This window comes from Ranitomeya imitator, chromosome 3 (assembly GCF_032444005.1).
Source record: "Ranitomeya imitator isolate aRanImi1 chromosome 3, aRanImi1.pri, whole genome shotgun sequence".
Classification (NCBI taxonomy): Eukaryota; Metazoa; Chordata; class Amphibia; order Anura; family Dendrobatidae; genus Ranitomeya; species Ranitomeya imitator.
The window spans coordinates 85640037-85921578 of NC_091284.1; the positions used below are offsets into that span (position 1 = coordinate 85640037).

At 44.3% G+C, this 281542-nt stretch overlaps 2 protein-coding genes across 4 annotated transcripts; both read right to left on the reverse strand.

Annotated features, from left to right (window-relative positions):
- Positions 1-12143: 12143 nt before the first annotated feature.
- VEGFD (vascular endothelial growth factor D) lies at positions 12144-122080 on the reverse strand. Its single transcript, XM_069761048.1, has 7 exons — positions 121616-122080; positions 82077-82278; positions 53887-54077; positions 31416-31561; positions 23310-23413; positions 18777-18951; positions 12144-14326 (listed from the first exon to the last, which is right to left on the reverse strand). Exons 1-7 carry the CDS (start codon positions 121691-121693, stop codon positions 14206-14208), a joined length of 1017 nt encoding a protein of 338 aa, XP_069617149.1. The 5' UTR covers positions 121694-122080; the 3' UTR covers positions 12144-14205.
- Positions 122081-122273: 193 nt separating this feature from the next.
- PIR (pirin) lies at positions 122274-200849 on the reverse strand. Of its 3 annotated transcripts, none has more exons than XM_069761049.1 (10): positions 200782-200849; positions 197285-197432; positions 193788-193880; positions 183052-183135; positions 174055-174261; positions 163270-163354; positions 140774-140818; positions 138251-138333; positions 136479-136545; positions 122274-125282 (listed from the first exon to the last, which is right to left on the reverse strand). In XM_069761049.1, exons 2-10 carry the CDS (start codon positions 197396-197398, stop codon positions 125167-125169), a joined length of 894 nt encoding a protein of 297 aa, XP_069617150.1. In that variant the 5' UTR covers positions 197399-197432; positions 200782-200849; the 3' UTR covers positions 122274-125166. The 3 variants fall into 3 exon arrangements, with proteins under 3 accessions (XP_069617150.1, XP_069617153.1, XP_069617151.1); XM_069761052.1 differs by lacking the exon at positions 200782-200849 and adding an exon at positions 200449-200594; XM_069761050.1 differs by lacking the exon at positions 200782-200849 and adding an exon at positions 200147-200506.
- Between the last annotated feature and the right edge of the window lie 80693 nt (positions 200850-281542).

Sequence of the window (281542 nt, forward strand, 5' to 3'; positions counted from 1 at the left end):
ATAGAAAAGGAAGGCAGCAGCCATCTACATTGCAAGTGAAGAAGTGGCTTTTCTTCAGCCCCACATCTGGTGGTGACGTTCCACCTCACACTGAGCCTTTCTCAAGCAGCCGGGTAAATGTAGGGACAATTACAGAATTATCAATTTACAACAATCTTTATAGAAAGTGCCGTTACATAATGTCATCCATAATGCACTATACATAACAACCATCTATCACTTGTACATAAGGTTACATGTGCAGTGCTCTCCGGGATCTGTGCAGATAATATACACTGGATTACCTCACCGGGTGTTCATTGCCATAGCCCACCTTGAGATCTCTAGAGCAGTGATGCTTTGGGCCTGTTACTGGGCAACACGGACTTTTCACCTACCTTCAAAGGTTTTCTATGGGGTTCAGATCTGGAGACTGGCTAGGCCACTCCAGGACCTTCATATGCTTCTTACGACGCCACTCCTTCATTGCCCTGGCGGTGTGTTTGGGATCATTATAATGCTGAAAGACCCATCCACGTTTCATCTTCAATTGAGGTTTGCACTCAAATCTCACGATACATGGCCCCTTTCATTCTTTCATGTACATGGATCAGTCATCCTGGTCCCTTTGCAGAGAAACAGCCCCAAAGCGTGATGTTGCCACCTCCATGCTTCACAGTGGGTATGGTGTTCTTTGTATGCAACTCAGCATTCTGTCTCCTCCAAACAGGACAAGTTTTATTTCTACCAAATAGTTATACTTTGGTTTCATCAGACTATATGACATTCTCCCAATAATCCAAATGTTCTCTAGCAAACTTCAGCCTGGCCTGGACATGTATTGGCTAGGGGCGAGAGGGGAGCACCAAATCACCCTGCATCATCTGATTTACTGCCTAAACATACTTGTGATCTCCAGCTTTGAGGTAATAATATTTGGGATTTGCGCTTCATAAGGGGATGGTTTATGGTGTATGCTCTGCAAGGGCACTATTGGATAGTTAATTTCCACCTCGTATTCTTGGCATATTTGGTAATGTCTTAGTATATAATAGCACAAGCTCATCCCATTAAGCATTATGCTTTTTTTTGCTGTGATTTCAGGCATATATTCATGCAATGTGATTTCGGGTGTCATTCTGGTCTCCCTTGGGTATTTCTTGTATTTTATGTATCATGCCTTTTATGTTTTAATCTTTGCCAATAAAATAAGACATTTTTCGGTATCCTTTGGTTCTCTTCTTTGGGCTCGGTGATTAATTCGGACTGAGGTTCCCATCTGTTGTCTATGTATTGGCTTAAGCAGGGTGACACGTCTGACACTGCAGGATCTGAGTCCCTGGCGGCGCAGTGTGTTACTGCTGGTAGCCTTTTTTATGGTGGCCCCAGCTCTATGCAGGTAATCACTAGGTCCCCCCGTGTGGTTCTGGGATTTTTGTTCACTGATCTTTTGATCATTTTGACCCCATGGGGTGAGATCTTACATGGAGCCCCAGATCGAGGGAGATTATCAGTGGTCTTGTATGTCTTCCATTTTCTTATTATTGCTCCCACAGTTGATTTCATCACACCAAGCTGGTTGGCTATTGCAGATTCAGTCTTCCCAGCCTGGTGCAGGGCTACAATTTTGTTTCTGGTGTCCTTTGACAGCTCTTTGGTCTTCACTATAGTGGAGTTTGGAGTGTGACTGTTTGAGGGTGTGCACAGGTGTCTTTTATACTGATAACAAGTTCAAACAGGTTCGATTACTGCAGGTAATGAGTGGAGGACAGAGGAGCCTCTTAAAGAAGAAGTTACAGATCTGTGAGAGACAGAAATCTTGCATGTTATTAGGTGACCAAATACTTATTTTCCACCACAATTTGCAAAATAACTCTTGCCAAATCAGACAAGGTGATTTTCTGGATTTGTTTTTTCATTTAGACTTTCATAGTTGTGGTCTACCTATGATGTCAATTACAGGCCTCTCTCATCTTATTAAGTGGGAGAACTTGCACAATTGGTCACTGACTAAATACTTTTTTCCCCACTGTATGTGTGGAAGATATTATCAAGTGAATATTGTATGTGTGAATATTTGTGGCTGATGTGAATATGCAAATAAACGTGAGTTTGTATACCTGGTTAAGGTATAGTAAAAGGGCCGAACACACATCCTGCAATGATGCTGGTTGCTGTCAAGTGTCCACATTTATTTATTTTACTCACTTATATAGAGCTATTAATTCCACAGGACTTTACAGACAAAATTAATTTTGGGGGGCGACAGAGTCCCTTTAAAAATGAGAAGGAAATTCCAGCATAAAGTATTGTTCTCATAGTCAAATAATAAAGATTTACCGTATTTTCCGGCGTATAAGACGATTTTTTAACCGCTGAAAATCATCTCAAAAGTCAGGGGTCGTCTCATACGTCGGGTACGGCGTGTGCAGGGAGCGATCCTGTATGGTTCCCAGGATCTGGAGGAGAGGATAGATACTCTCCTTCAGGCCCTGGGATCCATATTCATGTAAAAAAAAGAATAAAAATAAAAAATATGGGATATACTTACGCTCCGACGGCCCGCGGCTCTCAGCGGTGCAAGCGGCGGCCTCCACTCCCAAGGATGCATTGAGCGAAGGACCTTCATAGTCCGGTCACGTTTCTTTTTACATGAATATGGATCCCAGGGCCTGAAGGGGAGTTCTCCTCTCCTCCAGACCCTGGGAACCATCCGCACCGCACACGCCGTATAAGATGACTGGGCGTATAAGACTACCCCCGTCTTATACGGCGGGTATATCCCAAACTCCATATTTTATATGGAAAAGTTGGTGGTTGTCTTATATGCCCAGTTGTCTTATACACCAGAAAATACGGTAATTTGATTTATATACAGCCAATAAACGTTAATAAATAATGTTACCGGAAAACCAGCAGTCCACTAGATGGCAGCAAAGTGCTATCACAATTGCAGAACTGCACTCCGTCCCGCAGAGCGCAGGGGAACATAGAAATCCCCAATTAGGCCACTGTGCAGATGTGACCCTCCGACCTCCTGTATAAACTGTAGTGGGCACAATATGCTTGATTCTCTACGTACAGACAATGGCAGCAGCTTATCATTCTTTTATCAAATCAATTTATAAATATTATATAGAACGCATACTTCTATCGTAAAAAATTGGAGTAGTAGGTAGAATAGGAGAATAATAAAGTGGTATTTTAACCCCTTTACCCCCGAGGGTGGTTTGCCATTACTGACCGGCCAATTTTTACAATTCTGACCACTGTCCCTTTATGAGGTTATAACTCTGGAACGCTTCAACGGATCCTGCTGATTCTGACATTGTTTTCTCGTGACATATTGTACTATATGTTACTGGTAAAATTTATTTGATATTACCTGCGTTTATTTGTGAAAAAATTGGAAATTTGGCAAAAATTTTGAAAATTTCGCAATTTTCCAACTTTGAATTTTCATGCCCTTAAATCACAGAGATATGTCACACAAAATACTTAATAAGTAACATTTCCCACATGTCTACTTTACATCAACACAATTTTGGAACCAAAATTTCTTTTGCTAGGGAGTTATAAGGGTTCAAAGTTGACCAGCAATTTCTCATTTTTACAACACCATTTTTTTTTATGGACCATATCACATTTGAAGTCACTTTGAGGGGTCTACCGTATATACTCGGGTATAAGCCGAGATTTTCAGCCCAAATTTTTGGGCTGAAAGTGCCCCTCTCGGCTTATACTCGAGTCACGGTCGGTGGTGGGGTCGGCGGGTGAGGGGGAGAGAGGGCTGAGGCATACTTACCTGCTTCCGGCGCTCCTGGCGCTGTCCCTGCAGTCCCATGGTCTTCGGTTGCTGCAGCTCTTCCCCTGTTCAGCGGTCACGTGGGACCGTTCATTAAAGTTATGAATATGGACTCCACTCCCACAGGGGTGGAGCCGCATATTCATTTCTCTAATGAGCGATGCCAGTGACCGCTGACAGAGGAAGAGGTTGCGGCACCCGAAAACCAGCTGTCCGGGGGAAGCAGCCAGGGACGCCGGGAGCAGGTAAGTACCTCATAGTTACCTGTCCACGTTCCACCCGCCGGGCGCCGCTCTGTCTTCGCATCCTCTTGCAGTGACTGTTCAGGTCAGAGGGTGCGATGACGCATATAGTGTGCGCGCTGCCCTCTGCCTGATCAGTCAGTGCGGAGAGACGCCGAGACGGGACGCTGAGGAGCTGCAAGCAAGAAAGGTGAGTATGGCTTTTTTTTTTTTTATTGCAGCAGCAGCAGCATTATATATGGCACAGTTTTATATGGAGCATCTATGGGGCAATAATCAACGGTGCAAAGCATTATATATGGCACAGCGTTATATGGAGCGTCTATGGGGCAATAATCAACGGTGCAGAGTATTCTATATGGCAGAGCACTATATGGCACAGCTTTCTATGGCACATCTATGGGGCTATAATGAACGGTGCAGAGCACTATATGGCACATCTATGGGGCTATAATGAACAGTGCAGAGCATATATTGCACAGCTTTATATGGAGCGTCTATGGGGCAATAATCAACGGTGCAGAGCACTATATGGCACAGCTTTCTATGGCACATCTATGGGGCCATACTGAATGGTGCAGAGCATTCTATATGGCAAAGTTTTATATGGCACATCTATAGGGCCATAATGAACGGTGGAGAGCATTATATGTGGCAAAGTTTTATATGGCACATCTATAGGGCCATAATGAACGGTATAGAACATTATATGTGCCACAGCATTATACGGAGCATCTATGGGGCCATAATGAACGGTGCAGAGCATTATATGTGGCACAGCTTTATATGGAGCATCTTATGGGGCAATAATGAACGGAATGGAGCATCTATTTTTATTTTTGAAATTCACCGGTAGCTGCTGCATTTCCCACCCTAGGCTTATACTCGAGTCAATAAGTTTTCCCAGTTTTTTGTGGCAAAATTAGGGGGGTCGGCTTATGCTCGGGTCGGCTTATACTCGGGTCGGCTTATACTCGAGTATATACGGTATATGATAGATAATAACCAAGTGTGACACAATTCTAAAAACTACACCCCTCAAGGTGCTCAAAACCACATTCAAGAAGTTTATTAACCCTTCAGGTGCTTCACAGGAATTTTTGGAATGTTTCAAAATAAAAAATGGGAAAATATTTAGAATTGAGAGTCCTCAGTGTATTTTTCTATCTACTGGCTAACACGGTACCAAGATATATTTCTTTCCTGTAAAAAAAAAATGAACATTTCATTTTATTCACAAAAAAATTAATTCCAAAAACATTGAAGCCCTCCATAGGTGACACCATTGTGGAACGTAGACCCCCTAAGGAACTTATCTAGATGTGTGGTGAGCACTTTGAACCCCAAAGTGCTTCACAGAAGTTTATAATGTAGACCCGTAAAAATAACAAAATACATTTTTTTCGCAAAAATGATCTTTTCGCCCCCAATTTTTTATTTCCCAAAGGGTAACAGAAGAAATAGGACACCAATAGTTGTTGTGCAGTTTGTCCTGAGTACGCTGATACCCATATGTGGGGGGGAACCACTGTTTGTGCGCATGGCCGAGCTTGGAAGTGAAGGAGCGCCGTTTGACTTTTCAATGCAAAATTGGCTGGAATTGAGATCGGACACCATGTCGTGTTTGGAGAGCCTCTGAGGTTTCTAAACAGTGGAAACCCCCCACAAGTGACACCATTTTGGAAAGTAGACCCCTAAGGAACTTATCTAGATGTGTGGTGAGCACTTTGACCCCCAAGTGCTTCACAGAAGTTTATAATGTAGAGCCGTAAAGATAAAAAATCATATTTTTTTCACAAAAATGATCTTTTCTCCCCCGATTTTTTACTTTCCCAAGGGTAACAGGAGAAATTGGACCCCAAAAGTTGTTGTGCAATTTGTCCTGATTTGGGCGCATGGCAGAGCTCGGAAGGGAAGGAGCGCCGTTTGGAATGCAGACTTAGATGGATTGGTCTACGGGCGTCACGTTGCGTTTGCAGAGCCCCTGATTTACCTAAACAATAGAAACCCCCCACAAGTGACCTCATATTGAAAACTAGACCCCCCAAGGAACTTATCTAGATGTGTTGTGAGAACTTTGAACCCCAAAGTGTTTTACTAAAGTTTACAACGCAGAGCCATGAAAATAAAAAAATATTATTTTTTTTACAAAAATGATTTTTTAGCCCACAAATTATTATTTCACTTAAGGGTAACAGGAGAAATTGGATGCAAAAGTTGTTTTCCAATTTGTCCTGAGTACGCTGATACCCCATATGTTGGGGTAAACCCCTGTTTGGGTGAACGGCAGAGCTCGGAAGGGAAGGAGCAGCGTTTTACTTTTTCAACGCCGAATTGGCTGGAATTGAAATTGAACACCATGTCACTTTTGGAGAGCCCCTGATGTGCCTAAACAGTGGAAACCCCCCAATTCTAACTCCAACCCTAACCCCAACACACCCCTAAACCTAATCCCAACCCTAACCATAACCACACCCCTAACCCTAATCCCAACCCTAACTATAGCCTTAACCACAAAAACACCCCTAACCATAATCCCAACCCTAACCCTAACCCCAGCCGTAAATGTAATCCAACTCCAGCCCCAACCCTAACTTTAGCCCCAACCCTAGCCCTAATGGGAAAGTGGAACGAAATACATTTTTTTATTTTATTATTTTTCCCTAAGGGGATGATAAAAGGGGTTTGATTTACTATTTATAGCGGATTTTTATGATTGGCAGCCGTCACACACTGAAAGACACTTTTTCTTGCAAAAAAATAGTTTTTGCATCACCACATTTTGAGAGCTATAATTTTCCATATTTTGGCCCACAGAGTTATGTGAGGTCTTGTTTTTTGCGGGACGAGTTGACGTTTTTATTGGTACCATTTTCGGGCACGTGACATTTTTTGATCGTTTTTTATTACGATTTTATGGAGGCAGAATGAACAAAAACCAGCTATTCATGAATTTCTTTTGGGGGAAGCGTTTACACCATTCCACATGTGGTAAAATTTATAAAGCAGTTTTATTCTTCGGGTCAGTACGATTACAGCGATATCTCATGTATATAATTTTTTTATGTTTTGGCGATTTTATACAATGAAAACTATTTTATATAAAAAATAATTGTTTTTGCATCGCTTTGTTCTGAGAGCTATAACTTTTTAATTTTTTTGCTGATGATGCTGTATGGTGGCTTGTTTTTTGCGAGACTATGACGTTTTCAACGGCACCATGTTAATTTATATCTGTCTTTTTGATCGCATGTTATTCCACTTTTTGTTCGGCGGTATGATGATAAAGCGTTGTTTTTTGCTTCATCCAGCAAAGCGTGGCCACTGGCCTGAGCACTATGGTCCTCGGGAATATGACTTTATGGTCCGCAGGTCAGAGGTTCCTCACCCCTATTTTAAAGGGCGGTGTCACATAACTTAAGTTAGCAAGCATTACCAAAAGATCCATTTGCAGACAGGTGTTTCAGAGTTTCTAACTTCATCAGTGAAAAGCAGGAGAACTGGTTATTTAGTTTACCAGGGGAGCATTGCATGGCCTATAAGTCTCCCTACACCAACTTGGCACTCTCCACAAGAGAAAACTTTATCCTTATTTCTGAGTGTGCATGGATTTTTTCTATGGTCTCTGGTTTCTTCCCACAGTCTTAACATGCTGATGGTTTAAATTGGCTACATATGAAATTTGTATTTAATATGGATGGGACAAATAATCATATTAGGCCACATTCACACGTTCAGTATTGGGTCAGTATTTTACATCAGTATTTGTAATCCAAAACCAGGAGTGGGTGATAAATACAGAAGTGGTGCATATGTTTCTATTGCACTTTTCCTCTGATTGTTCCACTCCTGGTTTTGGCTACAAATAATGATGTTAAATACTGACCAAATACTGAACCTGAATACTAGCCCGCTGTTACTCTCTGCACCTGTTCTCTTGTCACATCACAATCGGGGCCTTCCCCAACGACATCTACCTGTCACTGATCAGCAGAGCAGGGGACTTTTATCCCCATTACAAAATGAACCTGCTGGTCGGATGTGCGAATGCTTCTCCAATCATCTCTATGGGACCGCCAGAAAAGACGAGCACAGCACTCGGCAGTCCCGTAGGAAGTAAATGGAGCAGCGGTGAAGCATGCGCACTGCCGCTCCATTCTAACGATGACTTGCCGATCAGTGCGGATCCCTTCATAGGCCGCACCTATGAAGAAGTTATCGCCTATCTTGTGGATAGTATCCATTGATTGGCACTCCATCTGTTTTAAGATATTGTGGAAGACCGGCTCACTTAGCTTCTCCCCGGGGTAGACACAGGAACACGTTTGGTTAACCCTGCTGTTCTGTTCGGTCTGGGGAGACCTATTTTGAACTTTGGTATTTTTTGGGGTGTTCAAGATGCGGTTCTGAAACTTGTGGTTGATTGACTTAAATGAGGATGGGTCGGTCGGCCACGGGTTTCAGAGCCGCATCTTGAATATTTTAAAGAATATTGAAGTTCAAAGTCGGTCATTTTTGACCAACAGAACAGCAGGGTTAAAAGACTTTGGGTGGTTTATTGCTTCACAAACCAATATGCCCAAAATAGTAACAGAGAACAGCCTTCCTGGCTCAAATGAAAACAAAAAGTCCATATAAAGTCCTTCCCAGTATGGCTTCCGCCTTCTGGGACAAACATACCGTAGCTCTCGCTGGAGCTTCAGTCTGGAGGCTTCTTCCCTCCGAATAACACAGGCTGGACATTTACCATCCCAGCCACACCCTAAAGGTGGAGATATGGTGAGTAAGCATCCAGCCCATCTCTTACCTACTCACCTACAAACCCGCCCAGAACATGGCTGATTAACTCCTTCAGCACCTAGCATGCTGAAGAGAAACTTACGGGTTTCTAGATCACGGAAGAAAGCAATCTTCGTGACACATATCTCCCCTCATATACCGTGCCAGTGACCCTGTCACAATATATAAAAACGATATAAAAATTAGGCCTACATATCAAGAAAAAACAGGACAAAGTTACATTTTCAATATCCAAATGAAAACCTTTTTATGGCTCTTAAAATCACATACGAAAACAACCCTAAAAAATATGCGATGGCTAAATGGCCTGATCTCGAACTGTTTACATATTCTACCCACCATTACTATTGTCTTAATGGCCAGAACGAGGGTATAACACTGCCTCTTCACGTTCTTACGCGCCTGCCTCCGACTGACAGCATTTGTGATAAACCATATGTAGGACTATTACATGATGGTGTACTGAATGTATCAGGAGAACTCTTCCATACTGGTTTAACTGGAATGAGCAGGTCTGTATTGGATACCATGTGGGTCATGTATGTCTGCTGGCAAAGAAAAGACATTTATCCTTGCTGGTAATTTGTTATGTCATGCGATAATGATAGTAGTGCGAGTCTACATTCTCTAACTCCCTGTACAATCATTCATCCTGTGGACATTGCGCCTGCTAAGACATAGTCTGAATACATTACATTGTTTCTATTCCATGATAATGACATAATCAATGAGATCTCCAGATGTACAATTACTGCCCCAGAGATTTATGTCAGATGTTGGCCAGAAGTCTAATAATCATTCTAATATTGTATCACTGCCATATGTGTAATGGACATTTAAGTACATAATGAGTTGGTAACAGATAACTTGCAGATTGGTGGGGGTTGGACTGCTGGCATGCCACCACCGCTCTTCGTTCTCTATAGGTGAGTGACGTCCCCTACAGAATAATTGGAGTGGGGTCACACACGTGCCACATGCTTTGGGGCATTTCAGCTTCCAGCATCAGTTGGGTTCCGAGAAGTTAAACTTCCCCTAATCCGCAAGTTATCACCTTGGATGGGTGATAGAGTTGGGATTGAGTAACCTCTTACGCTGCATTTCCACGATGAGCTTTTGGTGAGGTCTCGATGTTGCAGATTTTCTGCATTCATTAAGTATAATAGGATAATTGCATTTTTTTTTAATTCTGGAACATCAAACACTCATCAAACACTCATCATGATGGATATGGTCCACGACATTGCTGGAGGCTTGTTTCAGCCAGCGCTATGTAGATGATGATGTTTCTTCTGCAGCATGCTCTGTGTGATGCAGAAATACTACAGATTTGTTATTTTGCCGTGCAAAGAGTGAAATCTGCAGCTTTTTTCTGCAATGTGTGTGAACTCAGTCGAACGATTTTTGTGAAGCTAATAAGCGATACAAAACCATTAATAGAAAGGATGAAATATGTATTTCAAGAATGCAGTTTATTACATTCACGAGTGTGGATAAATGTGTTTAATTTGTGTGATATTGCAGCAGCTTTACATACAGAGAGTGTGATCATTTCAGCACATTTAGGTCGCACAAGTGATGTTGGAGTCAGAAGGTTTAAACACTTTAAAGCATTCCAGATTAGATAAAGTAAAGCTTTACAATACAAAAAATGAAAGAACAATCCCATTCATTACCAAGTTCTAGTGAGTTGATAAACTGCAATGGTTTTTCTAGGAATACGTCTTTATAGTCTGTCAGATTCTACAATGATGCAGAGCTCTGTAGTTTCCACGTACCCCCTGAGAAGGGTCTTCTACCTTCAGATAGCAATGCTATTTTGCTCCTTGAATCTGCACATATACAGCTTTTCTTTTTAAAAAGAGAATGGGTAAAGAAGAACGACGATCAACATTTTTGTCCTTTTAATATATTGCAGTCATCAAATTATATGGCACTGTGCACTTACAATTGCTCATTTTGCCTTTCTACCCAGTTAATTGTTTACTGTTAGGTCTAAAACATCACGTCATTAAAAACTGACTAGCTGAATCCTTGTAAGATCTATGAAGAAAGAGGAGGTCAATTTTTCCTGTATGAGTCATGAGTTACTGCAAAAGTCCCTGGCGGGGAGAGAAGCAGAGCAGCTGGGTCAGTAGCTGAAGTGGGGGATGATAAATGACTTCTTGTTCCTACATAAAAAAGAGAAGAAGTATTGGGTAGAAAGGCAAAATGAGCAATTGTAAGTACACAGTGCTATATATGATGACTGCAATATATTAAGAAGATAAAAACATTGATGGGATGGAGGAAGGCTTCTTTAATGAAGAATACCTATTTCCATTTGCTCTGTAAGAAGTTTACACTACTCCTTTGGGCAGGAATGTACACAGAAATTGTATGTCGGGTGGCTGCTCAGTTTTTTATTTCATAATTCAAGTCATTTTGCTCCATTTTTAAGCGTTCTGGGAGGTTTGATGTTACATTATAATATTTTAGGAGCTGAAGTACCATATTATGATGGATAGATCCGAATCACGTTTTTCAATACTAAGCCACAGAGTTGCATGATAAAATTCTGACTGCTTGTAACCGCCCCAGGAGGCACTCACTTCAGAATTGGTACCACAAGTGTTAAAGGGGTTGTCCACTACTAAGACAACCACTTCTTAAAGGGAATCAGTCACCATTTTTTGGGGCTACCAAGTAAAAATATTCAGTTTAGTGTCACCTATGCATTACACAAGTACTTTTGATACCCCTTAACTCCCCACGTATGATCCATAAATACCCTTTTTATTCCTCCCGCGCTGTATGTTAATATGGTCGGTCCGGTCCGATGGGCGTGGCTTATTTTCCGTCTCCCCCTCCCTCCTTGGCTTGATGTACATATTCCTTTCTGTGAATATCACAGATCGCATAGAGTTTCCGCCTCTTGGGCGTGCGCAGTATGCTTTGCCCAACTGTGGGCAGAGCATAAAATCATTATTACGCATGCACCGGCATACGCCATGGCTTTCTATGGCCTGGAAATATACAAGTATACTTCCAGGCCATAGAATACAATCGCGTATGCCGGCGCATTCGCAATACTGTTGGGCAAAGCATACTGCGCACGCCCAAGAGGCCATTTGAATGCGCATGCGCGAAATCTCTACGCGATCGGCGAAATTAACCAAAAGGAATGCGTAGAGCAAGTGAGGAGGGGGGGAGAGATGGAAAATAAGCCACGCCCATCAGACCGGACCGACTATATTAACATACAGTGCGGGAGGAATAAAAAAGGTATTTATGGATCATATGTGGGGAGTCAAGGGGTATCAAAAGTACTTGTGTAATGCATAGGTGACACTAAATTGAAAGATATTTTTACTTGGTAGCCCAAAAAAGTGGTGACAGATTCCCTTAAAACTAATTGCTCGGCCCCAATAAAATAATAAAAGCTATATCACCTCACCACGGTGTCAGCACTGGCTCTCCCCGGGGCTGTGATGCGGTGTGTGACTCGTGACGCCGGCACTCAATCAGATCTGGCCTCATTGTCTTCACCTTCGGACAAACTGAACATGAAGAGGAAGCTGGGGATCAGCTGCAGCCTGGATTTCCTCTTCATGTTCAGTCTGCCCGAGGCCGGACACAGTGGCGCCAGCGCATCACGTGTCATTTCACCGTATGATAGCCCTGGAACCGCGAGTGCCGACACGGCTGTAATGGAGTCGGCACAGGAGGTGAGTATAGGTTTTATTATTTTATGGAGGCATAACATTTATTTTAAGAAGGGATTGTCCTAGTGGTGTATAACTCCTTTAACAAGCATATATGAATGTTGACCAACCGCACAGCACTTTTTATTTAAAAAAAGAGCGCACCGCCTCAGATTGGTGATCTTTTTATTAATATCATGTATTAACAAAAGTGTTCAGAAGGTTCCCTAATGTTCCCCAAAAGGGCCCGACTTTCTGGGAAAAATTTGGGCATGAATGTCTCAGTTGTGGAATGCTGGCAAGTAGAGCAGGATCCCATGGCTCGCAATGGCCGCTTTCGAACTGAAAGAGCGAGATCCTGCTCTGTGCAGATAAGCTTTGTACGCTACTGCGCTGTTACCAAACACTAACCGCTGTAATTATGTTGCCGTTTGATAACAGCTTTGTAAAGTATGCGGCGGCGCTCATCTAGCACAAAGACCGAGATCATAAATTCTCTTTAAAGGAAACCTATCATGTTCCCAAATGCTATTAACCTGCAGACATAGGGTTAATTCGCAATGCTGCCCAGCTACTTTACTAAAATGCGGCTACAAGGAGAAATTGTACTTTATTCCTCCCAAGAGCCACTGGCTTTCAGTCATAGAAACATACCCGGAGTGGCTACAGTCATGTCTCACATTGTTAGCGGCGACTGTAAGCCCCAACCCTGCACTTTGATTGCTGGCTCTGCTTAGATGCACACAGCGCGAGCTGTCAGTCAGTGCCGGGGTGTGCTTACAGCCAGCACTCACAATACTGCAAGAGATGAGTGTAGCTGCTCCGGCACGCTTTTATGACTGAAATCCAGCTGCTACCAGTAGGAAGAAAGTTAATTTTCTACTGGCAATCGCATTTTAGTAAAATGGCCGGACAGCATTGTAACACTATTAACCTGCAAATTAACAGCATTTCATAACATGACAGGTTCCCTTTAAGCGCAATGCTCTGTTAAAAATGTATGCCCGAGCTTCCCTCTTGGCAGCTTCAGACCATTGCTATGACTGTGTGACAACTATGATTCTCATTTTAAAAACTTTTAGTATGTTATAACTTTGATTATTTCCTATGTCCTGTACATACCATTCATTCCATATGAATATGTGATCTGAAAAAAAATATATAACTCTGCAAAGGGATTTTTGAAGATACAGTTTTCTGTTTTAGGTAATTTGAGGATCCTGACTGTCATTTTAGGTTCAGACCAGTGGTGGCTTCCATTGTTCTTATCCACGTAAACGTGGGTTAAGATTCCCAAGCTGACATCTCCGGTCCAAAAAGTTTGTGAGAATGAATAACCCAATTGTGGTTGATTCTGCTTTCATGCCAAAAATTGTAGAGATCAACACCGATGTCACAGGACCAATGGCCAGTTAGTCCCTCATGGGTCATGTATTGTGGAGAAAGATATGAAGTTCGGTCCAGATGAGGTGATTGCACTGACCAGCTTCAGGTGCCTTCAAAGACCCGTCTGTTCATGGTTGGGTTGATTCTGTAGATCCATCACAATAGAAATACAGTGAGAAATGTTTATACCTCTAGTATTTCTTTTCAGACATCATTGTCCACTTTATTACCAATATGTTAGATAAATGAGTTGTGCTTCTCTGGTACAGTTCCAAATTGTCTTGTGAAGTCCACGAATTTTGAAGACTTCTCATGGACTTTCCCTGCTATGGTATGGGAAGTGTCCTCTTCTGAGACAGGGGAACTGTTTTGCGCACACTCTTCTACCACCTGGGCACACTTTGGTTTGGAATGGACAATCATCTTTACAGCTGTAACAAAAAGTAAGCATATCAAAATATTAATGATTTACCAGAAACCATACCACGTACAAACTCATTTTTATATATTAAACTTCTGAAACAACCTGGAGATTATGATCACAGTATGTCCCCATCTGATTTCTGTGAGGTGCAGTGTTGCTATGAAGATCCTGTAGACTATGTTCCTGCTTAGCTGCTCATATATAGTAATGGACACCTCCTTTAAAAGAGTAGACCAAGACTGTTATTCTGATGACCCATCCTTACAATAAGTCATGAATATCAGACAGGTGGTGGTCCAACGCTAGCTATTTGCATCTCTTGCTGCGGCTGTATGTACATAGTGTACGTAGCAAGAAAACCACCACTCTAGACACTCTGTAGTGGCTGTTCTTGGGTACTGCAGCTCAAATCACATTCACTTCAATAGGAGCTGAGCTGCAGTATCTGAGAATGGCCATTACAAAATGTACGGAGCTGTGTTGTCCTGGCTTTCCACTGTTTTCATATCAGGCCACAGAGAGCTTATGACCGCTAAGTGGTGGACTTCCAATGATCTCAAACCGATGCTCTATCTCACAGTTAGGCAATCGATATACAAATCTTGGGCATAATCTTTTAAGCTTCCACTGTCTAAAATGAGAGAAACATTGTTCTAAATTATTTTAAAAGTTGGAGAAAAGTGGTCAAATTAGAGAATACACCATACTATATATTTGGTATATAACGCTTTGATATGCCACTCAGTGGCTGCATACATTTATGCCAATAATTTGGACAAAAACAAGGATGCATTTCATATCTTGTGTTAGGCTTCATTCACACTTCCATTGGCAGTCTCCCGTCCTAATGCGTCGGGAAGACGTGCCGACGGATGTCGATAAAATAGTGATACAACGGAGGGAACGCATCCAGTGTAAAGACGGATGCGTCGGCTGAGCTTTTCCGGTGTTGATATGGGACTTGGTATTCCGGGGACTAGAGAGAGAGAGAGTTTTTTTTCCCCCCTGCCTTGAAAATCCTTCCGGGCATGCTCAGAAGGAAAAAAACGTGATACGTCGCTGGATTCTTGTGTGTGACAGTCAGTGACGGATCCTCTGTCCATAGGCTTCCATTTTAGCCGACGACGGACAGCGCAGGACCCGTCGCTGACCGGTTTTCCGACGTGCAGAAAAAAATGTTCCTATAAACGTTTTCTCTCCACGACGGACCGCTATTTTCCGACGGATCCAGTGCACGACGGATGAAACGGATGGCCATCCGTCACAATCCGTCGCTAATACAAGTCTATGGGAAAATGCAGGATCCTGCAAACTTTTTTGCAGGATCCTGCATTTTCAAAAATCAATGGATTTTGACGTGAGACAAAAGACGGAAGTGTGAAAGAGGCTTAAGTCACACTTCTTTCCTTTGACACTGGCACTATTTCCAGAAGAATGCAGCTCTGTTTTTCTAAAGCCATAAAACCTCTATAAAGAGCGTCAGAAATAGAAGTTGTTTAGCCGGTATTCTAATTTTAGTAAGTGATGATGTAAGGGGTATACAGGGACTAGTTGTGCCCACTCTCCCTCGCCCGTGTTTTTACGTCCTTGACAAGCTGGTATATTTAATATGTTATGCTGTGAGCTGTATAATGCTGTACCAATGCGAAGATCTATATGAATACTGCCTCAGTTACGTACGGGAGGCCCCTGAGGGAAGGAGACTGGGTCAATTTCTTTAAGGAGGATGGCTCTTGGGGGTACTTCGCCATGGCCGTTAGTTTGCACCAGGAAGATGATCTGGAACTCTATGCGGGCCCGGAACAGGCACAGTCGGCCCCCTGTTCTCTGGTCACTGCACGGCCATGTTCTGCCCCTGCCCTGTCATTGCAGTACATGAAATTTGAGGCTGCAGTCATCATCAGCTAGAACACGGCATGGAGCCTGATGTGGGATAAAGCGGCACGGGATGCTTGTCACTGAAGTCATGTCTGAACTTTAAAGGAAAATAGTGCTCATTGCACAGTATGAAAATGGGACTGTTCTGCGTCCCTGTGGGAAAAGGAGCCCTAGAGCACTAGAGTTGGGTGCAGTGTGGCCGATATGGGCCATGGTTAAAAATTGAATGTTAATTTTCCCCTCTCCCAGCTCTTTTGCGCACATTGCGCTTCCCCTGCTGGATTGCAGGACCTTAACCCTGCGGGGTTACGGGCCCTTGGACTGCAAACAGACTGTATGTGGCTACTAAAAGGACTGTGTTTTAGTGTATTCAACTTGAACCTTATTTTTAGGAACTAGCAGCGCATATGTGTTTAATGGGCTGTATTCCATGCAAAGGAGGGAGGGTAAAGACCCCCAAGGACTGAGGACCTGATGGGAAGGTCCGGATTATTTAATATGGACTGTGTTAATGTGCTTGGGTTCCTGAAAATAAAAGGGACAGGAGCCATATGGACTTGTGGTGCCAGCTGAGGGACTGTCACTAAGCACCTGTTTAGAGCTGCCATGGGAAAATGGACTTTATTGTGGAGCTAAAAGACTTTCTCCGGCAACAAATAGTTTTTATATGACAAGTAAGTGGACGTTTTAACAGACTCTTTTCACCTTGTTTCATTGTTTACCTCCCTGCGCGGAGTATTTTACTGTAAAAATTAAAGATTTATTCTGCCAGCCATATATGGTCGGGGATGACCATACTTAAAGGAGGGGGGAGTGTAAGTGGTATACAAGGACTAGTTGTGCCCACTCTCCCTCGCCAGGGTTTTTACGTCCCTGACAAGCTGGTATATTTAATATGTTATGCTGTGAACTGTATAATGCTGCTCTATTGTATATGACCGTTAAATGTTATTGTGTAGGGAAAGTGTAGTGTTCAGATTATCCCACTAGAGGGGGGCACAATAGTATAAGATAGCAATAGGATAGGAACTAGTTAATTATGAGGGGCCAACTGTGTAAAGTATAGAGAGCTTCCTGCATTTAGTCAATAGGGCCTCAGAGCCCGTAAAGGGCAGTTGAGCCACGCAACGTTGTTTTAAGAAAAGGAGCCCAGCTCGTCCAGGGCCCAGGAGTAACGATTGCCAGTGAAGAAAAGGAATGCAGGGCAGCTTCGTCATAATGGCAGACAGCTATATAGGAAGACACCTGCGTGTCTGGGACGAAACGGACTGGGAACTTCTAAAGACGATCAGACCTGTCAGACAGAATGCTGCAGTACCATGGACAACGGTACGATCCTGCAATCTTCCTAAAGAAGTGAGGGACAGCACAGGGAAAGAAAATGTCATGTCTTATGAAGTATCTGGTGCTGTACCTAAATGTGAACTGGACGAGCTGACAAAGGAACTGAGTAAAATTGTTTGTTTTAAGTTGGAACCTGACTCTGCCTCAAGAGGGAGACTCCCAGAGAACCAGAAATTATCTGGATGGACAGGAAAGCGGACAGAATGGTACGCTACTGCTACCGCTGGGACATTGTGTGCATGTGACGGAGGGCCAGGGTGCGCTGAAGCAGCCACCATTGAAAACCACGACTACAGCCCTCGCTCCCGTTACAATGGCATATCATGAAGATGTTCCTTTATTTAATTATCACTGAGGTCTATCCTATGGACTCCCTACTACTGATGAGCTAGCATGCTTGCCACTGCTCGGTACTCGAGTCGAGCTCGTACCCAGCACTCGAGCATTTTAGTGCTCGATCATCACTACCGATAATGCGATGTGGTTGCCGATCACAATAATGCCAGTAGACAACATTTCTACGGCTTACTGTGTAAGGCAGGCAATCCCTGCATGTTTATTGGCTGCCTAACACCTGCTAAACATGCAAGGCGGGAACTTAGCGTAGCGCTTGAGCTCCCGTGATACTCAATGGAGTAACGAGTATCCTGATGCTTGATGGAGTATCGTGCACACTCGCTCATCACCTACCAATCTTTAGGGTATGTGCACATGGAGGTTTTTTTTTGAGAAGATCAAAAATTACAAGTTTTGTAGTAGAAACTGCTCCAAGAAACATTCCTTCTTTAGGAAGTTGTTGAGGAGTTTTGAAGCCTTTCCTTGGTCAGTGCATAGTTTGGAGCATTTTCCATCAGGGCAATTCAAACAAGTGAAATGCAAGTGAATATTTAAGCCACACACACACCTTAGATATCTGTCAGACAAACAATGGTTCTGCCCAACAGCTATCTCGCCTGACTCTTCCATACACAGGAACGCTTTTTTTGCTGAGCTCTCCTGTGTTCTCTATGAAAGAGCCGAACATCTCCAGAGGCGGTTTATCTCGCCAAGAACAAAAGGACTGTCAGCTCAAACTCTGAAATACTGGATCCTTAACTCCCACGACAATCATCTGTACGGATCCCCGCACACATTAGACTGACATTGGTGGGTTTGACCAACGTTAGTCTAATGTGTATTGAAGGCTATCAATCCTTATCATCAGTAGTGTAATACTCATCATTGGTGGTCCTCACCTGCAGGTTTCTGGGTGATATATTTTCTTCTTTTCACAGCAGCTATCCAGACTTTCACTGCATTCATTACAGGTACAATTCTCGCTGTTGAGTACAAGGCTCCCGGGACATTTCAGCTTGCACACACATTCACAACTGTCTTCAAACTCCATGTGTGCGCCACATAAAGCCAACTCTAAGCCAAAAGCAATGCATAATGTATTAATATCTATATGCATTCGATAAAGGTATATATTTATCTCATTACAGACAGACAGATTCACCCTGCTCAGGCGGCTAATACACAATTTTTATTTTTGTATTAATAGTTATTGATTATATATTCAATTATTTTTAATACAAAATTAAATATACCAATTTAATAGTTTTTTGATTTGTTAATTTTTATTTTAGCCACTGGGGTCTGCCATTTGCATTTGGGGTGTGTGTAAGTGTATTAGCACAACACTTACACGCTGTCCGACCGCATCTCTTTTATTGAGGCTGCTCCTCCTGACTCTAGCTGTGAACTGGGTATGCCCCCTGACTAGGCTGTCCAGGTCACAGCTGTGGAAGGTGATCGGTGCTATCTTTGTGTAGCCCACAGTATATGCTGCAGTCTGCACTTTCCCTCTGTCATCACCCACAATGCTCTGTCCATGTGACGACAGGAGCTGGTGTGGAGAGGAGATGCTGGGTAATGGAGGTCCGCGGTGAGGTGACTATTGGCGGCCTGAGAGGAGCGGTGATTGCAACCTATCATCAGTATTGCAGTACAGGCTGTGATCACCGCTCACCGCCAACCTGTTCAGAGCACAGCAGGGAAATCATCACTCTGCTATGCTCTGAACAAACTGACACAGAAGTGGATGCTGCGTTGCAGGGGAGAGCAGGGAAGGTGAGTAGAAGTGTTTATTTTTTTCTCTATGCATTGAATATATGGGGGCGATATACTAGGATGGGGACATAAACCAAGATGGGGGAATATGTAACAGGATGGTGAACATATACCAGGATGGGGTAGATATACCATGATGGGGATCATGATGGAGGAACCTATAACAGAATGGAAGACATATACTAGGATGGGGCACTATATGGGGCCATTATACTGTGGGGCACATTACAGTATTCGGTCCCCTGGAACCTTTCAACCTTTTCCCACATATCATGCTTCAAACATAAAGATACCAAATGTAAATCAACAACAAGTGGAACACAATTGTGAAGTTGAACGTAATTTATTGTTTACCGTATTTTAAATTTTTGTGGAAATTCAAAAACTGAAAAGTGGGGCGTGCAATATTATTCGGCCCCTTTACTTTCAGTGCAGCAAACTCACTCCAGAAGTTCATTGTGGATCTCTGAATGATCCAATGTTGTCCTAAATGCCTAATGATGATAAATATAATCCACCGGTGTGTAATCAAGTCTCTGTATAAATGCACCTGCTCTGTGATAGTCTCAGGGTTCTGTTTGAAGCACAGAGAGCATCATGAAGACCAAGGAACACAACAGGCAGGTCCGTGATACTGTTGTGGAGATGTTTAAAGCCGGATTTGAATACAAAATGATTTCCAAAACTCTAAACATCCCAAGGAGCACTGTGCAAGCGATCATATTGAAATGGAAGGAGTATCATACCACTGCAAATCTACCAAGACCTGGCCGTCCCTCTAAACTGTCACCTCAAACAAGGAGAAGACTGATCAGAGATGCAGCCAAGAGGCCCATGATCACTCTGGATGAATTGCAGAGATCTACAGCTGAGGTGGGACAGTCTGTCCATAGGACAACAATCAGTCGTACACTGCACAAATCTGGCCTTTATGGAAGAGTGGCAAGAAGAAGGCCATTTCTCAAAGATACCCATAAAAAGTGTCATTTAAAGTTTGCAACAAGCCACCTGGGAGACACACCAAACATGTGGAAGAAGGTCTCTGGTCAGATGAAACCAAAATTGAATTTTTTGGAAAAAAAGGCAACACAGTTCATCACCCTGAACACACCATCCCCACTGTCAAACATGGTGGTGGCAGCATCATGGTTTGGGCCTGCTTTTCTTCAGCAGGGACAGGGAAGATGGTTAAAATTGATGGGAAAATGGATGGAGCCAAATACAGGACCATTCTTGAAGAAAACCTGTTGGAGTCTGCAAAAGACCTGAGACTGGGACGGAGATTTGTCTTCCAACAAGACAATGATCCCAAACATAAAGCAAAATCTGCAATGGAATGGTTCATAAATAAACGTATCCAGGTGTTAGAATGGCCAAGTCAGAGTCCAGACCTCAATCCAATCGAGAATCTGTGGAAAGAGCTGAAAACTGCTGTTCACAAACGATCTCCAGCAAACCTCACTGAGCTCGAGCTGTTTGCCAAGGAAGACTGGGCAAGAATTTCAGTCTCTCGATGTTCAAAACTGATAGAGACATACCCCAAGCAACTTGCAGCTGTAATCGCAGCAAAAGGTGGCGCAACAAAGTATTAAGTTAAAGGGGCCGAATAATATTGCACGCCCCACTTTTCAGTTTTTGAATTTCCACAACAATTTTAAATAACCAATAAATTTCGTTCAACTCCACAATTGTGTTCGACTTGTTGTTGATTCTTCACCAAAAATTTACATTTGGTATCTCTATGTTTGAAGCATGATTTGTGGGAAAAGGTTGAAAAGCTCCAGGGGGCCGAATACTTTCGCAAGGCACTGAATATTGTGGGGCACTATATGAGGCCATTATGCTGTGGGGCACATTATATTGTGGGGCACTACATGGGGCCATTATACTGTGGGGCAGTATATGAGGTCATTATACCATGGGGCACTATATACTATATGGGGCCATTATACTGTGGGGCACTGTGTGAGGCCATTATACTCTTGGACATTATATGGGGCCATTATACTTTTGGGCATTATATGGGGCCATTATACTTTGGAGCATTATGTGGGGCCATAATAATTTAGGGTATTATATGGGACCATTATACTGTAGGACACTATATGGGGCACTGATTATATATCTCAATCACATACCGTATTTGTATCTATCTATCTATCTATCTGTATCTATTTATCTTGAAATTGCATATATATATATATACATATATACTGTGTATATATGTATATATATATATATATATATATATATGAATATTTCCTTTGAAAACTATGCTTAAAAAGTAATTCTCTATGTAAAAGCTCATGTTAAAATCGCATTGCAATCAGACTGCTTTCAAATGTAAATTGGATGTCATTCGGATGCTAGGTGATAAAAATCGCATTGCACTCACATGTAAATCGCATGACACTTGCATGACACTCGTCCAACTTTTCTGGATGATATTGGATATTTTGTTTGTTTACGGTGATGGGTATGAACCATAAAAAGCAGATCCATAGTGGTCAAGCATGCGCACTGCCGCTCCACTCTAATGGGATTAAAAATTCCCCATTCTACCAATCGATATGGATCCCAGCAGTCGGACCCCAATCAATCAATACATTTTCACCTATTCTGTTGATAGGTGAGAACTTGTTTTCACCGGAAAAAAACGTTTAAGGGCATATATTTATCTGATATCTTTTGGACATGTGCTTACCCTACTAGTTTTTTCAAGCAACGGTTGCTTCAGGTAATGCTAGCGTATGTTTCCTGATGCATTTTTTTCAGCATCTTTTCGGTTGTTGTTTTTTTTTTTGCAACATCTTTGCCGTTGTTTGTTTAAAATTATATTGTATATCTTTTACTTTCCGTATACTGCATAAATTAGTGAGCGGCTTCCAAGCAGAAGCTGCCTGAAGGACGGCTTCTGTTTGGAACACCTTTTCACTTTGTATCTTTGGAAACCTGAAGCCGTTGAAAGAAGCTCCAAAGACTCAGCACATGAACAGCTAGTCGTTTTTTCATTGCAGTGGATATGTTCATTCTTTTTAGTGTTCATTTAGCTTTTTTTCAGGCCGGTTACGGAAGGTACCCGCCTGAACAAGACGTCGTATGCTCATACCCTAAGTGCTCATGTAGACTTCCGATCATATCTGATCTCGGACCGCAATGCCAGTTTCCCCAGCAGAACATGACTGCTTGGTATATTTATATGAAGCTCTCAACACTCGGGTCCAAAGAGCTGCGGCTAGTCCGTGTGCTTTGCATGGGCATCTGCATGAGCCCTTACTTTGCACCACAAGGGGCGAAATCTGCTGGATAAATACACAGCATAAACTGATTGTAGATGTCGAATCCGCAGCGCAACTCAAATTTCACAGCGTGTGGATGATATTGTAACATTTTATCCACAATGCTGGTACTGTGACATGGTGGAAATTTTCTGTTGGAACAATCTGCATGGAAATCTGCGGCATATCTGACCCTTGTCCTTATCACAAGTGGCCAGTGGTGGACACTTCTTTAGATCTTTCAAAGAAATAGAAATTAGTGTAACATCTGGAAGTTATTCTTTATAGGTTAGCAATGTATTATCAAAATGACAATGGACAACCAGACAGAAAAGAAGAAACATACATGTGTATGGTATCAGCTGGTGAGAACAGTACCTTCCCTTCTTCTGATAAGTGGGGTATCCTTTTCAAGCACACACTCACACTTGGTACTGTTCCACTGGAAACCAGAAGGACAATATCTATTTTCTTGAAAACAACTAGAAAATAAATCAAGTAAAAGGTAAATACAATATATCAAATATTCACTTATTGATAATCAAATAATCAATCATGCTGCTGGTACTCCGTGGCCACATAACCAAGTAGGAAAAAACTCACAAATACAAAATCTGCAATAGGACCCGCTATGATTATAGGCATTTATAGTTAACAGTTTGTATGAATGGTTTTGTTGTATGCCGCAGGGGAACCATTGGATCTGCCCAGACAGCACCTATTGCATTCAATGCGGTCACAGTATAGGAATAATGCACACAGTCACAGCAAGTATTAGAACAATGTGTAGATCAACGTTATAAGACAGGGAAATAAAAAAGGGTGATATCAAAGCTGAAGGCTAAACGTCGCAGAACATCAACTTCATACAAGAGTAATATAGTATTAACAGAGTAATGATGCAGCGATGCTATGGTACGCAGATTACAAACGGAGAATCCTGATACAAAAGTAATGCACATAGTGATGCCACAGTACAGTAATAATAAATACAGTCATGTCACAACGCAGTATTAAAAAGCAAGGTGAGAAAAATGTATGACGAATCCATCGATGTAGCTGTGACCGTCCGATAATGTTTGCCAAAGTCAACAAGTAATCCTCTATCCATGGGACAGGAATAATTTACTGATTGTCGGACGTTCCACGGGGCTATGCTAAACCCTGTGTATGGAGTGGAGATCAAACATGCACCACTATACTCCATTCAAATCAAGTAAAAGTGGAACGTTGGACATGGAAATTTCCGTCAGTCTGATTGACTTCCACTGATTTCAGACAAAGCTTCATTCTCGGAATGACAAGGGGCAAAACCCCAGTGATCAATAAGTTGTTTCCTTTGATCGCCTTTAGCCTCTTATAATACTGATCAGGGATAACTTACTATCCTGGGAAAAAAAACCAATTCATTTGTATGGGGGCGTACCTGGGATGTCGAATTGCAATGCCAATATAGTGTTGTTCAACCAAAAGGTAAAATGCTATCACAGGTGTCTGGCAACATCTTACTCCTTTATCCCAATTAAAAATAATTGGATGCTTTGTATGTCTGTGTATTGTGACTGTATTTTAGGCTTGAGAAAGGCCATTTGGCTGAAACGTTGCTTTATTTTTGTCTCCTCGCTGCTGTGGTGTTTTAAATATTTTAGTATAAAGATTAGATTTTTATAAGGATCTCTATGATGCCTCGGATATCCTTGGATTTGCTGCTGTTTTGGAGCTGGTGGGAGGCCCTGCCGAGTAACACATACTCATTAATGGTGCATGGGCATTCCATACTGGACTGGGTATCTTGCAAATATCCTCTTTAGAGAGGATGAGGACTGAAACTCTAGTGCCAAATCAGATCTCCTGCGTTGCACTAATGATGGGCAAATGCACTGAAACAAGTGTCTGTAAAAGGATTATTTGGCTTGGCTTCTTATACTAAGTCATAAGGCAATTAGGATATTGACCCTTTAATGAACAGTTAAAGGGTCAATATTGACTTTTACGATCGCTGTATCCAATAGGTGGCACTAGAGTTGCTGTCCTTTTCCTCTCTGAAGAGGCTATTTTCATATATATTCCCAAAGGAGCACTGCATGGCATATAAGTCTCCTTACACCAACTTGGGGCTCTCCACAAGTAGAAACTTTACCCCTTAGACTCATAATATCTTGTAAAGGCATCTAAACAGATCCTACAATGTATAAACGATCAAATAGTGGGAATCTATATTTCATTACTTAAAGTGCTTGTCCACTTTCAGAAAAATGTTCCCAAAACTCTAAAAAATAACTAAAATAACAAACTGAGCAGGTATTGATTCACCATGGGTCCAGTGCCAGCTCCCCACCACTAATCCAGTCTCGGTGTTTTGGCTGTAGTGGTAATGTCATGTCAACAGTGCATGTCACCAATCCAGTCAGTCACTGAGCTCAGCGGATCATGGCATTAAACTCGGCACAGCTGCGGAGCTCGGTGATTGGATACAGAGATGATGATGCATAAATTGTTGTATGTCCCCCACTCAGTATGGGGAGGCAGGCCAAAGTAACATGAGTACTTTGGAATCTTGAAGGAATTTTACTCAGGATGACCATTAACCAGAATCTTTCACAGTCATGTGAGGTAACAGCTTCCAGGGAGAGGCTAATTATAAGTTTTAAATCAAGCTTCTGTCTTTCCCTTCTCTTTATACAATGCTTCCGGCAAACAGATATGAAAGTCACTTCACAGACAACTTGTCTTCACACACAGTGTCTTTACACAGAGTAACACCATACCTTCTTCATACATTGAGGTGGAGGGGGATGAGTCTGGTGTCGGCTCTCTCACTCTCTTATCTTGAAGCAACAAAGATTGCTCCTGGCTGTCCTGAGAGCCTTTATGCTTCCAGCAGTCACTCCTCTGAAAGACCTGGTCTTGGCAGCTTATCTCAGTTCAGTCTTACAGGACACATTCCCTGACACAGCTTTCTCCTAGAGATCCAGGACACAAGAACAACTTTTCTAGAAGTGGATGATTCTGAATCATCAGTGCAACTTCTACTTGTCACACGATGTTGATGTGACATCACTACTGCAGCCAAAACATGAAGACTGGACCATTGATGGAGAGCTGGCACTGGATCCATGGTGAGTCAGTAGCTGCTCTTCTTGCTATTTAGGTATTTTACAGAGTTTGGGGCGCATTTTCCTGAAAGTGGACAACCCCTGTAACCTTTTTATGGCATATCTAACATTTAGAAAGTTTCAGTGATTAAAATAATATTATGGACTACATTTTTCATCAGTGGCTTCCAGCCAGTCCACGGTCAGACATGAGCTATGTCTTACAGAGCACTTTGTCAAACAAAAAACCTCATATGAGTGCATTTTTGTGCACAATTTTATGATCCACTCTTTATTGTCAGCATACCTCCTGCATCAAATTAATTGACCTCAGAGACAAACCTCATATTATTTAGGCCCAGACTTGTGTAATTTTACATTGCAGGAGATCAGAGTCAAACCGAAGAGGTTAATAAGAAGCAGACGGCGCTGAAGGATTGGTGTTTATCATTCCTTTGTCCTCACTCCTGGCGTGTGCAGAAAACATGCTCTACCATGGCTCCACATATTGGTCTGCCCGGGACAAAATGAGAACAACGTGGAGACACACCTGACAGGGCCATAACCTCGTGCTTTCAGATATAACTATTTAAACTATTCTTCATATTGAATCAATTTATATTTACCTCATAAAACCCTTCACTGGTAAAAAAAAACATCTGAAGTCCCCCCCGTGGTGATTCATGGTACAAACACATGTGTGTAGGAATGCAGACAATAATGTCCCTGCTTTTTTTGTAAGGAATTTTTGCTTATTGTGTAAGAAGTTTCATTAGACACGCATTGCTCTGTTACATTTTGCAGACATCTCCTGGATTTCAGCGCACGCTTTGGCACCGAGCAAAAGAATGTTTGAAATTTGGTAATAAAAGTTTTGTATAATCAAATATTTTGCAAAAGCGTAATTTTTCCACATAGTTGCTTCTTGCTTTTGGTTATTTCTAGTCTTTTATAGTGAATGTTTTATTGTCTTTTCATGCAACTTTATATTCTTTTTTTTACATCAATATTTGGTCCAAGCCTTGTAATCCTAAAGGGCACTTTTACTTAAGACCAACGTACACTAATCATAAATTCTAAAATGTCGTCATGAGCCAAATTTATCCCATTAATAATCAAGCCTCAAGGGGCTTTAAAGGAGTTTTCAACTTTCAAACAAGTGGTCCCCAAATGATTTCAGACACCCTGTCATGTTCCATGACTTGGGAGTCATAGAGTATTGTATTGTTCATGTTGTGTTGCTATGCAATAAGGTTTGCATTTTAGTTTGTCCTCCTTCTCTTCTTGTCTGCTTTGATGTCAGCAACACCCCCTTCTTTTTTTCCTCATTCTGTTTCAGCCATCTTAGGAACATGTCTAGCAGCTCTGGTTCCGAAGAGTCTTCTTTACCTACTGCAGCTGTTGCAGTTACTACTACTGCAAGTGAGCATAACTACAAGAATTCAGCTTGAAAATAAACATTCTGAAGGGATCTTCATAGTTACCTCTGCAGTTGAGTCAAGCTATCTGATTAAATCTCTTAAGGTACCTTCACACATAACGATATCGTTAACGATATCGTTGCTTTTTGTGACGTAGCAACGATATCGTTAAGGAAATCCTTATGTGTGACAGCGACCAACGATCAGGCCCCTGCTGGGAGATCGTTGGTCGCTGAGGAAAGTCCAGAACTTTATTTCTTCGCTGGATCTCCCGCTGACATCGCTGGATCGGCGTGTGTGACACCAATCCAGCGATGTCTTCACTGGTAACCAGGGTAAACATCGGGTTACTAAGCGCAGGGCCGCGCTTAGTAACCCGATGTTTACCCTGGTTACCAGGGTAAAAGTAAAAAAAAACAAACACTACATACTTACCTTCAGCTGTCTGTCCCCGGCGCTCTGCTTCTCTGCACTCCTCCTGCATCCTGTGTCAGCGCCGGCCAGCCGGAAAGCACAACAGTGACGTCATCGCTCTGCTTTCCGGCTGACTGGCGCTGACAGTGCAGAGGAAAGCAGAGCGCCGGAGGACAGACAGCTGAAGGTAAGTATGTAGTGTTTGTTTTTTTAACGTTTACGCTGGTAACCATGGTAAACATCGGGTTACTAAGCGCAGCCCTGCGCTTAGTAACCCGATGTTTACCCTGGTTACCGGGGACTTCGGGATCGTTGATCGCTGGAGAGCTGTCTGTGTGACAGCTCTCCAGCGACCAAACAGCGACGCTGCAGCGATCGGCATCGTTGTCGGTATCGCTGCAGCGTCGCTGAGTGTGAAGGTACCTTTAGTGTGAATAATGGTACATAGAAACAACCTACAAGTGGCCTCTCAAGAGTGACCTACACTCACAACCTAGCTATGGAGTCAAAATACATCCAAAAAGCAAAACAAATAGTCCAGTGCCAGCTCTCTGCTACATTAGTCTCTGTGTATTGGCTGTAGCGGTAATGTCACGACTACAGCAGACATTACCACTGCAGGTCGGAGGTCAGCGGCCCTGCTAATGTAGACGGTGTGATGACACAGCATTTAATTTTCCTGATGTCTATTTTCAATAAGCCACTAGGCATAGACTTATCTTTATGATGACTTTTGAATTTATGTCTTTGCTCTTTGGTTAGTCAAGAAACACAGATTATTGTTCGTATGAGTATTTAACACTGACTTTTGAGTTGACTGTTGTAACTTATTGTCTGCTATCTTTGCAAGGCAGGGGCGCAGGGTCATTGAACAATGGATGTTTGCTAAATATGTTGATTGACCATTTTGTGGGTCCTATGGCATGTTGACATGCAAAAAAAGAGAAGGATGAACTATGCAGATTGTTTAAATACTCAAACAATGTGAGTTAATCTTATCACACCTTCCCCTTGACCTCTGGATGATGGATTGAAGGACAACAGTTGTGAACTATATAAGGGGTATATGCCTCTGTAACAACAGAATCAGAGACTCTTTACAAAACCACTGCAAGGAACATTCTAAAGGACAACAGCCAGGACATCATGGCTCCATAACGAGTGACACAGATTTGACATTCTGCAGGATGCCAGCTTAGGGAACCATGGCCCCGACTGAAAGAATATAGATCTGCTCCATTGACCATAACTCAACCCATAAATGTGTTTGGGGAAGTGAAGATTTGGACCCACTGGTCACCTGAGCCTCTTGGATACGTTTGGGGAAGCCAGGATTGGGACCCACTGGTTATCTGGCTCCATGGAGACATTTGGAGAAGCAAGGTTGTGACCCTCTGGTCACCTGGTCATGTATCTAAGTGGGCTGTTGGCTTACTAAGCTTGTCGTTACCTCCTCTCTGTCCTTCCAAAGATGGGGTAGTCAGCCCTGGAAGCTCCGAAGTCGCAGCTGCTCTAATCCCGGCGAGTCAGCGGAAGGGTGAAACTGTGTAATTTGTACCCTCTTGGGTATTTTGCTGGGACTGTTCTATAGGTTATTGCCTGTTTTGTAGTTCAATAAAGTATTGGCAAGCTGTATTGCCTTCACCCTGTGTTGTCTGAGTAGTATTATGCCTACGGTAAAAGGAGAACGGACATTCAGTGGGATGAGCCCTGGTCCATGTGGTCTCAAGCCAGCAGACTAGAGCACCCGCTGACCCCCGTGTCTCCTCAGACTGCACCATGTCGTGCTAAGCTCAGTGATTGGCTGCTGTAGTTATAACGTTACCACAAGAGCCAATATAGACAGATCGGAGCAGTGGTGGAAAGCCAGCTCTAGACCCAAGGAGTACTCTCTGTTTTGTTGTTTTACATGTCTCCAATCTTTTGGGGCTCAAGTTTTTGAAAGGAGCCACGCAAGAGAAGGAAGGACATGCCAGAAATCCCCACCCTTCTGCGGACCTCCTTCGCGTGTGACTGCATTTGCCATACTCTGAGAGTCACGAGAGGCTCTATGAGCAGCTCCATGTCTTGCTTTCCCTGCTTCCTCTTTGGAGGAGACTCCACTGTAACAAATGTGACCACTGCCACCTCTACAACTGGTCAGCACCCTGGTTCTATGGAGATATTGTCTGGTTCATGAGGGAACACCAACTTGAGGGACTTAAGCCTGATTTGTGGAAGCCAACGACTATTCACAAAATCATCAGAGCCAAAGATGAAGAAGAGAACATTCCAGGTCTCTATTCCAACACATTGAAAACGCCTGGAATCTGTGTAAGATCCGATACTGCCCAAGATGCCTCTTCATGGAGGAAACATCTGGGCATGTATTTTGGGATTGCTGTTTTGCTGTTGGATGTCCTGGAGGACGACCTGAGGAACTCTGTCCCCAAAGCGAGCCTATTGTACCATTCAATACTTTACGGACTCTTCCCTGGAGTTCATACCATAGGAACCATCCAGAATGCTTGACACCTTATGAACTAAGGAAGCTATTTGGGTCAATAGGAACAAACACATATTGAGGAGGGAGAACAAGTCCATCTGGGACTGCTGCAGGCTGATCCACAGCCTGTTCAGAGACTATTCCATCTGGAATGACCACAGTGAAGAAGAAGTACTAATTCCCTTTTCCTCCCGTTCTCCCTTCCATGTGTGTTGTCTTTCAATAAATCTTTGGGCCTGTGATTTCCCACTCCTCCTTAAACCCTCTTTCCCATTACCCTTCCCCTATCACGGTTCATCGTACTTTATTGTATTTCCTATTTTTCTTTTCAGCTTGCATGTTTGTGTAGTTTAGAAGTTTGATGTATAGTTTAGTGCGTCGTTCTCTTATGCTATGTCATAATGATGTAGAATGATGTGTGTACTTTACTGTGGCACAGTAATAATAATTGTAATCATAATTTTATTTCTTTAGCACCAACTTATTCCGCAGCACTTTAGAGTTAAGTGGGGATATGTATAGACAATAAAAATAGTACAAAATAACACATTTCAACAGTTACCCTGCTCGCAAGCTTACAATCTATAAGGAAACTGTTTGCTACCCTTTTGGCGAATGCCGGTAAATAACAATTTTATTCAATAAAAAAAAATTGGATCATTAAATGAGCAATTATCAATTTGTATAGAGTTGATGGATGCTTTATCATGGGGTAAAATCTTACCATGTAAATGAGCCCTAATTAGACCCTTGTCTATGTATTTTATGTGGTAATCAAATACAACATAGGAATGTATCCGCACTAAACGCAAAGACAATCCTGTATACTCCATTTTTAAATGAATAAAAACGTCCTCTTCTATAAGAAGAATGTTAGTGAAGTGGAAAATATAATGGCATGGTTTTATCAGCTCTTAAAATAAATGTTCCGTACAAAGCGTAACGAGTGCCAGACACTGAGTCAGTTGCCCATTAAAATTGATTTGATAAAGTATTTCCTGAGTGTTGTACACACTATTATTACTAGTCAGATGCAGGCAAATAACTGAAGAAATCTCGTAATAATTACCCATATTCTGGATAGCGCACTGATCTGCGAATGATGGTAGATGTATAACGAGAGCCTGTGGAGGAACATTTGCAGCTTGTGTGATTGGCAATCTTGATAGTTACAGGTTCTGGCGCTTGAGTCAAAGGCAAGGAAATTTGAAAAACCTAATGAAAAAAAAATAAGAGTCATCAGGGTGCAGTATGAGAAGAAACATATTACTGTCTTTATTCAAGTACAAAACGTGCATTTTATATCTTCAGGAGCACAAGCTCCTCTTGATCTCAATTTCCCGCTTGCTAAGGGGGCGGTGTGCTCCTGATGATTGACAGTTTGGACCATAGCATAGTAGTGCTGCTGACCAGAACTGTGCGCTTTCCCATGCTCTAAGGAGAGAAAGCTTCACCAGTGCAGCATCAAATCGTGCCATCTTCATTTGCCACCCCTATAAAAAAAGTTTGTAACCCCAGCACTACTTGTCCATTAGATTGCAAAGGATAAGGTAAGAGACTGCAGAGGTTGACAGTAACCTAGACAGCAAGCAGCAAACAGTAGAATTATAAATCCCTCTGTTCTTCAGTTGCAAAGTTTTCACAAGCACTTTAAAATTTTACCTATTTAAGAATATGAGAATATTCCTTTAAAAATGTGGTCAGCTCCCTTGACATAACTTGATGGAAACCCAATGGGTTCCAATATAGTCAATGAGGTCCATCGACACCATTAGTCTCCATCATGCTTCCTGTAGGCATTCTGTTTTTTTTGTTCCTATGAAAGAACATATTAACAAAATTGATACAAGAGATACTTTATCTCTTTAATAATTTTTCCCCATTGTGTGTAGATTTTTGGTAGAAACTGTGATGTTGAAGTTTATTGGATATGAAGCATAAGTGAATGCAAGGCATCCATCTAGGCGCATACACGAGCATCTGATCAGAGTGCTCCACAATAGAGTTTTTTCTGTGGACCAAACATTTTATCCTGAGAAACCTCTAATAGCGGGAGAGAAAATCCACCGAGACATAGCTATGCCATTATAGTGGTAAACCATGTAGTAATGTGTTTTTTTCTGATTTATTTAGGAATGCATTTAACTGTATATTATTAGCTGGGGGACCATCTTTTGGGATCAGGATAATTAAAACATATTTTGACTGTTATTTTTTGTTTATTTGTTTATTAATTATTATGACTATTGATCTAGATAGGTCCAATTAAGGGTCTAATAGGGTGAACCTCTGGTGACCATTGCCATATGTTTTATAGGATACCAACCTCCGCTGCCAAGTCCCAGCAGAAACAGGGCAAAATAAAGTTATTTAGTTTCCTGGTGATCTATACTATTCCATTGTTACCCATATGTCAATAATTCTCAACCGTGGATTGGTCAATGACTTAGACTTGAAGGCCTGGATGTTACTAGAGATGATGCTATAAGTTTAGACCAATCCACATTACCATTTTTTCTATATGGCTTACTCAATCTATTTAGACCATTGAGTTGGGCTCACTAATTAGGCTTTATTGTAACTTTTTAAACTGATCATTTTTTTTTGTGAGAACCCCCAACTTTCACTATATCATATTTTGAACACTTCTTTTTGGATAAAGATAAGTCAAGATATATCTGAAATAATGGGGTTTTTCATTTGTAGGAACACTTATAAATGACCAAGTTGTCCTATTTCCCGTATATGTAGTGTCAGAACAGAACTAACCCTCCATGTCTGATAAGTCTGCTGAAAGAAAGACTGAATTTCTAAGACTGAAATATATTTGGTCAATATTTGCTGTATATTTATGTCAGATATCACAGGAAATGTATGAAGAGTGCAGGGAGTGTTTGCAGCAGGCTCAGGAGCTGAACCTGCTCCATATGCATTGGATGTCAGCTTCATATTACAGCTGTCACTGTGTTACGATGGTCCGGTTTGAAGATAACTCTTACCCAGGTTGTTTAATCCTGTTGATGTTGAGGTTAATATAGAATATAATATAGGCCTTGGCATCTAAACAGTAAGATGTAGGTAGAGGGCTGAATTTGTCATCTCATTGCCTATCTTGGCATTATCTTATCCAAATAGTGAACACCATAAAAAATGCGAGAAACACAGCTTAATTGACAGAAAATTTATAAAAAATATGCCTCTAAATATATGGCAGCAGAAACAAAGATTATATAGGTTTTTTATTGCAAAGTAAAAGCAAATGTTGTAAAAACTAAACCAAAAGAAAAAGCAGTCCCTTAAATGGGGCATTTGTGCTGCAATACAAGAAGCCTTCATATGTTGACAGAAAAGTAAAAAAAAAATGGAATACATATGTACAGTACAGACCAAAAGTTTGGACACACCTTTTTATTTAACATTAGGACTACTGCTATAGACATTTTGACTACTTGCACTTCAGTAGTTCTAGTCAGGGTCACGAGTCCAGTAGTCCTAATGTTAAAGCTTTTTCTGTAGTTTCAGGACTATGAAAATTGTACATAGTTAAGTAAATAAGGCAGCACACTGCAGCGCTGAAACATGCAAACTTGAAACACGAAATTTGAACTGCATTACTGCACTAGAAATATGAAAAATGAGAGCGTTTAGCGCATAAAAATGGCCAATTTTATGTGTACCTGGTAGCCCCTTTACGGCATCTCTCTTATACCAGGTCCTACACTTGCCTTACCTCGCTGAGAATAAACGTCTCCATCTGAATGGGTACATGTGAAACCTCTTCCTAGACTAAAATTCGCTCTCTCTGTGGAGGGGTATTGGACCTGCTGTAATTAAAACACCTGTGGCTAGGAGGCGGAGTGCACGATGGCCAATTTTTATGCGCTAAATGCTCTCATTTTTCATATTTCTAGTGCAGTAATGCAGTTCAAATTTCGTGTTTCAAGTTTGCATGTTTTAGCGCTGCAGTGTGCTGCCTTATTTACTTAACTATATACGAGTTGGCGACTCTAGGTTCAGCACCTGTTCACACTTAGTCTATGTTTGGATGTGCCGGTCAGGTTTTTGATATGAAAATTGTACACTCACACTGAAGGCATCAAAACTGTGAATTAACACATGTGGAATTATATACTTATTAAAAAAGTGTGAAACAACTGAAAATATGTCTTATATTCTAGGTTCTTCAACGTAGCCACGTTTTGCTTTGGTGGTCATCTGGGGTAGCACCCCATCACTCTCCTTCTTGGTCAAATAGCCCTTACACAGCCTGGAGGTGTGCTTGGGGTCATTGTTCTGTTGAAAAATAAATGATGGTCCAACTGTTAGGGCTGGCGGAACGCACCGAGTTAATTTGAGAGATGTTATTTGGTGCGTTTGCAGCCCGGGGTGTTGTGAATTCTGTTGTCAAGCTCCCTCCTGTGGTCATGAATGGTACTTCGGCTGGTTCTGTCCATGGGCTTCCTCTGTTGGTTGTGAGTGGGGCTGCGGCTTCTGAGTTTCCTTCCACAGGTGACGAGGTTAATTCGTTAGCTGGCTGCTCTATTTAACTCCTCTTAGATCATTGCTCCATGCCACCTGTCAATGTTCCAATATTGGTCTAGTTCACTCCTGGATCGTTCTTGTGACCTGTCTTCCCAGCAGAAGCTAAGTTCCTGCTTGTTTTTCTTTTGTTTGCTATTTTTCTGTCCAGCTTGCTATTTTGATTTTTGTCTTGCTTGCTGGAAGCTCTGGGACGCAGAGGGAGCGCCTCCGCACCGTGAGTCGGTGCGGAGGGTCTTTTGCGCCCTCTGCATGGTCTTTTTGTAGTTTTTTGTGCTGACCGCAAAGTTACCTTTCCTATCCTCAGTCTGTTCAGTAAGTCGGGCCTCACTTTGCTAAATCTATTTCATCTCTGTGTTTGTATTTTCATCTTTACTCCCAGTCATTATATGTGGGCTGCCTTTTCCTTTGGGGAATTTCTCTGAGGCAAGGTAGGCTTTATTTTTCTATCTTCAGGGCTAGCTAGTTCCTTAGGCTGTGTCGAGTTGCATAGGGAGAGTTAGGAGCAATCCACGGCTATTTCTAGTGTGTGTGATAGGATTAGGGATTGCGGTCAGCAGAGTTCCCACGTCTCAGAGCTCGTCCTATATTATTTGTAACTATCAGGTCATTCCGTGTGCTCTTAACCACCAGGTCCATTATTGTCCTAACCACCAGGTCATAACAGTACAGGTGGCCCAAAGTATTAATGCATCTCAATAGAGGGATAAGAGAAGTTCTGAGACCATTTTTTTTTCTTTGCAGTGTGTTTTGTCTCTCTTTTCCCCTTTACCTCTGGGTGGTTCAGGATACAGGTGTAGATATGGACATTCAAGGTCTGTCCTCTTGTATGAATAATCTCACTGCAAAGGTACAAAACATTCAAGATTTTGTGGTTCAGAATCCGATGTTAGAGCCTAGGATTCCAATTCCTGATTTGTTTTTTGGGGATAGATCTAAGTTTCTGAATTTCAAAAATAATTGTAAATTGTTTCTTGCTTTGAAACCTCGCTCCTCAGGTGACCCTGTTCAACAAGTGAAAATCATTATTTCTTTGTTACGTGGCGACCCTCAAGACTGGGCATTTTCCCTTGCACCAGGAGATCCGGCATTGCGTGATGTTGATGCGTTTTTTTCTGGCGCTCGGATTGCTTTATGATGAACCAAATTCAGTGGATCAGGCAGAGAAAATCTTGCTGGCTCTGTGTCAGGGTCAGGATGAGGTAGAGATATATTGTCAGAAGTTTAGGAAGTGGTCTGTACTCACTCAGTGGAATGAATTTGCCCTGGCAGCAATTTTCAGAAAGGGTCTCTCTGAAGCCCTTAAGGATGTCATGGTGGGATTTCCCATGCCTGCTGGTCTGAATGAGTCTATGTCTTTGGCCATTCAGATCGATCGACGCTTGCGTGAGCGTAAAGCTGTGCACCATTTGGCGGTATTATCTGAGCATAGACCTGAGCCTATGCAATGTGATAGGACTTTGACCAGAGCTGAACGGCAAGAACACAGACGTTGGAATGGGCTGTGTTTTTACTGTGGTGATTCCACTCATGCTATCTCCGATTGTCCTAAGCGCACTAAGCGTTTCGCTAGGTCTGCCACCATTTGTACGGTACAGTCGAAATTTCTTTTGTCCGTTACTCTGATTTGCTCTTTGTCATCCTATTCTGTTATGGCATTTGTGGATTCAGGCGCTGCCCTGAATTTGATGGACTTGGAGTTTGCTAGGCGCTGTGGTTTTTTCTTGGAGCCCTTGCAGTGTCCTATTCCATTGAGAGGAATTGATGCTACGCCTTTGGCCAAGAATAAGCCTCAGTACTGGACCCAATTGACCATGTGCATGGCTCCTGCACATCAGGAGGATATTCGCTTTTTGGTGTTGCATAATCTGCATGATGTGGTCGTTTTGGGGTTGCCATGGCTACAGGTCCATAATCCAGTATTGGATTGGAAATCAATGTCTGTGTCCAGCTGGGGTTGTCAGGGGGTACATGGTGATGTTCCATTTTTGTCTATTTCGTCATCCACCCCTTCTGAAGTCCCGGAGTTTTTGTCGGATTACCGGGATGTATTTGATGAGCCCAAATCCAGTGCCATACCTCCTCATAGGGATTGCGATTGTGCTATCAATTTGATTCCTGGTAGTAAGTTTCCTAAGGGCCGACTGTTCAATTTATCTGTGCCAGAGCACGCCGCTATGCGGAGTTATGTAAAGGAATCCTTGGAGAAGGGTCATATTCGCTCGTCGTCGTCACCATTGGGAGCAGGGTTCTTTTTTGTGGCCAAGAAGGATGGTTCTTTGAGACCTTGTATTGATTACCGCCTTCTTAATAAGATCACAGTCAAATTTCAGTATCCTTTGCCGCTGCTGTCTGATTTATTTGCTCGGATTAAGGGGGCTTGTTGGTTCACCAAGATAGATCTTCGTGGTGCGTATAATCTTGTGCGTATTAAACAGGGCGATGAATGGAAAACAGCATTTAATACGCCCGAGGGCCATTTTGAGTACCTGGTTATGCCATTCGGGCTTTCCAATGCTCCATCAGTATTTCAGTCCTTTATGCATGACATCTTCCGAGAGTACCTGGATAAATTCCTGATTGTATATTTGGATGATATTTTGGTCTTTTCGGATGATTGGAAGTCTCATGTGAAGCAGGTCAGAATGGTGTTCCAGGTCCTTCGTGCGAATTCTTTGTTTGTGAAGGGGTCAAAGTGTCTCTTTGGAGTTCAGAAGGTTTCATTTTTGGGTTTAATTTTTTCCCCTTCTACTATCGAGATGGACCTTGTTAAAGTCCAGGCCATTTATGATTGGACTCAGCCGACATCTGTGATGAGTCTGCAAAAGTTCCTGTGCATTGCTAATTTTTATCGTCGCTTCATCAACAGGAAAAAAAAGGCATTTAAACTGGGTGACAAAGAGGAAATTAAAGGAGGCCCAGGAAGCCTTCAGAATTAAACTTGAAAAGAAACTGTCCCACAATAATACCAGAGAGGTTTGGGCAGGAATGAAATTACTGACTGGGCTTAAGCTGAGGCCTGAAAATGATCCAGGAACAATGGACAAGGCTAATGAGATGAATGAGTATTTCAATAGATTTAGCAGTACATGTGTAATGCCAACTGATAGTGGATGGGAACTGGGTGCAATTTCTGCAACATCGATATTGAAGGATGAGCAGACCTATTTTAGAGTATCCGAAAATGATGTGAGGAGGCAGTTTAAGTCACTTAACATTGGTAAAGCTGCAGGACCTGATGGACTCAGCTCACGTGTCCTTAAAGTTTGTGCAGACCAGCTGTGTACTGTCTTTACACGCCTATTTAATGGAAGTCTACAAACACAGAGGGTACCAGTGTTATGGAAAACTTCCTGTCTGGTGCCAGTACCCAAGACTTCTTCTCCTGGAACCCTAAATGACTATCGTCCTGTAGCCTTAACATCTCACGCTATGAAGGCCTTGGAAAGATTAGTGCTTGCTCACTTAAGACCGAGGGTCAATGCTTTTATCGATCCCCTTCAGTTTGCTTACCGACATAGATTGGGGGTGGATGATGCTATCCTTTCTCTGTTACATAGGGTACATTCATTTCTGGAGACTGACGGAACCACGGTGCGAGCGATGTTCTTCGATTTCTCGAGTGCATTTAACTCCCTGCAGCCACTTTTACTACACAAAAAGATGACTGATATGAAGGTGGAGGAGGGGATGAGAAATTGGATAACTGACTACCTATCAGATCGGCCACAGTTTGTACAGATGGGAGCAGTTGTGTCAAGCAGATTACTGAGCAGTGTAGGTGCCCCCCAGGGAACGGTGCTTGCGCCCTTTCTATTCACACTGTATACTTCAGACTTTCAGTATAAATCTGAACTTTGCCACCTTCAAAAATTTTCGTATGACTCCGTGGTTGTGGGATGCATTAGGGGAGATCAGGGGGATGAGGAATATAGAAGGGTGGTGTCGAATTTCGTGGATTGGTGCAATCGTAACTATCTACAACTAAATGTTAAGAAAACTAAGGAGTTGGTGGCCAACTATAGCAGGATAAAGATGGAATGCTTACCGATCACTATTGCTGGTCAGGAGGTAGAGCAGGTGGAGAGTTACAAATATTTGGGGGTCCATTTGGATAGCAAACTGGACTGGAGATGCCACTCAGAGTTTGTCTACAAGAAGGGGATGAGCAGATTGTATTTCCTAAGGAAACTGAGGTCTTTTAATGTGTGTAGCAAAATGTTAGAAATGTTCTACCAATCTGTGGTGGCAAGTGCCATCTTTTTTGCAATCACGTGCTGGGGTAGTAGTGTGCGGGCCTCTGATGCTAATAAGCTGAATAAGATTATTAAGAAGGCAAGTTCTGCTGTGGGCTGCAATCTGGACTCTTTTGGGGAGGTAGTGGAGAAAAGAACTCTGAAAAAGTGTATGGCAATTATGAACAATAATGCACATCCACTATATGAGCTATTCATGAGACAGAAGAGCACCTTCAGCAACCGGCTTATACTTCTGAGGTGTAAGAAGGAAAAATATAGGAAATCGTTTGTGCCAACTGCCATGGGAATGTACAACAATAACATTAGGGTTAAACCACCAAGGTGAATGTCTACTTATTTCTCTACATTTCAGTTCACTTGTTGTGTATGTCCTATTCTAATGTATAATGTTCTTCTGTCAACAAACTGTCATGTCAACTATGTAATTCCTTTATGATTTTTATGATTTAAGTTGTGCTGTTGTGATACCATAATTTCCCACGGGATCAATAAAGTGTATCGTATCGTATCGTATCAGTAATTTTTCTAGTGTTGCTAAACCGTTGACTGATTTGACCAAGAAGAGTGCTGATGTGGTCAATTGGTCTTCTGCGGCTGTGGAAGCTTTTCAGGAGTTGAAGCGTCGTTTTTCTTCTGCCCCTGTGTTGTGCCAGCTAGATGTTTCGCTCCCGTTTCAGGTCGAGGTTGATGCTTCTGAGATTGGAGCAGGGGCTGTTTTGTCGCAAAGAAGTTCTGATGGCTCGGTGATGAAACCATGTGCCTTCTTTTCTAGAAAGTTTTCGCCTGCTGAGCGCAATTATGATGTTGGCAATCGAGAGTTGTTGGCCATGAAGTGGGCATTCGAGGAGTGGCGTCATTGGCTTGAAGGAGCCAAGCATCGCATGGTGGTCTTGACGGATCACAAGAATTTGACTTATCTTGAGTCTGCCAAACGATTGAATCCTAGACAGGCTCGTTGGTCGCTATTTTTCTCTCGCTTTGATTTTGTGGTTTCGGGCTCTAAGAATGTGAAGGCTGATGCCCTGTCAAGGAGTTTTGTGCCCGACTCTCCGGGTGTTCCTGAGCCGGCGGGTATTCTCAAAGAGGGGGTAATTTTGTCTGCCATCTCCCCTGATTTGCGGCGGGTGCTGCAAAAATTTCAGGCTGATAGACCTGACCGTTGCCCAGCGGAGAAACTGTTTGTCCCTGATAAATGGACTAGTAGAGTTATCTCTGAGGTTCATTGTTCGGTGTTGGCTGGTCATCCTGGAATCTTTGGTACCAGAGATTTGGTGGCTAGATCCTTTTGGTGGTCGTCTTTGTCGCGGGATGTGCGTTCTTTTGTGCAGTCCTGTGGGACTTGTGCTCGGGCTAAGCCCTGCTGTTGTCGTGCCAGTGGGTTGCTTTTGCCCTTGCCGGTCCCGAAGAGGCCCTGGACGCATATCTCTATGGATTTTATTTCGGATCTCCCTGTCTCTCAAAAGATGTCGGTCATTTGGGTGGTTTGTGATCGCTTCTCTAAGATGGTCCATTTGGTACCCTTGTCTAAATTGCCTTCCTCCTCTGATTTGGTGCCATTGTTTTTCCAGCATGTGGTTCGTTTACATGGCATTCCGAAGAACATCATTTCGGACAGAGGTTCCCAGTTTGTTTCGAGGTTTTGGCGAGCCTTTTGTGCTAGGATGGGCATTGATTTGTCTTTTTCCTCGGCTTTCCATCCTCAGACAAATGGCCAAACCAAACGATCTAATCTGACTTTGGAAACATATCTGAGATGCTTTGTTTCTGCTGATCCGGATGATTGGGTGTCCTTTTTGCCTTTGGCTGAGTTCGCCCTTAATGATCGGGCCAGCTCGGATACTTTGGTTTCGCCGTTTTTCTGTAATTCTGGTTTCCATCCTCGTTTCTCTTCAGGGCAGGTTGAGTCTTCGGACTGTCCTGGTGTAGATACTGTGGTGGATAGGTTGCAGCAGATTTGGACTCATGTGGTGGACAATTTAACATTGTCCCAGGAGAAGGCTCAACGTTTCGCTAACCGCCGGCGCTGTGTGGGTCCCCGACTTTGTGTTGGGGATTTGGTTTGGTTGTCGTCTCGTTATGTTCCTATGAAGGTTTCCTCTCCTAAGTTTAAGCCTCGTTTCATTGGTCCATATAAGATTTCTGAGGTTCTCAATCCTGTGTCGTTTCGTTTGACCCTTCCAGCTTCTTTTGCCATCCATAATGTATTCCATAGGTCGTTGTTGCGGAGATACGTGGCGCCTGTGGTTCCATCCGTTGATCCTCCTGCCCCGGTGTTGGTTGAGGGGGAGTTGGAGTATGTGGTGGAGAAGATTTTGGATTCTCGTATTTCGAGACGGAAACTCCAGTACCTGGTCAAGTGGAAGGGTTATGGTCAGGAAGATAATTCCTGGGTCCTTGCCTCCGATGTTCATGCTGCCGATCTGGTTCGTGCCTTTCATTTGGCTCGTCCTAGTCGACCTGGGGGCTCTGGTGAGGGTTCGGTGACCCCTCCTCAAGGGGGGGTACTGTTGTGAATTCTGTTGTCAAGCTCCCTCCTGTGGTCATGAATGGTACTTCGGCTGGTTCTGTCCATGGGCTTCCTCTGTTGGTTGTGAGTGGGGCTGCGGCTTCTGAGTTTCCTTCCACAGGTGACGAGGTTAATTCGTTAGCTGGCTGCTCTATTTAACTCCTTTTAGATCATTGCTCCATGCCACCTGTCAATGTTCCAGTATTGGTCTAGTTCACTCCTGGATCGTTCTTGTGACCTGTCTTCCCAGCAGAAGCTAAGTTCCTGCTTGTTTTTCTTTTGTTTGCTATTTTTCTGTCCAGCTTGCTATTTTGATTTTTGTCTTGCTTGCTGGAAGCTCTGGGACGCAGAGGGAGCGCCTCCGCACCGTGAGTCGGTGCGGAGGGTCTTTTGCGCCCTCTGCATGGTCTTTTTGTAGTTTTTTGTGCTGACCGCAAAGTTACCTTTCCTATCCTCAGTCTGTTCAGTAAGTCGGGCCTCACTTTGCTAAATCTATTTCATCTCTGTGTTTGTATTTTCATCTTTACTCACAGTCATTATATGTGGGGGGCTGCCTTTTCCTTTGGGGAATTTCTCTGAGGCAAGGTAGGCTTTATTTTTCTATCTTCAGGGCTAGCTAGTTCCTTAGGCTGTGCCGAGTTGCATAGGGAGCGTTAGGAGCAATCCACGGCTATTTCTAGTGTGTGTGATAGGATTAGGGATTGCGGTCAGCAGAGTTCCCACGTCTCAGAGCTCGTCCTATATTATTTGTAACTATCAGGTCATTCCGTGTGCTCTTAACCACCAGGTCCATTATTGTCCTAACCACCAGGTCATAACACCGGGGTCCACCGTGCAGGAGAGGACCTGCTGCTGGCAAATGGCGGACCTATATGGCGGTAGAAACGCACTCTGTTACTTCGCAGAGACGCTGTGCCAGATCTCACTCTGACCCTCGGTGGCTTTTAAGCCCGCGCCAGAGGACGCCCCGAGTCAGCAGCTGAGACCTTGGCAACTAAGAAATGCGGAACCCTGTTGACTTCACAGGAGTATGCAGCAACTGCTGAGCTGAAGGCAGTGTGTGGCAAAACAAACATACAATCTCCTCACCGGAGGTGCCGGCATTCTAGGGGCTTATTTCAGCCGAGTCCCTGAACACACATAAATATGACCACACTGGCGCATGCACATAACTCATTCAATACTAGCGCATGGCCGTGCGGTCATGAGAGCCTTAAATAGCTGCAGCAAGTACAGGACCTTCCAAGAAGGACCAATGAGAGGCTGCTACAGAGCCTGAGCACCTACAGGACCTTCCTAGAAGGACCAATGGATTTAGCTGCAGTATCTGAACATGTGACCCTCGATCTCCACTGAGAGATCTTACTCTGGGCATGCTCAGAACGAGAAAAGCAGGACTCAGTCCTAGAAGCGTCTGCTCGCCGTTGCCCAACACTGACTTCAATGGCAGAAGCAGGAAAAACAGCAGTAACCCTTTGTACAGAGTCAGACTGAGCGAGACGATGGGACTGACGTCTCTGCTGAGCAGGCTCCACTGTGACAGGAGAAGAATGGGAGACCGCAGCGGAGATGGCCCGAGATTTCCCCTGTGCAGAGGCGGGAACTCGACCCCTAACACCAACTAAACGCAAACCGGATGGAATAACATGCCGCTGCAATATGCTGTGGTAGCCATGCTGGTTCAGTATGCCTTCAATTTTGAATAAATCCCCAACAGTGTCACCAGCAAAGCACCCCCACACCATCACACCTCCTCCTCCATGCTTCACAGTGGGAACCAGGCACGTAGAGTCCATCCGTTCACCTTTTCTGCGTTGCACAAAGACACAGTGGTTGGAACCAGAGATCTCAAATTTGGACTCATCAGACCAAAGCACAGATTTCCACTGGTCTAATATCCATTCCTTGTGTTCTTTAGCCCAAACAAATCTCTTCTGCTTGTTGCCTGTGATTTCCTAGCAGCTATTTTACCATGAAGGCCAGCTGCACAAAGTCTCCTCTTAACAGTTGTTGTAGATGTGGCACCCCTAGGGGTATTTGCCACAAAAATAGTTACTGACACTAAACACAAATATTAAGATAGCAAAACTGCACTACCACCTCCGGCCAGAAGGGGGAGCTCCAGAGACTCCCCTTAATCCATTCTGGTCTGAGAGAAGAAATGGCAGTTGGGCTAAGGAGCTGAAAGTGAGAGGTCATACAGCTGAATTTCTAACAGCCCTATGACGGTTTCCAGGCCCAAATCACCGGCCTGAGGAGAAGAGGGACAGAGAAAAGGGACATTGTGAGAACCGGGTAGCATTAATCACTACCCAGAACAGGCGCAAAGACGGATACCGGATCCGTGGCTGTATTCATTATATATAATACAGCAACCGGAAAAACGTGAGGTGATATCAGCTTCACTAGGGCCGGACGCAGCAACAGACACAGAGTTCAGCGGTACTCCCGGAGGGGGTAAGCCGATAAAAGGACTCGGGTTGCCCGTCGAACCAGGACCCGGAGGTGACAGATTGGGCCGGCAGCCAGTTCACATACAGCAGCGGGGCCACACAGAAATTGCGCACAATAAGAGGCGAAGACCCCGGCAGGGTCAAAGTAACTCAGAGTTCCCATACAGACTCCGGTGACAGGACTGGTTGTAAATCCTTTTATGTTAAAGTAAACTGGTTAAACGTTTCAGTGCCTCAGTCTTTCATTTGGACAATAGCCATCTATCCAGGATCGGGATCGTCACCGCTGGGAGAACCTGCTGCTGATCAAGTAAGTGCCTGTCCCCTCACGATACCCCTTACACTGTGCATTGCCTGAGGCCACAGCACCGGGTCAAGCCACCTGTGACATCCCCCTCAAGAGACAGACCCCATTGGTCCGGTGCTGGGTATCCCGGTCTCTTGGGCGTCACAATTGGCGTCACGAACAGGATCTGGCCAGCCCGTATACCGGGTATTGTGTGCCGTGATTGGAGCCCAAAACTGTGAAAACTTGGACGAAAAATCTTGAAAATTGACTTTATTAAAGAAAAATCCATTCCCCATTGAAAACTATTGAAAGTGACTTTTCCCCATTGGTTATAATGGAGTAAAGATGGCCGCCATCCCCTGAGGTAATCACCTCATAACCGTTAGGCACAAGACTGTTAATTGAGCTACGCCATCACCTGAGCCCCAGTCTAACTGAAAAACTTCAGAATCCACCATTACAGAGCGCGCGGCCGGCAGGAGCAGCAGGGGGCGTGTCATTGTGGGCGGCACCAAGCTGAGCGCTCTGACATCAGAGCAAGGGGAAAATCGATCCTGCTGCACAGCGGAACGAATCTACACTATCCCGACGGAAGCGGAGGACCGGAAGGGTCCGGATTAACTAAGGGGGCACAGTATGTCGCAGCACGGAGACGCCGCAGCATCCGGCGACGCTAATGCAGCTGAAAGACAGAGTGTCGATAGAGCGTCTGGTAGCGCAGCGGTGCAAGGAGTGGCGCCCATCATGCCGGTGCTGATGCCATATACCCCAGGTGGCCCGTGGCTTCCAATGTATGAAGGTGAGCCTAATACCCTTGACGATTTCAGAGAAAAGATGCTGGCCCATTTTAACATGTTCCCCGTGGGTGAAGTTCAGCGTGTTAGTCTCCTGATGATGCAGTTAAGTGGCCATGCTAAGCGAGAAGTCACAGCATGGGCAGCTGATCTAAAAGGCACTGTTGAACGCATATTTGCTGGATTAAAAGCTACATTTGAAACCACTGCCAGCAGCAAAGCTAAAGTACGATTCTTTAATTGCAAACAAAAAGTTAATGAGGGCGTGAGAGACTTTGCCTTAAACCTGCAGGAAGCCCTTAAATCACTTACACTGGCTGAACCCATTTTTAACACCGGAGCGGATAAACTGCTAAGAGATCAATTTATGGAGGGACTCTACACCCCTTCTCACCGGGGGCATGTGAGCATGCTTGTTTTTAAGAACCCTGAATTGACATTTGCCCAATTAAAGGAGAGCGTTATACGTCTCCAGCTGGCAGAGGCACCTCGGAATCAGGAGCCTGCACAACTCATGGCAGAGGCTCCTCAACAACATGGAGTACCAGGGACATCAGCTATGTCCGGGGCCATTGCTAAGCCCCTGGGGCCCAGTACTAATGAGGCTTTTCAACAAAAGCTTGACTCTTTAACTGATGTTGTTGCTTCAATGGCTAAAACCATGCAGGAGATGAGAGGACCCAAGATGGAGTTGTCAAACCGTAGAGAAGGTGTTCCATGGATGAGACCCCGGAGATACCCGACATGGAGAGGACGACCCCGCGACCGCTACCAACCGGATGGAAAGCCCATTTGCCGCCGTTGCCAGCAGCCAGGCCACTTTGCACGAGATTGTGATTTAAACGGGAATCCCCTGGGAATGCGGGCCGCTTCGCAGGAATGAACTTTCAAGGCCCAACACCCTGGCACGACAGGTACATCGGAGGACGACCCATTATCCCTATCGTGCTGGACGGAATGCCCCTCAACGCTTTGCTGGACACAGGTTCCCAGATTTCATCTATACCGTATATCCTTTATAAGAGGTACTGGGCTGATGCAGATATTGATAAAGGGCCCTCTGATGTTGAACTAGATATATGGGCCAGTAATGGTAAGTTGGTACCGAAACTAGGATTCAGGGAGATGACCATAAAGATTGGTAAAGTAGAATTGAAGAAACAGGGTATAATTGTTGTTGATGTTGACCGGCGGAACTGTGAACCAACTGTATTGATAGGAATGAATGTGTTAGAGAACTGCTTTTCCGAAGTCATTTCTGTCTTACAGCAAATTGCTGAAACTGCCCAATCCTGCCAGCAGAGAGTTCTCCGGAGGGAAATAAAAGTATTGATGTTAAGGCAACAGGTAGAAGTTGCAGGTGGAGAAATCGGCAGTGTGAGGGTAAGTGATCCAACGTCTATTGTAATCCCACCAAAAACAGAAATGCTGGTATGGTGTAGAGCAGCCATTGGTACTAAGGGACGAGATTATCAAGCCTTAATAGAACCAGTGTACACCGACAGCAGGTCCACTATACTCACAGCACGAGGGATAGTCGAGGTACATCGGGGACGAGTGCCGGTACGACTTTTGAACTGTGGAGAGGAAGAGGTCACTTTGCCAAGGTATGCTACAATGGCAAAGCTATATACTGTTGACAACAATGCCATCACAACCATTGAGCCCTTAGAACCAACCTGTCAGGTGGAAGGCAATGGCTCAGATGGAGAAATGGAGGATTGGTGCCAACAGCTACACGTGGGCATAAATTCAACACCTACACATCAAAAACAAGGGGTGTATAGGCTAGTGACGGAATATGAACAAGTCTTCAGTAAACACCCATTGGACTTCGGACGGATAGAAGGGGTAGAACACACAATCCCCACAGGTGACCATCCCCCAATAAAAGAAAGATATAGACCCATACCGCCCGCTCACTATCAATGTGCAAAAGATATGCTGAGGGAAATGAAACAGGCCGGGGTAATAAGAGACAGCTGTAGCCCCTGGGCGGCCCCTCTAGTGATTGTCAAAAAAAAAGATGGAACTATGAGAATGTGCGTAGACTACCGGCAGATTAATAACATCACCCATAAAGACGCCTACCCCTTGCCTAGGATAGAAGAGTCCTTGACTGCTTTGAAATCTGCTAATTATTTTTCCACCTTAGACTTAACAAGCGGGTATTGGCAAGTCCCTGTGGCTGAGAGAGATAAGGAAAAGACGGCATTCACCACACCAATGGGTCTAAGTGAATTTAATCGCATGCCGTTCGGACTCTGCAATGCATCCGGTACCTTCCAGCGGCTGATGGAATGCTGCCTCGGACACAAGAACTTCGAGACCGTCCTCCTGTACCTAGATGATGTGATCGTCTACTCAAAGACTTACGAACAACACTTAAAAGACTTGGCAGAAGTGTTCGAAGCCTTATCCAGGTATGGCATGAAAATCAAGCCATCCAAATGTCACCTTCTCAAGCCAAAGGTACAGTACCTGGGACACATCGTGAGTTCGGAGGGAGTAGCACCGGATCCCGAGAAAATAACCGCCATAAGGGATTGGCCGAGACCTACCAGCGCAAAAGAAGTGAGGCAATTCCTGGGATTGGTGGGTTACTATCGCAGATTTATAAAAGGATTTACCAAGTTGGCAGCACCCTTGCAAGACGCCTTGGTAGGGCAGACGAAGAAACCTTCAAACCGAAACCCTCCTTTCCAGTGGAACAACGAAAGGGAAGACTCCTTTGAACAACTAAAGAAGGCACTAACCGGAGAAGAGGTTCTGGCATACCCAGATTACCATCAACCTTTCATCCTCTACACCGATGCCAGTAATGTGGGACTAGGAGCGGTGCTGTCACAAAAGCAAGAAGGTCGGGAGAAAGTCATCGCCTTTGCAAGTAGAAAGCTCCGGCCTACTGAAAGAAATCCAGAAAATTATAGCTCCTTCAAATTGGAACTACTGGCAGTAGTTTGGGCTGTGACGGAACGTTTCAAACACTATCTGGCCGCTGCAGAATTTATTGTCTATACTGACAACAATCCGTTGACCCACCTGGACACAGCCAAATTAGGTGCATTAGAACAGCGATGGATAGCCCGGTTATCTAATTACAACTTCAAGATCAAGTATCGAGCAGGTCGCAAGAATGGAAATGCCGATGCCCTATCCCGGATGCCACACTTGAGAGATGTAGAAGAAGAAACGGGGGAGCTTGAAGAAATTGAACTACCAGCCTTCCATCATCCCAAGGCAAAACATCATCAGTCAAGTACCTATCAGAAACAACAAGAGGTGAATTTTAATCCGTTAGCACACCATAGATGGGCTGACACCCAAGACAGCAATCCGGCTGTGAAGTTGGTGAAGGAACTGTTAACTGAGCAAAGTGCATATCCCGATGAGAATGCCCCAGAAGAGACGCATCAACTCTGGAAAGAGAGAGGCAAAATGTTCCTGTATCAAGGGAAGCTCTGTAGAAGGTACACCAATCCGAAAACACATGAATTGGTTTGGCAGATTATCGTGCCTAAACAAGATGTCAAGATGGTCCTCGAAGCTTACCATAATGGTGCTGGTCACTTTGGTTGGAAAAAGTTAGAAGTACTTCTAAGAGAAAGATTTTATTGGGTCGGGATGAGAAAATCAATCGAACAGTGGTGCAGAAATTGTGGCCCGTGCAACCTCAGAAGAAACGATCAAAAGAACCAAAGAGCACCACTGCAGCCCATAATCACCAAACAACCACTTGAACTTGTAGCCATAGACCACGTGAAGTTAATACCAAGCCGGTCCGGCTATGTCTATGCCTTGACCATCGTGGACCATTATTCACGCTTCTTGGTAGTAGTACCCGTAAAAGATCTGACAGCAAAAACAGCAGCCAAAGCGTTCCAAACGTACTTTTGTAGACCCCATGGATATCCGGAACAGGTTCTCACCGACCAAGGTACAGCCTTTGAATCAGAAATCTTCAGAGAATTCTGTAATATGTATGGTTGCAAAAAGATCCGGACGACGGCCTATCATCCACAAACAAACGGCTTATGCGAGAAGATGAACCATATTATAATAGACCTACTAAAGACTTTACCTGAGACAGAAAGGAATCAATGGCCAGAGAAATTGCCTGACTTGGTAGATCTATATAATCATGTCCCGGTAAGCTCCACCAACTGCACCCCAGCTTACCTTATGCGTGCAAGACCCGGCCAATTACCAATCGATCTAGAAATGGGAATTCTGAAACCAGACGCAGAAGTTCAAGACTCCAATTGGGATATCATACGGCAAAAGCAGTATTGCCAAGTGCAAGAGAGTGTGGAAAGAAGCCTTCAGCAAACTAGAGAAAGACAAGAGCGAACTTTCAACCAGAATGCTCTAGCGACCCCATTAAGACCGGGTGACCAAGTGCTCAAGAGAAATCGTCGAACCAATAAACTAGACAATCAGTGGGAAGCCGTACCCTACACAGTTTTACCAACAAGAATGGATAATCCTAAAATGTGTCTCATTAGCAAAAACGGGGGCTTATCATCTGTACTAGTGTCAAGAGACAATCTTAAATTATGTCCGGAAGCATTGAAAGAGACAGAAGTTGTCCAGCCAGAACCAGAAGTTATTCAACCCATGCAGGTCCAACCAGTAAAGGAAAAAGAAGAGGAAATGTATCACACCTGTATAGGAGACTTTCCCAAAACCCTACTAACATACCATGGTGCAGTAGTGGTTCCCATGGTGGCCTTTTACCCAACACCGAACCCAATACCAGAAGTCCCAAGACAGGAAGAGGCTGACCCCGTACTACAGGAGATTCCAGGCCAGGAAGAACAGATTCCTGATCAGAGTGATCCCATTCACGGTGGACTTGCCAACTCCATAGTCGTGGAATTATCTTCAGCAGAGCGGGCAGATACTACATCCGCAGTAGACAGTAGTACACCACATGAAGAGATACCGCTATTACGTAGATCACAGCGTAGTACCCAGGGCCAATTACCGGCCAGGTATGCAGATTACCAACTATAAAGCTCATAATGTGAATTGTATATATGTTATGCCATATATAGTTAAACAGAAAATGTAGTATAGTCATTGTTATCAGTCTGCAACGTTTAAGCCCAGTACCTACAGAGACTTGTCTGTATGAACTTCTTGCATATTCTTGAACTTGTTATCAACCCGGAGGCACTAAATCAAAGCTCCGGAAAGACTGCTTTTTGAACTTTGCTTTTTGCTCTTTTTGAACTTTCTTTAGACTTTCTATTGAGTACCTTCAAGGGTAGAACTGTATTAATGGACGCTATTTGAAGTGACTTTTTACAGAACTCTATTTTTGTTTCCTTGAGTGGTTTTTGTAACTTTTCATTTTTAAGACTCTGTACATATTAATTGTTATTTCAAAATGTTATCGTCCCACAGTCCCGGAGTACTGTTCTTAACTAAGGGGGAATGTGGCACCCCTAGGGGTATTTGCCACAAAAATAGTTACTGACACTAAACACAAATATTAAGATAGCAAAACTGCACTACCACCTCCGGCCAGAAGGGGGAGCTCCAAAGACTCCCCTTAATCCATTCTGGTCTGAGAGAAGAAATGGCAGTTGGGCTAAGGAGCTGATAGTGAGAGGTCATACAGCTGAATTTCTAACAGCCCTATGACGGTTTCCAGGCCCAAATCACCGGCCTGAGGAGAAGAGGGACAGAGAAAAGGGACATTGTGAGAACCGGGTAGCATTAATCACTACCCAGAACAGGCGCAAAGACGGATACCGGATCCGTGGCTGTATTCATTATATATAATACAGCAACCGGAAAAACGTGAGGTGATATCAGCTTCACTAGGGCCGGACGCAGCAACAGACACAGAGTTCAGCGGTACTCCCGGAGGGGGTAAGCCGATAAAAGGACTCGGGTTGCCCGTCGAACCAGGACCCGGAGGTGACAGATTGGGCCGGCAGCCAGTTCACATACAGCAGCAGGGCCACACAGAAATTGCGCACAATAAGAGGCGAAGACCCCGGCAGGGTCAAAGTAACTCAGAGTTCCCATACAGACTCCGGTGACAGGACTGGTTGTAAATCCTTTTATGTTAAAGTAAACTGGTTAAACGTTTCAGTGCCTCAGTCTTTCATTTGGACAATAGCCATCTATCCAGGATCGGGATCGTCACCGCTGGGAGAACCTGCTGCTGATCAAGTAAGTGCCTGTCCCCTCACGATACCCCTTACACTGTGCATTGCCTGAGGCCACAGCACCGGGTCAAGCCACCTGTGACATCCCCCTCAAGAGACAGACCCCATTGGTCCAGTGCTGGGTATCCCGGTCTCTTGGGCGTCACAATGAGATGTGTCTGCTGCTAGAACTCTGTGTGGCATTGACCTGGTCTCTAATCTGAGCTGCTGTTAACCTGCGATTTCTGAGGCTGGTGACTCGGCTAAACTTATCCTCAGAAGCAGAGGTGACTCTTTGTTTTCCTTTCCTGGGGCGGTCCTCATGTGAGCCAGTTTCTTTGTAGCGCTTGATGGTTTTTGCAACTGCACTTGGGGTCACTTTCAAAGTTTTCCCAATTTTTCGGACTGACTGACCTTCATTTCTTAAAGTAATGATAGCCACTCGTTTTTCTTTACTTAGCTGCTTTTTTCTTGCCATAATACAAATTCTTACAGTCTATTCAGTAGAACTATCAGCTGTGTATGCACCAGACTTCTGCTCAACACAACTGATGGTCCCAACCCCATTTATAAGGCAAGAAATCCCACTTATTAAACCTGACAGGGCACACGTGTAAAGTGAAAACCATTTCCGGTGACTACCTCTTGAAGCTCATCAAGAGAATGCCAAGAGTGCGCAAAGCAGTCATCAAAGCAAAAGGTGGCTACTTTGAAGAACCTAGAATATAAGACATATTTTCGTTTGTTTCACAGTTTTTTGTTAAGTATATAATTCCACATATGTTAATTAATAGTTTTGACGCCTTGAATGTACAATTTTCATAGTCATGAAAATACAGAAAAATCTTTATTATATTTACATGTACTGTATATATACAGTATGAGCTCCCCCTTAGCCTCTCTAAATACAGCATGAGACCCTATATACAGTATGAGCCCTTAAGAGCCCCCCTTGACCCCTTATATACAGTATGAATCCCTGACATACCCTACATAGAGTATGAGCCCCCACATAGCCCCATATATACAGTATGAGCCCTCATATAGCACTCTATATACAGTATGAGCCCCCACAATGCCCCCTATATACAGTATGAGCCCTCACAAAGCCTCTTTTATACAGAATTAACCCTCATGTAGCCCCCAATATACAGGCACACATCCCATACACATAGAAAAAAATACCTACCTCACTTCCATTCTCCTGGCGCTCTGCTCCGGTCTCCGGCACACTGATTCTCTGCACAGCGGATGTGATGAAGTTCCTTCATCACGTCTGCTGTCTCAATCGCAAATGCGGATTGGTGGGAAAAGAATACAGCGGCTCCACCCTCCATCAGTGTATTCACCGCTATCTGCAGATGCAGATATCGGTGATATCTAGACATGGGTGGTGGATAAGGTGTACACTGTGGGACACAGTTTTCTGTTTCTTAGGCTGTCTCGGTCCGTGGGCCAGACTGGAACAGAGGGCCGAATGTGGCCCGCAAGCCACACTTTGTCCAGGCCTGCTCTATATCACATGCAGCAAAACTGTAACCCATTTTTATGCTACTTTGGTTTGAATTAAGGGGTCTTTTCAGACGAGCTATCGGTCCGTGTGCTGCCTGAGTGTGCCCCAGACTGCACTTGGAGACCCATAATATCCAATGTGCCAGTGCACATGGGCAATTGTTTATACGCATTGATAGTCTGCGTGAAAAAAATAGCAGCATGCACTACCTTGGTCTGTTGTTGAGCAGAATAATGCCTGCAATGTAAGGACAGCTGCCTGTGGCTTCAGATAAGGTCCTCACAGTTCTTCTCTCTGTCCCCCATATAGGATAGGACAATACCTGTATGACAGGTAACTCGAGCCTTTTTACAGGGACTCTATCACACCCGGGCTCTATGTGTTACTGTGTCTTAGGTGTGTGTGGCAGACAGGTAACTTGCAGGTCAGCTGTCCTGCCGGTCTCTGATGTAAGTCTTAGAGTCCCTCACAACCTCAGTGGTCCTGCTACCGGTTATCTGCACCTCAGAAGGAGGCAGCTTGTTCTTAGCTGGTCTCCCCTGATGTTACTCTCCTGTGCTTCGCTCTCCTGCACGCTCACTGAACAATGTTCGGCTTTCTGTATCTCTCTTTCCAGGAGCTGTAGTACTTCAGACTACATGTCCCCTTCAGACCTTCTGACACTCCAAGTCAGTCTGCTCTCTTCTGTTTCTCTGACAATCTGACCTCTCTTTCCCTCCAAACCACAATATATATATATATATATATATAGGGGAGTCACCTAGGAATAGGATCAAAATCTCCCCCTTGTGGCCTGGAGTGTCAACATGTTGTGTGTATTGTGGTGACCTGATAAAAGATATCCTTCATCGCTTCCAAACGTAACATCACTCTCCCCGTGAGGAAAGCAATGCTACTGTAACGACCAGGACCCTGGGGCGCCACATGTACAATAATGGCACGTAAAAATTCAGGAGCAAGTTGCATTTTTTTTTTATCGGTCGATGGCATGCATGCTGGCAGCAGGATTAAGAAAAAAATACTTACTGATTTCAAGACATAGGAAGTGCTGGTATTCAAGCAGGTGACACCCTCTTCGTTACAGCAACCCCCACATCTGTACACCGAGACACAGGGTGGTTTGAAGAATGTGCTGGTGGCGGTGCCAAGGTCCTTTCCAACATCGACACAGGTTTCTCTGGGTGTGCACTGTGTCCTCTGCCACTCCTCATCAATGACTGCAAACAGAAAAACAACCTCAGAAACGAGAAGGTAAATGGTGGCAAAGCTTATGTCCAGGGGCAATTATACCAATGGGGCCCAAGAGGTAAAGGGGATATCTTCTACCTCCAACACAAGTACATTATAATAAGCTATTGTACTGCAAAAGACCAATATTTTGGTCGTACACATGCTTCTTCTTTTTGTGTCTGCCCTGGCATATGTTGATCCACAGCAAGATGTTTTCTAGGATTTGCAAGACTTGATCAAAATGTCATACAGTGTTTGGCAACAAGAATGTTGCACCCAGTCAACATTAAAGGGAATATATAATCAGGTAATAAGATATCATTTGAATTGGGGTTTTATTATTTTTGGAGTTGTCCAATTTTCTTAAAAAATGTAGGCAAGGTTGCTTTTTAAAAATAACAAAATAATTAATACTTACAAAAGTCCTTTAGCTTCAATGCCGCCTATCCCTCCTTTCAGACAATCTTTGTTGATAGGACAGAGGCCGTAATGTCCTGTGTATAGCATGTGAGCTTTGTAGCCAATAACTGGACTCATCAGTCATGCCAAGGTAAACAGCAAAGCCTAGCTTAGCTGCAGCGGTCAAATGGTCGCAGCATAAGTCATTCGTTTTTGCTATTCAAATTTTTTTTCTTAAAGTTTTACTTATTAACAGATGATAATCAAAATAGACACTGTATCACTGGGGAGGGGATAAGATAGACTCTTTGTTAAGTCTATGAGCCTGTTCTCTGGCATTTTTCGATATTAATTCTGTATGTCACAAAGCTATACCTTCTATCAGTCATTTTAGTACGATTTTAGGAAAACCTGCTGAGAGCATTCGGGAATCCTTCCAAGAACCATAAACTGTATGTGAAAACTATACCAGTATGTGTTCCATAACAGAGCTACAAGCTCCAGTGTTGGACATGTTTTGGTTAGATTAAGCTAGGACTGAAGCCAATACTCCTCACCTCAGGCTCCAGAGACTACATTGGCCTAGGACTTCATGGACCACTCATTTGACCAGAATCAAATCAAAACTACCGGAGAATGCCACCCTCAACCAATGTGGACCTCATCCCAAAACTGAGAGGGTAGTGTGCACAAACATTCAGCCTGGAACTGGCCTCTTTACCTGTCATCTGAGCAACATGGCTCCTCTTGGCTTCTAAGTGTATGTTTTGACTTACCAGGCTTAAATGACTGATCAAAACTCAGATTCATGCAGCCATTATTTGGACTGCATTAATCAGCTGTCAGGTTCTCTTTAATATAGCCTTCACCGCCTTGCCAAACTCCCATGCTTTTGGTGGAATAGGGACTTTTCATTCCTATTCCCAGTCCTACCAAGGAAAGACCCCACCTGGAAGTGGCTCTAAATGCAGAGGCACTGCTCAGTTTTGGGAGTTTACTCAACCCTAAATGTGTACGTGAAAAATCAAGACAGTCTTAGCAAATTTGAGATTGTTGGTAACTATGCCATCCAGCCTCTAATTCAGTGTTTCCCAACTCCGGTCCTCAAGAGCCACCAACAGGTCATGTTTTCAGGATTTCCTTAGTATTGCACAGGTGATAATTGCATCACCTGGACAGGCAAGCATTCAATCACCTGTGCAATACTAAAGAAATCCTGAAAACATGACCTGTTGGTGGTTCTTGAGTATCGGAGTTGGGGAACACTGCTCTAATTAAATACTTAGGTCAATGGTCCATCCTTTCTCCTGGTAAGTACATTTATAGAAGTAGGAAAAGCTGAACATGCGGTTCTGTAATCCTGGAGGCACATTTTAAGCACATTATTATCATAAGTGTATTCCACTTCCATCAGTCTCTGATACACTACAAGAGTGATAAGTAAATTAATACACGTATTGGCTTTTTTTGGTTCATTAACCTTAAATTAGAAACACTAGGGAAATTCAGATTTACAGGACGTTTTGGAAAATCAGTTGTACAGTAACTAAATTTAGGCCAAACATGATGTAAGACCTGGCAGATTTAGATACACTTATCCGTTCATTTGGAGTCACTACACAGAAATATAAGATCATGTTTTATGACCATATTTTCTCAATAAATATTTATTGAGATACTTATATGTAATAATTCAGAAAAGGAATCCAAAACATGGGACTAAAGCATTAATGTATATTTTTTGAAAATTTTCCATGTAATTTACTATAAAAAGTACATAAAGCAACATATGGGCAGAGTGCTGCTGAGTAATATTCTGTAAGGAATGCATTAATTTTATAGCATTCTGCCTATTCATCTGCATTCATTCATTTTGTTATTGGCATTGTATCATAATAATGTAGCAGAGGATGATCTGATGGGGTCCACAGTTATCGTTTGGGGTTTTTGCAAATAGTATTGAACCCATTAACCCCTTTACCCACAAGGGTGGCTTGCACGTTAATGACCGGGCCAATTTTTACAATTCTGACCACTGTCCCTTTATGAGGTTATAACTCTGGAACGCTTTAACGGATCCTGATGATTCTGACATTGTTTTCTCATGACATATTTTACTTCATGATAGTGGTAAAATTTCTTGTATATTACCTGCGTTTACTTGTGAAAAAAAAAACGAAATTTGGCGAAAATTTTGAATATTTCGCAATTTTCCAACTTTGAATTTTTATGCCCTTAAATCACAGAGATATGTCACACAAAATACTTAATAAGTAACATTTCCCACATGTTTACTTTACATCAGCACAATTTTGGAACCAAATTTTTTTGTTTTGTTAGGGAGTGATAAGGGCTAAAAGTTGAGCAGCAATTTCTAATTTTTACACCTTTTTTTCAGGGACCACATCACATTTGAAGTCACTTTGAGGGGTCTATATGATAGAAAATACCCAACTGTGACACCATTCTAAAAACTGCACATACCAAGATACTCAAAACCACATTCAAGAAGTTTATTAACCCTTCAGGTGTTTCATAGGAATTTTTGGAATGTTTAAAAAAAATGAACATTTCACTTTTTTTCACAAAAAATTTACTTCAGCTCCAATTTGTTTTATTTTACCAAGGGTAACAGGAGAAATTGGACCCGAAAAATTGTTGTCCAATTTGTCCTAAGTATGCTGATACCCTGTATGTGGGGGTAAACCACTGTTTGGGCGTATGGCAGAGCTCGGAAGGGAAGGAGCGCCATTTGACTTTTCAATGTAAAATTGACTGGAATGGAGATGGGACGCCATGTCGCGTTTGGAGAGCCCCCGATGTGTCTAAATATTGAAACCCCCCACAAGTGGCACCATTTTGGAAAGTAGACCCCCTAAGGAACTTATCTAGATGGGTGGTGAGCACTTTGACCCACCAAGTGCTTCACAGAAGTTTATAATGTAGAGCCGTAAAAATAAAAAAATATATTTTTTCACAAAAATGATCTTTTTGCCCCCATTTTTTTATTTTCCCAAGGGTAACAGAAGAAACTGGACCCCAAAAGTTGTTGTGCAATTTATCCTGAGTACGCTGATACCTCATATGTGGGGGTAAACCACTGTTTGGGCGCATGGCAGAGCTCGGAAGGGAAGGAGCGCCATTTGACTTTTCAATGCAAAATTGACTGGAATTGAGATGGGACGCCATGTCGCGTTTGGAGAGCCCCTGATGTGCCTAAACATTGATACCCCCACAAGTGACACCATTTTGGAAAGAAGACCCCATAAGTAACTTATCTAGATGTGTTGTGAAAACTTTAAACCTCCAAGTGTTTCACTATAGTTCATAACGCGGAACCGTGAAAATAAAAATTCTTTATTTTCCACAAAAATTATTTTTTAGCCCCCAGTTTTGTATTTTCTCAAGGTTAACAGGAGAAATTGGACCCCAAAAGTTGTTGTCCAATTTGTTCTGAGTATGCTGATACCCCATATGTGGGGGGGAACCACTGTTTGGATGCATGGCAGAGCTCAGAATGAAAGGCGCGCCGTTTGGAATGCAGACTTAGATGGATTGGTCTGCAGGCGTCACGTTGCATTTGCAGAGCCCCTGATGTTTCTAAACAGTAGTAAAAAACCCCCACAGGTGCCCCCATATTGGATACTAGACCCCCCAAGGAACTTATCTAGATGTGTTGTGAGAACTTTGCACCCCCAAGTAACATAGTAACATAGTAACATAGTAAGGCCGAAAAAAGATATTTGTCCATCCAGTTCAGCCTATATTCCATCATAATAAATCCCCAGATCTACGTCCTTCTACAGAACCTAATAATTGTATGATACAATATTGTTCTGCTCCAGGAAGACATCCAGGCCTCTCTTGAACCCCTCGACTGAGTTCGCCATCACCACCTCACCAGTGTTTCACTACAGTTTATAATGCAGAGCCATGAAAATAAACATTCTTTTTTTTCCACAAAAATTATTTTTTAGCCCCCAGTTTCGTATTTTTCCAAGGGTAACAGGAGAAATTGGACCCCAAAAGTTATTGTCCAATTTGTCCTGAGTACGCTAATACCCCATATGTGGGGGGAACCCCTATTTGGGCGCACGGGAAAGCTCGGAAGGGAAGGAGCACTGTTTTACTTTTTCAACGCAGAATTGGCTGGAATTGAGATTGAACATCATGTCACGTTTGGAGAGCCCCTGATGTGCCTAAACAGTGGAAACCCCCCTAACTGAAACCTTAACCCAAACACACCCCTAACCCTAATTCCAACCATAACCCTAACCACACCCCTAACCCTAATCCCAACCCTAATCCCAACCATAAATGTAATCCAAACCCTAACTTTAGCCCCAACCCTAACCCTAACTTTAGCCTCAACCCTAACCCTAACTGGAAAATGGAAATAAATACATTTTTAAAATTTTATTATTTTTCCATAACTAATGGGGTGATGAAGGGGGGTTTGATTTACTTTTATAGCAGTTTTTTTGGCGGATTTTTATGATTGGCAGCTGTCACACACTAAAAGACGCTTTTTATTGCAAAAAAATAGTTTTTGCGTCTCCACATTTTGAGAGCTATAATTTTTCCATATTTTAGTTCACTGAGTCATGTGAGGTCTTGTTTTTTGCGGGACGAGTTGACGTTTTTATTGGTACCATTTTGGGGCATATGACATTTTTTAATCGCTATTTATTCCGATTTTTGTGAGGTAGAATTAACAAAAACCAGCTATTCATGAATTTCTTTTGGGGGGCGCTTATACCGTTCCACGCGTGGAAAAATTGATAAAGCAGTTTTATTTTTCGGGTCAGTACGATAACAGCGATACCTCATTTATATCATTTTTTTATGTTTTGGCGCTTTTATATGATAAAAACTATTTTATATATAAAATAATTATTTTTGCATCGCTTTAATCTGAGGACTATAACTTTTTTATTTTTGTGCTGATGATGCTGTATGGCGGCTCGTTTTTTGTGGGACAAGATGACGTTTTCAGTGGTACCATGTTTATTTATATCTGTCTTTTTGATCGCGTGTTATTCCACTTTTCGTTTGGCGGTGTCATAATAAAGCGTCGTTTTTTGCCTCATTTTTTTACGGTGATCACTGAAGGGTTTAACTAGGGGGACAGTTTTAGAGGTCGGGTTGTTACGGATGCGACGATACTAAATATGTGTACTTTTATTGTTTTTTTAATTTAGATAAAGAAATGTATTTATTGGAACAATATATTTTTTTTCTTAATTCAGGAATTTTTTAATTTTTTTTTACACGTGTAAATATTTGTTTTTTTACTTTTTTACTTTGTCACGGGGGGGACATGACTATATAGGGTCAGATCGCTGATCTGACACTGCTGTGCACTGTGTTAGATCAGCGATCTGACAGGCACAGCAGGGAGGAGGAGGAGCCGGCACAGCAGGAACAGCAGGAGGAGGTAACAGACCCTCGGAGCAACGTGATCACATCGCGTTGCTCCGAGGGTCTCGGAATCACGCAGGGAGCCCCCTCCCTGCGCGATGCTTCCTTATGCCGCTGGAACACTGCGATCATGTTTGATCGCAGTGTTCCGGGGGTTAATGTGCCAGGAGTGGTCCGTGACCACCCGGCCCCAATCGGCCGCGTTCCCCCCATGAACGCGGCTGATCGATGATGATGTACTATGCCGTCATTGAACATACGGGCCCATACCACCTCAACCAGATATTAGGTCCGATGGCAGAAAAGGGTTAAGGATCAGGTTGTGTTTTGCTTTCCATTTGAGGGCTTGGTTTTATTTTAGGGACGTGTTACAGTGTTGAATGACATCATTCATTTTACCATATAATGTACTGAAACATTGGAAAAAATTTCAAAGCGATGAAATGGTGGAAAATATACAGTTCCACTATTGTTTTGGGGTTTTTGTTTTTATGGTGCTTATTGTGCTGTAAAAATTACCTGGCGATTTTGGTTTTCCAGGTCAGTACAATTACGGCGACACCAAACTTATAAGACTTGTTATAATCTTTTAGTGGTTAAAACAAATTCAGAACTTAATATAAAAAAAAAAAATTGGTTTATTGCCGTAACTTTTTCTAATTTTACATGGATGGAGCTGCGTGAGAACTTGTATTTTTTGTGCACTGAGCTGAAGGGTTAAATGATAATATTTTGGTGCACATATACTGTTTTGATAACTTTTTATTGTATTTTTACAGGGAAAGTGCAGCAACAGAAAAAATACAATTCTGGTGTTTCAATTTTTCGGTTCTTTAGGCGTTCACTGTATTGGATAAAAATATGTATCTTTTTAGTTTTGGCAATCACACACACAGTGATACCAAGGATTGAAAGAAGCATATTGTAAAATTAGCAGGATTGCAGTGAACTATAGGCCATATTCAGACATTATTTGTGAGGCAAAACAAGGAGAGGAACAATCAGAGGAAAAGTATAATAGAAACATATGCACCACTTCTGTATATATCACCGACTCCTGGTTTGGGCTTATAAACGTTACGTGTGAACGTGGCCTAATATCAATGAACTCCTACAAAGCCTGGTAACATAAGAATAATACAATGGCAGGCACAAGCACCATCAGTAGGCCCACAGCTACCATGGCAACCTACAGACATGCTGCAATTGCATCCATCAGGTAGGGTGTTGTGAATTCTGTTGTCGGGCTCCCTCCTGTGGTCATGAATGGTACTTCGGCTGGTTCTGTCCATGGACTTCCTCTGGTGGGTGTTTCTGAGTTTCACAGGTGACGAGGTTAATTCGTTAGCTGCTGCTCTATTTAACTCCACTTAGATCTTTGCTCCATGCCACCTGTCAATGTTCCAGTATTGGTCTAGTTCACTCCTGGATCGTTCTTGTGACCTGTCTTCCCATCAGAAGCTAAGTTCCAGGTAGTATTTCTTTGGATTGCTATTTTTCTGTCCAGCTTGCTATTTAATTTTTTGTCTTGCTTGCTGGAAGCTCTGGGACGCAGAGGGAGCACCTCCGCACCGTGAGTTGGTGCGGAGGGTCTTTTTGCGCCCTCTGCGTGGTCTTTTTGTAGGTTTTTGTGCTGACCGCAAAGTAACCTTTCCTATCTTCGGTCTGTTCAGTAAGTCGGGCCTCACTTTGCTAAATCTATTTCATCTCTGTGTTTGTATTTTCATCTTACTCACAGTCATTATATGTGGGGGCTGCCTTTTCCTTTGGGGAATTTCTCTGAGGCAAGGTAGGCTTTATTTTTCTATCTTCAGGGATAGCTAGTTTCTTAGGCTGTGCGGAGTTGCATAGGGAGCGTTAGGCGCAATCCACGGCTATTTCTAGTGTGTTTGATAGGTTTGGGGATTGCGGTCAGCAGAGTTCCCACGTCCCAGAGCTCGTCCTTATTATCAGTAACTATCAGGTCATTCCGTGTGCTCTTAACCACCAGGTCCATTATTGTCCTGACCACCAGGTCATAACAGTAGGGGTCCGATTGCTTCTGTAGTCCAACCATTTTGGAGGCCATTTAAATGCTGGTGTCATGCTTCACCGCAGCATTTAAGAAGTTAAATTAGTGCGATCAGAGCTATCTAACTACAATCACATCAGTTATTCTCTGGTACCAGCTATGTAATATAGTAGGCCCTCGTGCTATACGGAGTGGGTTAAACTCCTGAGCCCTCTAAATATTTGTGATAGCGCCCGGCAGCCATACATACTGCAAGTTAAACACAGAGACAGATAGCTGATAACTTGCTGATTAGTGGGGGTCCTACTGCTGAGTTTCGCACCGATCGGCAGAACATGGAATTAGTATCCCCGACATAGAACGTTTATTCTGGACATGGAATGGAGACCCCAAATGACGCTGCATTCATTCTCAATGGGGCTGAAGGAAAAAGCCAAGTGCTCGGTAACCTCATAAGGAATGCTTTGAGCAGCGCCCGAGCATGTGCACTGTCATGCTATTCTAGCATGGAAAGAAGTTCCACCTTCTGTTGATCAGTGCAGGTGACAGCAGTCAGACCAACACCAATTAATAAGTTAATACCTGTCCCACGAATAAGTAATAATAAACTCTTCAAAGTTGCTGGTCTTGCCCCAATGCAAAATCCGTAGAAGGGCCCTCACCTAACAAGTGTCATTCATAAAACTGCAGTCATTTGTTGGCTCCCCTAGACACCAGGCTTAAATGAGACTGTTACCTCTGCACTCCATATAGTTACTCCTCTGCAAAATCAACCGTGTACAAACATGGTGCTGGATTCTTAATTTATTTTGAACGGTGGAAATGGGTCTAATATCTACATACACCTTGTCGCTGACAGTCTTATCTTTTCACACAGTCCATGTCAAGTCATAGCCAATCTTTCCTTCACCAACTGCCCTAGCCCTAAAGGTAGATCGCCCAACCAAGGCAATATGGCTAGTTGGCCTCACCCCTGGTGCCCTCCATCCTGGGCACATGCTCCTACACACCTTCATACTGAATCACATCTGGGCATTTACACGGAAATAGGGATGTAGATTTAGAAACATGTTTGTGCCTTTTTCTTTAATGTAAAACATTAGGGTTTGGACCAAACTTTGTATTTCAGAAGTTCATGTGCTAATTCTTTATAATCTGCAACTATATTTGAAAAAGTTGGCTCAAATTGTGCACAGGGTATGACTCATTTACTGGACCTGATTTTGTTTTTTTGCCTTCAATACATTCATCATCGGGACATGGTTGAGATGGAGTATTTAGCAATCTGAATATGGAGAGGCGATCTGTTTCAACAAGCTGAGGGGCTCCCTTCATCATGCCAACTGTATGCAATGCAAGCTAATTACTAGAGTCAACAGATCAATACGTCAGTCAGTGGTCTAAGAAAAGCTACTCCACTGCTGCCATGCTGTATGTAGGTACCAGTCAGGTCATACCTTGGGGATTATGTAATTGTGCTTTTCATTTTTTTCTAATGGATGTGCCATTTCTGCGGCAGCAGATGGCTGGTGTTATTAGTCTCAGCTAAGAGGGGGCCAATATCCATTGCCCCTTCCCGGCCTATTAATATTAGTCCACAGCTGTCTGCTTAGTTTTTGCTGGTTATTAAAGACAGGGTGGGTATCCCACATCTTTTTTGGGGGGTCCCCCCTTTTTAATAACCAGTAAAGGCTAAGCAGACAGCTGTGAGCCAAGGCATCAGGAAGATGGCCTCTGGGAAAGCAATGCACTCTGCTCTGCCTCACTGCCGACACCAGGCCCTCAGCATCGCAGCGCTGGGGCACCCATTTCTCTCACCAACTTTCCCCATTTCTGCCGCTGCTGGTTTTCTGAGGAAGGGACCATGCCTCCACAACCGCTGTCCTCCAGGTAAGATACCTTAAATTCGGTCTATAAGATGGACCCCTATCTTATAAAAAACTTTTTTTCCTATTTTCCTCCCCAAAATTTGGGTTTCGTTTTATCGTCCGGTGCGTCTTATAGTCCTAAAAATATGGTAAGTAAAAAAAGTAACAAAAACATTGCAAAACCTATGTACCCCCATACCATAAAATAAAGAAAAAACAATATAAGTGCAATAAATATGGATATTTATGTAACAACAAAAATAAACTAATAAAATGCACATATTTGGTATTTCTGCGTCGGCAATGACCCAATTTAAGAACTGGCACACTAGTTAACCCCTTCAGTGAACACCGTAAACAAAGTAAATGAAAAATGATGCAAAAAAAGTGCTTTTTCTTCATAGTTAGCCTCCACATGTTTCACATTACTATAGCAAGGAGAGTCCACTTAATGTATGGGGTGTGTGTCTCCAGAAGCACAAGCTGGGCGCAGTATACAGGCTCTACAATGTATGTGCACTACAACATACTGGGCACTATAATATACAGGCTCTACAATGTACGTGCACTACAACATACTGGGCACTATAATATACAGGCACTACAATGTACTGGGCACTACAATGTACGGACACTACAAGAGCAGATTTGTATTTTCACTCTGCAACATCCATTACTCCTTCTCTCCTGATTGTCGATGTATAGCCAAACAGTACTCTACAGCCACAAATGGGGTATTGCCACATTCACGAGAAATTGTGTTATGCAGTCATTTTTACCAATTTCCCCTATTGTAAATGTACAATCTGGGGCTAATATAACATTTTAGTGGCAAAGTGTGATTATTTTTTTCCTTGGCCAATGGTATAAATTTTGTGAAACACATATGTTTCAGTATGCTCACTGCACCACTAAATGATTGAAAATTTAAAACATTGGGCTAAAACAACATTTTAATGAAAAAATAATACATTTTCATTTTCACAGCCCAATTTTATACAATTCTATTAAATGCTTGTGGGTTTAAAGTTCTCACTATGCCCATAGTGGAATTCTTTGAGAGGTGTAGTTTCCGAAACTTAGAGGGGGGGGTGTTCTGTTTTTTTGGCAGGTCAGGGGCTCTGCCAATGTGACATGCTGTCCACAATCTATTCTAGCCAAAATTGTGTTCCGAAAGTCAAATGGTGCTCCTTCCTTTCTAACCACATGTGGGGTATCCCTGTATTCAAGAGAAATAGCACAACATATTATGTAGTCCATTTTCTCATGTCATCATTGCAAAAATTTAAGATTTGGGCCTTCACCAACATTGAAAAAAAATACAGTAATATTTCATTTTCACGGCCCAATATCATGAAATTTTGTGAAGCAACAATTTGGTCAAGATGCTCATCACACCTTTAGATAAATTAACTGAGGGCTATAGTTTCCAAAATAGGGGTGGTTTGGGAGGTTTCTGTTGTTTTGAAACATCAGCAGCTCTCAAAATGCGACATGGCGTCCACAATTTATTCCAGACAATTTTGCACTTCAAAAACCAAATACCGTTCCTTCACTGCCGAGCACTGCCGTGTGCCCAACAGAAGATATTCTGACTACACATGGGGTAAACCTGTACTCAGAAGAATTTGCATAACCAATTATATTGTACTTTTTCATGGCTTATGAATATAACATTCTGAGAAGCACCTGGAGGTTCAAGGTGCTCACCACACATCTAGATAAATTCATTGATGGGTGTAGTTTCCAAAATGGAGTCACTTTTGGAGTGTTTAGACACATCAGGATTCTGCAAATGCAACATGGCGTCTGCAATCTATTCCAGCCATTTTGCACTCTAAAAGTCAAATGGTACTCCTTTTCATCTCCGCCCTGTCGAGTAGTTTTCCACGATATATGAGGCACAACATACTGTATAGTCCATTTACCCTGTTACCCTTTGTGTTAAACATTAAAGTTATAATTTTTTCCCGTCACATTCCTTGAAATCCTGTGATGCACTTAAAGCGTTAATAGTCGTCTTGAATATAGTTTTGAGCCCTTTAAGGGGTGCAGTTTTTAAAAAGACGTCACTTTTGGGTATTTTCTGTCCCTCTCAAAGTCACTTCAAATGTGATTTAGTCCCTAAAAAATTGGTTTTGTAAATTTTGCTGGAAAAATGAAAAAACGACGATAAACTTTTAACCCTTTTAACGTAAAAAAAAGATGTTTCAAAATTATGCTGATATAAAGTAGACATATGAGAAATTGTATTTATTATCTATTTTGTGTGGTATAAGTATCTGATTTAGGCTATGGTCGCACTATCAGTATTTGGTCAGTACCGTATTTCACATCAGTATTTGGCTATGTGCACACGTTCAGGATCTTTTGCATTTTTTTCGCGTTTTTTCAGCTGTTTTCTGTGGATAAAATGCTAAAAAAAAAGCTTACATAAGCATCCCATCATTTTTAAGCACATGATGTGTTTTTTTTACGCTAAAAAAACGCATCGCGGTAAAAAACGCAGCATGTTCATTAATTTTGCGTATTTTTCACGTTTTTGCCACTATATTATTGCATTGGGGAAGCTCCGGAAAAAAACGCGAAAAAAACGTGAACGGATTTCTTGCAGAAAAAGTCCGGTTTTGTTCAGGAAAATTCTGCAGAGATTCCTGAACGTGTGCACATAGCCTTTGTAAGCCAAAACCAGGAGTGGGTGATAAATGCAGAAGTGGTGCATATGTTTCTGTTATACTTTTCCTCCCATTGTTCCACTCATGGTTTTAGCTTACAAATACTGAAGTGATATACTGACCAAATGCTATAAATAATAATAATAATATACTATAAAAAAAATATCAAAATTAGAAAATTGCTAAATTTTCACATTTTTGTAAAATTTTCGATATTTTCATATCATATCATATCAACCAAAATGTACCAATAACATGAAGTCTCAGGCCGGCGTCACACTTAGCATAGGGAAATACGGTCCGTTTTTTACAGGCGTAATATGCAGAAAAGTTCCTGAACAGTGATCCATACTCAAAGCGAGGATGCAATTTTTTTTCTCTAAAAATTATCCCTGTGTCATCCGTATGGCATCCGTACAGCGAGATTTTCTCGCCGGCTTGCAAAATGGACATAGAATGGATCCATGGGCTCAAATATTCATGAAAACATATATACAGTCTATATATCAGTGAGACACACACACACACACATATATATTTATATTTCATACAGCGCCAGATAGCTTAAAAGCCGGTAATTCAATTACCGGCTTTTGCTATCTCCTTATCAAACCCGACAGGATATGAGACATGGTTTACATACAGTAAACCATTTCATATCCCTTATTTTTTTTTACATATTTCTCACTACTAATGTTAGTAGTGTCTGTGTGCAAAATTTGGTGGCTCTAGGTGTTAAAATAAAGGGTTAAATCACGGAAAAAACTGGCGTGGGCTCCCGCACAATTTTCTGCGCCAGAGTGGGAAAGCCAGTGACTGAGGGCAGATATTAATAGCCTAGAGAGGGACCATGGTTATTGACCCCCCCAGCTAAAAACATCTGTCCCCAGCCACCCCTATTCTGGCACTGGTGGGATATGGGGTAGTAAAGGGTTAATGTCACCTTGCTAATGTAAGGTGACATTAAGCTTGGTAATAATGGAGAGATGTCAATAAGACACCTATCTATTATTAATCCAATAGTAGTAAAGGGTTAATAATACACACACACATTAAGAATTAAAGGGAACCTGTCACCTGAATTTGGTGCAATTGCCTTGCGCAGGCGTGTACTACGGAGGACGCAGCATGAACTTCAACCCAATATTGCGGCCAGCATACAGCCAGCGGGTAAGGAAAGGGTGAATCAAACACCCGAAAACCCCGCCCATATGACCACAAACCTGTCCCGCCAAATTCAGGTGACAGGTTCCCTTTAAGTATTTTAATGAAATAAATATACATGATGTTTTAAAATCTTTATTGTATGCTTACTCCACCTGCAGACCCTCGTTTTGTTAAAAAAAACAAACACAAAAAACAATATCCCATACCTTTCCGGTGATCAGTCATGTCCCACGCTGTAAATCCATCTGAAGGGACTAAATAAATTTACAACCAGGAGCATGCTAATGCAGCTGTTGCTCCTGGTTGTAAAAACTGGTGAATGAATGGAATGCAGGGGAATGTAGCTTCATTGATTTGCGGTACTGCACCCCCTGCTGGCATAAACTCATATGAACTCTAGCCTGGGAATTTTTCTGAATATTTTCTCATATTTTTCGGAAGAGCTGACTGGTTATTTTTAAAGGCATACCTCCCAACTTTTGAAGAGCAAAAATAGGGACAAATCATGTGGTGTGCGTAGAGCGCTGCAGCAAATTTTGGTCACACCCCAATCCACGCCCATTTACCATTTTTGCTCCCCTGGCAGGAGGAGATGTCAGAGACGCAATGGCAGTGAGGGACATTCAGCAGATGCCTGAGGCTGCAGGGCATAGACCCAAATCTGGGACTGTCTGCTGCATTGCAACCACCAAAACTGCACTATACTGTGTGTGGGGGCTGCACTATACCGTGTATGTGGGGGGCTGAATTGTACTGTGTGTGGGGGCTGCACTGTGTGTGGGGTACACGCTATACTGTGTGTGTGGGGGACTGCACTATACTGTGTGGGGGGGCTACATTTTACTGTGTGGGGGGGCTGCACTATACTGTGTGTGCTTGTGGTGGGGCTGCATTATACTCTGAGGAGCTGCTTTATACTCTGGGGGGCTGCATTATACTGTGTGTGTGTGTGAGGGCTGCATTATACTGTGTGGGGGGCTGCACTATACTATGAGGGGGCTGCATTATACTGTGTGGGGGGGCTGCATTATAATCTGAGGGCGCTGCAGTATACTCTGAGGGGGGCTGCAATATACTCTATGAGGGGGCTGCAGTATACACTATGAGGGGGCTGCAATATACTCTGAGGGGGCTGCATTATACTTTATGAAGGACCATGAGGAGTGCATTTTACTATGTGTACTACATGGGACCTGCATTATACTGTATCTCGGACTATCTGTACCAATGAGGCTATGTGCCCACGTTGCAGAATGTATGCAGAATTTTCCTCATCAAAACCAGACTCCCTTGCCAGGAAATCCGCTTGCGTTTTTCTAGCTTTTTTCTCCTTTTTTTTGGCGGTTTTATTTCGTATTTGTTGTGTTTTTTCCACCGTTTACATGCAGTTTTTCATGCGTCCAAATGCAAAATCGTTGATTTACCGCAAAATTAATGAACATGCTGCGTTTTTTTCCGCAATGCTTTTTCGCTGCGGAAAAAAATGCAGCATGGGCACAACATTGCGAAATGCCTAAAAATAATGGGATGCTCTATGTAAGCGTTTTTTAAGCATTTCTGCAGCGGAAAAATGCATAAAAAACGCTAAAAAAAGCACAGCGTGGGCACATAGCCTCATTCTCCTCAGCCAGAGTAAGGGTAGGTGCACACGGTCAGTAAACGATGCGGGGTTGGACGTTGTGTACTTGTGCAGCAGACAGATGTCACAGCTTAGTGGTTTGGATTTTAAGAAATCCCATACCCACTATGCATGCAAAGACGCCCGCAGCTCACCCGCGGAGATGGACATGTGGCGCGTCTTTCCAGACCTCAGCATGTCAATTTTTCTTTATTTGACTCCGCAAGATAAATTTCACCCGTGGAATGTATTCACCGTCGTTCAATAGCCGGCAGTGGACATGTGCTGCGTCTAAAGAGCTGCCAATTACTGAACCTGTGCACCTACCCTAAAGAGGCCGGGAAACAAGCATCGAATGACTTCAATATTGTCGATCACGCTTGTTTAGTAGCCTGAACTTAGCGGTTGTAAATGCAGCAAAAATGTTTCTGTGTAATGGTGCGATATGTCAGCATTTGGGGTCCCAATTTAAACTTTTGCCCAGGACCCCACTTTGTCTGAAACCGGCCCTGTATGGAGGCTTTCACTTGGGAGCAAAAAATGTTAAGTATGTCCCAAAGTGCACTGTGAGAGATCATAAGCTACAAGGCAACGTGACCGTAAAAGACCTGATCGTTACCAATGCGCTAAAAACAGACAACGACTGCTCCGCGACAAGGAAACATTTAGAAGGACTGCTCTGTTTTTCACTGGTTTTATTCTTCAAACATGGAAGTCGTTCCAGCTAAAGAGGCCATTTAAAGTTAAAGCAAATAAAACAGATGCAAAATAAATGACTGGAAAATTTGAAAGAGCCAACATCAACAAAAAAAATGAAGGAGAAGCGTAATGAGCCTCCCCGCTGATAGAGGCTACAGTTTTATGGCGTGTGGTATGATAAGCTTCACTGGAGCCAGGCTCTGATCATTCTTCTAGCTTCAGGATCATCGTTCCATGCCATTACATTACATATTACACAGGTCACCATCTCATGTCAACGTCTCATTAATCTCTATATTAATACTGATTGATGAAATATTGAGGCAAGTGCAGTTTTCACTCTCACGATGACAATTCTATTTTTCGTCTACTATTATACAGACATAGCTCGACTGAAATTGTGAATTAAGGGGATATTCCCATGCTAAGAAGTTATGGATTATTGCTAAAATGTGACATCACATAATTATCAAATTGGGTCCCACCTATGGTCAGAAATCCCTTTAAGAGTGGATGGCTCACAGTAATCCACTGTATAGTGAACCATAGCACAACAGTTGTTCCTTTGCAGAACAAAGTCTAGAAGGAAGCACAGCACTTAAAGGGGTTGTCCGGCCTTAAGGTACAAGTCTTCAGTCACTCTATGGGACTGCAGAATTGTGAATCCTCGCATCGTGCACACTTCACGCTGTGAGAATTCTCCGGTGCCGGAAGTGATGGGTGCGTAATAGCAAACATGTAATTTTCATACATGCGGTCACAAACCGACTAGACGTGAACGGCCTTGCTCAATGCAACTATATTGAGGGAGCCTGGACATGTCTAGTGTGAATGACAGGAAATATGCAAATCACAAAATTCCCAAAACATGACCGCCAACTTCCGGCACCGATACCGGAGAACCCTCACAGCATGCAATGTGCGTGATGTGAGGATTCACAAGTCTGCAGTCACACAGAGTGACTGCAGACTTATAGCCTAAGGCCTGACAACCATTAGTGTTGTGGTTGCAGCATTATGAATGTTACTGGATCTCAACTATTAAAATTTTTTAGGATATTCAATTGTTATCTCATTATTTCCGATAAAAGAAAATCCCCTTAAAATTTGTTGGATTATTTGCTTACACTTTCTGGTACTTGTAATAATGACAATATTATAATATTGTAATTTCCCCTTAAAAATGTAGTCTAGTTCTTCTGATTCGCTTTGTCACTTACCCCATGTGCAGGGCATCACAGTAGCTTAGGTATCCATGGTTACAACCACTAACAGCTAACTAGCTGTCACTATATGAGTAGTTGCACCCATGGATAAGTAAGCTACTGCAATGTCCTGCACATGGAGTAAGCGATATAGCTAATCAAAAGAACTAGACTAGATTTCTAATATTGTTATTATTACACCTACTCCATATTGGGATAGGATCTTGGAGATGGGAATACCCCTTTAATGCTAAAGTTGTCTGGTGAGTAAAAGTGGGTAAAAAGGTGGAGTAGATAAAAATTAAATAGGAATTCTTACCTCCCTGTTATTCCATTCATCCTGTTCTAACACAACCCAGTCCCTTGCCTGTCTCTACATAATGCTGCAGTCAATGATCAGTGTAATGGGGACTTGCTGGAGCTAGTGATTGGCTGCAGCTTTCACAGGTCACAATTCAGGATATCATCACAGCAGCAGGGAGTATGGCAGCATCGGAACAGGAGCGACAGGGAGATCAGTGAGGTACTTCTTTTATTTGCTTACACTCATCTGATCCTTTTGTAAAACAAAAAAAATACAACTCCTTTAACTTATTGCGCCACTGTAGAAGATCAACATTTATTGTGGAAAAAAAACGATAAAACAAAGGTCAGACAGAGAAGATGACACCAGCACCAGCCCGGACAAATCAAATGCCGGGCAGGCACCATTGACCTGAGCGCTGCATCGGAGTCCAGCAAATCAATCCATTCATCTCCAATATATAATTGTAAATGTAACCTATATATAATGCTAGAACCATCTATACTGTATCATTAGATTAAAATATAAATGGAATATAATTTGTATTATATGCTGCACTATATAAATATATATGAAATGCAACATACTGTATAATACAAAGTATTTATTTTAGGTAATGGCCTTCAGGTTGATCTTCAGCCATGGAGACTGGATGAATGAATGATCTTGTGCAATCATAGATAGGTTCCCCAGGGTCTTCTCCGTTGTCATCTTGATAGCATCAAACCTTTGTGTTGTTGGTCTTCCTCTTCATCTTGTTCCTTCTATTCCAACGATGATGTCCTTCAGTGATTGTTCTCTTCATATGATGTGTCTAAAGTAGGGAATTCGTAGCTTGGCGATCCTTTCTTAGGCCGGTTTCACACGTCAGTGTCTCCGGTACGTGAGGTGACAGTTTCCTCACGTACCAGAGACACTGACTCACGTAGACACATTGAAAGCAATGTGTCACTGCACATGTCAGCGTGTTTTCACGGACCGTGTGTCTTTGTGCAAAACACGGAGACATGTCAGTGTTCGTGGGAGCGCACGGATTACACGGACCCATTAAAGTCAATGGGTCCGTGTAAAACACGTACCGCACACAGACGCTTTCTGTGTGCAGTCCGTGTGCAGTGAGGAGACAGCGCTACTGTAAGCGCTGACCCCCCACGTGGTGCTGAAGCGGCCATTCATATCTTCTCTCCAGCAGCGTTAGTTGGAAAGAAGATATGAAAAATCCTTTTTTTTTTTGTCCTCGTGTTTAACCCCTTCATGACCCAGCCTATTTTGACCTTAAAGACCTTGCCGTTTTTTGCAATTCTGACCAGTGTCCCTTTATGAGGTAATAACTCAGGAACGCTTCAATGGATCCTAGCGGTTCTGAGATTGTTTTTTCGTGACATATTGGGCTTCATGTTAGTGGTAAATTTAGGTCAATAAATTCTGTGTTTATTTGTGATAAAAACGGAAATTTGGCGAAAATTTTGAAAATTTCGCAATTTTCACATTTTGAATTTTTATTCTGTTAAACCAGAGAGGTATGTGACACAAAATAGTTAATAAATAACATTTCCCACATGTTTACTTTACATCAGCACAATTTTGGAAACAAAATTTTTTTTTGCTAGGAAGTTATAAGGGTTAAAATTTGACCAGCGATTTCTCATTTTTACAACGAAATTTACAAAACCATTTTTTTTAGGGACCACCTCACATTTGAAGTCAGTTTGAGAGGTCTATATGGCTGAAAATACCCAAAAGTGACACCATTCTAAAAAATGCACCCCTCAAGGTGCTCAAAACCACATTCAAGAAGTTTATTAACCCTTCAGGTGCTTCACAGCAGCAGAAGCAACATGGAAGGAAAAAATGAACATTTAACTTTTTAGTCACAAAAATGATTTTTCAGCAACAATTTTTGTATTTTCCCAATGGTAAAAGGAGAAACTGAACCACGAAAGTTGTTGTCCAATTTGTCCTGAGTACGCTGATACCTCATATGTGGGGGTAAACCACTGTTTGGGCACACGGCAGGGCTTGGAAGGGAAGGAGCGCCATTTGACTTTTTGAATGAAAAATTGGCTGCACTCTTTAGCGGACACCATGTCAAGTTTGGAGAGCCCCCGTGTGCCTAAAAATTGGAGCTCCCCCACAAGTGACCCCATTTTGGAAACTAGACGCCCCAAGGAACTTATCTAGATGCATAGTGAGCGCTTTAAACCCCCAGCTGCTTCACAAATTGATCCGTAAAAATGAAAAAGTACTATTTTTTCACAAAAAAAATTCTTTTAGCCTCAATTTTTTCATTTTCACATGGACAACAGGATAAAATGGATCCTAAAATTTGTTTGGCAATTTCTCCTGAGCACACCGATACCTCACATGTGGGGGTAAACCACTGTTTGGGCACATGGTAAGGCTCGGAAGGGAAGGAGCGCCATTTGACTTTTTGAATGAAAAATTATCTCCATCGTTAGCGGACACCATGTCGCGTTTGGAGAGACCCTGTGTGCTTAAACATTGGAGCTCCCCCACAAGTGACCCCATTTTGGAAACTGGACCCCCCAAGGAACTTATCTAGATGCCTAGTGCGCACTTTAAACCCTCAGGTGCTTCACAAATTGTTCCGTAAAAATGAAAAAGTGCTTTTTTTTTCACAAAAAATTTCTTTTCGCCTCAATTTTTTCATTTTCACATGGGCAATAGGATAAAATGGATCCTAAAATTTGTTGAGCAATTTCTCCCGAGTACGCCGATACCTCATATGTGGGGGTAAACCACTGTTTGGGCACACGGCAGGGCTCGGAAGGGAAGGCGCGCCTTTTGACTTTTTGAATGGAGAATTAGCTCCATTTGTTAGCGGACACCATGTCGCATTTGGAGAGCCCCTGTGTGCCTATGCAATGGAGCTCCCCCACAAGTGACCCCATTTTGGAAACTAGACCCCCCAAGGAACTTATCTAGATGCATACTGAGCACTTTAAACCCCAAAGTGCTTCACAGAAGTTTATAATGCAGGGCCATGAAAATAAAAAATAATTTTTCTTTTCTCAAAAATGATTTTTTAGCCTGGAATTTCCTATTTTGCCAATGGTAATAGGAGAAATTGGACCACAAATGTTGTTGTCCAGTTTGTCCTGAGTATGCTGACACCCCATATGTGGGGGTAAACCACTGTTTGGGCGCACGGTAGGGCTCAGAAGGGAAGGCACGCCATTTGGCTTTTTAAATGGAAAATTAGCTCCAATCATTAGCGGACACCATGTCGCGTTTGGAGAGCCCCTGTGTGCCTAAACATTAGAGATCCCCCACAAATGACCCCATTTTGGAAACTAGACCCCCAAAGGAACTAATCTAGATGTGTGGTGAGCACTTTTAACCCTCAAGTGCTTCACAGAAGTTTATAACGCAGAGTCATGAAAAAAAAAAAAAATCTTTTCTCAAAAATGATTTTTTAGCCCGCAATTTTTTATTTTCCCAAGGGTAACAGGAGAAATTTGACCCCAAAAGTTGTTGTCCAGTTTCTCCTGAGTACGCTGATACCCAATATGTGGGGGTAAACCACTGTTTAGGCACATGTTGGGGCTCGGAAGTGAAGAAGTGACGTTATGAAATGCAGACTTTGATGGAATGCTCTTCGGGCGTCACGTTGCGTTTGCAGAGCCCCTGATGTTGCTAAACAGTAGAAACCCCCCACAAGTGACCCCATTTTGGAAACTAGACCCCGAAAGGAACTTATCTAGATATGTGGTGAGCACTTTCAACCCCCAAGTGCTTTACAGAAGTTTATAATGCAGAGCCGTGAAAATAATAAATACGTTTTCTTTCCTCAAAAATAATTTTTTAGCCCAGAATTTTTTATTTTCCTAAGGGTTACAGGAGAAATTGGACCCCAAAAGTTGTTGTCCAGTTTCTCCTGAGTAAGCTGATACCCCATGTGTGAGGGTAAACCACTGTTTGGGCACACGTCGGGGCTCAGAAGGGAAGTAGTGACTTTTGAAATGCAGACTTTGATGGAATGGTCTGCGGGCGTCACGTTGCGTTTGCAGAGCCCCTGGTGTGCCTAAACAGTAGAAACCCCACACAAGTGACCCCATTTTGGAAACTAGACCCCCCAAGGAACTTATCTAGATATGTGGTGAGCACTTTGAACCCCCAAGTGCTTCACAGACGTTTACAACGCAGAGCCGTGAAAATAAAAAATCATTTTTCTTTCCTCAAAAATGATGTTTTAGCAAGCAATTTTTTATTTTCTCAAGGGTAACAGTAGAAATTGGACCCCAGTAATTGTTGCGCAGTTTGTCCTGAGTATGCTGGTACCCCATATGTGGGGGTGAACCACTGTTTGGGCACACGTCGGGGCTCGGAAGTGAGGGAGCACCATTTGACTTTTTGAATACAAGATTGGCTGGAATCAATGGTGGCGCCATGTTGCGTTTGGAGACCCCTGATGTGCCTAAACAGTGGAAACCCCTCAATTCTAACTCCAACACACCCCTAACCCTTATCCCAACTGTAGCCATAAACCTAATCACAACCCTAACCCCAACACACCCGTAACCCCAACTCACCCCTAACCCTAACCACAACCCTAATTCCAACCCAACCCTAGCCCTAAGGCTATGTGCCCCCGTTGTGGATTCGTGTGAGATATTTCCGCACCATTTTTGAAAAATCCGCGGGTAAAAGGCACTGCGTTTTACCTGCGGATTTACCGCGGATTTCCAGTGTTTTTTGTCCGGATTTCACCTGCGGATTCCTATTGAGGAACAGGTGTAAAACGCTGCGGAATCCGCACAAAGAATTGACATGCTGCGGGAAATACAACGCAGCGTTTCCGCGCGGTATTTTCCGCAACATGGGCACAGCGGATTTGGTTTTCCATATGTTTACATGGTACTGTAAACCTGATGGAACACTGCTGCGAATCCGCAGTGGCGAATCCGCAGCGGCCAATCCGCAGCCAAATCCGCACCGTGTGCACATAGCCTAATTCTAAAGGTATGTGCACACGCTGCGGAAAACGCTGCGGATCCGCAGCATTTTCCCATGAGTTTACAGTTCAATGCAAACCTACGGGAAACAAAAATCGCTGTGCCCATGCTGCGGAAAAACTGCACGGAAACGCAGCGGTTTACATTCCGCAGCATGTCGCTTCTTTCTGCGGATTCCGCAGCGGTTTTACAACTGCTCAAATAGAAAATCGCAGTTGTAAAACCGCATTGAAATGCGCAGAAAAAACATGGTAAATCCGCCATAAATCCGCAGCGGTTTAGCACTGCGGATTTATCAAATCCGCAGCGGAAAAATCCGCAGAGGACCAGAATACGTGTGCACATACCGAAACCCTAACCCTACCCCTAACCCTACCCCTACCCCTAACCCTAACCCTACCCCTAACCCTACCCCTAACCCTAACCCTACCCCTAACCCTAACCCTACCCCTAACCCTACCCCTAACCCTACCCCTAACCCTAACCCTAGTTCTTACCCCAACCTTAGTGGGAAAAAAAAAAAAAAATTTATTGTCCCTACCTATGGGGGTGACAAAGGGGGGGGTGTCATTTACTTTTTTTTTTATTTTGATCACTGAGATAGATTATATCTCAGTGATCAAAATTCACTCTGGAACGAATCTGCCGGCCGGCAGATTCGGCGGGCGCACTGCACATGCGCCCGCCATTTTGGAAGATGACGGCGCCCAGGCAGAAGACGGACGGGACCCCGGCTGGATCGGTAAGTATGATGGGGTGGGGGGGGACCACGGGGGGGGCGTCGGAGCACGGGGGGGGTGGATCGGAACACGGGGGGGGGGTGGATTGGAGCACGGACTGGGGGAACGCTGTGCGGGCAGGCGGATCGGAGCACGGGGGGGGATCGCTGTGTGGGGGGGGTGATCGCTGTGCGGGGGGGGGTGATCGGAGTGCGGGGGGGTTTGATTAGAGCACGGGGGGTGTGATTGGAGCACGGGGGGAGCGGGCAGGAGGACGGGGGAGCGGAGCACAGGACCGAGGAGAGCGGACCACAGATCGGGGGGCTGGGGGGGCGATCGGAGGAGTGGGGTGGGTGCACATTAGTGTGTCCAGCCATGGCCGATGATATTGCAGCATCGGCCATGGCTGGATTGTAATATTTCACCATTTTTTTAGGTGAAATATTACAAATCGCTCTGATTGGCAGTTTCACTTTCAACAGCCAATCAGAGCGATCGTAGCCACGAGGGGGTGAAGCCACCCCCCCTGGGCTAAACTACCACTCCCCCTGTCCCTGCAGATCGGGTGAAATGGGAGTTAACCCTTTCACCCGATCTGCAGGGACGCGATCATTCCATGACGCATATGCTGCGTCATGGGTCGGAATGGCACCGACTTTCATGACGCAGCGTATGCGTCAAAGGTCGGGAAGGGGTTAAAATAAAGATCCCTGTTGCCACCCCCCTCCCACCACCTGTGCGCCCCCCGCTGTTACTAAAATACTCACCCAGCTCCCTCGCAGCGTCCTGTCCTCGCCGCACCTTCTCCTGTATGAGCTGTCACGTCGGGCCGCCGATTACAGTCATGAATATGCGGCTCCACCTCCCATAGGGGTGGAGCCGCATATTCATTACTGTAATAAGCGGCTCCACCCCTATAAGAAGGTTCAGCACCAGATGCAGAGGACAGCGCTTATCTCTAGCGCTGTCTCCTGCACGCTCCGTGTGGTACCCAGTCGTCACACAGGCGGCACACGTGTGCCACACTGATGTACCACGGGAGCACACGGTCACGGATAATTCCGGTACCGATTTTTCCAGTACCGGAATTATCTGGACGTGTGAGACTGGCCTTAGAGTGACATGTCTGGCTTGATTTGTTCGAAAATTGATTTGTTTGTTCTTCTTGCCACCCATGTTATTGATAACATCCTTCTCCAGATCCATATTTTGAAGGCGTTGATTCTTCTTCTGTCTTGTTTCTTTGTCGTCCAGGTTTTGCCTTCGTATGTAACCACAGAAAAGATCAAACTATGTACAAGCTGTGTCTTCATGAAATGTTCTTCGATTTGAAGACCTTATTTAGTCTAAATGGACAACTTGTCTTGGACATTTTTGACAACTTGGACATTCTTGTCCAGAATACAAAGTATAATTAATTTATAGATTAATGAGTTGTTACTTTTGTTTTAGATAATTAATGGTTCAGCTCTCAGCATCTTATACTAAAACATCCACTGAACATCTGCAAGGTCAGAAACTGATAAAGCCTTCAGCCAGTACATCTCAGACACCACAGGAGACATAAACAGCGGTGAAGTCCACAAAACATCGGGTGTTATATGACAAAGCGGCCCGTTGTAGAATAGAATGTCAGCTTCTACCTGTAGTAATTCTTTGCAACATGTACTTTTACTAATTAAGGTTAACATATTTACTATTTATGAATTTGGAACTAATTAAATGTGGCAGTAAAATACTTTGTAATGCAGAATCTGGGGGGAATTTATCGAGACTACTTCACTTTCTTGAACCCTAGGGAGTACTTAGGTGTGCCTAATATATTAAGAATTATAATTAGAAATTTAATGAAAAGATTTGCAGGACATTGGTCAAAAGTTTAAAAAACAAATCCACAACATAGAGCACAATCTTTTGAGATAAAGGTAAATTTATGAATAGGTAAATGTGAAGTCTTCAGACGATCTACAAGGAGATGATACTCCTAATTCTGCTTGTTTATGTTTAATAGCTAACCTCTGTCCACTCTAGTCCTTCATGCTTAGGCCAGTTCACATTGTGATTCTTGGACCAGTCATGTCCGCAAATTGTGAACTTGGCTGGGTCTGTGCACAACCTCTTGCATGTTTTTGCATCGTATAAAACTGCAGAACATCTTTGCATTAAAACAAGCCTTAAAAAAGTTTAACCACATGGGCAAGACTAATTCCTACTGCAACTTCTTGTACATGAACAGTTCCCAGACCGAAGCAAGGGTTGCGTTAATATAGCCTTAAAGTGGTGGTCCGGCACCGAAAATGTATTTTCTAATTATCTATCCTTACACCAGAACCACTTTTGTAATATGCTTCATTATACAATACCTTACACTTTTCTTTTTCTAGCTAATTCCTACATGTGTTTTTATTTTTACTGTATTACCGGTGATGTTTTGTTTGAGAGGAGTCTCAAATGTCACCTCACAGGAGGCCAGAGCTGCACAGACTCCCCACGGCGTCCACTTGCCCCTCCTGGAAAAGGACATCACGTCACTAGTTTCTTGCATCACCACCCCCCCGGAAGAAGTCCTGGATCCTGGGTGATGGATGCTGTGGGAGATGTGAGTGCAGCGCCGGCCACCTGCTTCAATCTCTGTTCCCTGACTGCATCTATTTTCACAAAAGCTACAGCAATGGAGATAGATGCCTTGAGTGACACCAGTGCTGACGCCTGATGACGATTCACTTGAGGGCTCTGCTAGAATCTGTGGGGCGACACTGGTGTCACTCACTGCTTCTATCTCTGCCCCCTGACGATGTCTTTTCTCACAGAAGCTAAGAAGATAGAAGCAGAGTACTGGTGGTGCACTTACATCGCCCACAGCATCCAACACCAGGGATCCAGGACATCTTCAGAGGGGGCAGCAATGCAAGAAACTAGTGAGTAACTGCAGCCCTGCCCCCTATAATGTGCTGTTCCAGGAGGGGCAATGGAGGCTGCTGGGAGTGAGTGAAGCTCCAGCCACCTATGACTCCACTCAATCGAAACGTTACAAGAACTACAGTAAAAATAACACATGTATGGATTAGATAGATAGGGAGAAGTGTTGGGTATTGTGTAATAAAGCAAATTACAGTAGTAGTTGAACCTTCAAAAAGAGCCTGAAGACCCACCTCTTCCGACAAGCCTATAACCTGCAGTAATCACCGATTGACCAAACCGCTGCATGACCAGCTCTACCCTCGCCTACTGTATTCTCACCCATCCCTTGTAGATTGTGAGCCCTCGCGGGCAGGGTCCTCTCTCCTCCTGTACCAGTTATGACTTGTATTGTTTAAGATTATTGTACTTGCTTTTATTATGTATACCCCTCCTCACATGTAAAGCGCCATGGAATAAATGGCGCTATAACAATAAATAATAATAATAATAATAGTTAGGGTGTAAAGATAGATAGTTAAAAAATGCATGTTAGGTTCCGGATAACCTCTTTAAATTGCCTAACACAATCAGGTAATTGGTATGAAGCACTAAAATATTCCACATTAGCATAACATTGACTTTAGTAGCTCATGCAGAATAGAAAACTTCTATTTATAACAGATCACTTCCTTAAAATCTGCGGTTAGAATCGTTCCCATGGCCGGACATGTCAAACACATTGCGGTTCTCAAGTCCTTGACAGACAATTAGTGGTTCTCAAAGACATGGTCGGAATGGTGGGATGAGTGCACATGTTAGAAGATGCCATTTTTATGTGTCAGCCATCACTGAACACCACTTATCAGTCTACACACGTTTCAGGTCAGATCATTAACATTTCCTTTTCATGTAACTTTTTACCAAATATAATGTAGACTAAATAATCTGCACGAAAGGAAGTGACCTCAGATGCCTCCATACATTCCCAGCACACATTCTATGGGTATTATGTCAGACATGAAGCATTGGTCTATACAATTACACATTGTCTACATGCTGTGGCCCAGATCCATCATTTGCATTTTTTTTAAGTTACTTTTCTTTTCTGTCTTTGTGGTATTTGTTGCTATTTTGTACTCCAAGGGTCTTCAGAATGGCGTACAGAACAGGAATACATTTGGGTCAAATTTTGCAACTTTTTGAAAAGTCTTGATTGATGAATCAACCAAAACATCTAGAAACCCTCAATTCTGCCCACAATGGTGAACATAAGAAGAACCAGGTGAAAGCAGATAAAACAGACATTTAAAAAGGTGCAAATTAAAAGAAGAATTAATGAAAATCAGGCAAAACCTACAAAAACTAGACAGAAAACAGGCACAACTCGAGTTGATTTAAGATGCCTAAACCACTTACAACGTGATCAGAGCCGGGCTGCACGATTGCACCCAGGTCTATTTTTCTCTGAAATGCTCCTGTTTTTCAGTAAAATATGGCTAGAAGTGCTATCTTCCTGGAGAAGAAAAAAAACATGTCCTCCTCCAAGATGGCGCCGCCCTCACCTGCGCAGTAGCCGCTCTCGGCTATCTCAAAGGGCTGGCACCTGCCAGCAGAAGGGTTTTTTCTTTTTTTCTACAGAAAACTAGGGGGCCGGTCAGTGAGGGATCAGTGATCTGTAAATACCTAAACAGACCACAACCGGCCGCCCCGGAGCACGAGCATATCATTAACTCAAAACTGAAAATGAAGATTAAACAACAAGCACAAGATGGATTTCATCACCCAATGTATCATTTTAATCAGTATAATGGTGCCGACCTGACAGTGTCTGTATGTTACTGCGTACAATCCTGCTGACGGGTTCCCTTTAAGAAAGAGAAGCAACCTTTTATTACCTCCAGATTGAATAGCCTGCTCTATTCTAACAGTCTTGGAAGTCTCAGGACCCAGACCCCCACCAATCTAAAGGCAATTTAATGGGCTAGAAAATGTTCAGTATTGGACGATACGCCGTATGATTTACCTTTCAGTATTTCAATATCATAGAATGCGGCAGCAAATCTGGTTGAGCGGTGGGGCCCAGACCTGGTGTCAGAGCTGATGTAAGACTTGAGCTTTGACCGACATCTCCATAACTTCAGCTCTCTGGGATGGGTGATACGTAGAAGCTCTTCAAGGTTTGCAGCAGATCTGATCCTTTGTTCTAACTCACTCTGCGTCACTCCCTATAAAGGAAAAACAGTAGCAGCGGTGAATTATATGTTCTGAAAGTAGTAGCGGTCCATACATATTATTCAGTAAGGTCTAATGCTGGCATTTATTTATTTATTTTACTCACTTATATAGCGCCATTAATTCCACAGCAATTCACACAATCTAGATTCCCTATCAGGATGTCTTTGGAGTGTGGGAGGAAACCCACGCAAACACACACGGGGAGAACATACAAACTCCTTGCAGATGTTGTCCTTGGTGGGATTTGGACCAGGACCCCATTGCTGCAATGCTGCGGTGCTAACCACTGAGCCACCATGCTGCCCTACTGTCACAGTGAGTAACAACATTCCTATAACACAGAAATGTAAGTTACATGTTATTTAACAGCAAATTCTTTCCATATACCCTTTTTTTAAGCAGATTTCCAGGAACACATTCCAAAATAAACAGGGCATCTGGTCCACTTTAAAATTCTATGTTGTCTGATGCTCTCCTAGTAATAATGTGCGGCATACTGATATACAGTCTTACACAATAGTCTTCTAGAAATAGTCTCCAAGAGAAGGCAAGACAGTCGGCACATGTATATAATATGCTACACAGCCATTGTATTGTCTACCCGTGAAAAGAGGGAAAATCAACATGTATTAAAGGGGTTGTGTGACAAAGACTAAAAAATTTGAGCATATGGAGATTACAGCCATTGTTATCTGCGTCATTACAACATGGATAATTAAAGGAGAGGACAGAGAAGTCATACAATATACTCTAGAAAAGGGGTGCACAACCTGCGGCCTGGGGGTCACATTTAGCCCGCAATGCCATTCCAAGTGGCCCTCAACCATATGGATAGAAAAATGCTTGTCTCACAGGTTAACTCTATGTGAGTAGGCACACTCAGAGGATAGTGACACAGCTGCTGAAGAGCAGGGACTGGCAAGTAATAATGGAGCCCTGTGTAACCAGCTCTGGAGGCCTCATACTTCAGGAGAATGGGGTCTCTTTACCCATTTGGCACTCCAGAAAGTAGTATGTGAAGTAGTATGTGAATTAGACAGGTGGTCGTAGCTGTGCTCGCTCCACTGTAGTTTATGGAAAACCTGAATCATTCGGCAGTAAGCAAGAAACCCATGATCTATTGTAGGGAGCCATGTGCATCTATGACCTCTTCCTCTCTAGGGTCTATTCACGCAGTTTTTACAAGGATTTAGAAGCGGATTTTACTGCAAATCCACACAAACAAAAGATTCAAATACTCATTGACTAAGCTTCCTATTAGTTTTACAGTGAAATGTTAAAAATAATACTAAAAACACAGAACTGTATGCACTAAAGGTGCCAGTACTACTTTAGGCACTGTAAGTTAGGAGATGTACCGTAATACATTGCGTGTGCGTACACTGAGGATTCATAAATCTGCAATGTAATTTGTACATTGCAGCCATCTACTGGTCCAAATATGTGTATGAAAGTTAGGTGATTAATCTCCTCACAACAAACTGCCAACAAAATGGCTGGGAGCATCCTCCCAGCTCAGTGCACATGCAGCGCCCCAGGGGCCTGGTCGTTGCAGTAATATCATTCTCCTCTAGGGGGGAGTGATGTTACGTTTGGAGGCAATAAAGGAGATCTCTTTACCAGGTACCACAAACATACAACACATTTCATACTCCAGTCCACCAGGGGGAGCTATGCTCCTATTTAGTAGGGCACTGTTCACACTTAGGTAAAACTGGTGGCCTGGATAGGAAGTTAGGCAGTTGCTAGCGGAGCTGTGCTCAGGTAGTTGGTCCCTGACAGGGGTGGGATCCTGTCAGAGGCCCAGACAGAAGGTCACGGAGCTGCGCCTGCCCCACGTGCGGCAGTTCCTAAGAAATGACACGAACAGAGAACTGTATTGTAGAGAGGGTGAAGAAGTCATAGCAAAAGGAGTGGAAACCAGAAGGAGTTCTGCCCTGTACAGGCTGCCTCCTTCTTAGGCGCAGGATCCCGGTAGCTGGAACACTGAGGGACAACAGTCCTTTATGCCTTGCTCCAGAGACCGGCAGGACAGCTAATTGCAAGATACTGATCCGTCCTATACCCAGGAGGCAAGGTGGCACCCACGAGAGGCCGGGGCATGATAGAGTCCCTGTAAAAAGCCTCACACCACCGGTCATACGGGTTTGTCTTATCCATCTGGGGGACAGAGAGAGATAACATCGATAACATCTACAACATCTGTGAGGACCTTATGAGAGGCTTAGCAATAAGGTACTACCGCACCAAGGCGCTAGAGGAAGGCTACTGATTTCCACCTGGATAAGGGGACTCTGGATTTGCCTCCAAACCGGCCGGACTCTGCCTGTCCTGTGATCTGGTGCTCTGGACTGTGGATGCTCAAGCATTCAGTAAAAGGTAAAGAGACTGCAACCTTGTGTCCTCGTTCTTCACTGCGCCTCACACCATCCACCATCTTATACACTGGGAAGCCCTGGGGACATACTTCACCTGTGGGAAGGTATACCATCTAGCTGTCATAACATCACCCCAGCGAACCCCTAAGCAGCATCGGACACCCTGACCGAATACTACAGATGGCGTCACGAACATTTCCCCTTTAAAGACCTTTCCCCTCCCTTTTACACGGGCCTCCCGAGGGCCATGGACCAGGTCAGCCACTGTGACATCCCCCTTGAGAACCAAAGGACCCGGTACCGAATACCCCCTAGCCCTTGGGGGCGCTCCACACACGTCCTCTGAGCTTGTACAAACCAGTCCAGTCCTGTCTACTCAAGGCAGAGGAAGGAAACTCCAGTGCTCCCTGAATCCATGCCAGTTCACACTGAGGAGACATAATTCTCCACAGAGTCGTCTCCTCAAAGGAGTGAAGCCTCATACAGTCAGGAGAGATAAGGCTGGACACTGGTTTTTCCTATGTGCTTACACCCGGAAACCTTTTCACATGTCTGCCATGCCACAAACCTTGTGTAACCTAGCCCCATAATAAGGAACGGTAAGGCCAAAACCAGGAGTACTGCTATACCACTATTGTGCCGCCACAGGGAGCCAACCCATGAAGGTTCTTCCATTAGTGTAACATTACCTTGACTGTGCATAATATTTCTCCCAATGACAAGTGAAAAGAATGGTGCTCTGGCCACCCTGAGGGGCCATAAACTTGCTTGTTTCATAAGGAGAAGACACCTTCTTTCATATGCACAATATGCAGTGTAACTTCTTCTGTGAATTACCGCCACTTTGCCTTTAAGATTATTTCCTTCAGTAAAGTGTTACGTTTACGAGTTCACCCGTGTGTCTGGCTGCTGGAAATTGCATGACCATCATGGGCGCTCCAACATTGGCCCCCAGACACCACCTCGGCAGGAGTGCCCCCACGGGGTCCTACACCCTCTCTGTAAGTGCCACCTCCTGCTATTGATAATTGTGGACAGGGGGAAGTCTTTAGGGGTCCAGCGACCCACTTCAGCTACTGTAACATTAAAATTCGCTGCCAGTGTATCTACAGATCCCTGTTGCCCCTCAGGAACAGCTGGTTCATCCCCTTGGCTCACTGCATGACATAATGCTGTTAGATGGATATTTAAATTGGTCTGTGGGCATTATCCCCTGGTTCTGGTTTTTGGTTACCATTCTCAATTTCTGACTACTTGAAGTTTAAATGTGTGATCTCACATTATTGAGATAAAGGGCTCAATGTAGTAATACAAAATTATACAGAAGTATCACTGCAAAACCAACCTAAGAACATAACGTGTCACTAATGGCCACAATTGTCTGGAAATTTGAATATTTAAAATGGAAAATACCAACCCAAAGTCTAGACAAGTTCAGCTGGGAGGGATGTGAATCACAAGCTACACTGCAAGCCCTTAATTCCAAGTGAAATACCATCTCATGGATTGACTTTTCTGCTAGAAGCTCTGAAAGGAATTAGCATATGTTTACCCCATATTTTAATAGCCGGGCACGCAGAGATGGATTGAAATGTATTAAAGGGGTGGTCCGAAATGCAAGCTAATTTTCATTCTAAATCCCTATCTATTTAATGCAATCTAAACTATTTTCTAAATATACTTTAATTAAAAATTCCCCATCCGTCCCTCACTACAATATCTAACTACGATTCTTTTTTTTATCATACTTAATTTTTGATGACGCTTCAGTTGAGAATCCCCAGTGCATGCTGGGATACTCAAAGGAACTGTCATCAGGGAACAAAGGCTGCAGTCACTGCCATAGCCTCTGCCCCCTCCCTGAACGAAGCATCATCAGTGACAGTCCGTTCAGGGGCTGGGTTCATCCCTTCTCTGTCATTGTGGGATGTGCACAAAGACAGTGCACTCTCTTTCCAGATCAGATAAGAAGTAACGAGTTGGCAAAAGAGTGAACTGTGAGTGGGTAAGATGAATACCTGGCGTGCAGAAGCCAACACTGCTGGTCTCTGCTTGCCAGGTATTCTTACAAGGCGCACTGACAGTGCCCTCTTTTTATTGGCTCGTTACTACTCATCTGAGCCGGTGAGAGAACACACTGCCATTGTGCACATCGCTGCTCCTGAAACAAAGTTCACTAATGACACTTCATTTGAGTATCCCAGCATGCACTGGGAATCTGGGATCCTCAAACAAAGAGTCATCAAAAAGGAAGTAGAAAAAAAAAGAATAGCAGTTAGATAGTGTAGTTAAGGAAGGATAGGGAATTTTTAATTAAAGCATATTACAAAAAAAGTTTTGATTATAGCATTAAATAGACACACCGAAAATTAATTTGAATTTTGGACCACCCCTTTAACACTATTTGAAAGCAATGTGGTCCAGATCACAAATATGATTGTATGCACAAGGACCTAAGCAACTGACCCTTTACATTGTGTTTTCACGGATGACAAAGAAGAGGAGGAAGCTAATGTGAAATGATACAATGGAAATAAGTGGTAGTCTGTATAAAGAATGTAAATTTGAGCAAACATTTAGACGTTCTTCATTTCCAGATGTTACACAAGCAGAGCTGCAATGGAAGCCACATGCCTAACCACACTATATGGATTAATCTCCATAGCATAGATATTATTCAAGATTAAATCAAGTATTACTATGATAAATGTTATCAAACTCTCTGGCAGGGACACAAAGTTCCCATTCTATCTTCTATACAAGCTGCATAAGAGGGGAGAAGAAATAAAGCAAAAATGTGTGCAGCTCTAAGGGGTGAACTTTCATACTGATCAGCTCCAGAAGTCCCGCCACTACTGTAGATTATTAACATGAGCTACCGGTCTTTCTCCAACCAAAAATAGTCACTACAGGATCTCTATAGAATATAGTCTGGTCAGATAGGACAAAATATGAACTCTTTGGATGTCATAATATAGACCATGTTTGGAGGCCAAAAGGCACTGCACATCGCCCAAAACCACCATATCAACAGGGACGTTTGGAGGTGGGAACATCATGGTGTGGGAATGTTTTTCAGCATATGGCACTGGCAAACTTGATGTAGTCGAAGGAAGGATGAATGGATAAATGTACCGAGACATTCTTGATAAAAATCTGCTGCCATCTTCCAGGATGATGAAGTTGAAACGAGGGTGGACATTTCAGCAAAACAATGATCACAAACACACAACCATGTATTCTCTGAGCAGATAATAAAGGTTTTTGGATATTTTACAATTATGTGGTTGTGCATACCCCTATTAGTCTAGTTTTTTCTTCTTGTTAGTTAAACACACAACCAAGGAAACTCTCAATTAGTGTCAGAGAAAGAAAAAGCAGCTAGAATGGCCGAGCCAATCACCGGACCTGAATCCAATAGAAAATTTATGGAAGGAACTAAAGCTCAGAGTTCATTGAAACTTCAGCATTTGAATATTGTTTGTGTGGAAGATTGGGCCAAAACCACACCTGAGCAATGCAAGCGACTAGTTTCTCCATACATGAAGCATCTTGATGCGGTCATCACCAACACATGAAGTATGAACTAATACATTTCAGTAAGTGTGTTCAATGCTTGTTCCCTGTGTCATTTCTCAATTATTACACATAACTTTATTTAGGGACATCTATAGCTTGATTTTTCCCTGTGCGGATTGGATAGGTTGTTACCGACATCTGGTGAGAATTTCATGTCACTAGTACCTTTAGAAATATAGTTACTTAGGAAATGGGTGACATGTCCAATACGTATTTCACTTCATGTATATACAAAGACTGATTTGTACCAAAGGTTAAAGAGGTTTTCCACTGCTTTAAATTATTTTTAAAGGGGTTTTTTTTAATTGAGCTACATTTCTGCAATCTCACTATGAGATTGCAGATTGGTGAATCCTAACTGTGCACTAAATTGCCAGATCCAGCAGGTCATCCGGTGCCGACTAGAGTCTCATTTGCTTCAGTCAATGTTCAATTCCAAGAAGTGGATAAGAATCCAATCGGCATATGACCAACAGAATGTAGATGGTATACTGGCTGCCACGTGTCCACCTGCTTTATCTGGAAATTGAGGGGAATCCTGACAGTGTGCATAATTTAAACTGTCAGGATTCGCAGATCTGCACTCACAATGTGACAGCAGCAATTTAACTCAAGCCTGGAAAATCCCTTTAATGGGTCCATTGTGGAGTTGACGCTGGTTCTCTGCTCTCGCTCTTGTGTCCTTCGTCGGGCTTAGGGTACAAACATCAGAATGGGGGTGGGGGGCTCACATAGAGTCGCAGTCAATGACCCTAATCTACTGCAGTTTTCAAATTTTGTACAAATGTGAAGGGTGTAGCCAACTACGGATGTTGATGCTCAAGACTGAGAGGGAGACATCTTAACAAGCAATTAGCAACTAGTCTGGGAGGTAAGTATGGGATTATTTCTTATTAACTCATGCTTTACCTAATGAGAATACATTTTTATAGAAGGAAAAACTCTTAAAAACTTCAATAATAATGTGAAAGTCGGAAGAATAGTTTTCCCCACTGATTAAAATTCTTCAGACAGTTAAATAGGTTGGACACTAAATGGGCAAATTATGTATTTTGGAGACATTTGGAGTGTTATTTTTTTTTGCTTTTCATCTTATTTAACAAGGTTTTTTTTTCAATTAGTTTCACATCATGTCAATTTGTAAAGTATTGGGAGTGACTGTTTTTGCTTGATTTATTATTTGTGACATCCTTGAACATGGGATTGCATTTATCAAGACTTTTCGGACTGTTTTTTTTTCAGTGTTCAAGATGTAAATAGTATTCGGTACTTAAAATTATCTTTTTTCCAAACAAGTTTTATTTACAGTAGCACTAAATACGAGCTCAGATAAATGCATATTATCTTTTTACAATTAGATTTTCTCCATATTATAAATATTTTTAATGTATAAATGGATTAGAGGAAATAGGTCATCAGAAAGTGACCGTTTCTATTCTAATTTTATGTGGAAAAAAATTGAATTTATTAAATGTTTTTGATAATATTTTTTCAATTTTCCACATCATAATCTATATTAATTAGTGATGAGCGAATATACTCGTTACTTGAGATTTCCCGAGCACGCTCAGGGGTCCTCCGAGTATTTTTTAGTGCTCGGAGATTTAGTTTTTATTGCCGCAGCTGAATGATTTACATCTGTTAGCCAGCATAAGTACATGTGGGGGTTGCCTGGTTGCTAGGGAATCCCCACATGTAATCAAGCTGGCTAGTAGCTGTAAATCATTCAGCTGAGGCGATGAAAACTAAATCTCCGAGCACTAAAAAATACTCGGTGGACACCCGAGCGTGCTCGGGAAATCTCGAGTAACGAGTATATTTGCTCATCACTAATATTAATAAATCAGAAACCTTGCCATTTTTAAGCTTAATATCCAACTCATACTTCCTGTTCTCTACAGATGACTTGTCAGCAGTCTGATTGTCATCAGAGACAGGATTACAATGTAAGGTAACATTTATAAACAGGAGATGACACAGCATTCAACATTCATAATAGATGACGTCACAGCTCACCTCCACCCCTTCACTTCACAATGATAGTTGTCAACATTAGAGCAGACACAAACCCGTTGTCATCTGAACAAGGCCTTAAAATGAGAATCCCTTTTCTCTGAAATTGACATATTTTTCACAACGTTTATTAATATTTGTTTGAGCTGGTTTCCTTTTCCTCATTTCAAGTTCCACATTCCACATAAAGCAGAAGTTTAAGGAAAGGCGTTGTTCACTCCTCTGGGTAGTTCAAAAACTTTTTTTTCTGGCAAATTGTGCCATCAGAAATTTTTGAAATAACTGCCCAATGTTTTGTGTTTCATCTCCACTTTCAGCAGGATCTCCCAAATTCCCAAATTGACATCCGAATGTCTTCAGAAAAATGGTGCCGATGGTGGCGCATGCGCAGATTCCGACCTTGGCTCAATGACGAGTCAAAATCTCAATCTGCGCATGCGCTGCCATATTGATGAAAACCACCTGGAGGTGAATGTGCGCAAGCGCCACCAGCAGCAAAAACATGAACTTTACAAAGGAGGCTCGTACAAAGAAAGAGGAGCCACGGCAGAGGCGAAAACCCTACCCACAGTCTGATGTACAAAGAGGATATTGCACCAAAACATTTAACTTGAATTAAACAAGAACCAGGATGAGGATTTCTACCCTACATGTATCTACAGTTGTGGCCAAAAGTATTGACACCCCTGCAATTCTGTCAGATAATACTCAGTTTCTTCCTGAAAATGATTGCAATCACAAATTATTTGGTATTATCTTCATTTAATTTGTCTTAAATGAAAAAACACAAAAGAGAATGAAGCAAAAAGCAAAACATTGATCATTTCACACAAAACTCAAAAAATGGGCCAGACAAAAGTATTGACACTCTCAGCCTAATAGGTGGTTGCACAACTTTAGCCAAAATAACTGCGACCAACCTCTTCCGGTAACCATCAATGAGTTTCTTACAATGCTCTGCTGGAATTTTAGACCATTCTTCTTTGGCAAACTGCTCCAGGTCCCTGATATTTGAAGGGTGCCTTCTCCAAACTGCCATTTTTAGATCTCTCCACAGGTGTTCTATGCGATTCAGGTCTGGACTCATTGCTGGCCACCTTAGAAGTCTCTAGTGCTTTTTTGTTAGGAAGTTATAAGGGTTGAAAGTTGACCAGCGATTTCTCATTTTTCCAACAAAATTTACAAAACCATTTTTTTAGGAACCATCTCACATTTGAAGTGAGTTTGGGGCGCCAATATAACAGAAAAAAACAAAAGTGAAACATTCTAAAAACTGCACCCCTCAAGGTGCGCAAAACCACATTCAAGAAGTTTATTAACCCCTTTCTGACATCGGACGTACTATCCCGTCCATGTGGGGTGGGCCCCTATGACCATGGACGGGATAGTACGTCCAGCGTGATCGGCGGCGCTCACGAGGGGAGCGCGGCCGATCGCGGCCGGGTGTCAGCTGCCTATCACAGCTGACATCCGGCACTATGTGCCAGGAGCGGTCACGGACCGCCCCCGGCACATTAACCCCCGGCACACCGCGATCAAAGATGATCGCGATGTGCCGGCGGTACAGGGAAGCTTCCCGCAGGGAGGGGGCTCCCTGTGGGCTTCCCTGAGCCCCCCGCAGCAACGCGATGTGATCGCGTTGCTGCGAGGGTCTCACCTCCCTCCCTGCTCCCTCCAGCCCCGGATCCAAGATGGCCACGGATCCGGGTCCTGCAGGGAGGGAGGTGGCTTCACAGAGCCTGCTCAGAGCAGGCACTCTGAAGGCTGCAGCTCTGCATGTCAGATCAGTGATCTGACAGAGTGCTGTGCAAACTGTCAGATCACTGATCCGTGATGTCCCCCCCTGGGACAAAGTAAAAAAGTAAAAAAAAAAAATTTCAAATGTGTAAAAAAAAATAAAAACAAATATTCCAAAATAATGAAAAAAAAATAAAAATATTATTCCCATAAATACATTTCTTTATCTAAATAAAAAAAACAAAACAATAAAAGTACACATATTTAGTATCGCCGCGTCCGTAACGACCCGACCTATAAAACTGGCCCACTAGTGAACCCCTTCAGTAAACACCGTAGGAAAAAAAAAAAAAAAAACGAGGCAAAAAACAACGCTTTATTATCATACCGCCGAACAAAAAGTGGAATAACACGCGATCAAAAAGACAGATATAAATAACCATGGTACCGCTGAAAACGTCATCTTGTCCCGCAAAAAACGAGCCACAATACAGCATCATCAGCAAAAAAATAAAAAAGTTATAGTCCTGAGAATAAAGGGATGCCAAAATAATTATTTTTTCTATAAAATAGTTTTTATCGTATAAATGCGCCAAAACATAAAAAAATGATATAAATGAGGTGTCGCTGTAATCGTACTGACCCGAAGAATAAAACTGCTTTATCAATTTTACCAAACGCGGAACGGTATAAACGCCTCCCCCAAAAGAAATTCATGAATAGCTGGTTTTTGGTCATTCTGCCTCACAAAAATCAGAATAAAAAGCGATCAAAAAATGTCACGTTCCCGAAAATGATACCAATAAAAACGTCAACTCGTCCCGCAAAAAACAAGACCTCACATGACTCTGTGGACCAAAATATAGAAAAATTATAGCTCTCAAAATGTGTTAATGCAAAAAATATTTTTTGCAATAAAAAGCGTCTTTCAGTGTGTGACGGCTGCCAATCATAAAAATCCGCTAAAAAACCCACTATAAAAGTAAATCAAACCCCCCTTCATCACCCCCTTAGTTAGGGAAAAATTAAAAAAATGTATTTATTTCCATTTTCCCATTAGGGCTAGGGTTAGAGTTAGGGCTAGGGCTAGGGTTAGGGCTAGGGCTAGGGTTAGGGTTAGGGCTAGGGTTAGGGCTAGGGTTAGGGCTAGGGTTAGGGCTAGGGTTAGGGTTAGGGCTACAGTTTGGGTTGGGGCTAAAGTTACAGTTAGGGTTTAGATTACATTTCCGGTTAGGAATAGGGTTGGGATTAGGGTTAGGGGTGTGTCAGGGTTAGAGGTGTGGTTAGGGTTACTGTTGGGATTAGGGTTAGGGATGTGTTTGGATTAGGGTTTCAGTTATAATTGTGGGGTTTCCACTGTTTAGGCACATCAGGGGCTCTCCAAACGCGACATGGCGTCCAATCTCAATTCCAGCCAATTCTGCGTTGAAAAAGTAAAACAGTGCTTCTTCCCTTCCGAGCTCTCCCGTGTGCCCAAACAGGGGTTTACCCCAACATATGGGGTATCAGCGTACTCAGGACAAATAGGACAACAACTGTTGGGGTCCAATTTCTCCTGTTACCCTTGGGAAAATACAAAACTCGGGGCTAAAACATATTTTTTGTGGGAAAAAAAAAGATTTTTTATTTTCACGGCTCTGCGTTATAAACTGTAGTGAAACACTTGGGGGTTCAAAGTTCTCACAACACATCTAGATTAGTTCCCTGGGGGGTCTAGTTTCCAATATGGGGTCACTTGTGGGGGGTTTCTACTGTTTAGGTACATTAGGGGTTCTGCAAACGCAATGTGACGTCTGCAGACCATTCCATCTAAGTCTGCATTCCAAATGGCGCTCCTTCCCTTCCGAGCTCTGCCATGCGCTCAAACGGTGGTTTCCCCCAACATACGGGGTATCAGCGTACTCAGGACAAATTGGACAACAACTTTTGGGGTCGAATTTCTCCTCTTACCCTCGGGAAAATACAAAACTGGGGGCTAAAAAATAATTTTGGGGGGGAAGATTTTTTTTTTTAATTTTCACGGCTCTGCGTTACAAACTGTAGTGAAACACTTGGGGGTTCAAAGCTATCACAACACATCTAGATGAGTTCCTTAGGGGGTCTAGTTTCCAAAATGGTGTCACTTGTGGGAGGTTTCTACTGTTTAGGTACATTAGGGGCTCTGCAAATGCAATGTGACACCTGCAGACCATTCCATCTAAGTCCTCATTCCAAATGGAGCTCCTTCCTTTCCGAGCCCTGCCATGCGCCCAAACAGTGGTTCCCCCCCACATATGGGGTATCAGCGCACTCAGGACAAATTGGACAACAAATTGTGGGGTCGAATTTCTCCTGTTACCCTCGGGAAAATACAAAACTAGGGGCTAAAAAATAATTTTTGTGGGAAAAAATTTTTGTTTTATTTTTACGGCTCTCCATTATAAACTTCTGTGAAGCCCTTGGTGGGTCAAAGCGCTCAGCACACATCTAGATAAGTTCCTAAGGGGGTCTACTTTCCAAAATGGTGTCACTTGTGGGGGGTTTCAATGTTTAGGCACATCAGTGGCTCTTCAAACGCAACATGACGTCCCATCTCAATTCCTGTCAATTTTGCATTGAAAAGTCAAACGGCGCTCCTTCCCTTCCGAGCTCTCCCATCCGCCCAAATAGTGGTTTACCCCCACATATGGGCTATCAGCGTACTCAGGACAAATTGTACAACAACTTTTGGGGTCCAATTCTCTTACCCTTGGGAAAATAAAAAATTGGGGGCGAAAAGATAATTTTTGTGAAAAAATATGATTTTTTATTTTTACGGTTCTACATTATAAACTTCTGTGAAGCACTTGGTGGGTCAAAGTGCTCACCACACCTCTAGATAAGTTCCTTAGGGGGTCTACTTTCCAAAATGGTGTCACTTGTGGGGGGTTTCAATGTTTAGCCACATCAGGGGCTCTCCAAACGAAACATGGCGTCCCATCTCAATTCCAGTCAATTTTGCATTGAAAAGTCAAATGGCACTCCTTCTCTTCCGAGCTCTGCCATGCGCCCAAACAGTGGTTTACCCCCACATGTGGGGTATTGGCATACTCAGGACAAAATGTACAACAATGTTTGGGGTCCATTTTCTCCTGTTACCCTTGGTAAAATAAAACAAATTGGAGCTGAATTAAATTTTTTGTGAAAAAAAGTTAAATGTTCATTTTTATTTAAACATTCAAAAAATTCCTGTGAAGCACCAGAAGGGTTAATAAACTTCTTGAATATGGTTTTGAGCACCTTGAGGGGTGTAGTTTTTAGAATGGTGTCACACTTGGGTATTTTCTATCATATAGACCCCTCAAAATGACTTCAAATGAGATGTGGTCCCTAAAATAAAATGGTGTTGTAGAAATGAGAAATTGCTGGTCAAATTTTAACCCTTATAACTCCCTAACAAAAAAAAATTTTGGTTCCAAAATTGTGCTGATGTAAAGTAGACATGTGGGAAATGTTACTTATTAAGTATTTTGTGTGACATATCTCTGTGATTTAATTGCATAAAAATTCAAAGTTGGAAAATTGCAAAATTTTTATAATTTTCACCAAATTTCCGTTTTTTTCACAAATAAACGCAGGTACTATCAAAGAATTTTTACCATTGTCATGAAGTACAATATGTCATGAGAAAACAATGTCAGAATCACCAGGATCCATTGAAGCGTTCCAGAGTTATAACCTCATAAAGGGACAGTGGTCAGAATTGTAAAAATTGGCCCGGTCATTAACGTGCAAACCACCCTTGGGGGTAAAGGGGTTAACCCTTCAGGTGCTTCACGAGGTTAGGGCTGGGATTAGGGTTAGGGGTGTGTTGGGTTAGGGTTGGAGTTAGAATTGGGAGGTTTCCACTTTTTTGGCACACCAGGGGCTCTGCAAACGCAACATGACGTCCGATCTCAATCCATACAATTCTGCATTGAAAAAGCAAAACGGTGCTCCTTCCCTTCTGAGCTCTGCCGTGCACCCAATCAGTGGTTTATCCCCACATATGGGGTATCAGCGTACTCAGGACAAATTGGATAACAATTTTTGGGGTCCAATTTCTCCTGTTACCCTTGGGAAAATACAAAACTGAGGGCTAAAAAAAAATCATTTTTGTGGAAAGAAAAGATTTTTTATTTTCATGGCTCTGCGTTATAAACTTTAGGGAAACACTGGGAGGTTCAAAGTTCTCACAACACATCTAGATAAGTTCCTTGGGGGGTCTAGTTTCCAATATGGGGTCACTTGTGGGGGGGTTTCTACTGTTTAGGTACATCAGGGGCTCTGCAAACGCAACGTGACGCCCGCAGACCAGTCCATCAAAGTCTGCACTCCAAAACACCACTTCTTCCCTTCCAAGCTCTGTCATACCCCCAAACAATAGTATTCTCCCACATATGGGGTATCAGCATACTCAGGACAAATTGCACAACAACCTTTGGGGTCCAATTTCTCCAGATACCCTTGGGAAAATGCAAAATTGGGGGATAAAAGATCATTTTTGTGGGAAAAAAATGAATTTTTAATTTTCACGGCTCTACATTAAAAACTTCTGTGAAGCACTTGGGGGTTCAAAGTGCTCACCACACATCTAGATAAGTTCCTTAAGGGGTCTACTTTCCAAAATGGGGTCACTTTTGGGTTATGGTTGGGATTAGGGTTAGGGGTGTGTTTGGGTTAGTGTTTCAGTTAGAATTGGGGGGATTCCACTGTTTAGGCACATCAGGGGCTCTCCAATCGAGACATGGCATACTATCTCAATTCCAGCCAATTTTACATTGAAAATTCAAATGGCGCGCCTTCCCTTCTGAGCTCTGCCATGAGCCAAAACAGTTGTTTACCTCCACATATGGGGTATCAGCGTACTCAGGACAAATTGCAGATCAACTATTGGGGTCCAATTTCTCCTGTTACCCTTGGGAAAATAAAACAAATCGGATCTGAAGTAAATTTTTTGTGAAAAAAAGTTAAATGTTCATTTTTTTTGAACATTCCAAAAATTCTTGTGAAACACCTGAAGGGTTAATAAAATTCTTGAATGTGGTTTTGAGCACCTTGACGGGTGCAGTTTTTAGAATGGTGTCACACATGGGTATTTTCTATCATATAGACCCATCAAAGTGACTTCAAATGTGATGTGGTCCTAAAAAAAAATGGTGTTGTCAAAATGAGAAATTGCTGGTCAACTTTTAACCCTTATAACTCCATAACAACAAAAAAATTTGGTTCCACAATTGTGCTGATGTAAAGTACACATGTGGGAAATGTTACTTATTAAGTATTTTGTGTAACATATCTCTGTGATTTAACCCCTTCCCGACCTTTGACGCATACGCTGCGTCATGAAAGTCGGTGCCATTCCGACCCATGACGCAGCATATGCGTCATGGAAAGATTGCGTCCCTGCAGGCCGGGTGAAAGGGTTAACTCCCATTTCACCCGATCTGCAGGGACAGGGGGAGTGGTAGTTTAGCCCAGGGGGGGTGGCTTCACCCCCTCGTGGCTACGATCGCTCTGATTGGCTGTTGAAAGTGAAACTGCCAATCAGAGCGATTTGTAATATTTCACCTAAAAAACTGGTGAAATATTACAATCCAGCCATGGCCGATGCTGCAATATCATCGGCCATGGCTGGAAACACTTATGTGCACCCACCCCACCCCTCCGATCGCCCCCCCAGCCCCCCGATCTGTGGTCCGCTCCCCTCCTTCCTGTGCTCCGCTCCCCCGTCCTCCTGTCCGCTTCCCCGTGCACCAATCACACCCCCTGTGCTGCAATCAAACCCCCCCGCACTCCGATCCCCCCCCCGCACACAGCGACCCCCCCCGTGCTCCGATCCACCCCCCCCCCGCACAGCGATCCCTCACCCCGTGCTCCAATCCTTCCCCGTGCTCCAATCCTCCCTCCCGTGTTCCGATCCACCCCCCCCATGATCCGATCCACACCCCCGTGCTCCGACGCCCCCCCCGTGCCCTGATCTCCCCCCCCCTTATACTTACCTGGCCGCCCGAGGTCCGTCCGTCTTCTTTCCTGGGCGCCGCCATCTTCCAAAATGGCGGGCGCATGTGCAGTGCGCCCGCCGAATCTGCCTGCCGGCAGATTCGTTCCAGAGTGAATTTTGATCACTGAGATATATCCTATCTCAGTGATCAAAATAAAAAAAATAGTAAATGACCCCCCCCTTTGTCACCCCCATAGATAGGGACAATAAAAAAAATAAAGAATTTTTTTTTTTTTCACTAAGGTTGGGGTAAGAAGTAGGGTTAGGGTTAGGGTTAGGGTTAGGGGTAGGGTTAGGGTTAGGGGTAGGGTTAGGGTTAGGGGTAGGGGTAGGGGTAGGGTTAGGGCTAGGGTTAGGGGTAGGGGTAGGGTTAGGGGTGGGGTTAGGGCTAGGGTTAGGGTTTCGGTATGTGCACACGTATTCTGGTCCTATGCGGATTTTTCCGCAGCGGATTTGAAAAATCCACAGTGCTAAACCGCTGCCGATTTATCGTGGATTTACCGCGGTTTTTCTGCGCATTTCACTGCGGTTTTACAACTGCGATTTTCTATTGGAGCAGTTCTAAAACCGCTGCGGAATCCGCAGAAAGAAGTGACATGCTGCGGAATGTAAACCGCTGCGTTTCCGTGCAGTTTTTCCGCAGCATGTGTACAGCGATTTTTGGTTCCCATAGGTTCACATTGAACTGTAAACTCATGGGAAACTGCTGCGGATCCGCAGCGTTTTCCGCAGCGTGTGCACATACCTTTAGAATTAGGCTATGTGCACACGGTGCGGATTGGCCGCTGCGGATCCGCAGCAGTGTTCCATCGGGTTTACAGTACCATGTAAACATATGGAAAACCAAATCCGCTGTGCCCATGGTGCAGAAAATACCGCGCGGGAACGCTGCGTTGTATTTTCCGCAGCATGCCAATTCTTTGTGCGGATTCCGCAGCGTTTTACACCTGTTCCTCAATAGGAATCCACAGGTGAAATCCGCACAAAAAACACTGGAAATCCACGGTAAATCCACAGGTAAAACGCAGTGCCTTTTACCCGCGGATTTTTCAAAAATGATGCTGAAAAATCTCATACGAATCCGCAACGTTGGCACATAGCCTTAGAGTTGGGTTGGAATTAGGGTTGTGGTTAGGGTTAGGGGTGTGTTGGGGTTAGGGTTGTGGTTAGGGGTGTGTTGGGGTTAGGGTTGTGATTAGGGTTACGGCTACAGTTGGGATAAGGGTTAGGGGTGTGTTGGAGGTAGAATTGAGGGGTTTCCACTGTTTAGGCACTTCAGGGGGTCTCCAAACGCAACATGGCGCCACCATTGATTCCAGCCAATCTTGTATTCAAAAATTCAAATGGTGCTCCCTCACTTCCGAACCCCGACGTGTGCCCAAACAGTGGTTTACCCCCACATATGGGGTACCAGCATACTCAGGACAAACTGCGCAACAATTACTGGGGTCCAATTTCTCCTGTTACCCTTGAGAAAATAAAAAATTGCTTGCTAAAACATCATTTTTGAGGAAAGAAAAATGATTTTTTATTTTCACGGCTCTGCGTTGTAAACGTCTGTGAAGCACTTGGGGGTTCAAAGTGCTCACCACATATCTAGATAAGTTCCTTGGGGGGTCTAGTTTCCAAAATGGGGTCACTTGTGGGGGGTTTCTACTGTTTAGGCACACCAGGGGCTCTGCAAACGCAACGTGACGCCCGCAGACCATTCCATCAAAGTCTGCATTTCAAAAGTCACTACTTCCCTTCTGAGCCCCCACGTGTGCCCAAACAGTGGTTTACCCCCACACATGGGGCATCAGCGTACTCAGGAGAAACTGGACAACAACTTTTGTGGTCCAATTTCTCCTGTAACCCTTGGGAAAATAAAAAATTCTGGGCTAAAAAATTATTTTTGAGGAAAGAAAACGTATTTATTATTTTCACTGCTCTGTGTTATGAACTTCTGTGAAGCACTTGGGGGTTCAAAGTGCTCACCTCACATCTAGATAAGTTCCTTTCGGGGTCTAGTTTCCAAAATGGGGTCACTTGTGGGGGGTTTCTACTGTTTAGCCACATCAGGGGCTCTGCAAACGCAACGTGACGCCCGCAGAGCATTCCATCAAAGTCTGCATTTCAAAACGTCACTACTTCACTTCCGAGCCCCAGCATGTGCCTAAACAGTGGTTTACCCCCACATATGGGGTATCAGCGTACTCAGGAGAAACTGGACAACAACTTTTGGGGTCAAATTTCTCCTGTTACCCTTGGGAAAATAAAAAATTGCGGGCTAAAATTCATTTTTGAGAAAATAATTTTTTTTTTTTATTTTCATGGCTCTGCGTTATAAACTTCTGTGAAGCACTTGAGGGTTCAAAGTGCTCACTACACATCTAGATTAGTTCCTTTGGGGGTCTAGTTTCCAAAATGGGGTAATTTGTGGGAGATCTCCAATGTTTAGGCACACAGGGGCTCTCCAAACGCGACATGGTGTCCGCTAATGATTGGAGATAATTTTCCATTTAAAAAGCCAAATGGCGTGCCTTCCCTTCTGAGCCCTGCCGTGGGCCCAAACAGTGGTTTACCCCCACATATGGGGTATCTGCATACTCAGGACAAACTGGACAACAACATTTGTGGTCCAATTTCTCCTATTACCATTGGCAAAATAGGAAATTCCAGGCTAAAAAATCATTTTTGAGAAAAGAAAAATTATTTTTTATTTTCATGGCTCTGCATTATAAACTTCTGTGAAGCACCTGGGGGTTTAAAGTGCTCAGTATGCATCTAGATAAGTTCCTTGGGGGGTCTAGTTTCCAAAATGGGGTCACTTGTGGGGGAGCTCCATTGCATAGGCACACAGGGGCTCTCCAAATGCGACATGGTGTCCGCTAACAATTGGAGCTAATTTTCCATTCAAAAAGTTAAAAGGCGCGCCTTCCCTTCCGAGCCCTGCCGTGTGCCCAAACAGTGGTTTACCCCCACATATGAGGTATCGGCGTACTCGGGAGAAATTGCTCAACAAATTTTAGGATCCATTTTATCCTATTGCCCATGTGAAAATGAAAAAATTGAGGCGAAAATAAATTTTTTGTGAAAAAAAAGTACTTTTTCATTTTTACGGATCAATTTGTGAAGCACCTGAGGGTTTAAAGTGCTCACTAGGCATCTAGATAAGTTCCTTGGGGGGTCCAGTTTCCAAAATGGGGTCACTTGTGGGGGAGCTCCAATGTTTAAGCACACAGGGTCTCTCCAAACGCGACATGGTGTCCGCTATCGATGGAGATAATTTTTAATTCAAAAAGTCAAATGGCGCTCCTTCCCTTCCGAGCCTTACCATGTGCCCAAACAGTGGTTTACGCCCACATGTGAAGTATCGGTGTACTCAGGAGAAATTGCCAAACAAATTTTAGGATCCATTTTATCCTGTTGTCCATGTGAAAATGAAAAAATTGAGGCTAAAAGAATTTTTTTGTGAAAAAAAAGTACTTTTTCATTTTTACGGATCAATTTATGAAGCACCTGGGGGTTTAAAGGGCTCACTATGCATCTAGATAAGTTCCTTGGGGCGTCTAGTTTCCAAAATGGGGTCACTTGTGGGGGAGCTCCAATTTTTAGGCACACGGGGGCTCTCCAAATGTGACATGGTGTCCGCTAAAGAGTGCAGCCAATTTTTCATTCAAAAAGTCAAATGGCGCTCCTTCCCTTCCAAGCCCTGCCGTGCGCCCAAACAGTGGTTTACCCCCACATATGAGGTATCAGCGTACTCAGGACAAATTGGACAACAACGTACGTGGTTCAGTTTCTCCTTTTACCATTGGGAAAATAAAAAAATTGTTGCTGAAAAATCATTTTTGTGACTAAAAAGTTAAATGTTCATTTTTTCCTTCCATGTTGCTTCTGCTGCTGTGAAGCACCTGAAGGGTTAATAAACTTCTTGAATGTGGTTTTGTGCACCTTGAGGGGTGCAGTTTTTAGAATGGTGTCACTTTTGGGTATTTTCAGCCATATAGACCCCTCAAACTGACTTCAAATGTGAGGTGGTCCCTAAAAAAAATGGTTTTGTAAATTTCGTTGTAAAAATGAGAAATCGCTGGTCAAATTTTAACCCTTATAACTTCCTAGCAAAAAAAAATTTTGTTTCCAAAATTGTGCTGATGTAAAGTAGACGTGTGGGAAATGTTATTTATTAACTATTTTGTGTCACATAACTCTCTGGTTTAACAGAATAAAAATTCAAAATGTGAAAATTGCGAAATTTTCAAAATTTTCGCCAAATTTCCGTTTTTATCACAAATAAACACAGAATTTATTGACCTAAATTTACCACTAACATGAAGCCCAATATGTCACGAAAAAACAATCTCAGAACCGCTAGGATCCATTGAAGCGTTCCTGAGTTATTACCTCATGAAGGGACACTGGTCAGAATTGCAAAAAACGGCAAGGTCTTTAAGGTCAAAATAGGCTGGGTCATGAAGGGGTTAAGGGCATGAAAATTCAAAGTTTTCGGCAAATTTCCATTTTTTTCACAAATAAACTCAAGTAATGTCAAGAAAATTTTACCACTAACATGAAGTACAATGCAGCGTCCCAGAGATCTGGTCGTTGCAGTATGACACTCTGCCACTAAGGGGAGTGATGGTACGTCTGATGGCACTGAAGGAATTCTACTGACCAGGTATCACCAGCACACATTACACTTCACACTCCGGCCACTAGGGGGAGCCAAAGGCTTTATTTATTGGGCCACTCCTCACACTGGTAAAACTAGGGGTTGGATAGAAAGTTAGTCAGAAGCTGACTGGGTTGGATTCAGGCAACATCCCGTGGCAGGGGGTGTTGAAGGGAGAAGACACAGGGGGGTCCCTGTCAGGCGTGGGAACCTGGCAGGCACCTAGCGACCAGAATAGAATGTTACAGAACCGCGCCTGCACACCCCACGGCGGTATCCTAAGAAAGAGACATGAAGCGAAGGATATTGTGAGACAGTGAGAAACGAGATCAAGCACAAACGAGAGCAAGTAGGAGTCGTGCCGTGAGACCGAGGCAAGATCCTACTGAGGCGCGTAGCCGGTGGCCGGAACACCGAGGGAGTAACTGACTCTACGCCTTACTTCAAACTCCACAGGATAGTTATTATAGGTTGGCTGTCTCACCTAAACACCTACGAAGACATAGGGGGCAACAGTGGGAGAGGGGCGTCTCTAGGGTCCCGGAAGACCTCCAGGCCTTCCCGTCATACGGGTGCGTCCTAGCCATAACATACCTGGGGGACGTTGAACTAGAAACATCTGGAACATATTAGAACGAACGAACGAGAACAGAAGTTGTGAGGACTATTCTGAATGCTCAGCAGGGTAGCACTACAACACACAGGCGCTATTGGTAGGCAACAATTTCCACCTGCAAAGGGAATTCTGGAAGTGCCCATCGGACCGGCCGGTCTCGGATAGACCTGTTAAGCGTGCTCTGGATTGCGGATCCTGAAGTCTTCAGTAAAGAGGTAAAGAGACTGCAACCTTGTGTCCTCGTTATTGACTGCACCTCACACCATCACAATCCACCTTACTGGGAAGCCCTGGGGACATACTTCACCTGTGGGAAGGTATACCATCCAGCTGCTATTCCATCACCCAGCGGACCCCACAGCAGCGTCGGTCACCCTGACCGAACACCACAGGTGGCGTCACGAATCCCTGACAGACTGTACCACCTTTATTGGACGCCCCTTAGCAGGGTCCCGGACCGGGTCTAGCCACCGTGACAGCTTCAGAACCAAACCAGAGAGGCCCGGTACCGAGAACACGTGGCCCTGTGTCTGGGGGCGTTTCAACTATATGTCGTGAGAAAACAATGTCAGAATCACCGGGATCCATGCAAGCGTTCCAGAGTTATAACCTCATAAAGGGACAGTGGTCAGAATTGTAAAAAATGGCCCGGTCATTAACCTGCAAACCACCCTTGGGGGTAAAGGGGTTAATGTACACTCTGCACCCCCTCTTGACTGAAAAAAAAATGTAGAAATTGTTGCAAATTTATTAAAAAAGAAACTGAAATATCATATGGTCATAAGTATCCAGACCCTTTGCTCAGTGTTGAGTAGAAGCACCTTTTGAGCTAGTACAGCCATGAGTCTTCTTGGGAATGATGCAACAAGTTTTTCACACCTGGATTTAGGGATCCTCTGCCATTCTTCCTTGCAGATCCTCTCCAGTTCCGTCAGCTTGGATGGTGAACATTGGTGGACAGCCATTTTCAGGTCTCTCTAGAGATGCTCAATTGGGTTTGGGTCAGGGCTCTGGCTGGGCCAGTCAAGAATGGTCACAGAGTTGTTCTGAAGCCACTCCTTTGTTATTTTAGCTGTGTGCTTAGTGTCATTGTGTTGGAAGGTAAACCTTTGGCCAAGTCTGATGTCCAGAGCACTCTGGAAAAGGTTTTTATCCAGAATATCTCTGTACTTGGCCACATACATGTTTGCTTCAATGACAACCAGTCGTCCTGTTCCTGCAGCTGAAACACACACCCCCATAGCATGATTCTGCCACCACCATGTTTCACTGTTGGGATTGTATTGGGCAGGTGATGAGCAGTGCCTAATTTTCTCCACACATACCACTTAGAATTATCACCATAAAGGTCTATCTTCGTCTCATCAGACCAGAGAATCTTATTTTTTATAGTCTGGGAGTCTTTCATGTGTTTTTTTAGCAAACTCTATGCGGATTTTCATATGTCTTGCACTGAGGAGAGGCTTTCATAGGCCACTCTGCCATAAAGGCCTGACTTGTGGAAGGCTGCAGTGATAGTTGACTTTGTGGAACTTTCTCCCATATCCCTACTGCATCTCTGGAGCTCAGCCACAGTGATCTTGTGGTTCTTCTTTACCTCACTCACCAAGGCTCTTCTCCCACGACTGCTCAGTTTGACTGAACAGCCATGTCTAGGAAGACTTCTGGTGGTCCCAAACGTCTTCCATTTAAGAATTATGGAGGCCACCGTGCTCTTAGGAACCTTGAGTACTGCAGAAATTCTGTTGTAACCTTGGCCAGATCTGTGCCTTGCCACAATTCTGTCTCTGAGCTCTTTGGCCAGTTCCTTTGACCTCATGATTCTCATTTGGTCTGACATGCACTGTGAGCTGTGAGGTCTTATATAGACAGGTGTGCGCCTTTCCAAATCGGATCACAAGGAAATTGACAGCATGTGACTTAAATATGAATGTCTGAGCAAAGGGTCTGAATACTTATGACCATGTGATATTTCAGTTTTTGTTTTTTTTATTAAATTTGCAAACATTTCTACATTTCTGCTCTTTTTCAGTCAAGATGGGGTGCAGATTGTACAGTAATTTGAATTTACCAAATGGCTGCAATGAAACAGAGTGAAAAATTTAAAGGGGTCTGAATACTTTCCGTACCCACTGTAGATGAGATTATACTGGCCGGCTCTCCATCCTGGCAGATAGAGGGAAGGCAGGAACATAATACCCCCATGAAAGGTCAGTGTCCTCCTGAATGGTACATGAAAGAGGATTTTAGCTGTGAGTTATTCCCTTTAAAAATGTTTGGCATATCAGCAAGTTGATAATTGATGTTAACAACCTGAAACAAAGATGACTGTGCAGCTGGATTGATCACCTTTCACATCCTTATCTGGTTTTATTTTTTTTTTCCAGACAATAAAACAATCTACTACTTTCCTCAAGCCCATATAGCCGTGCAAGTTACTACAATGACCTCACAAAATTTCAAATCTATAACATGATCTGTATAGGAACTTGTATTTCTTTGTTTGCCAAGAATAGTATAATGTCCTGAACATCCTAAAAAGTCTTAAAAGTCCAAACTTACTATGAAGCACAAATGTTTTTGATTATCTCAGCCATTGTCTAGCAATGTGAGTGGTGATTTCAGACCCACGTCTGGAATGTTTACTGTTGCAGATGTCAAGGATTGCAGCCCTGCCGGCCATATAATACCACCACATTTCACTTGTCTAAAGGAGTTGTAATGTCTTGAAAGGTTGTAGACAAGCTGAGAGGACGCACGCTGAGGTTGTAACCCTAATACAGCTACTGATTCAGAACAATAAGGAGGTGGGTCACAAGGACCCAGAAGAAACGATCAATAAGTCCAAGTCATAAAAATAAACAACTTTATTAATATAACATATACAAAAAAATACAAATGTACAAATACATATAATATGAAGAACAGAGTAGATGAAAAGTGCCACCAGGTGTACTAGGACACCACCAAGACATAAAAACATATTAGGGGCGCAAGGAACCAGACACATCCATACCTATACCGGTATATGGGATCAGGGGTACAATAACCTCATACATCACATGTTCAATATATAGGAAACCATCCTTAATCAAATGTGATGAGATGTGGATGACCCCCATATGATCAACCATACCCAATAACAGATAATATATATCACAAAGAGAACCAATGATCCACGGTGTCAGATCTATATCAAATGCATATGTATATCATTACCTCTAAATAGAGCACCGGGTAGGATGTGCACAGGGACCGTGCGCCCTCCCCAACGCACGTTTCGGCTATCACACCTTCCTCAGGGGGAATAAGGTGGACAACTAGATGTGTGATTAAATACCAATCGGTACCGGAAGTACCCGGGACAGACCCGGAAGTAACATATCGTAACCCTGGTAACCATGATATATATCCCCCAATACAAAAGATAAATACATAAAAGACGGAGAAATCAGCCCGAACCTACCAGGCAGTGCACGCGCCGCAGATCGCCGACCGCCAGTCAATCACAGGGCCCTGTGAAGACCGGCGACGGACGAACACACAGCGCTGACACCAACCTGGCAGGGGAACACAAACGCGCATGCGCAGAATAGCGATACTAGCCCGCAGCCAGGAAGACAATAGCAAGCCTAGCAGCCGCGCCACCAACACACACGGCGCAGGCGCCAACCAGGCACAGAGACATGGATACGCGTGCGCAAAAAGGCAATACACCGCCGCAGCAGAATGGAAAAAAGCGTGTACAGCGCAGACGCCAATAAAACAAGCAGCGCACGCGCGCATGCGCAGAATGATATCGAGGACCGATACCACCATGATGAAAAAGGGAAAGAGGTACCCAAATAAAAACAATGAACAAATACAAGAACGCAATACGGTACATATATACAGAAACACATAAGTGAAAATACACATGGAGTATGGATAATTGTGCAATATCTTGTTATATAATAATAACACGCAAGTCAACGTGTAAATTATTAAACCGGAGTAGTCCAAAAAGTCCTTAAACTTGGAGATAGCTTCAAGGGAATCAACCGGCAGCCCTTAGTGTCGCTCCATAATGGAAGCTACCAATCCGGTGAAACATTACATGGAGTCTTGAAAGGTAAATGTATCCACTCCTCCTCAAAGTGCAGAAAAAACGATGTAAACATAACCAACAACACCTAGTCAAAAACAAAATGTAAAAATTAATAACATATAAAAACAAAAAATACATAAAAGCCGCAGCAGTATCCCGCAAAGATGTAAAAAGTGGACGGTGATCACAAAAAGGATGAGAAATTAAGCGCCTCATTGAGCCCCCGTGGATAAACCGTGCCCAAAGTCCATATCCAGCGAGACTCAAGCTGGGCCAGACGTTGAGAAATATTGCCACCCCGAATACCCAGGTCAATAATATCAATGCCCTTAACACGTAACTCCTTACTATTACAGCTATGATGTGTTTTAAAATGCCTTGGTATAGTTTTGAGAAGGGCTATATCCACCTGGTCGCTGGCCGCCTGAATGCCACGCACGTGCTCCCTGACCCGTACCTTAAGTTGGCGTGTGGTAAGACCTACGTAAATCAGGGAGCACGGACACGTGGCATAATAGATAACATTCCTAGACTCACAGGTGATGGACTTCTCGATTTTATAGGTCTTACACCCCGATGAATCAACAAATGAGTCACTACAAACCTGCGAGATCGTCTTACTCGTAGCCATTATAATGGCGGTTCTCCCAGAACGTTTTTGGATGACTTTCCGGCTAGGAGGGGCTGTAGGCCCTGTGGTCGCTGTGTTGCCTGTATAAATGTGGATCGTAGTGACTCATTTGTTGATTCATCGGGGTGTAAGACCTATAAAATCGAGAAGTCCATCACCTGTGAGTCTAGGAATGTTATCTATTATGCCACGTGTCCGTGCTCCCTGATTTACGTAGGTCTTACCACACGCCAACTTAAGGTACGGGTCAGGGAGCACGTGCGTGGCATTCAGGCGGCCAGCGACCAGGTGGATATAGCCCTTCTCAAAACTATACCAAGGCATTTTAAAACACATCATAGCTGTAATAGTAAGGAGTTACGTGTTAAGGGCATTGATATTATTGACCTGGGTATTCGGGGTGGCAATATTTCTCAACGTCTGGCCCAGCTTGAGTCTCGCTGGATATGGACTTTGGGCACGGTTTATCCACGGGGGCTCAATGAGGCGCTTAATTTCTCATCCTTTTTGTGATCACCGTCCACTTTTTACATCTTTGCGGGATACTGCTGCGGCTTTTATGTATTTTTTGTTTTTATATGTTATTAATTTTTACATTTTGTTTTTGACTAGGTGTTGTTGGTTATGTTTACATCGTTTTTTCTGCACTTTGAGGAGGAGTGGATACATTTACCTTTCAAGACTCCATGTAATGTTTCACCGGATTGGTAGCTTCCATTATGGAGCGACACTAAGGGCTGCCGGTTGATTCCCTTGAAGCTATCTCCAAGTTTAAGGACTTTTTGGACTACTCCGGTTTAATAATTTACACGTTGACTTGCGTGTTATTATTATATAACAAGATATTGCACAATTATCCATACTCCATGTGTATTTTCACTTATGTGTTTCTGTATATATGTACCGTATTGCGTTCTTGTATTTGTTCATTGTTTTTATTTGGGTACCTCTTTCCCTTTTTCATCATGGTGGTATCGGTCCTCGATATCATTCTGCGCATGCGCGCGTGCGCTGCTTGTTTTATTGGCGTCTGCGCTGTACACGCTTTTTTCCATTCTGCTGCGGCGGTGTATTGCCTTTTTGCGCACGCGTATCCATGTCTCTGTGCCTGGTTGGCGCCTGCGCCGTGTGTGTTGGTGGCGCGGCTGCTAGGCTTGCTATTGTCTTCCTGGCTGCGGGCTAGTATCGCTATTCTGCGCATGCGCGTTTGTGTTCCCCTGCCAGGTTGGTGTCAGCGCTGTGTGTTCGTCCGTCGCCGGTCTTCACAGGGCCCTGTGATTGACTGGCGGTCGGCGATCTGCGGCGCGTGCACTGCCTGGTAGGTTCGGGCTGATTTCTCCGTCTTTTATGTATTTATCTTTTGTATTGGGGGATATATATCATGGTTACCAGGGTTACGATATGTTACTTCCGGGTCTGTCCCGGGTACTTCCGGTACCGATTGGTATTTAATCACACATCTAGTTGTCCACCTTATTCCCCCTGAGGAAGGTGTGATAGCCGAAACGTGCGTTGGGGAGGGCGCACGGTCCCTGTGCACATCCTACCCGGTGCTCTATTTAGAGGTAATGATATACATATGCATTTGATATAGATCTGACACCGTGGATCATTGGTTCTCTTTGTGATATATATTATCTGTTATTGGGTATGGTTGATCATATGGGGGTCATCCACATCTCATCACATTTGATTAAGGATGGTTTCCTATATATTGAACATGTGATGTATGAGGTTATTGTACCCCTGATCCCATATACCGGTATAGGTATGGATGTGTCTGGTTCCTTGCGCCCCTAATATGTTTTTATGTCTTGGTGGTGTCCTAGTACACCTGGTGGCACTTTTCATCTACTCTGTTCTTCATATTATATGTATTTGTACATTTGTATTTTTTTGTATATGTTATATTAATAAAGTTGTTTATTTTTATGACTTGGACTTATTGATCGTTTCTTCTGGGTCCTTGTGACCCACCTCCTTTCTGTTATATTTTTCAGCGATTGGTTCTGAATTGTAGTTATAACATAGTTGCATTTTTGCTTGGGGTGACAATTATATTTAGATCATCTCTAGCTATGTTATACTTTGTTGTGCTTTTGTTTATTCATTATATTCTTACTGTGTCCTGCACAGGTGCTTTGCACGACAATATGGACTACAGAGCCAGAGAACGTGTTTGGCTCGGACAAATGGAACAGGTGTTTGGTGATGGCGCTGCTGGTGTTCAGCGGGCGGGTGACTACCTATTGGATGAGAAATGTGCCTCAGTTCAGAGTCTACTTGTTAAGCGCACTAAACTCTGGTGGAACCGGGCTTTTTTAGAAAAATATGTGTCGCGCTCTATGATCCCTAGAGGTCTTAGAGTGCGAGTCACTCCTGCTTACCCAGTCGATGATAGTACATTCATCAGTGAGTGGGAGGAGGCGTGTAGCAGCTGTTCGAATACCTTGATGCAGTTACTCATTAGGATGAATACTAAATCAATTGAGGATATTGATAAACTGATTGATGTGGCACAGGCTGACCTTCGCGCCATCTGTACGGAGGATAGGATTCAGTCTTTTGAACTCAATCTTGAGAAAAGTTTGGATCAGACGCTGAAGAAGATTCATGAAAATCAAACTAATAAATTCAACAGGGACATTAAAGACTATCAGCTTAAAACTGTCTATCGTTGGGCTAAAAAAACATCACAATTACAGATAAAGAATCGAGCTGGTTCCTTTTCATCAATTTCTTCAGCTGGCGAGACTTCTGATGCCTCTATATCCTCTATAGTTACCCGCTCTGGGATGGGATATAAAAGACCTCGCAAACATAATTATCATCCATATAAGCGTCAGGGTGGTCGGTCCCCTGATAAAGGACAGAGTGATAATAAGGTAATCAATTTGAGTGAGCATACATTAACTACATCTGATTTAGCTTTACTCAATAGAGGCCTCTCCTTTTCTCCGTCAGCAGGTTTAGATACCTTTACGATTATAAAGGACTTACATATCTTTGCTCGTTCCTTATTATTAAAAAGATACTTCTTTGACGATAATCTGTATGCCCTTTTTCCCTCAGACGAAGAGCAAGTAGCCTTGAGGATACTGGAGGAGCTATCGGATGAACATAAATCCACGGAGGGAGGTAGGATACCCCCATCTATCAGACCTCGCTCCAGGAGTTTCCCCCCCCCTGTCCAATTGCAATGCTATCGATCTGTTTGTGCAGGTAGTCACCAATGACTTTATGGAAATTCCTCAGCACATCCAGGGGGATAACCTAACTAGGGAGGAGAGGCAGCGCCTTCGCCATCTTCAGCAGCTTCCAGGTGTGGTAATCAAACCGGCGGACAAGGGGGGTAATATTGTTATTTGGCCTATTGCCATGTATGAACGCGAAGCATTCCATCAGCTGAGAAATTCGGTTTGTTACAAGAAGCTTACATTTAACCCCTTGTCCGCCTTTTGTGTCCAGTTGTCCACTATTCTGTTAGCTGCTGTCGATGGTGAAATTATTACGAAAGAGCTGGCTGCAGCATTAACTGTTAAAGAACCGACCATTCCTACATTTTATCTCCTCCCTAAGGTACATAAGAACATCAAGGTTCCCCCTGAACGTCCAATTGTGTCAGGGCGGGGGAACTTCCTGGAGAATATCAATAAATGGATAGATTCCATACTTCAGCCTTTGGTGGTGGGTCTCCCCTCCTTCCTTAAGGACACGACGCAGCTGCTTAGGATGGTGGATGGTCTTTCTTTGGACTCTGACACCCTCCTTGTTACAGCTGACGTCGAGTCCTTATATACAAGCATCCGTCATTGTGACGGTTTACGTGCGGTTAAATTTTTTTTAGATACATCCGATTACTCCCCCGGTTTCAAAGCCCTAGTACTAGAGGTGTTAGAATTTACTCTCACCCACAATTTTTTTACTTTTAAGGGGTCCCTCTACCTGCAGCTCCAGGGCACTGCTATGGGGGCGGCTTTTGCCCCCTCCTATGCAAATTTGTTCCTGGGGCTGTGGGAGAGGGACCTCTTCCTGTCAGATGGTTGTTCGTCGTCGGTGTGCTGCGTCCTATCCTGGGCGCGGTACATCGACGACGTCTTCCTTATCTGGCAGGGTTCTTCTTCAGCTCTTGACCTTTTCTTTAAGGCGGTTAATAATAATGATCTGAACATACGCCTTACGGTCAATTATCATCCTGACAAAGTTGAGTTTCTAGATGTTATGCTCCGGAAGGATGTTGGCGGGTACGTCAGTACTAATATATACCGAAAACCCACATCTACAAATATGCTGCTCCACGCCTCCTCCTCACATCCTGCTCACATGATTCGCGCCGTACCTGTGGGACAATTTTTACGTCTCCGGCGTATATGTTCGACGCAGCAACTTTTTGAGGCCGAGGCAGATAAATTAAAGCAACGATTTATCGAGAGAGGGTATAGTCGTAGGGCTGTTAAAAGGGCTTATCATAAAGCTAAGTGGTCAGAGAGGAATTCACTATTATACCAAACGAAAAAGGGCACAAATGACTCTGGTGTGGTAAGGTTTATTACCAATTTTAATACCCAATCAGAGTCAGTACGTGCAGCTCTTAAAAGAGCGTGGCCTATACTGATGACTGATAATACCATCGCTAAGATTCTTCCTAATAAGCCCGCCATCACCTTTCGACGTGCTAGAAACCTGCGAGATCGTCTTACTCGTAGCCATTATAATGGCGGTTCTCCCAGAACGTTTTTGGATGACTTTCCGGCTAGGAGGGGCTGTAGGCCCTGTGGTCGCTGTGTTGCCTGTATAAATGTGGATCGTAGTGACTCATTTGTTGATTCATCGGGGTGTAAGACCTATAAAATCGAGAAGTCCATCACCTGTGAGTCTAGGAATGTTATCTATTATGCCACGTGTCCGTGCTCCCTGATTTACGTAGGTCTTACCACACGCCAACTTAAGGTACGGGTCAGGGAGCACGTGCGTGGCATTCAGGCGGCCAGCGACCAGGTGGATATAGCCCTTCTCAAAACTATACCAAGGCATTTTAAAACACATCATAGCTGTAATAGTAAGGAGTTACGTGTTAAGGGCATTGATATTATTGACCTGGGTATTCGGGGTGGCAATATTTCTCAACGTCTGGCCCAGCTTGAGTCTCGCTGGATATGGACTTTGGGCACGGTTTATCCACGGGGGCTCAATGAGGCGCTTAATTTCTCATCCTTTTTGTGATCACCGTCCACTTTTTACATCTTTGCGGGATACTGCTGCGGCTTTTATGTATTTTTTGTTTTTATATGTTATTAATTTTTACATTTTGTTTTTGACTAGGTGTTGTTGGTTATGTTTACATCGTTTTTTCTGCACTTTGAGGAGGAGTGGATACATTTACCTTTCAAGACTCCATGTAATGTTTCACCGGATTGGTAGCTTCCATTATGGAGCGACACTAAGGGCTGCCGGTTGATTCCCTTGAAGCTATCTCCAAGTTTAAGGACTTTTTGGACTACTCCGGTTTAATAATTTACACGTTGACTTGCGTGTTATTATTATATAACAAGATATTGCACAATTATCCATACTCCATGTGTATTTTCACTTATGTGTTTCTGTATATATGTACCGTATTGCGTTCTTGTATTTGTTCATTGTTTTTATTTGGGTACCTCTTTCCCTTTTTCATCATGGTGGTATCGGTCCTCGATATCATTCTGCGCATGCGCGCGTGCGCTGCTTGTTTTATTGGCGTCTGCGCTGTACACGCTTTTTTCCATTCTGCTGCGGCGGTGTATTGCCTTTTTGCGCACGCGTATCCATGTCTCTGTGCCTGGTTGGCGCCTGCGCCGTGTGTGTTGGTGGCGCGGCTGCTAGGCTTGCTATTGTCTTCCTGGCTGCGGGCTAGTATCGCTATTCTGCGCATGCGCGTTTGTGTTCCCCTGCCAGGTTGGTGTCAGCGCTGTGTGTTCGTCCGTCGCCGGTCTTCACAGGGCCCTGTGATTGACTGGCGGTCGGCGATCTGCGGCGCGTGCACTGCCTGGTAGGTTCGGGCTGATTTCTCCGTCTTTTATGTATTTATCTTTTGTATTGGGGGATATATATCATGGTTACCAGGGTTACGATATGTTACTTCCGGGTCTGTCCCGGGTACTTCCGGTACCGATTGGTATTTAATCACACATCTAGTTGTCCACCTTATTCCCCCTGAGGAAGGTGTGATAGCCGAAACGTGCGTTGGGGAGGGAGCACGGTCCCTGTGCACATCCTACCCGGTGCTCTATTTAGAGGTAATGATATACATATGCATTTGATATAGATCTGACACCGTGGATCATTGGTTCTCTTTGTGATATATATTATCTGTTATTGGGTATGGTTGATCATATGGGGGTCATCCACATCTCATCACATTTGATTAAGGATGGTTTCCTATATATTGAACATGTGATGTATGAGGTTATTGTACCCCTGATCCCATATACCGGTATAGGTATGGATGTGTCTGGTTCCTTGCGCCCCTAATATGTTTTTATGTCTTGGTGGTGTCCTAGTACACCTGGTGGCACTTTTCATCTACTCTGTTCTTCATATTATATGTATTTGTACATTTGTATTTTTTTGTATATGTTATATTAATAAAGTTGTTTATTTTTATGACTTGGACTTATTGATCGTTTCTTCTGGGTCCTTGTGACCCACCTCCTTTCTGTTATATTTTTCAGCGATTGGTTCTGAATTGTAGTTATAACATAGTTGCATTTTTGCTTGGGGTGACAATTATATTTAGATCATCTCTAGCTATGTTATACTTTGTTGTGCTTTTGTTTATTGATTCAGAACAATGTAATAGCTGACACTACACTTATGTCCTTGTAACATCTCAAAGGTACAAACAACTTCTCATATCCTCCGCTGACTGAGTTTGAGTCAAATTTCCTGAAATTTGCGGCTTCACATAAATTTTAAGATTTTCACATTCCAATCGCAGTACGCAAAAAAATAAAAATCTTGCCCAACACCTTTTCCACACTGCAGAAGCATTAGAGAGCAAGTTAATGTAATTTTGTGTTTCTGTGTGGGCCTCCCATATTGTCCTGCAGCTGTGACATCTAGCGGATTATCATATCTTGTATAGTCAGTATCTGGGCCATCACAGATCAGCGGTTCACAACGGAGCACAGTTTGTACGACAGTATTTTCCATCTCCAGAGTCACTGGGTAAGTCTCTCTTCTGTAGAGTTTAAGCTCTTATGGTCAACGGGGTTCTCTCTCCATCTCTTATCTTCAGTGGGTTTCTCCATCTCCTGTGGCGTGTAATCTCTTATGGTTAGCAGGTCCTGTCAAGTGTAAGCTGTTATGCACAGCAGGGTACTCTTTTTCTCTTATGTAGTGTGAAACTCTTATTGTTAGCGGGGTCCTCTCTCTTTCCTGTAGAATGTAAGCGCTTATGCCTAGCGGGGTCCTCTTTCTCTTCTGTAGTGTGTAAGCTCTTATGGTCAGTGGGGTCCTCTCTCTTTCCTGTAGAATGTAAGCTCTTATGGTCAGTGGGGTCCTCTCTCTTTCCTGTAGAGTGTAAGCTCGTATGGTCAGTGGGGTCCTCTCTCTTTCCTGTAGAATGTAAGTGCTTATGACCAGCGGGGTCCTCTCTCTTTCTCTTTTGTAGAGTGTAAGCTCTTATGGTCAGTGGGGTCCTCTCTTTCTCTTTTGTAGTGTGTAAGCTCTTATAGTCAGTGGGGTCCTCTCTTTCTCTTTTGTAGAGTGTAACCTCTTATAGTCAGTGGGGTCCTATCTTTCTCTTTTGTAGTGTGTAAGCTCTTATAGTCAGTGGGGTCCTCTCTTTCTCTTTTGTAGTGTGTAAGCTCTTATAGTCAGTGGGGTCCTATCTTTCTCTTTTGTAGTGTGTAAGCTCTTATAGTCAGTGGGGTCCTCTCTCTTTCTCTTTTGTAGTGTGTAAGCTCTTATGGTCAGTGGGTTCCTCTCTCTCTCTCTCCTGTATAATGTAAGCTCTTATAGTCAGTGGGGTCCTCGCTCTCCTGTATAATGTAAGCTCTTATAGTCAGTGGGGTCCTCTCTCTCTCTCCTGTAGAATGTAAGCTCGTATGGTCAGTGGGGTCCTCTCTCTTTCCTGTAGAATGTAAGCGCTTATGGTCAGTGGGGTCCTCTCTTTCCTGTAGAGTGTAAGTTTGTATGGTCAGTGGGGTCCTCTCTCTCGTGTATAATGAAAGCGCTTATGATCAGGGGGTTCTCTCTCTTTACTGTAGAATGTAAGGTCGTATAGTCATTGAGGTCCTCTCTCCTGTAAAATGTAAGCTCTTAAGGTCAGTGGAGTCCTCTCTCTCTCCTGTAGAATGTAAGCTCTTAAGGTCAGTGGGGTCCTCTCTCCTGTAGAGTGTAAGCTCTTAAGGTCAGTGGAGTCCTCTCTCTCCTGTAGAATGTAAACCCTTATGGTCAGCGGGGTCCTCTCTCCTGTAGAATGTAAGCTCTTAAGGTCAGTGGGGTCCTCTCTCTCCTGTAGAATGTAAGCTCTTATGGTCAGTGGGGTCCTCTTTCTCTCCTGTAGAATGTAAGCTCTTTTGGTCAGTGGGGTCCTCTCTCCTGTAGAATGTAAGCTCTTAAGGTCAGTGGGGTCCTCTCTCTCCTGTAGAATGTAAGCTCTTATGGTCAGTGGGGTCCTCTTTCTCTCCTGTAGAATGTAAGCTCTTTTGGTCAGTGGGGTCCTCTCTCTCCTGTGAAGTGTAAGCTCTTATGGTCAGTGGGGTCCTCTCCCTCCTGTAGAATGTAAGCTTTTTTAAGGTCAGTGGAGTCCTCTCCTGTAGAATGTAAGCCCTTATGGTCAGCGGGGTCCTCTCTCCCTCTCTCCTGTAGAATGTAAGCTCTTATGGTCAGTGGGGTCCTCTTTCTCTCCTGTAGAATGTAAGCTCTTATGGTCAGTGGGGTCCTCTCTCTCCTGTGAAGTGTAAGCTCTTATGGTCAGTGGGGTCCTCTCCCTCCTGTAGAATGTAAGCTTTTTTAAGGTCAGTGGAGTCCTCTCTCTCCTGTAGAATGTAAGCTCTTAAGGTCAGTGAGGTCCTCTCTCTCCTGTATAATGTAAGCGCTTATGGTCAGTTAATTCCTCTCTCTCTCCTGTAGAGTGTAAGCTCTTTTGGTCAGTGGGGTCCACTCTCTCGCCTCTCCCCATGTGTACTTTCCAAATATTTACAATCTTTCCAGTATTGTGATTCACTTAAATTTATTCACTGTGAATCAATTTTTTGGGGGAAAATTCAGTAAGTCAGTGAATTCGAATTTTAAAAGATCCGCTCATGTCTACCTAAAACTTCAATTTGCCGATCTGTCTTATCAAAGCTTTCTGTACGAGGTCGCTGTCTCTCCAGTCACTGCTGTGCAGGTTCTAACATGTTACTTTGGTTCAGTTGTGACTACGGGGCAGGAAACAATGGCTGCCTTACTAATGAGTGCACGGCAGTCACAACTCAACCATTGTAACAAACCTGGACAGCAGTGACTGGAGAGACAACGACCTCGTACAGAAAATGCTGACAAGACATATTGAGAGTGCATGTGATCCAATTCCTTTGGATAGACGAGTGACAGGATTATGTCCCTGAAAGAAGCCCTGTAAGGACAAAGATTCACAAAACCTTTTTGACAGATGACAAATTCCATTGAAAAGCCAGAATATTATGTTGAAAATGATGTTTTTGTCTTTTTCTGAAAATCAGTTAAAATAAAATCTCTAACTAAAGTGCACAAGATTTTTGACCCGCCTTCGTAGTTTAAGGGGTCCTTTAAAGTGGGTGCTTGGGCATATTCCAATATAGGAGAATAGAAAGTGAACTATGGACCCCTGCATAGGCAACCACTCATTGAACAGAGGAGGACATGTTATGTAAATAACAGCTGGTCAGCGGGGGTCCTGGGAGCTGGACCCCACCAATCTGATATTGATGACCCTTTCTAAAAATAGGTCATCAATAGCATGTGCCCAGACAATCCCTATAAATATATATCCCAGTAAGACCCCATTCACATTCTATTTTGCTACATTTAGTACATTTAATGCATACACCAAAAAAAGCATACACATTAAGTATTTTGTATATATCGATCCATTGATGACACAGAGGTTAAACGAGGGCTTTTTGGAAGTCACAAAAGATAGAACATGCGCACAAGTCGTTTTGACTTTGCTGAGCATTCTGTTCATTCTTATTTTTATTTTTTTTTAGCGCTTATTCAAGTGGGTTCTAGGTGAACTCCGATTGAGAAACGATGGTTCGTGCAAATACCCTTAACCTTTAATTAGACCCCAAACAAGTTTGCTTTCGTCATATGTCAGCAAGTATGGAAAGTCGGTAACCGTCAGTTTCGGTAGCTTCCTAGCTCAGGAATCCCCCGACACCCCCCTACCTCCTCAGTGCATCCCGAAATGCGGCATCCACTACATGTGCCACAGCGAGGTGCGAGCATCTAATAGTGTATTTTTGCGTGACTAACTGAGGCTAAGCTTTACTTAGAAGACTATTGGATTTTTACTAATAATGGACACACAAATATAAACCGTATGTAGGATAAAGATAAACTGGATTCATTCTGGAGGTAATTTCATGTTCATGCTCAATTGTCTGGTACATAGTCTTATGTCACTCATAGAAGTTCATGCATCCAATTGCATACAGACGTATTTTCCTCTCTAATTCATTTGCCATTGATGAAAAGTGTGTATGCCAATGTGAATGAGGCATCACGCTTGGTCCTACTCTAATTCTTTATTTGCCCCTATTTGGTAGGGATTACATCAGTCCCAGTCGTACGTCATGGCTATAATTTGGCATCGCGACTGCTGTGGCGGTGATCACACCCATGTGCCTGCGCCATCTTGTAGCAGGGGACATTGCGGCGGCATCTTGGTCGCTGCGACCCCCTGTATCTACAATCGTTGTGATTGACTGTTTAATTCTGTCACAACCTGGCTTCATGGAGATATACCAATGGACTGTCAGCTTCCTAAGCTTGGTGAAACCGGGTGTATGTGTCCAAATCTGCGCTGCTGATAAAGATGGATGGCAGACGATACTCTTCAAATCCTTATTTAAAAACAGGTTACACAGTCAATGTGTTTTGAGGTCAGGCAGGACCTCTTCCTCAGGTCTAAACCTTCCTGAATGTTTTTTTTTGGGAGGTATTTTCCGTTATATAGACCTCTCAAAGTCACTTCAAATGTGAGGTGGTCCCTAAAAAAAGGGTTTTGTAAATTTTGTGGGGAAAATGAGAAATTGCTGGTCAAATTTTAACCCATATAACTTTCTCACAAAAATAAATTTTGGTTTCAAAAATTGTGCTGACGTAAAGTAGACATGTGGGAAATGTTATTTATAACCATTTTGTGTGACATAACTCTCTGATTTAAGGGCATAAGAATTCAAAGATTAAAAATTGCACAATTTTCCACATTTTCATATTTTTTTTTTTTACAAATAATCGTGAGGTACAATATATCACGAAAAAACAGTTTCAGAATTGGGGATTCGTTAGAGCATTCCAAAATTATTACCTCATAAAGTGACTGGTCAGAATTGTAAAATTTGGCTTGTCGCGAAGGTGAAATCAGCCTTAGGGGGTAAAGTGGTTAAAGATGTAAAAAAAACAAAAAAAGGTTGAAATCACCCCCATTTTGCTCCATTAAAAATAAAGCAATTAAAAAAAATATAAAATACACATGTTTGGTATCACTGCATTCAGAAATGTCCGATCTATCAGAATATAAAGTAAATTAGTCCAAATCAGTAAACGGCATAACGAGAATAAAAATGCGAGAATTAGTTTTTTGCCCGCTACCACGGGGCAATCAAAACATTGTATCTACCTCAAAATGGTATCAATAAAAATATCAGCTCAGATCCCAAAAAATAAGCCCTCACTTAGCCCGAGATCCGAAAAAATGAAAATGATACAGGTCTCGGAAAATGGCGTCATAAGCAAAATTTGTTTTTCTTACAAATTTCGAAAAAAAAATTTCCACTACTTAAATAAAAAAAAATTAAAACAAATCTATAAAATGTTTGGTATCTGTGTACTCGTACTGACCTGGGAAATCATATTTTCATGTCCGTTTTAGCATTTAGTGAACATGGTAAATAAATAAGAAAAACACTTTTGGAATTGCACTTTTTTTTGCAGTTTCGCCACACTTCGAATTTATTTCCCATTTGACAGTACACTATATGGTAAAATCAATGGTGTCATTCAAAAGAACAACTTGTCCTGCAAAACACAAGACCTCATACGGCCATATTGAAGGAAAAATAAAAAAAGTTATAGCTCTTAGAAGGTGAGGAAAAAACGAAAGCGCAAAAGCGGAAAGGTAAAATATTAGATAACTTCACAGCTTGTTTTACTGTTCATCCTGTACATGAAACTAAAGATGGGATGAGATAAGAAAGTGATCAATGTAAATTATGAATAACCTCATCTATGGGGCTGGTATTTAAGATTATTAAACAATCTCAATAAAAATCCATTTGAGAAACAAACAAAAAAAAAATCAAAATTTGTTAAATGAGGTGTTTTTTACACTCAAAATGATCTATGAGAAACAAATATTACACATAGATGTCGGTTTGGGAAATCTATTTCTTCACTGCCCCATATCTATGTAATAGTGCTATAATTATAGTTCACCACCTTTGTAACTGATAACTATTTGGACTGGTCTTATTTATTACTGGAACGACAATTATTAATATTAATGATGGTGAAATCTTTGGAAGCTTATGATCAGTTTTCCTTGATGAATGATGCAATCTTATTCCTTTTTCCCACATTGCAACATATCTAAAAAACACTATGGAGCAATATGTTATATCTTAAATATGTCTACTGATGTCTCTTCTTGCCAAATTGTTCTTAATACGAACTTTTAACCTAGATGTGAAAGTTGTTCCAAGTCCCAATGAAATGCTACACATGCATTTAGAATGCTTGGCATTAAAGAACTAAGATCATCTATCTAACTACAAGTATAACAAATGGAAAGAAAGGAGACTAAATGGCAAACCAGCACCTGTACTCCAGCTATACAGCCATTAGGTAGCCTGACGAAGAACTTCAAATTTACCTTTGCAAGCAAAAGCATAATGAAGAAAGATTTTAACATTTAGAAGAAGTCACACGAGTATTACATCATAGTTTTTATAATCAGAGCTCATGTAATAGTCCCTACATGGAGTGTAAGATTGCACGATATATTAGAATTCAAGCCAGTTCAACAGATCCAACCTATGGCGTCTGTAAATGCCTTTTTCTTTATATGTAGGTATAAAATGTAAATGAAGAGTGTGCTTAAATTGTATTATATGGGATGCTATGTGTAAGGAAACGGAGTCTAAAGATGACTACACATGAGATATTTATCTGCAGACCATTGCAGAATGAGAGCCGCAGACCTCTTAGCAGATCTCACCAAGTGTAGCTTGGTCTATAGAAGAAATGCGTCACCAGTACGATCGGCTTAAGTCTATAACTACATCACATCATATTCAGCTCTCGGGGTCCAAAACGTTAAGGAAATATCAAAACTTTAGACGTAAGACTTTACATTTTTTTTAAAAAATTGCACACAAGAAATAGAAACGTGTCCTTACCTTAACATTTCCACCATCATTGGCAAATGCGTGAAGAAGGTGCAAAAATCCCACCAGAATGCCCCAAACACAGGTCATATTGGTGCGCAGTTAAGCCTTGGATGATAATGTACAGCTGCAGGAGTCTATTATAATGCACATGGTGTTAAAAAGTCTCATAAAAATCAATAATAAAACAGGCACCAGTAATTGTACGAAATGCTAATTAGTGGCTGATAATGGAGCGGCTCCTGGATGAACCTTGTAGATTTGTGCAAGTTCCTTTCTTTGGAAACATTATGAATGGAGATAAATAACTAAACTTTTTCTAAAAGTTTTTTTTTTCAGAAGTTTTCTACTACGACATTATTAGATTCATAAGAGGCTTCATCGTGGTCTTGGTAATTCAGAGCTGAAAGAAGGGAAGGAGCAGCAATCCAAACTCTGTATTGAAACTTTCTTCACAGCGTCCAAGGAGGCATGTGTGTTAAATCTGATGCAGGGCTTGGCAGTAAAGGCAGACAAACCCTGGCTCCTTTCCCATTCAGAGACTTCGCATATCACAATAGCCAATAGCCTTTCTCCTAAATGACATCCTGCTGATGCCTATTATATCAGACCAAGATACCCGAAATAGAGATCCCTGGATGAGTGAGCCGCGCACAATGACTCAGACTGGCAGTTTCCAATTATTTTTTATTTTTATTATTTTTACACACCGGTAAAGGGATTATAAGGATATAAACGTGTAACAACTGAAATATAAAAATATATACATGTATAGTTCTGAAAAAATAATAAGTTAGGACCATGGCGTGGAGGTGGGAAGCAGCGATTCTAGGAAGACAGTCCGTCCAGGTGTCAAGTGGGCCACCAGCAAGCCACCATTTCTTGGCTAAAGATTTTAGATAAAACTCAAAGAAGTTTTCCAGGAATCACAACATAATGAAGTTGTCTACCTTGCCCAGTGGCATTACATCGATCACAAACTAGTCAAGTTTTACTTTAAAGAGTCACACCAAATTTTTTTTTCATCTGCTTATACGGTATATTTCAGTACTGGATTTTATTAAAGAATAATGTAGAGGTTTTATGTGTATGTTGGGTATACCCGTCTTAGTTTATCTGCCATGTTGGGGTTGTCTGACATTTTTATTCCTCTCTCCCCCTTGATATGTTTCCTCTAAGGTAGATTACATTTCTCAGAATGCCAGAGTCTCTTCACATTGCCCTACACATAAAACTGCTGTCAGCTGATGCGTATAGCCGAGTCTTGGTGTATCTGTCCGGGACGCTCCTAGAGACCTCGCTTATTTCCTGAGGAGTTGGAAAATCTCCTGGATAGGGAGCCCTTTCTACTCTACTCAAGGAGGTGTCCACTACTAGGAAAACCCCTTCTTGATCTAAATGTTTGGCCCCGATCAAATAAAAAAAAGCTTATACTCTCCTCCTGTGCTGGCGCCGTTCCAGTGCTGTCGAGACTTGTGGTTTTGGGGCTCTCATATGGTTGTATGACACGTGGTGCCCAACGCGTAATCAGCGCTGGCGTCACTGTCTCCGCCTTTTATACATTTTGAACAAGGCTGAAGCGGATCTCCGACTTCCTCTTCATGTTCAAAGCGTACTAAGGCAGGTCAGTGACGCCAGCGCTGATTGGGCGCAGGGCACCACGTGTCATACAACTGTGCCTGAGCCCCGGGAAAGTGAGTGCCGACACCACTGGAACAGAGCAATTATGGGAAGGGAGTAGAAGCTTTTTTATTTTATGGGGGGTCAAACATTTAGATCAAGAAGGGGTTATCCAAGCTATGGTGGCGCAAGGAGCCACCTGTATCCTGAACCACCACTTAGTGCTCATGTAGATGACAGTATTATGTGTCCCAGTGTGTACCGGCAAAATATCAGATTGCACTCGGGTCAATGTTATTCTATGGGGCAGTGCACATGTCTGATTTTTCACTCGGACAGGGCCGGTTGGCGATGGGGAAAAACACAGCATGCCTGAGTTTGAGCTGATATTCGAATCACACTCGACCATGCAAGTCAATGAATGTGTGGGAAACCTCAGACTGCACTCGGATGACATCTGATTTCCAAGGACTGACAGAACTGAGAAAATTGATGCGGAGAAGATGCAGAAAAAAAATTCTCTGAGAAAACATACTCTCGTGTGACCTTAGCCTCACTCTGGAGACAATGGTTTCTGATAATTACTTTGGAATGGTATAGAACTATGTGGTTTTTGTAGACCGACAAAGTCAGTGTGTTACATTCTGCAGAGGTGTAGATGAAAGAAGTCATCATAATGGGCTGGGCCGAATGGAGAGGAAAAAGGAAAGTGAATGACTACAATCAGAAAGACCATCACCGATTAATTACTATATTAATCTGCACATTATACACATATATGGTCTACTGAGCACCTGTGTATAACTCATATCTAGTCTGCCAATAGATCATCATTGTATGGTGGTAATATAAGTGTTAATTTCAGTAACATCTACTACATTAACTGTACTCAGAGAATTGTCACTGGTATCTATGATATTACATAGAACTGTAGAAAATGGGGAGCGTAACATTAATTTTGGTTACTGTTGCTTATATTTTAGCGGTGAGGAAGGGGCGTGCATATGGGTGTGGTCTGAAAGTGGGGCATGGCCTGAAAATAGGGGCGTGACTTGCCTCCTAAACTGAAGGCGGTTCTGAAATGTTGGCGGGTATGGTGATACTATGCATCTATATCGCCAACTCTATTACGGATTTCTTATATAAAAGCAGAAATAATGGTCCTGATTTAGGAAAATGACAAAGTAAAAAACACAGTGCAAAAAATTCTGGAGTGCTTCTTTAATGCTGGATAACCTGGAATCCACAATTTGGGCTATTTTTGGGGTTTTCTATGTACAGACAAAGCTACCAGAGTAAAATATGCAACACCAATATAAAGGGATAGAAAAATACAGACACCTGCTTGTAACACTTCAATTCCTTGGTCAAAACATATATAAGAAATATATATTCACATCTCTGTAGATCATGGAACACCCATTTTCATTTTCAGGTTTTTGATAAAATGGGAATGGTGCTTATCATTGAGAGAGAGGTGGTCTCTAGAATCTCCTGCAATCAGGTATCGCTGGGGGTTTGCAGACCCTCCATAGGGAAAGACGACTTTTGCAGGAACCTTCTGCTCTGGCTCATAGATAGGTCTTGTATAGAGCAACCTATAAAAGTTGTTAAGTGTTAGAAATTAATGTTTTTGGCTTTACAAATAATCTCGGAACAGACTGAAATCAGTTTGTCTTCCCTTTTGTGAAGGGGACAGGTCTTGTTGAGGTGCTCTGGGGACCCCCCGCTAATGGCTCCTAGGAACCCTGGTTAGTTTAAGGGATTATTGTTTTATTACCAGGAATGTATAACAATTCCATTTGTTCTCGCCTGGTCTCTTCAACATTTACATATTCTGGCATCACACAATATACTATTATTAAGACTAACAAAAACCCTGAATCCAAAACATTATTAGATTTTAACAGAATTCTTCGAAAATTCTACATAATCTTCTCCATTTATCTGTTTCCAATCTTAGATTTCCATGTTTTGGCATTTTCAAATCCATTTTTGTAAAAGTGGTAGTCCTCAATGGTCTTGGAAATTTCCTCTCTTGTGTTCATCACGAATGGTCCTTAAAAAAATAAATTACATTCAGAAAATTGTTGAAACATTATTTAAGGGGAATCTGTCACCTGGTTTTTGTCAACTAATCTGAGAGCAGCATAACGGAGACACAGAGACACTGATTCCAACGATGTGTCACTTGCTGGGCAAACTTACTGTACTTTTGATAAAATCACTATTTTATCAGCTGGATATTATAAGTAGAGGACTAGTAAACCTGCTGCCGTGTAGTCCTCTATGCTCATGAGCTCTGTATAACCCCGCCCCCACAACTGATTGGCAGCTTTCTGTGTACACGGTGCATAATCCGTGGTGTGGGCGGGGTTATGCTTAGCTCAGCATTCAGAGAATTAGCAGCAGATAAAACAGGGATTTTAGCAAAACTACAGCAAGCATCCCAGTAACTGACACGTCTCTGGAGTCAGGATCTTTGCCGCTACATTATATTGCTCTGGTAGGGTAGCAAAAACCTGGTGTCAGACGCGTTTTAAGAACAGTAAAGGCATGGCATTTACAGGGGTACCACTCACCCCCAGACTATTCCCAAAGCTATAGGTGTGAGATTAGCTATGTGTGAACCAGCTGATGCTTCCTATTGGATTTATCAGTGGCTTTCTACTCTCGAAGACCCTTGTAATCTGGACTTTCGGCTATTTAGATCACAATGAGCGATGCATTTCACTGGGATGCGCCATCATTTTCTGATATTGGATCTGCACTGCTTACACTTTAGTGTCACCATGTTGAAGTTTCCTGCATATCTGGGGGTGGGGAGCAGTGATGAGCTTTGAAGGAGCTGTAGTGCTAGACAAGAGCTGATACTTCATTTTGAGGACTGCCATATAAACTATAGAGGCATTATTGAAAATCACATGTGCATGAATTGGTCCCCTTATTCTAGACATAGGAAAATAAAATGGTTATTCTGATATTGATTAGGTATCCTAGATTAGTGAGGGTGGGAAGTGTGGAACCTCCAACAGATATTGATAAACTGTCCCTATGTATATATTAGATGGCTGTCATCTCAGCCGGCTCTCCCATACACAAGAGTGATCATTCATCCCATGGCTCTGTGTTCTCTATGAGAAAGCTGCTGCCAGACATCTGTGGCAGCGCCTTACTTCTGGGAGGATATAAAGATCGGCAGTCAAAAATCGTACATGCCAGGTCCTTAACTCCTCCGAAAATCAATTGTTCTGGGTCACCATACATCTTATAATGTTAGACAAACTCCTCAATATTGGCGGGTTCAGCTGACATTAGCCTAATATGCATGGGGGCCTTAAGGCTAGGTCTTGATTATCATAAGCCTGCAAACCCCATTTAATCTCTTCTCGGTCATAAGTCCTAGAAATCTTGTCAGTGGCTTAAACAAGGCACAAATTTGGTTGCCCAGACTTGGAATTCAAGCCTACAGTTACTCTATGTGACTGCAGACTTGTGAATCTTCACAGCGCTGTCAGGATTCACCGGTAACGGCGTCAGGAATTGCATAAATGTGGTCACATGCTGACTAGACCTGTGTGGCCTCACTCAATACAAGTGAATGGAGCAAGGTCGGACACATCTAGGCAGAATGTGGCCAGAAGAATGCAAATTGCAAACTTGCTGTCACATGACTGCTCGCTCCCGGCATCGATGAAGCTTAACAGCATGCACTGTGTGCACTGTGAGGATTCACAAGTCTGCAGTCACACAGAGTGATTGCACACTTAAAGCGGTTGTCCGGTATTAAGCTATATGTCTATGGCATATATCATACAGGATATTCTGAGCTAAAAACATCCATCAGCGAGAGGCTTGTTAGAAACAATGGCATACTGGCATGTATGTTATTTTCTGACAAATCTAAGTAAGATATCAGACAGCAGAACACTGGAGAACCTCTTTAGTTCTAAAATACTTCATAGATATTACACTATATAAAGGCCATAGCCCAGTGCTCTCCATAGGTTAGTAGGCATCAGTACTGTATGTACGAGATGTACATATGTATCCTACCCTACTGTCTGATGTCTTTAGGAGAATAATCCTTCAATGGTCCTAAACAGAACAACATGGCAAACAGATGTCCAAGTCTGTGGTTAAGACGTTCATTACTAGATTAGTATTAATAGGGCAATAACAAAATCTCTAGGGGATGCCAGCGCTGTGATCTTGGTCATCTCCAGGTCAAATTTCCAAAAAAAAAAAAAAAAAAAATCCCTGAGAAGGGAATTCAAAATGTAAAACAGCACTGAACCAATCTCAGTAGGCAAAAAAAGATGTAAGGATCCTATAATGGCAGATCCCGCAGTTTGTAGCTCAGAACATGCAGGTCTGAAAAATAATTTAAATTAAAAATATGTTCTGATGTGACATTAACAAACCACGGCGCACATAATAAATAAAATGGATTTTATTAACCACATTATCCAATAATTGAAAATGTTAATTTGTCCACCAACTGTTTTTGGTATGCAGCTGCAGAACAACCAGGAAATCCACAAGATCAAAAGAATGAATATTCTGACCCAAATTACAAAAATAGAGAGGGTGCAATTTTATTTTTAATTATGCAGATAGAAGCAAATTTTTGCACCATGTATGAAGGAAGTCCAGGTGCAGAAGTGCAAGTAATGTGCTACACATTTATTTTCACATAGGTAGTGGAAGCTACATTCACCAAAATGCGTACACTCATTACGAACACCATTCTTTTAGAGTTGAGCAAAAACAGTTACAGGACCCTGGTTCAGCGGCCACAATGGTAGTCCCTTGACACCAGACCCCTGTCAACCTCCTATGGCATTTTCGATGCCTTCTCTGATTAGCAGGATTGATGTGACATCATACATGCACCACTTTAGCGTCGGTGTTCTTGTGTGCCTCCGTTCCCTCCCTCCAGCAAGGACGACAACTTGCCGCCCTGGCCACTCATCCATGTCTCCTTCCTCCACGCTCCAGGGTCTGTGCATGTCTGGCAAATCTCCTGACAGTGCGATTAGACAGTGCACATGCTCCTAAAGTGTCCCCAGCCAAGAACTGGGAGACCCTTACTACGTAAGGCACTTCCATCTGTTGGGAGATGTCTGAGCAACATTTGTGCAAAGTTAGTTTATTCTTGGCTGCCTGCTGTTAGGTTTCCTTTCTTGCTTTCTCTACTCACCCTGCTTTATTTAACTGTTGTGAATTCTGTGGCTGAATTCACTCCTGTGGTCACAAGTGGTACTGCAGCTTCTGAGCTTCCTCCCTCAGGTGTTCTGGTGAGCTCGTTAACTGCTTCATTACTTAACTCCGCCTGATGCTGCTATCCTTGCTCCTTGTCAATGTTTCAGTGTTGGATCTGAGCTTCTCCTGATTGTTCCTGTGACCTGCTGCTCTGTATAGCTAAGTGCTTTTTGCTTTTTTGTTGCTTTTTTTCTGTCCAGCTTGTCTTTTGTTTTGCTGGAAGCTCTGAGACGCAAAGGGTGTACCGCCGTGCCGTTAGTTCGGCACGGTGGTTTTTTTTTGCCCCCTTTGCGTGGTTTTGCTTTAGGGTTTTTTGTAGACTGCAAAGTTCGCTTTACTGTCCTCGCTCTGTCCTAGAATATCGGGCCCCACTTTGCTGAATCTATTTCATCCCTACGTTTTGTCTTTTCATCTTACTCACAGTCATTATATGTGGGGGGCTGCCTTTTCCTTTGGGGAATTTCTCTGGGGCAAGTCAGGCCTATTTTTCTATCTTCAGGCTAGCTACTTTCTTAGGCTGTGCCGAGTTGCCTAGGTAGTTGTTAGGCGCAATCCACAGCCGCTTTTAGTTGTGTTTAGGATAGGATCAGGTGTGCAGTCTACAGAGTTTCCACGTCTCAGAGCTCGTTCTTGTATTTTTTGGTATTTGTCAGATCACTGTGTGCGCTCTGATCGCTAAGCACACTGTGTTTCTGGATTGCCTTCATAACACCTGTCATTAGCAAACATAACAGTACAAGGAGCCAAACTAATGATTCTCAATAGAGGGAAAGAAAAAGTTCTGACATCATTTTTTTTTTTTTTCTGCTCTGTGTTCACTTTTTTTTTTTTTTTCCCCCTAGACATTTGGGTGATTCTGGACACAGGTGTGGACATGGATATTCAGGGTCTGTGCTCTTCAATGGATAATCTCGTTATAAATGTACAAAAAATTCAAGATACTATTGATCAGAAATCTATGTTAGAACCAAGAATTCCTATTCCTGATTTGTTTTTTGGAGATAGAACTAAGTTTCTAAGTTTCAAAAATAATTGTAAGCTATTTCTGGCCTTGAAACCTCATTCTTCTGGTAATCCTATTCAACAGGTTTTGATTATTATTTCTTTTTTGCGCGGCGACCCTCAAGACTGGGCATTTTCTCTTGCGCCAGGAGACCCTGCATTGAGTAGTGTCGATGCGTTTTTCCTGGCGCTCGGATTGCTGTACGATGAGCCTAATTCAGTGGATCAGGCTGAGAAAAATTTGCTGGCTTTGTGCCAGGGTCAGGATGATATAGAAGTATATTGTCAGAAATTTAGGAAATGGTCAGTACTCACTCAGTGGAATGAATCTGCGCTGGCAGCTTTGTTCAGAAAGGGTCTCTCTGAGGCTCTTAAGGATGTCATGGTGGGATTTCCTATGCCTGCTGGTTTGAATGAGTCTTTGTCTTTGGCCATTCAGATCGGTCGACGCTTGCGCGAGCGTAAATCTGTGCACCATTTGGCGGTACTGCCTGAGGTTAAACCTGAGCCTATGCAGTGCGATAGGACTATGACTAGAGTTGAACGGCAGGAATACAGACGTCTGAATGGTCTGTGTTTCTACTGTGGTGATTCCACTCATGCTATTTCTGATTGTCCTAAGCGCACTAAGCGGTCCGCTAGGTCTGCCGTCATTGGTACTGTACAGTCCAAATTCCTTCTGTCCATTACCTTGATATGCTCTTTGTCGTCGTTTTCTGTCATGGCGTTTGTGGATTCGGGCGCTGCCCTGAATCTGATGGATTTGGATTATGCTAAACGTTGTGGGTTTTTCTTGGAGCTTTTGCGGTGTCCTATTCCATTGAGAGGAATTGATGCTACACCTTTGGCCAAGAATAAACCTCAATACTGGGCCCAGCTGACCATGTGCATGGCTCCTGCACATCAGGAAGTTATTCGCTTTCTGGTGTTGCATAATCTGCATGATGTGGTCGTGTTGGGGTTGCCATGGCTACAAACCCATAATCCAGTATTGGATTGGAATTCCATGTCGGTATCCAGCTGGGGTTGTCAGGGGGTACATGGTGATGTTCCATTTTTGTCGATTTCGTCATCCACCCCTTCTGAGGTCCCAGAGTTCTTGTCTGATTATCAGGATGTATTTGAAGAGCCCAAGTCCGATGCTCTACCTCCGCATAGGGATTGTGATTGTGCTATCAATTTGATTCCTGGTAGTAAATTCCCTAAAGGTCGATTATTTAATTTATCCGTGCCCGAACACGCCGCTATGCGCAGTTATGTGAAGGAATCCCTGGAGAAGGGACATATTCGCCCATCGTCATCACCACTGGGAGCAGGGTTCTTCTTTGTAGCCAAGAAGGATGGTTCGCTGAGACCGTGTATTGATTACCGCCTTCTTAATAAGATCACTGTTAAATTTCAGTATCCCTTGCCATTGTTATCTGACTTGTTTGCTCGGATTAAGGGGGCTAGTTGGTTCACTAAGATAGATCTTCGTGGTGCGTATAATCTGGTGAGAATCAGGCAAGGAGATGAATGGAAAACTGCATTCAATACGCCCGAGGGTCATTTTGAGTATCTAGTGATGCCGTTCGGACTTGCCAATGCTCCATCTGTGTTTCAGTCTTTTATACATGACATCTTCCGTGAGTATCTGGATAAATTCCTGATTGTTTACTTGGATGACATTTTGATCTTCTCAGATGATTGGGAGTCTCATGTGAAGCAGGTCAGAATGGTTTTTCAGGTCCTGCGTGCTAACTCTTTGTTTGTGAAGGGATCAAAGTGTCTCTTCGGTGTGCAGAAAGTTTCATTTTTGGGGTTCATCTTTACCCCTTCTACTATCGAGATGGATCCAGTTAAGGTCCAAGCCATCCAGGATTGGATTCAGCCGACATCTCTGAAAAGTCTGCAAAAGTTCCTGGGCTTTGCTAATTTTTATCGTCGCTTCATCTGTAATTTTTCTAGCATTGCCAAACCATTGACCGATTTGACCAAGAAGGGTGCTGATTTGGTTAATTGGTCTTCTGCTGCTGTGGAAGCTTTTCAGGAGTTGAAGCGTCGTTTTTGTTCTGCCCCTGTGTTGTGTCAGCCAGATGTTTCTCTTCCGTTCCAGGTCGAGGTTGATGCTTCTGAGATTGGAGCAGGGGCGGTTTTGTCACAGAGAGGTTCTGATTGCTCAGTGATGAAACCATGTGCTTTCTTTTCCAGGAAGTTTTCGCCCGCTGAGCGTAATTATGATGTGGGCAATCGAGAGTTGCTGGCCATGAAGTGGGCATTCGAGGAGTGGCGTCATTGGCTTGAAGGAGCTAAGCATCGCGTGGTGGTATTGACTGATCATAAGAACTTGACTTATCTCGAGTCTGCCAAGCGCTTGAATCCTAGACAGGCCCGTTGGTCGTTATTTTTTGCCCGCTTCGACTTTGTGATTTCGTACCTTCCGGGCTCTAAAAATGTGAAGGCGGATGCTCTGTCTAAGAGTTTTGTGCCCGACTCTCCGGGTTTATCTGAGCCAGCGGGTATCCTCAAGGAAGGAGTCATTGTGTCTGCCATCTCCCCTGATTTGCGGCGGGTGCTGCAAAAATTTCAGGCGAATAAACCTGATCGTTGTCCAGCAGAGAAACTGTTCGTCCCTGATAGGTGGACTAATAAACTTATCTCTGAACTTCATTGTTCGGTGTTGGCTGGTCATCCTGGAATCTTTGGTACCAGAGAGTTAGTGGCTAGATCCTTCTGGTGGCCATCTCTGTCACGGGATGTACGTACTTTTGTGCAGTCCTGTGGGATTTGTGCTAGGGCTAAGCCCTGCTGTTCTCGTGCCAGTGGGTTGCTTTTGCCCTTGCCGGTCCCAAAGAGGCCTTGGACACATATTTCGATGGATTTCATTTCTGACCTTCCCGTTTCTCAAAAGATGTCAGTCATTTGGGTGGTCTCTGATCGCTTTTCTAAAATGGTCCATCTGGTGCCCTTGGCTAAATTGCCTTCCTCCTCTGATTTGGTACCTTTGTTCTTTCAGCATGTGGTTCGGTTGCATGGCATTCCTGAGAATATTGTTTCTGACAGAGGTTCCCAGTTTGTTTCAAGGTTTTGGCGAGCCTTTTGTGGTAGAATGGGCATTGACCTATCCTTTTCCTCGGCTTTCCATCCTCAGACTAATGGCCAGACCGAACGAACCAATCAGACCTTGGAAACATATCTGAGATGTTTTGTTTCTGCAGACCAGGATGACTGGGTGTCCTTTTTGCCGTTGGCTGAGTTCGCCCTTAATAATCGGGCCAGCTCGGCTACCTTGGTTTCTCCATTTTTTTGCAATTCTGGGTTCCATCCTCGTTTCTCTTCAGGACAGGTTGAGTCTTCGGACTGTCCTGGTGTGGATTCTGTGGTGGATAGGTTGCAGCAGATCTGGACTCAGGTAGTGGACAATTTGATCTTGTCCCAGGAGAAAGCTCAACTTTTCGCTAATCGCAGACGCCGTGTGGGTCCCCGACTTCGTGTTGGGGATCTGGTTTGGTTATCTTCTCGTCATATTCCTATGAAGGTTTCCTCTCCTAAATTTAAACCTCGTTTTATTGGTCCGTATAGGATTTCTGAGGTTCTCAATCCTGTGTCTTTTCGTTTGACCCTCCCAGACTCCTTTTCCATACATAATGTATTCCATAGGTCGTTGTTGCGGAGATACGTGGCACCTATGGTTCCATCTGTTGAGCCTCCTGCCCCGGTTTTGGTGGAGGGGGAATTGGAGTATATTGTGGAGAAGATTTTGGATTCTCGTGTTTCTAGACGGAAACTCCAGTATCTGGTTAAATGGAAGGGTTATGCTCAGGAAGATAATTCCTGGGTTTTTGCCTCTGATGTTCATGCTTCCGATCTTGTTCGTGCCTTTCATGCGGCTCATCCTGGTCGGCCTGGGGGCTCTGGTGAGGGTTCGGTGACCCCTCCTCAAGGGGGGGGTACTGTTGTGAATTCTGTGGCTGAATTCACTCCTGTGGTCACAAGTGGTACTGCAGCTTCTGAGCTTCCTCCCTCAGGTGTTCTGGTGAGCTCGTTAACTGCTTCATTACTTAACTCCGCCTGATGCTGCTATCCTTGCTCCTTGTCAATGTTTCAGTGTTGGATCTGAGCTTCTCCTGATTGTTCCTGTGACCTGCTGCTCTGTATAGCTAAGTGCTTTTTGCTTTTTTGTTGCTTTTTTTCTGTCCAGCTTGTCTTTTGTTTTGCTGGAAGCTCTGAGACGCAAAGGGTGTACCGCCGTGCCGTTAGTTCGGCACGGTGGTTTTTTTTTGCCCCCTTTGCGTGGTTTTGCTTTAGGGTTTTTTGTAGACTGCAAAGTTCGCTTTACTGTCCTCGCTCTGTCCTAGAATATCGGGCCCCACTTTGCTGAATCTATTTCATCCCTACGTTTTGTCTTTTCATCTTACTCACAGTCATTATATGTGGGGGGCTGCCTTTTCCTTTGGGGAATTTCTCTGGGGCAAGTCAGGCCTATTTTTCTATCTTCAGGCTAGCTAGTTTCTTAGGCTGTGCCGAGTTGCCTAGGTAGTTGTTAGGCGCAATCCACAGCCGCTTTTAGTTGTGTTTAGGATAGGATCAGGTGTGCAGTCTACAGAGTTTCCACGTCTCAGAGCTCGTTCTTGTATTTTTGGGTATTTGTCAGATCACTGTGTGCGCTCTGATCGCTAAGCACACTGTGTTTCTGGATTGCCTTCATAACACCTGTCATTAGCAAACATAACATTTAACCTGGAGCCCGCTGCACAGTCTGAACATGTACCGGTGGCTGCCCTGTCTGCTATCCAGAAACTCCACAATCTGAAACTGTACCAGTGGCAATTCTACCCTGCCTGGAACACACAATCCCAACCAGCATCTCTGATCCTTGGGGTCAGCTGCTACTGCTCCGACACTGCACTGGAGTAGCACCTGGCACCTTTTGCTGCACAAGCCTGACCTCACCATCAGAGGCTCCAGTGAATACCAGGTAGCTGCTTAGTTATGCCCGTTCATAGCACAGTGTGTCCGCAAACCATGTGCATTACGGCTGCACCACGATAATGATGCTGCACAAGTCCCACTAATCAGAAGAGGGGAAGAGGAAGCCAGTAGGTAGGTGGAGGTTTGTCTAGCTCTGATCTGGCACCAAATATAGCCACTCGGCCATGGCCTTGTAGATCTGTTTGCTCATCTCTACAGTCTAAATATGATCTTAAAGGGAAACTGTCCCCAGGTTTTAAGCCTATGAGCAAATGCCATCACCTTTATCTGCTCCTGCGCTGCATTTCAAAAGCGTGTCTATCAGCTTATGACTCCCCCTTTACTTTGTGAGGTCCTGTGAGGCTACTGTGCAGGCGCAAGATCTCGGTTCACTATGTGGATGATGGAGAACGCATCACCCACATCAGTCTGAGCAGGAAGACACGATTAGGAGCAGAGAGGAGGAACAGACGGTGAAGGAAGGACACGCATCGGACCGAACCACCCTCATTTCTATACAGTGCGGGAGCATAGAAAATTTTTTGGGGGGTGTACAGGGGGAAACAGGAGCTAATAGACACGTTTTTGGAATGAAGCAGGAGCACATAAAGGTGGTGACATTTGTTCATATGCTCAACAAAGGGATGACAGGTTCCATGTAAAGAGGACCAGTCACCACTTCTGACTTGGCAATTTATATAAGTACTTGCATTTCCCATAGAATAAGTATTCTGGTGTCGCTCTTAAAATGTAGCATTGTACCATTCCTAGGTTATTCCTTTTAAAAATATATGAATATATTGACAACAGGCTGGGGTAATCATTTTCCTTGTCAAAAGGGCAGGTCTATACATAGTCTGATGCTGTCAGCAATGACTGGACAATGGCAGATGGTCAAGAAACGCACCTTGTACTGGCAACACTCAGTAGTTAATTTACTTAGGAGATATACCAGAGGCTGGGCACAAATTAGAATTCTAAAAAAAGGATCAAAAATTGGGATTTCATGGGGAATACAAATATTTACTAAAACAGACATGTCAAGAGAGGTGACAGATTATGTTACAACCAAGCATAGTCGCTTGGTGCACCCTCGGAGTGGCGAGAGTAGTTTAGTGCACTTTCCCCACCTACTTGTTTTTACTGATACAGTTTGGGATAGATAAGATGTTTTGATCGCCTGTTATTGCATTTTATTGCAATGTTGCGGCGGCCCAAAAACTTAATTCTGGGGTTTCGATTTTCTTTTTCTCATTACGCCATTTACTGATCGGATAAGACTGATGGACAGAGAGTCGGCAAATTACATGGCTGTACGTTATATCTCGGTAAGGAGTTGAAGCCAGAGTAGATTTTGAAGTGGGGTGTACTCATAATTTGCATTAACTAATTTGAGTAAAACTGAAGATTTTGTAACGAAAGTTATATTATTAACCTTACTTTCATGTTCTGAGTTAAAAACAAACTCAGTCTTGTCAAAATGTAAAAATTGTTCTTGTGTTCTGTGAGATATTGATTAAAATCTTAATTTTCAAAGGGGGTGTACTAATTTATGAGAAGGAATATAAACCAGCTCACCCGTGATTCATAAGCTGAGTTTCGGGAGCACGGACCCGCTGTGTCCAGGCGTGTAGAATCCAAAAGAAAAAAAAATGTCCAGCTTCACTGAATCCGTGAAAAAAGGTTTTCTTTATTCGCAAACTTAGACATGGAGGATACAAACTTCAGCCCAAACCATATGGGTACGAATCTCAAGCTCCCTTAATCATGATTCGTACCCATATGGTTTGTGCTGAAGTCTGTATCCTCCATGTTTAAGTTTGTGAATAAAGAAAACTTTTTTCACGGATTCGGTGAAGCTGGACATTTTTTTCCTTTTGTACTAATTTATGCTGAGCACTGTATATAGATTTTATTTATGTTTGTATGTGGGTAGCGACAACTGACTGAATGTAGTCCGGTGTCTGTGGAGAAGTAAAATGTCCCCAATAAACACTTTATTTATAGTAGAAATATTATATACATTAAATGATCTTACCATGCTGCACGACGGGTTCATTTATTGGTTCTCCAGCAATCAAAACCAAGTGGGCCAGCTGATCACCCTGCATTATAGTAAGATACGTTACTTTTGGCACATTACTACTTTGACACTACAACAATAAGGATTACATATAATGACACAGAACTAAAAGCAACATGTAGCTGCCGCCGTCTGCTGATGTGTGGCTGAAAACAGCAATCGCATCATTTCTAAAGGCCCCTTCACATTAAGCGACGCTGCAGCGATACCGACAACGATCCGGATCGCTGCAGCGTCGCTGTTTGGTCGCTGGAGAGCTGTCACACAGACCGCTCTCCAGCGACCAACGATGCCGGTAACCAGGGTAAACATCGGGTAACTAAGCGCAGGGCCGCGCTTAGTAACCCGATGTTTACCCTGGTTACCATGCTAAAAGTAAAAAAAAACAAACACTAGATACTTACCTACCGCCGTCTGTCCTCCAGCGCTGCGCTCTGCTTCTCTGCTCTCCTCCTGTACTGTCTGTGAGCCGGAAAGCAGAGCGGTGACGTCACCGCTCTGCTTTCAGGCTCACAGCCAGTACAGGAGGAGTGCAGAGCACAGCGCCGGGGACAGACAGCGGTAGGTAAGTATCTAGTGTTTGTTTTTTTTTACTTTTAGCATGGTAACCAGGGTAAACATCGGGTTACTAAGCGCGGCCCTGCGCTTAGTTACCCGATGTTTACCCTGGTTACCAGTGAAGACATCGCTGGATCGGTGTCACACACGCCGATCCAGCGATGTCAGCAGGAGTCCAGCAACGAAATAAAGTTCTGGACTTTATTCAGCGACCAACGATCTCCCAGCAGGGGCCTGATCGTTGGTCGCTGTCACACATAACGATTTCATTAACGATATCGTTGCTACGTGACAAATAGCAACGATATCGTTAACAATATCGTTATGTGTGAAGGTACCTTTAAACACCTGCAAAAACCATAAGGCTGAAAAAGAAAGCATTGTAAAACACACCACCACTAGGAGCAAAACAGTAACAATGCAGTGACTTGACAAGAATGTGCATAACTAATCATATGCTAAATAGTTGCAAGGCACATTTATGTATGAGATAGCCAAGATGATTGTCTATAAATTAATGGCAGTCTCAAGTTCGAAGCTGTAGTGGATGGTGAGATATGGGGCCTGAAAGTGAAAAGTTCAGAACATTGTTACCCATTTGCTCGTCAGTGTATTGTGAAAATCACGATCTACTATGAACACCAGCTAAATGCTGGCTTTCACAGGAGTATCATAATGATATGCACAGGAGACCCCTGGCTGTCATGGCAACCCCTTGGTGGTCTGCGATTACATCACGGGACAGCCCATGGGCGCATGGAATGATGCGCTCCGCTGCTGGCATATGCTAAATGCTGAGGTCAGAGATTGAGCTCCACACGTGGCTGTTAGAGGCTGATGAATAAATCAGCCATCATCAGCCATGAAGGATACAGACTAGACTTGCAAGCTCTCATCAAAGTCAAGGATAAGACATATGACGTAACTGTACGTCATATGTTGTGAAGGGGTTAACTCTTTTTTTCCCCCCACAGCTAATTTTTGTCTGTATGTTTTCATTTTTTCCTCCCCTTCTGAAAAAGAACAATAACTTTTTTTATTTTTCTGCTGACATGGCTATATGAGGGCTTGTTTTTTTCAGGACAAATGTAGTTTCGAGTTACACCATTGGTTTTAACATTTCAAGAGTCTCAGCATTTTTAACCTTCACAAAACCATCTTGTTCCTACCTGATTATCGAACTGTACACTGTCCCCATCATCCAGCACGGCTGTGTGGTGAGCCTCGATTTGTCGCTGGGCATCAGATGGACCTTAAAAGATAAAATGAGGAGTATTAACAATGAACACAACTTTTTGTTCTGCACCATAGTTTCATTAGTTATCTAAAATAATCAGTGCATGAGGTATTGGCCACACTCCAAAACTGGAATCCAAAGTAGAGAGGAGACAATAATGACAGATTATTAGATTAGTATACGTGAGACTACTGCCTTGTTATTCCTGGCACCCGATACTTCTATGATGGAATCACCAACTGGTATATAACCTTTCTACACAATTACCTGGTCAATGGGATTTGGGGTTCCTACAAGAACATTGTTTACAGGGATTGTCCACATTTGGGGACAATATTTTTTTCTTACTTAAAATACATGGAATTGGGGTTAAAAAATCAATTTTGAAATAGAGTTTCATTAAAATTTTGCACTGTTTGCCTCCTATAATCTGTCACGCAGAAGGGATGAGGGGAAAGGAGCCCAACACTAGGGAAGGGGGAGTGGACACCCCTAGCCAGATCTAACATCACCCTGTCTGCCCTAAACGTCCATATATAGGTTCTGCACCTATCGCGAAGCAGGAACCTAATCCCTGCCTTACCCTGACTATAAGCCCTGCATAGGGAAGGACAGGGTTTTCACTAGCCGGTACCCACTACAACTAAAGACAGCTGGTATAGACAAACAAAGGGCACACTTATCTTGAGTAGACTCAGACAGGTAACACAGACATCCTCCAAACACCAAAGAGGAAGATGGCCGACTGCTATAGCTCCAAGCCACAACAAGGGAAAATGGTAATATCAACGGTGACTCCCAGAAGCAGAGAGGAAGTCTATAAACACCCAGTCCAGGTGTGTCAATTAGAGCCAGGTGGAGGTTGCCACTGTGTCTAAGAGTCAGAAGGATTAGGAAGGCGTCTGCAAAGCCAACCACAGAGACCTTCTGCAGCCAGATGCAATGTGACTGTATGCAGCCTCTGACACACCCGTGACATAATCTCAGTATTACTGTGACAACACCAAATTTATTCTTAATTATGCCAAACATATTATTCAGTAGTCCCAGGGACATGAAGGATTGTTCATAGGAGCCAGAACGTTGTCACTGGTTGTAGGTTGAATTGATGTTTGCTGATTTGTTGAATGGCTGTTGATTACTTATTGTATCAGTCCCTACAGCTTATTCTTCTGTTATCTTCAAGGTACAAAGACACAGGTTAATTGAACAAATGATGTTTGTTAATATGTTGATTACCCATTGTATCAGTCCATGCAGCTTTTTGTTCTGCAAACATTACAGGACAAATATGCAGGCTTATTGAACACTCCCAAAAATGAGAGATAACCTCTTCCCATCTTCCTCCAATCCTGTGGAAAAATACCTAAATAAGAGATGTGAACTATAAAAGGGATCTGCTTCTGTTTCCAGAAAAACATTTCAAGACAGCAGCCAAGGAACCATAATTCCAACCTGAGGAATACAGATTTGATCCACTGCCCATCACTGAACCTATGGGGATGTTTGGAGAACCAAGGTTGGGACAATCAGATCACCTGGACACAGTGGATTGTCAGCTTCCAATGATTGCCGCTACCTCTTCTCTGTGGGTGCCTGCCAAAAGCAGGATGCCATTGTTTGGGGTAGTTGGCCCTGAAAGCCCCAAAGTTGCAGATGTTCTAACTTCCAACAAGCCAGCGGAAGGGCGAGACTCTATCATTTGCACCATCTTATGTACTTGCTGGGACCGTACTAGATGTTATTGTCTGTTGGTGGTTCAATAAAGCATTGCCACACTGTTAACCTCACCCTGTGTTGTTTGAGTAGTGTTTGGTCCACGGGGAAGGAGTACGAGTGTTCAGTGGGATGAGGCCTTGTTCATGTGGTCTTTCTAAAGACGAGAGCAATCACACACACCCGTGTCTCCACATTTATGCTGTCTATTGCTGGCTGCAGAATGAGGTAACGGGGTAGGCCATGTTATCTTTCTTTTATCAGTCCTGTTGGGGACATGATTTTGTGGCAATTGTCATATTGTATGACAGGTTCTCCTCCTGTAGCTTTCCCCACAGACTGCACAGCTCTCTAGTCCATACATTGGCTGCTGCGGGAGGAGCATGTGACCAGCCCTGTACATCAGCCTTGTCCAATTGAAAACCTCGCATGAAAAAACTCCCTTTCTATTGGAGGAGACTGATGGAGAGGTCTGGTCACATGTTCCTCCACCAGCAGCCATTGTAAGGACTGGAGAGTTGTGCAATCCTCAGATGAGGATTTATTTTCACGAAGACCCTAAGTACATTTAGTTTTCTACATTTACCCATACAAGGTTCTCTGCTCCTTTACTTTTTGTGGTATTGAAATTGACCTGATGAAGGATTACAGATATCAGAGGGCATAGAGTAAATCAATCAGCAGTGATCTTGTGTTCTTACACAGCGTTATTGAGCCTAAATATTCATTGGAAACTTACCAACATTAATCTCTCCTTGCAGCGTGTAGATGAAGGCAGTCCAGCCTGTAAATTTACAAAAAGAAAAAAACATGAATTTTTACTGGACGGACACCACCAAGATAGTGCAGAATTAATAACTACAAAGAGCCTTGATATCAGTGCCGCAGACAGTCACCACCAGCGGACTTGGCTCACCGACAACTGTCATGTTATCAGCCAAGACCCTTTTACCAATGAGTATATTCAACATGTCCTTTAGTTTTCATCTTCTGTCAACTTTTGAAGCATTGATCCCCAACCATTGGCACAGGACCCCCTGTATTCTCACCAGAACAGACCTGTTTTGACCTGATGTGCTGCCTTTTACATTATTGTAGATATTTCTTAATCACCAAACAGCCCCAATTTGTATGGTATAACACTATGTCAAACTTCATACTGAAGAAACAAGATATTGTCACAATAGTGGCACCATCCACATTCCTCATAGAAAATATGTAAGGTTTACTGACGACATATGTAGCTTTTTAGCCAATGACATCAGATAAACAGAAAAAAAGAGTAAGCACCAGCTTCCATGCTGCAAGTGCCACCCTTGGAAACAGAGCCTGACAGTGGTGGAAGCTGGGGTATGAGTTGGGTCAGGTGTGTATATAACATTTGTGCTCTATTAGCAAAAAGAATTGTACTTCTATGGAAGGTGGAAAGTATTATATTGAAAAAAAAGTGTTTGGCCCCAATGGAAAATCGTTTTGCTGATTAGTTTAAGGCAATGTTCACATGACTATATTTTTGGTCCGAGTGCTGTCCGTGAAAAAAAACGGACTTCACATGGAGAGCACCAGGATCAATATTCAATTAGGCTTATCAGATGATCATCTGTGTAGGATCCTATTTTTACGGATAAATTACAGTTTTTTAAATATAGAGAACTAGATTTGGTTTTGCTCATGTGAACTTAGCCTCAGTGTGCCAATTTATGTGAACGACAGATCCCAAAAACGCTCATTCCCCGATAACCGGGAAGCGGAAACAAGCTGCCGATCCCCCAATGAACAATCAAAATGCTCTTTCATTGGGTGAAATTATTTTTAAGATTTATTAAAAATCATTGTTTTTGGCAGCACATTAACAAGACAATGAGCTGCCAAAAAGAAAGACGGTCTATGCGCACAGAACGATCCATTACCATTCTGTATGCATTAAAAACGCACTGGGCTGACTAAACAGACTATTAAATGACTAGTGATCGGCAAACATGTAGCTGATAGGTGGTTGTTCAATAACTACCCTTGGCTGGCATAATCCCACCTGGTTAAACTCCTAAAGTTGTGGTCATGTAGGATAATATAATGTTGGAAAAAATATTTAAAAAAGCAATAAAACAGAACACTCATGACATATGTAAACTATATGAACGGAGTTTTGGATGATCAAAGGTTGAAGAGCTCATTGTGACAAGATAAGACTAAGAATTTAAGAGATGATGGGGAAATGGCTTAAGAGTTCTGCTCAACTTTTGGGGACATTTGTTTTTTTTCAGTCTTGACATTCACATCTGGCACAATGAAATTCTAAAATAGTTCTTAGGTTCCTACAGGAGACCCCTTTTATGATGTCCATATGCCCTAGTAGGGCATTTTGACAAGTGTTGCTTTGTTGGAGAAGCCCATCAATAGACAAATTATAAGGAAAATTTGGACCCCAAGGGAGATTTGGAGGGCACGGAGAGGATTCTCGCAAACATGAGGTGAACATACAAACTCTGTGGAGATAGCAACCATATGTTCCAGGAATATTTTGGTGGTTAAGTTATTCTTTTGCAGTAGATATGTTACATGGATTTTATGACAAATTTTTATTACAACATAAAATTACATATGAGAATGTTTTAGAAAATGGAATCTGTGAAGTCAAAAGGTTTTAGGAAAGTGGACATGGCCAAAAGCAAGACTCAAAGTAAAATATTACTAAATTAATGGAGAAATAAATGAAAAAATGATGTTACTTCAATCGGGGAAAATCAAGTTTGTCTGTTGACAAAGGAGCTGTGTTCTCTACTTCCAGACATTCAGATAAACTCTTGTCAAAAGCCATTCTAGGGCTGAAGCCAAGAGTTAAAACTGTGTCGAATGTACGAAGCAAAGCTCCATAAAGATCTATTAATTCAACATGGATGGAAAGTTCTTCTCTTATCAGAATCAAACCAGCATCAACTGAACCATCTAGGAAAGTTTAAATATGGCTACGCACGGATTTGGTCACAAGTTTGACGTTGAATTCACCCTGTAAAGCTTGAAAATATGAGAATGTCACAGAATTGAAAATCTGCTGTAAACACAGATTTCTGTGCAGATTTTGACAGCTACATGCAGATGAGGTTTGGAAAACTCCAAATATTTGTGCTAATAATTGCTGTAGAAAATTTTTGTTTGTAAAGTATTTGCGACCCATAACTTTGCACTGCCGTCATCTTGTAGATACCAGCCTTAACTCCCACAGTATGACCTATTTTTTGTCCTCCATGTAAATTACGACCACCTACTCAAACCACAGGAACGTATTTCTTTCACATGACCGTTTTCTCCACATCTGAAAAAACGGTCCAATTATTCTGATCAGACTTTGACCAGTTTTTCTTGGATTCTGATAATCCGTGAAAATTGGACTGCACTCGGATGTCATATGCTTCTCCCATCCTGCACCTTCATTCTGTCATGTGCTGCTCCCATACTGCGCCCCCATTCTGTCATGTGCTGCTCCCATACTGCACCCCCATTCTGTCATGTGCTGTTCCCATTCTGCGCCCCCATTCTGTCATGTGCTGCTCCCATCCTGCGCCCCCATTCTGTCATGTGCTGCACCCATTCTGCTTCCCCATTCTGTCATGTGCTGCTCCCATCCTGCTCCCCCATTCTGTCATGTGCAGTAGTCACTGGCTTGCTGCACTGATGTATTTTCTATATACAGTATATTCAGTAGAAAGTAGCTGGATTGCTCCGCTGACGTATTTTATATAGAGATTCAGTATAATAATGGTGCGGACTGTGCAGGCACCGATTCCGGCCCCACAACCCTCCTGGGGCACAATTCTCTTCCCTGGATGCGTAACATACAAAATGGTGCCTGAAGTGCGTTATGCGCATGCGCCATTTCCGACGGAGGATTCATGTCCCGGCCTTTGGCCCAAAGAGATCCAGCGGCAATACCGGATAAAAAATATTATATATATAATGCTGCACAAAGGTTAATAATGGCCCCATAAGATGCTACATAGAATAATATGCCCTATATGCTGGTCCATAAAGGTTGATGGCCCCATAAGATGCTCCATAGCACGGTGGCGCAGTGGTTAGCACTGCAGCCTTGCAGCGCTGGAGTCCTGGGTTCAAACCCCACCAAGGACAACATCTGTAAAGAGTTTGTATGTTCTCTCCGTGTTTGCGTGGGTTTCCTCCGGGTACTCCGGTTTCCTCCCACATTCCAAAGACATACTGATAGGGAATTTAGATTGTGAGCCCCATCGGGGACAGTGAAAATGTGTGCAAAATGTAAAGCGCTGTGGAATATGTTAGCACTATATAAAAATAAAGAATATTATTATTATTATAATATGCCCCGTATGCTACTGCTGTGATTAAAAATAAAAAGTGACATACTCACCTCTCATCGCTGGGTGCCAAGTGCCGGGGGGCCTGAGCAGGCGGGGACTCCGGCGCGCTATGGGGTTCAGGTGCCAGAGTCACCACTGGCTCAGGCTCCTGTCACTTGCGATATTCACCTGACCCCGTTCCACCACTGCTGTGTCTTCTGGGTCCTCTGGCTATGACTGTTCAGGCAGAGGGTGCGTGCTGAACACGTCATCGTGCCCTCTGACCTGAATGCGGAAGACACCATGTGGCGGTGGAACGGGGACAGGTGAATATAGCATGGCTCACCTTCCATCGTCATACTCACCCTCCTGGCACATCCCTGCTTCTCTGTCATCCCGGGTCGGCAGCTCATTCCAGTGCTGAGTGGTCACATGGTACCGCTTATTAAAGTAATGAATATGCGAGCCACGCCTATGGGAGTGGAGTCGCGTCCATATTCATTACTTTAATGAGCGGTACCATGTGACCGCTAAACACAGGAAGAGCTGCCAGCGCCGGAGACAATTTGAGAAGCAGGGACTTGCAGAGACCGCGCTGGGAGGGGGAATATGATGTGACAGCTGCCGCTCCCCCTCTGACCCCCTGGGACAATGATTCAAGTATAAGCCGAGAGGGGCACAGTCAGCCTAAAAAAAAAATACACATTCAGCTTATACTCGAGTATATACGGTAAGTTGTTGTAACAGAGATCGCGGTATGCGTTCAGTGCTTACGCATACCGCGATCTCCTGGGCCACAATCCTCATCCCCGAATGCGTAACTCTGAGGGGTCCAGACTGCGCAGGCACGTCGCACTTGCGCAGTCTATAGAGGCTTTGACGCTCGTAGCATTGTATAGATTGGATAACTTCTAAAAAGAAAAATTACAATACTAACCCAAGAGGTGGTAAGAAGATTTGGTATTGCAGTTCAACGAAACAGCGCCACCATTAGACATAGGCAACGCCTAGTAATGCAGCTCATTCCTATACAAGTTTGAGAAAGCTAAATAGATGTTGACGGCTCTGCTGTGATTTCTTGGAAGAATGCAGCGATGTCGTTCCAATCTCATGCAACCCTTTAAGGGTCGGAAATGTTTCATATCTGAGGAATGAGCTTCATCTCTCTACGCTAGTGCCCTTTATCAAGTCTGGCCGTCACAAAGTGTTCGTGCCACAATCATATTCCCAGGAACCACATTCCTGACTCCAGCAAAGATCCTTTTCTTCCCAAAAAAAGTTCTCTGTTTTGTTTCATGTTTGTTTATAATGAACTTGTCTTTGTGTTTTGTGCGCAGAGACATATTTGGAGAGGAGGAAAGTCTCTATTCCAGTAAGATAAAAGTGAACTTTCTACACTATAACTTTTTTGACACATAAAACAATGTTTGATTTTGTATCCTCCCTTACAAAACCCTGTCTGTTTTACTTACAATGGATATAAAAAGTCACACTTCTGTTAAATGCCAGGTTTTTTGTCATGTAAAAAAGTCATTCCAAGAAGAAATATTTCAGATATTTTTCCGCATTTGAGGTCACTCAATCTGTACAAATCAATTCAGTAACAAACTGAAATCATTTAAAAGAGGAAAATACAGTACAAACAACAAAACTAAAATAATGTGGTTGAATAAGTTTGGGATAATTATAATTGGGAATGTATGCAGGTCATAGAAAGCTGAATAAAGTGATCCCTTGATATCGGAGATCTGATGTTTTATTCCAGTGAAATCCGCATCTTTTCTTAATATATAAAATAACTGTTCAAATCTATGGGCTGGACACTGATCTCCCTGAGTATCTGCCTCCACAGCTTATTGTAAATGAAATGGGTCATTACCAGCATGAGACATGTAATAACTGACAGTCTGCTCTCCGGATCTACATGTCTCACACTGGTAACTCTCCCTTTTCACATAAAAGAAAGCTCTGGAGGCAGATTCTCAGGGAGATCAGTGTCCAGCCCATAGATCTAAATAGATCATTTACATATTAAGAAAAATGTGAATTACTCTGAAATAAGACAACGGATTCAGATATCAAAGTATCAGTTTATTCAACTTTCTATGACCTTCGAGCCATATAGACAGCTTAGGAGAGTTGATCCTACTGACAGATTCCCTTTGAAGTGATTCTGATTAACACCATATAAAGTTAAGCTGTTCTATTTGGATTTTTGTGACATTTTTAGTTGCATTTTACAGCAAAATCTATGGTCTGTAAACAGCTTACAACACAGCAAAGGGATTTCATTGTTGAGAGTTAGGAATCAAGTGAAAATTAAGTTTTTTTTCCAAGTCATTAGATATTCTATGGAACAATGTGAAGACAGTCATTAAGAAGTGGCTTAAATTTGGCACAACAGTGAAATTGCCCAGAACTTGATGTCCCTCAAAAATTTATGAAAAGACACAATGAAAATTGGCCTGGGAAGCTGCCAAGTGGTCTTCAACAACATTAAAGGAGCTGCAGGAGTTTCTGGTACTGGTTGTGTACTTTGACATCAAGCTGTGTTTTGACAAAAACTGCATCAAGTCTGCCAAAGTGGGACACAACAACCCTAAGCATACCAACCAAGCAACAAAAGAATGACTTTCCCAGAAGAAGATCACAGTTTTGGAACGGCCCAGCCAGAGCCCTGACCTGAATCCAATAGAAAATCTGTAGGTAACCTGAAGAGTTCGCTGTACACAGAAGATGACCTCACAATCTGACAGATTTGGAGCACTACTGCAAGGAATAGTGGGCAAAGATTGCCAAGAACATACATCTCTCCATGTAATGTTGTGACCGCATATCGGACTGAGGTTCAAAGTACGTATAGGTCTTTGCAGATATAAGCAAAGCTGCCGTTTTCGGCTCACTTTGTTACTAATAACTTCAGATTCGCTGTGTGATGTTCTTCCTTGTGACCTTCCTCGTACACACTGTACTAGATTACAGATGACAAAACCAGATCTGTTTGTCCAGGAGGAACCAGCAAAGATCTCAACTTCCCATCTGAAGCCAGCAAGACAAATCCCTGGCCAAATAAACACATTAACCAGGGAGTCAACAAGCTAATTTACTGTTCTGTGGATGCAGTCTGTCAGAAAGACATTACCCAAGTCACAAGTAAATAAGAGAGCATCTGTGTCAGACAGCAGGTGGAAGTGAGGCAGAGTCTGTCCAGCTGTTTGGCATGTCGGCGTTTCCTATGTTGGCTGACATGTAGCCTCAGCACATGGAAAACACTGATCTAACGTGCAGAGATGATGAATCAGGAGAAAGCCACATACTATACAACCACAGCTGGACAGTCCGTGTGAGGATCAAGGCATGAATACTACTAGTTCATTTTGTCTGTCAGCAAGCTGGCATTTAAGATGACCCATCCACTCTTCTGACATGTTCGTTTTAGTAAATACATGTCAGCTTGGCCAAGCAGAAATCTATGGCGGTGGCATGTCTACCACAAGAACTGGAGGATCGGTCATTGCCATTCACATCCTTCTCTTTCCATTATCTCCTTTTGGGGGTTAGTCGATATTGGATGGTTGGCTGATCCTGTAGTATTATTATATGCATAAAGGCAGAACGACTCCGCCAACCAAAAATCATTTCTTATGCATTTTGTTAATTTTGCTTACAAATCTAAATGATTTACAGAGGGTAATAAAAAAATAGGGATTTTTGTGTACTCACCGTAAAATCCTTTTCTCCGAGCCATTCATTGGGGGGACACAGACCGTGGGTGTATGCTGCTGCCAGTAGGAGGCTGACACTAAGTGATACAAAAAAAGTTAGCTCCTCCCCTGCAGTATAAACCCTCCTGCTGGCTCTCAGCTAACCAGTTCGGTGCAAAAGCAGTAGGAGATCAATAACAATATATGAGCGTATAGCATGTCATATTATATATGAGAGTATAGCATGTCAGATTATAAAAAACAATCATAAGCTAATAACAGGGTGGGAGCTGTGTCCCCCAATGAATGGCTCGGAGAAAAGGATTTTACGGTGAGTACACAAAAATCCCTATTTCTCCTTCGCCTCATTGGGGGACACAGACCGTGGGACGTCCCAAAGCAGTCCCTGGGTGGGGACAACAACAGATCAGGCCCTGTGTAACCGCTACTTACAAGTGCGCCACCGCGGCCTCCAGAGTCCGCCTGCCCAGACTCACATCTGTGGAAGTGTGGGAATTATCAAGAATGCATGTGGACTGGACGAATCCGCAAGCTTGCAGGCGTGCCTTGCTGACGCCTGGTGCCTAGAACCCTTGATAGACAGGGAGATAGGCTGACATCTAGCATGGAAGGACTCCTGGATGGTGAAAAGAATTCACCATGTTATCATGGTCGATGAAACGGCTAAACCCTTCCTGAAAATGTCAGGAAGCCTTCCTCTACCGTCAGGAAGCCCAAATAAAACGTCCAACCTTCAGAAGGACGCCGTCCTCAAGACGTACCTACTCAGAGCACTCACTTCGTCCAGAATATGGGGGATCTTATTCCATTTTGTGGACTGGAGCCAAAAGAGATGAGGGAAGAACTATGCCCTCATAACAGTGGTAATACAGTACCACCTTGGTAACAAGGGATGGAGATGACCTGAGGACAACCTTGCCTCGAAGGAAATAAGGGAAAAAAGTCTGAAAGAGCAGAGAAGCTAGCTCCGAAGACTCGTCAGAGTGAGAATATCGCAGAGGAGAATGGGACGACTTTCCCTGATAGTAAAGTCTGCCCGGATGAAAAAGGAGCCTACTGTAAGGCTCCTAGGAATAATAAGGTCCCAATGATCTAATGGTATGCGATAGGGAAGAACTACGTGTGAAAACTCCCTGTGAGAAAGTCCCTACTTGCGGTTGTGCTGCGATAAGGCGAGAAGATACTAGCTCCGCAACCAAAAAAAAGGACGTGGTCAGTGCAGATCTCTGAGGATCACTGGGGCCCCTTTCTGCTTCCGAAAGGCTTTCGGAAGCAGTGGAAGGGGAGTTATGGAAACTGGTACCACGGCAGAACCAGAGCATGGAGAGCGATGGCTCTTGGATCTCGAGGCCGAACCACGAACTTGAGTACATTGGCCTTCAGTCTGGATGTCATCCCACCTACAACTGGAGAGCTCCAGTAAGGACAGATCTGATGGAAGACTTCGGGGTGAAGTTCCCACTGACTTGAGGCGGAACCCTGACGGCTGAATTTGTTTGCCGTTCAGAGTTCTACTTCTGGGATATATACTGCCGAGATCACCGAATAATAGACTTCGGCCCATCAGAGAAAGTGAGGTACCTCGGTCATGGCGCCTGACCGTGGGTACCTGCTAGATGACTGACGTAAGGCACCGCCGTGGCATTATCCAATTGAATTCGGATAGGGAGACCCGCCAGAAGGCAGTGGACCTGCTGTAAGACTACCGTTCGGATCTCCAGAACAATGATGGGGAGAAGACTGGCATTGGAAGTTACTAATAACCATTGAACCGGGAGAAAGGCCCTGGATGAAGAAGGAGCTCAGAGACTATTGTCTGAAAGTCTGCTTGACTTGCTGAAAACGAGCGGAGCGAAGGAAACCGCTTCCATTGTCGTCACCATTTTTGCTCAGAACTCTCTTAGCAAATCGAATGAAATGAGGGGGTGAGTAATCAAGTCCTCAGAACTCTCCTTGCGCGAGCTCCCTGTTGAAGGGCCATGACCTTGTCTCGAGGAAAAATTACCATCCTTCTAGAAGTGTGCAGGATCATCCTCAAAAAGGATATCTGCTGGGCTGGAAATGAGGAGAACTTGTCTAAGTGTAGCTGCCAGCCCAGGAGAGAAGGTATCACAAGAGATATAGACGACTAAGCGTAGTCCTGGAAGGGCGGCTAGACAGACCAAACAGGGCAGGACGAGCACGCCTCTAGAGTGCAAGAGAAACATGACATCCGCCATGACCCGAGCGAACACTCTGGGTGCGGAAGCAAGGCCGAAGGACAAGGTTGTGACTTGAAAATGCTGTTGACGAATGGAAAGGCAAAGGAATTTTTGCAGAGGGCAAGCAACCCGAATGTCGATGGATGCCGGAAACTGCACCTTTTTCTGTTGAAGTAATGGCTGAGCGGAGGGACTCCATCCAAAGAAGGAGGACCATGTCAAAGGTTGTTAGAAGTTTGAGGTCCAGGGTCGATCTTACTTTTCGTTCCCCTGTTTGGAACCAAGATCCCTTAGATCTAGACTGTGCTGGACAATCCTTATACAATCCTTTGTCAGTCTCCCGCTCAAAAGATTTGGTTGGCTAGTTGTTGCTGGTATGAATCAAGGTAGTTAAGGTCTCCAGCCAGGAGACCATTGCTCTAGCAATCCATGCGGCCGCTAGGAAGGATAGAGCGCTGGACCCGAAGCCGCAAGTCGGAACGAACCAGATTTGCTATCTGACAGTCCGTGGTATTTTTAATTGATGACCCATCAGGTAGGGATACTGGTAGGTATACCACAGGAGATTCTACCCGGTTAAACTGCCCCATGGCAGAATGTGCGGCTGCATCCAGCAGGTCATTGTCTCTTGCCATCTCCTCTTTTCACGGTGCAGAGATAAAAATTAGGAACCCTCGATCCATCAACCTCTTATCAGGGAAGTGGAGAGGAATTGTCCGCCCTCTTGCATCATCCACTAAATAGTGGTGATGCAGAGGGGGGAGCTCGTACGCCAAAAAGGGTGCCTCTATATGTCCACAGAGTTCAGGTCTCCAGGTGGACAGGACAGGTTGTCTGGCGTTAGGCCTGGATGCAGAAGAGGAAACATGGAGACGACACGCCGTGTGCTCGTCTGTTGATGGTGTGGGGAGATCGGTGCCCTTTAAAGCACCCGTCGCCCTTAAAAAACAGGCCAGGCATGGCATCCCACGTAGAGACTTCTGTCCAGTGAATCGCTTATCCGAATTGAATGGCAAATGCTCTCGAGGGAGTTTAGTCTCTGAAGCTCTGGCAAGCTCAGGCAATATCCAATCCATATTCAGAACCTTGTTGTCATCAAATCATTGGTGAGGGAGCAGGAAACGAAAAACTTCTGTTTTCTAGATACCTGTATGTTTCTAGACGCCTGCACGTTTCTAGAATACTTGCGGCCCCTGCTAGCCGACGGCTCCCATGTAGGATAGGGACCATGTATATTGGTCCTGCGAGCACTCCAAACACAGAGGGTACACAGAGGGATTCAATCTCTTGGTCCGAGAACCATGGATTGGTCAGTGAAGAAGTCCACTGAGGGGAACTAGAGGATAAAGCTGGGGTCGGCGGCGGAGGGCTCTTTGGACTGATCAAGCGCCTTTAAGACCAGGGAATACTGGTCATGCACCTTTAAGACCACGAAATACTGGTCATACGCCTTTAAGACCAGGGAATACTGGTCATACGCCTTTAAGACCAGGAAATACTGGTCATGCGCCTTTAAGACCAGGGAATACTGGTCATGCGCCTTTAAGACCAGAGAATACTGGTCATGCGCCTTTAAGACCAGAGAATACTGGTCATGCGCCTTTAAGACCAGAGAATACTGGTCATGCACCTTTAAGAGCAGGGAATACTGGTCATGCACCTTTAAGAGCAGGGAATACTGGTCATGCACTTTTAAGAGCAGGGAATACTGGTCATGCACCTTTAAGACCAGAGAATACTGGTCATGCACCTTTAAGACCAGAAAATACTGGTCATGCACCTTTAAGACCAGAGAATACTGGTCATGCACCTTTAAGACCAGAGAATACTGGTCATGCACCTTTAAGTCCAGGGAATACTGGTCATTCACCTTTAAGACCAGAGAATACTGGTCATGCACCTTTAACCCCTTCATGACCCAGCCTATTTTGACCTTAATGACCTGGCCGTTTTTTGCAATTCTGACCAGTGTCCCTTTATGAGGTAATAACTCAGGAACGCTTCAACGGATCCTAGCGGTTCTGAGATTGTTTTTTCGTGACATATTGGGCTTCATGTTAGTGGTAAATTTAGGTCAATAAATTCTGCGTTTATTTGTGATAAAAACGGAAATTTGGCGAAAATTTTGAAAATTTCGCAATTTTCACATTTTGAATTTTTATTCTGTTAAACCAGAGAGTTATGTGACACAAAATAGTTAATAAATAACATTTCCCACATGTCTACTTTACACCAGCACAATTTTGGAAACAAAATTTTTTTTTGCTAGGAAGTTATAAGAGTTAAAATTTGACCAGCGATTTCTCATTTTTACAACGAAATTTACAAAACCATTTTTTTTAGGGACCACCTCACATTTGAAGTCAGTTTGAGGGGTCTATATGGCTGAAAATACCCAAAAGTGACACCATTCTAAAAAATGCACCACTCAAGGTGCTCAAAACCACATTCAAGAAGTTTTTTAACCCTTCAGGTGCTTCACAGCAGCAGAAGCAACATGGAAGGAAAAAATGAACATTTAACTTTTTAGTCACAAAAATTATCTTTTAGCAACATTTTTTTTATTTTCCCAATGGTACAAGGAGAAACTGAACCACGAAAGTTGTTGTGCAATTTGTCCTGAGTACGCTGATACCTCATATGTGGGGGTAAACCACTGTTTGGGCGCACGGCAGGGCTTGGAAGGGAAGGAGCGCCATTTGATTTTTTGAATGAAAAATTGGCTCCACTCTTTAGCGGACACCATGTCACGTTTGGAGAGCCCCCGTGTGCCTAAAAATTGGAGCTCCCCCACACGTGACCCCATTTTGGAAACTAGACGCCCCAAGGAACTTATCTAGATGCATAGTGAGAACTTTGAACCCCCGGGGGCGTCACAAATTGATCCGTAAAAATGAAAAAGTACTTTTTTTTCACAAAAAAATTCTTTTAGCCTCAATTTTTTTCATTTTCACATGGGCAACAGGATAAAATGGATCCTAAAATTTGTTGGGCAATTTCTCATGAGTACACCGATACCTCACATGTGCGGGTAAACCACTGTTTGGGCACATGGTAAGGTTCGGAAGGGAAGGAGCGCCATTTGACTTTTTGAATGAAAAATTATCTCCATCGTTAGCGGACACCATGTCGTGTTTGGAGAGCCCCCGTGTGCCTAAACATTGGAGCTCCCCCACAAATGACCCCATTTTGGAAACTAGACCCCCCAAGGAACTTATCTAGATGCATATTGAGCACTTTAAACCCTCAGGTGCTTCACAAATTGATCTGTAAAAATGAAAAAGTACTTTTTTTTTCACAAAAAAATTCTTTTCGCCTCAGTTTTCATTTTCACATGGGCAATAGGATAAAATAAATCCTAAAATTTGTTGGGCAATTTCTCCCGAGTACGCCGATACCTCATATGTGGGGGTAAACCACTGTTTGGGCACACGGCAGGGCTCGGAAGGGAAGGCGCGCCATTTGACTTTTTGAATGGAAAATTAGCTCCAATTGTTAGCGGACACCATGTCGCGTTTAGAGAGCCCCTGTGTGCCTATGCATTGGAGCTCCCCCACAAGTGACCCCATTTTGGAAACTAGACCCCCCAAGGAACTTATCTAGATGCATATTGAGCACTTTAAACCCCCAGGTGCTTCACAGAAGTTTATAATGCAGAGCCATGAAAATAAAAAATAATTTTTCTTTCCTCAAAAATGATTTTTAGCCTGGAATTTCCTATTTTGCCAAGGGTAATAGGAGAAATTGGACCGCAAATGTTGTTGTCCAGTTTGTCCTGAGTACGCTGATACCCCATATGTGGGGGTAAACCACTGTTTGGGCACACGGCAGGGCTCGGAAGGGAAGGCGCGCCATTTGACTTTTTGAATGGAAAATTAGCTCCAATTGTTAGCGGACACCATGTCGCGTTTAGAGAGCCCCTGTGTGCCTATGCATTGGAGCTCCCCCACAAGTGACCCCATTTTGGAAACTAGACCCCCCAAGGAACTTATCTAGATGCATATTGAGCACTTTAAACCCCCAGGTGCTTCACAGAAGTTTATAATGCAGAGCCATGAAAATAAAAAATAATTTTTCTTTCCTCAAAAATGATTTTTAGCCTGGAATTTCCTATTTTGCCAAGGGTAATAGGAGAAATTGGACTGCAAATGTTGTTGTCCAGTTTGTCCTGAGTACGCTGATACCCCATATGTGGGGGTAAACCACTGTTTGGGCGCACGGCAGGGCTCGGAAGGGAAGGCACGCCAATTGGCTTTTTAAATGGAAAATTAGCTCCAATCATTAGCGGACACCATGTCACGTTTGGAGAGCCCCTGTGTGCCTAAACATTGGAGATCCCCCACATATGACCCCATTTTGGAAACTAGACCCCCAAAGGAACTAATCTAGATGTGTGGTGAGGACTTTGAACTTCCAAGTGCTTCACAGAAGTTTATAACGCAGAGCCATGAAAATAAAATAAAAATTTTATTTTCTCTAAAATGATTTTTTAGCCTGCAATTTATTATTTTCCCAAGGGTAAAAGGAGAAATTTGACCCCAAAAGTTGTTGTCCAGTTTCTCCTGAGTACGCTGATACCCCATATGTGGGGGTAAACCACAGTTTGGGCACATGTCGGGGCTCGGAAGTCAAGTAGTGACATTTTGAAATGCAGACTTTGATGGAATGCTCTGCGGGCGTTACGTTGCGTTTGCAGAGCCCCTGATGTGGCTAAACAGTAGAAACCCCCCACAAGTGACCCCATTTTAGAAACTAGACCCCGAAAGGAACTTATCTAGATGTGAGGTGAGCACTTTGAACCCCCAAGTGCTTCACAGAAGTTTATAACACAGAGCAGTGAAAATAATAAATACGTTTTCTTTCCTCAAAAATAATTTTTTAGCCCAGAATTTTTTATTTTCCCAAGGGTTACAGGAGAAATTGGACCCCAAAAGTTGTTGTCCAGTTTCTCCTGAGTACGCTGATACCCCATATGTGGGGGTAAACCACTGTTTGGGCACACGTCGGGGCTCAGAAGGGAAGTAGTGACTTTTGAAATGCAGACTTTGATGGAATGGTCTGCGGGCGTCACGTTGCGTTTGCAGAGCCCCTGGTGTGCCTAAACAGTAGAAACCCCCCACAAGTGACCCCATTTTGGAAACTAGACCCCCCAAGGAACTTATCTAGATATGTGGTGAGCACTTTGAACCCCCAAGTGCTTCACAGACGTTTACAACGCAGAGCCGTGAAAATAAAAAATCATTTTTCTTTCCTCAAAAATGATGTTTTAGCAAGCAATTTTTTATTTTCTCAAGGGTAACAGGAGAAATTGGACCCCAGTAATTGTTGCCCAGTTTGTCCTGAGTACGCTGATACCCCATATGTGGGGGTAAACCACTGTTTGGGCACACGTCGGGGCTCGGAAGGGAAGGAGCACCATTTGACTTTTTGAATAAAAGATTGGCTGGAATCAATGGTGGCGCCATGTTGCGTTTGGAGACCCCTGATGTGCCTAAACAGTGGAAACCCCTCAATTCTAACGCCAACACACCCCTAACCCTTATCCCAACTGTAGCCGTAACCCTAATCACACCCCTAACCACAACCCTAACCCCAACACACCCCTAACCCTAACCACAACCCTAATTCCAACCCAACCCTAACCCTAAGGCTATGTACCCACGTTGCGGATTCGTGTGAGATTTTTCCGCACCATTTTTGAAAAATCCGCGGGTAAAAGGCACTGCGTTTTACCTGCGGATTTACTGCGGATTTCACCTGCGGATTCCTATTGAGGAATAGGTGTAAAACGCTGCGGAATCCGCACAAAGAATTGACATGCTGCGGAAAATACAACGCAGCGTTTCCGTGCGGTATTTTCCGCACCATGGGCACAGCGGATTTGGTTTTCCATAGGTTTACATGGTACTGTAAACCTGATGGAACACTGCTGCGGATCCGCAGCGGCCAATCCGCTGCGGATCCGCAGCCAAATCCGCACCGTGTGCACATAGCCTAATTCTAAAGGTATGTGCACACGCTTCGGAAAACGCTGCGGATCCGCAGCAGTTTCCCATGAGTTTACATTTCAATGTAAACCTATGGGAAACAAAAATCGCTGTACACATGCTGCGGAAAAACTGCACGGAAACGCAGCGGTTTACATTCCGCAGCATGTCACTTCTTTCTGCGGATTCCACAGCGGTTTTACAACTGCTCCAATAGAAAATCGCAGTTGTAAAACCGCAGTGAAATGCGCAGAAAAACCGCGGTAAATCTGCCATAAATCCGCAGCGGTTTAGCACTGCGGATTTATCAAATCCGCTGCGGAAAAATCCGCAGAGGACCAGAATACGTGTGCACATACCGAAACCCTAACCCTACCCCTAACCCTACCCCTAACCCTACCCCTACCCCTAACCCTAACCCTACCCCTAACCCTACCCCTAACCCTAACCCTAACCCTAGTTCTAACTCCAACCTTAGTGAAAAAAAAAAAATTCTTTATTTTATTATTGTCCCTATCTATGGGGGACAAATGGGGGGGGTCATTTACTGTTTTTTTATTTTGACCACTGTGATAGATTATATCACAGTGATCAAAATTCACATTGGAACGAATCTGCCGGCCGGCAGATTCGGCGGGCGCACTGCGCATGCGCCCGCCATTTTGGAACATGGCGGCGCTCGGGGAAGAAGACGGACGGACCCCGCCAGGATCGGTAAGTATAAGGGGGGGAGATCAGGGCACGGGGGGGGAGATCAGGGCACGGGGGGGCGTCGGAGCACGGGGGGGGAGGGATCGGAGCATGGGGGAGAGAGATCGGTGTGTGGGCGGGTGGATCGCTGTGCGGGGGGGGTGGATCGGTGTGCAGGGGGGGTGGTTCGGAGCACGGGGGGGGATCGGAGTGCGGGGGGGTTTGATTGGAGCACGGGGGGGTGTGATTGGAGCACGGGGGGAGCGGACAGGAGGACGGGGGAGCGGAGCACAGGACGGAGGGGAGCGGGCCACAGATCGGGGGGCTGGGGGGGCGATCGGTGGGGTGGGGTGGGGGCACATTAGTATTTCCAGCCATGGCCGATGATATTGCAGCATCGGCCATGGCTGGATTGTAATATTTCACCATTTTTTTAGGTGAAATATTACAAATCGCTCTGATTGGCAGTTTCACTTTCAACAGCCAATCAGAGCGATCGTAGCCACGAGGGGGTGAAGCCACCCCCCCTGGGCTAAACTACCACTCCCCCTGTCCCTGCAGATCGGGTGAAATGGGAGTTAACCCTTTCACCCGATCTGCAGGGACGCGATCTTTCTGTGACACAGCATATGCGTCACAGGTCGGATTGGCACCGACTTTCATGACGCATACGCTGTGTCACAGGTCGGGAAGGGGTTAAGATCAGAGAATACTGGTCATGCACCTTTAAGACCAGAGAATACTGGTCATGCACCTTTAAGACCAGAGAATACTGGTCATGCACCTTTAAGACCAGAGAAAACTGGTCATGCACCTTTAAGACCAGAGAATACTGGTCATGCACCTTTAAGACCAGAGAATACTGGTCATGCACCTTTAAGACCAGAGAAAACTGGTCATGCACCTTTAAGACCAGAGAATACTGGTCAAGCACCTTTAAGACCAGAGAATACTGGTCAAGCACCTTTAAGACCAGGGAATACTGGTCATGCGCCTTTAAGACCAGGGAATACTGGTCATGCGCCTTTAAGACTGGGAATCCTGGCCACATGCCTTTAAGACCAGGGAATACTGGTCATGCACCTTTAAGACTGGGAATCCTGGCCACATGCCTTTAAGACCAGGAAATACTGGTCATGTGCCTTTAAGACCAGGTATTTCCTTACCCGGGTACTGATGTAGAGTCGATGTGCCCCTTTAATGCAAAAATACTGTCACCCCAGTGTGAGCTGGCCGGGTGGACCAAGATGGCCACCGGGAGCTGCAGAGTTGATAAAATCTCGCAGAGAGCGAGAAGCGCCAATTTGGGGGGCGGAGCCACAGACACGATGTTGAATAGGCCTAAGCCGGGGCCTAAATTTCTGTAGCCGGCGGAAGTCACCAGTGGGTCGTTCCAGGCAAGACTTCCAGGATGCGGCCTACAAATCGGCCGAAGCCAGGGGCTAAATTTTTGCAGCCATCCAGAGCGTTACCTCAGAGAGGTGGGCCACAGGGAAGTGGCTGAGGCTGCCTGTCAGCATGTGAATATGCCTCTGAAGATGGATCCACTCACCATCGGTGCCGTCCTGGCATGGAGCCGCCGCGGTTGTGGGTTTCAGCGCTGTTCTGTGCAGCGTGGACGGTGCAGGGATAAGCCTCAATCCATCATCCGTTTGTTAGGGAGGTGGAGAGGACCCGTCCGCCTCCTTGTGCCATCCGCTATCACAGTGGTGGGACAGTGGGGGCTGCTCGGACGCCATAGAGAGGGGCCGGAGTTCAGTCCGGGTGGACAGGGTCAGTTGTCCGGCATTAGGCCTGGCTCCAGGAGAGGATACATGGAGGCGACACTCCATGTGGTCACCTGCTGCTGGTGTGGGGAGATCGGGACCGTGAAGGAACAGTCGCCCCTGAAGTGAGCTCAGGCATGGCTTCCCACGTTGCAGGAGAGGATACGGGGAGGTATACTCGCCATGCTCGCCTGTTGATGGTTCGGGGGACATCGGAACCTTGAAAGGAACCGTCGCCCCCTTCACTCCGTTAATTAAAAAATAAAAATTTACAGAAAAGTAAACAATAAAATAAAAACGTTGGGGTCTGAAACAGACCCATGTGCCTCCTACAGACACTAAGCAAGAACTGGTTCTCTGAGAGCCAGCAGGAGGGTGTATACTGCAGGGGAGGAGCTGAGAGCCAGCAGGAGGGTGTATACTGCAGGGGAGGAGCCGAAAGCCAGCAGGAGGGTGTATACTGCAGGGGAGGAGCTGAGAGCCAGCAGGAGGGTGTATACTGCAGGGGGGAGCTGAGAGCCAGCAGGAGGGTGTATACTGCAGGGGAGGAGCTGAGAGCCAGCAGGAGGGTGTATACTGCAGGGGAAGAGCCGAGAGCCAGCAGGAGGGTGTATACTGCAGAGGAGGAGCGGAGAGCCAGCAGGAGGGTGTACACTGCAGGGGAGGAGCTGAGAGCCAGCAGGAGGGTGTACACTGCAGGGGAGGAGCTGAGAGCCAGCAGGAGGGTGTATACTGCAGGGGAGGAGCTGAGAGCCAGCAGGAGGGTGTATACTGCAGGGGAGGAGCCGAGAGCCAGCAGGAGGGTGTATACTGCAGAGGAGGAGCGGAGAGCCAGCAGGAGGGTGTATACTGCAGGGGAGGAGCTGAGAGCCAGCAGGAGGGTGTATACTGCAGGGGAGGAGCTGAGAGCCAGCAGGAGGGTGTATACTGCAGGGGAGGAGCTGAGAGCCAGCAGGAGGGTGTATACTGCAGGGGAGGAGCTGAGAGCCAGCAGAAGGGTGTATACTGCAGGGGAGGAGCTGAGAGCCAGCAGGAGGGTGTATACTGCAGGGGAGGAGCCGAGAGCCAGCAGGAGGGTGTATACTGCAGGGGAGGAGCTGAGAGCCAGCAGGAGGGTGTATACTGCAGGGGAGGAGCCGAGAGCCAGCAGGAGGGTGTATACTGCAGGGGAGGAGCTAACTTTTTTTGTATCACTTAGTGTCAGCCTCCTATTGGCAGCAGCATACACCCACGGTCTGTGTCCCCCAATGAGGCGAAGGAGAAAATGTATGAAATACAGCCTACTGACTAAGGGTGTATCTGTAGCAGAATGTGAGGGGCACATCGGCATTAGCGCTGCTTTCAACTGGAGGTGTGTCCTCGGATGTTCCTTTAGTTGAAAACTGGCTCCGTGTCCTACACTTACCCTACAACCACAGACCTATCACAGGCTCGCGTAATGATGACAGGCTGGACCTGCAATGTGATGTCATTACCCCCCTGTGTCGTGGCACCTCTGACAGGACCAGAGCTGTTGTGTAAGTGTGGGGAAGGGAGCCAGCCAGGAGAAAGTAAGAGGACTTAGCCACTCGGCGTGGGAGCGGGGACAGGTAAAAAAAAAATTGGGTTGTTTGGTTTTTTATATTTATATAAGTACAGTACTGTGAGGGCAGACCGTGGGGGCACAATGGGGCCAATATTAATGTATGAGCACCATAATTGGAGACATTATTAGTATATGGTTCCACATAATGTGACATTAATATTTGGGGTCCATATTGAAGATAATTATTACTATATGGGGAAACATGGGAGACATTATTAATATATGGGGCCATGTAGGGGATTATCACTTCTATATCGGTGCAACAAAGAAGGATATTGCACATCTATGGGGACTTAATAGGTGTACAATGCTATTTTATGGGTGCCATGGTGAAGGAAGTTCGACTGCATTTGGGCACAAAGGCGACATAGGCATTGCTACTCTATGGGGGCACATAGGGGAACCTCACTACTGTATTGTATTTTTGAGGATTCTTTTACTGTCTGAGGGACAAAAAGGAGGTACCGTTACTGAAAGTGTGGGCAAAAATTTGGGAAGGGTGCTCTAGAAGTGATCAGCCAAAGGTGTCTATGTTATATTTTGCAGAGACAAGTCATGGCCAGATGAAGGATAAAAGAGAACAAGAATGACTTCAATCGAAGACCTCACTGGTGAGTATCTGGGCAGGGCCGGCGTCAGCACCCGGCGCACCTGGGCAAATGCCGGGGCCCTAGAGAGAGAGGGGGGCCCACTCATGCTGTCATAGATACAGCTGGGAGAGCAGAGCAGGAGAACATGCTCTCTCCGCCCACAAAGTCACACTGGCTGAGTTCTCTTAACCCCTATGTGCCAGCTCTGACACAAGCATCTTCTCACTCAGACAGTGCAGCCAGGCAGGCACATAGGGGTTAAGAGAACGCAGCCAGTGTGACTGTTTGTGGGCGGAGAGAGCCCCTGGCTGGCTGCAGTGCTGAACTTATTATCAGGCAGATTCCAGAGGAGCTCCATCCTACCAGTGCCTGAGTGAGTGCAAACTAAAGTATCCAGCAGTGGTTGGACTTGTGGCTCAGTCTGCTGCTGTCTGTCTCCGCTGCCTAAAAATGTGGGTGATGTCTGGAGGAGATGGTGGAGAGCAGCCTGCAACCTGCAGCTGCCCAGCTCTCCCAGAACCCCAGAATACATGCATTCCTCACCAACCTGCACCAGTGTGGTAGGAAGAAGCTTAACCCCTTCCCATCTGTATGAAGGTTATTGCTGAACCTTAAAGATAACAATCCGATCCGCATAAATGGGGTTAACCAGATGCCAGGAGGAAGGGGAGCTGCTGCCATGAATAAAACTGAGTTGTGGGCTGTATGTTGGGGCCCTGTGGCCCCAGGCTGGTGACTGGAGGGACTCTGCGCAGTGCTGGCATGTGGGTGATTTCTGCGTCTCAGCTTCTCTCCTCCACATCACAGTGTGCAGTCACAGCAACATTGGTTGTGTCTGTCCAGGTCCCAGCAGCTGCCACTGCTCCCACCAAGGACATGGCATCACTTAACCCTTCCCCTGCGGCCACCGGCAACAAATCCACATTATTCCTTGATTAAATCAGGTTCCAACCCAATAGAGGAGCAGACATTTCCTGCTGCCATTAGGGTCCGGGAGGGGGTGACATTGGCTGCCCTGCTACTCTGTAGTGGGGGGTGACAAGTGTAACATGGGGTAACGATGACGGAGAAATGCACAGGATAATAGTGAGCGCGACAGAGGGCAGTGTATGGTATGGAGCAGTCAGGGGGTGGGCTGCAGGATCCCTCCATACTGTACATGACTGCTCGGGACAGGGAGGCGTTTAATGAGCTTCTAATGATAGGGCACTAATTGGGTCATTAGGGTTTGTGGAAAGGATTCAGTATCAGGTCCCTCATTAATGCCCAAGCCTGTTACTTTGTAGCACAGATCTGTTGGGGCCGCAAAACCAAACAACGTTGTTTATGTAGAAAAGTCTTTGTTTCATAGAAAAACTCAAAACAGAAAAGCACCTCTCCTGTATATATACACTGCACAGCACCTTTCCTCCTGTATATATACACTGCACAGCACCTCTCCTGTATATATACACTGCACAGCACCTTTCCTCCTGTATATATGCACTGCACAGCACCTCTCCTGTATATATACACTGCACATCACCTTTCCTCCTGTATATATACACTGCACAGCACCTCTCCTGTATATATACACTGCACAGCACCCTTCCTCCTGTATATATACACTGCACAGCACCTCTCCTGTATATATACACTGCAGAATTTACAATAGCTGTCACTCATGTAAGAAGTGAAATCTGGCATTGTACTATACATTTCTCTGCCGTATCTGGGCATCATAAATCGGGGTATGTGTTAAAGGGGGGGGCCCACTGAGACTCTTTCGCCCGGGGCCCTCGAAAACCTGGAGCCGGCCCTGTATCTGGGATTACCTGTACTGTATATACTGGTACCTTCAACTATATGGTCATTGTATGGGGGTAATGTTAGCATTTGTTCTGTGATTTTTATTAATATTCAGTATAGTGGTATTATTCAGTCACTATGTGGTGGTAATATGAGATCTGGTCATAGTGTTTTGGTATTTATCCCTTGTAGGTGTTATTATTAGAATATAGGTCTTGTTTTAGTGATTTTTGCTCAGTAACATGATGGCGGTTATCTTCTAACACTATAGTAGTTTTACAAGCTCTTGATATGGCGGCATTATATGTGGTAATATTGGTACAGTTGGTTTTTTTCACTAATAGTACGAGGATAATATTTATAATTCAGTTACTATATGACTATTTAGGCATATTAATTAAACACTTATCTTATTGCCTTGTATATTTTTGGTCACATTTATATGTTGTATTTGTGTTATTAGTTTAGGGAGAGGCCAGGTCCACATTTTGCCCTGGGACCCATAGGGTTAGCTATGCCTTTGATTCCTGCTGAGTAGTATTCTAAAAATGTTCAGGAAATACATTACATAGTGCAGAAATCTTGCTTACCTTTAGGTACGGCCTGGGTGAATTTTGCACCTTTTTCTAGTTTGAAGTCCAGGTACAGAGTAGGTGTTCTTGTATAGACTTTTGACTGCAATAAGTAAGAATAATAATAATAGATAACTCCATGGTACAGATATGTCAAGAGCAACAAACAAATGTAAGGGAAAAGGCAGGGATTCTGTAATATTTGACTATCACCCTCTTTCTTGAATGTTTTCTTTACCAAGAACTGGAAATTTCTGGGTAGCAGTTAGTTAGCATAGTTGGACTGGCCCACCAAAGACCCAAGCAATCCAAGGGGCCCGGGCTCTGAAACAATAATGGGCTGCAATGATCCAAAAGAAAAAAAAAAACTAAATTTTTTTGACCATTTTTGAATTTTTAAACAATTGCTTATTATTAGGGCTTTTTTCTTATAATGCCATATCCCATCTGACATCATTTATCATATGTCCTATGAGCAATGCTAATAATAAGGTTCAAATAAAAATCAATAAAGAGAAGAACTGGAGAAGAAACAAAGCACAAATAGGGTCTAATATGGGTATAAAATGTTAGAGGATATGCACAATTTAGCTCATCTGGGTGGGTTGTGGGCACACAACCACCGATAAGGCTTGAGGGTACTGCAGACCCACAAGGAGATAAAAGCCTAAACTGAAAACAAATGGGTTAATCTGTGCTGTCATTGAAGAAGGAATGAATGAACGAACTGCGTGGATTTCGATCTGTATCCTTCATTCCATCTTTAACGGCAGTGCAGGTTAACACATGTTTCCAGATTAAGGTTCAAATAAAAGCAGATGCACATAATCTGTATAAATGGTGGTTGGGTGTCAGAATTATTTCCTCTAGTGGCCCCAATGAAACCCAATCCAAAAAATGTTGGTCAGTCCGAGACTTGGTATCCAGGTCTTCTGGGGTTGGATTCCACACACATGCTTCTGAAGTACACCTGCGCCTGAGAACATGAAACATTGACAAATCCTCAGATGGCATTCATCCACAGATACTGAGGGAATTGAGCTCAGAAAATGACAGACTACTGTATCTCATATTTTTATACTTTCTTGCAACAGTGGTGGTGCCACAGGATTGGAGGATGGCTCAAATGATACCAATATTTAAGAAAGGTAAGAAGATGGATCCAGACAACCAGACATCAGTAGTGTGGAAAATTTTTGAGGGCATTATACAAGATGATCTGCAGAAATATATTGCAGATAATAATATAATAACTGACAGCTAGCATGGATTAATGAAAGAGGTCGGGTCTAACTAACGTTGGGTTTCTATGAGTAGTTAAGTGCCAATCTGGATGTAGGTAATGCGGCTGATGTGATTTATCTGGACTTTGCAAAGGCATTTGATACTGTTCCACATGACAGCCTTATATTGAAGCTACAGAAGCAGTGACTGGGGAAAACTTTATGCAGATGGGAAAAGAATTGGCTAAATGACAGGAAACAGAGTCGTCATAAATTTTACGTTCTCGAAATGGAATATAGTGAGCAGTGGGGACCGCAGGGATCTGTGCTAGGACCGATTTGTTTTAATCTCTTTGTTAATGACCTTGTGGATGGGATTAAGAGTGAAGTGTCAGTCTTTGCTGATGACACCAACCTATGTAGGAGATTAAAATCTGACCTTGACATTACACTATTGCCAAACGATCTGGATAAGATGTGTGAATGGGCAAACACTTGCCAAATGAGATATAGATAAATGTAAAGTAATGCACCTAGGACAGAGTAACCCTATTGCTGCATATACATTAAATGGGAGCATACTCGGGACTACAGAACAGGAGAAGGACCTGGGCATTCTGGTTACAAGTAAGCTGAGCAGCAGAACTCAATGTCAGGCAGCAGCTGCAAAAGCAAATAAGATTTTAGGATGTATAAAAAGAGAGATAAAATCCCGCGATCCCAACTTATTGTTACCCCTTCTATAAATCACTGGTGAGGCCACATCTAGAATATGGGATCCAGTTTTGGGCTCCACATTTTAAAAAGAATATTCAGAAGTTAGAGTCAGTTCAAAGGCGAACAACTAGATTATTACAAGGGATGGAAGGCCTCTCATGTGATGAGAGGTTGGAAAAGTTGGGCTTGTTTAATTTAGAAAAAAGTTGCCTCAGAGGGGATCTCATTTACATGTATAAATATATGAATGGCCAGTACAAAGCACTGGCACATGACTTATTCCTTCCAAAGACCGTGCTGAGGACCAGCGGGCAGTCATTACAGGTGGAAGAAAGGAGATTCCCGCAGCTAAATAGGAAAGGGTTCTTTACAGTTAGAGCAGTCCGACCGTGGAATGCCGACCAAAGGAGGTAGTAATGGCCGACACTATAACAGCTTTTTAAAAAAAAATGGCTGGATGCCTTCCTCAATACACATAACATTGTGGATTATAGTTAGTGACAAAATGTATAATTGGTGGCGGAAGGTTGAACTTGATGGACCTTGGTCTTTTTTCAACCTATGTATGGGGGAGCACGGTGGCTCAGTGGTTAGCACTGCAGCCTTGTAGCGCTGGAGTCCTGGGGTAAAATCCCACCAAGGACAACATCTGCAAGGAGTTTGTAGGTTCTCCCCGTGTTTGCGTGGGTTTCCTCCGAGTTCTCCGGTTTCCTCCCACATTCCAAAGACATACTGATAGGGAATTTAGATCGTTAGAACAGGGACAGCGATGATAATGTGTGCAACCTATAAAGCGCTGCGGAATATGTTAGCGCTATATAAAAATAAAGATTATTATTTATTATGTAACCATGATAGAATTGTTTCATGCACAAGAAAATACTCCTTAAAGGGACACTGTTACCTAAATTTGGAGGGAACAATCTTCAGCCATGGAGGCGGGGTTTTCGGGTGTTTGATTCACCCTTTCCTTACCCGCTGGCTGCATGCTGGCTGCAATATTGGATTGAAGTTCATTCTCTGTCCTCCGTAGTACACGGCTGCACAAAGCAATCTTGCCTTGCGCAGGCGTGTACTATGGAGGACAGAGAATGAACCTCAATCCAGTATTGCAGCCAGCATGCAGCCAGCGGGTAAGGAAAGGGTGAATCAAACACCCAAAAACCCCGCCTCCATGGCTGAAGATTGTTCCCTCCAAATTCAGGTGACAGTGTCCCTTTAAGATCCGATCCAAGTGACGATATTGTTCAGCACATTGGTCAGGGACAATCAGTGATCGTGGACAACAGTAAACCCTTTATAAAAGCACTTGAGAAGTCACGAAATACATGTGAAAACTGAACAAAAAGGTAAAATGTGAAATGCTTAAACATTAAAAAATACAAATATTTATAACATTTTCCATTCAAAGGTGGAAAGATGTTTGCAGCCGATGCTCCAGCAGATCCGCTCTAGTTATAGATAAGTAATTCCATATAGCGGTAACTCACCACTCGCACACTCATTGACTCTTTCACTATCGATAATTGGATCAAGACAAGAACGGAAAACCAAACAGGAGTTTTCACTTATTATTCATGTTTCCAATTTACATACTTGCTGTCAGAATTGCTTTTGAATTAAAAAAAAAATGACAAGAGAAAAAGGGGAGATGAAAGGCGGCTGCTGTAGGGAAGATTGCAGAAGAATAACTTCAGGTACGAAAAATTGTATTTTTTTCCACCAAGGCTGCCATAACAAAGATCCAAGCGCATATAATGTGCAGGTTAAATAAAAATAGAAATTGCAGTGAGTTGACACTAACAGCAGTGTTAAAGGGGGTTGTCAATTTTTTTTCTTTCTTTTTTTTAGCTCATTCAGCGTGCTGAGATGAATAGAGGACTTGTGAGCATTTAGAAGCCATGGAGGGAAGTATTGGTACTTTTGTTTTTTTATGCCACTCGGAGCTACTTTAAAAAAAGAATCTGTCAGTATGACTAAAGGTACTGTCACACTAGACGATATCGCTAGCGATCCGTGACGTTGCAGCGTCCTCGCTAGCGATATCGTCCAGTGTGACAGGCAGCAGCGATCAGGCCCCTGCTGGGAGATCGCTGGTCGGGGAAGAAAGTCCAGAACTTTATTTCATCGCTGGACTCCCCGTAGACATCGCTGAATCGGCGTGTGTGACACCGATTCAGCGATGTCTTCACTGGTAACCAGGGTAAACATCGGGTAACTAAGCGCAGGGCCGCGCTTAGTAACCCGATGTTTACCCTGGTTACCAGCGTAAAAAAACAAACAGTACATACTTACATTCAGCTGTCTGTCCCTTGCCGTCTGGTTCTTGCACTGACTGCTGGCCGTAAAGTGAAAGCAGAGCACAGCCACAGCGGTGAGTCACTCACCGCTGTGTGACTCACCGCTGTGCTGTGCTTTCACTTTCACTTTACGGCCAGCAGTCAGTGCAGGAACCAGACGGCAAGGGACAGACATCTGAATGTAAGTATGTACTGTTTGTTTTTTTACGCTGGTAACCAGGGTAAACATCGGGTTACTAAGCGCGGCCCTGCGCTTAGTTACCCGATGTTTACCCTGGTTACCGGGGACCTCGGGATCGTTGGTCGCTGGAGAGCTGTCTGTGTGACAGCTCTCCAGCGACCAAACAGCGACGCTGCAGCGATCCGGATCGTTGTCGGTATCGCTGCAGCGTCGCTAAGTGTGACGGTACCTTAATCCTCCTAACCCATCTACATGGGCAGAGGCGTAGCTAGAGCTTTTGCCGCCCGGGGCTGTTCCCGAGCTTGGTGCCCCCCCCCCAGCCGGAATAAGACCTCAGATGGAGAAGTTAAATTGTTTCGCCGGTGAATGTTACCATCACATGATCGGGACTGCAAAAAAAAAAAAAACAAGTTCTGCTTACATGACCGCGCTCCTGCTCTCTCCACGCAGCTGAAGCGTGCACTCGCCGGCGACTGACAATGATGTCAGACGCCGGCGACATGCACACTGGGACTGACGTCAACTGCCAGCCTCAGATTGGCTGGCGGCTGTTAACTATTGACGTGTGGGCGCGGGCCCGCACGTCAATAGCGTTAAACAGCTGCAGCGCCGGATGTGGCCCGGTGACCCACCCCCAGGGCCGGCTCCAGGTTTTTGAGAGCCCGGGCAAAAGAGTCTCAGTGGGCCCCCCCCCCCCTTTAACACATACCACGATTCATGATGCCCAGATACGGCAGAGAAATATAGGTATAGTACAATGCCAGATTTCACTTCTAACATGAGTGACAGCTATTGCAAATTCTACAGGGCAGAGGAGCAGTACTGTGCAGTGTATATATACAGGGCAGAGGAGCAGTACTGTGCAGTGTATATATACAGGGCAGTGGTACTGTGCAGTGTATATATACAGGGGAGAGGTACTGTGCAGTGTATATATACAGGGCAGTGGTACTGTGCAGTGTATATATACAGGGCAGTGGTACTGTGCAGTGTATATATACAGGGCAGTGGTACTGTGCAGTGTATATATACAGGGCAGTGGTACTGTGCAGTGTATATATACAGGGCAGTGGTACTGTGCAGTGTATATATACAGGGCAGTGGTACTGTGCAGTGTATATATACAGGGCAGTGGTACTGTGCAGTGTATATATACAGGGCAGTGGTACTGTGCGGTGTATATATACAGGGCAGTGGTACTGTGCAGTGTATATATACAGGGGAGAGGTACTGTGCGGTGTATATATAGAGGGCAGTTGTACTGTGCAGTGTATATATACAGGGCAGTGGTACTGTGCAGTGTATATATACAGGGCAGTGGTACTGTGCAGTGTATATATACAGGGCAGTGGTACTGTGCAGTGTATATATTTCAACAGCCACCCAGCCCAGGCCCCCAGCACCTGTCCTGTATATATATTATATATACTGTCATACAGGCTGTACATATACAGTATATACATATACAGGACAGGTGCTGGGGGTCTGGGCGGCTGCTGAAGTATATAATATACAGTATATCAGCTGTGGCCGCCCCAGGTCACCCAGACTGTCATAATACAGCGATACATCGCACTCACTCAGGGCGGCAAGGAGCTCCTCCAGAATCTGCATCTGTCCTGATAAGTTCAGCAGCCAGCGAGGGGCGGGCGGGAGAGCAGAGCAGGAGAACGTGCTCTCTCCGCCCACAAAACAATGTCATGCTGGTTGCGTTCTTAACCCCTATGTGCCTGCACTGCCTGGCCCTGCACTGACTGAAAAGATGCTTGTGCCAGCATGGCTAGATGCCCGCCCCCCGCATTGTGCCGCCTGGGGCGGCCCGCCCCCCCCCGCACCCCCTTCCTACGCCACTGTACATGGGCATGTAGGTCATAGGAAGCTGGATAAAGTGATTCCTTCATATCTGCGATCCAATGCTTTGTTTCAGAAAAAAACATGTTTTTTCTTATCTAAAAGTGAGTTGTTCAGTAATATGGGCCAGACACGGAATATGCATTAGAATCTGCCTCTAGACCTTATTTTTAATAAAGGGGTATTACTATTTTTTTTAGATTAAAAGCCCAAGATCGTGCTTTCTTCAGCCAAGTGCTCGGAAAAATGTGAACTGTGCCACAAACACAGTGCACGAGGATGTGTTGTATCGCAACCCACTCCGAAAAGAGAAGAACCCCCAAAACAGTTTCTCGTCCCTCCAAGCCAGAAGGCCACAACGAGTGCCAGGAACAAGTGGCCTCCCCTAGTCTAAGCCATAGGAGACCCAATGTTTCTCCCAGTTCCAACCAAGCGAGAGCTGGTAGCCATCATCTGTAGGCAACCTTCTCAAGATAGGAGAGTAAGAGGTTGTGCAGGGGAGAGCAAAACCTGATGGACACAAAGTCAACCCCTAGACCGTTCAGGAGTGAACCGCATCCCGAGAAGTCCTTATCAGGGAGACACATGTGCCAAAATAAATTTAACACACAGTATTTTTTTTTTATTAACCCCTTCACCCCAAAGCCTGTTTTCAACTTCCTGACCAGGCCATTTTTTTCAATTCTGACCACTGTCACTTTATGAGGTCATAACTCTGAAACGCTTCAACGGATCCTGGTGATTCTGAGATTTTTTTCTCGTGACATATTGTACTTTATGATAGTGGTAAAATTTCTTCAATTTGACTTACATTTATTTGTGAAGAAAATGGAAATTTGGCGAAAATCTTGAAAATTTTGCAATTTTTAAACTTTTAGTTTTTATGCCCTTAAATTAGAGAGTCATATCATACAAAATAGTTAATAAATAACATTACCCACATGTCTGCTTTACATTACCATAATTTTGGAAACACATTTTTTGTTAGGAAGTTATAAGGGTTAAAAATTGACCAGCGATTTCTCATTTTTACAACAAAACTTGCAAAACCATTTTTTTTTTTTTTTAGGGACCACCTCACACTTGAAGTGACTTTGAGGGGTCTATATGACAGAAAATGCCCAAAAGTGACACCATTCTAAAAACTGTACCCAACAAGGTACTCAAAACCACATTCAAAAAGTTTATTAACCCTTCAGGTGCTTGACAGGAATTTTTGGAATGTTTAAAAAAAATTGAACATTTAACTTTTTTTCACAAAATTTTTACTTCAGATGCAATTTGTTTTATTTTACCAATAGTAACAGGAGAAATTGGACCACAAAAGTCGTTGTACAATTTGTCCTGAGTAGGCCGATACCCCATATGTGGGGGTAAACCACTGTTTGGGCACATGGCAAAGCTCGGAAGGGAAGGAGTGCCATTTAACTTTTCAATGTAAAATTTGCTGGAATGGAGATCGGACACCATGTCACGTTTGGAGAGCCTCTGATGTGCCTAAACAGTGGAAACCCCCCACAAGTGACACCATTTTGGAAAGTAGACCTCCTAAGGAACTAATCTAGATGTGTGGTGAGCACTTTGAACCTCCAAGTGCGTCACAGAAGTTTATAATGTAGAGCCGTAAGAAAAAAATCATATTTTTCTTCACAAAAAAAAGATCTTTTCGCTCCAAATTTTTTATTTTTCCAAGGATAACAGGACAAATTGGACCACAAAAGTTGTTGTGCACTTTGTCCTGAGTACGCTGACACCCCATATGTGGGGGGGTAAACCTCTGTTTGGGCGCATGGCAGAGCTCGGAAGGGAAGGAGTGCCATTTGACTTTTCAATGCAAAACTGGCTGGAACTGAGATCAGAACCCATGTCCCGTTTGGAGAGCCCCTGATGTGCCTAAACATTGAACCCCACACAAGTGACCCCATTTTGGAAAGAAGACCCCCTAAGGAACTTATCTAGATGTTGTCCAATTTGTCCTAAGTATGCTGATACTCCATATGTGGGGGTAAATCCCTGTTTGGGCGCACGGGAGAGCTCGGAAGGGAAGGAGCACTGTTTTTGTTTTTCAACGCAGAATTAGCTGGAATTGAGATCGAACGCCATGTCGCGTTTGGAGAGCCCCTGATGTGCCTAAACAGTGGAAACCCCCCAATTCTAACTGAAACCCTAATCCAAACACACCCCTAACCCTAATCCCAATGGTAACCCTAACCACACCCCTAACCCAGACACACCCCTAACCCTAATCCCAACCCTAATTCCATCCGTAAATGTAATCCAAACCCTAACTTTAGCCCCAACCCTAACGGGAAAATGGAAATAAATACATTTTTTAAAATTTTATTAATTTTCCCTAAGGGGGTGATGAAGGGGGGTTTGATTTACTTTTATAGCTTTTTTTGGCAGATTTTTAGGATTGGCAGCCGTCACACACTAAAAGACGCTTTTTATTGCAAAAAATAGTTTTTGCATCACCACATTTTGAGAGCTATAATTTATCCAGATTTTGGCCCACAGAGTTATGTGAGGTCTTGTTTTTTGTGGGACGAGTTGACGTTTTTATTGATACCATTTTTGGGCACATGACATTTTTTGATCGCTTTTTATTCCGATTTTTGGGAGGCAGAATGAACAAAAACCAGCAATTCCTGAATTTCATTTAGGGGGGGGCGTTTATACCGTTCCACGTGTGGTAGAATTGCAAAAAAAAAAAAAAAAAGCAGTTTTATTCTACAGGTCAGTACGATTACAGAGATACCTCATTTATATAATTTTTTTATGTTTTGGCGCTTTTACACAATAAAAACTATTTTATATAAAAAATAATTGTTTTTGCATCGCTTTATTCTGAGAGCTATAACTTTTTGATTTTTCTGCTGATGATGCAGTATGTTGGCTTTTTTTTTGCGGGACAAGATGACGTTTTCAGCGGTACCTGTTATGATCGGGTGACCTTGGAGCAGCATGAAAACTATCACTGGAGTAGGTGGTAACTATACTGACCGCAAACCCTGATCTTAACACCGCAACTAGAAGTAGCCGTGGGGTGTGCCTAACAAAACCTAGACACCTCGACACAGCCGGAAGACTAAATACCCCTATAGATGGAAATAGGAATTCTACCTTGCCTCAGAGCAGAACCCCAAAGAATAGGCAGCCCCCCACAAATAATGACTGTGAGTAGTAGAGGGAAAGACACACGCAGGCAGGAACCAGGATTTAGCAAAAGAGGCCACACTAGCTAAATAGGAAAGGATAGGACAGGATACTAAGCGGTCAGTATTAAAAATCCTTCCAAAAATATCCACAGCAGAAAATACAAAAACTCCACCATCTAACTAAAGATGTGGAGCGTATATCTGCAACTCCAGAGAATCCAACAAGACTGAGAAAACACTGACACAGTCTAAGCTGGACAATAGAAAAACAAATGAATAGCACAGAATATAAGCACACTGCATGTGTGCCACAGAAAAAGAAACAGACACTTATCTTTGCTGAATTGGCAGCTAAGCAGGAGAAGCCAGAAAGTGATCCAACCCTTCCCAAGAAACATTGACAACTGGAAAGGACTAATGAATCCTGCACACCTAAATATCCCAGTCAGAACTGCAATCAGCAGAAACACCTGGCCAGGACTGCGACTCAGAGACAACTGCATTCCCACCTACAACCACTGGAGGGAACCCAAAAGCAGAATTCACAACAGGTACCATGCCTATTTATAGCCGTCTTTTTGATCGCGTGTTATTCCACTTTTTGTTCGCCGGTATGATAATAAAGTGTTGTTTTTTGCCTTGTTTTTTATTTTTAGCGGTGTTCACTGAAAGGGTTAACTAGTGGGATAGTTTTATAGAGCGGGTCGTTACGGACGCAGCGATACCAAATATGTGTATTTTTACTGTTATTTTTTATTTACATAAATACATGGATTTACTGGGAATTTTTTTTTCTTTATTTGGGGATTTTTTTTTTATACATTCTATTTTTTATTTTTTTTTACTTTCTAACATTGTCCCAGGGGGGGACATCACTATATTAGATCAGATCGCTGATCTGACACTTCGCATAGCACTGTGTCAGATCAGCGATCTGACAGGCAGTGCAGGAGGCTTTCCGGCACCTGCTCTGAGCAAGCGTCGGCCAGCCACATCACTTCAGGACCCGGAAGAGCCCGTGACCATTTTCTGATCCGGGGACTCCTTCCAGAACACCGGAACAACGCGATCACATCGCGTTGTTCCGGAGGGAGAGCGCAGGAAGCCCCCGTCCCTGCGCAATGCCCCTCTATGTCGCTGTCACTACTGTTACTAGCGCCGATCGTGGGCATTGCTGCGGGGTGTCAGCTGTCATATACATGTGCAATGTCCAAAAGAAAGTAAAAAAAAAAAAAAAGTTTGCCCTTTATCATTTACTGTGAAATATAGTGTGAGTTTTTGCTTAAGAACCTTTGTTATAGGTACATTAAATTCTAATTCTTAAGTTCAAGTAATTTATAGATTCTCTATCATACAACCAAAGAAAAACTGACCTTAATGCCCATCGACTCTCCAGAAATAACAGTAACGGTTACTCCATCTTTCGATGGTTTGGGAATGTCTTCACTTTTCAGCTCCTGATATTCTGGTGGAATCATCTTCTCCGAACTTCTCAAGTTAACCCACAGCTGTAACCCATGCGCTGGTTCATCTGTACAAGGCATCTCAGCATGGACAATACCACGGCCAGCTGTCATCCACTAAATCGGAGATTAAATAACGGTTAATAAAAAAGGAAAACTAAGACTTGCAATCCCCCAAAATATATATAGGACCAAGAGGGAAAAGCTCTTCATGTGGTGATTTAATAACATTTTGCCCTTCATGGGTGATTTCAGTGGAAGACCACAGATGGTAACTCTTTAAAGATGGGCAATCATTTATTTATTGTTCCTCAAAAATCAAAAGTCCATATGAAAATAAGAATCTTTGTAATATATTTTATCAGAAAACTCTGCTTCTTTCTCTTCCTGGTCTGAGCATTCATTCTAAAAACTCAATTTAGGAGTAAAATATAATTTAACCCCTTCATGACCAGGGGATTTTTCGTTTTTCCGTGTTCGTTTTTCGCTCCCCTCCTTCCTAGAGCCATAACTTTTTTATTTTTCCGTCAATTTGGCCATGTGAGGGCTTATTTTTTGCGGGACGAGTTGTACTTTTGAACGACATCATTGGTTTTAGCATGTCGTGTACTAGAAAACGGGAAAAAAAATTCCAAGTGCGGTGAAATTGCAAAAAAAGTGCAATCCCACACTTGTTTTTTGTTTGGCTTTTTTGCTAGGTTCACTAAATGCTAAAAATGACCTGACATTATGATTCTCCAGGTCAGTACGAGTTCATAGACACCTAACATGACTAGGTTATTTTTTATCTAAGTGGTGAAAAAAAATTCCAAACTTTGCTAAAAAAAAAAAAAAAAAAAAAAAAAAAAAAGTGCGACATTTTCCGATACTCGTAGCGTCTCCATTTTTCATGATCTGGGGTCCGTTGAGGGCTTATTTTTTGCGTGCCGAGATGAAGTTTTTAATGATAGCATTTCGGTGCAGATACGTTCTTTTGATCGCCCGTTATTGCATTTTAATGCAGTGTCGCGGTGACCAAAAAAACGTAATTCTGGCGTTTCGAATTTTTTTCCCGCTACGCTGTTTAGCGATCAGGTTAATACTTTTTTTTAATTGATAGATCGGGCGATTCGGAGCGCGGCGATACCAAATATGCGTAGATTTGATATTTTTATTATTGATTTATTTTGATTGGGGCGAAAGGGGGGTGATTTAAACTTTTATGTTTTTTTTATTTTTTTCACATTTTTTTAAACTTTTTTTTTTCACTTTTGCCATGCTTCAATAGCCTCCATGGGAGGCTAGAAGCAGGCACAACTCGATCGGCTCTGCTACATAGCAGCGATCTGCTGATCGCTGCTATGTAGCAGAAATGGAGGTGTGCTGTGAGCGCCGACCACAGGGTGGCGCTCACAGCCACCGGTCATCAGTAACCATAGAGGTCTCTAGGACCTCTATGGTTACAATATACAAGCATCGCCGACCCCCGATCATGTGACGGGGGTCGGCGATGACGTCATTTCCGGCCGCCCGGCCGGAAGCGGTAGTTAAATGCCGCTGTCTGCGTTTGACAGCGGCATTTAACTAGTTAATAGGTGCGGGCAGATCGCGATTCTGCCAGCGCCTATTACGGGCACATGTCAGCTGTTCAAAACAGCTGACATGTCCCGGCTTTGGTGCGGGCTCACCGCGGAGCCCTGCATCAAAGCAGGGGAGCCGGCATCGGACGGTATAGTACGTCCGATGCCGGTAAGGGGTTAAGATATACTCCATAATATTCAGCAATGAAACAAATGTATATAAATAATAAATATTGTATTGAGGTACACAACTATACAGTAAAAATAAAAAAGTAAAAAATTAAAATTAAGAAACAATGAAAGCAAGGGGAGGCCAATGAGAGACCACCAGATGGCAGAATACTACTAAGGAACGATGATGACAGGTATCTAATAATAATAATAATAATAATAATAATCTTTATTTATATAGCGCCAACATATTCCGCAGCGCTTTACAGTTTAACAGTTTCAAACACAAAAGTCATAAGTAACAACGTTAACAATACAATAATTAAAGCAAAATAAGATGACCCTGCTCGTGAGAGCTTACAATCTACAATGAGGTGGGGGAGATACAAAGTACAGGTGTGTATTTACAATGATGTATTTACAATCATGGTCCAGCCATCTTCAGGGGTTGGGGAATAGATGGGGATAGTGAATGGGCTACACACACACACAAACATAACATAACTTTGATTAGTGAACGTGATAGGCCGCTCTGAACAAATGTGTTTTGAGCGAGCGCCTAAAACTATGCAAATTATGGATGGTCCTAATATCTTGGGGTAGAGCATTCCAGAGGATTGGCGCAGCACGGGAGAAGTCTTGGAGTCGGGAGTGGGAGGTACGGATTAGTGCAGAGGTTAGCCGAAAGTCATTTGCAGAGCGCAGTGGTCTGTTAGGCTGATAGACAGAAATGAGGGAGGAGATGTAAGGGGGTGCCGCACTGTGGAGAGCTTTGTGGGTGAGAACAAGTACTTTGAATTGTATCCTGTAATGAATGGGCAGCCAGTGTAACGACTGGCGAAGAGCGGACGCGTCCGAGTAACGATTAGCCAGATGGACGACCCTGGCTGCTGCATTAAGGATGGACTGGAGAGGGGAAAGTCAAGTGAGGGGGAGGCCAATTAATAGAGCGTTACAGTAGTCCAGGCGGGAGTGGATCAGGGCGACCGTGAGGGTTTTAGCTGTCTCCATGGTGAGAAAAGGGCGGATTCTAGAGATGTTCTTTAGGTGTAAGCGGCACGAGCGGGCAAGAGATTGTATATGGGAGGTGAAGGAGAGATCGGAGTCAAACATAACACCCAGACAGCGCGCCTGCTGCCGGGGTGTTATTATGGTGCCACCCACGGAGAGGGAAATGTCAGATTTAGGGAGGTTAGTAGGTGGTGGGAGCAGAAGAAGTTCAGTTTTGGAGAGGTTGAGTTTCAGATAGAGAGCGGACATGATGTTGGAGACTGCGGACAGACAGTCAGTGGCATTCTGTAGTACAGCGGGGGTAAGGTCAGGGGATGACGTATATAGTTGTGTGTCGTCGGCATAAAGATGGTACTGAAAGCCAAATCTGCTGATGGTCTGTCCAATTGGGGCCGTGTAGAGAGAGAACAGAAGGGGGCCAAGGACTGAGCCCTGAGGTACCCCAACAGTGAGAGGAAGAGGAGATGAAGTGGAGCCAGAGAACAGAACACTGAAGGAGCGGTCGGAAAGATAGGAGGAGAACCAGGAGAGAGCAGTGTCCTTAATGCCTAGTGACTGGAGCCTAGAGAGCAGGAGAGGGTGGTCAACAGTGTCAAAAGCTGCAGAAAGGTCGAGAAGAATGAGCAGAGAGTGGTCACCATTACGTTTTGCTGTCAGAAGGTCATTGGTCACTTTGATGAGTGCAGTTTCTGTCGAATGTAGGGGGCGGAAACCGGACTGTGAAGGGTCTAGGAGGGAGTGAGTGGAGAGGTAACGGGTATGGCGGGAGTATATCAGGCGCTCCAAGAGTTTAGAGATGAAGGGGAGATTGGAGACCGGTCTGTAGTTGTTTGTGCAGGATGGGTCGAGGGTGGGTTTCTTTAGTAATGGAGTAATGATAGAGTGTTTGAAGGAGGAGGGGAAAATGCCAGAGGAGAGGGAGAGATTAAAGATTGTAGTTAGGTGACTTGTGACAACTGGGGAGAGAGACTGGAGGAGATGTGAGGGAATGGGGTCGGTAGTGCATGTAGTCGGACGAGAAGAGGAGAGGAGCTTGGAGACTTCTTCTTCTGTGATGGGATCGAATGTGGAGAGTGAGCCAGGGGCAATGAGGGGAGGGATGGGAGTCACTGAACTTAGTTGTTGGGAGCGGATTTCCTGACGGATATTGTCTATTTTCTCTATAAAGTGGGAGGCCAGGTCACCAGCACAAATATCTGTGATAGGGGCTTGTGCTTTTGGCCTGAGGAGGGAGTGAAAGGTGTCAAAAAGTTTCTTGGGGTTGTTGGATAGTGAGGAGATCAGAGTGGTAAAGTAGGTCTGTTTAGCGAAGTGAAGGGCAAAGTTATAGGTCCTTAACATAAATTTGAAGTGTATGAAGTCTTCTGGTGTGCGTGTTTTCCTCCATAAGCGTTCAGCACACCTAGAGGATCGCTGGAGAAATCGGGTTTGCGATGTGAGCCAGGGCTGTTTTATTCTGTGTTTGGAGGTCCTGAGGGTGAGGGGAGCTACTTGGTCAAGGGTGCTTCTAAGAGTGTCATTGAAGTGATGTACCGCCAGATCAGGACAGGAAAAGGAAGAGATTGGGGACAATGATAAGCGTAGGGAGTCTGAAAGTGTAAGAGGGTTAATGGCTTGTAGATTTCTGACTGAATGGTGTGTAGGAGGGTGCTGGGGTGAGCGAGGATATGCGAGTGTGAAGGAGAGAATGTTGTGGTCAGAGAGGGGAAGCGGTGAGTTATCTATGTAGGAGATTGAGCAGAGCCGGGCAAAAACCAGGTCCAGGGTGTTACCGTCCTTGTGTGTCTCAGAGGTTGAGAGCTGTGAGAGGCCGAGAGAAGTGGTTAGTGACAGAAGCTGGGATGCAGATGTGGAAGTGTGTCTGTTAATGGGGATGTTGAAGTCTCCCAGGATAAGGGTTGGTAGTTCTGAGGACATGAAGTGCGGCAGCCAGGCAGAGAAATGGTCCAGGAAGCGGGTGGGTGAGCCTGGGGGCCGGTATATGACCGCTACTCTGAGGGAGAGGGGGCGAAAGAGCCTGATGGTGTGGACCTCAAAAGAAGGGAATGAGAGTGATGGAACTGAGGGGATGACCTGGAAAGTGCATTGTGGGGACAGGAGTATGCCAACTCCACCACCAGGTCTGTTTGTTGGTCTCGGGGAATGGGAGAATTGTAAGCCACCATGGGTAATGGCAGCAGGAGAGACAGTGTCAGAATCCTGAATCCAGGTTTCCGTGAGGGCCAGCAGATTCAGAGAGTTTTTCAGACTATATCAGTATCAGTATATTCAGTATCTATATCCACATACAGTGGGGCAAAAAAGTATTTAGTCAGTCAGCAATAGTGCAAGTTCCACCACTTAAAAAGATGAGAGGCGTCTGTAATTTACATCATAGGTAGACCTCAACTATGGGAGACAAACTGAGAAAAAAAAAATCCAGAAAATCACATTGTCTGTTTTTTTAACAATTTATTTGCATATTATGGTGGAAAATAAGTATTTGGTCAGAAACAAAATTTCATCTCAATACTTTTTAATATATCCTTTGTTGGCAATGACAGAGGTCAAACGTTTTCTGTAAGTCTTCACAAGGTTGCCACACACTGTTGTTGGTATGTTGGCCCATTCCTCCATGCAGATCTCCTCTAGAGCAGTGATGTTTTTGGCTTTTCGCTTGGCAACACGGACTTTCAACTCCCTCCAAAGGTTTTCTATAGGGTTGAGATCTGGAGACTGGCTAGGCCACTCCAGGACCTTGAAATGCTTCTTACGAAGTCACTCCTTTGTTGCCCTGGCGGTGTGCTTTGGATCATTGTCATGTTGAAAGACCCAGCCACGTTTCATCTTCAATGCCCTTGCTGATGGAAGGAGGTTTGCACTCAAAATCTCACGATACATGGCCCCATTCATTCTTTCATGTACCCGGATCAGTCGTCCTGGCCCCTTTGCAGAGAAACAGCCCCAAAGCATGATGTTTCCACCACCATGCTTTACAGTAGGTATGGTGTTTGATGGATGCAACTCAGTATTCTTTTTCCTCCAAACACGACAAGTTGTGTTTCTACCAAACAGTTCCAGTTTGGTTTCATCAGACCATGGGACATTCTCCCAAAACTCCTCTGGATCATCCAAATGCTCTCTAGCAAACTTCAGACGGGCCCGGACATGTACTGGCTTAAGCAGTGGGACACGTCTGGCACTGCAGGATCTGAGTCCATGGTGGCATAGTGTGTTACTTATGGTAGGCCTTGTTACATTGGTCCCAGCTCTCTGCAGTTCATTCACTAGGTCCCCCCGCGTGGTTCTGGGATTTTTCCTCACCGTTCTTGTGATCATTCTGACCCCACGGGGTGGGATTTTGCGTGGAGCCCCAGATCGAGGGAGATTATCAGTGGTCTTGTATGTCTTCCATTTTCTAATTATTGCTCCCACTGTTGATTTCTTCACTCCAAGCTGGTTGGCTATTGCAGATTCAGTCTTCCCAGCCTGGTGCAGGGCTACAATTTTGTTTCTGGTGTCCTTTGACAGCTCTTTGGTCTTCACCATAGTGGAGTTTGGAGTCAGACTGTTTGAGGGTGTGCACAGGTGTCTTTTTATACTGATAACAAGTTTAAACAGGTGCCATTACTACAGGTAATGAGTGGAGGAAAGAGGAGCCTCTTAAAGAAGAAGTTACAGGTCTGTGAGAGCCAGAAATCTTGATTGTTTGTTTCTGACCAAATACTTATTTTCCACCATAATATGCAAATAAATTGTTAAAAAAACAGACAATGTGATTTTCTGGATTTTTTTTTCTCAGTTTGTCTCCCATAGTTGAAGTCTACCTATGATGTTAATTACAGATGCCTCTCATCTTTTTAATTGGTGGAACTTGCACTATTGCTGACTGACTAAATACTTTTTTGCCCCACTGTATGTATATCTACAAAGTTAATTGCAATGCAATTCTGAAAGTTAGACCTATGGAAATTTGGTCACAAATAGTGCAATGTAATTCACAAAATTAAATCAATAGTAAAGAGATACAAATGCATTATAGTAGTAATTATATACCCAAAAATAAAAAAAAAAATGTCTCACCGTATCGGCCTCTATCTCAAACCCTGAAATACGTCTTCAGAGACTATAGATTTTTTCATTACGGAGATAGGAGATGGCAGTCGGTGCTTGCCAAGTTCTGGGTAGAACTGTAACTATCATTTTCAGGAGAACTTGCAGTAAAACTTGTAGTAGAATCCTTGTGTCCTCCCCCTCTTCACCGCTTCATAGAATTGTAAAAGCACCAATTGTCATCCCCTAGTTCAGTAATGTGGAAGTCGGTCTTCATTGAAAACAGAATTTACCCATGAAAGGAAAGTGAAAGATCAATCCAGGAGAAGAAAAAAAAGCAATATTTCTCTGATAAGATATATTACATTATATTTTCATATCTACTATTGATTTATAAAGTGAAAAATAAAATGATGGGTAGTCTGAAATACAATGAACAGGATTCTTTAGAGCAGGGGTCTGAAACATGCAGCTCTTGGGCCTCTGAAGCTGCTTCATGCGGCTCGCAGGCCGGGCCAGCGTTAGGGGCAGGCAGACCAAGCCGCTATGATGCCCGGCGTTCCACCGCCTCCCCCACCCCTCCATCATTCAACTTATCGGCATCGTAGATCTCTACACAGTTGAAAGCAGTGATCATCATTCCTCCTCTGCTTCTAACTCACCGGGTGCACGATGATCTCACTTCATCATGTGTCATGCTATGCCAGAAGTGGGGCCGATGAGACACACTGCAGAAGCCAGAGCAGCGGTGGAACGGGGAGAGATAAGTAATGTGTGTATGTCTGCATTATAGTGTGTGTAATACTGCTGGACTGTGGGGCTGCATGTGTGTGCGTGTCCGTGTGTGTGTGGGGGGCTGCATTATACTGTGTGTGAGACATCCCCTTGAGAAAGCGGTGGTGAAACGTGCGTCGGGGCCGCGTGGGGTACTCCAACTCACCTTGACATGGGTAAGTGTCAGATTGTTGTTATGTGACATGGTCAAGATTTATCTAGGGAGACACATGCTGATACTTAGGCTACATATGCCTGCATGACTTGATCAGGATACTATTGTACATATCTGACTTATTGCTAGCATTTTATCTGCGTGCACATGCACTTTCTCATCCATATTCATCTAATTATACTTAGAAATGAGCACCCTTTTCAACCGACTTACACTGGGTGTCTTCTTACCCTATGTCAACAATTACGGTCTGCCGTTTGGTTGTTCCTCCTTTCTGTCCTCATGACCTAAACAATATCGTGTATTTGATATTTTAATGATGATTTATGAATAAAAATTGTTTGCTTTTATTCCATTTTTTTCTTCTTGTTTGGCTTTTTTTGGAGAACTCCACATATGCATTTATTTTCTATTGTGGAGGAACTACATTATACGTGACTTAGTTCCTGACCCCAATAGACTAATGATGTGTTTTTTGAATATTGGATTCATGTGTGTGTGAGGGGTTGTATTATACTCTCTGAGGGGGCGCTGCATTGTACTCTATGAGTGGAAGTTGCATTGTACTCTGAAGTGGTCATGCATACCAGGATAGGGATGAGGGGGCCATGTATACCAGGATAGGGATGAGGATGCCATGTATACCTGGATTGGGAACATATATGTACACACACACACACACACACACACATCAGGATGGAGGATATTAGTACAGAATTGACCAGTTTTTTTTCTATTTTCCACCTCTCAAACCTAGGGACATGACTACAATATGAGAACCTGGAAGGGAACATGACTACAATATGGGGACCAGGATGGGGACATGACTACAATATGGGGACATGACTACAATATGGGGGACATAACTGCAATATGGGGATATAACAACAATATGGAGACCTGGATATGGGGACATAACTACAATATGAGTGCACATTTGTTATCACCACATCCATAAAGAATGTAGCTCTAAAAATGTAAAAAAAAAAAAATTGGCAAAAATGTTCAAAAGTTGTATAGAAAAAAATAGTATCACCAAAAATGTAACTTTGTCCTTCAAAGAATGCGGCCCCCCCCCAAGTTAAAGTTTTTACTATATGTGGCCCATATACCCAGCTGAGTTTGTGACTCCTAATTATGAATTCCAGCCTCTAAAGCCGAACTATAATGTAGTTATAGAATTACCTGCAGGTCTCCAGGATCCAATCTGCCAACGTGTCCACAAAAATCTTCATGTGCCATTGAGCCTCCACCCAGCAAATACGATACCTAATAAAATACATTCAAACCTCTATGTTACTATACCGTTATCGAGATATTTATCACTTGCATGAAGGAACGCCTGATAAGGGCTCGCTCACACTGGAGAGTAGCCAGTGTATAACTCGGACGAGTGCTATCCGATGTTTCATGAGTTAGCACTCGCTCCAATGTTACGGTGCAGTGCCAAGTAGCATTTATTTTCTCATGCCGAGTCGCCATAAGAAAAAAAAAAAAATATTGGGCAGCGCACACCCATACAAGTCTATGTTTTTCCAACGGACACACGGTCCATGGAAACACACTGACATGTGCACAGACCCATTCACTTGAATGGGTCTACGTGTGTCAGTGTCTCTGGTATGTGTGAAAACTGTCACCCCACGTCCCGGAGACACCGACTTCTGAAAGGGGCATAAGGCAATGTTAGACTGTGTATGGGCACGTCCTATAGGCATGGACAATGGTAACACTCAGATATCAGTGTACAAAGCAGGAAGAAAAACAAGAAGTACACAATTGAGTTCTAAAAGTATTTCAGAATTTGTTGCTTCATGATGGATACAGGCAGTCTGGAAAAGTGATAAAGAGACAAATTCCTTTTCATCTTCCTTCTGCTCAAAGGTAGACATCTTTATGAGTATAAAACGCGGGTGGTCTGCTCTCCAGAACAATAACTGAGCAAGCGTTGTCTAACAAATACATAATCCGATCTATTAACCAATCCGAGAAGATCACAATCATAATTCCTCATTCTGCATGTTTGATTAATAAAGATATGACATGAATATTGTCCTCCAGAGGATATAAGTCCATAAAATTAATGAGAGCATTTGTGTCATTCTACCCAGTAAATACAGGACAGGCCATGTCACCTACAGTATATATGAATATCAAGAATGGCTTGTACTTACAAAGTGCATAGATCCATGCCAGGTTTTCCCATGTGATTTTTTGCACACATACATTTTTACATTTTGAACCCTGACGACAGTTAACATAAAAATGACCCCTGTATTTAGGGCTTTATAAACTAATTTGTGAAATTATCTCACTACCCAGATTCAACACAAAGAAGCTTCTGCATTCCCTGTCTTGGCTTTTGTACAGGCTATGATAATCTCCATCTACTATTGTGCAGGCTCCATGTATTGTTCTGACTGGTAATTTTGATGCACCATTGTAGCAATGCCATCACAGCAGTAAGTAATGTTATATGTGGACTGACGACGGAGAAATTCCTGCTGACACTCCTTACATATGGAAGCTCTGTGCGATGGCTTGGACAGATAGACTTATCTATAGAGGTCTGTCTGCGGAATTCCCAGAGGTTAAGCTTTACCAGCATCTCGAGGTGATCCCCATGTGGTTGGGATTGTGGCTGAAAAACAGGGGTAATTGCTTAAGTATTAAAAACGTAGTGTACGTACTGCTACATTCCGGGACTATATACATTGCTCAAAATATAGTGGGGACACAAATCCCACATCGGATCTTTATGAGCAAAAGACTGAAATTGAAACCCTTTACTAATATGACAAAAAGGAAAAAAAATAAAATATAAACAGTACAGACCAAAAGTTTGGACACACCTTCTCATTTAAAGATTTTTCTGTATTTTCATGACTATGAAAATTGTAAATTCACTCTGAAGGCATCAAAACTATGAATTAACACATGTGGAATTATATACTTAACTAAAAAGTATGAAACAACTGAAATTATGTCTTATATTCTAGGTTCTTCAAAGTAGCCACCTTTTGCTTTGATGACTGCTTTGCACACTCTTGGCATTCTCTTGATGAGCTTCAAGAGGTAGTCACCGGGAATGGTCTTCCAACAATCTTGAAGGAGTTCCCAGAGATGCTTAGCACTTGTTGGCCCTTTTGCCTTCACTCTGCGGTCCAGCTCACCCCAAACCATCTTGATTGGGTTCAGGTCTGGTGACTGTGGAGGCCAGGTCATCTGGCTTAGCACCCCATCACTCTCCTTCTTGGTCAAATATCCCTTACACAGCCTGGAGGTGTGTTTGGGGTCATTGTTCTGTTGAAAAATAAATGATGGTCCAACTAAACGCAAATCGGATGGAATAGCATGCCACTGCAAGATGCTGTGGTAGCCATGCTGGTTCAGAATGCCTTCAATTTTGAATAAATCCCCAACAGTGTCACCAGCAAAGCACCCCCACACCATCACACCTCCTCCTCCATGCTTCATGGTGGGAACCAGGCATGTAGAGTCCATCCATTCACCTTTACTGCGTCGCACAAAGACACGGTGGTTGGAACCAAAGATCTCAAATTTGGACTCATCAGACCAAAGCACAGATTTCCACTGGTCTAATGTCCATTCCTTGTGTTCTTTAGCCCAAACAAGTCTCTTCTGCTTGTTGCCTGTCCTTAGCAGTGGTTTCCTAGCAGCTATTTTACCATGAAGGTCTGCTGCACAAAGTCTCCTCTTAACAGTTGTTGTAGAGATGTGTCTGCTGCTAGAACTCTGTGTGGCATTGACCTGGTCTCTAATCTGAGCTGCTGTTAACCTGCGATTTCAGAGGCTGGTGACTCGGATAAACTTATCGTCAGAAGCAGAGGTGACTCTTGGTCTTCCTTTCCGGGGCGGTCCTCATGTGAGCCAGTTTCTTTGTAGTGCTTGATGGTTTTTGCCACTGCACTTGGGGACACTTTCAAAGTTTTCCCAATTTTTCGGACTGACTGACCTTCATTTCTTAAAGTAATGATGGCCACTAGTTTTTCTTTACTTAGATGCTTTTTTTCTTGCCATGATACAAATTCTAACAGTCTATTCAGTAGAACTATCAGCTGTGTATCCACCAGACTTCTGCACAACACAACTAATGGTCCCAACCCCATTTATAAGGCAAGAAATCCCACTTATTAAACCTGACAGGGCACACCTGTGAAGTGAAAACCATTCCCGGTGACTACCTCTTGAAGCTCATCAAGCAAATGCCAAGAGTGTGCAAAGCAGTCATCAAAGCAAAAGGTGGCTACTTTGAAGAACCTAGAATATAAGACATATTTTCAGTTGTTTCACACTTTCTTGTTAAGTATATAATTCCACATGTGTATAATTCATAGTTTTGATGCCTTCAGTGTGAATGTACAATTTTCATAGCCATGAAAATACAGAAAAATCTTTATATGGGAAGGTGTGTCCAAACTTTTGGTATATATCTATATCATCACCCAGTTGAAAATTGGATTCCAAATCACCAAACTCCAAAAATCAGAGTAAACCATTTGAACCATGACATAGCTGTAATAAAAGACCTGAGCTGCAGAACCAAATATTACACATTGATGCACTGCGGCTAAGCAAAATGTACAAAACCTAAACACGAGGTTCACATTTGATAACAATGTATAAGCCGACTGTCGCAACAATTGTTAACTAACAAGCTGGTGTTCAGTTTTGTACATTTTGCTTAGCCACAACCGGTATATATATATATATATATATATATAAAATATATATATATATATATATATATAATATATATATATATATATATATATATATATATATATATATATATATATATATATATATATATATATATATATATATATATATATATATATATATATATATATATATATATATATATATATATATATAATATAAAAATATATATATATTTTTATGTATGGTCCAGGTCGTATCCTACAGGCTTTTTATTGTGCATGCTCTGTTCCCTCATTTTTTTCATTTTCCTTGGTACAATCTCTACTACTATTTTGCCCAGGTGTTTTTAACTTCGTGGTAGACAGCAAAAAGGGTCACCACTATTGTGTTCTCAGCTTCTTGTCAGTGACTACGTAGAAATTGAGTTTTTTTAATCTTTACTTGGTGTTGGAGTTCTGTGGCAGCCAATGTTTGTGGTGCTGGGGTGGGACGGCCTGGACACGTATGGGCTTTGCTTTACAGCATGGGCACTGTGGGGTACATGGTTTGCTTTACTTGCCGATGCGGTTTCGCGGCGGCAGTGGTCACTCCGCCTGACAGGTTAGCGAGCCACTAAGAGGTTTGTTGCGACCGTGCAGTGGGTTTTATCAACTCTGATCAAAATGTTAACTAAAAACCAGAAACAGATTTGTAAAATTTGCTTAGCCGCAATAGATCAATGTTTGAAATAGCGATCCATGGCTTTTTCTAAAATTATGTTATAAAAAAAAAAAAAGTAACACATAGGTGGATTCTCTATGCGTGAATTTCATCACAGCAAACCAAAATGTGGCTCAGTGGTGTTAATGACCCCCACACACCGGTGTGCACTCCTGACAACATCTGCTCATGCTCCTCATGAGGCGGTGGTTGGCGATCTCCTGCCAGACCTGGGTAAGGAGGTCATGGAGATCCTGGACAGTCTGTGGTGCTAGTTGGCAGCAGAGGATGAATGGATACATAATGTCCTAGAGGTTCTCAATAAGATTCAAGTCTGGAGATAGTGAGGGTCATTCAATGGCGTCAATGCAGTCCTCATCCAAAAGTTACCCGCACACTCTGGCCACATGACACCGGGCATCATCCTGCATCAGGAGGAACCCAGGACCTTCTGCACCAGTGTAAGGTGTGACCATGGCTCTGAGGACTTCATGCCAGGGTACTAATGACCATCTTGTGGAGGCTTGTTTCACCCTCCAAGGAAATGCCTCCCAGACAATCACTGAATCCATCAAACCGGTCATGCAGGATACTGTTGGCAGCATAACGTTCACCATGGCATCTCCAGACTCTTTTACGTGTGCTTAGTGTGAACCTGCTCTCATCTGTGAAGAGATAATAGCAACAATGGTGGACCTGCCAATTTTGGTTTTCTTTGGAGAATGCCAATAATACTACAAAGTGCTATGCTGTGTGCACAGGTCCCACTAAAAGATGTCAGCCCCTCAAGCCACCCACAGAGGGTCTGCGTACCCGTAGCCAATGGAGGGCATAGTTCTAGAGCGTTTGCAGTGCTCCTCCTCGCACCATGGAGCAGATACCGGGCCTGCTGCTGGCTGATGCTCCTCTATGGTCCTCGATTATCACAGTCTACTACACAATTTCATACGTAAAAAAGAAAGGCATGATATGGATATGTTTGCGTCATACAGTAAACTAATATGACCAGAGCCTAAAAAAAGTGTTCGTATTTTGCAATTAGATACAACTGGACACCAAGAGATGTCGAATTTCTTCTATGACATTGTTGATCAGGAAACGATGAGCCCGAGGACACCGAGGGTAAGGGCTGCTAAAGAATGATCGCCATCCTATGGCTAAAGGAGAACCCATTTATATGATGTGAATGCCATCACCGCAAACTGCTACAAGGTAAAATACAGCAATTAGCATGGACGCCCTACACCAACAGCAATGGAGGAAAATGTAGTAGTACAGCGCCCTCTAGTGATCATTTGGAGACTGCACACTTATAAAGACCTGGCTGATGGCTGTGCATTAGGCAGCAATGACTTTCGTAAATCTCACTGAGCTACTAATGATTAGTGGCAAAACTAAAATTATTCCTACTGCATAATACATAGCAATGAAGCATAAAGGATCACTAAGTTTTATCTAAAAAAAAATAAGCAAATTATGACAATAATTGGCAAATGGAAATTTTCCTTTATCAATATTTTAAACACTGAAAATTCAATTAGTGGGGTCTTTGAGAGGTCTAAAACGTCACACTGCAGCCCCTTCAATGCTTACTCTGTATTGTGCCACCTACCTGTATAATGTATACTTAGTAGGGGCAGGACATGCTGAATAATAACGCTACAATACTCCGCCTTGTCAGCGTACAGGTAGGTGGCCCGATGTAAGCGCCACAGCCTCTCCAAACTGCTTTTGGGCAGGAGTACTGTGGGTGGGTCCTCCACTGACCCAATATTGGTGGCCTGTAGTGATCGGCAAACGTGCTGGGATAAGGCTATCGAGCGTCCTCGAGTCCTAACTGAGTGACTTCGGCCTGCCCTAATAATATGTGTGAGCCCCCGCCGCTGCATGTCTCCTGGCTGTTAGACAGCCACAACACGTTTGTTAAGCGATCACTCCATGTGTTGCTGCTGTCTAACAGCCAGGAGACATGCAGCCGTGGGGGCTCAAACATACTATTCGACCCCCCCGAAAATACCCTGACAGCACCTGAGCATGCTCAGATAACACCTTACCGGCCACATTCGCTCATCACTAGTGGCCAATCCTAAGGATATAAACTTACTCAGGCTTACGGTATGTGCACACAACATTTTTTTTTTCAGACAGATCCGCTTCAAAACCCTCCTAAAAAAAACAATAACTAAACACTCAAAAGAATGAACACATGCCTTTCTAGGTAAAAATACCTGCCGTTCCTATGTCATTTCAACGTATTTTAACCGCTTCAGGTCTCCGAAGACGCCAAGCAGCTAAAAGAAGTGACTGATCCATTCTACAGGCACATTGTGCTCTGAAGATGCCCTGTACTTGTAACTAAGGACATGGCAGAAATGGCACTTTGAGGTTGATTAAAATGATACCTTTTTGTTTTTTTAAGAAATCCGTTTTCTCTTTCGTATGTTATCAGCTGAGGAAGTTTTATGCTAATGAGGTGCAGCGGGGCTGGACATTGCATTTGGTCTTCTCCTGCCTGTCTGGGCATTATCGGCTCCCTGCCTGCCTCCAGGCTATCACTGACAAGCGGGGCCAGACTGACCATCTGGTAATTCTGGCAAATGCCAGAAGGGCCTGTCTGGTCGTCTTTCGCCTTGTCTGCTGTGTTGTTAATGCAGCGCCCCAGAGACCTGGTCGTTGCAGTATGGCCCCAAGGCGAGTAGCGGTACGTCCGATGGGACTAAAGAGTTATCCTGACCAGGTATCACCAGAACACATTACACTTCACACTCCGGCCACTAGGGGGAGAAAAAGGCTTTATTTATTGGGCCACTCCTCACACTGGTAAAACTAGGGGCTGGGGAGGAAGTTAGTCAGAAGCTGACTGGGTTGAAACCAGGCAACATCCCGTGGCAGGGGGTGTTGCGGGGGAGAAGACACAGGGGGGTCCCTGTCAGGCGTGGGAACCTGGCAGGTGCCTAGCGAACAGAGCAGATAGTAACGGAACCGCGCCTGCACACCTCGCGGCGGTATCCAGGAGAGAGACAAGAGGGGAAGAATACTGTGGAACAGTGTAAACGAGATCAGCACAAAGGAGAGCTAGTAAGAGTCGTGCCGAGAGAGAGAGAGGCAACATCTTACTGAGGCGCGTAGTCGGTGGCCGGATCACTGTAGGAGTAACTGACTTCAGGCCTTACTTCAAACTCCGCTGGACAGTCAATTATAGGTTGGCTGTCTACCTTCTACACCTACGAAGACATAGGGGGCAACAGTGGGAGAGGGGCGTCTCTAGGGTCCCAGAAGACCTCCAAGCCTTCCCGTCAAACGGGTGGCGTCCTATCCATAACATACCTGGGGGACGTTAGAAACTAGTAACATCTGGAACCAAAGAGAGAGAGCTGTAGAGAACGAACGAGAACAGCAGTTGTGAGGACTATTCCGAATGCTCAGCAGGGTAGCACTACAACACACAGGCGCTAGTGGTAGGCAACGATTTCCATCTGCGAAGGAAACTCTGGATGTGCCCATCGGACCGGCCGGTCTCTGATAGCCCGGTTGAACGTGCTCTAGACTGAGTATATTGAAGCCTTCAGTAAAAAGGTAAAGAGACTGCAACCTTGTGTCCTCGTTATTTCCTGCACCTCACACCATCACCATCCACCTTACTGGGAAGCCCTGGGGACATACTTCACCTGTGGGAAGGTATACCATCCAGCGGCCATTCCATCACCCCAGCGGACCCCACAGCAGCGTCGGTCACCCTGACCGAACACCACAGGTGGCATCACGAACCCCTGACAGACTGTACCATCACCTTTATTGGACGCCCCTTAGCAGGGTCACGACCGGGTCTAGCCACCGTGACAACCGCATAACTGAGCAGAAAGGACCGGTACCGAGTGACTTGTGGCCCTGTGTCTGGGGGCGATCCATTAACAGAATCTGTGTTCTCAAGATACCCATACTGTTAAGAGTTGTGATGGATCACAAAGTCGCTGACTCCGTCACTTACCCCAGCAGGCTACAGGTATCATTAGAAATATTGGTCTTGTAGAAAATCTTCCTTTCCTCCATCCAGGGTAATATTAGTAATATATCCCATCTGATTCATGGGGACGGGAACAGCATGGGCCTGTGTGATTTCAAAGGCCAGGACTGAATTTCAGCCCCAGCCCATACCCGGTGACTGGTCACTGCTCTCTCATGACCTCCCTCATCTGGCCGTGGAAGGGCAGACAAGCCAATAGTTCTCAAATTAGGTACAGATTAAGGAGTTGTATCAGATCTCAAAGTACATGAGAAAGTTCACAATACGAGTCATTAGTCAGATCCCCATGTTCGGTGTGAAAGAAGCACAATATGGTCAATGTCTACGTCTCTGTGCAGACAAGAGGTTGTTTGTTTGTTTGTTTGTTTTTTTAAGATAAAAAATGAGTTTCTCAAGCAGAAATCGCTTCAGGAATCGCTGCTTCTAAGGGGAGATTATGGAGCTTTCCATTTCCTGAAGTGGCTGTGAAAGTGTCAGTGTTTTTCGCAGCCTTTTCATTGGGCAGTGCCTAGTTTGAGGCAGAGTCCATCAAGATTTGTTTTAATGAATTCGCATGCACTTTTTTTTGCCATACCAGGCAATTTTCAATACGTGAAATGGGGAAAACAAATCTAACAAAAACCTTCTCATTTGAACCACAAAGAGGACGAGCATTAAAATGAATAAAATTAGTCTTTTAAGCCTTTTTTTGGACGTTATGTATGGTATTTTTTGGACAAGATCAAAAGAATCCTCAAAAACCTTCATTCATACTCTATTACAATTCCATTAGCCTTATAGTCTCTACCGGGATAACACATTTCTAAATCTGACACACTCTGCTTTTCCCAGAGGAAAAAAAAATAGTTTCAAGTCATCTTTCACCTAGTACTACTGTATTGTTCCCACTAGGTGGCACTGTTGCTCTCTCTTTCCAGAAGTTACGTGCTATGTGCACAGAATGACTTCAGAATCTCAGCTTTTCGCCACGTTCACACAGTCAGTATTTGGTCAGTATTTTACCTCAGTATTTGTAAGCCAAAATCAGGAGTGGGCGATAAATACAGAATTGGTGACGTATTTCTATTATACTTTTCCTCCGATTGTTCCTCTCCTGGTTTTGGCTTACAAAATACTGAGGTAAAACACTGACCAAATACTGCTAGTGTGAACGTGGCCTTATTCATATGCCCAGACCATATATATAGGCCATACCTGTGTTTAAAAGGAACCTGTCAGCATGTTCTATGTAATCTGCAGCACAATATAAGAGACCCTGTCTCCAGGGATGTGTCACTTACTCGGCTGCATGGCGCAGTTTTGATAGAATCCCTGTTTTCTCTGCTGTAGATGGAGCAGTGGTCAGATTGCCGAGCTGTGCATAACCCCGCCCACAGCCGTGATTGTGAGAAAGCAGCCAATCATTGGTGGGGGTGGGGTTATACAGACTAGCCTGATTGGCCTGCACGAGACCTAGTCAGGCAGTAATAATTTCCTGCTGATAAAACACTGATTGTATTGAAACTACAGCACACAGCCTACTAAGTAATACATCCCTGTAGTAAGATTCACTTGCCCTATATTATGCTGCTCTCAGATTAAATAAGAACACCTGCTGACAGATTCCCTTTAATGTTGTACAAAAGGTTAAATGCCCCCTCCTAAATAGGAAAATTTCAGTATGAAATATATAACGGGCAGTATGTGATCTCCCTACAATCAGGGAATGGTGCCGCTTGATACCTCATGGATGGTGCACTACAGATGGTTTATAAAATCTTTGCCCTCTATAGTGAACTTAACACAGTGGTGTCAACCATGGTAACAATAGTTTACAATGAGAACTGTGCAATACCTAATGTGCCTTATGGTCAGACTGCAAATGAGCAAAAAGATATTATTCAATGCTATTACACCCCATATATAGATCTACTATTAACGGGAATCTGTCAGCAGGTTTTACTGTGTAATCTGATGACAGCACGAGGTAGGGGCTGACACACAGATTTCAGGGATGTGTCACTTATCAGGCTGTGCCCTGTTTCCATACAATGAAGGTTTTATCACCTAGAGATTATCACTGCCAAGACTTGTGCTCCTGTGAGCCCTGGTCCGACCACGCCCCCTCATGTGATAAGCAGCTCACTGTCTATGTACAATGCACATACAGAGCCTGGTGTAGGCAGGGCTAGCTGTGGTGTGGGCAGGGTTAGCTGTGGTATGGGCGGGGTTAGCTTTCTGAGCTCTGCTCCATGCTACATTTAAAAACTGATTGTGTCACAACTATTTCACCCAGTAAAGTAAGTGATACATCGCTGGAATCACGATCTCTTTTCCTACATTATGTTGCGCTCAGATTGGGTAGCAAAAATCTGGTGACAGATTCCCTTTAAATAATGATATATAAAGGGGTTCCTGGGCTGTGTGCTTTCTTATAGCATTAACATCACGAGGGCTCAGTGGGGATCTGATAAAACCACCCCTTTAATGATTGTAACAGATTTAGGAAGAGGTTGCTGTTTTTATTTATTACCGTTTCAAATCCCCTGTGAGGGTGGTCTGGGAAGCCCGCGGGTTTGCCCCCTTTAAATTCATCCAGCATCAGAAATGGATCCAAATTTCTTAGCTGAAATAAATTGGAGCCAAAATTAGAGAAATATTAGTATCAAAATGAACCAAACTTAATACAACTACTGAGGAAAGATAACACCAAAGTTAAAATATTTCTGTAAAATTTTAACTATTTGAAACATTTTTGAAATTTGTCAAAGTTGGAGCAAATATTTCACAAATATCGGCCATGTTTTTATCAAGAACAGAATCAAATGGGTTTTAGAATGTATCAGTGTTTTTCCACTGTAAAATGTCCAGTAAGTGACATCACAGCTATCAGTTGGGTATCGAATACTCTTCCGGACATCAGCAAAAAAGTATGCAAACTCGGCTTCAGGAAAATGGCCGCCGCGATCTCCATCGGCGCACGCGCGGCATCCCGCGGCCATTTTCCTGAAGCAGAGCACTCCATCTGCGCACGCGCGGCCCCAGGAAGATGGCCGCCCCCACCGAAGACAGTAATAGCGCAGATCGTGGCGCTGTTTCTTCACGTGCGCGCAAGTGGATTCGGCACTGGGACATGCGCACACCACTACGCCACCAACGTAAAGCTGGGGAAGAAACAGCGCTGTGACCACGCCCACCCGGCCTGACCAGCCTGATTGACAGGCGAAAACGGCGACTTTGGTAATGTGTTTCGCAGCATAGGTGGGGAATCGGGGTACACTACATACACTATAGTAACGCACAGCGCAGGCCCTATTTAACAGTATTTATATCTCAATCTGAAAAAACGAGGTGACAGGTTCCCTTTAAGATCACCTGAAGAAAAATGTCCGTTGTTGACTCTAGATCCTCCGTCCATAGAACTTTATAGGCACCAACTGTCATCTCTCTCAGTAATGGGAGAATCTGATTGTAACTGTATATAGATTTTACAGATGTTACCCATGGAATGAAAGGAGAAGAAAGCAGACAATTTCTCTGATGAGATATATTACAGACTTGTTTATTTTCACACGTACTATTGATTTCTGAAATAAAAATTAAAACAACGGATACGCTTTAATGCACTCCGCTCAGTTATTGCTGGCCCCTTGTAAGCAGCCGGCGGGTACGTTTCTGGATAGGAGGTATGTGTCCCTGAGCTTGCGGAGGATATTTAGGTGGATCGAGGCTTTAGACCGCTGCCTCCAGGTGCGGCTCTAGAGGGGTTAAAAGGGGGACGAGCGTGTGTAATACAGAGGAGAAGGGGAGCGCCGCTGGAAAGAACAAACCGCTGCTAAACAGTGATGTGCTTATTGGGACTGCTAATCACCTGACGAATGAGCATAATACTCGTTCATCAGGTGAAATGATCTTTTGGTCTGGAGAAAAAAAAAAGATCATTGTTCTTGGCAGCACATCACTGTGTAAACAGCGCTCGTGCTGCCGAGAATAAGCCTATGTGCAGCGAATGATATTATACAGACTGTTCGCTGATTATAGAAAGCCCGATGCCGGTCTGTGGTCGCTACACTGCACATTATGCAGGGTCATCGGCCGTACGGTATAGTCGGATCCTATAGGGTATATACCACCCTACAGTAGATCTGTGCTCCATTGTATCTTCTTGTATTGTGAAAACACGAGCCGCCATCTAATGATTCATGGGTCTGGAACGTTCCCCGTGTTTTGTTCACAATCAGATTCACCAAGGACGACGGTTCTGGGTAATTGCGTTTTGCATTATTGACCCTGCTGCCAAGTTTCGCCTACAGTAGTTTGTTGATTTGAGGGATCACGCTGGGCGCAGCAGCTGGCAGATACACCGCAAAGATTACATGAATCACTACAGAGGAGCAGAAAAGGCAGAATATCAGGAGCCGAGCTTAGGAAAAAACGTACGGAGCCGAGCTTAGGAAAAACGTAAGGAGCCGAGCTTAGGAAAAAACGTAAGGAGACGAGCTTAGGAAAAAACGTACGGAGCCGAGCTTAGGAAAAACGTAAGGAGCCGAGCTTAGGAAAAAACGTAAGGAGACGAGCTTAGGAAAAAACGTAAGGAGCCGAGCTTAGGAAAAAACGTACAGAGCTGAGCTTAGGAAAAAACGTAAGGAGCCGAGCTTAGGAAAAAACGTAAGGAGCCGAGCTTAGGAAAAAACGTAAGGAGCCGAGCTTAGGAAAAAACGTACGGAGACGAGCTTAGGAAAAAACGTACGGAGACGAGCTTAGGAAAAAACGTAAGGAGACGAGCTTAGGAAAAAATGTACGGAGCCGAGCTTAGGAAAAAACGTACGGAGCCGAGCTTAGGAAAAAACGTACGGAGCCGAGCTTAGGAAAAAACGTACGGAGCCGAGCTTAGGAAAAAACGTACGGAGCCGAGCTTAGGAAAAAACGTACGGAGCCGAGCTTAGGAAAAAACGTACGGAGCCGAGCTTAGGAAAAAACGTAAGGAGACGAGCTTAGGAAAAAATGTACGGAGCCGAGCTTAGGAAAAAACGTACGGAGCCGAGCTTAGGAAAAAACGTACGGAGCCGAGCTTAGGAAAAAACGTACGGAGCCGAGCTTAGGAAAAAACGTACGGAGCCGAGCTTAGGAAAAAACGTACGGAGCCGAGCTTAGGAAAAAACGTACGGAGCCGAGCTTAGGAAAAAACGTACGGAGCCGAGCTTAGGAAAAAACGTACGGAGCCGAGCTTAGGAAAAAACGTACGGAGACGAGCTTAGGAAAAAACGTACGGAGACGAGCTTAGGAAAAAACGTACGGAGACGAGCTTAGGAAAAAACGTACGGAGCCGAGCTTAGGAAAAAACGTACGGAGCCGAGCTTAGGAAAAAACGTACGGAGCCGAGCTTAGGAAAAAACGTACGGAGCCGAGCTTAGGAAAAAACGTACGGAGCCGAGCTTAGGAAAAAACGTACGGAGACGAGCTTAGGAAAAAACGTAAGGAGCCGAGCTTAGGAAAAAACGTACGGAGCCGAGCTTAGGAAAAAACGTACGGAGCCGAGCTTAGGAAAAACGTAAGGAGCCGAGCTTAGGAAAAAACGTACGGAGCCGAGCTTAGGAAAAACGTAAGGAGCCGAGCTTAGGAAAAAACGTACGGAGCCGAGCTTAGGAAAAAACGTACGGAGCCGAGCTTAGGAAAAAACGTAAGGAGCCGAGCTTAGGAAAAAACGTAAGGAGACGAGCTTAGGAAAAAACGTACGGAGCCGAGCTTAGGAAAAACGTAAGGAGCCGAGCTTAGGAAAAAACGTACGGAGACGAGCTTAGGAAAAAACGTACAGAGACGAGCTTAGGAAAAAACGTACGGAGACGAGCTTAGGAAAAAAAATACGGAGCCGAGCTTAGGAAAAAACGTACAGAGCCGAGCTTAGGAAAAAACGTACAGGGCCGAGCTTAGGAAAAAACGTACGGAGCCGAGCTTAGGAAAAATTGCTTTATCGTCTGATGCATCAATGAATGGCTTTGGGAAGTTATCAGAAAGATATAAAACTCCTACCTCCGATCTGCCAATGCTCCTGCGGACACGGGCACCGACTCCCTCCGACTGCTCAACACTCAGGACGACTTTTGTCACTTTTCTTCCTGCCATTCTTGCACCCTGAGACTGCATGCACGAGTCCGAGTCTGGTCCTGGAGGCTGCGATCTGTAACAGGCACCAAAAGGGTCATCTGCTGGAGGGGTCAGTGTTTGCTCCACAAAGGCCGTGCGCGCCAACACAACAGAGCAAAAGGCAGGAAATTCCAAGTTCTCGGCTTTGTTTTCTTAACTAAACAAGTTGGAAATGTTACCAGAGGGAGGGAGCAATGGATTAATTCTAGTTCTACATTTAAAGAGAAACCTAATGGACAAGATAAAAAGATGTGAGCAAAGCCAAGTACACTGGAATATGACAGTGTGTAACTTAGGCTATAGCAACAGGAGGGAAGTTGGAAGATTTGTGACAAATAATGGAAATTAAAAAAAAATAAAAATGGGTTTTTAGATTTAAAGTGACTCTCTTGAGCCGCCACTAGGGAGTGCTAGAGAGCTTACTGCATACGGAGCTCCACTGTGCTCAATAACAGCACAGTAATTAGGCGCCCTCTAGTGGTGAATGCAGGAATCCGGCATGTTATCCTTGTAATATGTCTGTGCAGAGGATTAGGATCTCTCTATCAGAAGAACAAATCAGATATTATCATGGATATAATATATATTAATCTCTGGAGACATCAGTGCACATTTACTTTTATAGAGCAAGCTCTGGGAGCTCCATCTGCTCCGTGCAGCAGGGTGCCGGCTGAATAACTGCTGCTGTCTATGATCAGAAAGGTCATCAATCACGACATTAGCATTTAGAATGAAGGGTTGGGGTCGCTTCTGATGCCCATCACCCCAATGGCATTGTCATGTGCCATAGTATCCTAAGGTCTAGTGAAAGACCCTGTAGACTTCATAGGATAATAATAATTATACATTATCACAGTTTATTGTATAAATGATCAAGTTAAGTTCAAGTCCCCTTATGGGACAAATAAGTAATGTAAAAAACAAGGGTTAAATCCACCCTCTGTTCCCAAAACTTAAAAAGTAAAATATATAAAAAACAAAAAACAGTTACATATTTGGCATCAGTGTACTTTTCAGAACATCAAAACATTTATTCTGTAAAGTGACAACTGAAACAGGAAAAAAATAGAAATCACTGTTTTTTTTTTTTTTGTTTTTTTTTTTGGGGGGGGGTTATTGTAAAAAGAATATGGTTATTGACGTAATTTTTTAAGTTCATGGGAGAAATATTTTTGCATCAAAGGGGTATTACCATCTCCAAGATCCTATCCCAATATGTAGTAGGTGTAGGAATAATAATATTAGCAAATTTCTCCAATTAGAAATGAAGTATAGTTCTTCTGATTCACCATGTTGCTTACCCCATGTGCAGGGCATTGCAGCAGCTTAGGTATGCATGGTTTCAACCAGTGACAGCTAGTTATTAGTGGTCATAACCATGGATACCTAAGTTACTGCAATGCCTGCATATGGAGTAAGCGACATAGCGAATCAGAAGAACTATATTTAATTTCTAATTGCAGGTATTTGCTAATATTATTACACGTACTACATGTTGGTATAGAATCTTGGAGATGGGAATACCCCTTTAAATCTTTTCACTGTATAATTTGCTAAAATGCAATTCTTGAATGTTACCAGGAGGGGGCAGCAGAGGCAAGCAAGGCGTTTAACCATTTTGGACCTGATTTCATAATTATTTATTTTACTTGCTTTTTTTTCACGGACGTATTTTGAGCCAAAATTAAACCACAAAAGACAACTTGAAAAAAAGATGCAAACCACTTGAGAAATCAAAAAGTCACTAATTAAGGATCATTCATAGCAAAAAACTGTTGGGAATACAATGATGAATGGGGCCCTATATCTGTATAGGGGGCCTGGCCTGTGGCTCTCCACCTACGCAGATGCCTCCCTTTTTGATAGGTAGATCCTGTGGATGGAAGAACAATTCTTGTAACCGGATTACCCCTTTAAGGTTCTCTTGAATCTTGTCTTTAAAAGAAGGCGAGTCTCGGATTTAGGCGCGTGGCTTCTGGGTGTGAGGACCGTGTAATGAGAGGAGCTCGTCTGACAAGTGAGGACGACCCTGATGTAGCACCACGATGGCTCTCTGTGGCCACCGTGCAGGACCCCTGGAATCCCCACTGCCCCCCATAACCAGTCGGCCCGGGGCAATGCTACCAGCCTGGTGTGATGTGTACGTGACGTTGCACCGGGCCTGAGACGCAGCAGATTCCAGCAGGAAGGAGGCGCCACACAGGACTACCGTCCAGTGGCTATGGACTACTACATGGGTCATGTCAATCGATTTGTTCATCTTTAATCAGTTTCCGGGCTCATTCACGAGCCCGATTTTTCAAGTATGATTGATAACCATGTTTTATTCACAGACCTCACTCGTACCTGTGATGGTCTATGGGGCCATTCATATGTCCGAGGGTCAGATCAAAGTGAGCAATGGGTCTGCAAAAAAATAGGACTGCACTCGGATGACATCTGAGTGTGGTCAAATTTTCATAGACTGTCAGAACAGAGAGGGTGGAGAATTTTTTTTATTTTAATTCTCTATGTACAATAAAAATGGATGAAATTCTGAGGCTACATTCACACACCTGTGAGTCGTGGTCTGTGATGGCCGAACCATCTACAGGTGTCCTCCTGACCCAAACTCAACAGCCTCATGTGAATGCCAGAGCATAAAATATATAATATCATAAGAAAGATAGCCTAAGAAAGCTTACAGTGTGCACAATAATGATAGAAACGGCAAGATTGTTGCTAAGCAGAAGGGAACGTGTGGCCTACCTGCTCCCCGGGAGGGCTGGGACACAGTGAGGAGCACTGGACCAGCAGCTTTCTATAAAGGCTGGGAGAACCTGATCACCATGATTCAGCAGAAATTGTGCACAGTAGTGGCGGAGTCAGCATCCCATAATAACAGCAGTATGAGCTGCCAGCCCCGGCTCACTATTAGGCTGCACATTTAGTGTCTGTTTACAGGAGGATCATGGGATCTAGCAATGGTGAATGGTCCTGAAAGCTCAGGGTGTACACAGGGGGGTCACGTCAGGGGAAACCACAGCGCCGCCCCCAGTATGTGCACTCACGACAGCTGCTGTTCCCTCTGAGGCCGGGATCACACACAGCGAGATACGGCCGAGTCTCACAGGTTAAAACCAAGCTCTGGCACCGGCACTCCGGAGCGGAGCGTGCGGCCGCACAGCAATACATGGAGCTGTGCACTCTGGAAATGATAGAGTTAACTATCCCATCTGGAGCAGTTCGGCTTTAGAATGCGTTTTTAACTCTTTCCTATTCAAAGGTTTACACTCTCTATAGAATTCTAGGGTGGAAAGAGTTAACGGAACATTCTACAATGGCCGCTCGGAATCTGATCCTTTCCAAACGTCTCATATGCAGGGTGTAATATAGAGGTGCACCTGCGAGAGACGCTGTACCCGGGAGAGTATAAACAAGGAGCTGCTGCAGAACACAGGAAGTCCCTCCTCTCTGTGACTGATGGGCAAAGGAGCCAATAAGAGAGATCGAGGGTAACTATGGTAACTGAGTACGCAAATCCGAGAGCTCAATACATCCTCGATGGGATCAGATCCGCCATCAGGAAGTGTTAAATCACAGATCTTTAACCCCGTAGTTCTGTTCGTATGGGCGATACACTATGAGGCGACCTATTAAAGTCTGTTAATTTTGACATTTACCTACTCTATGTGTATTATTTCAATACCAGTTGTATTATTTAACTGTATGTGACCATGGGTGGTGAAAAACAAATGAAAAATAAAAATAAAAAACTTGTACAGGTTCACTTCTTGCTATATTCAGGCATTCTTACATTCTGCATGGAAAGAACATGCGCTTTACGTAAATATTTACAACGACTAGAACATGTATTGTTTGTTTTATCACAGGAAGATTGGCAAATGAGTCATCTTTTGTTTTTTAGGCTTTTCCCAGTGCTGGTGGAGGTTGTGGGGTCGCGATGTTGACCATGCAGCTGGACACGGGTTACTATGGCTGCTGCTACTTCACTTCGGTGAAGAGACTTTCCTAATTCTTCCAGAAAGTCTTCGCTTATGCAGTTTATTGGCGTTCCAATCAGGGTTTATTTCACGCCATAAAACAAATGCATTGTAGTCAGATATATCAACAATGGTGTAAAATAAAACCATTGACTGGTTTTGCGTCTGCTTGTGTACGTAGTTATTAGTTGATCTCGTGTATCAACTGCCCCTTTAGTGGAATCATAATCTAACATCATCTTCGACTTTTTGCCATCTCGACTACTTGCTGCATCATCATGATGCATCACTCTCAACAGAATTATCTGTTTGTTTTTTGGGGGAATGTAAGAAACCACTGTTGTATCTCCAGTAATGTCAGGGTTGCTTTTTCGCATTGGTAGTTTTCATTTTAGCTACGACTGTTCAATTGGTGTGATGTAAAAAAGTTGTCACATTTTGTCCTCTTAGTCCATACGTCAAATCTGAAATTACTCGTACACCCGGATTCTTTTCAGGTTTTTCTCCAGGCTTTTTCTCTCTATATACTTGAGCTCTAAGAGCGTATGAATTGCTTCTGTCAAAGTGTCCATATCTTGATGCCGTACTTGGCTGACGTACTAGATGTATATTGTTTGGTCACCTACCTCGGAATGCCACAAGTTGTTCATCCACAGTGATGTTGTGATATTAATCACTTCTCACAGCTAAGCTGTGAGTCAGAGTGGTCAGGGAGTCCAAGGTCAGAAGCCACGAGGGTACGTCATAAACAGAAGGAAGAGACAAAAGTGTTGTCAGGTAATGTTCCGAGGTCAGAGTACCTGGAGGATAACTAATTAGAGCTGATGGGGGTTAAACAGGCGGATTGTCAGAACAACGTCCAAGGTCAGGCAACAGATCTAACATATAGAACTCTAGGCACAGAGAGCACAACACAAACCTCACAAGATGAATAAACGTCTTGCAGTGGTCTGGGAGAAGCTGCTCGGTTAAGTAGGCATGGCCGTTACCCGGGATAGTGAATTCCTGAGACAGCCGACACCTCCCAGATTGGCCAGTCGAGCTGTCAACAAACACACCGACAGCTGAGTATGCCCCTGAACCAGACTGGTTGGTCATGCTGTGAATCAAAGTACTGACAGCTTCAGCATGCCCCTGTACCACATTGGACAGCCGAGCTGTCAGTAACTGCATCCCAGACACTCTGAGGGGTGGAACCGTGATAGTACCCCCTTTTCTAGGGGGGCCACTTGACCCCCAGGCTTCCCAGGAAATTTTAGTTTGGAGGCCCTGACTAACCGATTGGCCTTCACATCTCGAGCAGAGATCTAGAATCTCTCCTCTGGTCCGTATCCCCTCCAGTAGATGAGGCACTGGAGGGAATTACGGACCCTTTGAGAATCTACAACCCTCTGAACCTCATACTCCAGGCCACCATCAACTTAAATCGGAGGAGGCGGGGATGAGGGAGACAATGCAGAAGGGACATACTCCTTTAATAGGGATTTATGCAATACATTAGGGATGTGAAGGGAAGTAGGAAGATTTAACCATAACTACCACAGGATTGACCACCTCTAGGATCTCATATGGACCAATAATCTTTGGACCCAACTTCGCTGATGGCACTTTAAGTTTAATGTTCCAAGACGACAACCAAACCTTATCCCAATCTTAAAAGCACATGGACGCAGGTTAGTCAGAGTTTTGGGCCCCTGCGATAAGACTGCCCCCACTCCGATCTCCGAAGCATCCACCTCCTCAATGAACGGTTCTTGGAGATCAGGTTGGATCAGAATGGGTGCGGACATAAAACAATCTTTCAAAAGCCCCGATAGCCCCCGGCGACCAAACCTTGAGATTCGCCCCCTTACGTGTAAGGTCAGTAAGTGGTTTAGCAATTTGTGAAAACTCCTTGATACATTTTCTAAAGTAGGTGTCGAATCCCAGAAAATGCTGCAAAGCCTTAAGATCACGTTTTTTAACCCAATCAATTATGGCCTGCACCTTTCCAGGGACCATCTTAAATTCTTCTGCTGACAAGGTAAACCCCAAGAAAGAGATTTCTTGAACAGAAAAAACACCTTTCTCTAATTTAGCAAACAGAGAGTTCTCCCTCAGTCTCTGTAACACCACACGGACATGTTCCTGGTGAGTGTCCGAGTCTGGGGAGAAAATTAGAATGTCATCGAGATATATTACAACAAATCTTCCAATGCCATCAGAGAAAATATCATTCATAAAATTCTGAAACACAGCAGGTGCTTTAGATATTCCAAAAGGCATGACAAGGTCTTCAAATAGACCCTCAGACGTTAAAAATGCAGTTTTCCCCTCATCACCCTTCCGGATCCGTATCAAATTGTAAGCCCATCTAAGATCAAGAATAGAAAACACCCTGGCCCCCAGAAGCTGATTATATAGGTCGGGGATGAGTGGAAGTGGGTAGGCATTTTTAACCGTGATCTTGTTTAGTTCTTGGAAATTAAGGCAAGGACAGAGACCTCCATCTTTCTTTTTAACAAAGAAAAATCCAGCAGCTACAGGGGAGGAGGAAGGATGGATATGACCTCTCTGTAAATTTTCGTTAACATATTCTTTCTTGGCGGTCCTTTCAGGCCCCGACAAATTGTAAAGGCGAGCTTTTGGCAATGTGGCGCCAGGAACAAGATCAATAGCACAATCATAGGGACAATGGGGAGGTAGTATCTCCACCTCTTTTTCCAAGAACACATCTCCAAAGTCTTTTAGGTACCCCAGAAGACCCTCCAGACTAGCGGAGCATATTTGTACATTTTTTAGACATTTCTTAGTACATTTGGGACTCCATTTCACAATCTCCTTTAGACACCAATCAATAACTGAATTGTGAGTCTGCAACCATGGAAACCCCAGAACCAATCCAGCAGGTAAATTATCCAACACGAAACAGGAGATGGACTCAGAATGGAGTGCTCCCACTTGGAGAGTGAAATCCACCGTTGCTCTATTGTCCAAATTGCGAGCTAACAGTGTCTTGTCAATGGCGATGTTATGAATGGGTCCTTCTAAACTAACTGTCCCTAACCCTAACTTCAGAACCAGTCCCGAATCAATAAAGTTAGCAACAGACCCACAGTCAATAAACCTTGATAACACCTGGTTGTCTGTGGAAATCATCGAATGTATCAGTCCTTTGTCAGAGGAATAATAACGTACCTGGGAGTCTGGGTAACGACAGAGGAGGTCACCCAGACTCCCAGGTACTTTTTTCTTCCTACGACAAAGTACGTTCTCCCGCTGGTTTGGTGGCTTGAGGATGAGTTGGGCAATTCTTAAGAAAATGTCCAGAGAGACCACAGTATATAGAGAGTCCGAGATATTGTCTCTGTCTTCTCTCCACAACACAAAGACTGGCAACTCTAACCTCGTGTAAATGGACCTGCTCTGGGAAAGTATAACATGCGGCCTGCTGTTCACCTTGTCTCTCATGGATTCTGCGGTCCATTTGTATGGTATTACTTATCAGAGAACAAGGGGCGTCATGAAGAACCAGAGCATCCTTTAGTGTCTCAGAAATGCCTCTTTGGAACTGGCACCTGAGAGCAGCATCGTTCCACCGAACCTCGGTGGACCACTGCCGGAACTCAGTACAGTAGTCCTCAGCTGTGCGACCCCCCTGTGCCAGGTTCATGATCTTAGCCTCAGCGACCTGGATTATGTTGGTTTCTTTATATATCAGACCTAAACGGTCAAAAAAGGCATCAATGGAAAACCGTTCTGGGGCTAGTGGGGACAAAGAAAATCCTTTGCCAGATCCTGAGTCATCTGCATCAAATTCACCACCTGGTCACAAAGCGTGTGAACAGGATCCATACTGGTGAAAAAAAAAACGTAGCGGCCAGACGTAATGTGATGCTAGTCACTTCTCACGGCTAAGCCGTGAGTCAGAATGGTCAGAGAGTCCAAGGTCAGAAGTCAGGAGGGTACATCATAAACAGAAGGAAGAGACAAAAGCGTAGTCAGGTAACGTTCCGAGGTCAGAGTACCAGGAGGATAACGGATCAGAGCTGAAGGGGGTTACACAGGCGGAGTGTCAGAACAAATTACAAGGTCAGGCTGCTAATCAAGCATATAGAACTTTAGGCACAGAGAGCACAAAGCACAAACCTCAAAAGATGAATGTACGGCTGGCAGTGGTCTGGGAGAAGCTGCTCATTTAAGTAGGCATGGCCATAACCGAGGATAGTGAACACCTGAGACAGCCGACACCTCCAGTCACAGATTGGCTAGTCGATATTGGATTGAAGTTCATTCTCTGTCCTCCGTAGTACACACCTGCGCAAGGCAATCTTGCAAATCTGCTTTGATCTGTGAAGAGCACAGGTCGCCAGTGACAAATTTGCCAATCCTGGTGTTCTGTGACAAATGCCAAGCGTCCTGCATGGTGATGGCCTGTGAGCACAACCCCCATCTGTGGACGTCGGGCACTCAGACCATCGTCATGGAGTTGGTTTCTAACCGTTTGTGCAGACACATGCACATTTGTGGCCTGCTGGAGGTCATTTTGCAGGGCTTTGGCAGTGTTCCTCCTGTTCCTCCTTGCACAAAGGTAGTGGTCCTGCTGCTGGGTTGTTGCCCTCCTACAGCCCCCTCCACGTCTCCTGGTGTACTGGCCTGTCTCCTGGTAGCACCTCCAGCCTCTGAACACTACGCTGACAGACAAAGCAAACCTTCTTGCCACAGCTCGCATTGATGTGCCATCCTGGATGAGCTGCACTACCTGAGCCACTTGTGCGGGTTGTAGAGTCCGTCTCATGCTACCACGAGTGTGAAAGCACAACCAACATTCAAAAGTGACCAAAACATCAGCCAGAAAGCATTGGTACTGAGATGTGGTCTGTGGTCCCCACCTCACCTTCAGAACTACTCCAACAGTGTTGCTTCCTAAGTGGACAGTTTGATTTCACAGAAGTTTGACTTACTTGTTCTGTTGTTCTTGTTATTCTGTTGTTTAAGTGTTCCCTTTATTTTTTTTTGAGCAGTGTATATATATTAGTATGATCCCCCCATATAGCCCTCTACACACATGGTCAAAATTGTTGTTACTCCTCTTTTAATGACAGAAAAAAATCACAATGTTCACAGAAATAACTTGAATCTGACAAAAGTAATAGTAACTAAAAATCTATGATAATGAATAAATGAAAGTCAGACTTTGCTCGTCAACCATGCTTCCACTGAATTTAAGAAAAAAAACTCATAAAATAGGTCTGGACAGAGATGACCGTACCCCTGAAAATAATGTGACAAAAGGGACATGTTAAATCAAGGCGTGTCCACTAACTAGCATCACAGGTGTCTACAATCTTGGTATCAGTGAGTAGGCCTGTATATAGGGCTACAGATACTCATTGTGCTGTTTGGTGACATGGTGTGTATCACACTCAACATGGACCAGAGGAAGCAAAGGAAAGAGTTGTCTGAGGAGGTTAGAAAGAAAATTATAGACGAACATATTAAAGGTAAAAGTTATAAGACCATCTCCAAGCAGCTTGATGTTCCTGTGACTACAGTTGCACATATGATTCAGAAATTTAAGATCCATGGGACTGTTGGCAACCTGCCTGGACGTGGCCGAAGGAGGAAAATTGATGACAAATCAAAGAGACGGATAATACGAATGGTAACAAAAGAGCCCAGAAAAACTTCTAAACAGATTAAAGGTGAACTTCAAGCTCAAGGAACATCAGTGTCAGATCGCACCATCCGTCGTTGTATGAGCCACAGTGGACTTCATGGGAGACAACCAAGGACTAGGGATGAGCGGTGTTCGAGTGGAACTGTTCGCCAATATCAAATTCGAGCTGTTTCGGGTGGTGTTCGAGTCGTTCGTCGAACTCGAACAATTTGCTTAAAATTCGGCTGTTCGAGTTTCTGTTCGATAACTGTTCGTTCACCAAAAGCCTATCTTGATTTGTACATTAAAACTGTTTATCATTGTTAATAGACTGTTTCAGTGTATAGTGGGCGGGGGATAGATCTGTGCTGAAATAATGCCGATCTCCTTTTTTTTTTCTTTCCCGCATTTACAGTGGGGCGGTGCAGTCTCTCAGCCTATCAGCAGTGCACACATACACAGCAATGTGCATGTAATGCACACAAGCAAGGGCATGTGTCATTGGCTGTGTATGTCACATGTCCTTGCCCTATAAGAACCAGCCATTTTCCCCATCGCCACTATTTCCTCACTGCTGCAGCTTAGTGTTAGATGGCACCGCTGCTGCTGTGGGCGCTATACAGACTAAGAGTCTTTTTTGGGAGCAAATTTTCAGAGAGATAGGTTTAGGGAGTCGGGACTAGTTGTAATATCAGCCCTTTTCAGGGTAGATTACAGCAGTTCCTAGCACTTTTTGCCAGGCAGGTCTGTGCCAGTGCTGTGCAAGTGTTTGTCACAGCATTTGGTGTAATCTAGCTCAGCCAATCCTTTTGGGCTAGTAGCATTGTCTGATAGTCATTTGAGTAGCCCGCCTGTGAAGCTAGCTACACCGCCTGTGTATTTAAATTTTTACTGCATCTAACCCAGTAAATCCTTTTGGGCCTAGTAGCAATTTCTGCTACTCAGCAGAGTACCCCACCCATGAAGCAAGCTACACCGCATGTTTACCTAAGTACTATTTTTTAACGGCATCTAGCCCAGGAAATCCTTTTGGGCCTAGTAGAATTTTGTGCTACTCAGCAGAGTACCCCACCCTTGAAGCAAGCTACACCGCCTGTTTATCTAATTACTAATTTGTAACTGCATCTAGCCCCGGCAATACTTTGGGCCTAGTAGCAATTTCTGCTACTCAGCAGAGTACCCCACCCATGAAGCAAGCTACACAGCCATCTTCCTTTCTCAATCTAACCTTTCGGCTCTGGGGTGTCCACTCTCCCTCTAGCTCTCTCCTTCTCACAGTTGGACTACCGCGTGTATTCACACTGTGGCGAATCTTTTGTTATAGGCATAAGAAGTCATCGAGGTAATGGATAATAGGTGCCGCCTTGACGACCCATTCGAGGAAGCAACTAAATGCCTCAAATAGTGAGCTGGATATGGAGTACCCCATGGGCAAACAGCGATCTATGTAGCATGCTCCTTCACAGAAGCAGCCCAATGGGAGAACACTATTCGGAGGCACAGGTAGTAACCGGAACACCCCCTCAATGTCTGTTTTGGCCACTAGGGTGCCCCTTACCAACTTCTTGACCCGCCTGATTGCCTCATCAAAGGAGGTACAGTACATAGTACTGTTCTTGATTCTGTGTCGATGTTGTCGTTTACTGACTGAATGTATTGGGTTCCTTTTTTGGCACAACTCCCAACAGGGGTACCACTAGGTCTTCTAAGGAAAGTGTTCTGAATGGACCCGCCGCCATTCTACCTAAAGATATTTCTTTTTTTATTTTTTTTGTCACAACGTCTGGGTGTTGGTAGGGTGATTTTAGATTTTTACTCCAGCCTTTCTTGATTTTAGAAGGGCATGACATGCCTATATCTGTGTCTCATCCTCCTTTTACTCCTCCACCTCTTTTCTTTTCGCATGACTATATGTAGTTGTGACTTTTCCATGTGTTTGCTGTGTCTTCTGAGCAGTTTGTCAGCTTTTGGACACCTTTTAAGGTGTTTTCTATGTGTTTTCTATGTGTTTGTATGTGTTTGTGCTTGCCTGCCATTGGTTTCAATGGTGTTTGACGGTGTTCGTTGAACGTTCGACGAACATTCGTCGAACACGCCCCAGTTCGATGAACCAAACTGAACTCGAACACTAGGGAGGTGGCTCAACACTACCAAGGACGTCACCATTTAAAAAAAAATCATAAAAAAGTCAGACTGGAATTTGCCAAACTACGTGTTGACAAGTCACAAAGCTTTTGGGAGAATGTCCTATGGACAGATGAGACAAAAAAAATGGAACTTTTTGGCAAGGCACATCAGCTCTATGTTCACAGATGGAGGAATGAAGCATATAAAAAAAAGAACACTGTCCCTACTGTGAAAACATGGAGGAGGCTCGTTTATGTTCTGGGGCTGCTTTGCTGCATCTGGCACAGGGTGTCTAGTATCTGTGTAGGGTACAATGAAATCTCAAGACTATCAAGGGATTCTAGAGAAAAATGTGCGGCCCAGTGTCAGAAAGCTTGGTCTCAGTAACAGGTCATGGGTCTTGCAACAGGATAGTGACCCAAAACACACAGCTAAAAACACCCAAGAATAGCTAAGAGGAAAACATTGGACTATTCTGAAGTGTCCTTCTGTGAGCCCTGACCTAAATCCTATTGGGCATTTTTGGAAAGATCTGAAACATGCCATCTGGAAAAGGCAACCTTCAAACACAAGACAACTGGAGCAGTTTGCTCTTTTGGAGTGGGCCAAAATACCTGTCGACAGGTGCAGAAGTCTCATTGACAGTTACAGGAGTCGTTTGATTGCAGTGATTGCCTCAAAAGGTTATGCAACAAAATATTAAGTTAAGGATACCATAATTTCTGTCCAGGCCTATTTCATGAGTTTTATTTTTTTTTAAATTCTTTGGAAGCATGGCTAACAAGCAAAGTCGGACTTTCATTTGTTCATTATCATAGATTTTTTAGTTACCGTATATACTCGAGTATAAGCCGACCCGAGTATAAGCCGACCCCCCTAATTTTGCCACAAAAAACTGGGAAAACTTATTGACTCGAGTATAAGCCTAGGGTGGAAATGCAGCAGCTACCAGTGAATTTCAAAAATAAAAATAGGTGCTCCATACCGTTCATTATTGCCCCATAAGATGCTCCATATAAAGCTGTGCCACATATAATGCTGCATACCGTTCATTGTTGCCCCATAGATGCTCCATAGAAAGCTGTGCCATATAGAATGTTCTGCACCGTTCGTTATGGCCCCATAGATGCTCCTTATAAAGCTGTGCCATATATGCTCTGCACCGTTCATTATTGCCCCATGGATGCTCCTTATAATGCTGTGCCATATATGCTCTGCACCGTTCATTATGGCCCCATAGATGCTCCATATAAAGCTGTGCCCCATATATAATGCTCTGCCCCGTTCATTATGGCCCGATAGATGCTCCTTATATAATGCTGTGCCATATATAATGCTCTGCACCGTTCATTATTGCCCCACAGATGCTCCTTATAAAGCTGTGCCCCATATATAATGCTCTGCACCGTTCATTATTGCCCAATGGATGCTCCTTATTAGGGTTGAGCGAAACGGGTCGAACATTTTCAAAAGTCGCCGACTTTTGGCTAAGTCGGGGTTTCATGAAACCCGATCCGACCCCTGTGCGGGGTCGGCCATGCGGTACGCGACTTTCGCGCCAAAGTCGCGTTTCAATGACGCGAAAAGCGCCATTTCTCAGCCAATGAAGGTAAACGCAGAGTGTGGGCAGCGTGATGACATAGGTCCTGGTCCCCACCATCTTAGAGAAGGGCATTGCAGTGATTGGCTTGCTGTCTGCGACGTCACAGGGGCTATAAAGAGGCGTTCCCGCCGACCGCCATCTTACTGCTGCTGATCTGAGCTTAGGGAGAGGTTGCTGCCGCTTTGTCAGAAGCAGGGATAGCGTTAGGCAGGGTCCATTAACCACAAAACCGCTTGTGCTGCAGCGATTTGCACTGTCCAACACCACCCTCGGTGTGCAGGGACAGTGGAAGTTTTTTTTTTTTTTTTTTTCCCCTCAGCGCTGTAGCTCATTGGGCTGCCCTAGAAGGCTCCCTGATAGCTGCATTGCTGTGTGTACGCCGCTGTGCAAACCAACTGCTTTTTTCAAAGCACAAATCCTCTTGTTCCTTCCTTTCTGCACAGCTATCTTTTTTGTTTGTCCACACTTTTTATTTCATTTGTGCATCAGTCCACTCCTTATTGCTGCCTGCCATACCTGGCTGAGATTACTGCAGGCAGGGAGATAGTAGCTGCCTGCCATACCTGGCTGAGATTACTGCAGGCAGGGAGATAGTAATTGTAGGACATTCCCTGTTTTTTTTTGTTTTTTTTTTTTGGTGGGAGATTAAGATTGGCAATTTGGCATTTCTGCTAGAGTGCCATCCCTGTGTGTGCCATCTCTCTCACATAGTGGGCCATAGAAAGCCTTTTCATTTTTCTGTATTTTTTTTTGTGGGGTGTATAAATTCTCCCTGATAAAAATACAGTGGGAGATTAATATTGGCCTTTGGGCTTGTGTGCCAGTCCTGAGTGTGCCATCTCTCTCACAAATAGTGGGCCATAGAAAGCCTATTTTATTTTTTTTGGGGTTTTATAAATTCTCCCTGAAAAAAAGGGAGATTAATGTTGGCCTCTGGGCTTGTGTGCCAGTCCTGAGCGTGCCATCTGTGCCAGCCCTGAGCGTGCCATCTCTCTCACAAATAGTGGGCCATAGAAAGCCTATTTATTTTTTTTTTTGGTTTTATAAATTCTCCCTGAAAAAAAGGGAGATTAATATTGGCCTCTGGGCTTGTGTGCCAGTCCTGAGCGTGCCATCTGTGCCAGCCCTGAGCGTGCCATCTCTCTCACAAATAGTGGGCCATAGAAAGCCTATTTAATTTTTTTTTTTGTTTTATAAATTTTCCCTGAAAAAAGGGAGATTAATATTGGCCTCTGGGCTTGTGTGCCAGTTGTGAGCGTGCCATCTGTGCCAGTCCTGAGCGTGCCATCTCTCTCACAAATAGTGGGCCATAGAAAGCCTATTTAAATTTTTTTTTGGTTTTATAAATTCTCCCAGAAAAAAAGGGAGAATAATATTGGCCTCTGGGCTTCTGTGCCAGTCCTGAGCGTGCCATCTGTGCCAGTCCTGAGCGTCCCATCTCTCTCACAAATAGTGGGCCATAGAAAGCCTATTTTATTTTTTTTGGGGGTTTTATAAATTCTCCCTGAAAAAAAGGGAGATTAATATTGGCCTCTGGGCTTGTGTGCCAGTCCTGAGCGTGCCATCTGTGCCAGCCCTGAGCGTGCCATCTCTCTCACAAATAGTGGGCCATAGAAAGCCTATTTATTTATTTTTTTTGTTTTATAAATTTTCCCTGAAAAAAGGGAGATTAATATTGGCCTCTGGGCTTGTGTGCCAGTTGTGAGCGTGCCATCTGTGCCAGTCCTGAGCGTGCCATCTCTCTCACAAATAGTGGGCCATAGAAAGCCTATTTAAATATTTTTTTGGTTTTATAAATTCTCCCAGAAAAAAAGGGAGATTAATATTGGCCTCTGGGCTTCTGTGCCAGTCCTGAGCGTGCCATCTGTGCCAGTCCTGAGCGTCCCATCTCTCTCACAAATAGTGGGCCATAGAAAGCCTATTTTATTTTTTTTTTGGGTTTTAGAAATTCTCCCTGGAAAAAAAAAGGGAGATTAATATTGCCCTTTGGGCTTGTGTGCCAGTACTAAGCGTTCCATCTCTCTCTCTCTCTCAGTCAGTGGGCCATAGAACGCCTATTTTTGGTTTTATTTGTTTTATAAATTCTCCCTGAAAAAATCATTTTATTTTATTTGGTTTCTAAATTCTTCCTGATAAAATCTTTTTTTTTTTATTATTTTTTTTTCTAAAGTCTCCCTGAAAAAAAAAAAAAAAAACAGTGGGAGATTAATATTGGCCTTTCTGCTTGTGTGCCAGTCTTGACTCCTGGGTGCGTCATCTCTCAGTCAGTGGGCCATAGAACGCCTATTTTTGGTTTTATTTGTTTTCTAAATTCTCCCTGAAAAAATCATTTTATTTTATTTGGTTTCTAAATTCTTCCTGATAAAATCACATTTTTTTTATTATTTTTTTTTCTAAAGTCTCCCTGAAAAAAAAAAAAAAAAACAGTGGGAGATTAATATTGGCCTTTCTGCTTGTGTGCCAGTCTTGACTCCTGGGTGCGTCATCTCTCAGTCAGTGGGCCATAGAACGCCTATTTTTGGTTTTATTTGTTTTCTAAATTCTCCCTGAAAAAATCATTTTATTTTATTTGGTTTCTAAATTCTTCCTGATAAAATCATATTTTTTTTATTATTTTTTTTTCTAAAGTCTCCCTGAAAAAAAAAAAAAAAAAACAACCAAAAAAACAGTGGGAGATTAATATTGGCCTTTCTGCTTGTGTGCCAGTCTTGACTCCTGGGTGTGCCATCTCTCTCTCTCTCTCTCTCTCTCTCTCTCTCCAATTGTGGTCCATAGAAAGCCTGTATTTTTTTTCCTTGATTTGGGTTCTAAAATCTACCAGAGAAAATAACTACATCAATCATTGGTAGAAAAATATTGGCCTCTGGGTTTGTGTGCCACTCCTGACTCCTGTGTGCGTCATCTCTCAGTCAGTGGGCCATAGAACGCCTATTTTTGTTTTTATTTGTTTTATAAATTCTCCCTGAAAAAATCATTTTATTTTATTTGGTTTCTAAATTCTTCCTGATAAAATCATATTTTTTTTATTATTTTTTTTTCTAAAGTCTCCCTGAAAAAAAAAAAAAAAAACAGTGGGAGATTAATATTGGCCTTTCTGCTTGTGTGCCAGTCTTGACTCCTGGGTGCGTCATCTCTCAGTCAGTGGGCCATAGAACGCCTATTTTTGGTTTTATTTGTTTTCTAAATTCTCCCTGAAAAAATCATTTTATTTTATTTGGTTTCTAAATTCTTCCTGATAAAATCACATTTTTTTTATTATTTTTTTTTCTAAAGTCTCCCTGAAAAAAAAAAAAAAAAACAGTGGGAGATTAATATTGGCCTTTCTGCTTGTGTGCCAGTCTTGACTCCTGGGTGCGTCATCTCTCAGTCAGTGGGCCATAGAACGCCTATTTTTGGTTTTATTTGTTTTCTAAATTCTCCCTGAAAAAATCATTTTATTTTATTTGGTTTCTAAATTCTTCCTGATAAAATCACATTTTTTTTATTATTTTTTTTTCTAAAGTCTCCCTGAAAAAAAAAAAAAAAAACAGTGGGAGATTAATATTGGCCTTTCTGCTTGTGTGCCAGTCTTGACTCCTGGGTGCGTCATCTCTCAGTCAGTGGGCCATAGAACGCCTATTTTTGGTTTTATTTGTTTTCTAAATTCTCCCTGAAAAAATCATTTTATTTTATTTGGTTTCTAAATTCTTCCTGATAAAATCACATTTTTTTTATTATTTTTTTTTCTAAAGTCTCCCTGAAAAAAAAAAAAAAAAACAGTGGGAGATTAATATTGGCCTTTCTGCTTGTGTGCCAGTCTTGACTCCTGGGTGCGTCATCTCTCAGTCAGTGGGCCATAGAACGCCTATTTTTGGTTTTATTTGTTTTCTAAATTCTCCCTGAAAACATCATTTTATTTTATTTGGTTTCTAAATTCTTCCTGATAAAATCACATTTTTTTTATTATTTTTTTTTCTAAAGTCTCCCTGAAAAAAAAAAAAAAAAACAGTGGGAGATTAATATTGGCCTTTCTGCTTGTGTGCCAGTCTTGACTCCTGGGTGCGTCATCTCTCAGTCAGTGGGCCATAGAACGCCTATTTTTGGTTTTATTTGTTTTATAAATTCTCCCTGAAAAAATCATTTTATTTTATTTGGTTTCTAAATTCTTCCTGATAAAATCATATTTTTTTTATTATTTTTTTTTCTAAAGTCTCCCTGAAAAAAAAAAAAAAAAAACAACCAAAAAAAACAGTGGGAGATTAATATTGGCCTTTCTGCTTGTGTGCCAGTCTTGATTCCTGGGTGTGCCATCTCTCTCTCTCTCTCTCTCTCTCTCTCTCTCTCTCTCTCTCCAATTGTGGTCCATAGAAAGCCTATATTTTTTTTCCTTGATTTGGGTTCTAAAATCTACCAGAGAAAATAACTACATCAATCATTGGTAGAAAAATATTGGCCTCTGGGTTTGTGTGCCACTCCTGACTCCTGTGTGCGTCATCTCTCAGTCAGTGGGCCATAGAACGCCTATTTTTGTTTTTATTTGTTTTATAAATTCTCCCTGAAAAAATCATTTTATTTTATTTGGTTTCTAAATTCTTCCTGATAAAATCATATTTTTTTTATTATTTTTTTTTCTTAAGTCTCCCTGAAAAAAAAAAAAAAAAAAAAAAAAAAAAAAAAACAGTGGGAGATTAATATTGGCCTTTCTGCTTGTGTGCCAGTCTTGACTCCTGGGTGTGCCATCTCTCTCTCTCTCTCTCTCTCTCTCCAATTGTGGTCCATAGAAAGCCTACATTTTTTTTCCTTGATTTGGGTTCCAAAATCTACCAGAGAAAATAACTCCATCAATCATTGGTAGAAAAATATTGGCCTCTGGGCTTGTGTGCCACTCCTGATTCCTGTGTGCGTCATCTCTCACTCAGTGGCCCATAGAAAGCATATAGTTTGTTACATTTGTTTTCTAAATTCTCCCTGCAAAAATCTTTTTTTTTTTTTTTGGGGGGTTTCTAAAGTGTTCCTGAAAAAAATAAAAATAAAAAAAAAATAATAGTGTGACATTAATATTAACATTTGTGCTTCAGTGACAGTCCTGCGTGTGGGGCATCTCTCTAATTTGCAGCCACCAAAAAAAGAGTGTGTAACATTGGGCCTGATTTTCGCTGTGGTCTCACCAACCTGTAAAGGGGTAGCTAAATCATACTGAAGTTATAGCTCACCGTGTAAGTTGTGTGACTGCAACAAATAACGTTAGTTTGGTTACGTTTTTAAAACAATGAGGAAGTCTAGTGGAAGAGGTCGTGGCCGGGGGCGTTCATTGTCAGCTGGTAATGAGGGTAGTGGTAGTGGTGGAGCATCAGGTGGTCGTGGGGGAAAAAATATTGCACCTAAGTCTGGAGCTGTGGAGCCAGGTTCGTCGTCCGGCTACACAAGGCCTCGAACGCTCCCTTTTCTGGGATTAGGAAAACCGCTTTTAAAGCCGGAGCAGCAAGAGCAAGTTTTGGCTTATCTTGCTGACTCAGCCTCTAGCTCTTTTGCCTCATCTCGTGAAACTGGTAAAAGTAAAAGCAGCGCGTCGTTAGTGGATGTTCACGGTCAGGGACAAGTCACTTCCTTGTCCTCTTCAGCAAAAACAACAACAGAGAAGAATGCAGCAGGCGACACAACGGGTTACTCCATGGAGCTCTTTACACATACCGTCCCTGGCTTAGAAAGTGAAGCAGTTAACAGTCCATGCCCATTACAAATTGAATCTGACATGGAGTGCACTGACGCACAGCCACAGCCAGACTACTATGCTGGTCCTTTGACTCAGACCACAACATTGCCCTCGCAGGGTGCTGATCAAGAATCAGACCCTGATGAGACTATGTTGCCCCATCACGAACGCTATACCACCGAACGACACGGTGACACAGACGAAGTTGCGCAGGAGGTACAAGAAGAGTTATTAGATGACCCAGTTCTTGACCCCGATTGGCAGCCATTGGGGGAACAGGGTGCAGGCGGCAGCAGTTCTGAAGCAGAGGAGGAGGAGGGGCCGCAGCAGGCATCAACATCGCCACAGGTTCCATCTGCCGGGCCCGTATCTTGCCCAAAACGCGTGGCAAAGCCAAAACCTGGTGGAGGACAGCGTGGCCATCCGGTTAAAGCTCAGTCTGCAATGCCTGAAAAGGTATCCGATGCTAGAAAGAGTGCAGTCTGGCATTTTTTTAAACAACATCCAATTGATCAGCGCAAAGTCATCTGTCAAAAATGTTCTACTTCCTTAAGCAGAGGTCAGAATCTGAAAAGTCTCAATACTAGTTGCATGCATAGACATTTAACCACCATGCATTTGAAAGCTTGGACTAACTACCAAACGTCCCTTAAGGTTGTTGCACCCTCGGCCAATGAAGCTAGTCATCAACGCAACATCCCTTCCGGCAGTGTAGGACCACCATTTAGCGCACCACCTGCTGTATCTGTGCAGGTATCTTTGCCAGGCCAAAGCAGTCAGGGTCAGGGAATCACCAGTTTCGTAGTAGGAAACACTGCATCTAGGGCACCGGCGGCAACAATACCATCTCCCACCGTCTCTCAGTCTGCCATGTCCACCGGCACCCCCGCTAGTTCCACGATCTCCAGCTCTCCAGTCCAGCTCACCCTACATGAGACTATGGTTAGAAAAAGGAAATACTTAGCCTCGCATCCGCGTACACAGGGTTTGAACGCCCACATAGCTAGACTAATCTCGTTAGAGATGATGCCCTACCGGTTAGTTGAAAGCGAAGCTTTCAAAGACCTGATGGACTACGCTGTACCACGCTACGAGCTACCCAGTCGACACTTTTTTTCCAGAAAAGCCATCCCAGCCCTCCACCAGCATGTTAAAGAGCGCATCGTCCATGCACTCAGGCAATCTGTGAGCACAAAGGTGCACCTGACAACAGATGCATGGACCAGTAGGCATGGCCAGGGACGTTACGTGTCCATCACGGCACACTGGGTAAATGTGGTGGATTCAGGGTCCACAGGGGACAGCAAGTTTGGGACAGTTCTGCCTAGCCCACGGTCTAGTAAACAGTTGTCTGTAGCCGTTCGCACCCCCTCCTCCTCCTCCTCCTCCTCCTCGTCCTCCTGCAGAAGCAAGAGCTCGTCCACAGACCGCAGTCGCACAAACACTCCATCCGCACCTGCCACTGTTGCACACCAGGTCTCCCATTATGGGGCAGCTACTGGCATACGTCAGCAGGCTGTATTGGCTATGAAGTGTTTGGGCGACAATAGACACACCGCGGAAGTTCTGTCCGAGTTCTTGCAGCAAGAAACGCAGTCGTGGCTGGGCACTGTAGATCTTGAGGCAGGCAAGGTAGTGAGTGATAACGGAAGGAATTTCATGGCTGCCATCTCCCTTTCCCAACTGAAACACATTCCTTGCCTGGCTCACACCTTAAACCTGGTGGTGCAGTGCTTCCTGAAAAGTTATCCGGGGTTATCCGACCTGCTCCTCAAAGTGCGTGGACTTTGCGCACATATCCGCCGTTCGCCTGTACACTCCAGCCGTATGCAGACCTATCAGCGTTCTTTGAACCTTCCCCAGCATCGCCTAATCATAGACGTTGCAACAAGGTGGAACTCAACACTGCACATGCTTCAGAGACTGTGCGAACAGAGGCGGGCTGTTATGTTTTTGTGGGAGGATACACATACACGGGCAGGCAGTAGGATGGCAGACATGGAGTTGTCAGGTGTGCAGTGGTCGAAGATTCAAGACATGTGTCAAGTCCTTCAGTGTTTTGAGGAATGCACACGGCTGGTTAGTGCAGACAACGCCATAATAAGCATGAGCATCCCCCTAATGCGTCTGCTGATGCAAAGTTTGACGCACATAAAGGATCAGGCGTCTGCACCAGAGGAAGAGGAAAGCCTTGATGACAGTCAGCGATTGTCTGGTCAGGGCAGTGTACATGACGAGGTACCGGGCGAAGAGGAGGTGGAGGATGAGGAGGATGATGGGGATGAGTATATTTTTAATGAGGAAGCTTTCCCGGGGGCACGGGAAATTGGTGGCGTGGCAAGGCCGGGTTCTGGTTTTTTGAGGGACACAAGTGACGTAGATTTGCCTGCAACTGCCCCTCAACCAAGCACAACCGCAGATTTGACAACGGGAACTTTGGCCCACATGGCGGATTATGCCTTGCGTATCCTCAAAAGGGACACACGCATTACAAAAATGATGAACGATGACGATTACTGGTTGGCCTGCCTCCTTGATCCTCGCTATAAAGGCAAATTGCAAAATATTATGCCACATGAGAACTTGGAACTAATATTAGCAACAAAACAATCAACTCTTGTTGACCGTTTGCTTCTGGCATTCCCTGCACACAGCGCCCGTGATCGTTCTCACACGAGCTCCAGGGGCCAGCAGACCAGAGGTGTTAGAGGGGCAGAAATCAGAAGTGGCGTTGGCCAGAGGGGTTTTCTGACCAGGTTGTGGAGTGATTTTTCTATGACCGCAGACAGGACAGGTACTGCAGCATCAATTCAAAGTGACAGGAGACAACATTTGTCCAGTATGGTTACAAACTATTTTTCATCCCTTATCGACGTTCTCCCTCAACCGTCATTCCCATTTGATTACTGGGCATCCAAATTAGACACCTGGCCAGAATTGGCAGAATATGCATTGCAGGAGCTTGCTTGCCCGGCAGCTAGTGTCCTATCAGAAAGAGTATTCAGTGCTGCAGGTTCAATACTAACAGAAAAAAGGACTCGTCTGGCTACCCAAAATGTAGATGATCTAACCTTCATTAAAATGAACCACAACTGGATTTCAAAATCTTTTGCCCCACCCTGCCCGGCTGACACCTAGCTTTCCTATGAAAAGGTCTTGCCTGTGGACTATTCTGAATGACTTTTCCAATCTCGTAATTTTCTTCACCTGATTGTCCAGCATACGACATGTTTCCACCTCACGAAATGGCCAAACTCCCCACACGGGGCCGTGCTATCGCCACTTTGCGCTTGGACCCTTGAGAGTGCTGTTTGTCTGAAGAGGTGGGTGTGGCCGCTTTTGGTCGACGGCACTGCCACTGGGTCCCTCATAGTACAATAAAGTGTCTCTGGCGGTGGTGGCGCGCACCCAACGTCAGACACACCGTTGTAATATGAGGGGCCCTGTGCCTGTAACGCCGGCCACAAGACAGTTCCCCCCCCCAGCTCAAACAGTGCTCTACCACTAGCAAAATTATCTCTCACAGCTTCACCAATGTGTAGTCTAGGCGCTGACATCCTTCAATGCCTGGCACTGACAATACCATTGTTTTGACATTTTTGTTATGTTAGGCCTTCGAAGCCTGTCTGCGGTCCCTTCTTTCTACAACTACTACACTGACCAGGCCACTGCTGGCCGTGTTACCCTGGAACCAATTTAAAAGTGCCTACAGTCAGCCCAATTTTGTTATGTTAGGCCTTCGAAGACTGTCTGCCGTCACTCCTTCCACTAGACTTCCACTGACCATACACTGCTGCCCATGTACCCCTGGAACCAATTTAAAGTGCCTACAGCCAGCCCAATTTTGTTATGTTAGGCCTTCGAAGCCTGTCTGCGGTCACTCCTTCCACTAGACTTCCACTGACCAGACCACTGCTGCCCGTGTACCCCTGGAACCAATTTAAAAGTGCCTACAGCCAGCCCAAGTTTGTTATGTTAGGCCTTGGAAGCCTGTCTGCGGTCACTCCTTCCACTAGACTTCCACTGACCAGACCACTGCTGCCCGTGTACCCCTGGAACCAATTTAAAAGTGCCTACAGCCAGCCCAAGTTTGTTATGTTAGGCCTTGGAAGCCTGTCTGCGGTCACTCCTTCCACTAGACTTCCACTGACCAGACCACTGCTGCCCGTGTACCCCTGGAACCAATTTAAAAGTGCCTACAGCCAGCCCAAGTTTGTTATGTTAGGCCTTCGAAGCCTGTCTGCGGTCCATTCTTTCAACTACTACTACACTGACCAGGTCACTGCTGCCCGTGTACCCCTGGAACCAATTTAAAAGTGCCTACAGCCAGCCCAAGTTTGTTATGTTAGGCCTTGGAAGCCTGTCTGCGGTCACTCCTTCCACTAGACTTCCACTGACCAGACCACTGCTGCCCGTGTACCCCTGGAACCAATTTAAAAGTGCCTACAGCCAGCCCAAGTTTGTTATGTTAGGCCTTGGAAGCCTGTCTGCGGTCACTCCTTCCACTAGACTTCCACTGACCACACCACTGCTGTCCGTGTACCCCTGGAACCAATTTAAAATTGCCTACAGCCATGTGTTATTATTTTAGGCCTTCGATGCCTGTCTGCGGTCCATTCTTTCAACTACTACTACACTGACCAGGTCACTGCTGCCCGTGTACCCCTGGAACCAATTTAAAATTGCCTACAGCCATGTGTTATTATTTTAGGCCTTCGATGCCTGTCTGCGGTCACTCCTTCCACTAGGCCTCCACTGACCACACCACTGCTGCCCGTGTACCCCTGGAACCAATTTAAAATTGCCTACAGCCAGCCCAATTTTTTTATTTTAGGCCTTCGATGCCTGTCTGCGGTCCATTCTTTCAACTACTACTACACTGACCAGGTCACTGCTGCCCGTGTACCCCTGGAACCAATTTAAAATTGCCTACAGCCAGCCCAATTTTTTTATTTTAGGCCTTCGATGCCTGTCTGCGGTCCATTCTTTCAACTACTACTACACTGACCAGGTCACTGCTGCCCGTCTACCCCTGGAACCAATTTAAAATTGCCTACAGCCATGTGTTATTATTTTAGGCCTTCGATGCCTGTCTGCGGTCACTCCTTCCACTAGGCCTCCACTGACCACACCACTGCTGTCCGTGTACCCCTGGAACCAATTTAAAATTGCCTACAGCCATGTGTTATTATTTTAGGCCTTCGATGCCTGTCTGCGGTCACTCCTTCCACTAGGCCTCCACTGACCACACCACTGCTGTCCGTGTACCCCTGGAACCAATTTAAAATTGCCTACAGCCAGCCCAATTTTTTTATTTTAGGCCTTCGATGCCTGTCTGCGGTCCATTCTTTCAACTACTACTACACTGACCAGGTCACTGCTGCCCGTGTACCCCTGGAACCAATTTAAAATTGCCTACAGCCATGTGTTATTATTTTAGGCCTTCGATGCCTGTCTGCGGTCACTCCTTCCACTAGGCCTCCACTGACCACACCACTGCTGCCCGTGTACCCCTGGAACCAATTTAAAATTGCCTACAGCCAGCCCAATTTTTTTATTTTAGGCCTTCGATGCCTGTCTGCGGTCCATTCTTTCAACTACTACTACACTGACCAGGTCACTGCTGCCCGTGTACCCCTGGAACCAATTTAAAATTGCCTACAGCCATGTGTTATTATTTTAGGCCTTCGATGCCTGTCTGCGGTCACTCCTTCCACTAGGCCTCCACTGACCACACCACTGCTGCCCGTGTACCCCTGGAACCAATTTAAAATTGCCTACAGCCAGCCCAATTTTTTTATTTTAGGCCTTCGATGCCTGTCTGCGGTCCATTCTTTCAACTACTACTACACTGACCAGGTCACTGCTGCCCGTGTACCCCTGGAACCAATTTAAAATTGCCTACAGCCATGTGTTATTATTTTAGGCCTTCGATGCCTGTCTGCGGTCACTCCTTCCACTAGGCCTCCACTGACCACACCACTGCTGTCCGTGTACCCCTGGAACCAATTTAAAATTGCCTACAGCCATGTGTTATTATTTTAGGCCTTCGATGCCTGTCTGCGGTCCATTCTTTCAACTACTACTACACTGACCAGGGCACTGCTGGCCGTGTACCCCTGGAACCAACATCAGAAAATATAAAAATAAGTATTTTGCTTATAAAAAAGAAAATACTGGTGAGATATCAAATGCAGACATTTTAACATTAAAAACAAACACACAACTAAAATCTGGTACAGTACTAAAAATGGCCACCAGCTACAATTACTTTCTCCTGCAAGTAGTTAACTGAAAGTTTTTTTAAATTGAAAACACACATATGGCATCCACCGAGTGTTGTCCTGTCGCGTCTTCTTTATATTATTGCCGAGAAGATGCAAAATAATGAAAATAATAAAATCATTAATTACCAAAATAATAGAGAAAGTCAACACCACATTGCAAATAAACATTCATTCCAAATAAAGAAGCAGGGCGCGTCCGAGGGTGAGTATATACCTAATAAGAATCTAATCACCCTCGGACGCGCAATGCTTATTTCCAACAGCCTTCCTTCCTAAGAATCAGCCCTTCCGTCGTGTAGAGAGACGTTGTGTTACACTCCAAGGTGTTCCCCAGGTTGCCTTTCCTGAGCTTCGATCTTCCGGCTCTCGTTTAGTAGTTCTTGGAAACTACTCTGCATTAGGCCTTCAAATTGGGTATGGGGTGTAGAGAGATAGTGTGTTCCACTCCAAGGTGTTCCCCAGGTTGCCTTTCCTGAGCTTCGATCTTCCGGCTCTCGTTTAGTAGTTCTTGGAAACTACACTGCATTAGGCCTTCAAATTGGGTATGGGGTGTAGAGAGAGGGTGTGTTACACTCCAAGGTGTTCCCCAGGTTGCCTTTCCTGAGCTTCGATATTCCGGCTCTCGTTTAGTAGTTGTTGGAAACTACACTGCATTAGGCCTTCAAATTGGGTATGGGGTGTAGAGAGAGGGTGTGTTACACTCCAAGGTGTTCCCCAGGTTGCCTTTCCTGAGCTTCGAAATTCCGGCTCTCGTTTAGTAGTTGTTGGAAACTACACTGCATTAGGCCTACAAATTTGGTATGGGGGAAACATTGGCGCATCTGCGGTCCCTCCTTCCTCTAGGCCTCCACTGACCTGTCTACTGCTGCCCGTGTTCCCCTGGAACCAATTTTAAATTGCCTACAGGCAGCCCAATTTATTATGTTAGGGCTTCGAAGCCTGTCTGCGGTCCCTCCTTCCACTAGGCCTCCACTGACCTGTCTACTGCTGCCCGTGTACCCCTTGAACCAACATCATAAAATAAAAAAAAAAGGATTTTGCTTATAAAAAAGAAAATACTGGTGAGATATCAAATGCAGACATTTTGACATTAAAAACAAACAAACAGCTAAAATCTGGTACAGTACTAAAAATGGCCACCAGCTACAATTACTTTCTCCTGCAAGTAGTTAACTGAAAGGTTTTTTAAATTGAAAACACACATATGGCATCCACCGAGTGTTGTCCTGTCGCGTCTTCTTTATATTATTGCCGAGAAGATGCAAAATAATGAAAATAATAAAATCATTAATTACCAAAATAATAGAGAAAGTCAACACCACATTGCAAATAAACATTCATTCCAAATAAAGAAGCAGGGCGCGTCCGAGGGTGAGTATATACCTAATAAGAATCTAATCACCCTCGGACGCGCAATGCTTATTTCCAACAGCCTTCCTTCCTAAGAATCATCCCTTCCGTGGTGTAGAGAGACGTTGTGTTACACTCCAAGGTGTTCCCCAGGTTGCCTTTCCTGAGCTTCGATCTACCGGCTCTCGTTTAGTAGTTGTTGGAAACTACGCTGCATTAGGCCTTCAAATTGGGTATGGGGTGTAGAGAGATGGTGTGTTCCACTCCAAGGTGTTCCCCAGGTTGCCTTTCCTGAGCTTCGATCTTCCGGCTCTCGTTTAGTAGTTCTTGGAAACTACACTGCATTAGGCCTTCAAATTGGGTATGGGGTGTAGAGAGAGGGTGTGTTACACTCCAAGGTGTTCCCCAGGTTGCCTTTCCTGAGCTTCGATATTCCGGCTCTCGTTTAGTAGTTGTCGGAAACTACGCTGCATTAGGCCTACAAATTGGGTATGGGGTGTAGAGAGAGGGTGTGTTACACTCCAAGGTGTTCCCCAGGTTGCCTTTCCTGAGCTTCGATCTTCATGCTCTCGTTTAGTAGTTGTCGGAAACTACGCTGCATTAGGCCTACAAATTGGGTATGGGGTGTAGAGAGAGGGTTTGTTACACTCCAAGGTGTTCCCCAGGTTGCCTTTCCTGAGCTTCGATCTTCCGGCTCTCGTTTAGTAGTTGTTGGAAACTACGCTGCATTAGGCCTTCAAATTGGGTATGGGGTGTAGCGAGAGGGTGTGTTACACTCCAAGGTGTTCCCCAGGTTGCCTTTCCTGAGCTTCGATCTTCCGGCTCTCGTTTAGTAGTTCTTGGAAACTACACTGCATTAGACCTTCAAATTGGGTATGGGGTGTAGAGAGAGGGTGTGTTACACTCTAAGGTGTTCCCCAGGTTTCCTTGCCATTGCTTCGGTCTTCCGACTCTCGTTTAGTAGTTGTAGAAAAGTACACTGCATTAGGCCATACAAAATGGGTATGGGGTGGAGAGAGATGGTGTGTTACACTCCAAGGTGTTCCCCAGGTTGCCTTTCCTGAGCTTCTATCTTCAGGCTCTCATTAAATTGTGGTTAAATGGAACAACTGCATTTGGCGTACTAGTTGGTTTGGGGCCTACTATCGGTGTCTGCCACTCCTTGCTGTTCTCCTCCACTGAACAAAGCTGTGCCGCCTGTTTACTATGGTTGCCAATTTTGAACTGCATTTCGACTACTTACTGATTTGGCCCTACTCTCTGTGTCAGCCTCTCATTCCAGTTGTCCTCCACTGCAATGCCCCCTGGTTATTCCTGTGTTACCAATTTTGAACTGCATTTAGCCCACTTTCTTCTTTGGGCCTATATCTGTGTTTCCACTTCATCGTGCCCATTGCCCAGCCAGTGATAGATGAGTCTGCTGGTACATTGACCCATAACGCAACATTCCCCGTGCACGCTACACAACAACATTGTGACCCTGCTGAAAGTCAGGTTGCTCTTCCCGCATACCATACCACCTTACACGGGGACAAAGAGGAAGGTGCAGATGAAAGTGCAGGTTCCTTCATCAGGTGGGGGGAGGAATACTAGTTGGCGACGTCACTGGCACAGGGCCTCTCATAGTACGCAAAAGTGTTGCTGCCGGTGGGAGGCGCCCCCGCCGTGCAAACACACCGCTGTACTTTGAGGGGCCCTGTGCCAGTGCCAATGCCAACGAGTGGGCCCCCCCTGCTTGCTCAGGTTCACAGCACTTGCAAAGTTGAAATACTTACCTCTCCCTGCTCCACTGCCGTGACGTGGTCCAGATTTCCTGGGCCCACTAATTACTTGAACCAGCCCTACCCCCCACAACTTTAGCCAAATGACCCCCAATTTCAAATGCCTTCCAATTATTATAAGGTAAATTACGCTTGACAAGCTTCATTAAGAAGAATGGATGGTTTTGACATTAAAATGGGCACTCTAGGTGTTTTCCTGGCCCCCACTCACTGCCGACTATGCTGCCCCATTGACTTGCATTGGGTTTCGTGTTTCGGTCGATCCCGACTTTACGTCATAATCGGCCGATTTCACTCGACCCGACTTTGGACATAGTCGGGTTTCGCAAAACCCGGCTCGACTCTAAAAAGGTCAAGGTCGCTCAACTCTACTCCTTATAATGCTGTGCCATATATAATGTTCTGCACCGTTCATTATTGCCCCATAGATGTTCCATATAAAGCTGTGCCATATATAATGCTGCTGCAATAAAAAAAAAATCACATACTCACCTCTCTTCTCAGGACGCCGGCGCTTTCAATATTTACCTGCTCCTCGTGCGGCTCCGTCTCCAGCACTGACGCTCAGCAGAGGGCGCGCACTGACTACGTCACCGCGCCCTCTAACTTGAGTGTCACTGCTAGAGGACGCTGCAGACGGAGCCGGAGCGAGGAGCAGGTAATTATAGCGCTGCGCTCCCTGTATACTTACCTGCTCCTGGCGCGGTCCCTGCAGTCCCTGGCTTCCCCGGCGCTGAATCTTCTTTCTGTATTGAGCGGTCACAGTTACCGGTCATTTACAGCAATGAATATGCGGCTCCACCCCTATGGGAGGTGGAGCCGCCTATTAATTTCTGTAATGAGCGGTGCCATGTGACCACTCAGTACAGGAAGAATCTGCAGCGCCGGGGAAGCAGGGACTGCAGGGACCGCGCCGCAGGAGGTAAGTATAATTACACAGCCCCCGCTCCCCCTACCCTGCCGACCCCCGGTATATGACTCGAGTATAAGCCGAGAGGGGGACTTTCAGCCCCAAAAAATGGGCTGAAAATCTCGGCTTATACTCGAGTATATACGGTATTATTACTTTTCTCCGATTCAAGTTATTTCTGTGACCATTGAGGTTTTTTTTTCATTAAACGAGGGGTACCAACAATTTTGACCACATGTGCTTATACAGTACGAGCTCGCACATAGCCTCTTGTATATGGTATGAGTCCCCACATAGCCTCCTATATACAGTATGAGCCCCCACATTGCCTTCCATATGCAGTATAAGCCCACACATAACCTCCTGTATACAGTATGAGTCTGCACATACTATGTATAGTATGACCCTCCATATAAACTATATCCTGCTACTTAAAAGGTTGTCCAGGTTTGTCACTCAGTGACTGGTGACTAGTGAACCCTTATGGTGCAAGGCTGCCAGGATTGTCCGGTGCTGACACCAGGAGCGTGTGGTCATGTGACCACAATCATGCGATATGCATAATCCCAGCCACATACAATCATTAGACATATGTAGCCTCATTCAAAACAAGTGAATTGAGCAAAACAGTGCATTTCTAGTCAGAATGTGGTTGGAAGATTGCAAATTGTATACTTGGGGTCACATGACTGGAGTGGAGATTCCTGACAGCGTATGTCGTGAGTATTCACAACACTGCAGTCATATAGAAAGACTGCAGATCTTCGTGTCAAACCTGGACATCTCCTTTAATTTTCAGTCAATCCTATTATGCTACTATAGATATATCTACAATGGTGTATTAACCATCTGGAAAGGTCTAGTAACTTCAAGGGTGTGCAACCATCATAGAGTAAAAGGCTTCTATGAGGACCAGCCTAGTCATAACCAAAGCAGATATTCGATCCAGAACATAAAGGGTATTTAGCAGACCTGCACATTATAAGGCCATTTTCAAAAACCTGACTTTTCTGTCCTTGTGCACTGTGCAGACTGGTTGCGAGTCTCCAATTAGGACTTTTGCTGTGGGGCCCCATTATTTTATATACACACCCAAGTGAATAATGGGTGTGACTACTGTGTGCAGCCTATGGCAAAGGTAAGTCTAGAGATGAGTGATTCAGACTGATGACAACTAATCTGCATTAACGTGCGTCAGGGAGTTAGTTTTGCCATGGGCCACCCAGCAAACCCGCTCTACCAGTCTGCCAAGACTTTAGCTACAGAAGAGGATACTGAATACTAGTAAAGTGGAGAGGAGGCTGGATGTTCTCAGGGCCGGTGCCAACATCTGGCGAACTTGACCCTGTTAGGACTGCATGTATGGAGTGGGCTCAGGACCTGTGTCTGGTACTGCTGTCATCCAAATCTACCTGCCTGTGGTTGAGTTTCATAAGAGAACAGTAATTTTACAATACACTGCAAGGCTGTGTACATGTAGTATTTATGTGTTTGCACACAGATTTTTTTGGCTGCTGAAACAATAGAAGGTATTGACCTGCACTTGTGAAAATTTGGAGATGGTGGTAGAGAGGGGGATGTGTCATGCAGAGGTACTGTTGGCCTGGATGTCATAGGGAAATCTAGGGAAATAGGGAAACCAAGGAACCCCCTTAATGAGTATGGTGATGACTGAGGGAACTGTATAAGGCCATGCAAATTACGCAACTGGAGATATCAGTGTACCATCCTCAGACAGACTGGCTTGTGAAAAGATTCCATAAAATATTAAAGCGTATGCTTAGGAAGGTCAAAGAAAAAAATGGCTGCGACTGGGACTCTGCTGTTCTCTTTCCGAGAGGTTCCACAGGCCTCTACTGGGTTCTCTCCATTTGAACTTCTTTATGGAAAACACACGCAGGGTCTCCTTGATATAGCAAAGGAAACCTGGGAAGCCAAAATCATGCCCTACTGAAACGTCATTGAGCATGTCGCTCAGATGCTGGAGAGGATTGCGAAGATGCTGCCCATCATAACAGGATATCTCCTTCAGATACACGAAGCTCAAGCTAGGATCTACAACCAGTCAGCTGGGGTGAGGCAGCTCAGCCCCGGGGACCAAGTCCTCATACTAATTCCCACCGTGGAGAGTAAGTTCTTGGCCAAGTGGCAAGGGCCTTAAGAGGTGCTAGAAAAGCTTGGTGAAGTGAATAGGGATGAACGAACGTGCTCAGTGATACTTGATACACTGTATCTTGGTGCTTGGATGTGCTCGTTACTCAGTGGGCAATGTGTGGTGCTCAGGCTCGGACTAGCCCACTGGACAACCTGAGGATTCACTGGTGGGCCCAGGCACTGACACCTACTGGCATACAGGGCCAGCAGCTGCCTAGGGCTCCCGCTGCTTCAGGGGCTCCTAGCCAGTGGCGTGTCGCTAATAGCAGCACTCCACGCAGCTGCTATGGGAGCCAGCGGAGAGCAGCGGGTGACAGGAAGCAGAAGCCAGCTGTTGCGGCTAAAGCCTGTCCCCGCTGCTAAAGAGAAATGAATATTCACTCTTCCCCATGCCCCCAAGGGCATGGAGAGGGATGAATATTCATATCACTTTAATAGCGGGCAGTGTTAGCAACATGCTGCGGCTAACACTACCTGCTATCAGGGCCGGCAGACCAGGGCCCCGCTCCCCCAGGGGCTCCCAGCACATGTGGCCAATATTAGGCCCGTAAGTCAGGGGGGCCTGGCACAAGCTCCGCCTCCCCCCAGTGCTCGCCGCATTAATGGAGGAGAGAGCGTCAGATGACGTTCCCTCTACCATCATTCTCCTATGCCTCTGGCACAGCAGATTCACGATGACGTCACTTCGTCGCATACCCGATGTGTGTTGAGCAGACGGCAGTGCAGCTGCTGAGACCGGAACAGAGCCGGAATCAGCATGGGAACAAGGAGGAGAGGTGAGTATTGTGTTTGTTTTATATTGTAAAGCACCGGTAGCAGTGAAGAGGCAGTGACCCACAAAGTTCAAACATAAAAGTCTCTTTAATGCGTTACCTTCACACAGAAAAGATTCCAAGCATATAACTTAAATGCACATAACTTCAGTGCTCAGTTCACACCAGTTCATAACAGCATCCTTTATATTGCAGTCACTACGCATGCTAGTCCTCCTCTGACTAGTTCCATGAGTGTCCTGCACCGCTGTATCACAGTCTCTACTCACAGCCATACACAGACCTTGACATCCTCCTGTCTGCATCTGTGACACACTCTGGTCCTTCCTTCGGGCACAGGACAGTCTACCTCCGGTTCACCTTCGGGCACAAGACCTATCCACATCCGTGACCAGTCATTATGGACAGCAGTACCACTGTGTATGCTGTGGGTTGTCAGGCTTCACTCTGGCCCTGACACACCTGAGACTCCTCAGACTCAATTCTCAAACCTCTCTATACTACAGGGCTTTTAACAATTGTAATCACAGCCACACCTGTGGGTGCCAAGGAAAAATGAACTTTGCAAATTGGTAAGTCTTACCCCTCAAATTTGTTCCTTTTGGCATAAGGATTCTGAATGTAAAATATGTTGACATTAAATTTAGATTTACCACTTGCTCAATGCATGTGAATTATTCCACATTTCTCATTTTCCACAATATTGTACACACAATAACCACTCAGTTTGTCATCATATCTTTAACTGGATATACTATTAATAATTCAAAAAACATAGAATGGCAGTAAGCATTCTATTACAGTAAAATATGCATTACACAATTATGTACATTGTACATGTATCAGCACTTAGTAGCGTTCAGAAACGCCCGATCTATCAAAATATAAAATCAATGAATCTGATCGGTAACATACCATACATAACGCGGGATATGCATGTGGAGCGCCCCCAGACGCAGGGCCGTGGGTTACTCGGTACCGGTCCTCTGCTGGCTCAGTTCTGGGGATGTCACGGTGGCTGGACCCAGTCCGTGACCCTACTAAGAGGCGTCCAATGAAAGGTGATGCGAGTCTGTCAAGGTTTCGTGACGCCACCTGTGGTATTCGGTCAGGGTGACCGACGCTGCTTGGGGTCCACTGGGGTGATGTGAGGGCAGCTAGATGGTGTACCTTCCCACAGGTGAAGTGAGTCCCCAGGGCTTCCCAGTAGTGTAGGTGGTGATGGTGTGAGGTGCAGACAATAACGAGGACACAGGGTTGCAGTCTCTTTACCTCTTTACTGGTGACTTCAGGATCCTCAATCCAGAGCACAGTTAACAGGACTGTCTGAGACCGGCCGGTCCGAAGGCACATCCAGAGTTCCCTTTGCAGGTGGAAATCAGTGCCTACCACTAGCGCCTGTGTGTTGTAGTGCTTCCCTGCTGAGCATTCGGGATAGTCCTCACAACTTCTATTCTCGTTCTTTCTAATTTGTTCCAGTTCTTTCTAGTTCTCCGTTCCCCAGGTATGTTATGGCTAGGACGCACCCGTTTGACGGGTAGGCTTGGAGTTCTTCCGGGACCCTAGAGACACCCCTCTCCACGCGTTGCTCCCTATGTCTGCTTAGGTGATGTAAGGTAGACAGCCAACCTATAATTAACTGTCCTGCGGAGTTTGAAGTAAGGCATAGAGTCAGTTACTTCCTCGGTGTTCCGGCCACCGGCTACGCGCCTCAGTAGGATGTTGCTGTTCTCCGGGCACGACTCCTACTGGCTCTCCTTTGTGCTTGATCTCGTTTCTCACTGTCCACAATATCCTTCGCTTCGTGTCTCTTTCTTAGGATACCGCCGCGGGTAGTGCGGGCACGGTTCTGTAATGTTCTGTTCTTGTCGCTAGGTACCTGCCAGGTTCCCACGCCTGACAGGGACCCCCCTGAATCTTCCCCCTGCAACACTCCCTGCCACGGGATGTTGCCTGATCAAAACCCAGTCAGCTTCTGACTAACTTCCTATCCAACCCCTAGTTTTACCAGTGTGAGGAGTGGCCTAATAAATAAAACCTTTTGCTCCCCCTAGTGGCCGGAGTGTGAAATGTAATGTGTGCTGGTCATACCTGGTCAGAAGAACTCCTTTAGTGCCATCAGACGTACCATCACTCCCCTTAGTGGCAGAGCGACGTTACTGCAACGACCAGATCTCTGGGGCGCTGCACTTGACGATAAATACTAAACAAACATTTAAAACTGCAATATGATGTGTCATTGAGCAACCAGTAAATGATAACTAATCTTAAAAAAAGAAAATTCTAAAATATCAATGACCAAAAAGGAACAAAATTAGGAGGTAAGACCTTCAAAAACTTGCCACTTAATTTTGCCATGCATTTCCTTGGCACCCTAATATATATATGTATACACACTGCTCAAAAAAATAAAGGGAACACTTAAACAACAGAATATAACTCCAAGTAAATCAAACTTCTGTGAAATCAAACTGTCCACTTAGGAAGCAACACTGATTGAGAATTAATTTCACATGCTGTTGTGCAAATGGAATAGACAACAGATGGAAATTATTGGCAATTATCAAGACACCCTCAATAACATGGGCGGACACACCGCATGTTCAGCCTGTGCAGCTGCACAGGGGCCCAGGAGGACAGGGGGCCCGATCAGCTGCTCAAATATCTTACTCTCTCATAGAGCCAGCGGCTGCATGTACACTAAGAGGAGAGGAAGGGGCCGCACCTGAGTCTTTTTCTGTTGCCCCTTCCTCTCCTCACAGTTGATGCTGCCGCTGGCTCTTTGATATGATAAAGGAGCCCGGGATCCCTGGACACGCCCCCTGGACTCCTTGGACACGCCCCCAGCTTCTCATCCTGGTGCAGGCAGGAACAGTCTCCTGCCTCCTCCTCACTGCCTGTGACTGCTGCTGGGACCAGCCTCTGAGCAGTCAGTACATCTGTCACCTCTCCTGCCTCATGAGAGTTCTGACAACTGAACTGCTTGATCAGTGTTCACATGAGAGATCACATCAATCCCCCTGTTGCTACCTCCACCTACTGTACTGAGGGGGCTTTATTGGAAAACCGCTGCACTGGCCCTTTCAGATGCAGGAGCTGCAGTGTGAATGCTGCCTGAGTGGCCAGTGCAGCCATTCCTCAGTAAAGACCCCTCAGTACAGGGGTGGTAAGTGGCTACGGGGGGGAGGGGAGGTTGATGTGATGGCCGATGTTCACATGGGTCAGACACATGACAGAACTTCTCAGGAGGAAGAAGTCTCAGATCCACTGACTGCGGGGAGAACACTCTGCAGCTATCAGAGGTAGTGAAGAGGCAGGAGGACTGGTGAGAGCTGGAGATCAGGCCAGTAAGTGCTGATGGAGGACTGAAGACCCCCAGGATGGAGCTGCTGGAGATGGAAGAATGCACCTGACAGAGGGACAGCACGTGTAAGTAACAAAATGTGTACAGACTTACTATCACCTATGTGCATTACCATACTTCTGTGCACCTGTTTGTTACTCCCCGCAGTCAGTGCCTGTCGCCCGCATACTCCCCTCCGGTCACCGCTAACACAGGGTTAATACCGGCGGTAACGGACCGCGTTATGCCGCGGGTAACGTACTCCGTTACCGCCGCTATTAACCCTGTGTGTCCTCAACTTTTTACTATTGACGCTGCCTGTGCGGCATCAATAGTAAAAAAATGTAATGTTAAAAATAATAAAAATTTTTAAAAAAACCTGCTATACTCACCCTCCGTAGTCCGCTGAGTCGCTCGCGCCGGCCGCCATCTTCCGTTCCAGGTTCCAGTGGCAAAGATGCTATGGGAGAAGGACCTGCCATGACGTCACGGTCATGTGACCGCGACGTCATCACAGACCCTGCGCTTATACCAACCCTGGGACCGGAAGCTGCCGTGGACTACAAGGGGCCTTCGGAAAGGTGAGTATATGTTGATTTTTTATTTTTTAACCTGTGACAAACCTGGCTGGTCAATATACTACGTAGCTGGGCAATATACTACGTGACTGGGCAATATACTACGTGGCTCTGTGCTGTATACTACATCACTGGGCAATATACTATGTGACTGGGCAATATACTACGTGACTGGGCAATATACTACGTGGCTCTGTGCTGTATGCTACGTCGCTGTGCAATATACTACGTGGCTCTGCTGTATACTACATCACTGGGCAATATACTACGTCGCTGTGCAATATACTACGTGGCTCTGCGCTGTATACTACATCACTGGCCAATATACTACGTCACTGGGCAATATACTACGTGGCTGCGCAATATACTACGCGGCTCTGTGCTGTATACTACATCACTGGGCAATATACTACGTCACTGGGCAATATACTACGTGGCTGTGCAATATACTACGTCACTAGGCAATATACCACGTAACTGGGCAATATACCACGTGGCTGGGCAATATACTACGTGACTGGGCAATATACTACGTGGCTGCGCAATATACTACGTCACTAGGCAATATACTATGTGGCTGGGCAATATACTATGTGACTGGGCAATATACTACGAGGCTGCGCAATATACTACGTCACTAGGCAATATACTATGTGGCTGGGCAATATACTATGTGACTGGGCAATATACTACGAGGCTGCGCAATATACTACGTCACTAGGCAATATACTATGTGACTGGGCAATATACTACGTCGCTGGGCAATATACTACCTGACTGGGCAATATACTACGTGGCTGCGCAATATACTACGTAACTGGGCAATATACTATGTGGCTGGGCAATATACTACGTGGACATGCATATTCTAGAATACCCGACGCATTAGAATCGGGCCACCATCTAGTGTATATATATATATATATATATACAGTGGGGCAAAAAAGTATTTAGTCAGTCAGCAATAGTGCAAGTTCCACCACTTAAAAAGATGAGAGGCGTCTGTAATTTACATCATAGGTAGACCTCAACTATGGGAGACAAACTGAGAAAAAAAAATCCAGAAAATCACATTGTCTGTTTTTTTAACATTTTATTTGCATATTATGGTGGAAAATAAGTATTTGGTCAGAAACAAAATTTCATCTCAATACTTTGTAATATATCCTTTGTTGGCAATGACAGAGGTCAAACGTTTTCTGTAAGTCTTCACAAGGTTGCCACACACTGTTGTTGGTATGTTGGCCCATTCCTCCATGCAGATCTCCTCTAGAGCAGTGATGTTTGGCTTTTCGCTTGGCAACACGGACTTTCAACTCCCTCCAAAGGTTTTCTATAGGGTTGAGATCTGGAGACTGGCTAGGCCACTCCAGGACGAAGCCACTCCTTCGTTGCCCTGGCGGTGTGCTTTGGATCATTGTCATGTTGAAAGACCCAGCCACGTTTCATCTTCAATGCCCTTGCTGATGGAAGGAGGTTTGCACTCAAAATCTCACGATACATGGCCCCATTCATTCTTTCATGTACCCGGATCAGTCGTCCTGGCCCCTTTGCAGAGAAACAGCCCCAAAGCATGATGTTTCCACCACCATGCTTTACAGTAGGTATGGTGTTTGATGGATGCAACTCAGTATTCTTTTTCCTCCAAACACGACAAGTTGTGTTTCTACCAAACAGTTCCAGTTTGGTTTCATCAGACCATAGGACATTCTCCCAAAACTCCTCTGGATCATCCAAATGCTCTCTAGCAAACTTCAGAAGGCCCGGACATGTACTGGCTTAAGCAGTGGGACACGTCTGGCACTGCAGGATCTGAGCCCATGGTGGCGTAGTGTGTTACTTATGGTAGGCCTTGTTACATTGGTCCCAGCTCTCTGCAGTTCGTTCACTAGGTCCCCCCGCGTGGTTCTGGGATTTTTGCTCACCGTTCTTGTGATCATTCTGACCCCACGGGGTGGGATTTTGCGTGGAGCCCCAGATCGAGGGAGATTATCAGTGGTCTTGTATGTCTTCCATTTTCTAATTATTGCTCCCACTGTTGATTTCTTCACTCCAAGCTGGTTGGCTATTGCAGATTCAGTCTTCCCAGCCTGGTGCAGGGCTACAATTTTGTTTCTGGTGTCCTTTGACAGCTCTTTGGTCTTCACCATAGTGGAGTTTGGAGTCAGACTGTTTGAGGGTGTGCACAGGTGTCTTTTTTATACTGATAACAAGTTTAAATAGGTGCCATTACTACAGGTAATGAGTGGAGGAAAGAGGAGACTCTTAAAGAAGAAGTTACAGGTCTGTGAGAGCCAGAAATCTTGATTGTTTGTTTCTGACCAAATACTTATTTTCCACCATAATATGCAAATAAAATTATAAAAAAACAGACAATGTGATTTTCTGGATTTTTTTTTCTCAGTTTGTCTCCCATAGTTGAGGTCTACCTATGATGTAAATTACAGACGCCTCTCATCTTTTTAAGTGGTGGAACTTGCACTATTGCTGACTGACTAAATACTTTTTTGCCCCACTGTATATATGTATATATACATTTTTTATTCAAAGTACTTTTTTTTCTAAGTACTCGGCAGTTATAACATGGCAGTTAGACAGGGCAGGAGACAGGTAAGAAAAACTAAATCTATTCCCTATTCACTTGAAACAACACAAATACTCACCATATTTATTTGCATATTCTATATCCTGGCTGCTGCATTCACTCACATTCACCGCCCTTGCATTAACTCTCTACACTCCATCCATATCGGCCCCTCTGTCCTTGCCTCTCCTATGTATAGCACTCATGCTCTGTTCACATTGCTTAGCAGCGCAGATCCATTCAGTCCCACCATCCAACACAAGAGACGCTCTCACAAATCACTTAACCATCTGCTCACTCTTTCGATCCTCCTCCTCCTAGTTGCTGGAGACATCTCTCCAAACCCCGGCCCCCCATGTTATAGCCAGTCAAACCTCCCAATTTCTACACCCAGAAACCCCTCTAACCTTATTAATATTCCCTGCATGCCTTCTGTCTCTTTGAATTGTGCCCTTTGGAATTCTCGCTCTGTGTGTAATAAACTCTCCTTCATCCATGACTTCTTCCTTTCTAATTCTCTTAACCTCCTGGCTCTTACTGAAACCTGGATCCAGCAGTCAGACACCACCGCTGCTGCTGCTCTTTCATATGGTGCACTACACTTTTCTCATACCCCAAGATCGGACAACAGAGCAGGTGGAGGCGTTGGTCTGCTCCTTTCACCAAAATGTACTTTCCAAGTTATCCCCCAAGTACCCTCACTTGTCTTCCCTTCCTTTGAGGTCCATGTGGTCAGACTCTACGTCCCCTTCTCCATGCGAGTGGTGGTGGTGTATCGTCCTCCCGGCCCCTCTCATCAGTTCCTGGATCATTTTGCCACCTGGCTTCCACACTTTCTTTCCTGTGACACCCCCACCCTTATCATGGGTGATTTCAACATCCCTATTGCCTCTCCCCTCTCCCCATCTGCTTCTCACCTTTTGGCTCTAACCTCCTCTTTCGGCCTCTCGCAGCATACTAACTCGCCAACACATGAAGATGGAAACTCCCTTGACTTGGTCTTCTCCCGGCTTTGCTCAGTGGATGATTTCACAAACTCCCCTCTCCCACTCTCTGACCACCACCTTCTTTCATTCTCTATCAAGAACTGCCATCCCGCTCAGGTCACCCCCACTTTCCACACTTATAGAAACATACAGGCCATTAACACCCAGGAACTTATGAAGAACTTGCAGTCCTCATTGGCCCCAATCTCCTCCATCTCATGTCCTGATTCTGCTCTGAAGCATTACAATGAAACCCTGCAAAGTGCCCTGGATGAAGCTGCTCCTCCTATACATAAAACAACTCGGCACAGACGGCAACAACCGTGGCACACGCTGCAAACACGTTTCCTGCAGCGGTGCTCCAGGTGCGCAGAACGTCTGTGGAGAAAATCTAATCTACCCGAAGATTTCATCCATTATAAGTTCATGCTAAAGACATACAATTCTGCCCTTCACCTCTCCAAACAAACCTACTTCAACACCCTCATCACCTCCCTGTCCAATAACCCTAAACGTCTCTTTGACACGTTCCAGTCCCTACTCAACCCAAGAGCGCAGGCCCCAACCACGGATCTCCGTGCTGACAATCTGGCCAATTACTTCAAAGAAAAAATTGACCATATTCGACAGGAAATCATCTCCCAATCTCTTCATACCATGCACTGTCCTCCCTCCCCCACTGCATCTAGTTCACTCTCTGACTTTGAACCAGTTACAGAAGAAGAAGTAAGCAGGCTCCTTGCATCTTCTCGCCCGACCACTTGCACCAGTGACCCCATTCCGTCACATTTCCTCCAGTCCCTTTCCCCGGCTGTCACCTCTCACCTAACTAAAATATTCAACCTTTCCCTCACTTCCGGTATTTTTCCCTCCTCATTTAAGCATGCCATCATACATCCATTACTTAAAAAACCATCCCTCGACCAAAACTGTGCCGCTAATTATAGACCTGTCTCTAATCTTCCCTTCATCTCTAAACTCCTCGAACGCCTGGTCCACTCCCGTCTTACCCGCTATCTCTCAGATAACTCTCTTCTCGACCCTCTTCAATCTGGTTTCCGCTCTTTACACTCTACTGAAACTGCCCTCACTAAAGTCTCTAATGACCTACTAACAGCTAAATCTAATGGTCACTACTCCATGCTAATCCTCTTGGATCTCTCTGCAGCATTTGATACTGTGGATCATCAGCTCCTCCTCACTATGCTCCGCTCCATCGGCCTCAAGGACACCGTTCTCTCCTGGTTCTCCTCCTATCTCTCTGACCGATCCTTCACTGTATGTTTCGCTGGTTCCTCCTCCTCTCACCTTCCCCTTACTGTTGGGGTTCCTCAAGGATCAGTCCTAGGCCCCCTCCTCTTCTCTTTGTATACTGCCCCTATTGGACAAACAATCAGTAGATTTGGCTTCCAGTACCATCTCTATGCTGACGACACCCAACTATACACTTCTTCTCCTGATCTCACGCCTGCCTTATTAGAAAACACCAGTGATTGTCTTACCGCTGTCTCTAGCATCATGTCCTCCCTCTATCTGAAACTAAACCTGTCAAAAACTGAACTCCTCGTGTTTTCTCCCTCTACTAACCTACCTTTGCCTGACATTGCCATCTCCGTTTGCGGTTCCACCATTACTCCAAAGCAACATGCCCGCTGCCTTGGGGTCATCCTTGATTCTGACCTTTCATTCACCCCCCACATCCGATCACTGGCTCGCTCTTCTTACCTGCATCTCAAAAACATTTCTAGAATTCGCCCTTTTCTTACTTTCGACTCTGCAAAAACTCTTACTGTTTCACTTATTCATTCTCGTCTGGACTATTGTAACTCTCTACTAATCGGCCTCCCTCTTACCAAACTCTCCCCGCTCCAATCTGTCCTGAATGCTGCTGCCAGGATCATATTCCTCACCAACCGTTACACCGATGCCTCTACCTTGTGCCAGTCATTACACTGGTTACCCATCCACTCAAGAATCCAGTACAAAACTACTACCCTCATCCACAAAGCACTCCATGGCTCAGCACCACCCTACATCTCCTCTCTGGTCTCAGTCTACCACCCTACCCGTGCCCTCCGCTCCGCTGATGACCTCAGGTTAGCATCCTCAATAATCAGAACCTCCCACTCCCGTCTCCAAGACTTTACACGTGCTGCGCCGATTCTTTGGAATGCACTACCTAGGATAATACGATTAATCCCCAATCCCCACAGTTTTAAGCGTGCCCTAAAAACTCATTTGTTCAGACTGGCCTACCGCCTCAATGCATTAACCTAACGATCCCTGTGTGGCCTATATTAAAAAAAAAAAAAAATTAATTAACTGGTTCATGCAGCTTTACATGAACACCCAAGCCTTACACTATGGCTGGTCCGAATAACTATAGCAATTGTTACCATCCACCTCTCGTGTCTCCCCTTTTCCTCATAGTTTGTAAGCTTACGAGCAGGGCCCTCACTCCTCTTGGTATCTGTTTTGAACTGTATTTCTGTTATGCTGTAATGTCTATTGTATGTACAAGTCCCCTCTATAATTTGTAAAGCGCTGCGGAATATGTTGGCGCTATATAAATAAAAATTATTATTATTATTATTATTATATATATATATATATATATATATATATATATATATATTAGTACCTGAGACACAGTAGGTAGTAAGTGTAAAGAAGGTAAATACCACTTAAAGGGAACATGTCAGCAGTTTTGGCCGCTATAAGATACGGCCACCACCTTTCAGGGCTTATCTACAGAATTCTGTAATGCTGTAGATAAGCCCCCGATCCGACCTGAAAGATAAGAAAAATAAGTTTTCTTATACTCACATGGGGGGGGCGGTCCGGTCCGATGGGTGTCACAGGTCAGGGTCCAGGGCCTCCCATCTTCTTGCGATACTGTCCCCCTGTTGCTTCATGGGTCCCCGACATCGCGCTCCTGCACAGACGTACTTATCTGCCCTGTTGAGGGCAGAGCAAAGTCCTGCAGTGCACAGGCGCCGGGCCTCTCTGACCTTTCCTGGCATCTGCGCACTGCAGTACTATGCGCAGATAAGTACGACTGCGCAGGAGCGCAATGCCGGGGGGCCATGATGCAAACAGGACGGCGGCGATCATAAAAAGATGGGAGGTGCCGGACCCAGAGCTATGACACTCATCAACTCATCAGACCGTACCGCCCCCGGGTGAGTATAATAAAACTTATTTTTCTTTTGCAGGTTGGATCAGAGGCATATATACAGCATTATAGAATGCTGTAGATGAGCCCTGAAAGGTGGTGGCTGTATCTTATATCTGCCAAACCTGGTGACAGGTTCCCTTTAACGGGGCATTCCTGGGGCCAGACAAATCGCCAATGCAGCTGCATCGGGCCCAGAAGTGGAGTGCGGCCACTGACACCAGCAGATATTTCAGCTCGATCTTCATCCTTGGACGCACATTCAGCTGACATATATTGCAGCGCCGGTGATCCAGTTCCACTGCAGTACGCGCCACTGACCAATTTGCATCCAGCATCTGACCTCGGTGTATCCATGACTGGGGGGCATATGGCAGTGGCGACAAGTCAGCTGGCGGCTCTTGCGCCGGTTGCAGAAGAGGACGCTGCGTGGCGTGGGAGCGGAGAAAGGTGAGTAGAATAGGGTTTTTTCCATGTGTTGCAGAAGAACAAGACAAATTCAGAAGGGGGCATGTAGCGGTATGCCCGACATGGTGTCCCCTCCTCCCTCCATGCAGGGACACCAGCTTACTCACCGGCCCATGGCACTTTCTCCAGCATGCTCCTGCCTTCTACCTCCACTATGCACGCTGCACTGTGTCCTGATGGCGTGCCTAGGGTGCATGTGTGCGCACTCCCCTATTCTAAAATGGGCAGCACGTACAGATGGTAAATGCTCAGCTGGGAGGCATTTAGTTAAATGTGTGTTCACTTGCAACGTGTCTCCCAGCCAAAAGCATGGAGACATCTTGTATAAAAAGCACCCTCCTCAGTAGGGAGGTGCCTGAGCAATCCTTATAGTTACAGTATGTTAGGTGGTTGGTGTGTATGCAACTGTATGTTGCCAGGTCCCCCATCCCTAGTCTGATATAGTATCCCATATCCCATACCCTACCCTGTGTACTGTTATTAGTGCTCGCTTCCTGTGACTGCTTCGGCGGTGTCCGTATTCTGAAATCGCATCTGCGGTACCGGTACCCTCCCGTCCCTTATTACGTAACATCCTCTCTATTTATGTATGGTGCCGTCCTTTATTATATAGCATCTAGTGATGAGTGAATATACTCGTTACTCAAGATTTCTTGAGCATGCTCGGGGGTCCTCCGAGTATTTTTTAGTGCTCGGAGATTTAGTTTTCTTCGCCGCAGCTGAATGTTTTACATCTGTTAGCCCGGCTAAGTACATGTGGGGGTTGCCTGGTTGCTAGGGAATCCACACATGTACTTATGCTGGCTAACAGATGTAAATCATTCAGGTGCGGCAAGAAAAAGTAAATCTCCGAGCACTAAAAAATACTCAGAGGACACCTGAGCGTGCTCGGGAAATCTCGAGTAACGAGTATATTCGCTCATCACTAATAGCGTCCTGTTATGTGGAGCGCCGTCCATTATTACACAGTATCATCTCTTGTCATCACCGTCCCTTATATTGAGTATTCTCATTATTTTTGTTATTCACAGCGTCTTCTCTTTATTGCATGGTGTCCTCTCCTGTAAAATGTAAAATGACTGCTGAGGGAGCAGCATCTGACCAGAAGACCAATCCATCAGCCGCATCATCACAAAAGAAGCTTTCCCATGCTCCATCAGCCATCATTTCAGTTTATGTCTAACAGGAGTGGATGATATGTAATAAAGAACATGGAAGTATAAATAACAAAAATATTGAGAATCTGATATGTAAGGGACGGTGCTGTACATAACAAGAGGGAATTATATGATACGGGACGGTGCTATACATAAAGAGAGAGCACTGTGTAATAAGGGCGGCAATATACGGTATATGAGAGAACACTGTAAAAAAAATATGTATATCTGTAGCTTGGTCGCGATGAAAGGAGGGGGGCCCAGATACATTTCTTGCACAGGGGCCCTAAGCTGTCTGTGTCCGCCCCTGCTCCATAAAGTAGTGGTTCTGCAGGTAGTGACCACAGACCACATCTCAGTACCAATGGTTTCTGGCTGTTTTGATCACTTTTGAATGTTGGTTGTGCTTTCACACTCATGGTAGCATGAGGCGGTCTCTACAACCCACACAAGTGGCTCAGGTAGTGCAGCTCATCAATGCGAGCTGTGGCAAGAAGGTTTGCGGTGTCTGTCAGTGTAGTGTCAAGAGGCTGGAGGCGCTACCAGGAGACAGGGCAGTACACCAGGAGATGTGGAGGGGGCCGTAGGAGGGCAACAACCCAGCAGCAGGACTGCTACCTCCGCCTTTGTGCAAGGAGTGACAGGATAAGCACTGCTAGATCCCTGCAAAATGACCTCCAGCAGGCCACAAATGTGCATGTAAAAAAAATCTAACACTGGCACACTCCAAAAACGTGAAGACAGAACTGTTGCTTTCAAAGTTTTTTTTTAATATATCTTGTGCAAAAGAGAATGGTTTCCAAAGTTTCGGCCCAGGCACGAGCCTTCGTCAGGAAGACAATCTTATGGTAGGTATATCGTATGTAGGTCCCGGGCTCTCAGATTGCCCTATGGAAGTCTGTCAAAAGTGGTCTTGATTGGCCAGCAGAATGGAATTAAACGAAATTGTTCACACCCATAGTGGACTATCCTTTGTTATCAATTGCTTGGAATACAGATGTATTGAGGTAGACTTAGCCTTTCTATCTTTTAAAGTAATGGAATGCGCATAAGGTATTGTAAAGGTACCTTCACACTAAACGACGCTGCAGCGATACCGACAACGATCCGGATCGCTGCAGCGTCGCTGTTTGGTCGCTGGAGAGCTGTCACACAGACAGCTCTCCAGCGACCAACGATGCCGGTAACCAGGGTAAACATCGGGTTACTAAGCGCAGGGCCGCGCTTAGTAACCCGATGTTTACCCTGGTTACCATCCTAAAAGTAAAAAAAACAAATGCTTCATACTTACCTTCCGCTGTCTGTCCCCGGCGCTGTGCTTCTCTGTACTGGCTGTGAGCACAGCGGCCGGAAAGCAGAGCGGTGACGTCACCGCTCTGCTTTCCGGCTGCTGTGCTCACAGTGAGTGCAGGAAAGCACAGCGCCGGGGACAGACATCCGGAGGTAAGTATGAAGCGTTTGTTTTTTTTAACTTTTACGATGGTATCCAGGGTAAACATCGGGTTACTAAGCGCGGCCCTGCGCTTAGTAACCCAATGTTTACCCTGGTTACCAGCGAAGACATCGCTGAATCGGTGTCACACACGCCGATTCAGCGATGTCTGCGGGAGAGCCAGCGACCAAAGAAAGTGCTGGCCCTCTAGCCCCGACCAACCATAGTTCACGCCTGCGCAAGGCAAGATTACCTTGTGCAGGCATGCACTACGGAGGACAGAGAATGAACTTCAATCCAATATTGCAGCCAGCATGCAGCCAGTGGGTAAGGAAAGGGTGAATCAAAAACCCCAAAACCCCGCCTCCATGGCTGAAGATTGTTCCCTCCAAATTCAGGTGACAGTGTCCCTTTAAGAGGTAGTTAGACCACAATGAGCCTTATTCACTTTTCATAGGGAAGGCTACAGCTGGCATGTGGCTCCCACACTGTGTCCTTGTTTAGTGACCGCTTCAGTGTGGAGGCAAGGAGCCCAAATGTGCATGTGTCTGCACATACGGTTAGAAACCAACAACATGAGGATGGTCTGAGTGCCCGATGTCCACAGATGGGGGTTGTGCTCACAGCCCAACACCGTGCAGGACGCTTGGCAATTGCCACAGAACACCAGGATTGGCAAATTCACCACTGGCGCCCTGTGCTCTTCACAGATGAAAGCAGACTCACACTGAGCACATGTTACAGATGTGACAGTCTGGAGATGCCGTGGAGAGCGATCTGCTGCCTGCAACATCCTTCAGCATCACCTTTTTGGCAGTGGGTCAGTAATGGTGTGGGGTGGCATTTCCTTGGAGGGCCGCACAGCTCTCCATGTGCTCTCCAGAGGTAGACTGACTGCCATTAGGTACCGAGATGAGATCCTAAGACCCCTTGTGAGACCATATGCTAGTGCGGTTGGCCCTGGGTTCCTCCTAATGCAGGACAATGCCAGACCTCATGTGGCTGGAGTGTGTCAGCAGTTCCTGCAAGATGAAGGCATTGAAGCTATGGACTGGCCCGCCCGTTCCCCAGATCTGAATCCGATTGAGCACATCTGGGACATCATGTCTTGCACCATCCACCAACGTCACGTTGCACCACAGACTGTCCAGGAGTTGGCGGTGAGTCCTGGTTGCATTATACCCTAGGGTTGAGCGAAACGGGTCGAACATTTTCAAAAGTCGCCGACTTTTGGCGAAGTCGAGTTTCATGAAACCCGATCCGACCCCTGTGCGTGGTCGGCCATGCGGTACGCGACTTTCGTGCCAAAGTCGCGTTTCAATGACGCGAAAAGCAGAGTGTGGGCAGCGTGATGACATAGGTCCTGGTCCCCACCATCTTAGAGAAGGGCATTGCAGTGATTGGCTTGCTGTCTGCGGCGTCACAGGGGCTATAAAGAGGCATTCCCGCCGACCGCCAACTTACTGCTGCTGATCTGAGCTTAGGGAGAGGTTGCTGCCGCTTCGTCAGAAGCAGGGATAGCGTTAGGCAGGGTCCATTAACCACCAAACCGCTTGTGCTGTAGCGATTTGCACTGTCCAACACCACCTTCGGTGTGCAGGGACAGTGGAAGCTACATTTTTTTTTTTTTCCTCAGCGCTGTAGCTCATTGGGCTGCCCTAGAAGGCTCCCTGATAGCTGCATTGCTGTGTGTACGCCGCTGTGCAAACCAACTGCTTTTTTCAAAGCACAAATCCTCTTGTTCCTTCCTTTCTGCACAGCTATCTTGTTTGTTTGTCCACACTTTTTATTTAATTTGTGCATCAGTCCACTCCTTATTGCTGCCTGCCATACCTGGCTGAGATTACTGCAGGGAGATAGTAATTGTAGGATAGTCCCTGTTTTTTTTTTTTTTTTGTGGGAGATTAAGATTGGCATTTCTGCCAGAGTGCCATCCCTGTGTGTGCCATCTCTCAGTCAGTGGGCCATAGAAAGCCTATTTATTTTTTTGCTTGATTTGGGTTCTAAAATCTACCTGAAAAAATCACTACATCAATCAGTGGGAGAAAAATATTGGCCTCAGGGCTTGTGTGCCACTCCTGACTCCTGTGTGTGCCATCTCTCAGTCAGTGGGCCATAGAAAGCCTTTTTTTTTGGTTTCTAAATTGTCATTGAAACAATCATTTTATTTTATTTGGTTTCTAAATTATTCCTGAAAAAATCATTTTATTTTGTTTATAAAGTCTCCCTGAAAAAAAAAAAATAGGTGGGAGATTAATATTGCCCTTTCTGCTTGTGTGCCAGTCTTGACTCCTGGGTGTGCCATCTCTCTCTCTCTCTCTCTCAAATTGTGGGCCATAGAAAGCCTATTAATTTTTTTGCTTGATTTGGGTTCTAAAATCTACCTGAAAAAATCACTACATCAATCAGTGGGAGAAAAATATTGGCCTCAGGGCTTGTGTGCCACTCCTGACTCCTGTGTGTGCCATCTCTCAGTCAGTGGGCCATAGAAAGCCTTTTTTTTTGGTTTCTAAATTGTCATTGAAACAATCATTTTATTTTATTTGGTTTCTAAATTATTCCTGAAAAAATCATTTTATTTTGTTTATAAAGTCTCCCTGAAAAAAAAAAAAAAAAATAGGTGGGAGATTAATATTGCCCTTTCTGCTTGTGTGCCAGTCTTGACTCCTGGGTGTGCCATCTCTCTCTCTCTCTCTCAAATTGTGGGCCATAGAAAGCCTATTAATTTTTTTGCTTGATTTGGGTTCTAAAATCTACCTGAAAAAATCACTACATCAATCAGTGGGAGAAAAATATTGGCCTCTGGGCTTGTGTGCCACTCCTGACTCCTGTGTGTGCCATCTCTCACTCAGTGGGCCATAGAAAGCCTTTTTTTTTTTTCTGGTTTCTAAATTGGCCCTGAAAAATCATTTTATTTTATTTGGTTTCTAAATTCTTCCTGAAAAAAATCATTTTATTTTATTTTGTTTATAAAGTCTCCCTGAAAAAAAAAAATAAAAATTGGGAGATTTATATTGACATTTGTGCTTGAGTGACAGTCCTGCGTGTGTGGCATCTCTGTGATTTGGTGCCACAGAAAACAGAGTGTGTAACATTGTGCCTGATTTTCCTTGTGGTCTCACCAACCTGTAAAGGGATATTGAAATCAAACAGAAGTTATAGCTCACCGTGTAAGTTGTTTGACAGCAACAAATAAAGTTACTTTGGTTAAGTTTTTAAAACAATGAGGAAGTCTGGTGCAAGAGGTCGTGGCCGTGGGCGTTCATTGTCAGCTGGTAATGATGGTAGTGGTAGTGGAGCATCAGGTGGTCATGGGAAAAAAAATATTCCACCTAAGTCTGGAGCTGTGGAGCCAGGTTCGTCGTCTGGCTACACAAGGCCTCGAACGCTCTCTTTTCTGGGAGTAGGAAAACCGCTTTTAAAGCCGGAGCAGCAACAGCAAGTTTTGGCTTACCTTGCAGACTCAGCCTCTAGCTCTTTTGCCTCCTCTTCTGAAACTGGTAAATGTAAAAGCAGCGCGTCGTTTGTGGATGTTCACGGTCAGGGACAAGTCGCTTCCTTGTCCTCTTCAGCAAAAACAACAACAAGAGAGAAGGATGCAGCAGGCGACACAACGGGTTACTCCATGGAGCTCTTTACACATACCGTCCCTGGCTTAGAAAGTGAAACAGTTAACAGGCCATGCCCATTACAAGTAGATTCTGACATGGAGTGCACTGATGCACAGCCACAGCCAGACTACTATGCTGGTCCTTTGACTCAGACCACAACATTGCCCTCTCAGGGTACTGATCCACAATCAGACCCTGATGAAACTATGTTGCCCCATCACGAACGCTATACCACCGACCGACACGGTGACACAGACGAAGTTGCACACGAGGTAGAAGAGGAGGTAATAGATGACCCTGTTGTTGACCCCGATTGGCAGCCATTGGGGGAACAGGGTGCAGGCGGCAGTAGTTCTGAAGCGGAGGAGGAGGGGCCGCAGCAGGCATCAACATCGCAACAGGTTCCATCTGCCGGGCCCGTATCTGGCCCAAAACGCGTGGCAAAGCAAAAAACTGTTGGAGGACAGCGTGTCCATCCGGTTAAAGCTCAGTCTGCAATTCCTGAAAAGGGATCCGATGCTAGGAAGAGTGCAGTCTGGCATTTTTTTAAACAACATCCAATTGATCAGCGCAAAGTCATCTGTCAAAAATGTTCAACTAGCTTAAGCAGAGGTCAGAATCTGAAAAGTCTCAATACAAGTTGCATGCATAGACATTTAACCACCATGCATTTGCAAGCCTTAAGCCTGGACTAACTACCAAACATCCCTTAAGGTTGTAGCACCCTCGGCCAATGAAGCTAGTCAGCAACGCAACATCCCTTCCGTCACTGTAAGGCCACCATTTTTCGCACCACCGGCAGTATCTGTGCAGGTTTCTTTGCCAGCCCAAAGCAGTCAGGGTCAGGGAATCACCAGTTTTGTAGGAGGAAATACTGCATCTAGGGCACCGGCGGAAACAATACCGTCTCCAACAGTCTCTCAGTCTGCCATGGCCACCGGCACACCCGCTAGTTCCACGATCTCCAGCTCTCCAGTCCAGCTCACCCTACATGAGACTCTGGTTAGAAAAAGGAAGTACTTATCCTCGCATCCGCGTACACAGGGATTGAACGCCCACATAGCTAGACTAATCTCGTTAGAGATGATGCCCTACCGGTTAGTTGAAAGCGAAGCTTTCAAAGCCCTGATGGAGTACGCTGAACCACGCTACGAGCTACCCAGTCGACACTTTTTTTCCAGAAAAGCCATCCCAGCCCTGCACCAGCATGTTAAACAGCGCATCGTCCATGCACTCAGGCAATCTGTGAGTACAAAGGTGCACCTGACTACAGATGCATGGACCAGTAGGCATGGCCAGGGACGTTACGTGTCCATCACGGCACACTGGGTGAATGTGGTGGATGCAGGGTCCACAGGGGACATCAATTTCGGGATAGTTGTGCCTAGCCCATGGTCTAGGAAACAGTTGGCTGTAGGCGTTCGCACCCCCTCCTCCTCCTCCTCATCCTCCTGCAGAAGCGAGAGCTCTTCCACAGACCGCAGTCGCCAAACCACTCCATCGTCAGCTGTCACTGTTGCACACCAGTTGTCCCATTATGGGGCAGCTACTGGCAAGCGTCAGCAGGCTGTATTGGCTATGAAGTGTTTGGGCGACAACAGACACACCGCGGAAGTTCTGTCCGAGTTCTTGCAGGAAGAAACGCAGTCGTGGCTGGGCACAGTAGATCTTGAGGCAGGCAAGGTAGTGAGTGATAATGGAAGGAATTTCATGGCTGCCATCTCCCTTTCCCAACTGAAACACATTCCTTGCCTGGCTCACACCTTAAACCTGGTGGTGCAGTGCTTATTGAAAACTTATCCTGGTTTCTCCAACCTGCTCCTCAAAGTGCGTGGACTTTGCTCACATATCCACCATTCGCCTGTACATTCCAGCCATATGCAGACCTATCAGCGGTCTTTGAACCTTCCCCAGCATCGCCTAATCATAGACGTTGCAACAAGGTGGAACTCAACACTGCACATGCTTCAGAGACTGTTCGAACAGAGGCGGGCTGTAATGTTTTTGTGGGAGGATACACATACACGGGCAGGCAGTAGGATGGCAGACATGGAGTTGTCGAGTGTGCAGTGGTCGAAGATACAAGACATGTGTCAAGTCCTTCAGTGTTTTGAGGAATGCAAACGGCTGGTTAGTGCAGACAACGCCTGTTGTGAATTCTGTGGCAGAGCTCCCTCCTGTGGTCACAAGTGGTACTTCGGCTGGTTCTCTCTGTGAGCTTCCGTTGGTGGAGGAAAGTGGTACTGCGGCTTCTGAGTTTCCTTCCTCAGGTAATGTGGTGAAGTCGTTAGGTGCTGCTCTATTTAACTCCACCTAGTGCTTTGATCCTGGCCTCCAGTCAATGTTCTAGTATTGGACCTGTTTCCTCCTGGATCGTTCCTGTGGCCTGCTGCTCTGCATAGCTAAGTTCCTCTTTGCTATTTGTTTGCTGTTTTTTTCTGTCCAGCTTGTCAATTTGTTTTTTACTGCTTGCTGGATGCTCTGGGACGCAGAGGGTGTACCTCCGTGCCGTTAGTTCGGTACGGAGGGTCTTTTTGCCCCCTTTGCGTGGTTTTTGTAGGGTTTTGTGTTGACCGCAAAGTTACCTTTCCTATCCTCGCTCTGTTCAGAAAGTTGGGCCTCACTTTGCTAAATCTATTTCATCTCTACGTTTGTCTTTTCATCTTAACTCACAGTCATTATATGTGGGGGCTGCCTTTTCCTTTGGGGTATTTCTCTGAGGCAAGGTAGGCTTATTTTCTATCTTCAGGCTAGCTAGTTTCTCAGGCCGTGCCGAGTTGCATAGGGAGCGTTAGGCGCAATCCACGGCTGCCTTTAGTGTGGTTTGTGAGGATTAGGGATTGCGGTCAACAGAGTTCCCACGTCTCAGAGCTCGTTCTTGTTTTTTGGGTTATTGCCAGGTCACTGTATGTGCGCTGACCTCTATGTCCATTGTGGTACTGAATTACCTTTCATAACAAACGCCATAATAAGCATGAGCATCCCCCTAATGCGTCTGCTGATGCAAAGTTTGACGCACATAAAGGATCAGGCGTCTGCACCAGAGGAAGAGGAAAGCCTTGATGACAGTCAGCCATTGTCTGGTCAGGGCAGTGTACAGGACGAGGTAGCGGGCGAAGAGGAGGTGGAGGACGAGGAGGATGATGGGGATGAGTATATTTTTAATGAGGAAGCTTTCCCGGGGGCACTGGAAATTGGTGGCGTGGCAAGGCCGGGTTCTGGTTTTTTGAGGGACACAAGTGACGTAGATTTGCCTGCAACTGCCCCTCAACCAAGCACAACCGCAGATTTGACAACTGGAACTTTGGCCCACATGGCGGATTATGCCTTGCGTATGCTCAAAAGGGACACACGCATTACTAAAATGATGAACGATGACGATTACTGGTTGGCCTGCCTCCTTGATCCTCGCTATAAAGGCAAATTGCAAAATATTATGCCACATGAGAACTTGGAACTAATATTAGCAACAAAACAATCACCTCTTGTTGACCGTTTGCTTCAGGCATTCCCAGCACACAGCGCCTGTGATCGTTCTCACACGAGCTCCAGGGGGCAGCAGACCAGGAGTATTAGGGGTGCACACATGAGAAGTGGCGTTGGACAGAGGGGTTTTATGACCAGGTTGTGGAGTGATTTTGCTATGACCGCAGACAGGACAGGTACTGCTGCATCAATTGAAAGTGACAGGAGACAACATTTGTCCAGTATGGTAACAAACTATTTTTCATCCCTTATCGATGTTCTCCCTCAACCGTCATTCCCATTTGATTACTGGGCATCAAAATTAGACACCTGGCCAGAATTGGCTGAATATGCATTGCAGGAGCTTGCTTGCCCGGCAGCTAGTGTCCTATCAGAAAGAGTATTCAGTGCTGCAGGTTCAATATTAACCGAAAAAAGGACTCGTCTGGCTACACAAAATGTTGATGATCTAACATTTATTAAAATGAACCACAACTGGATTTCGAATTCTTTTTCCCCACCTTGCCCGGGCGACACCTAGCTTTCCTATGAAAAGCTCTTGCCTGTGGACTACTGTGAATGACTTTTCAAATGTCTTAATTTGCAGCAGCTGATTGTCCAGCATACGACATGTTTACCCCTCCCTAAATGGCCAAACTCCCCACACGGGGCCGTGGTATCGCAACTTGGCGCAAGCACCCGTGAGAGTGCTGTTTGTCTGAAGAGGTGGGTGTGCCCGCTTTTGGTCGACAGCACTGCCACTGGGTCCCTCATAGTACAATAAAATGTCTCTGGCGGTGGTGGTGCGCACCCAACGTCAGACACACTGTTGTAACATGAGGGGCCCTGGGCCTCTACCGCCGTCCACAAGAGAGTTCACCCACCCCCAGGTCAAACATTGCTCTGCCACTTCCACAATTATCTCTCACACTTCCACCAATGTTTAGACTATGCGCTGACATCCTTCCATTCCTGCCACTGACAATACCATTGTGTTGACATGTATAATGGTACTTAACATAGTCAGGGGCAGTATTCTCTATTTACCAAAGTAAAAACTTTGCGCCAAATTAGTAGGTCAGAAACAACGCAGAGGATCCCACCCCTGTACCTAAAGATTGCACCCTTTAGTGTTTTCGCTGGATTTTAATGTGAGACATTCACATTTATGTATTGTTTTGGACTACTAACTGGCAGACACTCATTACAATCATCCTCCGCTGACCAGGCCACTGCTGGCCGTGTTCACCTGGAACCAATTTAAAATTGCCTACAGCCATATGTTATTATGTTTGGCCTTTGATGCCTGTCTGCGGTCACTCCTTCCACTAGGCCTCCACTGACCACACCACTGCTGCCCGTGTACCCCTGGAACCAATTTAAAATTGGCTACAGCCAGCCCAATTTTTTTATGTTACGCCTTCGAAACCTGTCTGCGGTCCGTTCTTTCAACTACTACTACACTGACCAGGCCACTGCTGCCCGTGTTCCCCTGGAACCAATGTAAAGTTGCCTACAGCCATCTGTTATTATGTTAGGCCTTCGATGCCTGTCTGCGGTCACTCCTTCCACTAGGCCTCCACTGACCAGGCCACTGCTGCCCGTGTTCCCCTGGAACCAATTTAAAATTGCCTACAGCCATCTGTTATTATGTTAGGCCTTCGATGCCTGTCTGCGGTCACTCCTTCCACTAGGCCTCCACTGACCACACCACTGCTGCCCGTGTACCCCTGGAACCAATTTAAAATTGCCTACAGCCAGCCCAATTTTTTTATGTTAGGCCTTCGAAGCCTGTCTGTGGTCCGTTCTTTCAACTACTACTACACTGACCAGGCCACTGCTGCCCGTGTTCCCCTGGAACCAATTTAAAATTGCCTACAGCCATCTGTTATTATGTTAGGCCTTCGATGCCTGTCTGCGGTCACTCCTTCCACTAGGCCTCCACTGACCACACCACTGCTGCCTGTGTACCCCTGGAACCAATTTAAAATTGCCTACAGCCAGCCCAATTTTTTTATGTTACGCCTTCGAAGCCTGTCTGCGGTTCGTTGTTTCTACTACTACTACACTGACCAGGCCACTACTGCCCGTGTTCCCCTGGAACCAATTTAAAATTGCCTACAGCCAGCCCAATTTTTTTAATGTTAGGCCTTCGAAGCCTGTCTGCGGTCCGTTCTTTCTACTACTACTACAATGACCAGGCCACTGCTGCCCGTGTTCCCCTGGAACCAATTTAAAATTGCCTACAGCCATCTGTTATTATGTTAGGCCTTCGATGCCTGTCTGCGGTCACTCCTTCCACTAGGCCTCCACTGACCAGACCACTGCTGCCCATGTTCCCCTGGAACCAATTTAAAATTGCCTACAGCCATATGTTATTATGTTTGGCCTTTGATGCCTGTCTGCGGTCACTCCTTCCACTAGGCCTCCACTGACCACACCACTGCTGCCCGTGTACCCCTGGAACCAATTTAAAATTGCCTACAGCCATCTGTTATTATGTTAGGCCTTCGATGCCTGTCTGCGGTCACTCCTTCCACTAGGCCTCCACTGACCACACCACTGCTGCCCGTGTACCCCTGGAACCAATTTAAAATTGCCTACAGCCAGCCCAATTTTTTTATGTTACGCCTTCGAAACCTGTCTGCGGTCCGTTCTTTCAACTACTACTACACTGACCAGGCCACTGCTGCCCGTGTACCCCTGGAACCAATTTAAAATTGCCTACAGCCATCTGTTATTATGTTAGGCCTTCGATGCCTGTCTGCGGTCACTCCTTCCACTAGGCCTCCACTGACCAGGCCACTGCTGCCCGTGTTCCCCTGGAACCAATTTAAAATTGCCTACAGCCATCTGTTATTATGTTAGGCCTTCGATGCCTGTCTGCGGTCACTCCTTCCACTAGGCCTCCACTGACCACACCACTGCTGCCTGTGTACCCCTGGAACCAATTTAAAATTGCCTACAGCCAGCCCAATTTTTTTATGTTACACCTTCGAAGCCTGTCTGCGGTCCGTTGTTTCTACTACTACTACACTGACCAGGCCACTACTGCCCGTGTTCCCCTGGAACCAATTTAAAATTGCCTACAGCCAGCCCAATTTTTATAATGTTAGGCCTTCGAAGCCTGTCTGCGGTCCGTTCTTTCTACTACTACTACACTGACCAGGCCACTGCTGCCCGTGTTCCCCTGGAACCAATTTAAAATTGCCTACAGCCATCTGTTATTATGTTAGGCCTTCGATGCCTGTCTGCGGTCACTCCTTCCACTAGGCCTCCACTGACCAGACCACTGCTGCCCGTGTTCCCCTGGAACCAATTTAAAATTGCCTACAGCCATCTGTTATTATGTTAGGCCTTCGATGCCTGTCTGCGGTCACTCCTTCCACTAGGCCTCCACTGACCACACCACTGCTGCCCGTGTACCCCTGGAACCAATTTAAAATTGCCTACAGCCAGCCCAATTTTTTTTATGTTAGGCCTTAGAAGCCTGTCTGCGGTCCGTTCTTTCTACTACTACTACACTGACCAGGCCACTGCTGCCCGTGTTCCCCTGGAACCAATTTAAAATTGCCTACAGCCATCTGTTATTATGTTAGGCCTTCGATGCCTGTCTGCGGTCACTCCTTCCACTAGGCCTCCACTGACCACACCACTGCTGCCCGTGTACCCCTGGAACCAATTTAAAATTGCCTACAGCCAGCCCAATTTTTTTATGTTAGGCCTTCGAAGCCTGTCTGTGGTCCGTTCTTTCAACTACTACTACACTGACCAGGCCCCTGCTGCCCGTGTTCCCCTGGAACCAATTTAAAATTGCCTACAGCCATCTGTTATTATGTTAGGCCTTCGATGCCTGTCTGCGGTCACTCCTTCCACTAGGCCTCCACTGACCACACCACTACTGCCTGTGTACCCCTGGAACCAATTTAAAATTGCCTACAGCCAGCCCAATTTTTTTATGTTACGCCTTCGAAGCCTGTCTGCGGTCCGTTGTTTCTACTACTACTACACTGACCAGGCCACTACTGCCCGTGTTCCCCTGGAACCAATTTAAAATTGCCTACAGCCAGCCCAATTTTTTTAATGTTAGGCCTTAGAAGCCTGTCTGCGGTCCGTTCTTTCTACTACTACTACAATGACCAGGCCACTGCTGCCCGTGTTCCCCTGGAACCAATTTAAAATTGCCTACAGCCATCTGTTATTATGTTAGGCCTTCGATGCCTGTCTGCGGTCACTCCTTCCACTAGGCCTCCACTGACCACACCACTGCTGCCCGTGTACCCCTGAAACCAATTTAAAATTGCCTACAGCCAGCCCAATTTTTTTTATGTTAGGCCTTCGAAGCCTGTCTGCGGTCCGTTCTTTCTACTACTACTACACTGACCAGGCCACTGCTGCCCGTGTTCCCCTGGAACCAATTTAAAATTGCCTACAGCCATCTGTTATTATGTTAGGCCTTCGATGCCTGTCTGCGGTCACTCCTTCCACTAGGCCTCCACTGACCACACCACTGCTGCCCGTGTTCCCCTGGAACCAATTTAAAATTGCCTACAGCCATCTGTTATTATGTTAGGCCTTCGATGCCTGTCTGCGGTCACTCCTTCCACTAGGCCTCCACTGACCACACCACTGCTGCCCATGTACCCCTGGAACCAATTTAAAATTACCTACAGCCAGCCCAATTTTTTTATGTTACGCCTTCGAAGCCTGTCTGCGGTCCGTTCTTTCTACTACTACTACACTGACCAGGCCACTGCTGCCCGTGTACCCCTGGAACCAATTTAAAATTGCCTACAGCCAGCCCAATTTTTTTTATGTTAGGCCTTCGAAGCCTGTCTGCGGTCAGTTCTTTCTACTACTACTACACTGACCAGGCCACTGCTGCCCGTGTTCCCCTGGAACCAATTTAAAATTGCCTACAGCCATCTGTTATTATGTTAGGCCTTCGATGCCTGTCTGCGGTCACTCCTTCCACTAGGCCTCCACTGACCACACCACTGCTGCCCGTGTACCCCTGGAACCAATTTAAAATTGCCTACAGCTAGCACAATTTTTTTTATGTTAGGCCTTCGAAGCCTGTCTGCGGTCCTTCCTTCCAATAGTTCTCCACTGACCAGACCAATGCTGGCCGTGTACCCCTGGAACCCAGCTGAAAGTGCATGGAGCCTCCTTTTTTTCTTTGTTTTATATTTAGAAAGCCCAGATGAACTACGCTGTACCACGGTTCAAGCTACCCAGTCGACATTTCTTTTGCGAGAAAAGCCATCCCAGCCCTCCAGCGGCATGAAAAAGTCTGCATTGTCATAGCACTCAGGCAATCAAACAGTAGAAAGGTGCACCTGACAAGAGACGCATGGACCAGTAGGCATGTCCACAAAAAGTTACGTGTCCATTACGGCGCACTGGGTTAATGTGTTGGATGCATGGTCCACAGGGGACAGCCTACAAAGTCTGTCTGCAGTCCCTAATTCAGATTTTCCTCCGCTGACCACACCACTGCTGCCCATGTACCCCTGGAACCAATTTTAAAGTGTCTACAGCCTAATTTTGTTATGTTAGGCCTACTACGCCTGTCTGCGGTCCCTCCTTCCAATACTCATCCACTGACCAGACCACTGCTGCCCGTGGACCCCTGGAACCTATTTTTAATTGCATAGAGCATCCTTTTTTTAATAGTAGGCGTACAAAGTCTGTCTGCGGTCCACTATTGAAATTGTCCTCCACTGCCCAGAGCAATGCTGCCTGTGTACCCCTGTAACGTTTTTAAGCTGCAGTGAGCCACATTTTTGGTTTAAGGCCTACTACCTGTGTCTGTCTGCACCACTCAATTCAGCTGTGTTCCTTTGAAAAAAGCTGAGCGTCAATAGTCTTGTTTTCAGCCTCTAGGAATTTTAAAACTGCATTGGCGGTACAACTTTGGTAGCCTACTAACGGTGTCTGCCGCCCCAAGGTGTGCCCCAGGTTTCGTCCACATTGCTTCGGTCTTCCGACTCTCGTTTAGTAGTTGTAGAAAACTACACTGCATTAGGCCTACAAATTGGGTATGGGGTGTAGAGAGATGGTGTGTTCCACTCCAAGGTGTTCCCCAGGTTTCCTCTCCATTGCTTCGATCTTCATGCTCTCGTTTAGTAGTTGTTGGAAACTACACTGCATTAGGCCTACAAATTGGGTATGGGGTGTAGAGAGATGGTGTGTTGCACTCCAAGGTGTTCCCCAGGTTTCCTCTCCATTGCTTCGATCTTCATGCTCTCGTTTAGTAGTTGTTGGAAACTACACTGCATTAGGCCTACAAATTGGGTATGGGGTGTAGAGAGATGGTGTGTTACACTCCAAGGTGTTCCCCAGGTTTCCTCTCCATTGCTTCGATCTTCATGCTCTCGTTTAGTAGTTGTTGGAAACTACACTGCATTAGGCCTACAAATTGGGTATGGGGTGTAGAGAGATGGTGTGTTACACTCCAAGGTGTTCTCCAGGTTGCCTTTCCTGAGCTTCTATCTTCAGGCTCTTGTTAAATAGTGGTTAAATGGAACAACTGCATTTGGCGTACTAGTTGGTTTGGGGCCTACTAACAGTGTCTGCCGCTCCTTGCTGTTCTCCTCCACTGAACAAAGCTGTGCCGCCTGCTTACTACGGTTGCCATTTTGAACTGCATTTCGACTACTTACTGATTTGGGCCTACTCTCTGTGTCAGCCTCTCATTCCAGTTGTCCTCCACTGCAATGCCCCCTGGTTAGTCCTGTGTTACCAATTTTGAACTGCATTTAGCCCACTTTATTCTTTGGGCCTATATCTGTGTTTCCTCCTCATCCTGCCCATTGCCCAGCCAGTGATAGATGAGTCTGCTGGTACATTAACCCATAACGCAAAATTCCCTGTGCACGCTACACAGCAAGATTGTGACCCTGCTGAAAGTCAGGTTCCTCTTCCCGCATACCATACCACCTTACACGGGGACAAAGAGGAAGGTGCAGATGAAAGTGCAGGTTCCTTCATCAGGTGGGGGGAGGAATACTAGTTGGCGACGTCACTGGCACAGGGCCTCTCATAGTACGCAAAAGTGTTGCTGCCGGTGGGAGGCGCCCCCGCCGTGCAAACACACCGCTGTACTTTGAGGGGCCCTGTGCCAGTGCCAATGCCAACTAGTGGGCCCCCCCTGCTTGCTCAGGATCACAGCACTTGCAAAGTTGAAATACTTACCTCTCCCTGCTCCACTGCCGTGACGTGTTCCAGATTTCCTGGGCCCACTAATTACTTGAACCAGCCCTACCCCCCACAACTTTAGCCAAATGACCCCCAATTTCAAATGCCTTCCAATTATTATAAGCTAAATTACGATTGACAAGCTTCAGTAACAAGAATGGATGTTTTTGCCATTAAAATGGGCAGTGTAGATGTTTTCCTGGCCTCCACTCACTGCCGACTATGCTCCCCCATTGACTTGCATTGGGTTTCGTGTTTCGGGTGATACCCGACTTTTCGCGATAATCGGCCGATTCCACTCGACTCGACTTCTAAGATAGTCGGGTTTCGCGAAACACGGCTCGACTCCAAAAAGGTCAAGGTCGCTCAACCCTATTATACCCTGTGACGGGGACTGTATATTTTACCCCATTAGGAGGGCTGCATTATACCCTATGAGGGAGGCTTCATTATACCCTATAAGGGGGGCTGTATTATACTCTATGAAGGGGCTGCATTATACCTTATGAGGGGGCTGCATTACACCCTATTAGGGGGGCTGCATTATATTTTATGAAGGGCCTGCCCCAATCCCTGCTACATAATTCAGATGTATAGTACCTTATATTATACCTTGATATTAGCGTGTTTTACCTCACAATTGGTGGTCTTGTATTTATTTTTATGTAGCTACATAGTGGGCCCCAAGAATGATTTTCTCTGGTGGGCCCAAGGTGCTCCAGTCTGACTCTGGGTGCTCGATGTAAAACTCGATTACTCTGCAATAGCGCTATATACTTGTTGACAAGGTAATTCCTCTGCAGCTGATATGCTGTGAGGTGGCTCTCTGACACACTGCTTGTCAGCTGTCCTATATTCTCACAGCTGATAGGCTGGATGATCTTATAAAATAAACCTCATTGCTGCTTTACTAGTGAACCCTTTCTGAGCAAACATTGTAGACAAAACGCGTGTATAAGGGTGCACCTGGGTAACTATCTCTGTTCATTTGTACTGTGTGTGCTTGATTTATGCACTAGCATTTATGATCTTATCTGAAGCAGTGACCATGTTGTGCATGTAGTGTCTTTTATGTCCTTCAGATTTGAGTTTATAACACTTACATACTATAAAAGTTCCTGAATGTTTACATGAATGTTTACATGAGCACTGTCACTTTATTAGTTAGTATTTAGCATGAAGGACACTATCTAATATTCACTTGTGTACAAGTCCTTAACCCATTGTGCATTGTTTGTTGCATGTGGTGCCATTACTGTTTTCTGCCACAAGGTGGAGATTTTGCACCACCAAAAATCGCTTAGGACTTAAAGAGACTCTGTCACCGAAACTTGGAGGGAGCAATCTTCAGCCATGGAGGCGGGGTTTTCGGGTGTTTGATTCACCCTTTCCTTACCCGCTGGCTGCATGCTGGCTGCAATATTGGATTGAAGTTCATTCTCTGTCCTCCATAGTACACGCCTGCACAAGGCAAGATTACCTTGTGCAGGCATGTACTACAGAAGACAGAGAAAGAACTTCAATCCAATATTGCAGCCAGCATGCTGAATATAATTTTTTGAAATTTGTTGTGTTTATTGGAGTAATCTTTGAAGGCTTTACATAGTTAGTAGTAGTTAGTAAGGCCGAAAAAAGACATTTGTCCATCCGGTTCAGCCTATATTCCATCATAATAAATCCCCAGATCTACGTCCTTCTACAGAACCTAATAATTGTATGATACAATATTGTTCTGCTCCAGGAAGACATCCAGGCCTCTCTTGAACCCCTCGACTGAGTTCGCCATCACCACCTCCTCAGGCAAGCAATTCCAGATTCTCACTGCCCTAACAGTAAAGAATCCTCTTCTATGTTGGTGGAAAAACCTTCTCTCCTCCAGACGCAAAGAATGCCCCCTTGTGCCCGTCACCTTCCTTGGTATAAACAGATCCTCAGCGAGATATTTGTATTGTCCCCTTATATACTTATACATGGTTATTAGATCGCCCCTCAGTCGTCTTTTTTCTAGACTAAATAATCCTAATTTCGCTAATCTATCTGGGTATTGTAGTTCTCCCATCCCCTTTATTAATTTTGTTGCCCTCCTTTGTACTCTCTCTAGTTCCATTATATCCTTCATGAGCACCGGTGCCCAAAACTGGACACAGTACTCCATGTGCGGTATAACTAGGGATTTGTACAGAGGCAGTATAATGCTCTCATCATGTGTATCCAGACCTCTTTTAATGCACCCCATGATCCTGTTTGCCTTGGCAGCTGCTGCCTGGCACTGGCTGCTCCAGGTAAGTTTATCATTAACTAGGATCCCCAAGTCCTTCTCCCTGTCAGATTTACCCAGTGGTTTCCCATTCAGCGTGTAATGGTGATATTGATTCCTTCTTCCCATGTGTATAACCTTACATTTATCATTGTTAAACCTCATCTGCCACCTTTCAGCCCAAGTTTCCAACTTATCCAGATCCATCTGTAGCAGAATACTATCTTCTCTTGTATTAACTGCTTTACATAGTTTTGTATCATCTGCAAATATCGATATTTTACTGTGTAAACCTTCTACCAGATCATTAATGAATATGTTGAAGAGAACAGGTCCCAATACTGACCCCTGCGGTACCCCACTGGTCACAGCGACCCAGTTAGAGACTATACCATTTATAACCACCCTCTGCTTTCTATCACTAAGCCAGTTCTTGATTGTGGCCTCTCAACCTGCATGCTCCAAGAGGGACAGGAGGACATGCTGTTTAGTGATGTACAAATCTTAGAGCAGCCACGGCCACAAGAAAATGACTGTGGGCAACTGCAAATTTATGATAAGGAAGATGATAAGATACAGCTGCCACTAAGGGTACCGTCACACATAACGATATCGTTAACGATATCGTTGCTTTTTGTGACGTAGCAACGATATCGTTAACTAAATCGTTATGTGTGACAGCGACCAACGATCAGGCCCCTGCTGGGAGATCGTTGGTCGCTGGGGAAAGTCCAGCACTTTATTTTGTCGCTGGATCTCCCGCTGACATCGCTGAATCAGCGTGTGTGACGCCGATTCAGCGATGTCTTCACTGGTAACCAGGGTAAACATCGGGTCACTAAGCGCAGGGCCGTGCTTAGTAAACCGATGTTTACCCTGGTTACCGTTGTAAATGTAAAAAAACAAACACTACATACTTACATTCCCGGTGTCTGGTCATGTCCCTCGCCTTCAGCTTCCCGCACTGACTGGTGAGCGCCGGCCAGCCGTAAAGCAGAGCACAGCGGTGACGTCACCGCTGTACTTTACGGCCGGCGCTCAGTCAGTGCTGGAAGCTGAAGGCGAGGGACATGACCAGACACCAGAATGTAAGTATGTAGTGTTTGTTTTTTTACATTTACAACGGTAACCAGGGTAAACATTGGGTTACTAAGAGCGGCCCTGCACTTAGTAACCCGATGTTTACCCTGGTTACCCGGGGACTTCAGGATCGTTGGTCGCTGGAGAGCTGTCTGTGTGACAGCTCTCCAGCGACGAAATAGCGACGCTGCAGTGATCGACATCGTTGTCGGTGTCGCTGCAGCATCGCTTAGTGTGACGGTACCTTTAGTCTTGTTGTCGTGAAGTCTGAAGTAGTAGGGTGCAACACAGGGGCGGACACAGACAGCTTGGGGCCCCTGTGCAGGGAATTTGTCTGGGGCCCCCCTCCTTGTAAGGCGACAAAGCTACATATATATATACAGTGGGGCAAAAAAGTATTTAGTCAGTCAGCAATAGTGCAAGTTCCACCACTTAAAAAGATGAGAGGCGTCTGTAATTTACATCATAGGTAGACCTCAACTATGGGAGACAAACTGAGAAAAAAATCCAGAAAATCACATTGTCTGTTTTTTTAACAATTTATTTGCATATTATGGTGGAAAATAAGTATTTGGTCAGAAACAAAATTTCATCTCAATACTTTGTAATATATCCTTTGTTGGCAATGACAGAGGTCAAACGTTTTCTGTAAGTCTTCACAAGGTTGCCACACACTGTTGTTGGTATGTTGGCCCATTCCTCCATGCAGATCTCCTTTAGAGCAGTGATGTTTTTGGCTTTTCGCTTGGCAACACGGACTTTCAACTCCCTCCAAAGGTTTTCTATAGGGTTGAGATCTGGAGACTGGCTAGGCCACTCCAGGACCTTGAAATGCTTCTTACGAAGCCACTCCTTCGTTGCCCTGGCGGTGTGCTTTGGATCATTGTCATGTTGAAAGACCCAGCCACGTTTCATCTTCAATGCCCTTGCTGATGGAAGGAGGTTTGCACTCAAAATCTCACGATACATGGCCCCATTCATTCTTTCATGTACCCGGACCAGTCGTCCTGGCCCCTTTGCAGAGAAACAGCCCCAAAGCATGATGTTTCCACCACCATGCTTTACAGTAGGTATGGTGTTTGATGGATGCAACTCAGTATTCTTTTTCCTCCAAACACGACAAGTTGTGTTTCCACCAAACAGTTCCAGTTTGGTTTCATCAGACCATAGGACATTCTCCCAAAACTCCTCTGGATCATCCAAATGCTCTCTAGCAAACTTCAGACGGGCCCGGACATGTACTGGCTTAAGCAGTGGGACACGTCTGGCACTGCAGGATCTGAGTCCATGGTGGCGTAGTGTGTTACTTATAGTAGGCCTTGTTACATTGGTCCCAGCTCTCTGCAGTTCATTCACTAGGTCTCCCCGCGTGGTTCTGGGATTTTTGCTCACCGTTTTTGTGATCATTCTGACCCCACGGGGTGGGATTTTGCGTGGAGCCCCAGATCGAGGGAGATTATCAGTGGCCTTGTATGTCTTCCATTTTCTAATTATTGCTCCCACTGTTGATTTCTTCACTCCAAGCTGGTTGGCTATTGCAGATTCAGTCTTCCCAGCCTGGTGCAGGGCTACAATTTTGTTTCTGGTGTCCTTTGACAGCTCTTTGGTCTTCACCATAGTGGAGTTTGGAGTCAGACTGTTTGAGGGTGTGCACAGGTGTCTTTTTATACTGATAACAAGTTTAAACAGGTGCCATTACTACAGGTAATGAGTGGAGGAAAGAGGAGACTCTTAAAGAAGAAGTTACAGGTCTGTGAGAGCCAGAAATCTTGATTGTTTGTTTCTGACCAAATACTTATTTTCCACCATAATATGCAAATAAAATGTTAAAAAAACAGACAATGTGATTTTCTGGATTTTTTTTTCTCAGTTTGTCTCCCATAGTTGAGGTCTACCTATGATGTAAATTACAGACGCCTCTCATCTTTTTAAGTGGTGGAACTTGCACTATTGCTGACTGACTAAATACTTTTTTGCCCCACTGTATATATATATATATATATATATACATATATATATACACTGTGTGCAGAATTATTAGGCAAGTTGTATTTTGATCACATGATACTTCTTATACATGTTGTCCTACTCCAAGCTGTTCGGGCTTGAGAGCCAACTACCAATTAAGTAAATCAGGTGATGTGCATCTCTGTAATGAGGAGGGGTGTTGTCTAATGACATCAACACCCTATATAAGGTGTGCGTAATTATTAGGCAACTTCCTTTCCTTTGGCAAAATGGGTCAGAAGAGAGATTTGACGGGCTCTGAAAAGTCCAAAATTGTGAGATGTCTTGCAGAGGGATGCAGCAGTCTTGAAATTGCCAAAGTTTGAAGTGTGATCACTGAACAATCAAGCGTTTCATGGCAAATATCCAACAGGGTTGCAAGAAGCGTGTTGGACAAAAAAGGCGCAAAATAACTGCCCATGAATTGAGGAAAATCAAGCATGAAGCTGCCAAGATGCCATTTGCCACCACTTTTGCCATATTTCAGAGCTGCAACATTACTGGAGTAACAAAAAGCACAAGGTGTGCGATACTCAGGGACATGGCCATGGTAAGGAAGGCTGAAAAATGACCACCTTTGAACAAGAAACATAAGATAAAATGTCAAGACTGGGCCAAAAAATATCTTAAGTCTGACTTTTCAAAGGTTTTATGGACTGATGAAATGAGTGTGACTCTTGATGGGACAGATGGATGGGCCAGAGGCTGGATCAGTAAAGGGCAGAGAGCTCCACTCCGACTCAGACGCCAGCAAGGTGGAGGTGGGGTACTGGTATGGGCTGGTATCATCAAAGATGAACTTGTGGGACCTTTTCGGGTTGAGGATGGAGTGAAGCTCAACTCCCAGACCTACTGCCAGTTTCTGGAACACAACTTCTTCAAGCAGTGGTGCAGGAAGAAGTCGGTATCTTTCAAGAAAAACATGATTTTCATGCAGGACAATGCTCCATCACATGCCTCCAACTACTGCACAGCGTGGCTGGCCAGTAAAGGTCTCAAAGAAAAAAATAATGACATGGCCCCCTTGTTCACCTGATCTGAACCCCATAGAGAACCTGTGGTCCCTCATAGAATGTGAGATCTACAGGGAGGGAAAACAGTCCACCTCTCGGAACAGTGTCTGGAAGGCTGTGGTGGCTGCTGCACGCAATGTTGGTCGTAAACAGATCAAGCAACTGACAGAATCTATGGATAGAAGGCTGCTGAGTGTCATCATAAAGAAAGGTGGCTATATTGGTCACTAGTTTTTTGGGGTTTTGTTTTTGCATGTCAGAAATGTTTATTTCTAAATTTTGTGCAGTTCTATTGGTTTACCTTGTGGAAATAAACAAGTGAGATGGGAATATATTTGGTTTTTATTAAGTTGCCTAATAATTCTGCACAGTAATAGTTTCCTGCACAAACAGATATCCTCCTAAGATAGCCAAATCTAAAAAAAAAACACTCCAACTTCAATATTAAGCATTGATATTTATGAGTCTTTTGGGTTGATTTAGAACATAGTTATTGATCAATAATAAAAATAATCCTGTAACATACAACTTGCCTAATAATTCTGCACACAGTATATATAATATATACACATGTATATGTGTATATATATTATATATACATAAGTGAGTACTCTATATGCTAAGGAACTGTGTTAGACATAATAATCGATAATAACATCTTCCTCAACCTCCCCGTTCCTAAATCCCCTGTCCTCCTTCCCCCGCATCCCATTATAAATAAATAATAATAATAATAATAATTGCCCTCTCCCCAACCCCCATGATTGACCCCTTCACCACCTCCATTATTGCTTTCTCCCCACCACCCCATTATTGCCCGTTCACCACCTCCATCATTTCCTCCTCCCCCACCACCCCTATCATTGCCCTCTCCCGTCAACCCAATCATTGCCTTTCTCCCCATCACCCCCATCATTGCCCTCTGTTCCACCTACACACACACACAGACACAGACAGCTTCATTCACCTCTCTGCATACACACACACTCGCCTCACCTCACCTCTGTGCAGGGTATCCCGAAGCCCCACCATCTCCGGCAGCTTGCTGTCTTGCACCGCCGCGGCGCTGAATGATGATGTCATTCAGCCGCTGCTGTGTGAGACAGGAAGCGCGGGCAGTAAGCAGGATGGATCCATTTCCTGCAGCTCTGATCTGCTGCCATTTTCTCCTGCAGGCCGCAGAGCTGTAGGGATTGCTCCCTGCCCGCTGCACATGAGGGTATTCTGGCCAGGGCCCCCCCCCCCCTCCGGAGCCTTGGGGCTGGATAAACTGGCCAGATTGACCTCAATATTACCACCCTGCAGGCAAGGCCGTTTTTAGGCAAAGTTTAAAATGGGGCCCCAAATGCTAATATATTGCACATCACACAGAAGCATTTTGGTTGTATTACATGCGCTGCGTTCAGGCCACTAAATGAGTGTGATCGACAATATTGAAATCATTCAACGCTTGTTTCCCGGCCTCTTTCCACCATTTGAGAAAGAATGATGGGGACAGAATGATCACTAATAGATCACTAACAGATCACCGTACAGGATCATGTTATCAGCAACACATCAACAGTTTACACCGGTGATGTGCTGCTGAGAACATTGATTTCTGTTTCGGCATAAACAATCCAATCACTCGATGAATAGATGAGTCGCCCCGCCAGGGCCGTGGGGTACTCAGTACCGGGTCCTGAGTTCACAGGGGGATGTCACATGGCGGTGACCCGGTCCGTGGCCCTGGGCGCTCATGTAAAAGGGAAACATCTTTAAAGGGAATAAAGTTTATTTTCGTGATGCCACCTGTGGTATTCGGTCAGTGGGGACCGACGCTGCTTTAAGGGGTCCTCTGGGGTGATGTTATGGCAGCTAGATGGTATAACTTCCCACAGGCGAAGTATATCCCCAGGGCTCTGTGTGCAGATGGAAGAAGGTGAATGGTGCAGTAAAGAAGGAGGACACAGGTTTGCAGTCTCTTTACCTTGTTTACTGAAGTCTTCAGGCAGCCACAGTCCAGGGCACCGATATCACAGGGCAGATAGGGTCTGGCCGGCTTGAAGGCAAGTTAGGAGTCCCCTTATCCAGGTGGAAATCAAAAGCCTTCCTCTAGTGCTGTGGTGTTGTAGTCCCTTACTGCCTAGGGCTTCCCATAAGGTCCTCACGAATGTTCTCTCTCTGCCCCCCGGATAGGATAGGACATAACCCGTATGACTGGTGGCTTGAGGCTGTTTATAGGGCCTCAGAGTGGTGCCACCGTGCCTCCTGGGTGTTAGGTCGGACAGGTAACTTGGAGTTCAGCTGCCTGCCGGTCTCTGATGTAAGTCATAGAGGTCTTTACAACCTTGGTGTTCTGGCTACTGGTCTCTGCGCCTCAGAAGAGGGCAGCCTGCTCGGGGCTGGTCTCCCCCTGGTATTCTCTCCTGAGCTTTGCTCTCCTGCACGCTCTCTGCAATGTATTCGGCTTTCTTAATGTCTCCTTCTGGGAGCTGCTGCACTGCGGCTACACAGCTCTGTAAACCCTCTGCTGCCTCAGACTGATCCAGGCTGTTTTCTGGCAAGAACTCACTGACTTTCCCTATTGACTACCAGTTATATATATATGGGGAGTCACCTAGTAAGTAGGATCAAAAGCTCCCCCTGGTGGACTGGAGTGTGAATGTGTTGCATGTTGGTGGTACCTGGTTACAGTTATCCATTCTTGCCTTCAAGTGTAACATCACTCTCCCTGTGAGGAAAGCAATGCTACTGTGATGACCAGTACCCTGGGGCGCCACACTCCCCCCTTTAAATCCAGTACTCCCGGACTGGGAAAAGAAGAACAACAATGTTTTAGCAAAAAGACATACAATTTTTGAAATACTATGAAACAAGTTAATACAAATTAATTATGAAACTGGAGCTTCCCTTTATGGGAGGTGAGAACACTTGAACATTGCAAAAACCTTTTACATTGTAGGCCTACTTTTAAGAATAGAACAATTTAATAGAACAGTATGATAAGTAACTAACTATGAAAAATGATTACCCACTACGGGTATACTATCTTAAGACTTCAAAGTGCAACACAAGCATTTTCTTTATACTTCTTCAAGTGCAAAACTTTCAACCAACCCCCAAGGGCTCACTGTATCTTGTTCATTTTATTCAAAGGTGCATCACCATGAGTTATCTTCATAACTATCTGTCTAAATTCAAGTCTCAATTTTATTCTTATTCACTATATTAACTCTTTAATATAATAACTTTCTAGCGTGCAGCACATAATCCTAACTAGCAAAGTGCAACAAATCAGCATTCAAGTCTTTCAATACTGAGGTAGTGCAATTGTACTCAAGTCGTCAATCATTAACTTTATAACAGCAGTAACGATGCGAGGTGTTCTGATTAGGTAATTCAGTACCACAATGGACATAGAAGTCAGAGCACATACAGTGACCTGACAATAACCCAAAAACATAGAACGAGCTCTGAGACGTGGGAACTCTGCTGACCGCAATCCCTAATCCTCTCCAACCACACTCGAGGCAGCCATGGATTGCGCCTAACTTTCCCTATGCAACTCTGCACAGCCTGAGAAACTAGCTAGCCTGAAGATAGAAAATAAGCCTACCTTGCCTCAGAGAAATACCCCAAAGGAAAAGGCAGCCCCCCACATATAATGACTGTGAGTTAAGATGAAAAGACAAACGTAGAGAGGAAATAGATTTAGCAAAGTGAGGCCCGACTTACTGAACAGAGCGAGGATAGGAAAGGTAACTTTGCGGTCAACACAAAACCCTTCAAACAACCACGCAAAGGGGGCAAAAAGACCCTCCGTACCGACTAATGGCACGGAGGTACACCCTCTGCGTCCCAGAGCTTCCAGCAAGCAAGAAAAACCAAATAAACAAGCTGGACAGAAAAAACAGCAAACAAAAATAACACAAGAGCAACTTAGCTATGCAGAGCAGCAGGCCACAGGAACGATCCAGGAGGAAGCAAGTCCAAAACTAGAACATTGACTGAAGGCCAGGATCAAAGCACTAGGTGGAGTTAAATAGAGCAGCACCTAACGACTTCACCACATCCCCTGAGGAAGGAAACTCTGAAGCCGCAGTACCACTCTCCTCCACCAACGGAAGCTCATAGAGAGAATCAGCCGAAGTACCACTTGTGACCACAGGAGGGAGCTCTGCCACAGAATTCACAACAGTACCCCCCCTTGAGGAGGGGTCACCGAACCCTCACCAGAGCCCCCAGGACGACCAGGATGAGCCATATGAAAGGCACGAACAAGATCGGGAGCATGGACATCAGAGGCAAAGACCCAGGAATTATCTTCCTGAGCATAACCCTTCCACTTAACCAGATACTGGAGTTTCCGTCTTGAAACACGAGAATCCAAAATCTTCTCCACAATATACTCCAACTCCCCCTCCACCAAAACCGGGGCAGGAGGATCAACAGATGGAACCATAGGTGCCACGTATCTCTGCAACAATGACCTATGGAATACGTTATGGATGGAAAAAAAATCTGGAAGGGTCAAACGAAAAGACACAGGATTAAGAACCTCAGAAATCCTATACGGACCAATGAAACGAGGTTTAAACTTAGGAGAGGAAACCTTCATAGGAATATGACGAGAAGACAACCAAACCAAATCCCCAACACGAAGTCGGGGACCCACACAGCGTCTGCGATTAGCAAAACATTGAGCCTTCTCCTGGGACAAGGTCAAATTGTCCACTACATGAGTCCAAATCTGCTGCAACCTGTCCACCACAGTATCCACACCAGGACAGTCCGAAGACTCAACCTGCCCTGAAGAGAAACGAGGATGGAACCCAGAATTGCAGAAAAACGGCGAAACCAAGGTAGCCGAGCTGGCCCGATTATTAAGGGCGAACTCAGCCAAAGGCAAAAAGGACACCCAGTCATCCTGATCAGCAGAAACAAAGCATCTCAGATATGTTTCCAAGGTCTGATTGGTTCGTTCGGACTGGCCATTAGTCTGAGGATGGAAAGCCGAGGAAAAAGACAAGTCAATGCCCATCCTAGCACAAAAGGCTCACCAAAACCTCGAAACAAACTGGGAACCTCTGTCAGAAACGATATTCTCTGGAATGCCATGTAAACGAACCACATGCTGGAAGAACAATGGCACCAAATCAGAGGAGGAAGGTAATTTAGACAAGGGTACCAAATGGACCATCTTAGAGAAGCGATCACAAACTACCCAAATGACTGACATTTTTTGAGAGACAGGAAGATCTGAAATAAAATCCATAGAGATATGTGTCCAAGGCCTCTTCGGGACCGGCAAGGGCAAAAGCAACCCACTGGCACGAGAACAGCAGGGCTTAGCCCGAGCACAAATCCCACAGGACTGCACAAAAGAACGCACATCCCGCGACAGAGATGGCCAGCAAAAGGATCTAGCCACTAACTCTCTGGTACCAAAGATTCCAGGATGACCAGCCAACACCGAACAATGAATCTCAGAGATAACTTTATTCATCCACCTATCGGGGACAAACAGTTTCTCCACTGGGCAACGATCAGGTTTATTAGCCTGAAATTTTTGCAGCACCCGCCGCAAATCAGGGGAGATGGCAGACACAATTACTCCCTCTTTGAGAATACCCGCCGGCTCAGACAAAGCCGGAGAGTCGGGCACAAAACTCCTAGACAGGGCATCCACCTTCACATTTTTAGAGCCCGGAAGGTACGAAATCACAAAGTCAAAACGGGCGAAAAACAGCAACCAACGAGCCTGTCTAGGATTCAACCGCTTGGCAGACTCGAGGTAAGTCAAGTTCTTATGATCAGTCAAGACCACCACGCGATGCTTAGCTCCCTCAAGCCAATGACGCCACTCCTCGAATGCCCAATTCATGGCCAGCAACTCTCGATTGCCAACATCATAATTTCGCTCAGCAGGCGAAAACTTCCTGGAAAAGAAGGCGCATGGTTTCATCACCGAGCAATCAGAACTTCTCTGCGACAAAACAGCCCCCGCTCCAATCTCGGAAGCATCAACCTCGACCTGGAGCGGAAGCGAAACATCTGGCTGACACAACACAGGGGCAGAAGAAAAACGACGCTTCAACTCTTGAAAAGCTTCCACAGCAGCAGAAGACCAATTGACCACATCAGCACCCTTCTTGGTCAAATCGGTCAATGGTTTAGCAATACTAGAAAAATTGCAGATGAAGCGACGATAAAAATTAGCAAAGCCCAGGAACTTTTGCAGACTTTTCAGAGATGTCGGCTGAGTCCAATCATGGATGGCTTGGACCTTAACAGGATCCATCTCGATAGTAGAAGGGGAAAAAATGAACCCCAAAAATGAAACCTTCTGAACACCAAAGAGACACTTTGATCCCTTCACAAACAAAGAATTAGCACGCAGGACCTGAAACACCGTTCTGACCTGCTTCACATGAGACTCCCAATCATCCGAGAAGACCAAAATATCATCCAAGTATACAATCAGGAATTTATCCAGGTACTCTTGGAAGATGTCATGCATAAAGGACTGAAACACTGATGGAGCATTGGCAAGTCCGAATGGCATTACTAGGTACTCAAAATGGCCCTCGGGCATGTTAAATGCAGTTTTCCATTCATCGCCTCGCTTAATACGCACAAGATTATATGCACCACTAAGATCTATCTTGGTGAACCAACTAGCCCCCTTAATCCGAGCAAACAAATCAGATAACAGCGGCAAGGGGTACTGAAATTTAACCGTGATCTTATTTAGAAGGCGGTAATCTATACAAGGTCTCAGCGAACCATCCTTCTTGGCCACAAAAAAGAACCCCGCTCCCAATGGCGACGATGACAGGCGAATATGCCCCTTCTCCAAGGACTCCTTCACGTAATTCCGCATAGCGGCGTGCTCAGGCACAGATAAATTAAACAGTCGACCTTTTGGGAATTTACTACCAGGAATCAAATCGATAGCACAATCACAATCCCTATGCGGAGGTAGGGTATCGGACTTGGGCTCATCAAATACATCCCGGTAATCAGACAAGAATTCTGGGACCTCAGAAGGGGTGGATGACGAAATAGACAGAAATGGGACATCATCATGCACCCCCTGACAACCCCAGCTGGACACAGACATGGATTTCCAATCTAATACTGGATTATGGACTTGTATCCATGGCAACCCCAACACGACCACATCATGCAGATTATGCAACACCAGAAAGCGAATAACCTCCTGATGTGCAGGAGCCATGCACATGGTCAGCTGAGTCCAATACTGAGGCTTATTCTTGGCCAAAGGCGTAGCATCAATTCCTCTCAATGGAATAGGACACTGCAAGGGCTCCAAGAAAAACCCACAACGCCTAGCATACTCCAAGTCCATCAAATTCAGGGCAGCGCCTGAATCCACAAATGCCATGACAGAATAAGATGACAAAGAGCAGATCAAGGTAACGGACAAAAGAAATTTTGACTGTACCGTACCAATGGTGGCAGACCTAGCGAACCGCTTAGTGCGCTTAGGACAATCAGAGATAGCATGAGTGGAATCACCACAGTAGAAACACAGCCCATTCTGACGTCTGTGTTCTTTCCGTTCAACTCTGGTCAAAGTCCTATCACACTGCATAGGCTCAGGTTTATGCTCAGATAATACCGCCAAATGGTGCACAGATTTACGCTCACGCAAGCGTTGACCGATCTGAATGGCCAAAGACATAGACTCATTCAGACCAGCAGGCATAGGAAATCCCACCATGACATCTTTAAGGGCTTCAGAGAGACCCTTTCTAAAAATAGCTGCGAGCGCACCTTCATTCCATTGAGTGAGCACGGACCACTTTCTAAATTTCTGACAATATACCTCTATCTCATCCTGACCCTGACACAGAGTCAGTAAATTTTTCTCTGCCTGATCCACTGAATTAGGTTCATCGTACAGCAATCCGAGGAAAAACGCATCAATATTACATAATGCAGGATCTCCTGGCGCAAGAGAAAATGCCCAGTCCTGAGGGTCACCACGTAAAAAAGAAATAATGATCCTAACTTGTTGAATTGGGTCACCAGAGGAGCGAGGTTTCAAAGCCAGAAATAGTTTACAATTATTTTTGAAACTCAGAAATTTAGTTCTATCTCCAAAAAACAAATCAGGAATAGGAATTCTTGGTTCTAACATAGAATTCTGAACCACAAAGTCTTGAATATTTTGTACTCTTGCCGTGAGCTGATCCACACATGAAGACAGACCTTTAATGTCCATCGCTACACCTGTGTCCTGAACCACCCAAATGTCTAGGGGAAAAAAAAGGCAAAACACAGTGCAGAGAAAAAAAAATGGTCTCAGAACTTCTTTTTTCCCTCTATTGAGAATCATTAGTACTTTTGGCCTTCAGTACTGTTCTGATTAGGTAATTCAGTACCACAATGGACATAGAAGTCAGAGCACATACAGTGACCTGACAATAACCAAAAAACATATAACGAGCTCTGAGACGTGGGAACTCTGTTGACCGCAATCCCTAATCCTCTCCAACCACACTAGAGGCAGCCGTGGATTGCGCCTAACGCTCCCTATGCAACTCGGCACAGCCTGAGAAACTAGCTAGCCTGAAGATAGAAAATAAGCCTACCTTGCCTCAGAGAAATACCCCAAAGGAAAAGGCAGCCCCCCACATATAATGACTGTGAGTTAAGATGAAAAGACAAACGTAGAGATGAAATAGATTTAGCAAAGTGAGGCCCGACTTTCTGAACAGAGCGAGGATAGGAAAGGTAACTTTGCGGTCAACACAAAACCCTACAAACAACCACGCAAAGGGGGCAAAAAGACCCTCCGCACCGACTAACGGCACGGAGGTACACCCTCTGCGTCCCAGAGCTTCCAGCAAGCAAGAAAAACCAAATAAACAAGCTGGACAGAAAAAACAACAAACAAAGATAACACAAGAGCAACTTAGCTATGCAGAGCAGCAGGCCACAGGAACGATCCAGGAGGAAGCAAGTCCAATAGGACATTGACTGAAGGCCAGGATCAAAGCACTAGGTGGAGTTAAATAGAGCAGCACCTAACGACTTCACCACATCACCTGAGGAAGGAAACTCAGAAGCCGCAGTACCACTCTCCTCCACCAACGGAAGCTCATAGAGAGAATCAGCCGAAGTACCACTTGTGACCACAGGAGGGAGCTCTGCCACAGAATTCACAACAGCGAGGGACCCGTCATTAACCCTCAACGTTGTCTTAGGCGGGCTACAAGGCGTGTTTCCAGACCAGGAATCCTGCAGCGTCAAAGGGGTTTTTCTTCAGGTCTCTGTAAAACAAAGCAACTTTCATTGCTTTTCATTCAGTATATTATCATTCAATATATTTCATTGCTTTTTATTCAATATATTATCTCACTAATATACTAACTTTCTAGCATATGAAGTACAATTCTAACTAACTTTGGATATTATTTCAGCAGAGTGCAACAGTCAACATTCTCTTTAAGGGTGCAAACAATATTCAAGTCTTTTAATATGGAGGTAGTGCAATTAAAGGTGCAATTTAATACACAAGTCAATCAATAACTTTATAACAGCAGCAACGAAGCGAAGGACCCGTCGTTAACCCCCAACATTGGGTTGGGCGGGCTACAAGGCGTGTATCCAGACCCGGAATCCTCCCACGCCAAACGGGTTTTTCTTCAGGTCTCTGTGTCTCTGCAAAACAAAGCAACTTTTACAGCAATATTAGAAACAGTCTCTTTAAAGCTTCTATGTAAAACCAGTAGGAAGCACCTTTAAGAAGGTGCAAACTATTTACAAGAAAGTTTGTGAACCATTCACCGTCCATGATTCGAATGGATGATCTCTAAACAGAGGATCCCTTTAAATGCGGGACCCTTTTAAATGGAAACCTGGTCAGGTTAAACGAACTTTTAAATTCTAGCAGTCATTTTTAAACTTGTCAATAATGGATTAACTTTCAACTATTTACAGTCACTTTAACATTCAGAAATTCTCCATTTGCTCTTATGCTTGCTGGGCCAGGGTTTGCTGTTTCCCCATACCAGAGTCATGGTCCTAGGGAACATTGTAATGGCCCCAACCAGGTCGGAGGGCTAATGGTACTGGGAGCGGGCCTACCAGCGTGGCACAGTCGGTGGCTGCAGTAAGATCAGTCACTGGAGCGGGGTCAGTAGCTGGGGCAGGGGCTGTCGCTGACCATGGACGGTCACTGGGGCAGGGTAGTCCCTTACTGCCTATGGTTTCAGATAAGGTCCTCACAGATGTTCTCTCTCTGTCCCCCGTATAGGATAGGACATAACCCATATGACTGGTGACTTGAGCCTGTTTATAGGGACTCCTGGGTATTAAGCCGGACAGGTAACTTGGAGTTCAGCTGTCCTGCCGGTCTCTGATGTAAGACGTAGAAGCCCTTACAACCTCGGTGTTCCGGCTACCAGTCTCTGCGCCTCAGAAGGAGGCAGCCTGCTCGTGGCTGGTCTCCCACTGGTGTTACTCTCCTGTGCTTCGCTCTCCTGCACGCTCACTGCAATATATTCGACTTTCGTATAATCTCTTTCCAGGAACTGCAGCACTGCGGCTACACAGCTCTGTACACCATCTTCTGCCTCAGACTGCTGCAGTCTGTTTCCTGGCACCAACTGTCTGAATGATGTTCTTTCCTTCTCAGTTTCCTCTTTCTGCCAGGAGCTGCAGACCCCCATGTCTGTTCAGCTATTCTCCTATCGTACCAGCTCCGACTCAGCTGATGTTCCATGACAAGCTCCCTTTTGGCAATCTCTCTCTCTAGCACATCTTTCTGCTTCCTTCCCCTCTGTCTCTCTGACAGGAACTGACTCTCTTTCCTTCCAAAACTACCATATATATGCGGAGTCACCTAGTAAATAGGACCAAAAGCTCCCCCTGGTGGCCTGGAGTGTGAATGTGTTGCATGCTTGTGTTTACCTGGTGACAGTTATCCCTTCTTGCCTCCAAACGTAACATCACTCTCCCCGTGAGGAAAGCAATGCTACTGTGACAACCAGGACCCTGGAGTGCCACACTATTGTTAGGCTATGCACCATCTGCTGGCCAATATTTGTTACTCATTATACCTGTCATTCTAATTTAGTATTCATATGGCTGTGTCTTCACTGCAGTTCATGGGTCACTTGTACTCGGCAGCCATTTTTTTCTGCCCAATAACATCAGTGAACCTGTGACAGCGATTCCAGAGAAAGTTACTGCATTGTACACACAAGTATTGTGCTGTATCCAGATTCTAAAAAAACAAGATTTGAATTGTACCAATGCTGTGGTTCTGCATTCAAGTCAATGGACCCTGAGTATGCAAATAAATGGTCCTGTCTGCTCCCCCATCTTGGAAAATGGAGGCAAGGATTCTCTCACAGTCCCTCTATCAGTCAACTACACCTCTATTCGCCTTATGTGGAGACAGAACAACATTTTTATATTTGTGTTTTGATGCCACAAAGGCACATGTGTGTGTTTAAAAGCAGAAGATGAAGAATCATAGAACACCCAATCACAAAGGATAAACTAAAAGAAATACATCTTATAGGACACATACGGATACTATGCGGTTTGTGTCATTACGATCAAGACTGTTCATGTAAAAACGCATCGGCACCGGAACATTGTCCTGTTTGACAACTGATTTTAATAAAAGTGTAATAAAGCCGTTAAAATTTTATTGCAGACGCCTGCTTTTTTGGTGTTATTTTGGATTAACTTGCCCCGGGCCGAGGGGCTTGCTGGACCTCCAAAATCTATGCGATGGTGGATACCTACAACAGTGAACTCATCTAGTTCTAGATTTTTTTGTATAAAAAAATTGGTCCCGTTCTCATCCAGGAGAGTGGGGCGATTTTTCTCACTTGTCATCTCTGTTATGTCCACATGCGTCTGTTTTTTTAAAGCAGTTATTAACCCCATCATGACCAGAGGTATTTCCGGTTTTGCGTTTTCATGTTTTGCTCCCCATCTTCCCAGAGCCATAACTTTTTTATATTTCCGTGAATATGGCCATGTGAGGGCTTGTTTTTTGCAGGACAAGTTGTTCTTTTGAACTACACCATTGGTTTTAACATGTCGTGTACTGGAAAACAAGAAAACAAGAAAAAAATTCCAAGTGCGGTGAAATTGCAAAAAAAAGTGCAATCCCATAATTGTGTTTTTTTTTTACTATGTACGCTAAAGGCTAAAAACTGACCTGCTATTATGATTCTCCAGGTCATTACAAGTTTATGAAAAAAATTCCAAACTTTCTTAAAAAAAAAAATGTGCGCTAGTTTCCGATACCTGTAGTGTCTCAATTTTTTGGAATCTCGGGTTGGGTGAGGCTTTATTTTGAATGTGGCGAAAAGGGAGTGATTTGAACTTATATATATATATGTATATATATATATATATATATATATATATATATATATTAATATTTTTAAAAACGTTTTTTTTTCACTTTTGGCATGCTTCAATAGTCTCCATGGAAGACTAGTAGATTCATAACCTGATTGGCTCTGCTACATACAGGCGATGATCAGATCGCCTGTATGTAGCAGAATCACTCGCTTGCTATGAACGCCGACCACCGGTGTTAATCTTATACAGGACCATTTACAATTTCCTATGTTACAGAATTTAAATATATCCATAAAAATTGGATGCTATTCTGATGGTCCATATGGTATTCACACCGAGTACAACCGAGAAATATCCAGATCTGCACTGCCTCCTTGAATAACATGCGCCCGAATGCAATCCCTTGTTTTCTTGCATTACATTCGTCCGATTTATGTGCAAATGTGAGCGAATCCTTAAGGCCGGGGTCACACTAGAGAGAAATACGGACGTATGAGAGGCGTAAACCAACGCATTACACTCGGACCAATGTTTCTCTATGGGGCAGCTCCCATCAGCCGTATATTTCTCCGCTGTATTTTTTACGGGCTGAGAAAATTGCAGTATGCTGCGATTGTCAGCGTATTCCTCCAAAAATACGCCAATGCAAGTCTATGGGGATGAGAAAAATTCGAATTATACACGGACCACATGTGTGACTTGCAAGAAATATGTGACGCCCCAGACCACATGTGTGACTTGCAAGAAATATGTGATGCCCCAGGGTCCTGGTCATCACAGTGGCATTACTTTCCCCTTGGGGAGAGTGATGTCACGCTTGGAAGCGATGAAGGATAACTTTCACCAGGTAATCACTTACATACAAAACGTTCATACTCCAGGGCAGAAGGGGGAGCTCTGAACCCGGATTAAGGGGAACTTCCCTGATATATTCTGGCTGGAGGGGAAGTTAGAGAGCAGACTGTCAGAGGACAGGGAAGAGGGCAAACAGACATATAGTGTCGGAAGGTCTGAAAGAGCCAAGTAGTCCGAGGAACTAAAGCTCTTGATGGAAGAGAACAGAGGGAACGAACAACTTGTAGAAGGAGTGCAGGAGAGAGAAAGCACAGGAGAATAACACCAGTGGAGCAGAGCTGAGAAGTGGCTATTTCACTGGCTAGTGCAGATTCCGGTAGCTGGAAGACCATGGCCGTGCTAAACTCTATAGTGGCATAGCTGAAACCGGCAGGACAGCTGGATTGTACATCACCTGTCCGCATTGATACCCAGGAGACACAGTGATATATAAGGCCTGGGTCGTGATAGACACCCTGCAAAAAGGCCCAGTTTACCTGTCATACAGATTGTGTCCTAACCTTCATGGGGGACAGAGAGGAACTGTGAGGACCTTATTTGAAGCCTTAGGCAGTACGGAACCACATCACCACCGCATTTGGAGGAAGGTTTTGATCTCCACCTAGTACAGAGGACTCTGGATTTGCTTCCAAGCCGACTGGAGACTGCCTGTACCTGTTGTCTGGTGCCCTGGACTGCAGTTGCCTGAAGCTACAGTAAAGCAGGTAAAGAGACTGCAAACCTGTGTCCTCGTTCTTCACTGCACCTCTCACCATCTTCACTTATACACTGGGAGCCCTGGGGACCTACTTCACCTGTGGGAAGTTATACCATCTAGCTGCCAAAACATCACCCCAGAAGACCCCTTTAAGCAGCGTCGGTCCCCACTGACCGAATACTACAAGTGGCATCACGAACACAAACTTTATTGTTCTAAGAAAAGCCGGCAATTCAGTGCGGTGTACAATAAAATCACACTGACAGGTTAAAATAGAATAGATAAAATAAATGTCTACACATAGTATAGGGGTATATACCGTATATATATATATATATATATATATATATATATATTTATATTTCATACAGCGCTAGATAGCAAAAAAGCCAGTAATTCAATTGTCGGCTTTTGCTAAATAATTCCCGAACCCGACAGGATATGAGACATGGATACATACAATAAACAATTGCCTATCCATTAGATTTTTACATATCCCTCATTAATAATGTTAGTAGTGTTTGTGTGTAAAATTTGGGAGCTCTAGGTATTAAATTAAAGGGTTAATTCACAGAAATGGCATGGACTCCTGTGCAATTTTCTCTGCCAGAGAGGGAAAGCCAGTGACTGAGGGCAAATATTAGTAGCCTAGAGAGGGACCATGGTTATTGGCCCCCCCTGGCCCCCAGCCACCCCAGAAAAGGTGCATCTGTAAGATGCGCCTCTTCCGGCATTTAGCCGCTCTCTTCCCACTGTCCTGTGGGGGCATGAACTCATATGAACTGTAGCGTGGGAAAGTTTCTGAATATTTTCCCACACTACAGTTCATATGAGTTCATGCTGCCAGGGGGCGGAGCTTCGGGACATCACCACTAGACACCAAAACTCCGCCCCCTGCAACTCATTCATTCCCCAGTCTTTTACAGCTGGGAGCAGCAGCATTAGCACCGCTCCTGGTTGTAAATGAATTTAACCCTTTGAGATGGATCACTGCGCGGACAGGTATAAGATATTGTTGCTTTTTTATTTTGGATTTTTTTTTACAGGAGAACGAGGGTCATCAGTTGGATTGAGCGTACAATAACATATGAAACACCTGTGTGTTTCTTTCTTTCAATAAAATACTTTATTCTTAATGTGTGTGTATTTTTAATCCTTTCCTACTATTGGATTATAATGGATAGGTGTCTCATTGACACCTCTCCATTATTAACCAGGCTTAATGTCACCGTACAATAGCAAGGCGACATTAACCCCTTATTACCCCATATGCCAATGCCACAGGGCAGTGGGAAGAGAGAGGCTAAGTGCCGGAATAGGTGCATCTTACAGATGCACCTTTTTTGGGGTGGCTGGGACAGATGTTTTAGCCGGGGGGGGGGGGGCAATAGCCATGGTCCCTCTCTAGGCTATTAATATCTGCCCTCAATCACTTGCTTTCCCTCTCTGGCGGACAAAATTGCTCAGGAGACCATGCCAGTTTTTTCCTTGAATTAAGGCCATGTTCAGACAGTGCGTTTTTTTCTGCGGAACCGCAGCGTTTTTGCCGCTGCGGTTCCGCAGCTGTTTTCCATGCAGGGTACAGTACAATGTACCCTATGGAAAACAGGAACCACTGTGCACATGATGCGGGAATCGGGAAAAAAAGCCGCGCTGAATAGCCGCGGTAAAAAAGAAGTACCATGTCACTTCTTTTTTTGGAGCCGCAGCGGTTCTGCACCCATAGACCTCCATTGTGAGGTCAAACCCGCAGTAAAACCCGCAGATCAAAAATATATCTGCGGGTTTTATTGCGGTTTGTGGTGCCGAACCGCTGCAGCAGGAAGTGCGGGGAAGCGGGCGGAAGTGCGTGGGCGGAGTGTGGCTGCCCCGATCCCACCCCCCCATGCTCCGATGCCCCCTCCCCGTGCTCCAATGCCCCCCCCATGCTCCGATGCCCCCCCGTGCCCTAATCTCCCCCCCTTATACTTACCCGGCCTCCCGGTGTCCGTCCGGCCGTCTTCTCCCTGGGCGCCGCCATCTTGCAAAATGGCGGGCGCATGCGCAGTGCGCCCGCCGAATCTGCCGGCCGGCAGATTCGTTCCAAAGTGCATTTTGATCACTGAGATATAACCTATCTCAGTGATCAAAATAAGAAAAATAGTAAATGAAACCCCCACCTTTGTCACCCCCATAGGTAGGGACAATAAAAAAATTAAGAAATTTTTTATTTTTCCACTAAGGTTAGGGTTAGGGTTAGGGTTAGGGGTAGGGTTAGGGTTAGGGGTAGGGGTAGGGGTAGGGTTAGGGGTAGGGTTAGGGGTAGGGTTAGGGGTAGGGGTAGGGGTAGGGGTAGGGTTAGGGTTAGGGGTAGGGTTAGGGTATTTTCAGCCATTTTAACCCTAAAAAACTTCCTAGAAAACACACAGACTCTGCATAGAAAACTGCATAAAAAAACGCATCAAAAAACGCACCAAAAAAGCACCAAAAAAAGAACCTGCGTTTTCTGCAAAGAGCTGCGGTTTCAGTCCTGAAAAAAAAACGATGGAAATCAGGAACGTGTGAACATACCCTAACCCTTTTACACACAAACACTACTAACATTATTAGTGAGGAATATATAAAAATATAACAGATATGCAGTGGGTTATTGTATGTAAACCATGTCTCATATCCTGTCGGGTTCGGGAATTATTTAGCAAAAGCCGACAACTGAATTACCAACTTTTTTGCTATCTAGCGCTGTATGAAATATAAATATATATATATATATATATGTCTCACTGACATATACAGTTAGGTCCATATATATTTGGACAGAGACAACATTTTTCTAATTTTGGTTATAGAAATTACCACAATGAATTTTAAACAAAACAATTCAGATGCAGATGAAGATCGGACTTTCAGCTGTCATTTGAGGGTATCCACATTCAAATTGGATGAAGGGTTTAGGAGTTTCAGCTCCTTAACATGTGCCACCCTGTTTTTAAAGGGACCAAAAGTAATTGGACAATTGACTCCAAGGCTATTTCATGGACAGGTGTGGGCAATCCCTTCGTTATGCTATTCTCAATTAAGCAGATAAAAGGCCTGGAGTTGATATGTAGTGTGGTGCTTGCATTTGGAAGGTTTGCTGTGAAGTAAACATACGGTCAAAGGAGCTCTCCATGCAGGTGAAACAAACCATCCTTACGCTGCGAAAGCAGAAAAAACCCTTCCGAGAAATTGTTACAATATTAGGAGTGGTAAAATCTACAGTTTGGTACATCCTAAGAAAGAAAGAAAGCACTGGCGAACTCATCAATGCAAAAAGACCTGGGCGCCCACGGAAGACAACAGTGGTGGATGATCGCAGAATAATCTCCATGGTGAAGAGAAACCCCTTCACAACAGCCAACCAAGTGAACAACACTCTCCAGGAGGTCGGCGTATCAATATCCAAATCTACCATAGAGAGAAGACTGCACGAAAGTAAATACAGAGGGTTCACTGAACGGTGCAAGCAACTCATAAGCATCAAGGATAAAAAGACTAGACTGGACTTTGCTAAAAAACATCTAAAAAAGCCGCACAGTTCTGGAAGAACATTCTTTGGACAGATGAAGCCAAGATCA

What these genes read in the sequence shown, in the direction of transcription:
- VEGFD (XM_069761048.1), bottom strand. Translation starts at nt 121,693, where the DNA reads ATGACCTGTGTTTGGGGCATTCTGGTGGGATTTTTGCACCTTCTTCAC. An exon ending in ATGATGGTGGAAATGTTAAG is followed by an intron (nt 82,279 to 121,615) that starts GTAAGGACACGT and finishes TTTCCTTTATAG; the next exon opens with GGAGTGACGCAGAGTGAGTT. An exon ending in TGATATTGAAATACTGAAAG is followed by an intron (nt 54,078 to 82,076) that starts GTAAATCATACG and finishes TTCTGTTTGCAG; the next exon opens with TCATTGATGAGGAGTGGCAG.
- PIR (XM_069761049.1), bottom strand. Translation starts at nt 197,398, where the DNA reads ATGCAGTCTCAGGGTGCAAGAATGGCAGGAAGAAAAGTGACAAAAGTC. An exon ending in CACCCAGGCCGTACCTAAAG is followed by an intron (nt 140,819 to 163,269) that starts GTAAGCAAGATT and finishes GTAAATTTACAG; the next exon opens with GCTGGACTGCCTTCATCTAC. An exon ending in GTGTACAGTTCGATAATCAG is followed by an intron (nt 136,546 to 138,250) that starts GTAGGAACAAGA and finishes ACTATAATGCAG; the next exon opens with GGTGATCAGCTGGCCCACTT.